Raw genomic sequence first — 288,358 nt, forward strand, 5'->3', positions numbered from 1 at the left:
TTCCAGAAAGCTTTTGATAAAGTTCCTCATCAAAGGCTCCTTAGAAAGGTTGAGAGTCATGAAGTAAAAGGACAGGTCCTCTTGTGGATCAAAAACTGAATGAGTAATAGGAAGCAGAGAGTGAGTATAAATGGGCAGTCTTCGCAGTGGAGGACAGTAAGCAGTGGGGTGCCGCAGGGCTCGGTACTGGGTCCCATGCTCTTTAACTTGTTCATAAATGATTTAGAGTTGGGAGTGAGCAGTGAAGTGGCCAAGTTTGCGGATGACACTAAATTGTTCAGGGTGGTGAGAACCAGAGAGGATTGTGAGGAACTCCAAAGGGATCTGTTGAGGCTGGGTGAGTGGGCGTCAACGTGGCAGATGCGGTTCAATGTGGCCAAGTGCAAAGTAATGCACATTGGGGCCAAGAATCCCAGCTACAAATACAAGTTGATGGGGTGTGAACTGACAGAGACTGACCAAGAGAGAGATATTGGGGTCATGGTAGATAACTCACTGAAAATGTCAAGACAATGTGCGTTTGCAATAAAAAAGGCCAACGCCATGCTGGGAATTATTAGGAAGGGAATTGAAAACAAATCAGCCAGTATCATAATGCCCCTGTTTAAATCAATGGTGCGGTCTCATTTGGAGTACTGTGTGCAGTTCTGGTCGCCGCACCTCAAAAAGGATATTATAGCATTGGAGAAAGTCCAGAAAAGGGCAACTAGAATGATTAAAGGGCTGGAACACTTTCCCTATGAAGAAAGGTTGAAACGCTTGGGACTCTTTAGCTTGGAGAAACGTCGACTGTGGGGTGACATGATAGAGGTTTACAAGATCATGGGTTGGAGAAAGTAGAGAAAGAAGTACTTTTCTCCCTTTCTCACAATACAAGAACTTGTGGGCATTCGATGAAATTGCTGAGCAGACAGGTTAAAACGGATAAAAGGAAGTACTTCTTCACCCAAAGGGTGATTAACATGTGGAATTCACTGCCACAGGAGGTGGTGGCAGCCACAAGCACAGCCACCTTCAAGAGGGGTTTAGATAAAAATATGGAGCAGAGGTCCATCAGTGGCTATTAGCCACAGTGTGTGTGTGTGTTTTGCCACTGTGTGACACAGTGACAATTGTGTGACAATTTTGCCACTGTGTGACACAGAGTGTTGGACTGGATGGGCCATTGGCCTGATCTAACATGGCTTCTCTTATGTTCTTATGTCATTGCTGGGTAGAATAGCTGCAATTAAAATGAACATTCTACCAAGAATAATGTATTTGTTTCAAACTATTACCATTGTGAAAGAAAGTAAACAATTTGATAAATGGCGAAGGAAAATTTCAGAATTTGTGTGGGGTGGGGAGAAACCAAGGATTAAAATGAAAATTTTGACAGATGCAAAAGAGAGGTGGATTTCAACTACTGAATTTAAAATTATATCAGGAAGCAGTTGGTTTAGTGTGGATAAAAGAATGGATAACGCTGTTAAACAAAAAACTCTTAGGGCTGGAAGATCACGGAAATAATTTTGGCTGGCATGTGTATTTGTATTATGGAAAAAAGAAGATGGACGGTTTTTTCTCTCACCATTATATAAGAAATAATTTGCTAAATACATGGATGAAATACAAGAAATATGGGGATGAGAAAAAACCGTTATGGATAGTGCCAGCTGAAGTAATAAAAATAACGGCTGAGATAGGTGAAGAAAAGTGGTTGTCATATAATCAATTATTAAAAATTCAAAGTGGCAAAATAGAACTGAGAACTGCTGAAGAGTTGAATAATAAATATGATTGGTTCCAAAAGCAACAAATAAAGAGTTTGGTGGCTAATAATATCAAAACTGAAGGAATAAGAAAAGAACAAACAGAAATGGAAAAAGTTATGCTTGGAGATAATGAAAAATTAATTTCAAAAATATATAAATTTCTGTTAAAATGGTCTACGGAGAATGAAGTAGTGAAATCTCAAATGATTAAATGGGCAATTAATGTAAATAAAGAAATAAAGATGGAAACTTGGGAACACTTGTGGAAGAATTCTATGAAGCTTTCGACGTGTCATAGTATTAAAGAGAACTGTTTCAAAATGATGTATAGATGGTATATGACTCCTAAAAAATTGGCAAAGATGAACAATAAGATGCCAGATAGATGTTGGAAATGTAAAAACATGAAGGTTCTTTCTACCATATTTGGTGGACTTGTGAAAGGGCAAAAAAGTATTGGCAGATGATTCAGCAAGAAATTTCTAAGATCTTGGGATATGAATTTAAGAAAGTTGCAGAGACTTTTCTGTTAGGTTTACAAATGGAAAAATTTCCAAAAGAAGGTAAAACTGTAATTTGGTACTTGCTTTCAGCTGCTAGGACATTATATGCGCAGTTGTGGAAGCAAGAAAAAATACCAGAGAAATGGGATTGGATTATAAAAGTTATGACATGGAGTGAAATGGACAAATTAACAAGAGTATTAAGAGACTATGATTTAGAGGTTTTTAAGATGGAGTGGAAAAAGTTTAGAAGATATATAGAAAAAGAGCGGAAAATAAAAGGACATTGGACAATTTTTGATAATGATTAAGTTTTAGAAAGAAGAAGAATATAATTTTTTGTTTTAATATTTAGGGGTACCTTTAAATATTAGCATTTTAAGTAAATAACACCGGCGGGGGTCAAGTAATGGGGGGAGAGGTGGGTAGAAAGTAATATATGGGGTAGATAAAAGAAGTTTTTGGGATGTAAGAAATAGATTTGTTACCATATGTTACCAATAAAATTGTTTTAACCTTGATAGGCAGGCCGTTGACCATATAGGGCTTTAAAGGTCAATGCCAACACCTTGAAGCGGACTCGGAACACAATAGATAGACAGTGCAACTCTTTCAGTACTGGTTGAATGTGCTCCCATCAGTTCTTGTAAAGAACATTCAGCCTCAAACCAAACTCTCAAGTCCCTTCTGTTCTGAGTAATATCAAGTCGTGCATCTAAATAGTATAATGATTACAGCACAGAGAAGCAACAAAGTCACAAGAAATGTGACTCACATTTAACCACTTCATATCATTCCAACTCCCAAATCAGATTTTTACTATGATGGTTTCATCCACAGGGACAATGTTATTCCTTCTGATACTTTTGTTGTGCACAATTCGATGCTTGCAGCCTGCAGCAACACTGCTAGGCTGCAGTAGCAAGGTCTGCCTCCCTGGGAGGGAAGGGAGGATCTACAGCCCGTTTGGGCATGTATTTGAGGGGGCGGGGCAGGACGTTGTAATGGCCAGACCTCCACTCCCTGCTTCAGTCTCGATGACGATCGGCTTTGAAGGGTCGATCTTCATAGGCTTGGAGTGCTGACGGGGAGGAGGCCTTGCCTCTTCATCAGGGTTAGCGCGGTCTTGCGGGGATTCAGGAGCCTGAGGCTCGGAGGCTGCGTCTGTGGCAGCGGCGGCCACCTTTGCAGGTGAGGGAAGTCTCTTGGGAGCTGGGCACACCCCAGACTCAGAGGTTGTGTCTGTGGTGGCGGCCGCTGCCTTTGCAGGCGAGGGAAGTCTCTTGGGAGCTGGGTGCTCCACAGGCTCGGAGGCCGTGTCTGTGGCAGCAGCGGCCGTCTTTGCAGGCAAGGGAAGTCTCTTGGGAGCTGGGTGCTCCCCAGGCTCGGAGGCCGTGTCTGTGGTGGTGGCGGCCGTCTTTGCAGGAGAAGGAAGTCTCTTGGGAGCTCGGTGCTCCCCAGGCTTGGAGGCTGTGTCTGTGGCGGCGGTGGCCGTCTTTGCAGGTGAGGGAAGTCTCTTGGGAACTGGGCGCTCCCCAGGCTCGGAGGCTGTGTCTTTGGCGGCGGTGGCCGTCTTGACAGCTCCTGTGAGCTGTGCGCTCTCTAGTTGTTTTGGGGTGGTGAGGACGAACGCTGAGGGTCGTTGGCTGTTTGGAGCCAGGATCACGCAAGGCGGTCTTTTTTCTCTTCTTATTGCTGGGGTGCCCAGCCTCCTCCCTCATTTGACAGGGAAGTGGTCGGGTTTGGTGGTTTTACTTCAGGCAGGCAGGGGGAGGATTACTGTTTTAGCTGCATCGCCATTTTGCTTCCCTGATATTTTGTAGGTCGGCCATATTGGGTCCCCTTCTTCTTAGTTAAGGGAGGGTGGCCATTTTAGTTGGCATTGTGCGGAAGCCATTTGAAGGTCTGCTTTAGTTATAGAGATGCCTGGAGGAAAGGGGTCGGGAAAGCCAAAAAGGAAGCAGCTGGTGCCAAAGGCCCTTAGGGCCCCTGCTAAGAGGCCTCCACCCCAGCTGTCGTCTTCTGACAAGGAGGGTGATGAGGCTGTTAATGCGAACATTATGCAAAGGCTGCGGGTGCTGGAACAGGTGTCGGGCGTTTCTCCTTCTGAAGGGGCAGGAGGGGAAAGAGTTTCAAAGAGGGAGCTCCAAGTGAATGTACTAACCAGGTTGTCTATTCTTGAGAGTAGATCTGGTGCATTCGTCACTGGCAGTGCCATGGGCCTTGGTGGTCCAGACGTGGGATCGGTGTCATCATCTGGAGCTGTGGGAGCTGGGTCAACAGTGGTGCCAGCTGGATCCGTCGGTAAGGCTGGGGACATCTCGCAAGCATATGCAGGGCTGGCTTAGCCTTGGGGTCTGGATTCACCTGCGGGGCAGGGTATCCCTGCTGTGAGTACAGGGTTTGCTTCCCTCGCAGGGGTGGAGCCATTATCAAATTGGGCTTGGCCTACTGGGCAATGTGGCCCCGGTGTAGTTTGTCCGGGTGTGGGACAGCAAGGTAGTGCAGGCTCTTTCATTGGGAATTGGGGCACCCCTTCTTCTGGGATGGTTCTTTTTACCGCCTTACCTTTTGGGGAGGTTGCTTTGCCTTTAGGGGATCATTTGTTGCCTGCAACAAAAGATAAGATCTTAAAGGGAGAGTATGTCGATATCTTCTCCCTTCTGTTTCGGGAGTTGGAAAAGAAGGATAAGGAGGATCTGGACGACAAGGAGAAGGAAAAATTGAAGAAGCACAAGGTGGATCGGACCTGGGTGAATTGGCTGCCAGGTTTTTTTTAATCTATGCTGGAGTGATTGCACGTGCCCAGCCTTGGAGGGCGACTGCACTCATCCAGTACTTGGATATAATTTATAAAGGGTACACTAGGTTTAGTGGGCCTGCCTAGATTCAATATGACAAGGAAATCAGGATGAGGGCCGCATTGTACCCTTCCCTTCAGTGGGACCGTATTCACCAGCAGCTGTGGCTGCAGGTCATGTCTCCTGCCCGGCCAAATTTAGGTGACCGATCTGATAGCAGTCATTTGGTCGCCAGGTCGGGTGCTACCTCCTCAGCTTCTGCAGCCTCTTCCTGCAGTTCTGCGGGGCAGGGGGTTCAACCCCGCCTGCTTTGTTGGGAGTTCGTTTTTCAGGAAGTGTGTAGCAGAAAGTCTTGTCAGTTCAAGCATGAATGCCCCATGTGTGGCGGGCCTCACTCCTTCAATAACTGCCCTAAAGCCCAGGTGCGTAAGAATCAAAAGAAGCCAGGAGGACGAGGGGGACGTTATCAGGCTGGAAAAGGGGCCCAGTCCAATAAAGGAGGGTCCTCTTGAGCGCTGGCTGTCCAGATATCCACAGAGAGCTGACAACGTTTACCTGTTAAATGGTTTCAAGTTTGGTTTTAGGATCCCTTTTCAGGGGCCCCGGGTTCCGTTTTTGTCTGGGAACCTTAGTTCTGTTAAGGATTTAAAGCAATGGCAGGTCTACGCTTGCCGCAGCATAGAACACGGGTTACCAGCAGCATGAGGGAAGATTTGGGGGTTTGGCAAGAATTTTTGGAGTCCTTTAATGGGATCTCCTTTTGGAGAGAAGACATGAGGCTTGAAGCTGAGCTTCAGGTCATGTCTGATGCTGCTGGATCTCTGGGTTTTGGACTCTGTTTCCGCAGACATTCATGTGTGGATGGTTGGCCAGACTCTTGGAAGCAGGCGGAAGTGAACCGAGATCTTACGTTTCTCGAGATTTTTCCCTTTCTAGTTGCAGTTTGGCTGTGGGGGAAGAATATGGCCAATCGCACAGTTCATTTTTGGTGCGATAATATGGTGGTAGTCCATGTCATTAATTCCCTTTCATCCATATCCTAGCAGGTTATGAGGTTGGTGCGGGCCTTCACTCTGCGTTGTCTGTGGCTTTACATCTTGTTTTTAGCCAAGCATGTTCCTGGGGTGAATAACGGGGTGGCTGACGGTCTCTCTCATAAACAGATGGAGAGGTTTCATCAGCTTGCCCCAGATGCCGATCGAGAGGCGGTGTTAATGCCCTGGGAGCTATGGCTGATTGGAGAGCCAAGGCCTGCAGAACAATAGGCCTAGCCATTGTGCCTAGCACCAGGAAGTCTTATGAACGTGCTGTGCGGCAGTTTGAGGACTTTAGGGCTGAGGTGGGGTATCACATTGTTTGGCTCCTCCCAGTGGAGCAGTTTCTCCACTACTGTGTTTCTCTCCGAGGTAAGGGACTGGTCATGCAATCCATTAGGGGGCACCTGTCTGCATTGGCTTTTGCCAGTAAAACGCTGGGTTATAAGGAGGGAACAGCTGATTTTTGTCTCCAAAATATGCTGGAGGGGTGGGCCAGAGAGGCTAGTCCTAGGCTGGACGCACAGAAACCTATTTCCCCTCTGATTCTTAGGGGCCTGAAGGGGGTTTGGGGCACGGTGTTCTTCATATTTTGAGGCCACTTTGTTTCATGCTACGTCCTTGGTAGTCTTTTGGGGGGGCTCTTAAGAGTCAGTGAACTAATGGCACGGTTCAGAAACAATGTTTATGGTAATGCTTTGTTGCAACAGGACCTGAGGTTAACTGAGGGTTAGGCAGTCATTACTGTCCGTCGCTCTAAGACAGACCAATGTCAAAGAGGTACTGTGCTGGAGCTTGGCACCTGCTCTGAGTTTGAGCTGTGCCCAGTTCTGCTTTGGCTGCTTATTTGGCAGTTCAGGGGCCCAAGGAAGGGTTTTTGTTTTGTCACAATAAGGGTAGCCCGCTGTCAAAACATCAGTTTTAGGCTGTGACGTCACAGGCTTTAGGTGAGCTGAGGTTGTCTGGGGTGCGGTTTGGGACCCACCCCTTTTGAATTGGGGCAGCTTCGACAGCTGCTGTCCTGGGATATCCTCACGGGCCCTCTGCTCGCGACCTGAGTTCGATCCCAGCAGAAGCTGATTCAGGTAGCCAGCTCCAGGTTGACTCAGCCTTCCATCCTTCCGAGGTCGGTAAAATGAGTACCCAGCTTGCTGGGGGGAAAGTGTAGATGACTGGGGAAGGCAATGGCAAAACCACCCTGTAAAAAGTCTGCCTTGAAAACGTTGTGAAAGCAACGTCACCCCAGAGTCGAAAACGACCTTTACATTTTTTTATCATTGATAGGTGAGAAATGCCACATCTCCTGAAATTCCTTTTCTTCATAGCGAGTAAAGACACAGGTGCTGTGGTCTCTTTTATATCTCTTCATCCTACTGATTTGGAAGTTCCAGGGCCTTTTTTGTGGTGGTATTCACAAGTATTGAATTTCAGAACCTCTTGAGGTGCTTTCCAAAGTCCTTAGGGAGGAACTGGTAGAGACTAGTGCAACCTTATATGTGAATACCAGGACTCCCTTCAACCCTCCCCCCCCCCCAAAAAAAACCCCTTCACCTCTGGGAGATCAAAAGACATTTGCTGGCCTGCCTCCCAACAAAGATATGCCTGCCCATTCTCACCCAGTGTTTACAAAAACTGCAAAAATATTCCTTTCCAGCCAGCAGGTGTTGGAGGCTAATGACTTGATCTTGCTTTATTCCAGTTTACTTATCAGTTGCCCCCTTTCTTTTTTGTATATCTTTATAGAGCATTTTTACATGATTTTATTACTAGTCTCCCACCGTTTCCTATAAAGTGTGAAAGCACAGCATTAAGCTAATTGAGTAAGCTGTAAATATTTAAATTAATGAAAGAATGAAAATATATTAGAAGCAATACAGCACCAGGAATAGGCTTCAAGGGTTATTTACTTAAGGCCATACTGTGTGCAATAAAGCTAAACTAAAGTCTCTATCTGGGAGTAGTATGAGGCAGCAAATGTAGGGAATTACGTTTCCTGACGAGGCTTGATGGCTGTTGGACCATTGCCAAGTACTAGGTGTTCTACTATCTGATTATAAAAAATGCCCTGGATAATGATAATGTTTGTGCGTCCTGAACAGCCAATCAAAGAACACAGACTATACAATTTTTATTCCCCTTAACATTCAGCAGAATGGAGGTGATTCTCATTAGCGGCTACTATTAGTGGAGACAAATTTTTAAAGCTGTGTCTGGGAAACAAAGGCCCATGAGAACCAGATTGCAGCAGATGCAGAGCAGAGATCCATTAGAATTCTGGAAAACATGATTTGGTCAAATAATTGCAGTAGCCTTTGGTTTAGTCAGTAGGTTGCTTTGCTTCTATTAGATAGTAATCTCTCTGGCAGGATAATCCTGTTGCTTGTTAACAGGTCAGTTGCAAATTTTTTTATGCATCCCTTGACAAAAAGGTGTTTTATAGGCCTTGTTACCACAGCTCCTTTCTTTCCCCTTCCAGTCATGGCCACATCCCATCCCATTGTGGTTACAATCTGCACCACCAATCACACTTGCCTTCCCCCTCTATCCTTCACCTTGCAGTGATGCTGGAGGGAGATTTTCTCATACTTCTTTTGGCTCATCAGTACTGGAAGATCTAAAAGTGGCAAGAAGGAACTGCTGCACTGTTACAGAGGGGCCTCTGAATCAATAAGGGCAGGTTAGGGTGGGGTGCACAGAGGAGATGTGGAAGGTGATTCTCTTGTGCTGTCTTTTTGTGCTGCCTGATTGGTTGTTTTGCATGCTAGTTGCAAGAAGAATAAGGGACAAGGGTGTTTCTCCTAGCTTGGCCACTTTAAAAGAATACTTTTCCACATTGGGCTGTGACAGTAGTAGGATCAAAAACATTTCAGAAATGAGGTTAATGTTTAATTAAACATTATGGTTATGGAGGAAGGAGTTGTAGGGAACAACAGCAGAGAATTGTTCAAATGTTTTGATTTCCCTAGTTGTGAAAGATGTACAATATTCAGTAAAGTTAATGTTTTTCTGCACTCCACCCTGTTCTGTTAATTAGTGGGTTTACACACAAAAAATTACAAAAACACCTCAAAAGACAAATATTTTCTCAACAGTAGCTGTATATACATCAATACCTAGATTGCTCACCCTCCATGGATCAATTGCTTTTATCAATCAAAGGGTTTGTCCAGCCTGCTTTCTTTCCCTGTTTCATTCTTTTTTGGATATTTTCACTCTCCCCAGTCTTTTACTCCTTACAGCTCTGCTGATAGCACCCATGGGTGAATGTGGACATTTGACAGGCCATAGCTTCTATTGAAAGATGAGATGACTGTAATTAAGATTACTACAAGAACTAGTTGACCTCCATACATGAGAACTGCAGCAATAATTAAGGTGCTGAGCACACATTGCACTCACTGACTCTTGGGAGACGATTGGTGTTGCACTTACTGACTTCTTTTATTAGCCTGCCATAAGATCAAGCAGAAATCATCGCACCAGCATCAGAGATTAGATAGCAAAATGTTATGATACACTGGTTTCTAAAATGCATTGTCAGTGTTTGTGGGTCATACCTGATTAGGGAGTTTAATTTTCTAGGGCAATGGTTTTTTTTTTCCAAAATAAGGGTTGATCAACACTGTAATAAACTTCATATTTACCTCAGGATATTTAGCAATATGAAAAGGGGCAGTTTGTATTGGTCAATACTGTTGTTATTATGTATGTGAAATCTCATCCTTCTCATTTAGATCTGTCCACCCATTTCATTCTCACTGGGGCTTTTTTTGTAGAAAAAGCCCAACAGGAACTCATTTGCATATTAGGCCACACCCCTGATGCCAAGCCAGCTGGAACTGTGTTCCTGTGCATTCATGCTAAAAACAAACAACAACACCCCTCCCAACCCTGAATCACACCATGGGACTACAGTTAGGGTAAGAGTTAATGTAGACCTAAAATGACTTGCTGATTTTTCATGGCTGTGTAGAGATTTAATCTATATCAGGGGTGGCCAACAGTAGCTCTCCAGATGTTTTTTGCCTACAACTCCCATCAGCCTCAGCCAGCATGGCCAATGGCTGGGGCTGATGGGAATTGTAGGCAAAAAACATCTGAAGAGCTACCGCTGGCCACCCCTGAGGCTGACATCCAACACTCTGTTTACAAAGTTTAGTTCTCTCCCCCAGTACTTTTTAATATCTACATCAGTGAACTCAGCCCACACAGCAGCCAAAATTCCAAAAGTGCCCACAGATACAACAAATTTACATGGAACTGCTGGGGAAAGTTATCTGGAGATCTGGAATTCAATGTAATCAATATGTGGATGATACATAACTCTCTCCTCCTTTCCACCTAACTCAGGTGGTGCTGTTGATATTATGAATCAGTATCTAGATATGGTAATGTGATGGATGAGGACCAACAAACTGAAGGTTAATATAAGACCATGGTACTGTTTGTTGGTGCCAGTTATGGAATTGAGAGACAGTTTATTCTGAATACTTGAGCCCCGTGGTGCAGAGTGTTAAAGCTCTGCTCACAACCTGAATTTGATCCCTGGCAGAAGCTGGGTTTTCAGGTAGCCTGCTCGAGGTTGACTCAGCCTTCCATCCTTCAGAGGTCGGTAAAATGAGTACCCAGCTTGCTGGGGGAGAAGTGTAGATGACTGGGGAAGGCAATGGCAAACCACCCCGTAAAAAGTCTGCCATGAAAATGTTGTGAAAGCAATGTCACCCCAGAGTCAGAAACGACAGTTGCTTTCACAGGGTACCTTTCCTTTTCCTTTTCCTTTTCTGAATGCAGGTGTACACCCTCTGAAGGAGCAAGTTTGCAGTGTAGAAGTACTGTTAGATCCAGATCTGCAAGTGAATACTCAGCTTTCATCAGTTGTACATATAACCTTCATCCATCCATCCATCCATCCATCCATCCATTTGTTCATTCATTCAGTTCATTCATTCAGTTCATTTATACCCCACCTTTTCCCCCTTTAGGGATCCAAAACAGCTTACATCATTCTCCTCTCTTCCATTTTATCCCCACAACAACCCTGAGAACATGGCTCAAGGTCACCCAGCGAGTTACCATGCCACAAGTGGATATTTGGATCTGGGTCTCCCAGATACTAGTCTGATGCTCTTAAATACTACACTGCATTGACTCACTTTAACCAATCTTTCATGTCCCAGCTGTGATCCTTCTGTAAGAAGGATGATCTGATCATAGTGATCCTCTAGTTACCTTATTACAATGCACTCTATGTGGGGCTACTCTTAAAGGCAGTTTGATTAGTATAAAATACAGAAGCGAGATAGTAAACTGATGAAGGCTACCAAAGCTTAGATTTCACTTTGTACCTCTTAATTTCTAGCTCCAAAGAAGGTACATTTAGCCAATAAATCTTAATAATAAGGGCCAAAGTATTCGAAAGACAGCTCATTTTGCTCATCATCTTCATCCTTCTCTGTTTTTACAAGTGAGTCAGGTGGTCATGAAAAACAGGACCTTTTCTGTGCCCCCCCCCCCGGTTTTGGAATGCCCTCTCGTTCTCCCTATGCCTGGCACCATCTTTGAATATTTTTGGGCATCAGACTAACCATTTAAAAAAATTCAGTTGGCTAGTTAACTTGGTTGATTGATTTTCCTCTTGATAGTTGTATTTTTTCTGTCACCTTTGGTTTTAAATGTCCTGTTGTCTTTAACTTGCTGTTGCTATGATTAGTTGATCTTTGTTTATTAAGAATCATTTGTTTCTGGGTTATTTTATTAATTGTTTTTGCATTGTTTTGTTCTATTGCTGTGGAAAGGTAGTAAGAAAATATCTGAAATAAATATCGACTTCATTATTCTAGCTCGAGCTTTCCAGCCTGATTATGTTAGTTTGATAAGGAATATTCTTTTCTTATCTAGCCAGATAGAAGAACATTATATGTCAGTCTTTTTCGAGGGCGGGAGGAATGGGTTATACCCAGAGGTACATGAATGTTAGGGCTATATGCCAGGGGTGGCCAACGGCAGCTCTCCAGATGTTTTTTGCCTACAACTCCCATCAACCCCAGCCAGCATGGACAATGAGAGCTACTGTTGGCCACCCCTGGTATATGCTAACCCCTCACCAAGCAGCAAAATAATTAAAAACAATAATTACTTGCCCAACAAGAAAGGCACCAGGAATGTAGCACATATTTGAATCTCCAAAGGCTTAGACCTCAGGACCCTGGTCTAATGATAAAGACATGGCTTGGAACTTGAAGGCTACTGTGTGGGCCTGGTCGTGCTTTCACAATATGGCCCACTTAGTTCCAGCCAAAATCAATTCTGGCCCATGCAATTTTTAAAGTTGGTTTAGGATTTAATAATTCCCATTTTTATACACTCTCTGATCACCATAATTGTTTGTTGCCTTATATTATGTTTTGAGTTTTTTATGTTAGTCTTCAAGATTTAAAAATACCATCAGAAAATACAAGAGGTTGATATTCAGAATTAGGGTTGCCAATCTCTGGTTGGGGACGGGGGATCCCCTGGTTTGGAGGCCCTTCCCCCACTTCAGGATTATCAGAAAGTGGGGGGAGGAGGGAAATGTCTGCTGGGCACACCATTATTCCCTATGGAGACACTGGTCTCCTATAGGGTACAATAGAGAATCCATCTGTGGGTAGCTGGGGCTCTGGGGGAAGCTGCTTTTTGAGGTAGAGGCACCATATTTTGGTATAGCATCTGGTGCCTCTCCTCAAAACACCCACCAAGTTTCAAAAAGTTTGGACTGGGGGGTCTAATTCTATGAGCCCCAAAAGAAGCTACCCCTATCCTTCATTATTTCCAAATGGAGGGAAGGCATTTAAGAAGTGCACAGTCCCTTTAAATGTGATGGCCAGATCTCCCTTTGGAGTTCAATTGTGCTTGTCACACCCCTGTCACACCTTTGCTCCTAGTTCCACCCCCAAAATCCCCAGATAGTTCATAAGTCGGACTTGGAAACCCTAAGAACTGTTTACATTTCACACCTCATTCATTTGAAATGGTTGTCCAGCATATACTCCAGCTCAGTGTACATATATTTTAAAAATCATACAGAAGACAGTCACACTTATTAGGTCACATGTATACATTTTGCTATGTGTGTATGTACCCCAGTGAGAAAGACAATGTTTGTGGCTACAGTGAATCAGACAAATGCTGCTAAAAAGGGGAACATGTCACATCTGGGGAAAATAAGCTTTGTTACAGAAAGATCCCTATGTTTTAGGAAGAAAAAGCCCTGCCCTCTTTTGAGTATTTAACTGATCCGCAGATTTAGAATTGCCAAATCCAATTCAAGAAATATCTGGGAACTTTGGGGGTGGAGCCAGGAGACTTTGGGGATGGAGCTAGGAACAAGGGTGTGATAAGCATAATTAAACTCCAAGAGAGTTTGGCTATCACATTTAAAGGGACAGCACACCTTTTTAAATGTCTTCCTTCCATAGGAAATAATGAAGGATAGGGGCACCTTCTTTAGGGGCTCATAGAATTGGACTCCCTGGTCCAATCATTTTGAAACTTGGGGGGTACTTTGGGGAGTGGCACTAGATACTATACTAAAAATTTGGTGCCTCCACCTCAAAAAATAGCTCCCCCAGAACCCCAGAAACCTCCAGATCAATTCCCCATTATACCCTATGAGAATCGATCTGCACATAGGGAATAATGAAGTGCTCAGCAGACATCCCCCCCCCCCCCGGTTTCTGGTGACTCTGAAGCGAGGGATTGGCCTCTCTACTCACGAGTTGCTGCCAGCTTCTTCAAAGTAACACAGACACACCATCCCAAGAGGAAGCCTTTCAATCGGAGACTGAAGCCTCCGGAGGTGGAAAGGCACATGGTTCTCTGGGGGCGGGACTTCCCCCTGCCAGCCAGCTGACTGGGGGCAGGAAGGTGCCTGGGAAAGCGAAAGAACCCCCACTGGGACCTGGGGATTGGCAAGCATACACAGACTCGATTACATACAAAGAAACACAGCATATAAACAGGCCAGATGGGAAAAGGGAGAGAGAGATGTTGCACCTAACATCTATCACAATGACCTGTCAACTACCCGATGTAGTTACTTCATTTTTACCACATTGATGTATTTTACTGCATTTTTACCACACTTTCCTCTCCAGTGGGGACCCAAAGTAGCTTACAACATTCTCCCACTAAGCCTCCTGAGGTAGGGGTCAACAGATAATTTCCCCATTGCTTCTTTTCTGTACTCTACTCTCTGTTTACATACTGCACCATTTTCAGGCTCTGCTCTAAACAAAATGGTGTCCTAAGGAAAATGTTTACTGAGATTTTTTAATAAACTCTCCACTTTCTGACTGGGTTAAAAGGGAATTTCTCACTAGAGGAACCCCTTGAAATATGAGACAGAAAGGTGCAGGTTTTTGTCTCACTTTTGCCAAGGCCAGTCTCTGCTGTGGAGAAGGGAACACGTATGAGACCTTGTAAGTTTATTTAGCAAGCAAACTGTGTTTTCCTTTGTGCTTTCAGTACTCTTGATTTTCAGCTTGTTCAATTTTCCTGTTTATTTATTTACATGTTTATACCCCTGTTTTCTCCCTAACGGCACTTCAGGGGATCAAACAAGACAACACCTTCCTCTGCTTCTCAATTTATCTTCATAACAACCCTGTTGTTAGGCTGAAAGAGAATGACTGGCTCACTCAGTGAGCTGGCAGGATGGAGATTCAAACTTTCGTTGCCAGGCCCTGGTCACATATTAGCTTGTCTGTGTGCCCATGTAATAAAACCTCTCTTTTTGTTACCAGTTGTTCTTTGTGTTTCTGAGACTTAGCTGGGACACACACAGACACAAACTTGCATGGACAATGTTTTCAGAGGATCATGGGGCACAATAGCAAGTATAACTTATGATGTTGTGCATGAAATCCCTACGGGCAAGTACAGAAAAATTATCAGGAGTGAAGCAGCCCTCATTATTCTCTCCTTGCCTGCTTGGGGGGATTAGTGGGTTTGATTCTTCGGGGTTGTACAAATCCAGACAAACAGAAGGAGACCTGGTCTAATAGCAAGGTTGTGCTCAGTATTCTGTAGGATCAACAGTTATAGGCCAAATTGCAAGTTACTGTCCTATTAAAAATTGTGTCCACCTCCTGGTTCTTAAAAAAAAGTTTACAACACAAAAAGTAAGAATAAGAGAGAGAGAGAGAGAGAGAGAGAGAGATCTGCTGTTCTGAAATATAAACAAGTCCCAATGAAAACAGGCAATTCCTTATATGTACATGAAAGAGCTTGCTGGACCTAGGCCAGTGACTGGAACCAATGGTCCTCACGAGTCATAGGTGGAGGTAAGGTTTGTTTCGGGATTTTATTAACAGAGGCATTTTTTAAAAACATTCAAAAGCTGCTGACCTCTTCAGTTGTACAAACAGCTGCTGTGGAAGGAAACACCCTAGAGGCATGTACTGTTCTCCTTCATGTGCTCTTTGTTGGATCCTGGCCCAGTGGACAAAATCAGGAACTGACTTTTACCTTGTAGGCAGTCCAATTCACCATCTACCCAGTGGCTAACAGAGAAGAAATGGAGTAGCTAATGAACAGCAAGAAAAGCAAAGTACTAGTTTTTAGTATCTATCACACTTTTTTCTCTACCATTGCTCCAAGGCGGTGTATGCAGTCCTCTCCCACCCATTGATCCTCACAACAATCTTGTGAGTTGTGAGGCAAGTCAGGCAGAGTGCAATTTACGCACTTATTTACTTCATCTATACCCCACTTTTCTCCCCAGTGGAAACCTAGAATGGTTGAAATCATTCTCCTTTCCTTAATTTTATCTTCACAATCACCCCGTGAGATAGGTTATGCCAAGTATGTGATACTGGCCCAAAGTCACCTAGCAGAGCGGTGGATGCTTCAAAGAGGGCTTCTGGGCATGGTGGGGATTTGAACCCTGTCTTAAACCAAAATGAAAGCCCAGCAGAAAAGAGCTATTTTTAACCCTGCAAAACAAAGTAGAGGACAAAGTAGGGCAGTGTCAATCACATCACAGAGAAGAAAAAGAGGCTGGGACATAGCAGAAATCAATAAGTACTTGGAAAAGCAAAGCTAAGAATAGAGCTGCTATCTCTCCCCAGCTGTATCTGTCTAACTACATCCCTGTGTTGTCATGCTGATAACAAGACTGCTGTGAATGGGGCTGGGGAGACCAAGTTGCAAGGGTCTGGGTCACTCCACAGGCCAAGGAAGTGGGCAAGTCATTTGATTCGTTTTCATGTGATGTGTGGGCTGGAACAGGAATATATAAGGGAGGGGCAGAGGGACTCCTTGCTTGGAGAGCTGTGGTGACTGTCAGCTAGGGTTGCTATCTCCAGGTTAGGAAATGTCTGGAGATTTGGGGGGTGGAGCCTGGGCAAGGCAGGGTTTGGGGAGGGAAGAGACCTCAGCACAGTATTATGGGGAGGGATGGTGGCTCAGTGGTAGAGCATCTGCTTGATAAGCAGAAGGTCCCAGGACCAATCCCCGGCATCTTCAACTAAAAAGGGTCCAGGCGTGAAAAAAATAGGCGTGAAAAACCTAAGCCTGAGACCCTGCAGAGCCGCTGCAGTCTGAGTAGACAATACTGACTTGGATGGACCAAGGGTCTGATTCAGTATAAGGCAGCTTCATATGTTCAATGACATAGAATCCACCCACTAAAGCAGCCATTTTTTCAAGGGGAACTGATCTTGGTAATCCGAAGATCAACTGTAATAGTAGGACATCTGTGTTAAAATATCAAAAGCAATGGCATCGAGATCTAAACTGGACATTAAATCAAGAATGTACATCTATTTAGTCATCTTCATGTTATTCCTCCAAGATCTACAATATCAAAATACAAACATGTAAACTTATTTTGAGATGGTACTTACCACCAACGGTTATGAGCCATGTAGATAAAAACACTGGTCACTACTGCAAAAAAATTGTGGTCAGAGAGAAGACTATTTTCATTGCTGGTGGACATGTAAATTTGTACAAACATTTTGGAAGCAAATAGCCAGTCAAATCGAGTTAATTAATATAAATCTACCATCAGACCTAGAGATTTTTTTTATTATACAATGTAATGAAACTGTACACATTTTATTGTCAGTGGCCCGCATATCGTTAGCATTTTGATTTCATTTGTATTCTCTATGAAAAGGCAATGTAATCAAGCCATTTTCAAAATGGAAAAAGCACTCTTTACCTACAATAACTGAGTGGCAACATCGACTATGGGAACATTTCGTAATAAGCAAAATATCAAATTTCACCGGAAGAATATGAGTCAAAATATGTACCAGTGTGGTATCCAATTGTGGAATATTTGGCAAAAAATGAGGTAGTACCACATAATCCACTCTATGCACAAATGTTATATTTTTAGTAGTAGTAGTATTGGTAATAATCTTGAATCTTGTGTCTTTTTTAAGGATTGCTAACTTTTCTTTATATCTCTAAGTTATTGCTATATTACATGGAAAAGGCAAAGTAACTATATTTTGATTTCATTTGTATTCTCTATGGAAAGGCAATGTAATCAAGCCACACACTATGTCTCGCTTCTATTGTATATAAGTTTATGAAGAAACTGGGGGGAACTGTAATAGCAGGAGAACTGTAATAAACTGGGGGGGGGCTGTAATAGCAGGAGAACCCCCATTTTCTTGTTCTCCCTCTAAACCATCACCATCCTGATTCTAAGAAACTCGCTCTAGTAACTATTAGGACATGTTTTGCTTGATAAACATGTTCATGCAGTGAAGAAAATGTACCAACTAATGTATGACATGGAATATACTGTTTCCAGGGTCAGATCGTGATTTCCAAATATGAAAGAGACCAATGGAAAGAACAGAAGCAGCTATTAGGGAGGACAGGCTCAATGACCCACTTTCAGAGGCTTCGCAACCACATTGGGTCCTCATCAACAAGCTGAAAAACACTGGCCTACGAGAGTCATGAGAAGATGTGGGGCAGGAATCTTGCCATCCGTTAAGGCTCTTTAAAAAGTAGGATAGGATCAGTACTACTTGCTAACACTGGGAGAGAGACAAGGAGAATTCCATCTGAAAGACAGTCAATTTGCATCAGGCAAAGCACATTTTTCACACTGAGTGAACAGACTACATTCTCATATTGCAAACCAGGAGGAGAATTATCCCTAATGAGGATCAGGTGGAGGAAACTGGTTAACTAATAGTGTGTAAAGGTTGGCACTAGCCAAAGGAGGAGACAGTGCAGAACATGCCCAGGGAAGCAGTTTTCTTTAGGAAGCCTGGCTTGGAACAAATCTAATGGCTGTTCTGCTTTATGAGTTTGACGTCCATAATCATGGTGCAATCTGCGATGTGCTCTGAAGTTCACTGAGTGTTATGCTTTCATTAAAACTGTTGCTTGGCCTGCGTGCCAACTGTTCTGTTTAATAAAAACATACTTGAAAGGAGTCCATAGGCTTGGAAACAGCAATGGCTATAGCTTGATTTTGAAAATAGCAGGCAGCAGGGTTCCAGCCTGTCTGGAAATAACATCCCCCTAAAGCCAGATGGGAGAGGTGTACATAGGTAGCACTCTATGAAGTATATTCTGCATATGATTAATGACCTAGTATTTTTTATCATTGCTTCAAGTTTGATTGAGCATTGAAAAAGTCTGCGGCTAAATCCCTGGTTCAATTTGTGACAGAGAGCATGGCTTCTTCTGGTCAAACATCTGATTTCTGCCAGTGGGCTGTACTTCATGATCGAAAGAGGAAGCCCTAAATCTTGTAGCATTGCCAAAGAATAGTACTGAGATTCAGTCTTCTAGGACATTGCATAGAATCCTGGGCTTCCCTTTCTTGGAAGAATAAACTGTGACATGGTATTTCTAGCAACTAAGGGGATCCATGCAGCCTCCTATGATTTGGCGGGGGGGGGGGGGGACTAGGTTTATTTTAAACTATAAACCTTCCCCTCAGTTACCAGATGTTCTAAGGGTAGCAAGTGTATAGGCTGAGGGTTTGCTTCTGTGAGGTAAGTTTTGTGGTTACCGAGATCACTGAGGCAGGAATTATATATTAACAACACAGAAGATTCACTGATTTACAAGTTGGTTTCAAAGAACAGATAAGCAGCACAGGTCTCAAGATAGACAAAGGAGAAACATGTCTGAGGCACATTAATTTAAACTAGTTGTAGCTTCAGAGAGTAGTCTGAATTTTCCCTAATGCTTCCAGGCACAAACAGGCTGTTACAAGGTTGGATCCTCTCATGCACACAAGATTCCACCCATACCACCCTGCTCTTTCTCAGGAGTCAGTTTAAATGGCACAAGGTCTGCTCATTGCCAGAGACAGGCCTAACTAACAGGTACTCTATTCTCTCTCAGAAGTAGAGCTAAACCACTCTGCCACACAACTGGGCAGAGATAACCTTCACTCTGTCTGCTCTTTCACTGAGCCAGATCTAAGCTCTCCCTGAGGCAGAACTGAATTCCTGCATGCTCCTTGAGGCAAACCTGAACATTCCACCCCCCTTCTAAAAGGTAATTGGATGCTGGAGCAGCCCTCCCATAGACTCAAGGCTTCTAGGACAGGACAGCTTCCTGATCATCACATAAACCTGTACTACATAAGTACAGTCACATAAGCCCATCCACATGCAGGACTGGCCCATCCATTAGGGCCCTCCCCCCACACCTTCTTGGCAAGGGAAATAGGGAAGCACAGCTGTGCTGCCACGGTGGCACTCACCCTCACTGGGGGCGAGCCTGGGAGGAAGAAGGGTGCGGGTGGGGGAGGCAGGGTCTTGCCTAGGGGGCCAAATGCCCTGAAGCTGGCCCTGTCCTCATGAAAAAATTTAAAGCCTACTTTATGGTACTGATTTTTCAGGGAATTTTTTTTCTTTATAGGGAATTAACTTGTAAAACAAAAATGGCTGTCTCCTAGTCTGGCAGTTTAGGAATAAACTTAGAGTCCTAACAAAACAGTAAATTGTTTTCCACATTAGGGGTGTCTTGGATCATGCAAGCCAGATGTGGTGGGAGATAGATTCTCTTGGGATTCCCCTCCAAACATGAAAACCAGTCATTTTTATGTCAGTGTTTTAAAACTGCATTTCTCTAACACAATTGATGGAAATAATCAATTTTTGCTACAACCAAAATGAGCCACTAGAGAAAGTGCTCCATGGCTGAGTTCCTGAGCACAGCTAGTAGGGAATAAATCTCATTTGCCCCAATGGAACATTCTTCTGAATACATGTGCTTAAGATCATGGGCCTGTCACATGAAATAAAAGGGATTTAAAGATGTGCAGCCTGATCCCAAGCATGTGTATTCAGACCTGTGGAATTCATTTGGATTTAATTCTTTAGTAAGTGTGCATAAGGCCTCAGTTGTTTTTAATTAACTACTTGTACCATAAGACTTTTATTTACCTCTGGGCTGTGCCAAGAAATGTTTGATTCATTTCAAGAGTAATATACAAAATAACATTTTAAAAAATAGATGTTAGTTATGGAAGTAGTATATCATACCATTTTTCTTAGAGATCATAATCTCATTTGCACATTCCATTATTTCACTGACTACACAAAATTAAAAATGAAAATAGTAAGGAAAACTGGCAATTTTTGTGCATTCATGATGTTTTGAATTTACAGCAAATGGTGGGAGATGTGGTGCTATGAGTGTAACTAAAGTACATGCTAGAAGAGACCAAGAATACTGCTTGAATGGGCTGGAGCAGGATTTCCCAAACTTTTCTTTCCCATGGCCCGGTTATTTTTACACTTCTCCTTCGTGGCCCACGAAAATTTGGGGGTGGAGCCAGGAGACTTTGGGGGTTGAACCGGGAGACAGGAATTATGTCATTTCCTGTGGTGTCAAGGACCAAGTGATGTCACTTCCAGGGCACACTGAACCAAAACTCCAACTTTTCCTGTGATGTCACTTCCAGAGCACTCCCCCAAACCTGCCTCTTCTTCAGAAGTAAATTCATTTTCAGAAAAATCTCTCTGAAACTCATGCTGGGAGTGGAAAGTGGGCGGTCCTCTCTTTTCACCCCCACACCTACATGCACCTATCTGTTTGTATATTCTTCTCCAGCTTGCAAGCACTCCTAATGTCCATGTTCAGTTGCCTGCACCACCTACACATCCCTTCCTCAACAACACTGGCCAGTGTATGCAGTTGGGAGTGCTGTCGCCATTGTCATCAGGAATGCCAACACTGTGTACCACCCACACTGGGCCCTGGCTGCTGCTCTACCTCAAAATACGCTAACACATTTAGTAGGCCCTTCCTTCAGCTGCTACTACTGGAACACTGCCTCAAGCTACAACCAAGCTTGCTTGGTTTCAAGAAAATCTTTCAACAGCTATTTTTCATACTTTTCTTTGGTTGAAACACGGGAAAATTGCTGTGAAAGGTAGTAGAGAATTGTACTGCAATTAGTGAATTAATTTCAAGTTATATGAAGTTCAGACAAGCTTTTCTGCAGTTATCCCAAAACTGGCTGTGTTTCCCATGCCTTTAAAAGCAACCCGTTGTGCAGATACTTAGCCAGTGAACTACTTTCATCCTTTTTGATATCTACAGGAGGAGTTTAATTTTGGTGTCAGACAGCTGTTAAAAGCAGGACCAATAAAATGGTGCCAAGTTCATAGTACCATCTCTTCCAGTGCTGCTGAGATATACCTCAGTAATCTCCAATAATCTCTTTCTGCCCCACACCTCTTACTCTCACTCACTCACACAGAAATCTCATAGAAGGCCACCTGGCTACAACTGGGGGGGGGGCAACTTTTCATTGGCAGAGCTCCTATGTCTGCAACAACAGTATGATGAACAGAAAAGTTTCATCCAGTAAAAAATGGAAGGAAGGAAGGAAGGAAGGAAGGAAGGAAGGAAGGAAGGAAGGAAGGAAGGAAGGAAGGAAGGAAGGAAGGAAGGAAGGGAGGGAGGGAGGAAGGGAGGAAGGAAGGGAGGAAGGAAGGGAGGAAGGGAGAGAATTAAATGGAAGGAAAGGAAAAGAAAGACATGGGAAAAAAGAACATAAATATAAGAGGAGCCATGTTGGATCAGGCCAGTGGACTATCCAGTCCAAAATTCCCTCATACAATGCCCAAAAAAGCACCAGAATGTCCACCAGTGGGGCCAGGGCACTAGAAGCTCTCCCACTGTCATTTCCCTCCCTCCCAGCACTAAGAATACAGACAGAGCATCACTTGCAGGGAAAGAAAGAAAGAAAGAAAGAAAGAAAGAAAGAAAGAAAGAAAGAAAGAAAGAAAGAAAGAAAGAAAGAAAGAAAGAAAGAAAGAAAGAAAGAAAGAAAGAAAGAAAGAAAGAAAGAAAGAAAGAAAGAAAGAAAGAAAGAAAGAAAGAAAGAAAGAAAGCCTTTCTCACCATCAGAAGACCCCAGCCAGCAAAAATTCTGCTCAGGGGTTGTCTGGTAAAAAAAATAGCTACTGGAACACCCACTCCCCGCCCCTCCCGGCTGGAAAAAACACACATACCCTTCTTTGCCGCCCAGGCCTCCTGGGGAAATCTCCCCAAAAGAACATACTGCAAGGCACATGAAAGCTCATACCTTGAAGAACACTTCATGGGTCTAAAGTGCCAGTGGATGCTAGCTTTTCTCTGAAACACTGGGAGCAGGGGAGAAGGAAGGAGAGTCAGCCCAGCTCCTCTCTGCACAACACAGAGATGGGGCGGGGCTAGCTTTGGCTTTTCTTATGACCCGGTAGTGAGGCTTCTGTGGCCCGGTACCGGGTCACGACCCTGCAAATGGGAAATACTGGGCTGGAGCACTTTGAAGTGAAGGATCTCTCCTTCTCCACCCCTTTCTGGGAATCTGATGTGGGGCAGCAGCTGCCTTGTAGAAATGTCTCTTTGCTTCTACCTGTGCACCACTCATATACTTATAAATAAAGCAAATACTATAAAAGTTACATAAATCTCCAGTGTGCTCTCCTCCAAAAATGGAACCAATCCAGGTAAGTGCTGCCTCTGCTCAGAGAAATGGCCATTATGCATCAATCATTTTATGTTTATTTATAAGTAAGGGTTAGGATTAGGGTTAGGCTGGACAGGTGGAGAGGTCAGGATTGTGTTTCCACTGAGATGGTTGTATATTTCAACAAAGCATTGTGAACACACCTTTAGCATGACCCCACTGGCCAAATAATGCATGTTACCATGCATCCAAGATCTGCTTAGTTGGCAAAGTGGTTTATCAAAAAATCTATCTCCGGGCTATTTCCAAAGCAACAGAAGTCCAAGATACAAGCAGATGATTTAACCCAGCAAGCTAAATCTGCTTTTCACATTTCTGTTCAGGGTTACTAATTTAGGTGGAACCAGACAAAGATATTCCCCCTCCCTCTTGCTCATACCCTTGGAAGAAAAGTTCTGTCTGTGATGGTTACAAGAAAGCCTCATGCTTGCTGGAATAATCAAGATTGTCTAAAACCAATTTGAAAATAAATGCTCACTTAATATTTATCCTAATTGCGCATCCTTGAGGAATAAAATCCATGGCAAAGAAATACTGTTACTTATATCCCGCCTATTCCTGCAAAGCAGACTCAGAGTGGGTTACATCAAAGAATCAAACTATTAAAACAGTTAAAAACAAGGTAAAATTCTAATATGAAACCACTAAAGTACAATCTAAACCTAAGGATTCTGAATTGAAGAATCCTTCCCCTCTTCAGCCCTCTCTGGGAATTTGATGTGGGGCAGCAGATCTGTTGCCTTGTAGAAATGTCTCTTTGCTTCCCCCTTTGCACCACTCATATATATAATATATATAAATCAAATACTTTCTCTCACTACCCCTTCCCAAAGCTGAAATTATATGTAAATGTCAGGCTTTGGCTCATGAAGTAAAACTGTGATCAGTTTAAGTGTGTGGGAATTTCTGTCACCATTTATAGCAGAATTTTTGATTCAATACATCTTCTGACAGCGCTGTGATCTAGTCCAGAACATAAGCAGGACAGTAGACTGGTTGATGACTTCTAGCTTATCATGGGCTGCAGTCCGGACCAAGGTGCAACAGTTCTCTCGAGGAAACACATCTGGATAGCATGAGCAGTTCTATGAACTGCGGGACCTTTTTGTTAAATTGTAACGTGGTTGACGTGTTAAACCCAGTGAGGTGTGTTTTATTCTAAGAAGGCAGGAAAGGCTTCAGAAATGAACAGAAATAATTCATTGGGACAGAACTTTTTTTTCTATTTCAACTTTAGAAGAGAGGTAATGTGGATATTTAACAGATGTCACAGTAAGTGTGATCCTGTGTTACGACTGAGAGGCAACGTGACAAAATTGAAACCCAAATCACTCTCCCAGTTTTAGCCTTGCAACATTTCCTTAACACAATCCTGCTTGCCCTCAAGTTTAAAACAGGCAGCACACCTATCTGGAAATCTGCAGTGTCTGACCTAGGACACTTCCTTTCTAATCCTAGAGATATGAAAGTCTGCCACTGGAGAATGCTGTTTCACTTGGGGCTTGCCTGGCACTTACTCCTTTGAGGTGTCAGGTCAAAACATTTCTTTTGACCAAGGCTTTTAATTTGGGGATTTGTCTTTCCAAATCTGAGTCTAGCAAATCAAGTCACAACCGACTCATCACAAGTCCAAAACCATGGGGGTTTTTCAGGCAAAAAATCAGCAGAAGTGGGTTGCCATTGCCTTCCTTTGCTTCACAACTCAGTTTTCCTTGGTGGTCTCCCATCCAAGCAGTAGCCATGGTTAACCCTGCTTAGCTTCCAAGATTTGATGAAAATGGGCTAGCTAGGGCCATTTAGGCTGCTATTTCTAGCCTGCAAATTATGTTATGAGATCAGTTTTAAATGCCTAAAATGTTTTATGTTGTTTTTATATTCTGGCTGAGTCTTAAGGTTGGGCTTTTAATAGATTCTTGTGTTTTGGGTTATTTTATTCTGTTTTATGTTTTTATCATATTTTACTTTGGAAACCACCTCAAGCTGGAGAGTTGACAAAGAAAAATTCTGAATAAATAAATTAAATTTTAAAAGTTGTCTACAGTTAAGGGAAATGCACTCACTCTTGCTGATTATTATTGGATCTATCCACAGCTGAGCAGTGGCATTCAAACAAAATTTTTAGCAGAGCCCATGAGATGACTTTCAGCTCAAATGATGCGCCATCTACTGGAATCAATGTCAAGCTGTTGTTTCATGCAAGTATAGCCCAGAGCATTGCCTGAAGGCTTCTATTTAATTTGTTGCCCAAATTGAAACGTATGTGGTGAAAGCATGAGGAAGTACTTTATTTTCAAGCGGTGCCTACTGAGGCTCATCATATTGAGAAATGATGAAAAAGAAGCCGCTCTTCTGCTGCTTGTCCTTGTTGCACACTTTGAAGAGACTTTATGCTAAATAAACAAATATGCAGCACATTCCAAACATTCAGTCATTGCCCCACATGCAAATTCAGAAAAGAACAAATGATGTGAGACAGCAGAAATCTTCAGAGATATTTTTACCTAATGGGTTTCATTTTTTGGAAGGACTATGAACTGTGTGGTAACTAAAAGTATAGCAACACCACCATCTAATGGTAACTCTGAGAATGCCTTGTCCCACCAATTTCAGAAAGTAATCCCCAAATTCGTTTCCCTGAGCAATAAATTACCCAGCCGCAGAGAGGCTGCCAGCTGTTTCTCTGCATAAGGACTCTGCCTTGCCTACTTGCAATCTGGCTTTCCTGCAAGGAGATAGTACTTTTGTGTCTCTGTATTATGATCAATTAGATCATTCAGTTGCTCCTAATTCAGAGATTAAGCTTGCTCATAACTAGGACTGCTTAGATAAAAACTGAATAACAATATATTCTGTGGTTGCAACAGCAAATTAAATAAACAATCAAAATATATAGTTATCACATATATTATAATCACAATATCACACCAAAATTAGACAGAAGTTCAAGGTTTTACTCAACAAAGAAACAAGGTTCTTCCTTCCCATACTCTTAATGTATACATCACACAACAATAGAGGCCATTAATTGCATTTAGGTCTCTTTCCTCATTGGGTACTATAGAAAGTCCATTGATATCAAATAGGAATCTTCCCTTTTGAATGCTGATGTATGGGAAGGAAGAACCTTGTTTCTTGTTTTTGAAAGATTCATATGTTGAGTAAAACCTTGAACTGTCTAATTTCATTGTGATATTATAAGAACATAAGAGAAGCCATGTTGGATCAGACCAATGACCCATCCAGTCCAACACTCTGAGTCACACAGTGACCAAAAAAACCAGGTGCCATCAGGAGGTCCATCAGTAGGGCCAGGACACTAGAAGCTCTCCCACTGTTGCCCCTCCCAAGCACCAAGAATACAGAGCATCACTGTCCCAGACAGAGACTGATTTTGCACTCACCTTACTCTGCCCTCAGGTCCGTCTTCTCTGTGCAGTGTCCCCCTGATTTCCCACTATTTGTGCTGGGGCTGCAGCAAACATTGCGGTTTTCACACAGAAAACAGAAGCCGCTAAAAATCAGTTTCTGTTTGCTGTGCGAAAACCGCAATGTTTGCTGCAGCCCCGATGCAAATAGTGGGAAATCGGGAGGATGCCACGCAGAGAAGATGGACATGAGGGTGGAGTAAGGTAAGTGCGAAATTGGTCAGAGAGTTCCAACAATACACTGTGGCTAATAGCCACTAATGGATCTCTGCTCCATATGTATGAAGCTGGCTATGCTTGTAGCCACCATCACCTCCTGTGGCAGTGAATTCCATGTGTTAATCACCCTTTGGGAGAAGCAGTATTTCCTTTTATCTGTTCTAACCTGACTGCTCAGGGCCCACGAGTTCTTGTATTGTGAGAAAGGGAGAACAGTACTTCTTTCTCTAGCTTCTCTGTCCATGCATAATCTTGTAAACCTCTATAATGTCACCCCTCAGTCAACATTTCTCCAAGCTAAAGAGCCCCACGCATTTTAACCTTTCTTCATAGGGAAAGTGTTCCAGTCCTTTAATCATTCTAGTTGCCCTTTTCTGCACTTTTTCCAATGCGATAATATCTTTTTAAAGGTGCAGTGACCAGAATTGTACACAGCACTCCAAATGAGGGGCATTATGATACTGGCTGATTTGTTTTCAGATCCCTCCCAAATAATTACCAGCATAGCATTGGCCTTTTTTATTGCAGTCGCATGCTGTCTTGACATTTTCAGTGAGTTATCTACCACAAACCCAAGATCTCTCTCTTGGTCAGTCTCCGTCAGTTCACATCCCATCAACTTGTATTTATAGTTAGGATTTTTGGCCCCAATGTGCATTACTTTGCACTTGGCCACATTGAACCTCATTTGCCACGTTGACGCCCACTCACCCAGCCTCAACAGATCCCTTTCTGGTTCTCACCATCCTGAAAAATTTAGTGTTATCCGCAAACTTAGCCACTTCATTGTTTGCTTCCAACTCCAAATCATTAATGAACAAGTTAAAAAGCATGGGACCCAGTACTGAGCCCTGCAGCACCCCGCTGCTTAATACTCTCCACTCTGAAAATTGCCCATTTATACTCACTCTCTGTTTCCTATTCATTTGTCAGTTTTTGATCCACATGAGGACTTGCCCTTTTACTCCATGACTCTCAAGCTTTCTAAGGAGCCTTTGATGAGGAACTTTATCAAAAGCATTCTGGAAGTCAAGGTAAACATCATCTATTGGGTTCCCTTTGTCCACATGTTTGTTTACATCCTCAAAGAATTCTAACAGGTTAGTGAGACAAGATCTTCCCTTACAGAACCCATGCTGAGTCTTCCTAAATAATTTTTGTTCATCAATGTGCCTATTAATTCTCTCTTTAATAATGGTTCCACCAAATTTCCTGGTATTGAAGTCAGACTTAGTGGCCTGTAATTTCCCGGGTCTCCTCTGGAACCCTTTTTAAAGATGGGGGTGACATTTGCTACCTTCCAGTCCTCAGGAACGGAGGCAGATTTCAATGAAACATTACATATTTTTGTCAGAAGATCCACAAGTTCAACTTTGAGTTCTTTCAGAACTCTTGGATGTATACAATCCGGGCCTGGTGACTTATCAGTTTTTAAATTGTCTATCAGTCATAGGACCTCCTCTCTCGTCACTTCAACCTGACTCAGGTCTTTCAACACCCCTCTCAAAATCAGAAAAGAAGAACCTGCCTGTATTGAAGTTGTACAGCACCATGGAATGTTTTAATTGTAATTGTATTTTATTGGTTTTAAACTGTAAATATAAATGTCTGAACTGACTGTTAGCCGCCCTGAGTCCACTTGTGGAGAGGGCGGGATAGAAATTTAAGGTAATAAATAAATAATAAATAAATAAGCAGTTCTGAAGTGGTCAAACAATTCTCATTTTCCACAGTGAAGACAGAGGCAAAAATACATTCAGCTTCTCAGTCATTTCCCTATTGTCCTTCAGCCTTTACCCCTTTACCGCTTGGTCATCCAAGGGCCCCACTGCCTCCATGGCTGGTTTCCTGCTTCTAATATATTTGAAGAAATTTTTATTGTTGGTCTTTATGTTTTTTGCAATAGTCTGGCCAATCACAGAGCAGTGTTATTTTTTGAAACTGCTCTCTATAGGGCCAGAGAACCTTTTTAAGGAGTCTGCCTGGCTGGACTCCTCCATTGCTGCTGTGTTGGTGTGTGTTGGTGTGTGAGAGAGATTGTGCTGTGCTGGCCCTTGGCCTCAGCTGCTGCTGCTCTCTCTCAGCCTTACCAGACTTGCCTGGAGTAGAGAAGACGTCTAAGGTAAGACAGTCTTGGGGTTCTTGTTTTTATTTTAGTTGGTAAAAGGACTTTTTAAGACTCAGGGTCCCTTTACTTATCCAGATTTGGGTGGTGGGTAGAAGATGATGAAGAAGAAGATATTGGATTTATATCCCGCCCTCCACTCCGAAGAGTCTCAGAGTGGCTCATAATCTCCTTTAACTTCCTCCCCCACAACAGACACCCTGTGAGGTGGGTGGGGCTGGAGAGGGCTCTCACAGCAGCTGGCCTTGCAAGGACAACCTCTGCCAGGTCTATGGCTGACCCAACGCCATGCTAGCAGGTGCAAGTGGAGGAGTGGGGAATCAAACCCGGTTCTCCCAAATAAGAGTCCGCACACTTAACCACTACACCAAACTGGCTCTTATTTGGGGTTAGGGTTAGGGAGTTCTGCTGGGGGAGGGGGCCTGGGGTGGGGGGTTTTTTTGCCAATTTGCCCATATCTTACTTTAGTGAGAGGACTTTTAAAAGTGCAGTGTGGCAGGGTTCATAGAGTAGATAGATGTATATAGTGCATTTGGGTCCTATAGAGATTCTCTGGTGTGAAGTTAGCTTTGGCTTTGGGTGCCCCAGGAATTGGACCCCCTGGCCCAATCTTTTTGGGACTTGGGGGGTTTGTAGGGGAGAGTCCCTTGCAGGTCCCCTGCAAATTTGGGGGCTCTCCCTCAAACCCCCTCTCCTCCAGGCGGCTTCAAATATACCCTATTTGCCATTGATTTCAATGGCCCATAGGGTATAATGGGGCCGTATATTCGGAAATAGCCGCACATCTACCGTATATGCGGCTATTCCGACTACAGAATTCAGAAATATACAGGATTTCGTATTCCCACCCCCCCACCCCCTAATATTTCTGAATCCATGTACTACCGATTTTTTTTTTTGCACATCCCTACTCAGAAGCTTGCTGGGGGTCCTTGGCCCAGTCACATACTCTCAGCCTAACCTACCTCACAAGGTTGTCGTAAGGATATAATGAAGGAGAGGAGAACAATGTAAGTTGCTTTGATTCCTCATTTAGGAGAAAGGTGGGGTATAAATCAAGAAAGTAAGTTGAAAGAGTATTCTCTTTCTCTTGGCTGGCCAGCACCCCTCCCCCCCAAAAAAACCCCTTTATCAGAATATCACAACCATTAATTTGACCAGTGAAGAGCAGAATTAATCAGAATGCTGTGCTTTGTTTTATTTTTATGTGCAGGAGCCTCGCCTCTTTCTCCTCAATAAATCTTAGTTGTGTTTAACTGTTTTGCCTCTGGTCATTCAGAAACTATGACAGCCATGAAAGCTAACTTTTGCCAAGAAACACATTACTCTTGATATATGGCAATGAACAGTGCTATCTCAAATGAGGAAGTGGTGCAAAGAATACATACATTTTATTCCTGACAGTTGAATCCTGGAACTTAGCACCCACATGCATGGAAAGGAAAGAGTGAGAGGAGGGAATAATCTGAGCAAAGCCAGTGTGAAGTCTGGTGAGTTATAAAAAAAATTTTTTTGCCATATGGTTTGTGTGTTTTCTTTAACTTAAAAAATGCCTAGAGTATAATGATGGAGTTAAAAACTCTTAGATTCAAGAAACTGGCTACATTTCTCAAACTAAGTTCAGAGATTCCTGGGGGATGTATGGAAATAGTCAATCAGTCCATTGTAAGGAGGACAAATGGTGAACCTTCGACAATATATTAACCTTTCTTTTGCTTATTCAAATGTGAAAACAGGGACCTCTCATATCTATAGACAATTCAGTCATCAGAGGGATATTTCTGTTTTCACATGATACTTTTGTTCATTTATAACTGTCTCATGCATTTGGCATGTTGAACTTGTAGCTTGACAGCTCAGGAATCCACCTCAACAATTTAATGATGATTTCCTGTGATATTTTTGTCCCATATAAATTAGAACATTTGCATGCATTATACTCTGGGGGAAGCAGGCTTTCAATATCAGCTGGCCATAAAGTTCTGATTCCAAACTGGGGGGTTTTTTTTTGGGGGGGGGGGACTGAGACTACCTAGCTCTCTGTGTGTCTATGGTTCTCCTTTAAAGTACTGACTTCTACAGCTTTCTTTAAGAAGACTGCAATTACTTATGGGATATGGAACCTCCAGAGCTCCAAAGGAGGGGAACTATATCACAATGGAAAAGGTGGTTTTTAAAAACACCAACCTTTTCACCACACAATGCACAATCAACACTTGTGGCAAGTATTCTGGCAATGTGATGCCTGGCAAGTCAAGAATATGGTAAGTTATATTGTGCAGTCCACGCTTCTGATTCCTAGTCATGGTGCAGAGACTCTCCACCTCAGGGAATGGGGACAGAATAAACTTCTGCCTTTTTTGAAGATCGGATGCTTATTGAGCAATAAGAAAGTTTCTTGCTGTCCCTGTGCAAAGTCCCTTCTGGTCAAGGGGTGAGATCATCTACAACATTGTGACCCTATAGAAGCAGCTACCCTCTTGCAGGCCACACGAGAGCTACATGGTGTAGTGACCTGTGTGTCAGACTAGGATCTGGGCAACCCAGATCCGAATCCCCTGCTCTGCCATGGAAGCTTGCTGGGTGACCTTGGGCCAGTCACATACTTTCAGTCCTACTCACCTTATAGGGTTGTTGTGTGGATAAAATGGAAAAGAGGTAAATGTTGTAAACTGCTTTGGGTCCCCACTAGAGGAAAATAGTGGGGTGCAAATAAAATAAAAACGGACAATACATTTAACTTTAGTTTAGCTGATACAGTTCTCACTGCATTCTTTTGAGGATGTAAGAGGATGGAGGGCTACATGGCACATGCATGGCTTGATGTACACACAGATGATGATGTTCTGTTTTATTTTTTTATGTCATGGTTTGTGTGATTTGTAACCTGCCCTAAACCTGCTCATGGGGAGGGTGGGATATAAATTGAATATAACAAAGGAAGCAAGGAAGGAAGCTCAGGTCTGGGTAACTGCTGATTGTACCTGTTTGCAGGAAGGCACCCTCAGAAGGTCCTGCTGAGATGACTGAAGTCATTGCAGAATAACATGCCAGTGGCATGGCTGGCCCAAGGGATTTGAGGTGCCTAAGTGAGCCCAAAACCAGGCATATGCAGAGCCAAGTGGAGCTAGGAATGTACAAAGCCAGCAGGAGCCTGCTGTTCCTCCCTCCATAGGTGGGCAGGGCTGGAGTAGGCTAGATGATAAGGCTGCCAACCTTCCAGTGGGGCCTGAAGACCTCCCAGAATTACAGTTGATGTCCAGACACACATAGATCTGTTCCCCTGGAGAAATTGGCTGCTTTGGAGAGTAGACTCTATTGTATCATTCCCCACTGAGGTTCCTCTTCTCCTTGAACCCCACCCTCCCCAGACATCACCCCTTCAAATCTCCAGGGATTTCCCAACCCAAAGTTGATAACCCTAATGGAAGAGTGGCTCCAACCACCAGTGTACACCAGTGGCATGACCTGGCACCTGGGCTGCTGCCTGCCATAGGTGCTCAGTGCTGTCTGCCTGCCACTGAGTGCCTAGATGTGGTGCCACTTGCTGTGCCCACCTGCAGACAGACACTGTGCTGGGAATGGCTGGTGGGTGGTACAGCAACAGTCTGAGTGAGTTATACAAGTTGTATGGTAACAAGTTGCCCAGTGGTTGCTGGCAGCCCTAGCACTGACAAGTCTTCCCTCAAAGACCAAAAAAGAGCCCCCTACCTTTTACTGACAGAAACCAAGACTTGAAAATTGCAGTACTGTTGTAGTTGCCTAGCAATGGCTAGTGATGGCATTCATTTCTTAAAGCTACAGGTGCTACTTCTATCACTGGTGGTTTTAATACCTTAATATGGCTATTTTTTTTTTTTTTAAAAATCATAAATCGGGGGGGGGGGGGGGGTTCCCTCAGATTTGTAGGAAGATCTATCTTGTCTGTCCATGGCTCCAGTTTCCAGATTTAAGTATCTACAGATGGAGCCACATTGAGGATTAGATATATTAATTATGTTGGACCTAAGAGAGCTGGGTTCAAGTCTGCAATTAACAATGAAAATTCCCAGAGTGACCTTGGGCCAGTTAACCTTTCTCAGCCAACCCTACCTTGCAAGACTGCTGTAAGGGTAACATGGAAGAAGGGAATATCATGGATGCTGGCCTATGATTATTGGAATGAAGGGTAGAATAAAGTATAATTCATTCAATCTCAGTCACAGGTATAAATAACCACACACTGGTTTATGCAATGGAAGTAAATTTTGAGTCCATTTCCTTAAATTAAATCCAAATCACAGTAAATTATTTGCTTATTTTGATCTGGCTATCCAAAGCATAAGAAGCTTCACTAAAGAGCTGCCTTTTCCACCTGAGACACAACCTACGCCAGTAACTTTTCCTTTCTTAGTGCATAAACTTCTACTTGTGCCAGAAAACATGCTTCTTGTAAATCACTGATACTTAGTCTTGTTTTCAATTGTCTTGTCTGTCTTTTAATTGTAGGCCCTCGCAGGCAGGGCTGTTAATTGCTTAGAAGGCTTTGTTTGCTGGTATGCACTCATGTTTCTGTATTTGATCTCTAGTTCTTCCTCACTGCAGAGAGAATGTAATAGCCTATTAGGCTGGCTTAGTCATGCCTGAAGAAACGATGCTAATTGCAGTATCCACAATTCCCTTTGTACTGCTAAGCATTAGGAATTGCTTGGCAGTCTTTCAAGTGCAGCAGGTTCTGCAAGCTGTCCCTGCAGTTCTTTTTGGAGTGCCACCCACAAACCACTTGGAAAGCACACTTGCATTTAACACAGCCCAAATCTACAAGGTGGCTAATACACTTTTAAGTGCAGGAGTATTATCTGCAGTAGTGTAAAGATCACCACTTTGAACAACGCTGCAAATTCCATCTTAATAGGTTGAACCTCCTAACATGCATTTCTTCCCTTTGTTATACAGGATAGAACTAAATGGTATGTGGACTGTGGGGTTGCCACTGAAAACAACAACCTCACCCCTTCTGTCCCTGTAATGTTTAATAAGGGACTTGTGTTTCGCTGTCCCTCTCCTGTCACATTACAGTCAGCCATTGATGTAGCGATTGGGGACAGGGGGCACACAACAAATCCACAGTGTTATGCCAAGCTGGTCATTAATATTAAAGAGAGAGAAGACAGAAACAGAAGTAAACCCTGAGATTGGATCTGCAGCTATTTCTACTGTGATCTTCTCAACACAGAACAGCATATTGGGAAGCAATAGAATAAAAAGCAGACTAGAGGACTAAGCAGATAGTTTTATTTTGCCAAGCAAATTCTTAAAAATTACTTTGATTTCTAGGCTAGGGTGGTACTGGTTTGGTTTGCAGCTCATCTGCAACAAATCTATCATGGATATTCTCCTCTGAAAGAAAAGGAAAAAGTTTGTGAGCCAGAGGCAGGGCTGGCTTGCCCACTAGACAATTAGGCATTTGCCTAGGACTCTGGGAGTGGGTGCCAAACTGGGCTCTCCCCCCTCCTGCTACCCAAGACAAATGCCTAATTTCCCTCCCTTCTCCCCTTCCCTTCCTCAGTGCCATGCTCTGCTCCCCCCCAGTGTGCTCAGAAAAGTTCAGCCCTACCTGCTTCGATGTAGGTTCAGCCCTACCTGCTTCGATGTGGGCATCTGAGCATTCTCTCCTAAGAGAGTGCTGGAAGAGGCTTCATTCCTCCTCCCTTCCGTTTCTGGAAAGGAAGAGGAAGCGAAGCCTCCAGTGCTCTCTTAAGAGAGAATGCTCAGATGCCCAGGCCACATCAAAGTGCGTAGGGCCGAGCCTAGCGGCTCTCCTCTGAGTGTGCCCAAGGGGCATCAGAGCATGGTGCCACATTATGCTGCATTGCAGCACTACGGAAGGAGGAGGGAGAGGTGGTGGTGGCAGTGGAGGGTGACCCAGCCTGGAGTGTGTGCATGCCTAGGGCCCCCAGCGGCATGGGGCAGTGGACAGTGAATCTGCCTGGATATTTTTATTAAGATCCACTGAACTTTAAAAAATAAAAGAACTTTGTTTGAAATAAGCTAATTAATGCATTATTTCTTAATTACTGTGCAATTATTTGATTAGTGATTTGGCACAAAACCATTTAGGATTAATGCAATAAAACTGGTACTATTGCACTGAATCAGTATGATGTGGCTATCACTTTGACTGGAGTTGGTCTAGGGACGATATCACTCCAATCTTGGCCCATCTACACTGGATCTCAATCTGTTTCCAAGCACAATTCAAAGTACTGGCATTGACCTTTAATGACCTATAATATGCCCTATAATATGGTTTGTAACCAAAATATCTAAAAGGATACTCTATTTTGAAACTTCCTGACCACTACAGTCATCTTTGGAGACTGTTTGGGTACATTTGTCTTCTGATATTAGGTGGGTGGCAGCCCAGGAAATGGCCTTCTTAGTTATGGCATCCAAACTCTGAAACTCTCTGCCCAGGGACTCTCCTCTATTTCATTCCATTGCTATCTTCTGCTAGCTAACAAAGACTTTTTTTATTCATTTGGTGTTGCCTCAGTATTGCCCAGTATTTTAATTGTTGTTTGTATATTTTTGTATGTATTTTAGCTCTGGTTTTGCATTAATGATGTGTTTCTAGGCTTGCCAATCCTCAGGTCCCAGCGGGGAATCTCCTGGTTTTGCAGGTTCTTTCCCACCCCCAGCCAGCTGGCTGGAGGGGGGAAGCCTCACCCCCACAGCCACCATGTGCCCTTCCACCTCAGAAGGTTTAAGAAGACATTTGGGAACAATTTGCTTTTAGAAAGGTGTGCGGTCCCTTTGGAGTTCAGTTATGCTTGTCACAGCCTTGCTCCTGGCTCCACTCCCAAAGTCCCCAGATATTTATTGAATTGGATTTGGCAATCCTACTTATAGTCCAGCACAACAGAAAACCTTGTTGATTATTCTAAGAAAAAGGAGTTGTGAGAGCCTGTGGGGGTGGGATGGCATGAACCATGATTTGCAAGCCACAAATTAGGCCCAAATTCAGATTCGTAATTCAGTTTGTACCAACTCCCACTGGCTGGTTGTTTATATTCATCCTGGTTATATGGTACTCCTTCAATTTCCTAAATGAATATTTTTAAATTCTCAGATCTTTAGAAAGCAGTTTATGGAGCCTGTTTTTAGATTCCTCCCATTTTCCCATCTCATCAGAATTGTTTGAGTTGAGTCCAGTGGGATCTTTAAGACCAACAAAGTGTTATACAAGGTATAAACTTTCATGTGCACAAACATATCTTCAGATCTGAAGAAGTGTGGGCACACATGAAAGCTTATATCTTGCATAAAACTGCTGATCTTAAAGGTCCCACTGGACTCAAACTTTGTTCTGCTGCATCAGACCAACACCCAAATCTATCAGAATTGTTTGTAATTGCGCCTTCAATACCTTACTTTTAAGAAACCCCACTCCTCTTGAACTCCCTTCTCCTAAAGTATTTCCAACTTAGCATAACTTTAAGTTTGTTAAAACTAACTTTTCTGAAGTCCCAGCTACATGTCTGACTATGTACACATTTTCTCTTCCCCAAAATTTTAAATTCCAGGGTGCTCACCACTTACACCTAATCAACTAGTTCTTTCCTGTTGGTGAGAAATGTGTATACTTCCCCACCTTCTGGAAAATGAAGTTGTAGGCAAGACAAGTCAGAAATTAGACTTTTCATTTTTAACAGAGTTGGACCTCTAACAGATATCAGGAAAACTGAAATCTCCCATGCCATCTCTTTGAAAACTTTATAATCTAGTCTAGGAGTGTCTCATCCAAGTCTTCTGCTTGGCTTGGTGATCTATAGCAGATCCCCACCATAATGTCACTGTTATTTCTTATTCCTTTTATTTTTACTCAGAGACTCTCAACTGACCATCCATGCTTAGATACTTGGACTTCCTCACAAGCTTATACATACTTGACATATAATGCAACCTCTCCCACTTCCTTGTTTGTCTGTTCCTTTTAAACAAGTTGTACCCCACAGCTTTAATATTCCAGTTGCGAGGATCCCACCAAGTTTCATCCCACCACGTTTCAGTAATATCAGTTAGGTCACAGTCTTCTTCCTATATTAGGGACTTCAAGTTCCTCCTGCTTGTTTCCCATATTCTGCACATTAGTGTACAGTCGCTGGCATCCATGGTTTCTGTGCCCTGAGGTTTTCATTTCTGTACTTACCAATAAGTTAATGGATCCTTGTGTATGTGCCCCTCCCCACACATCTTTAGTGTTCTTTTCTTTAGTAGGCTTCCCAATCCCCAGGTCCCAGCGGGGGATCCCCTGGTTTTACAGGCTTCCCCCCTCCCCCAGCCAGATGGCCGGCAGGGGAAGCTCCACCCCCATAGCCATTATGCACCTCCAGGAACGATTCCCATAGGGAATGATGAGGAATTGATCCGCGGGTGTCAGGGGCTCTGGGGGGGCTGTTTTTTGAGGTAGAGGTGCCAAATTTTCAGTATAGCATCTAGTGCCTCTCCCCAAAATACCTCCCAAGTTTCAAAAAGATTGGACCAGGGGGTCCAATTCTATGAGCCGCAAAAGAAGGTGCCCCTATCCTTCATTATTTTCTATGGAAGGAAGGCATTCTTAAAGGTGTGAAGTCCCTTTAAATGTGACGACAGAACTCCCTTGGAGTTCAATTATGCTTGTCACACCCTTGCTCCTGGCTCCTCCCCCAGTGTCTCCTGGCTCCACCCCCAAAGTCTCCTGGCTCCACCCCCAAAGTCCCCAGATATTTCTTGGATTGGACTTGGCAACCCTATTCTTTAGTGTTCTTATCTTTAGCTATTGGCATCATACTGTCTTTTCCAGGTTTGCCTTCCCAAGGCTAGCCACTTCCCTCCCAAGCAATTGAGACATCTATGCCCCTATATATAATTATTTATTCAGTCAAGAAACCAGTCTCAGTCACAATATGATTAAGTTGCTTAAAGAAAAACTAATTATTTCACATTCTTCCCTAAAATTATACCACTGTTGTTCACAGGAAGCAAAGCTTCTTGTCAGCAATATTCAGGACTAAGGAAATGTAATTATAGAGAAAGATTCATTGCTCTTATTTGACTTCAGACATAGAAGTGTGTTAACTCAGCTTAGCCCTATTAGTGAATAAAAGTCAAGGCAGAATGTCTTTAAATCAACAAGCAGTCAAAGTAAATCATAGCAGTCATATTTGTATGTAGACATGACTGTATGTCTATTGTATGAAAATTGTATATGTTTGTATGTCTGCCCTGACCTGGATGGCCTAGACTAGCCTGATCTTGTCTGATCTCAGAAACTAAGAATGGTTGGCCTTGGATAGTTTTCGGATGGGAAACCTTCAAGAAATACCAGGGTCATGATCAGTGCTCCCTCTAAGTGTGCAATTTTGTGAGCACACTGGCATTAAAGTTGTGAGCTGCTGCATAAATTAGTTTGCTCTGGGACCATCATTCTGAACTAAGACAAAAATGTGTGAGCCGGAGGCTAAAAAACTGTGAGCTAGCTCACACTGACTCAGCTTAGAGGGAACACTGGTCATGACTTGGAAGCAGGCAATGGCAAACTACTTCTGAATGTCTCTTGCCATGAAAATCCCATGGGGTTGCCATAAGTCAGTTGTGATTTGACATCACTTTCCACCACATGTTTGTATGTCTAACATAAATTCCCCCATAAAAGTTGGCATGGCATGTCTGTGAATCTAGGCAGTGAAGGTACGATGGATTAAAGGTTTGTCTGTTTGTTTTAATTTAACTTCTGTGCCCTACCCCAATGTGTGGCAAATTTTATCCATTTACAGTTCACATTTTTCTACTAACGGCTGCCTCATACATCACTTTACCTCCAAAATGGAGATGATCTGTGTAGGGAAATGTCTTTACATTAGGAGGCAGGGGATCATCTGGGTTGGAGGCCCTCTCCCCCTCCCCGCTTCAGGGTGATCAGATGGTGGGGAGGAAAATGTCTGCTGAGCACTCCATTATTCCCTATGGAGACCGGTTCCCATAAGGTGTAATGGAGAATCAATCCGTGGATATCTGGGGGTCTGGGGGATTGGTTTTTTAGGTAGAGGTACCAAATTTTCAGAATAGCATCTAGTTCCTCTTCTCAAAACACCCCTCAAGTTTCAAAAAGATTGGACCAGTGGGTCCAATTCTATGAGTCCCAAAAGAAGGTGCCCCTATCCTCCATTATTTCCAAATGGAGAGAAGGCATTTTAAAGGTGTGCAGTCCTTTTAACTGTGATGGCCAGAACTCCCTTTGAAGCTCAGTCATACTTGCCACACTCTTGCTCCTGGCTCCACCCTCATAGTCCCCAAATATTTCTTGAATTGAACCTGGTAACCCTAAATAAAGTAAAACATATATTTCTGCTGCAAATACATGACTCAGCAGACTTTATTGTGTAATTCAGCAGGGCCTTGTCATATATTATAGTTTTAAGTGTTCCTATGTGCTGGCTAGCCCAGTTTCATCAGATCTTGGAAGTTAAGCAGGCTTGGCCCTGACTAGTATTTGGTTGAACAACCATCATGGAAGTCCAAGGTTACTACACAGAACAAGGTAGGCAGTGGCAAACCACTTGTGAATATCTCTTGCCTTGAAATCTCTATGGGGTTGCCATAATTCGGTTGTGATTTGACTGCACTTTCCACCACCACTAAGATATTTCCTTGAAAATCTGAAGTGTGAATGCAACAAATGTGCTTGTCAGCACAGTTTTAATAGGATTAATTAAGTACAAGTTTCATTGATATAGCAGGTTTGAGAATATAAATCTAAGCCTATGTTCTCATTTAACAACACCAAGTGCACCAGATTTTCTAAATTAGCACAAAAACATCTAGCTTTCCTCTCCAAGCATCCTTAGTGTATTCTTTTTTTCTACAACAGTTGCAGCTCCTTAAATGGCTATCAGTTCTCATATCACATTCTAATTTATTCTCACCTAGATTATCTGAATTAGTTACCATAATTTACATTTTCTGTGGGGTGAGCTTCCTACTCTTGTTGACTTTCCCCCAGGAGTTAGTTTTAGATACTCATCTGAAGAAGTGTGCATGTACACAAAAGCTTATACCTTGAATTAAACTTAAAGCTGCCACTGAACATGAATTTTGTTCTGTTGCTTCAGACCAGTACAGCTACCCACATGAATCAGCCTTTTGATACTAAGTGCCAACCGTCTAGCTATTAACGTTCAGGTTGGGCCTGGAGATCTCGTGGACTTAATAACTGGTCTCCAGGTTTTCTGGTCTCCAGGTCAACTAGTCTTCTTTAATGACTAGAATAGAATTATCTTTATCTCAGATAACCTTAGTTCATAAAATAACTATCAATTTTTGGTTGAAGATTATTTTTCATATGGCTTCTGAATTACTTACTTTGGCATATGGGGAAATGAAGGATAGGTCCTAGTGCAGTTTTGTTTTGAGAATAATGGCCAAGCTTGACTTCTCTGTTGTTTATCTGAGATCCCTTGGTTTTTACAATACCAAATCTCTTGTCAAGCGAAGATTGTTGGATCAGTGTGTTCAAGTTGACATGGGACTATTAGGCAAATTGAGAATTTCTGTGATTTATAAACAGTTATATCCCTCACCTCTGGTATCTTCTCCATATTTTGTTAATCTAATTAATTTCAAGTATTGAAAAGCTCTTACTAGGGCCCATTTTGATATCTTGCCATTACTGGCCAATGAAGGTCATTTTAAGCAGATACCTTATGAGAAAAGAGTTTGCCCCTGTGATCAAATGCCTATTGAAGACCTATCTCATGTCATATTTTATTGTGTAAAACATGAATCAGAATGAAATAGATTTTTGTGTACCATTTTATCTCACCTTCTTGGAAGGTCAGACTGAGAGAAATTAGTATTCCTGTTGTCAGATAGAGATAAATATATTAGTTTCCAAGCGGCAAAGTTTGTGGCTGCCATTATAGATTTTAAAAAATGAGTAATAAGATATATTAACTACTCTCCTTTTTACTACTCTGGGTTGTTTTCTTAGGATGTCATGGGATAGATTTTATTGCTAATTCAGCTTAAATTTTATCATGATTAATATAACTCTATTGTTGTATTGAATGTGTTATTGTTTTTTTATTGTTGTATCTGGTTGTCGGTTGCTATGGCATTTTGTTGCTAATGCAATAAAGATTGATTTAAAAACTGGTCTCCAGGCTGTAGAGGTAAGTTCCCCTGGGGAAAAGTTACTGGACAGCCAGTTTGGTGTAGTGGTTAAGTGTGCGGACTCTTATCTGGGAGAACCGGGTTTGACTCCCCACTCCTCCACTTGCACCTGCTAGCATGGCCTTGGGTCAGCCATAGCTCTGGCAGAGGTTGTCCTTGAAAGGACAGCTGCTGTGAGAGCCCTCTCCAGCCCCACCTACCTCACAGGGTGTCTGTTGTGGGGGAGGAAGGTAAAGGAGATTGTGAGCCACTCTGAGACTCTTCAGAGTGGAGGGCGGGATATAAATCCAATATCTTCTTCTTCTACTTTAATAAGTGTATTCTATGGCATTTTGTCCCACTGAAGTCTGTCCCCTCCCAAAATCCTTCCTCCCCAGGCTCCACCCCAATTTTCCAAGAATTTACCAACCAGAAATTGGCAACCCCACTCTCATCCCTATCCCAAGTCCTTCATTCTCCCTGGTAGTAGAAAGGAGGCCATCTTAGGAGGAGGACATCCCTAGCAAGTTCCTGGAAGTCTAATCTGTATACTTCCCTACATCTCTCGGCTCCTCTGAGTCCATATCCTCAGCCTCAAGGCAGCACCAATCAGGAGGGGTGGAAGGGGCAAGAGGGCTGGAAATTTGTCCTGGGCCTCAAGTTCAAAGTGGGGTGCAAATTTAGATGCTTGCTCTTTTTTTTTTAGCATTCAATAAGTTTAACAGTTTTTTTTATGCTCAACATATACCATTTATTTGTGTTATTGCTAGAGTTCTCACAAAAATCCACAAAAACCCAGTAGCAGTGACTTCCGGTAAGATGGCGTGGTGAAGCGCAGCGTTTTTGCCGAGCTCTGGCATTCGCTGTGTTTAGTGGGTTCCGGAGAGAGCTTTCACCTTGAAAGTACCTCTTAAAGAAGTGTCTGGGTGACGCTTCGCAGTTTGGGGAGATGGTGGGAACTTGAAAGGGAAGCGGAGGCTTCCGTTGCCTGGAGCCTACTAACGCTTCGGCGTTTAACTGGGCCACCGGATAGGAGCTGTCGGGGCAGCAGAAAACTCATACAAGACTGCCCGAGCTGGAAACTTTTTCTTTTCTTTTCTTTTGCTTTTGGAGAAATTTGATTTAACGGAAGAAAATACCTTGACAGAGGCTGAGGAGTTGCAGGAGAGCGGCTGGTGCGGTGGCAGCGGCTGGAGAAGGAGCGAAGGTGGAGGCGGACGAACGTTGCTTAGAGCGACGGCGAGTGACTGTGAGCGGATAACGGAGGGAGAGAACAGGAGAGTTTGTGAAGGAAGAATTGGAGAGACTGATTGTTGGATAGCAGTGGAGAGAAGAGAAGAGAAAGAGTGGTGGAAGGAACAGAATATAGAGGAAAGTAAAGCTGTGAATTGGAAGGTGCGGCTGGAGGAGAAATGGCGATGAGGATAGAAGAGCGGGAGAAATGGCAGCGCCAGAAGGAACTGCAGTGAGTAAGAGTCTGGACGGTGTTTGTAAGTAGAAGAGGGTTTGTGTAAAGGAAGGACTGTGTATTTAGAAGGTTAAGAAAGTAGAACTTGACTTTATAGTTGTAATGTGGACTAAGAGAAGATCTGGCAGGAAGACGGACGCTGAAGATAGATGAACAGGGATGTATAAAGGAGGGAGAGGCAGTTTTTAGTCATAGACTCTATTGCGGCTGTCTCTTCCTTGAAGAGTGGGTAAGATATTGGGACAGAGGTAATATAGCAGAAGACTCCTAGAACAAGATACAAGAGGGAAGAAAGAAGAAGGAAGAAAAAGAAGAAATGAAGGGGAAAATAAGTGGGACTGAGTTTTAAAACTGACTAAATTGATTGTATTGGAGATAATGAATTACTGATTGTATTGGAGAAAATGAATTATTGATTTAATGAACTACTGACAATGACTTAATGTATGGACTTATTGAATGAATTGTTTATATTGAATTAGTTTTGCAGGAGAAGGAGCTGTATATATTTAATAGTCTAGAATTGATACTGATATAGAATGGTATGGTGACCAATTGATTTACTGAATTAATTGAAATGTTTAACTGATTTAATTGATTAATTAAGTTGATTGATAGTATTCAATAACTTAGGGGTTTTAAAGGGTATGTTAATTTGGTGGCAAAATAATTGGTGCAGAATTTTGTGAATTTAACCCCAAAATTGGGCCTATATTGAAAAATGTTAAGATTTGGGGAAACTGAGAGATATGGAGACCAAAATCAAGAAGTTTGGTCAGGGTACCCCACCAAGAGGAGGGAAGCCAGTGCCACCAACTGTAAACTAGGATGCTTTGGAAAAATTGCAGAACATAATGGTGGCAGGATTCAAACAGAATCAAAAAGCTTTAGAGGAAATGAAAACTGACCTTATGGGAGAAATTAAAAAAACTAATGAGAAGGTTGAGGATTTTCAAAAACAATTGCTAGTAAATACCAGGGAAAATAAATCTAGTTTGGTAGAACTTGAAGACAGAATAGCAAGATTAGAGATGGAGAAGGCGGCATACGTGTTACAATTTCAAAATATTCCGGAGGAAAAGGGAGAAAATCTAGAAAGTAAAATTATTGAACTATTCAACACAGGAGAAGAGGAACTATTGGAAGAAGGAAGGAGAGAGATTGATTGGGTCAGAAGAATTGCCTCGTCTTACACGAAGAGACTTAATCTTCCAAGAGAGGTACAGGTTAAGTTTGCACGAGTTGCAACTTGTGAGAGGATTCAGAAAGAAGAAAGAGAGAAAGGCCTGAAATGGAAAGACAACAATATAAAGGTACTGAAAGACATCCCTTGGTCGGTACGACAGAGAAGATTTGGATATAGGAAATTAACAAACTGGTTGTTGAAACATTCCGTGCAATTTAGGTGGCTGATACCAGAAGGAATCTACTTTGTCTACCAATCCAAGAGATACAACATTACATCATTGGAAAAAATGGAAGACTTCTGGGATAAATTTACTACTCAATCAACCAATCAATCAACATTTTATTTATATCCTGCCCTCCCCGCCGAAGCAGGCTCAAGGCGGCTAACAACATCAAATACAGTAATATACAATAAATATTTAAAAACAATAGCTAATTTAAACAATTTAATTTAAAATTCCTAAAATTAACATTCAGGTGCTATTTCAGCATGATGGTGAAAATCGCTTAGGTGAGTCCCTCTGTCGTTTTAATCGGTGAAGACCATCCCAAAAAGGATGGTCTTGCAGGCCCTGCAAAACTGTTCAAAGTCCCACAGGGCACGCACTTCTTCTGGGAGCTGGTTCCATAGGTGTGGAGCTACAATAGAGAAGGCCCGCATACGAGTGCTCTGCAGTTTTGCCTCCTTCGGCCCGGGGATGGTCAGTTGGTTCTTCCCTGTTGACCTCAGTGCTCTCTGGGGTTCATATGGGGAAAGACGGTCCCTCAGGTTGGCAGGCCCTCGGCCATATAGGACTTTAAAGGTAATAACCAGCACTTTGTAATGAATCGGGTATGTCACTGGCAACCAGTGCAGTCCGCACAGCCCTGGCTGTATGTGCTCCCATTTCGGGAGCCCTAATAGCAGCCTAGCCGCCATGTTCTGCACCAACTGCAGCTTCCGGGTTTAGCACAGAGGCAGCCCCATGTAGAGGGCATTATAGTAATCCAGTCTTGAGGTGACTGTTGCATGAATCACTGTTGCTAGGTCCTGACGCTCTAGAAAGGGGGCCAACTGCCTTGCTTGCCTTAGATGAAAGAAGGCTGACTTAGCAGTGGCTGCTGTCTGGGCCTCCATTGATAGTGAAGGCTCCAGTAGAACTCCCAAGTTCCTGACCCAGCGCGCTGCTTTCAGCGGCACCCTGCCAAAAACCAGGAGAGGTATTTCCCTCCCCAAAGCGCCCCGACCCACGCAAAGAACCTCTGTCTTCATCGGATTCAGCTTCAACCCACTCAGCCTCAGCCAAGTTGCCACGGCCTGCAGTGCCAGGTCCAAATTCCCTGGGACGCAGTCAGGCCGGCCATCCATTAGCAGATAGAGCTGGGTGTCATTTGCATATTGATGACACCCAAGCCCGTGCCTCCGGGCAATCTGGGCAAGGGGGTGCATATAGATATTAAATAGCACCGAGGAGAGGACTGCTCCCTGAGGCACTCCACAATCTAGTGTGCGCCTCTGGGACAGCTCAACCCCGATTGCTGCCCTTTGTCCCCAACCCTCGAGGAAGGAGGAGAGCCATTGTAAAGCCGACCCCCTAACCCCTACATCGGCGAGGCGGCGGGTCAGTAGCTGATTGTCGACCATGTCGAATGCAGCCGACAGATCTAACAGCATCAGCACCGCCACGCCACCTCGGTCCAGATGCCGCTGGAGGTCATCTGCCAAGGCGACCGGTACTGTCTCCGTCCCGTGACCTGGATGAAAGCTGGACTGGCAAGGGTCTAGGATGGAAGCATCATCCAGAAAACCCAGCAACTGCAACGCCACTGCCCTCTCAATAATTTTACCTAAAAACGGTAAATTAGAGACCGGTCGGTAGTTTGCCAATTCAGCCGGATCTGCTGTACTTTTTTTCAGGAGGGGGTGGACCATAGCCTCTTTCAAGGGTGTTGGAAAATGCCCCTCCAGGAGGGATCTATTTATAATGTTCTGTAAAGGACATCTAAGCTCCCTCAGGCAAGATTCAATTAGCCAAGAAGGGCACAGGTCCAGATCGCTAATTGTTGGGCGTGCAGAGGAGAGAATTCCGTCAACTTCCTCCAGGCTGAGTGGGTCGAAGTGATCCAAGCAGTTAGGGGTCGGAGACAGGAGATGATCAAGACGAGGAAACTGACTTAAACAGAAAGGACGAAGAGGACCCCCAGAAATTGAAAAGAGAAAGAGTTAAAACAAGACTGCAAACAAAAAGAGACCAAAGGAATATACTGGATAGTAAGACGGTGATAGGATGACTAACAAAGTAGGATTACAGATTATATCGTAAATGTAAATGGATTAACCGACCCAAGAAAAAGAAGAAAGACCTTTTTACAGCTTCAAAAGACAAAAGCTCAAATAATTTGTTTACAAGAAACACATATTTAAAAAAATGATACAAAATTTTTGCAGAATAAAAAGTTGGGACAGCTATACTATTCATGTGACTCTGGGGGAAAAAGGGGAGTGGCCATATATATGCAGAAACTTATACACTCTAAGCTGTTATACGATGAAGAGGGGAGAATCTTAATAATAGAAGTGATAATTAATGATAAAAAAGTAATTGTGGCAAATATGTATGCTCCAAACGATAAACAAGAAACATTTTATAAAGTGTTGCATGGAAAATTATTGGATCTGGATGTAGAGGATTGCTGTATTATTGGGGACTACAAGGTGGTATTTGATGTTAAAAAAGATAAAAAATTTGAGAGATCTAAGAAAAGTATATCACATAGCGTTCTACCTAAAACTTTTTTTACAATGGTGGAGGAATTTAATCCGATTGACGTTTGGAGAATGAAAAATCCATGGACGGAAGATTTTACACACTATTCTCAAGCACATAGATGTTGGTCCAGAATAGACATGTGTTGGATGTTGACTGATCTAACTTTGTTAATCAATCAAGCTAATATTATGCCGGAAATTTTTGCAGATCACAACCCTGTGCAAGTGATTATACAAAATCCTTCAAGAAACAGTCGCTGGACCTTAAATTTACAAATTCTAAAAGAAACAGCATTTGTGGAAAGGGCTAAAAAGGAAATAAAGACCTTTTTTGAATGTAACACAGATAAAGACACAAATATACAAGTAATCTGGGACACTTTTAAAGTTTTTTTCAGAGGAATTGCAATTAGTTATGCCGCAAGAAGGAAAAAAGAATGAATGAAGTCATATAGTGATTTGGTAACAGAATTAAAAGAGCAGGAGAAACAGCAAAAAATCAGGAATACAAAAGAAATAAAATTTAAGATCCAAGCTATACAACATGGAATCAACTTACTGCTAATGGAGGAGCTAAAAAGAAAATTGAAATGGGCTAAACAAAATTATTTTGAAGGTGCCAACAAGACTAGTACATGGCTAGCGTATAAACTTAAGAAAGAAAGAGAGAAAAGAATTATAAAATATTAAAAAATGAAGGTGAAGAAGTTACCCAAGGAGATCAAATGAGAAAAATTGTTCAAAATTTTTATCGGAACTTATATAAAAAACAGGAGATCACAGAACATTTACAAGAAGATTATATAGGAAGTGTTAAGATGAAACAGCTAATAAAGGAACAACAGGGTACTTTAGAGAGTCCTATTACAATACATGAAATAATTAAAGCAGTTAAAAGACAGAAAAATAACAAAGCTCCTAGTCCGAATGGTTTACCGGTGGAAGTCTATAAATCTTTTGAAGAGCTCCTCCTGATTCCTTACAAAAAGGTATTAGAAAAAATTCAAGAATCAGCTGTGATGCCAACATCTTGGAGGGAGGCATTGATTCATTAATTTACAAAGAAGGGAAGGAACCATCGGATATCAAGAATTATAGATCGATCTCTCTTCTGAATGCTGACTACAAAATCTTCGCGGCAATATTATCTAACAGGCTTTAAAAAGTTATAACAACCATAGTGCATGAAGACCAAACGGGCTTTATACCGGGGAGAATGATGCGACAAAAGATTCTTTTTGAATATTCTAGAATACTATAGGGAGCATCTGGAAAAGCAATTTGCGAGCATCACGCTAGATGCCGAAAAGGTGTTTGATAATGTTGACTGGAAATTTATCAATAAAACATTAGAAGCTGTAGGCTGTGGAGAGATCTTTAGAAAGCTAGTGGAGGCCATATATACTAAACAAAATGCGAAAACAAATATTAATGGATGCAACTCGGAATTGATAGAGATAGAACAGGGCACCAGGCAAGGGTGCCCTTTATCTCCCTTACTTTTTGTATTAACTTTAGAAACCTTGACAAAGAAAATAAGAGAAGATGCTGAAATTAGGGGTACACAAATTAAAAATGAAGAATTTAAAATTCAGGCCTTTGCAAACGATCTGCTATTTACATTGGAAGATCCTATCTCCTCAATGGATAATTTGAAGAGAAGATTAAAACAATTTGGAGAAGTATCTGGATTTAGTCAACATACAAAAAACCAAATTTTTGACCAAAAATATGAGCAAGGAACAAATTATGTAATTAGAAATCAGATCCGGCTATAAACATGAAATTAAATATTTAGGTATTTACTTAACAAACGAACTGAATTCTATACAACGAGACAATTACGGGAAGATTTTAAAAGAAATTGGAATAGATCTGGATAGATGGAGAGATCTGCAAATTTCTCTTTTGTGGAGAATAGCCACAGTCAAGATGAATATCTTGCCCAGAGTTTTGTTCTTGTTTCAGATGGTTCCAATTGTTTTACCAAAATCTTTCTTTCAACAACTCAATAAAATGGTCATGGCATTCATTTGGCAAAATAAGAAGCTGAGGATAAAATTAAAAGTACTGCAAGAGAGTAAGTTAAGGGGTGGTTTTGCATTACCGGAATGGAGTTTATATTATAAAGCATGCTGTTTAGCCTGAGCTAAAGAGTGGCTGGTATTGGAAAATAAAAGATTGCTAATACTTGAAGGTGCAGGACTGGTTAAAGATTGGCATGCATATATTTGGTATCAGGCTCCCCAGAGAAATAGTATTTTCTTGAATCATGAAATAAGAAAAGCAATCTATAAGGTCTGGAAGGAAGTCAAAAGTAAATTTTATACCTATACACCACTTTGGGTATATCCTGTGGAGGCGGCCATGCATCCAAACTTATATGATTGGGGAAGCTTGTACAATTATGGTATGTTGCTGGATAATGGAAATAACTTAAAATTAGATGGTAACATAATATCGGATTGGTGGGTCAGGTGTCAGGTAAAGTCAAGATATCAATCTGATAAAGAATTAGGCTTTCCCAAAAATTTGAAATTAAATGAGTTTGATACACTGATCCTTGATTCCCAAAAACTTATTTCAAAAATCTATAATTGGTTATTACAGATTAAGATGCAAAATGAAATTGTAAAAGAAAGTTGGATAAAATGGCTAGAGGATTTTGGATATACTATTGAATTGGCGGAATGGGAAAAGGTTTGGGAACAAAATGTAAAGTTGACGAAATCATCGGTTTTTAAGGAAAATTTATATAAAATGATGTACTGCTGGTACCTTACCCCGGAAAGATTGGCTAAAATATATCCAAGTTATACAAACAAATCCTGGAAATGTAGGAAAGTTAAGGGGACGCTTTGCCTTATTTGGTGGAAATGTGAAAGAGCAAAAAAAATTTGGATTCAAATTAATATCTGGGCCCAAAGAATTTAAAAAAAAAGGTTTAAACACTCTCCGGAATTGTACTTATTGAGTATATGCAAAGAACATTTATCTATACCTGAGAAAAAAATATTAATTCATATGATTACTGTTGCTAGAATCTTATATGCAAAGTATTGGAAAGTCCCCAAAATTCCTGATAAGGAAGAATTTTTATCTAAATTATTGGAAGCTGCTGAAATGGATACTTTGACTACAAGGTTAAGTGATGGAAACTTACAGGAGTGTAAAAAGACTTGGGAACCAATATATGTATGGGCCAAAAGTATGGGAATTGTTATGAGAGAATAGAAATTGTATATAGTAATGCCCTCAAACGTCTTGTAGGAGTGGGTGGAAGGTGGTGGTATGGGTGATGGTAGGATGTTTATGTTTGTTTATTTGTATGTTGTGTGTTTTTTCTTTTTATATAAACAATAAAGAATTAAAAATTTAAAAAAACCCAGTAGCAGCCCAGGCATCTTCTGGACCTCTGAGCGGGTCTGCCTCAAGGATATGAATGCATCCTTGAAAGCCTGGAGCTCATTGCATGATGCACACACACCACAACTTGTACCTGGCAGACAGCCAGTTATATATGCAATGCTGAATATCCCCCAGTTGACAATGCTGTATTTCTGTCTTCATGACACATTTTATCTTGTGTATGCCTTTTCACTTCAAACTAAGTCATTGGAAGTTGCCACAGTAGTCTTCCAGCTTTTAAAAAGTTGGTGCTGTTTGGGGTGCACTGCGGCAATAAAACAATGCTTGGCACAGGCTGTGCACACACTAAGAGGAGCTTTCACCCTGCTCCTGCATGTGCATGGCACATGCAAAGTGCACCCCAGCTGTTCAGACGGCTGGAAACATGCCATGAAGGCACTTTGCCACCAGGACTTTGCCACCAGGATGTTCCCAGTTGCTGTTTAAAGCATGTGGAAAGCATCGCAGCACAGGGGCCAGAAGTATGCATGTGATCTAGGCTTCCCAACCCCCCCGCCCTGGCGGGGGACCCTCGAAATTGAGTCCTCCTCCCCTGCTCTCAAAAAATCTGGGGGCGGGGGGGGGGAGAGAGAACATACCTTTAGGCATCATGTTGTAAAGCTTCTGATCCGTTTTAAAATGTGTCCCTTTAAGGCTGCACAGGAAACAGGAAGGGCTTCATGGGAAAGTAACAGTTTCCATGGAGAACGGCCCCTCCCTTTCTTTTCCTGTGCTGCCTTGCTTTCGTTTTCCCAGCAAGCACATTCTGCTGGAAGAAGACCAAGTACGGTAAGTGTTTGTGTGTGTGTGTGTGTGAGAGAGAGAGGGAGGGGGAAGGGAGGGGGGATTCCCTGGTATGGAGGCCCTCCCCCCCTTTAGAAAGCGTGGGGTGGGAGGGAAATGTCTACTAGGCACTCTATTATTCCCTATGGAGAACGATTCTCATAGGGAATAATAGGGAATTGAGCCGTGGGTATTGGGGGCTCTGGAAGGGCTATTTTTGAGGTAGAGGCACCAGATTTTTAGTATAGCATCTAGTGCCTCTCCCCAAAATACCCCCCAAGGTTCAAAACGATTGGACCAGAGGGTCCAATTCTATAAGCCCCAAAAGATGGTGCCCCTATCCTTAATTATTTCCTTTGGAAGAAAGGCATTTAAAAAGGCGTGCTGTCCCTTTATATGTGATGGCCAGAACTCCCTTGGAGTTCAATTATGCTTGTCACATCCTTGTTCCTGGCTTCACCCCCAATGTCTCCTGGCTCCGCCCCCAAAGTCCCCAGATTTTTCTTTAATTGGACTTGGCAACCCTAATGTGATCGCACCTGTAAAATTCAGAGGTGGAGGGCTATGGCAAGCCAAAAAGCCCATCTGATCACAGCCATTTATTTGAAACTACAAAGAGAGCCAAATACTATTCCATTACATTACTCTTATACAAAGAAATGTTGGGACACAGCAAATGTTTGAACACAAGTCTGTTTTGCAATTTGACACACACTGACATTAGAAACGCAGAGTCAGTGATTGCTTATTTTACATGACAAACCTGTAATGTGAATATAAAGAGAAAATTTAGTCATTATGCTCAATTACTGTATAAGCTTCCGAAATGAAACAAAGCTAGCAATTATGTTTTGGCTAAGATTATGAAACCAAAAGGGAATGAGAAAGTTCCTCACAGTCTGGAAGTATATTTAACCACGGCCAGAAAAGTATTATTTTGAATCTTGTGAGTTTCAGTATGAACAACCTTTATGCTAATCCTTTCCCCCTGGAAATTGGTTTTGCCTAATTAGAAAAAAATGGAGATATTATGTTTGCAATGGTAAAAGATAATGTGGCTTGTTCTTTGATGTTTTTAATCAGTGTGAAACTAGGATCTTGGAAGAAAAGGTTACACAAAAGAACTATACAACACATATGTGAAACAAGGAGGACAACCACAACACATCAGCAAAGAATCTGACATTTTTCTTAACAATGCCTCTGCTACATGCCTAGAAATCATATTCCTCTTGAACTTGGGCAGGCTGGGCTGATAGCCAGGTTAGCCTAAAGAGAGAACTCAGTAGCTCCACACTCCTTCTGCTAAAAGGACCATTACAACTATTTCAGTCGAAAGCACCATGTAAGAGTGGTAGCTTAGGTCTTACCAAGCAACCATTTTTACATGGATTTGCCAGGATTCTCCTTTAGAAAAACGTGCAATGCTAGTTTAGCCCAAAACTTCACCTAAAACGTGCAACTTTCTTTTCCAACCACTCTCTTTCAGCCATTTTTGTTAGGTACAAAGATTTAATACTGATCTGATGGGCCATTCCTTCTTGTGTGGATGAATAATTCTATATACACACTTGCTTCCCATTAAAGCTTACCTTCAAAGATACGGAGACCCAGTCCAATTGCCTGAACCATTCCTGAAATATAGTACCACCACTACTCAGAAAGATCCTGCCCTTATCTGACCTTGGGGTTGCCAGGTCTGTGGTGGAAACTACCTGGAGACTTTGGGGGTGGATCTGGGAGAGGGTGGGGCTTGGGGAGGGGAGGGGAGGGGCCTCAGCATGGTACAATGCCATAGAGTCCACCCTTCAAAAAAGCTATTTTCTGCAGGGGAGTTGATCTCTGCCAGCTGGAAATTAGTTGTAAATGTGGAAGATCTCCAGGCCCCACCTGGAGGCTGGCAACCCTATCTGATGTGTTGGAGAAGGCTCTGAAGAATGAGAGAGGTTGAAGGATTTTATGGGTTGTAGTACTTAATTTTTTTAACCTTTAATGTGGATTGCTCCTCACAATTCTCCAAATAGTTTTTAGAAATGGCAGAAACCATTTAATATCAGCTATCCATCACATTTAAGGTAATCAGTTTGTGGGTGTGTATATGTGACTACCCAGGAAAAGTCACAATGAACCTGAGTAAGGGAAAACTAGTAGGAATTGCTGCTTTTGTCAAATATGGTTTAATAATAATAATAATAATAATAATAATAACTTTTTATTTGTATCCCGCCCTCCCCGCAAGCAGGCTCACAACATGTAAATACAGTATACAATAAAACCATGTGCAATCAATAAGAAAATCACCACGAAAGAATGTATGAAGCTAAATCAAACCTTTGGCCAAGCATGGTTCCTCCAGTGTCTTTCAGTTCACTAGCTACCCAAATCATTTAAGTGGGAATATTGGGGACTAAAGCTGTGGACTTTGGTATGTAAAGCAGGTGCTCTGCCACTGGTGAGCCAAAGACCCTCCAAGAATTCTTTCCACACCCCTTTTTCCTACTGAATGCATTTTTACCCATACAAGGGGGGGGGAGGGTGTAAAAAAAGCCCAGCATGAACTCATTTGCATATTAGCCCGTACCTCCTGATGCCAAGCCAGCTGGAACTGTATTCCTATGCATTCCTGCTCAAAAAAAGCCCTGCATACAACTATTGTGGGTCATGATGGTTCAATATAAATATACTTTTTTAAATGTAAAAAAAAAAAAAAGTTGACAGTTTGCTCTTTAGTCTGAGAGGGATGTAGAGCAAAGTTACATTCTTCATTAAAGAAAGCCAAGTAGCTCACAATAAAAGTCTAAAACGAAGGTGATAAAAGCAGCCAACATAATACCATAACAATGCAATACTAGTATCTTTAAAATGAGGCAGAAATTGTAAAACCAGTTTGTCAGCTTAAAAGAACAGCAATGTTGTTTAAACAAAGGTACTCTGAAAGAGAATAACTTTTTTAAAAAATTGCATTCTAAAGGTCTGCAGAAAAGCAGGCAGACAAAACTTCCTGGTTGTGCTTCCATTTTTCTCCTTGCAATGATGTGGATTAGAACTGTAAATTGTATTCAAGCTCATTCTTCCTCATGAGTCCCTAGTACTTATTCACAAGAATACAGATTATAAAAAGCCTGAGATGTCAATTCTTATGGCCATGAGAATAATGCTGCTGATTTAAATATACTGCGAAAAGAAATATATTCAAGGGCAGGAGTCCCCACACCAACATAGTGCCTACCAAGTGTTTTTAGAAGGGGGGTGCAGATAGGGCTTTTGCACAGAAGGGCTTCTGATTGGCTGTTGGAGATCTGATTGACTGTGCAGATTTTTTTTTAAGTTACGTAGGTAGCCCGCAGTATGGCAAAAGGATCTTATCTTCAGTCATGTAGTGAAGCTGTATGCAAGCAAAAAAATATTTTAATTGATATGTTCATTTTAAAAGGCAATTTGTTCAACAGAGTTCCCACCTGAAGAATTACTATTAGAGTTATGCGTGACCTCGGTCCCTCACATTTTGTGCTTGGGTTCAACTCTTGTGGCAGCCATTTTGTGTTTGTGCCTGTTATCCTGTGTCAGAAGTCCATGCTCATAGGTTTAAAAGGGTGAGAAACTCCTGTTCTAGAACTATATATAACTTTTATCCATTTTAATTAGGTGATAGTTACTTGGTATCTCTCCATTTATTGATTCTCTCCAGTGGGAACTGAATGTTCTCCTCTCCTCCATATCACTACAACCTGTCAGGGTTGACAGACTGAGAGGAAGTGACTGTCCCAAGGTCACCTTGCAAGTTTCCATGGAAGTGAGGATTTGAAAGTGGGCCTCACAGATCCTAGCCCAGTGCTCTAACCACAATGGCTCTAGTCAGGATGAGAAGTTCCAATGAGATAAGCAAGGAATGGTGTCAAAAAAGATGCAAAGTCCTTGTAGTTCTCTTTCAAGTAAGAAATACCTCTTATACAAATAATTTTTTCAGTATGTGATTTTGGAACCACCCTTCTTACCTCATTTTTGGGAATTGACAAGAGGCTCAATGATGCCACAATTAGAGACAAGAGTGTGGGTACCATGACTTGTGTTTAAGTCCTTTCTCCTTAGGGATTACTAAGCTGAAGGGCTTCCCTTGTGCTTAAATTTTGACTAACTACAATATTTGAAACTAGAAATGATTTGCCCTCTAGACCAGTGGAGCTGGGGAATTTTTACCCCCTAGCACTGTGTAGTGTGGTGTTACTGGAAGCAATCACAAACAATTAACTGTAGTTATAGAGGGTTTTTTGTTTGTTACATATAGCAAGGGTGGCCAACAGTAGCTCTCCAGATATTTTTTGCCTACAACTTCCATCAGCCCCAGCCATTGGCCATGCTGTCTGGGGCTGGTGGGAGTTGTAGGCAAAAAACATCTGGAGAGCTACCGTTGGTCACCCCTGAATATAGCTTTCTGTTATTGCCATTTTTAGGATTTTCATTTTGAAGCTAAACTCCACCAGTGTTTCTTGTTTGTTGACATTTGCAAGCCAGGAACAGATGCCAGCCTCCAGATAGGACCTTGGGATCCCCCAGAATTACTCATCTCCAGACTACAGAGATCAGTTCCCCTGGAGAAATGGATTCTATGGCATTGTACCCCGCTGAAGTCCCTCTCCTCCCAGGCTCCATCCCTAAATCTCCAGGAGTTTCCCAAACTGGATCTGGCAACCCTACCCCCCAATCCACTGCTGGTGGCCATGGGGGACATGACAACCCTAAACAGATGTGATTTCATTTCACAAATCAGTTTCTGAATTTGGGTGTAATGGCTATCTGCCCATTTTTGCATTCTCCTTTATTCCCATGTTTTTCACATGTTCACCATTTTCATTTACGGATGTAAGTGACTGGCTCTGTCTGAGATTCATTTCATCTACCATACATTGTAACTGCCCTTGCTCATGGTCTATAAGTAGTGCAACTTCAGAAACAGACCACAAACAGACATGTGCTAAAGCCCTCAGTAGATACATTCAGAGCTATGGCTTTTACAAAGTATAATCTGCAGGGCTTTTTTTGAGACAGGAGCGTAGTTCCGGCTGGCTTGGTGTCAGGAGTTGTGGCCTAATATGCACATAAGGTTCTGCAGGGCTTTTTCTACAAAAAAAACCCCTATGTAAAACAATGGTGACATCAGGGTGTGTGGCCTAATATGCAAATGAGTTCTTGCTGGCTTTTTCTACAAAAAAAGTCTGATAACCTGGCATTTATTTTCATTTATTTATATCCCATGCTTCCTCCAAGGAGCTAAAGGCAGCATACATGATGGTCCTGCCACTGTTCTGTTCTCACAACAATCCTGTAAACTAGGTTAGTCTGAGAGAGATCAGCTGGTCCACTGAGTACAACTATGTTATTTATGTTATTTAGGAAGATGCTAACACACACTCAAAGTAGTGAGATTACCCAGTTATTGTTATGACAAGCATATTCAATATAAGTAGATCTATGATAGGAGACTAAACAAAAGAGTAGATCTATGATAGGAGACTTTTTGCATAATTTGCACTATGGACATTGATTTATTCCAGATCAAAACTATTGATAATCTGGCAATGATGGAGAGACTACCAGCTGGTCATTTAGAGTCAGTCTCCTACACCAGACAAAACATGATGATGTATCTAATATAAAAATGCAGCCATTGTTTATGCTTTTTATCTTTATGTTACAGCATGCACCATACACATTCTGAAGGAAAGTTCTTCATGGGCCATTGAATAGTTTGGGAGCATCTGATGCATTGTGGAAAGTAAAACGATATGGACCTATTCAGTAATAGGATTGTGGGAGGCCAGTGGAAGTCCCATCTAGAAGCAGGATAAGTGTGACCCTCCCAATATACCATAGCAAATAGCCCTTTTCAGTTGTTTTGGTTGACCACTAGTATAGGGAAAATGCGTTATGTGTGATCCTTCCAATATGTTCAACCACTGTTTTGTCTGAGACGAACAGCATGTGGATTTTCAGCCTTGGTATATATATTGTTCCTTTCACTTATACAGAGGCTGAAAAGTTAAGAGAAAATGGTGACCACGTGCATCAGGAGGATCACATACAGTGCATTCTCCCCATACAGGTGCTCAAACATAATGAATGAAAAGATGTAAGGGAAGTTCCTGCTTTGCACCTGTGCTCATTTTTAATAAGGGGTGGGGAGGTTATAGCATATGCAACAATCCTAGAGTTGTGATTTCAACTCCTGCTTTAATGAGAAATTTCTACTTATGCAGTTACAGTAAAGTCTCTTATATCGAAACCTCAGTTATTTGTCTGTTTATAAAAACTCCCTGTATAGGTCATGCTCCCATTTTTGCTGAGATCTCTGTTACCCTTGTATAAGCAGTAATCTCAAGTCATTCATAAAAAGTTGAATTGTTTTCTGATGGTATTTGTAAACCTTCCTATAGAATCACCTCAATTCAGATTATATATATGTGCACACACGCACACACACACACACACACGCATATATACAGGGCTTTTTTTGTAGAAAAAGCCCAGCAGGAACTCATTCGCATATTAGACCACACACCTCTGATATCATCATTGTTTAACACAGGGGGGTTTTGGTAGAAAAAGCCCACCAGGAACTCATTTGTGTATTAGGCCACACCCCCTGACACCAAGCCAGCCAGATCTGCGTTCCTGTGCATTCCTGCTAAAAAAAGAAAAAGAAAAAGAAAAGAAAAAGCCCTGAGAGAAAATATATATATGGCTCTTTTTCTAGTAGGAGATCCTCTGCATATTAGGCCACGTCCCTCTGATGTAGCCAATCTTCCAAGAGCTTAGAGGGCTCTTAGTACAGGGCATACTGTAAGTTCCAGGAGAATTGGCTACATCAGGGGGCGTAGCCTAATATGCAGAGGAGCTCCTGCTAGAAAAGGAGCCCTGTGTATATATATATTCTAATTCTAAGTTGTATAAAATATATAAATTGGCATGATCATAACATATTTTAAAGATATGATGAATCAGCTCCAAAAGATCTTAATGTGAAACTACCTTAAAATGAATGAGACCATTGGTCAATCAAAGTCAGTATTGTCTACTCAGACTGGCAGCAACTCTCCAGGGTCTTAGGCTGAGGTCCTTCTCACCACCTATTACCTGATCCTTTTAACTGGATTTGGAGGGGATTGAACCCAGGGGATTAAACTGCATGCCAAGCAAATGCTCTACCATTGAGCCACAGCCCCTCCCCAGGTTTGAGGAAAGACAGTTGTATTTGTTTAGTACAAGAAGAAAGATTCTAGCCTTGAGGCACTTACAGTCTAAAACCTGACACAACAGAGACAAAAAATGGACAGGCAGAAGGCAAATCAGTCAGCAATTCTTCTCCAGACCTTGGCAAGGGATTTATTTATTTATTTTATGATTTATATCCCGCCCTTCCCAGCAAGTGGCTCAGGGCGGCTCACAACATAGAATCTCACATAAATAAGCTTTAAGCATATAAACAGTTAAAATAATTAAAACATTTAAACCATTTACAACATTAAGGACAGCAGAAATCTAGTAAAACCACACTTAGTTTCTTGTGCCAGCTAGTTATAGGCCAGCCGGAAGAGGGTTGTCTTACAGGCCCTGCGGAACTGAGCAAGGTCCCGCAGGGCCCTCACCTCTTCCGGCAGCTGGTTCCACCAGGAAGGGGCCATAACAGAAAAGGCCTGGTCCCTGGTAGATTTTAAACGGGCTTCTTTTGGCCCGGGGATAACAAGGAGGTTTTGAGTTCCCGATCTCAGTACTCTCTGGGGAACATGTGGGGAGAGATGGTCCTTCAGGTAGGCAGGTCCTAGGCCATATAGGATTCTGGAAGGTTTTTGCCACCTTATGGACTTGGAGCAAGGGTCACTGGGGATGTATGTGTGGGGGGGATGGTATTTGTGAAATTCTTGTATGGTGCAGGAGGTTGGACTAGATGACAACTCTATGGTTGTATGATTCTATTAATAGACAGAAGAAGAATATGCACTCATTTCACCCAAGGAGCCCCCAGGTGATGGAGAGGTCACTGGTCGGGTGGCACTAAAAGCAGCCAGGGCCTCTTGCCTGTGTTAAAGGGCCTGCCAATCAGCTGATTGGCGGGCCCTTTAACTCTAGGGGGGGGGCTGGCTGCTGCTTCTGCCCCCCAGCAGCATGCTATTTTAGTGGCAGAGAAGGAAGGTCAGCAGCCAGAGTGACTCTCCCTGCTGCTCTTGTCACTGCCCTCCCTTCCCGCCACTAAAACAGCCTGCAGGGTTGGGGGCAGAAGCAGTCCCCAGCACTCCGCCTGAGTTAAAGGGCCCACGGAGCAGTTGGGGATTGGAAGCTGCTTCTGCCCCAGCCCCGTGTGCTATTTTAGTGACAGGAAGGGAGGGCAGTGACGTGAGTGGCAGGGAGAGCTGCTCTCTCACCAGCCTTCCTTCCATGCCACTAAAATAGCGTGGGGTCAGGAACAGGAGCAGCCCCAGCTGATCTGCGGGCCCTTTAACTAACCGGAGACTGGGGACTGCTTCTGTCCCCAGCCCGCTCACTATTTTAGTGGGGAAAGGGAGGGCAGTTACCAGAGCGGGCAGGGAGGCTGCTCTCTCACCAGCTTTCCTTCCATGCCACTAAAATAGCACGTGGAGCTGGGGGCAGAATCAGCCCCCAGCACCCTGCTCTTGTTAAAGGGCCCACGGCTGAGGACTGCTTCTGCTCCTGGCCCCATGCACCATTTTAGTGGTATGGAAGGAAGCCTGGTGAGATCCCTGCCGCTCTGGTCGCTGGCCTCCCTTCCCCGCCACTAAAATAGTGAGCGGGGCGGGGACAGAAGCAGCCCCCAGTTTCCTGTGCATTAAAGTCTCTCCCTTTAACTCATGCCGGAAGCTGGAGGCTGCTTCTGCCCCCAGCCCCACTCACTATTTTAGTGGCGGGGAAGGGAGGCAACGAGAGCAGCAGGGAGGGAGGGGGGGAGGGAGGAAAGGGAAGGTTGTGTGGGGTGCCAGGGGAAATGAGTGCCCCCCAAAAAATTATGTGCTCCCCCGACCTTCCAAATCCTGGCTATGGCCCTGAATGATTTGGATGAAGGAATAGAGGGAATGCTTATTAAATTCGCAGATGATACTAAATTGGGAGGGGTTCCAAATACAATAGAAGACAGAAACAGGATACAGGATGATTCTGACAGGCTGGAAAACTGGGCTGAAACCAATAAAATTAATTTTAACAGGGATAGATGTAAAGTTCACCATTTAGGTAGGAAAAATTCAGTGCATAGTTATAGGACTTGTCTTGGCAGTAGTCTGTGTGAAAAGGATCTAGAGGTCTTAGTGGACCATATGCTGAACATGAGTCAACAGTGTGATGCAGTGGTTAAAATGGCAAATGCAGTTTTAGGCTGTATCAGCAGAAGTGAAATATCACTTTGCTCTGGTAAGACTTCACCTGGAGTATTGTGTTCAGTTTGGGGCACCACATTTTAATAAGGATATAGACAAGCTGGAATGGGTCCAGAAGAGGGCAACAAAGATGTTGAAGGGTCTGGAGACCAAATCCTATGAGGAAAGGTTGAAGGAACTGGGTATGCTTAGCCTGGAGAGAGGGCAGCTGAGAGGTGATATGATCACCATCTTCAAGTACTTGAAGGGCTGTCATACAGAGGATGGTGTGGAATTTTCTGTTGCCCCAGAAGGTAGGACCAGAACCAATGGGTTGAAATCAAATCAGAAGAGTTTCTGGCTCAACATTAGGAAGAACTTCCTCACAGAGTAGTTCCTCAGTGGAATAGGCTTCATGGGGGGGGGGGTTTCCTCCTTCCTTGGAGGTTTTTAAACAGAGGCTAGATGGCCATCTGACAGCGATGCTGATCCTGTGAACTTAGGGGGAGGTATTTGTGAATTTCCTGCAATGTGCAAGGGTTTGGACTAGATTTCCCTGGGGGTCCCTTCCAACTATGATTCTATGAACAGGGTTAAATTCAGCAGGGGGTGGAGACTACAGGTTTGTTCCAAAGACTTCACAGTAAATGTTGGTTTTGGAAAAGTGAGTTATTTAACTCATTAGCAATTTGTCACATTAGAAATTCTCAGCTGGCATATAGTGATCTACTAGAAGGAAAGACACAGGTTTAGAACAATGTTTTTATTGTTACAAATTTTTATTGTTACAAAGCTTAGCAAACTTTCATACTAATCTAGGACCTAGTTAGCAAAGACAAATTACATTCCCTTTAGTGTTCTAGTTCAATTTCTATCAGCTCTGCCCAGTACTGTAGAGGTCTGTGTTATAAATTACAAATTATAATTGAGGTGATAGGACTTTTTATAGGAGTTTTTGTGCATTGCACACTCTCTCTCTCTCAGCTTGGCTTCGCGAACGAAGATTATGAAGAAAGGTTAAAACGCTTGGGGCTCTTTAGCTTGGAGAAACGTCGACTGTGGGGTGACATGATAAGAGGTTTACAAGATAATGCATGGGATGGAGAAAGAAGAGAAAGAAGTACTTTTCTCCCTTTCTCACAATACAAGAACTCGTGGGCATTCGATGAAATTGCTGAGCAGTCAGGTTAAAACGGATAAAAGGAAGTACTTCTTCACCCAAAGGGTGATTAACATGTGGAATTCACTGCCACAGAAGGTGGTGGCGGCGGCTACAAGCATAGCTTCAAGAGGGGGTGAGATAAAAATATGGAGCAGAGGTCTATCAGTGGCTATTAGCCACAGTGTGTGTGTGTATGTGTGTGTGTGTGTGTGTGTGTATATATATATATATATATATATATGTATGTATATGTATATATATGTATATGTATATATAATTTTTTGGGCCACTGTGTGACACAGAGTGTTGGACTGGATGGGCCATTGGCCTGATCCCACATGGCTTCTCTTATGTTCTTATGATTTCAGACCACACAAAAGTCTTCAGGAAGATCAACAGAATCAGCTGCGCCTTCCGCGCTTGGTTTGACCACCACAAGAATATAAATAGCAGACATGTCAAGATCAGTATGTCCATACAAGTGATTTCTCAAAAACATCTACAGTGTACCATATTCCCATCTGTTATACAAAGAGAAAACTTTCTTCATCTCTTGGGAACTTAGAAACTGCAGCTCCCCAGTAGACATCCTATAAGCACAGGACAGTCCTTGGCGCTCTTATCCCCCCTGCCCGACCCAAACAAGAATGTTAAAAGCAGTATTTGGCTCCATTCCATAAGCTGCTCACTCTGCAGAAGTCACACCACAATAAGTGGCATTGCTCCAGAGAAAGTGGTTTATTGATTGAAACTATAGGTCTACTGGCTGCATTTTTCAGTAGTCAAGTAACTATAGACACAAATATTTTAATTCCCCAGGGCATTTGTTTCAGCATTTTTTTAAAAAAAGGCTATTTTCTAAGGATTAATATTGTTTCTGATGTAGCAAAAGACTTGTGTTGATTAGAAAACAGTGTACAGAACTGAGGGGCAGGGGAGTGATCCTCTGCAGTAGCATGTTATATTTGTTCTTTTTGTATTTGCTCCTTTTTGAATTGCTCAGAAGGGAAGTGGTTCATTGATTTTTACTGAGCAGGGGGTCACACTAGGTAAAACAAGGACATCAACTATTTAACCTAAGCCAAAAGGAACAATTTGTATTCAATCTTGAACCTCCAGTGACATTTATCTTTAATTGTTTTGCCGAGGCTCTGTGACAGCAAGTACAAAGTCCAATTATGATAAGAAGCACAGCCCTATTGAGTAAAGCTTATTATGCCTTCTAGAGTATGATCACTATTAGTAATTACAGAACAACAAATACTCTTGTGAAACCAGTTTTAGTGAAGGCTTCATGAGCTGTTTCAAAGAGTATATTTAAAGTATTGAAAGCCAAACATGAATACTTATTTAGTATGAGTCTGCTGTTTTCCATTTGTATTCTCCCAGAAAAGAGGGGTAGTGGAATTTGTGAATGCAGCGCTAGTCGTATTTGTGCCAGAGTAAATTCATCTGACCTGTTTCCATGTCTTAAGAGATCCTTAAGAGCACAGTCCACTGGACAGTTCTCCTGGACAAGTCCCATTGAAACACATATAGAGTTTAAGCAAGAGAATGTGACAGTGGACTTTCCCAGAGACTAGAAATGCATGATATTTTGACAAAGTCAAATTAGAAACTTTCCATTGGCATCCATAACAAAAGCATTTTTTGCCAACTGAACACTTCAGACTTGGTTCCTTCCTTCCCAACTTAGAAAACTGTTTAAGGGTAAACAATACAGACTAAAAAATTAACTTGACCCAAAGCTTCAAGCATTGGCTTTGTCTAATGCCCAAATTTCCTTTCCTTTATCTTATAGACCCTAAATGCTGCTTAACATTACACTAGGGGTCTCAGTGTTTTAAAGCCTGTTGGCACCTTTGGCATTCTAACAGTGTGATGAGCGCAGCCACAAAATGTCTACTGCAGCTTATCTTCAGTCACACATGGAAGATCCTTGTATTATGGTATCAGCTGTTGCCAAAGCAACATTTTTTTAAAAATCTGCACTACCAATCAAATCTGCTATACCCACATTCTGCACTACCAATCAAATCTGCTATACACACATGGCTATACCCACATTCTGGCAGGAACCAAGAAAGGTGTCAGCAGGTGCTATGATACCCATGGGCACCATATTGGCTACCCATGTTACATACTACAGATCTATCTCTGTGTGATCCTATTAATGCTTGTCTGGGAGAGTCCCACTGGACAAAATGAGACTTACTCTTGAGTAAAACTATTTAGGTTTGTTCTCTAACAGTGGAATCCTGTGCAGAGTCACACCCTTCTGTATTCATTGAAGTCAGGGGTCTTAGAAGAGTCCAGTGGCACCCTTAAGAACAACAAAGTTTAATTCTGGGTATAAGCTTTCAGGCACACGTATACTTCATCCAATATCTCATGATACCCAGAATTAAACTTTGTTGGTCTTAAAGTTGCCGCTGGAGTCAGATTTTGTTGTTACTTCAGACCAACATGGCTATCCACCAGAATCTAGTCTAAATAATTGAGACCCTGTTTAGCCAGTATAAAATATATTATCTTGCTCATAAATCAGTTCTTTGCTTCATATTTCTCCTGGCCCAATGTTAACTTCAGGGTTAAATGTATTTGCTGCTAGGAACTGTTGAAGTGTAATGATCATGGATTGCTTGAATCCAGCTGAATTCAATATTGGAGTGAACTTTGTACTGTGCCAACAAGTGTGTGTGAGAAAAAAGGCATCAGCTCTGAAGTTCCATCCTTTATGAAGCCTAAAGGATAATCAGAATGAGGAAACCCAATCTAGAACAATCTCAAGCCTGGCTTCCTTTAGCCCCCACACTGTCCCTTACAAGTTGATATCCTACCTATTTTCTATACCTTATTTCGATTTCTTCCATGGCTTATTCCCAGCTGCATTTCCCCAATCCCTGGATATTGCCCTTTTCTGGTCTCCTTGTTCCATCACTCAGATCACCCTCTAGGCTTCATGAAGGATGGAACTTCTGAACTGATGCCTTTTTTCTCTGCCGCAAAGACCCATAATTAGGACTGGCCACTAATGAGATCTGTCCCATAACACTACCAAGATTCTGCATTCTGATACAAAGGGATTCTGATTCCCATAATGTAGACTCTTTAGTGAAGGAAGAACATACCAGACATTGTCTTTAACAACAGACTGAAACTTAAACAGAAGGAAAAGTAATGTTCTGTTGAGTGACATGTTCTCGCAACTTTTTGAAATACATTTGTTATGATCTATGGAGATATGCTGCTTTGGAATAAGGAGAGCCAGCACTCTTCTCTCATTTTATTTCTCTATTGACCCTCACTGATATGAATCATTATTGTACAATTCCCATGAACACATGCTTCCTTCTTCCAGAACTCCTTCCATTCCTTGTTTTGTATTCTGGATTTTTATTTCTCATCAGTGCTGCCAAGATGGGGCAAAAGTTTTTGCTGCCATGGATTTCTATCATGCAGCTGAATATATGAAAACTGTCTGATACTGAGGTAGAACACTGGTCTGTCAAGGTCTGTATTGTCTACTCTAAATGGAAATGGCTCTCTAAAGTCTCACACAGAGGTCTTTCATACCATCTACTACTTTCAAATCTTCAAGTGGAGATGCCAGAGACTGAAATGCAAAAACTCTACCACTGAGCCAAGATCAGCTCATATTAAGGCCATCCCACTTCACAGCTATACATGATCCAATAATTTGGATGCAGTTTGCTGAAAAGTCTCTTACTCTAAAGAGCCATGTTCTGCAATTGAATGTTAGCACAGTAAATTAACAAGGTGGCTGTTGGAAATGAACTTGTGGCTTTAGTAGGGCCTATTAAGAAATATTCAACAGTTTTCTTGTGAAAATGGAAAAGTTAGTAATAATGGGGAAATGGTCAGCAGACAATTTCCATATAAAAGTTGGGGATGTGGTGCAGATGGCACTACCTCCTTGCATGAAGGGGAAAAAACTGGACTGAACTTTTCTCTAAAACCTTTGTATAAAAGTGTGACCAAAAACAGAACCTAGGTTCTTCCTTCACAGTAATTGCATGTGTCCTGGCAAAGATTTTACTATTAAGAAATCTTTAAGAAAAAACCAAGTTGCTCTATCTAGGAATAAGGGCTATGTGGCACCCTGAAACAGGATGCAACCTAAGTCTAAAAAAACAGGTTCCTTAAAAATAAAGGAAGCAGGTAACGCAAGCCTAAGCCCCCTGCTTAAACACTGGGAATCGTGAAGTTGTGGGTGGTGCCAAGCAAGGAACCTAGTCCTTCCCCCCAAGGTAGAGCCCCCATCTTCAGGGAACCTTTATGGGATCCCTCCCTCCGACAGAGGCCTGGCGCGTCTCCGCTGGGCTTCCGTCTGCCTTCCTTGAGGATAGGAGCCCCTGAGGCAGGAGGGTAAGAAGCCCAGGCTCCTGGGGGGAGCTGAGGGAGAGGCGGGAGGAAGAGAAAGAAGGAAGGAAGCGAGCGAAGAGCCGCGGTGCTGCCGGGCGGCGGGAGGGGCCTGAGCCAGCGGCGCAGTGTTGGGGCTCTCCTCTGTTCTCCTCCCCGCGCCAGAGCTAGAAGGAGGAAGGGAGCGAAGAGGCCGGCTGACGGGTTTTTGCACTGAGCTCCGGGGAGACTGACTGACTGGCTGGCGTAGACTCCGAGGAAGGGACTCGTCGCTCTCCAACCAGAGAGGCCGGGCTGGCGGGGAAAGGCAGAAGCCCAGCGTTTGGAGTTTGCAGGCAGAGGCGGCTGCGATCCTGCGGGAGATCGGTCTGGCGCCTCGTTGGTAGCTCCTGCAGCGCGTAGGTGCAAGTGGGCTGGAGTGAGGACGCCGCCGAGCTAAGCGGGAGTGAGACCAGTGGCCGCCCGCCCGCCCGCCGCAATTCCCTCCTCCTGCTGCGCCTGCCTGAAGCGTCTTTGCCTCCTGGAACTGCGTCGCCTGCGGCAAGCTCGGAGTTGCTGGAGGTAGGTAGAATCAGGGGTTGTTGGCCCGCTTTTAGAAGGTCTCCCCCTCCCATCTTTTTTTGCCTTTCACCAGAGCCCGCCTGGCATGGCATGACACGGCACGCCACACAGGAGCTGTTGGGGTTGCAGCTCTTGTGGAGGCTTGGCGCCAAGGTGAGTGGGGAGTCGGAGTGGAAAAGGTGGGAGCTGTGTGGCAGTCGGATTCGGAGTCCTAGGGGCTGGACGGAGGAGCACCCGGAAAGGCTCTTTTGCCCCCCCCCCCCCGTTTCCTTTCTTGCTCGGTATCCGGATTGAACAGGTGGAGCGTCGCGATGTAGCAGTTGGCAGTGCTGTCTTTTGTTATCCTTAGTTTTTTCTTTCTCTCTTCCACCCCTCTTGGTTGGAAATGATACCAAACAAGAGATCAGTAAGAGTTAGAAAATGGGGCTGTAATTGATTCTGTTTTTAAAACGGAATGCAGGTTTCTCCCCCCTCACCACCTTTTTTCCCCCTCCCCAAATTGGACAGTCTTGCAGGTGCCAGAAACCTGCCTTTGCTGCTGGCTGGTGGCAGAGGCAGCTGATGATTACAGAGTTCAGGGAAGTTGTTGAGATGGGTGGTTTCACGTCAGACAGTAAAATCAATGCTCTGGAACAGTCATTACTGCACTTAACACAAGCCTCAATTTGTACTACAGCAGCAAAACCTCCTGAACAGACCCCAAAGAAACCTCATGCTGAGTGTGTAGGTGTCCTTACTAGGCAAGAACACTGCAGTTCTTGGCTGCCTGCATACATCTATGGCATTTAACATGTTCTCATCTACTCCCTGTTTAGTTTTGCTTGCTAGTAACTGAAGCATCTTGTGATGGAGAACAGCAGCAGTTAGACCTGTATTAACATTTCAACAGAGCTAGGCCATTTTAACCCCCCCCCCCGCCCCCCAGTTTCTTGCTCTCCATCTCTGGAATTTCTTTGGCTAATTTCAAGGATAGAGGAATTCCCCCCCCACCCCCCGAAATAATACAGCAGCAGATTGGATTTCTATGTGCATTTGCTCTGTTACCTAATAAGATCAAACTAAGGCAACTGAATCTCTCTTGTACGCCAGTCATGAATGAACATGCTAGTCTGGGAGATTATTTGTAGGTTAGTACTTTTAGGATTTGGATAACATGATTTAAATGGATGTACAAATATACTTTTTCTAAGTAAAGAGTACCTGCTAAGTATAATTGCTTTACGTAAATAATAGAGAGATGCCTCAAACTCTCTGATGCAAGAGAAAGTATTAAATTTATTTATTTATTGAATTATGTCGGAATATGCAAAAGGTGCTTCCTGTGACACTTCAATGAATGTGTTCCTCTAAAACTGAAGATGTTCAGGATATGGCGGGAGTGGGGGAGGGTAGACAACAGGGGGAAAATAGGCCCAAACAGTGGAAGTCTGCTATAGTACAGGGGGCTGGTGCTGATGGGAGTTGTAGGCAGAAAACATCTGGAGAGCTACTGTTGGCTACTCCTGCAGGGGGGTGTTTTCATGAGTGGCTTTCTCTGGGCAAGAGGGCAGGGCCACAAATAAGATTGTGCTTGGTTGCATAGTGAAATAGTTATATAGTCAAGCTTTTATAACATTTAATTTTGCTTCATGATGTTCCTGAAAGAAGCTTTTGACTCAGTATATGTGGTTTGCCTTGTATTATCACAAGGTTGTTTGCTTAAAATAGCATTGCTTCCTGGAACCAAAAGGTATTGCAGTGCTTTATGTAGTCAGTGCAGGGGAGAGTTTTCTCTTTCACTGTATGCAAAACATGCTTTTGTATATTTGCTGTGCTTATCTTTGTCTTAAATTTTTTTCCATAGAAGTGTTGGTGCATTAGGTCACCTGAACAAAATTTCAGGTGGCTCATTTTACCTCCTGGGGAAAAAAATGGGAATGGGCTTGGGAAGTGTGAGAAACATATTTTAAACTGATGATTTTGAAGAGTGCCTCTATAAATTTACAGCTAAGCTATATGAAATCCCTCATAACTTCTACCAGTGATCAGCAGTCCATCCCTTTCTCTTTCCATTCATGCAAATATAGGAAGCTTTGCTCATAATCTCTCATTTAATCACCAATACTGAAGATCTGATGAGTTCATACACTTTACAGATATTTTGCTTACTTGGATTATGAAGTATGCTTTCACTGCCCCCCCTCCATTTGCTAAGGCCAATCTGCATTTTCTCATTTGATGAGAGAGCCATTACCTGTCTCATAGACAGAGAGACTTGAGTTCTTAGGCTTTCCATGGGTTTATTATGTGATCTTAGTAACTGTCTCTCAGTCTTGATTTCCCATCCCTAAACAGGGTGGTTAATTGGCTACAAACAAACAAAAATCAATCTGGTGTGTTCCTGTGCCTTTAACAGCAGCTTGATCTGAAGGAATCAACAGCTGAAACTTTCATAGCATGACCCACAACTCACATTGCTGGTGAAGCTTCTGTTATAGTAAAAACCGTATCCATAAAATACGCAGAGCAGTGACCTAACAGGGATCTTGTAAAGGTGAATGTGAATATTATTACAACATTTTGCAAATCAAAGTAATATCTAAGAAGAGGTTCAGGGTAAAGTAGTATCTGCTTAGTTATTGAAAAATGTGGGGAAAGAGCAACTTTCTCCCTTTCAGATAGATCCAGGTGGGCAACTGTGTTGGTCTGAAGTAGTAGAACAAAGCATAAGACTTACAAACTTTTATTCAGAATGTAAGCTTCCGTGTGCATGCACACTTCTTCAGACGGTACCTCATTCCCCATCTGAGGAAGTGTATATGCACATGAAAGCTTACATTCTGAATAAAAGTTTGTTGGTCTTAAAGGTACTACTTGACTCCTGCTTCGTTTCCCCCCTTTCAGTTATATGTAAGAATGACTACTATGCCTAACCTTCTAGTATCCCTAAATTTGGACTATTTTCTCAAAACCACTGCTATAAATAGTAACTGATATATTTCCCATTTTATAATAATAATAATAATACTTTTTATTTATATCCCGCCCTCCCCACCATTTGTAACTAAATAGAAAAATGTAGTATTACATGTTATAAACTACAGACATTCTCATTTTCAGTCAATGGGTTTGCATCTTCCAGAATTAAAAGTTGCTACTTCAACTACTTGAAGATACAGTTAATCACTGAATGTCCCAGATGGAACATCTGGCAGTGACAATAAGAGAGAATACTGGGACACAGTGCTCTTGTGGCTGTTAAGATGTGCCATTGCCATCCAGCCAGTGTGTTGTGATTTGTGTTTAATACTAGGAGAGAGTTTAAAGTATAGACTAATTCACTTTAAATATATACTGTGCTATTGTTCAGGAACCTAAGGCATTGTCATTGAGATTTTGTCCTTTGTAAATTAATTTTAAGTGTTCTGAACTGGATGGCCTGGGATAGCCCGATCTCCTCATATCTCAGAAGCTATGCAAGGTTGGCCCTGCTTAGTACTTGAATTGGAGACTACAAGGAAGTCCAGGGTCGCTACCCAGAGGCAGGCAATGGCAAACCACCTTTGTTAGACTTTTTCTTTGAAAACCCCTATGGGCTCCCCATAAGTCGATTGTGACTTGACAGCCAAATTAAGCTTATTTAAAAAAATTACGTACACATAAGGAACCAGTTCTGATACAGTCTTATACCTACTTAAAGCCAAGGTGAATGTGGCTCCAAACACCCAACATAAAGGGGGTCTGCTTAGAATGGTCCACCCATGGAGGCTGATGAATCCTACTAGATTCCAGAATGCTATGGGGGATTTTAGGATCCCAAACACATGCCAGCTGAGACTTCAGTGGGGGTGTTGAACGTGAAACTCCTTGAAGCCGTTGACAAGGTTGCCCTTCTATAATCACTTCCACCCCTAGTTTACTGGCCCACTAGTTTACCAACCAACTTGGTGACTTGAAATGGGCTGGAAGATTTCTACAAAGATGTTGGTAGAAAACCAAATTATGCTATTGGAAGACCTATGAAGTGATGGTGATGGCGGCAAAGAGCTGATTCAGCTCTGCTATAGTAGCATCATCTAGTTCACATCCTTCCTGATTATTCATGGTAGCTCTGCAACCATGCAAAAATCTGTTGATGCAAAAATCTGGACCTTTATTGTACCAAGAAGAAACAGTTACGGTATACCTTTGCCAAGAATGTTCTGTGATCTGGATGACAGTTATAGTACAGGCCACCAGAAGACAGGACTAATACACCCCGTGGTCTATTCATAGATCATTTTATGCCAGTTTCTGTGATGGATATCAACAAGATCCTAGGGTCCTAGGATCAGCAAAGGCCACTTCTTGCACTCTGGATCCTTGCCCATCCTGGCTGCTAGCATCATGTAAGGATAGCATCAGTAAACCCTCAGTATCTGTTATAAATCAGTCACTAACTAAAGGCACTTGGAGGCAGTTATCCATCTGCTACTTTAAAAACCTTCCCCAAGGAAACAAAATGATGTGGCAAATTATTGTCCAGTCTCTAACATGATCTTTCTTGGCAAAGTGATTGAGAGAACCGTGGTGGACCAACTCCAGTGATAAAGATGGACTATAAATAATGTAAATAAATAAAATATAATATGCATAGACCTGAGTAATTCTGTATAGGATTCCTTAACTAGACAATTATTGGCTGAGAATACATAGTTTATGCCTTAATGCTTAAAAAATTATATTAGGCATATTTTAAATCTCAAACTATGTCTTCCTCAACCACTCCTTTATATATATATATATATTTATTAATAGGGCACAGTTGCTACAATAGCAAAATAATATTGAGAAGATCACTTGTGCCTTTCAGTTTATACATTTATCCAATGGGATTAATTGGATTATTAATAGACACTGGTATATTATTTCACATTTGTCAGGATATCAGTCTTTACCTAATATTAGTCTTAGAAGATGCAGGAATATTAAAAAAAAACCCATGCTTGTAATGGCAGATGTGCAAAATAAGATCAATGAAGGCATAGGAGTGAAAGGAAATAATTGTTGCGGCTACCCTAAAGTATGCAAATACATGATGAAGGGAGAGAGCTTTCAGGATCCCAACAAAAACATTCATATTCAGTTCTCTTTTTTTGCTTCCTGCTCCACAAAACAGATACACAAGGTATGTCCTTGTGGCCTGTTATATATAGAAGAAGACTGCAGATTTATACCTCGCCCTTCTCTCTGAATCAGAGACTCAGAGCGGCTTACAGTCTCCCATATCTTCTCCCCCCACAACAGACACCCTGTGAGGTGGGTGGGGCTGAGAGGGCTCTCACAGCGGCTGCCCTTTCAAGGACAACTCCTGTGATAGCTATGGCTAACTCAAGGCCATTCCAGCAGTGCAAATGGAGGAATGGGGAATCAAACCCGATTCTCCCAGATAAGAGTCCGCACACTTAACCACTACTACACCAAACTGGCTCTCTGTTAATAATCCAATTAATCCCATTGGATAAATGTATAAACTGAAAGGCACTAGTGATCTTTTCAGTATTATTTCGCTATTAGTATTGTAATATCAACTTGTGCAATTAGAACACGGATTTTAGAACACCAGAATCCATCATCAAACCCAAGAAGCCTCAGAGGTCAAACACTATATGGCACTGGGCCATACAGCAGAGGACCTTACATTTTGTGTGATTTATACAGACAGGGCCAAACCACATAGGACAGAAAATGTTTCCGAGATTTTACTCCAGAAAGAGACTGAATTTATTTTTAAATTGTGTTCATGTCCCATTTGTCTTGAACCAACATTTAGATTTTTATTCATTTATTTGAATGAGACCTTGTGGAATAGAGAGGTTGACCTTTATTTGATAAAACACACCTGTTGGTCATTTGGGAAATGGATCTTTAACTGGAGATGGAGGGGCTTGAAATTGACAGGAAACTGGAGTAAGGATTTTATATGTTTCCATCTTGTTTGCTGGTTTCAAGTGGGCATATGGTCATGTCAATATCATTATTTCTATTTTTAGTTACAGCAACAAAAGCCAACCACATTGATAAAGTCTATGAAATGCACTAGTCATCTCGACACACATGGGTGGCTTTTTGCTGTTACTTTTGTGCTAGTCTACAACTAGAAATCTGCTGCTTAGATAGTTTTGAACCATCCTGTTGAATTTTCATATTTTGTGGTTCTCATATTTCCGGTTCTCATGGATATTGGCATTTTGTTTGTACTGTATTACCACTTATGGTGTCTGTACCTTTAAATTTTGTTAAGCACCTGCAAATATATTCATTTGAGTCGTCAGTGTACAGGGAAAAGAAAAAATGTGAATTGGATATAGTTATGAGAGAAGCTTTAAAACAGTTTTACTTTCAAACCTTGTTTCATTTTCTTGAAAGATAACTTGAGTAAATTGAGGAATGATTTATATATCCTTGGGTATTGTCTGCCATGAAGTAGATCAAAGAACCAAACTTGATTTAATGTAGTGGATAGTTTTCCATGCCATCCTGCAAAGCAATTTCTGCTTCAGCCACAGAAGAAATATCTAACATTGCAGTGTGCAGTTTCTCTGGTCTAAGACCATTGAAAGCCTTAAGCAAAAACAGAATTTAATGCTGTGTTGAGTTGCAATACCAGTCACTTAGACATTAATAACTAGTGGTACAACTCCTGGTCATAGTTTAACAAATACAAATTAGAATGTTGCTGAGCAAAGAAAATTCTTTGGTAGCTGAACAAAGTCAGTATGTTTCAAAAAAATTGTATCTAAGTATGAGAAAGGAATGTTCTTCTTGCATTCGTTGGCTACGTTCCACACAATTTCCAGCCACATAGCTTATGTTTATTGGTTACACATTTACTTCAAAATAATTTCTCTACCTTGGCTCATTCTTGAATTTACTTATGTGATCAAAGAATATATCTGGGACAGGGTCCATAAATGAACAGAGCCCCTGAAATGTGCCAGGGGTTTGGAGGAGGGGCCACTTATTACCACTTTGCATTAAGGTAACTGTAAAAACCTGAAGACAGGGCTTTGGAAGCCTTCATAGCTCTTAGCAAAAATTGGTGACCATAATCCAATATGGGACTGTTGATTGTTTTGGGGACCTGATGTTGTAAACAAGCCTTGAAGCTAACTTTGTATAGCATAATTTGAATCAAAATGCTCTCTCATGTTGTCTCAACTTGCATTTTACATAGCTGCACACTGCATAGGGTTTTTAAAAATATTTCTCATGAGTCCATGTTGATCTAGGTACTAGCATGCTTCAGTCTGCAGCCCCTCATTCAGCTTCACCTCATGCCATATATATAAACATACCCTGCAATTTCTGTACTCATTATAATTAGATAAGAGAAATTAATAGCTTTTGCTTAGCTACAAGATTGGATGCATGATTTGGCAGCCAGCTGAGAATATCCATTAAAAGTTGTATCATCTGTATTTACAGAGTTTTTATTTTACTAAATTTTAAATATGTACTATGATATCCATTATGGTTGTATTGTTGATTTATTATGCTTAATTTTTTTTTAAAAAAAACCCTCAAGATATATAACAAATACAAATTGGTATGAGGCCCATAGAAAGATGAGGGATGATATGGGTGGAGCAGAGTCTTTTTTGTCAGTGTAGTAGAGGGACAATTCAGAACTACTATTGCACCTAAAATACCTGCTTTGAGAAACTCCTAAATCTTTTCTGACAGTTTTTTCTGACAGAGGAAAAAGGAAACTCATGGTGCTATCTGGGGACTGCTAAGAGGACAGGTGATGATGTTACCTTCTCTGTTAATGGCTTGGTTAGGTTACTGTGTGGATCTTCATTGTAATGGATGCTCCCAAGTGGAGTGAGATCTAATGTTAGTGTCTTACAAACTTTAGTCATTCATTTTGGCCTGGGTGTAAGGGATACCAGTGAGTCCCTGAACAAAGACTGATTGGGGAAGGCAGTAGCTTTCTCATGGGAAGCTGATTGTCTCATCAGGAGACAAACTTAATTGCATATATGTCTGGTCATGATTCAGTGGTTAGGTACAATATGGAGTCTTGTGGCACCTCTGGCTGCTTAGGACCCCAGCATCTTAGGGAGCTTCAGGGACCATGGGTCTCAGCAGTGAAGGGTCTGTGGATAACGAATACAGGATTGTTTCTTTATACCTCATGCAAAAAAAGGAATTTTTCATTTATTTTTAAATGGAAGGAGGATTAGAAGAACTAGTGCTCCAATCCTAAACAAATTTATTCAACAGTAGGCCCAATTTAATTTAAGTAATACACTTCTAAGTAAGGACAGCTAGGATTGCATTCCTGTGTTACACCTGGGAGTAATCCCTGTTGTACAAAGTAAGACTTCTTACTTGAGCATGTACTGCTACAGCTGTATGCTTCACATCTTATTTAGTGGTACATGCATGCTGTGAGTTGTATGTGTGTGTGCTATATGTATGTACATATGCTATAAGTATATTAGGCTGTAAGGTTTATAACCATGTTACTGCTTGTGAAACTTGATACATATATTACAGACACCAGTGGCTTTCTGTTGAGTTTAGCCAACATGTTTATTGCTTTGCCAGATTGTGATGGATAAAGGGTCATATACTAATTACCTAGGAGATATTTTTGACTTTAACTTTTCAGGTTGGAGTTTGAAGAGTGTTTGTGCAAGTTTTCCATGCCAAAGTTATAGAAACGATAGTTCCTACAAAGCATTGGGGTACCAGTGATGCTGAGTTTAAAATTTGCAGACACTTCCTTCAATGTGTGACAATGTGCATAGTCCTTAACATTGTTGTTGTCAATGTCAGATGTGTATTTCATTTGCTGCAGAGATATGGCTTCTGAAAGAGAATATGGCTCTCAGGAGGGGATGGTAGACTTTATCTTCGGTGCTGAGTGTCAGCTAAAATAAATTAAAAATAGAACATCTGTAACACTTGCAGATATTCAGTACTGAGATAGTGACATAACTATCTGGCAGTGACATAATTGGCAGTGACATAATTGCACACAGCTAATTACATGTTGGAAATGAGCTACCTATAGTTACCTCAGATAGTAGGCCCCATATCAAAAGGTACTTGAAGGTACTAATTAAGCTTGATAGATTTTTTGGTAAAATAGATCATTTACTCCATTCTAACATACGATGTACAAGAATAATTCTTCTAATTATTTAAAGTTTTAAACATTTGCTTTTTGGAATATGGACTGTGCACACAGTACTTTGGTTTGGCTTCTCTGTATTTTTGTGTTGGGTTGAAGACTTAACAGTAACATGAAAATACATCTTGTGTTGCATAAATACCAATCACTACTAATGCAGTCCTAAAGAGAACTAAAGAAAGGCAGTCCCATGTACAGTGCATTACAACAATCTAATCTAGATGTACCCAGGACATGTACCACAGCAGCTGGATTTTTTTCTGCCCAGAAAAGGCAGACAGCTGGCTAACCAGTGATTTTTTAACTAGTGATCCAACTCCTGACCATAGTTATGCAAGTATAATTTCCCAAAAGTGTTTCAGTACACTAACTGTGAAGAAAAGGCTGTATGTATGTCTAAGGACTTGAGCCTTTCAACTGGAATAATCCACAACATAAGTTACTTTTCTAAAAAAAAATACTTTATTAAATCTAATCCAATACAAAGGGAGCATAGGGAAAATAAATAAGAAAAATATAAATCTAACATACAAGGATCCAACTTAGACCATTGTATGCATATAACAAAACAATTTACAAAAACAGTACATGATGTGCTAGGTATTAAGAATTGAGAAATAGTCTATAATTCATTTTTTAAGGCAAAACATTTCCCCCCCCAAAGAATTCCAAAACCGGGGCCCAAAGCAAATCATAATCTATAGCCAAATCAGTATCATTATCGAAGAAAGCGTTATCCATTGTCTTTCCCATTACATACTGATCCCATAACTTATCATAACTTCAGTTGTGGGGGTATGTGGGTGTTTCCAATTTTTAGCAGTCATCATCTTAACCAGTATTGTTAAGATTAAAGATTTCTGATCTTTACTCACCAATTTATCAGACCAGATATCAAATAAAAGAAATTTAAAAGCCACTGTTAAAAAGAAATGTTACTTTAAGGAAGCCTTGTGTTTTGTTACCTTTTCTCTACATTTCATGTATTGTGCTCTTAAAGTGCGGATGTTATAAGTTATTTGGAATTCATGTTCCAAGTACAACTGCAGTGTGCTGGTTTGTTGGAATTGTGTAGATACTCTGAAAAAAACCTTGGTCCCTTGCTTGTGCTGTTGTATCTCCTTGCCATAGACAAAGATTAGAAATTGGGTACTGTGTCATGAATGAAGCACTTGAAACAGTGTGTTGAGCTGACATTATATTACTTGGTTCTCTCTGTTCTCTAGCTCCAATATCCAAGGCCTCTCCCAACAAGCAGAAAATAGTTCAACTTGCACTTTAGAATTTGCCACATACAGTATAGCGAGGAAAATATATTAAAAACTGAAGAGTAATGCTTAGTTTTAGAATCTTTGAAAATACATGGGGCTGAAATTGTTAAACATTTTAAAGAGGTACAATATTTTAGCACCCCCAATTTAGTTCTTGTGTATTTTCCTTTTGATAGAAGTATCTTCTGTTTGAATACTTACAGTTACAATTTAATGTAATGGGTAGAACATGTATATATTGGTTGGATCTCACCTAAATTTATTGTAGGAGTTAAGATTTCTACCCATAGACCATGACTTTGTCATAGGCTTCCCAACCCCCCCCCCCCCCGCCCTGGTGGGGGACCCCTGAATTTGCAGCCTCCTCCCCCGCTCTGAAAAAATCTGATAGTAGGAGGGGGGAAACGGCGCCAATTTTGGTGCGCCGCCGCTGCCACAGCAGCAGCAACACCAGCGCCGCCGCCCCAGGCACAGGCGCAGCTGCTGCCCGCCACCGCCGCAGCCTGAGCTAAAGGCTGCCTGAGGAGAGCGGCAGAAGGTCTCCTCTCCCTCCGTCCCACCAGGCCCCACTTGGTGGGCCTCAGCCAGAGGCCTCTTCCTTCGTTGGGGCCTGGTGGGACAGAGGGAGAGGAGACCTGCCGCTCTCCTCAGGCAGCCTTTAGCTCAGGCCACGGCGGCGGCAGACAGCAGTTGCGCCTGTGCCTGGGCCGGCGGCGCTGGTGTTGTTGCTGTGGCGGCGGCAGCAGCGCGGAGCCCCACCCTCCCCACGGAAGCCCACCACCGAGCGGCCAGGCGGAAGGAGGCGGCGGAGGAGGAGGAGGACGGGAGGCACTGGTGAAGCCCGGATCTGGAGGGGGGGTGGGCTCCACCTACTTCTTGGTGCCAACGTAAGAGGAGAGGAGAAGAGAAGCGGGGAGGGGAGAGGGCCCACCTACTTCCAGAGTCAGCTCAGGCCAGGCAGACATAGCCCCGGCGCAGCACCTGAGGTTTCCTCCAGTGGCACAGAGAGAGTCTGGAAGCTAAGAGAGCTCCCCCCCCCCACACAGGCTGTTGTGTCCCCCGTTTGTTCTCAGCCTCTTCGTGCTCCCGGCTGCCCTGGGGTAGGTTTGTGTAGTTAACCAGCCCGCTGAGCAGAGAGGAAACCATGGGGCTGGTGTCCATCTCCTCCTGGAAGGCACAAGAAGGAGAGGTGAGGCTTAAGAAACGGCTCCTGTCCAGCCACGCCCTTGCCCCCCTATAGGGTTGCCAATCCCCAGGTGCGGGCAGGGGACCCCCCCTCCCGGTTTGGAGACCCCCCCCCACTTCAGGGTCATCAGAAAGCGGGGGAGGGGGGAGGGAAATGTCTTCTGGGCATTCATTATTCCCTATGGGGATTTATTCCCATAGAAAATCATGGAGAATTGATCTGTGGGTATCTGGGACTCTGGGGGGGCTGTTTTTTGGGGTAGAGGCACCAAATTTTCAGTATAGCATCTAGTGCCTCCCCCCAAAATACCCCCCCAAGTTTCAAAAAGATTGGACCAGGGGGTCCAATTCTATGCGCCCCAAAAGAAGGTGCCCCATCCATCATTATTTCCTATGGAAAGAATGAATTGAAAAGGTGTGCCGCCCCTTTAAATGCGATGGCCAGAACTCTCTTGGAGTTCATTTATGCTTGTCACACCCTTGCTCCTGGCTCCGCCTCCAATGTCTCCTGGCTCCACCCCCAAAGTCCCCAGATATTTCTTGAATTGGACTTGGCAACCCTACTTTGTCACCTAGTCCCACACACTGCAGCTCTAAATGCCCCAGAAATTTTATCTCTAGGAGAGTTGGAAGGCTAATGCAGGAGTGAAGAATCAGCAAAATGCAAGCTGCTTTGCTCAGTGAGATTTGACCCCATTGTCTGTATTTTGTGTTACACTAGTAAACTCTAAATTGCATTTTTCCTTATATGAACAGTAGCAAGCAAAGGAAAGTGAAAGAATTAAAACAGCATTGCTGGAATATTTACTTCCACTATTGTCTGCTTGAAGACATATTATTTAGGAGAGATACATTTTTAAAGTTTCTGACTCTTACTGCAAGACAGAAACGGATCTCTCAATATTTCCACCACATAATGAAGAAACTAGTAGAGAATGATGATATTGGATTTATATCCTGCCATAGTTCTCTGATAGTTATGCAAGTAGTGATCCACCCTCTCATCCCAATCACCCATAGTTTTGTTTTCATTACTGCTTAGGTGTTGTATCCACAGCTGTGAATGTTGTGCATGCATGTCAAATAAGGACTACTCTCAGCAGTGTGCCTAGAATTGTACCCGCTGAAAACTAACTACTTTAATGCAACTTTGGGCTGATAGGTCAGTGTTATGTGCAGCAACTACTCTATCACCTACTGGTTTGAGGGAGCTGATTGTTCAAGCTGTTTGGACCAATTCAAATGCTTCTAATTTGTACAATTATGCTGTTTTTTCATATGATTAGACTTTTCCATGGTTATTGTGCTACACCTACTGCCACTTCTGATTTTTTTTTTTAAAAAAGGCACATAGTAAAAGGGGGGGATTCATTTGAGATATTAAAGTTGAGACTTACAACTTAGTACCTCTGTGTTCCTTTAGTCATGCCTGCTCATGAATCCATGCAAATCTTGTAATCATGTTTCAGATAGATGCTGCAAGCTATACAGGTACAAAAACCTGGTGATGCGGGCTACCCATTTGGACGTTTTAAAGGATGTAACCAACTGGCCGGCACAAAGAAGAGACAACCTTTCAGAGACACCCTGCTTTAAAGGGGTTGTTCAAGTTATCATACAACCACAATGGAGGGAGGGGGTTCCTTTTGTGCTGGGAAGTGAATTAGAAGCAGCCTCAAACTGCAGTGACCGTGCTATGCTCAACATGGTGCAGTGCTCACAGTGCATTTCATCAGCAACATAGAGGTAATCCAATCCTGGTGTTTATGTGTAAACAAATGAGTTCAAAAAGCTTGCCTGGTGTTGCTGTTCAAGTCAAAGATTTCAGCATGCCTAGTAGGTAATGGAGGGCTAGAAGAGTGCTTTACATCCCTGACTTCCTTAATTGCCAGTGCTATCCTAATGCTGACCATGACAGAATGTTTTAATCTAGGATTTCAACTGTATTTCTCCAAACCAGATGTTATACCACTGAGTGGACATCCACTGCCATTGGGGGCCAGCCTGGCATGCTGGGCAGATGGAAAGGAAGACAAATTTCGACTCCACCTGACTTCACCTTATATAAGGCTGATGTGTGAGAACCAGTTTGGTGTAGTGGTTAAGGGCGCTAATCTGGGAGAACCGAGTGTGATTCCCCATTCCTCCATATGCAGCTGCTGCTGCGACCTCGAGTAAGACACAACTTCTCATAGAACTGTTCTCTCAAGAGCAGTTCTCAAAAAAGCTCTCTCAGCCCTACATACCTCACAGATTGTTGTGGGAAGGGAAAGGAGATTGTAAGCTGCTCTGAGATGAGTGGGGTATAAATCCATTCTCCTTCATCTTCTATTGTCTGAAGAGGCCAGACGATGGAAGATTGTTGAAGGAGATGATTGATTCTAGAGGTTGCCTTATGTGGTACAGAAATAAAAAATGCTATTCCAGTCTCATTTAATTATGTTTTGTAGGGAATAATAAAATGAGCTAAGGATGATGACTAAGTTCATCAGCAAAACAGGCATACGATGAATGTACATGCATTGGGTGTTAATTATTTTAACTGAGTACGTATGCTTTAAATGAGTATTTTCTAGAAATGCAAAACCATGTCTTAATAGATAACAGCTTATCTATAAATAGCTCTTGAATGTGCCATTACTTTGGCAGTTTTTCCTCAAAGATTATTTTAGCAATAGCTGTAAGATATTTTAGGATCTGTTTCTCAAAGAAGGTTGTCAGTGACTTGATATTAAGAACTGTTTGTCCCAGCCCTTATACCTTGTACTTGATTCTTCATTATACTCCTTTTTGCTTATAAATACTATGGATTGGTTTCAAACTTCTGTGAGAGGAGATGCTTTCATCTTAGCCTCATTCTGTTTTATGCTCCTCTTCACCCTCCCCATCAAACTTTTGGAGATACCTGGGAAGGTAGAATGCTCTGGAGAAGGACTTAACTGAGAAGAGAAATAAATGAAAATGTCCCCTGTTTTTGCATGAGAAGGCTGGACTTAGAATGATTCATGCTGTGTCACATCTCACATTGTTCCCAAAGATCTCTGACCATAGAAGTTATTTTTAGGACCTTGAAAGACTGGAGAAAGAAGGAGAAGGCAGCTATGTCACCTTCCATGAAGTCCACTCTGCTCATGGAAGATTGAAAGCAACTCAGCTGGTTTTCTTTTACTGATCTGAGGCTTCTGTTAACTGAGGTTTTCAAATTGTTGCTTCATTAAATAGCTATTACTAGGCAAATGTATGGAAGTAAACTGATGTGATAGAAGTGTAAAAACTCAAGTTTCTTTGGTACATTTCTTCCAGTGTTTATCTGTCAGCTGAACACCTTTTGGCCCATGTTTGCATTAGTTGTTTGGTGTATTTAGCCTTTAGGGTCCATATTGTTATTATTGATGTCTACTGTCTGTATAATCAGTATTCAAAAACAGAGGAACTGATACGTGCAAAGTTTCGTTCTGTGCTAATTTACATTTGTTTTAAAGAGGGGTATGTCTGTCTTTACGGTTAAAAAAAAATCTAAGCACCGTTAGCCCAGAAGGATTTGCTTGTAGAAATATCATCAATTCTATCTTCAGGAGCAAAAGACTAGATGCCAAAAGCAGCCCTGCACCGTTCCCAAAAGGTGATCTGGGCTTCTTCTGGTTTATCTAAGTAGCTCAATCCAGTTTTAAAATAAGTAATGGAAAGCATGCGCAAAGAAGCAGCCTGCTTACTGTTCAATTACACTTTTGCCATGCAGTTAACTAACCTATAGGATATTTCTCTTCTTTTGAACTTGATGCCTTGTAAACAGCATGCAAGTTTACCTGCAGTGAAGACACTTCATAAAGGTTCCTGCTGTACTTTTCTGGTATGCATGGGCATATTCTGTTTGTCTTTGTACTACTTTTACTGCTCAGTCCTGAACCCAGCCTGAATCATGTTTACTTGGAAGTATATGAAAATTATTTTCTACTAAATTCGCCTAGGGTTACAGCTTTATTCTCCTATGATATTTAATTGGCCACAAAAGAAATACAAAATACCAACATGGATAAAACAGGTAGGATTTTTCAATCCAATAATATTAGTCTTTCAGAGAAAACCCAACAGACCTTTGTTATTTTCATGAGTGGATGTGTATCGCTCTATATCTCCTCCAGCTATTCTCCATAGCATTTAAAAGGAATTTTGCTGTATGCTTAGAAAAGAACAAACTTTCTTACTAGCCATTCAAACTCAGAATTAGGTTGCCTTGTGCTAGTTGCCAAAAATTCAGGAACTCGACTAAGCTATTTAGTATGTAGTAGTGGGCTGATGGAGGTGCCATGTGTTATGTTATGTATTGTACATATAATCTGGATGACTCTAAATATTGCTTAGGTAAGGATGGCAATTAGTTTTCTGTTTGAAAATTTAAAGCCCTGGCCCCAACCTGGAGGAACTCTCTGCCTACTACCATCTGGGCCCTGCAGGGTCTGAGGCAGAGATGTTCTGCCAGGCTTTTGGTTCAGGACAGCTATGTTTTCCATATGTCTGGCACCCTTCTTTATTATTTCCACCTTTTTTGCCCTCTTCCACACACCCTCCTGAACCTGTGAATGTAGCTGGGAGTCAGAATTGGGGTTATTTATTTATTCACCATTGGATTGTTATAATGTTCTGTAACTTACTTTTAATTGGTTTTTGTTGTTGTTGTTGTCTTATATATGTTGTACATCGTCCAGAGGCCTGCAGAAGCAGGGATTGGGTGATTTATAAATGAAATTAACAACAACAATAATATTTCGAGGTGGTGTTATGCAAATCAGGTAGGCACAAGCCCCCTTGTTATGGACGTAATATTGCTGCATGCTGCCTTAACTCTGGTCTGTTCAGTCTTTAATCTTATATATGTCATGATAGTCATTTAGTTGTGGTGCACTGGGCAGTATGATCACAGACTGTCTACACCTCCATTCCTAACAGCAGAAGAATACTAGTCTTACAGACAGGCGGGGCCGGTCCGCCTATTAGGCAACCTTAGGCAGTCACCTTGGGCAGTGGCCCTCAGTGATGCCCAATTTGGCACCCCCATGTGAATTGCGGGGTGGGACCAGCACAGCACAGCACCGCCCACCCAGCCCCACTCGAGTGCGTTGAGCCCATGGCTGGCCACTCCACCCACCCAGGTAAGGATCTTCCTGCCCATGCCTCTTGGAGACCCTGAGAGACACATGTGGCAAGCCTTTCTCCTGCTTTTGCGCCCCTGGGTTGTCATGGGTGCTGGGGGCCCTGCAGAAGAAACCGAGCCTGCAGAAGAAACTGTGCCCCTGCCACCTGCACCAGTGCCCCTGCCTCCTGCTGGAGAAGATCCAAGCCCCCCTGCCTCGCCCTCTCGGGTGGCTCGTGTGTGTGACTGCCTTCGTCAGGACCTCAGGGATCGGAGAAGGGCGGCACGCTCACGAGCAAGACGCTCCCTGAGCCCTGAGTTTTGAAAGGATTCTGGCCCTTCTAGGAGTGAGGGTGCTTGAGTCCCAGCAGGATCCTGGCTGCCCTCTGAGCCAGCAATTAGCCCAAATGGGCAACAGACAGGCTATATAGCTGTAGGCTTTGAGAGAAGGCTTTGTGGAAGCAACTAGTCATCTACCTGACGTTCTGGCATCCACTCTGGCTTTTGACTTTGGACCCCCTGACCTTGGCTTGACTTCTGGACCCCCTGACTACGGCTTCTGAACCTCTGACCTACGATACCTGGACAACGATTTGGCTTTGGCACCTTGGACACTCTTGCTCACTGGTTACAGACCTTGGACTGCCCCTGGACTTCGCCTGGCCTGGCCCCAGCTCGTGACATGGGTTCAGTTTGGAATTTAGAACCCTGTATGGTTTTGTAAGGTTTCCCAATTTAAAGAATTCTTGAAGTACATTTAAGATCCTCTCAGGGGCATTAAACATGTGTCCTGGGGACCGAATCAGGCCCCTGTAGGGCTCCTATCAGGCCCCCAAGCAACTGGCTATCATCTGCTTTCATCTCCCTATCTCTTGCTTCCTTCTGAATCACAGCTTGCTTTGATAGGTTTGCTCAATTGCACAGGAGCTGTAGAGCAAAACCTCTGTTTTCTCCATTGGCTGAGGCTCTTCCCTCTTATCCATTGACTGAGGCAGAGCTACTGAGTCAAGCCTCTCTTCCTTCTACTCCCTCTCCTGGTCCCCTGGGGAAGGAAGGAAAGAGCCGCAGCTTTATTTACCCAGTTCCCTGGATCCTAGGGGAGAAATGCAAGAAAATACAAGAAAGCACCTTTAAGAATGAGTGCTAATGTTTTGAACATATTTTAAGATGTGTGGGGGTTTTTTGTTAAAAAAATTAATTGTGTTTGTCAGTGTCCTTTATGAAGTTTATATCTCTGCTAACTAATCTTAAATAGGTACACAAATGGTCTGGCTCAACATGGCCTGGCCCAACCAAACATGGCCCATCCCAACAAGGTCTCATTTATGTCAGATCCAGCCCTCATAACAAATGAGTTTGATACCCCTGCTCTATGTTGTTAATACAATTAAAAAGAAATATTTATATAGTAGAAAATTACTTTACATTACTTTGATTTGCTAGAATGACAAGAAATATGAACGGATAAACTGTGTGATCAACAGGCTGAGGGAGCTATGCATGTATGTTCTGCATAGAGGAGGAATAAGATATTGGATTTATATCCTACCCTATACTCTGAATCTCGGAGTCTCAGAGCATTCACAATCTCCTTTACCTCCCCCCACACAACAGACACCCTGTGAGGTAGGTGGGGCTGAGAGAGCGCTTACAGCAGCTGCCCTTTCAAGGACAACTCCTACAAGAGCTATGGCTGATCCAAGACCATTCCTGCAGCTGCAAGTGGAGGAGTGGTGGATCAAACCCAGTTCTCCCGGATAAGAGTCTGCTCACTTAACCACTACACCAAACTGGCAGGGGGTACATAGAAAAGAGGTTAGAAATAGGAATAGTTGTTCAGTGAGTTTTAATTAAGTGGGCAAATATTCCTAACAAAAACTTGGGATAGAAATGTAAGAGAAGTTTGGTCATGAGGTATGTTTGTTAGAAAGATTTACAATTTTTCTGCATAAATGTTAGAAAGAAAATGCTTTGACTACATAAATGTTGGAGTATGTTAATTTCGGCCAGGTTGTTTAGACACATGAATTGTTTCCAAACCCACTTTAGTCATGGTTACTTCAAATTTACATATTATGCTAAGCTATGGTTAGAAGAAAATCAACTTGCCTTTCATAGATTACAGCAAAACCTTTGTATATGAAAAGCTATGGGGGATTTTAAAAAATGGGTGTGCCACAGCATCTGATCATTTTGATGTGCAATCAGGGCTAGCCTTGGGGTGCAAGGCTCCCCAGGCAGACTCAGAGCCCACCCCCCTCCGCAGGCAGACTCGCCCCTCACCACTACAATGCCCAGGAAGGGGCGGTGGAGCGCTGTGCTTCCCAGGCTCTTTAAAAGCTTTTTAAAACACTGCTGCCCCTCCTTTCCCCCTCCTTCCCTTCCCTTTGGTGGCACACTCTGCCGCCCACCCTGGTGTTCTCAGACGAGCACCGGTAGAATCAGCCCTACCTGCTTAAATGCAGCCAGGGCCTCTCTGCGCTGAATGAGGCTTCGCTCCTCCCTCAAGTGAGGGAGGAGTGAAGCCTTGTTCAATGCTGAGAGGCCCGGGCTGTGTTTAAGTGGGTAGGGCTGATTCTCAAGTGAGGGAGGAGTGAAGCCTCATTCAGCGCTGAGAGGCCCGAGCGGGTTTAAGCGGGTATGGTTGATTCTAGCGCTCCTTTGAGCATGCGAGGGGGGGGGGGGGTGGCGGAGTGCACTGCCACAGACGGGGAGAGGGAGGGTGGCAGCATTTTACCTTTGGGGTGGAGGGAGGAGGTGGCGAGATATGGACAGTAGCCTCAGGTAAACTAGGCATTTCCTTGGGTGCAGAGAGTGGGGAGAGCCCTTCCTGATGCCCTAGGCAATTGCCTAGTTTGCTGTGCTTCCCAGGCTTTTTGGCGCGCTCTCCTCCCGCCCTGGGGAGCAGGCAGCGACTGCGCATGCCTGGAGCGGGGAGGGAGCGCCACACACACACACACACACTGTGGCTAATAGCCACTGATGGACCTCTGCTCCGTATTTTTATCTAAACCCCTCTTGAAGGTGGCCATGCTTGTGGCCGCCACCACCTCCTGTGGCAGTGAATTCCACATGTTAATCACCCTTTGGGTGAAGAAGTACTTCCTTTTATCCGTTTTAACCTGTCTGCTCAGCAATTTTATCAAATGCCCACGAGTTCTTGTATTGTGATATTGTGTTCTTGTATTGTGATATTGAGTTCTTGTATTGTGATATTTGTTTATAGCTAGGAAAAATACTAATGATTGTTTTCATGTTTTAATTCTGTAGCTGGGAGGGTTCTGTATAATTAAACCTTCCTCCCACACCCTTTTAATATTAACAAATCTCATTACGTTTAGTTTCTTGTAGCAAAATACCATTCCAAAGTTGGCTCTTTAAGAAAAATGTGCAAAACACTATATCCACCATACCTATGGTAAAGTAGCCATATAAATATGAGCATATTTTATTATATTAGTCATTGGAACATGGCTGGAGATAGATAAGTTTTGATAAGACAGATGAGTTGATTGTTTGTGTTCATGTGTCTTTAATTCTGCTCTCTTCTTTAGCAGGTTTTATAGGGTTTTGAAGTTCTTATAAAAACCTGAAATGCTCATTTGAGCAGAGGATGGTGGAATGAAAACTTAGAATGTATTTTATTTTATTTTTGTTTAGTTGATTTAGGCTGTTAGTAAACTGCCTTTTCACCAAAAGATTTTAAACTCCCACTACATCGCAACAGACACCCTTCAATCCAATTAAAAGACTTTCCAGGAGAGGTATGCTTGGAAGGCCTTGGCTTTTGGAGCAGGGAGTTCTTCCAATAGATCCTAACCTCAGCTAATGTTGATTGAAGTCACATCAGTAATGATGTTCAAATACTTAACTCTCTTCTGCAACAAATTTTCCAAGTTGGAATTTTCTCTCAAGATTATAGGTCTTCTCAGAAACTTTAGTTTAAGTATTGAAAGACTGAAAGTAAAGCACTAGAGTAGCACTGTGCTGACATGATTGTTGTGGTGTCTCAGTAAGGATCCTTACAGCATATTCAGAATCAACTAAAATTTCCAAACTGTCTCCAAAAGCTACCCTATTCCGCTCTGAGCCCACAAAAGGGGGAAGGGGCGGAATAGAAATAAACTAATAATAATAATAATTGCTAAAGTAATCTAATTGGGATATTACCAGGATATATGTTACTGGATTAACATCAGTTTTTTCAAGAAATGTTGGACTAAATCTACTTGAGAGAAAATATTCCAGGCAACCTCAGATGCTGGTTAGTCAAGGACAACGTGGAGCTTAGAATCCCCAAATGGTGAACTTGTAGCAACAATAACTATACCTCCTTTTTTTAGGGAGGGGATATCTGTTTTCTGTCTCAACCATTTGAATAACAAGGGAAAAATGGAATGTTTTATAAAGCTTAGCTTTGTGTTCTGCTTATGTGATGTTAAGTGACTTAAAGAACCATAAATTTCACCCTTTGTGACTAAATACTAGGAACGTCCTGTTCTTAGCAAAGGAGCAGCTCTTATTCAGTTAGTCATTTCTTTATTTAGATTTATGGAAAAGACACAAGTCAGTTCTTAGCTTCTGACTGTACTTCTGTATGTTTTTTCTTTTAATTTCATGTTGAACAAAAATACACTATTAGTAGTTTAATACTCACACATTGCATGGTTTTATTCAGTTTTATACGTGCAGATTGATTCAATATATGTTCTTTTTCTTAGTCATAAATATACTGTCAGAGCAAGTTTCTCAAAGGCTTCTACAGATCGAAGACAGGTTCTTATTTATACATATAAGAAACCCCTTTCATTTGGCCAAAATTAATGAGCCCACAGTATCCTTCAGAAGCGAACTCCTTTTCTGAGAGCCAGAATGATGTGCTATATTCAGTACATGTGTCAATTTTGACTTTACAAATTATGGAGGCAATATTTATACAACTAATTGGTTAGGTTTATGAATTAAGTATTTTGGTAAATTTTAATGTGCCCCATGTCAATCAGGTAGTGGATTTTTAAACAATGCAATAATTAATTATAAAATTGTGGGTAGCAGGCTTTATCTGGGAAGAAACATTTCATTCTGGATGAGATAAAGGAAAGAATCTCTTCTAAGTTTGTATCTGGCATGGCATGTGTAGACATTATCTCAAAACAATATGTTCTCTTTTTCATTGCAGTTATTCTTTCACAAATTTAATTGACTGAAACCCATAATGTTAATAGACTATGACTATTCACACAGAAGTTTTTTCTGCCTTGGCCTCCAAACTTTAGTGGATTTTTGAGGAAGCATAATACGATGCCTATCTACTGTCCAGATTTTTCCTATCCTTTCTCAAACTTAGTTTGGTACAATTTTTCTGGAAGGAATGCCACCCAAGTACTTTAGCAAATGATTTTTATAAGTGAAAGTGAATCTTCAGAGGTCCTGTATACAGCACTATTTTTCTTATGTCAGCATTCACAGGTGCCATTTCCCAAACTTTGTATCAGAGGGTTTTAAAATATATATATGATGAACAAGAAATAGGATTACAGAAATCTTAATGAGCATTGCATATTAGGCATGACACAGAGTGCAGATATAATGATGTTTCTTCAAAGGAGAAATTTTGAACTCACATGGTTTATTCTTTCATTGTACATTGTAGTGGTCTCTCATTTATATATCATGTGCTCTGTTTTGGTGGAAGAAAAAACTAGAACTTCCTGGCTTGCAGTCCACATCCCTTTAAATAGTTTCTGGGAAACTAAAATGCTCCTTCAGACCTCATCTTTGCAGGCCTGGATTGTTAAAATAATGTGTAGCTGGCTAATCTGGTTTCAGAAAGTATCTGTCTCATATAGTTGGTGGCAGTAACTGTAGCATTCTAGATAGGGGTATCAAACATACGGCCTGTGGGCCAGATCTGTCCCCCAGAGAGTTCCAACCAGGCCCTCCAGCAACTGGCTGTTGACTGTTTCATTCTCCCTTGCCTGCTTTGTCTGGTCACCATTTTGTGTTTCTCCTGGGATAAGCCAGCCAGCAAAGCAGCCTCTCCCTGCTCTTTCCCCTCCCCTTTTTCCAGGGAAGGAGGAGTGTCAGCCAGTGAAGGAGCTTGGCTCTATAACTCTGCTATTTTGATTAAGTTTGCCAGGCTCAATCAATCACCCTGCAGAGCTACTGAGCTGAGCCTCTCTTCAAGTGGCTGAAGTTTCTCCCTCTCCTTGTCCCTTGGGGAAGGAAGGAAAGAGCTCCAGCTTCCTTTGCCCAGTCCCCACCATTGGGTGAGATACAAAGAAAGCACTTTTAAGGCTAACGATGTTTTATTGAAAGTAGGAGCTTTTTGCCTTGCTACACACACAGAAGGAGTGAGTTTTGTTGGGCTTGTTCTAGGTACAACTTGGTTCCCCTCCTCTTTTTCACTGTATTCATGCCCTCCAGTCTTTCTCAATAGGAAATCATGTGAACTGTTTAGAAGAGCAATAACAAGCCAGCATTAGGCTGAGAGTGTGTGTGCAGCCCAGGTTTACTCAGAAAGTTTCCTTGATTTTTCTTTCACATTTTCCTTTGATTGGTGATCTTGAATTTAGACTTCCCAGATAATAAGTAGGGCGATACTGAGCATTATACATGGCACTCTCTCTGTTCTTTCACTGCTGCATAGGAGTTGTAGTTATTTTTCTGGGGAAGACTATAGTTTTGTAGACAAGCACATAGCCCTCAGTCTGTGCCATGGTACCTTCACATGTTCTTGACTAGCACATGAAACAGCTTCTGTACAAAAGCTCAAAATGCCCAGCTGTTTCATGTTTTCCTCTGGGTCTTAGGCTCAGACCATGTGATCTCTGTAATAAATGTCAATAAATCAAAAGTGGGTTTGCAACTACAGATGTGCACACCTGAACAACATTTAGCAACAACAACATTTTAGCAACATATTCAAGATTGGTACAGCACATTGTCTGCAGTTTTTGATGCAATAATTCATAACAAGAAGTGACATTTATCAGAGACTGTAAAACAAAAAATTGCAAGCATGCTAATGTTTTAAGCATGTTTTATTTTAAGTTTAAAAATATCTTTAATTGTATTTGTGATCTTTATAAAGTTTATATGTCCGCTACCTGGCATTACATTTTATGACACACATGGCCCGGCCCGACAATGTCTCATTTATGTCATATCCGGCCTCATAACAATTGAGTTGACACCCCTGTTCTAGATCATGGCAATAGGCTGCTGTCAAGGAGTCCAAGGCTTAATCCTGTGGGTTCTCAGGGCAGATGTACACAAGTAACCAGGCCACTATTTTATTTATTAAAAGGATTTATAAAATTTATTCACTTTCTACTAATATGAAAACTTATTCTACAACCAACACATTTATCTAAGATCAAGCTGTAAGAAAACCAGAAAACTAGCTCAAACTAAGGCTTTCAGAACTTGTTAGATGGCACAAACCTAAATTCCAAAGTGAAAGACCAAAGCTCAGGTGTTCTATATGTCGCCAGCAACTGCAATTCAAGCAGGTCATAGTTTCAGGCCTTTATTCTGTCAAAATCCCAGCTAGTCCTTTTTCAGGGCCTTAATTCAACTGTAGTTTTGGGGCCCAGCAACATCAGGTGAGGATGACATCCAGTCAGAACACATTTTCAGGAGAAGCCTATAGTCTAGAAGATTACCTCAACACTCCTGGCTCTTCCCCTCCCATTACACAAACCACAGCTTCTCATGAGAAGCTAATCACCCAACTTCCATCTCTGGTCTTGAAGGTGATAAGAGCTATGCAGGCCAACAGACCAATTAGTAACATCTGCAGGATAAATCAGGCCCATTACTGTTCACATTAACCCTTGAGGGGAGGCCAGGGATGCTTTGTCTCACAGTTGCTGTTTCCTCTGTTAAGTTCCTGCTAGTTCTAAGTTTTTTTAAAAAAATCTTCATCTATAGCCCTTTTTGTTGCAGTAAAATGGGCTAGAGGATATATCTTTTTTAAATAAATGAAAATGCAGAATTCAAAGAAATTAGACTACCTTGGTAATAGATAATTTTGTGTTATAAAGACCTAGCAGTTACTGCTTTTGGAAAAAAAGGTCAGAAAAACCATTTTATGGTGGGTGTTAGGGAGATATGTAAGGGAAATGGCAACTGGGAAAAAACTGCACAAAAATGTGAATTTTCTGTTGCCAATATTAATGCATTTTGTGGCAACAATGCCTGGAAAACAGAGCATCATAATATGGATCATGCTAAGATTTTGGGTAGTATAAGACTGATTTTCAATCAATCAATGATCATCATGTTTAATACTGTCAAAGACCCATCAAAGAACAGCAGCAAACAGCAACATTACATCCTTATAAACAGAATGTACAGCTCAGTTTGAATTGAAACAATTGAAAACACAATTTAATATTGGGCATATAATTTCCAAAATTTTCAAGTCCTAAAATATTAGCTGGAAATACTAATTATTTTAAGCCTATCAGCTGTTTCCAATATCTTGTGGCTTGCACTGTAAATGATGATAAGGCTGATTTTGGGTTTTGTATGATGCCTATATCCTTAGGCTATGGATAGGAGACTGGTTTGAATTAGGCCAAATATGCATGTTTGCAACAGGTAAATTAGTCTAAGTGAAGCCCCCTGAAGCTGTTCAACCAACTACAAACAACAAATTTGCCTTGGACTACTACTGCCATTTGTTTAAAAAGTACAAGTCTGCTAGCTGAGATATTTTTGGTTTAGTTAAATGCCATTTACATGAAAATACTAGTAATAAATTATTCTTAGTGTTCTGTAAACACATCTGTAGGATGTTAGCCTAAACAGAAAGTATGTAAATCTTTAATGATGCCAGAAAGCATACTTGCTCAAAGGGATGCTATTGGTAAGAACTGGCAAAATCATGGTTACTTTCATTAAAATTTACCTTTCTAAGAATTACTTAGTCAGTTGAGATATAAAGCATTCCCATACTGTTTTCTGATCCCACATATTTTATAATGATCATGTATGATGGGAAGCAATCATAAGAGTTTGGCAACATATGTTATTACTTCTTACATCTGTCTTATGCCCCTGGGAAACTACACATTCTTATGGAATTAATCATGAAATGGGAAGATTGGTACTATTAGCTGCAAAACAAGAGATACTGTATAACAAAGAACTGAGGCACATGATGAATGAGGGAACCATGAGCTTCAGTACCTCAGCAATAAATTGTGTTTGCCAGAACATGAAAAAGATGTCACCTTTTCTTCTCCTTTCCCTCTATTGGTGTTAGCTGATGGTTGGGACAGAAATCAGATTGTACTGATGTATTTCACAGTTTTGGCTGAGAACTTGTATTGGAAAGCAAAATTTTGTACTTTTTATGAAGACTATGAAATTAATTACATGACTTAATTTTTGAGTGTGACCAACACAGCTAATCTCTGTCTTATTTCGAGATAACCAAGGCTTCAGAACTGAAAATGAAGTATGAGTTTACTCATGCATGCTTTAAGACACTGTAATGCCGAACGCTAAGTCATGGCATGCATGTGTGAAACAGTCATCAGAGACAACTTTCATAGCAACTGGCAGCATCACAAGCTTTTTAACTGAGGCAATTCACATGTTTCTCTGTAATGTATGTGTGACTCATCTGTATCATGCTGATAGACAAGCAGGGATCTAAAGACTGAGATGTGGCTTTAAAAGAAGGTTGCCGAGCTACTTTTTATTTTTTTAATTTAGATTGCAGCTATAGTATTTACAGAATGTCTCCTTCTGTTGCCTGTGCAGACGGAAGAAAGAACCGACACAAAGGGTTGGGTAACTGAGGGCCACTTTTATTTATTTATACACATAAACAGCAAGGGTAATGGACCAAAGGTCAAACGACCTCCCTCCTGCTGCATAAGTTGCGAATCACTCTTGCCCCTAGGTAGAGCCATCCTGAAATGGCTCATACCTGGCCGGCACAGCAAACGGGCTAAGCCCTGGAGTTCCAACCCCCAGCCGCAAGGCTGCCAGAGTGGATTGATCCAGGCAATCCCCAGGCAGTCAGCATCCTCATCAACCAGTCCACACAGTCCGGGATGATTCAGCATGACCCCCATGGCCCCCTAAAGAGAGAGAGCTACTGATGCTCACCAAGCCGCATAACATTAACCAGAAAATCCTGCCACTGCAAGGCCAAGCCTCTGCTTAGGCTGTTGTGCCCATCTAAGACCTAACACCAACCTAAGCCCATGCTATAAATTCTCTAGGAAGATGTCATTACCTTTATTGGAAAGAGGGACACCATCCTCCCTGTACAAATCCAGCTCGCGAGGCAGATAGTGGCCCAACCCACCCTCAGGAACTTTTTTAAACTCCAAGTTGGCTTTACGCCACACTCTCTCAATAGCACATGGGTGCCATACCTCATGCCACACCTGACGTGGGATCATGGCAGACCACACCAATAGAGTCTGTGTCCACTGGCTCTTGATGACTCTAAAGTCATCCTTGACCTGCAAAATAAGGACCTTACCTTCAGTTAGCCCCAGATCGTTACCCCCTAGATGAATAACAAGAACCTGTAGTGAAGATTGAAAGCCACCATCGAATAACAGAGGCAACAGGCACCATAGACACTGCCGTTCACGCCATTCTAAAGTGGCCCGCATGCTAAAGCCCAACTGTGAACCAGTGGCAGTCCTCCTGGCCCGATGGGCAGCCCAGAAAACAAAACTTTGCCCACAGATTAGGATGTGATATCTCTTGCCGTGGACCACAGGACCTAGGAGAAACAGAAACAGTGAGCAACTGGAGAAGCCAACAACTACCACAATTGAAGAGACTGCACATAGCTGTTGTAGGCTGCTGACTGCCACCTGCCCAGGCATTGACTATCATGAGCTGCATAACCCAAGGCAGCCGCCCTAGACACTGCACCAATGTGAAACGAGTAATTGCCAAACCTCACATCATCCAATCCCAGCCTACCAAGTGCTTTGGCTGTCACTGCCCAAAAGTGGTGTTTGGTCAGGGGACTACCGTCTGCGTGAAGGAACAGTGGACCTGCACATGGACTGTGGGCAGCCAAGTAATGGGATAAAGCCAGAACTGGGCACAGTTTCCTCTCAGAACAAGAGCCCACCTGAATGATAGATCCCGGCTGGTGCTGATCAGTTTTGGATCGGCAGATTGTAAGGAAAACCGTTCCTTTGGTGAAGTGAAGATCCTGGGCCATAATGGCACAACCAGAGACATCTCCCTTGGACTGAACCACCAGTTCACTCACATGGAGAGCCGCAAAGAAGGCAACCAGGGAAGCTGCATGACTAAATAATGTCTCAAATTCTGAGACGCAAACTTGGCTCCATACAGAATTCAGTCCTCGAAGAATCACTGGGAAAATTGGCTGCCTTTGATTGGACCTTGGGCCATCCTCCCTAGACCAGCCCTCAAACATCGTCTGCACTCGGAAGTTGCTTGTGAACTCCTGATACCCCATTGCCTTACTGGCGTAGGCTAATGTAGAAAGTCTACCCCTAATAGAGCGGACCCTTCTTTTTCAATAACACACAGAAATGGAGCAAATGCTCCACCGGAAGGGGCCAGTCCCTACAGTACCCTATGTCACCCCTAAACTTTCAAACTGATTCATTGCCCTTTCATAAGACCTCCTGGTGCTAGGAACAATGGCAAGCCCTATTGCTCTGCCACCCTCGACCCTCCAATTAGCCATAGCTCCAGGGGCATTCTTGCTGGATGAAGATTGGCTTATGGGACAAGCTGATGAAGCCTCAGCATCTGTTTGCGAGAGAGAGTATGAGCCACCCCATTGTCCACCCCAGGCATGTGCCTGGCAAAAAATAAAATGTTAAGTTGAAGGCAACACAGAGTGAAAGCGTGAACTAGCCTCATGACCCTTGTGGATTTGGATGTGAAGGAATTGATGGCATGCACCACAGCTATATTGTCACACCAAAAGTGGACCATGTGGTCAGCCAACTCATCACCCTACAGCCAAACAGCTATCAATATAGGGGAAAACTCAAGGAAAGTCAGGTCTTTGGTCCATCCCTCAGCTACCCAATCCTTGGGCCAGTCACACCAATGTCTGCAGAAATAGTCTCAGAAACCTACTGATCCTGCAGCATCAGATGTGATTTGAAACTCCACTTCAAGTTTCAAATCTTCTCTCCAGAAAGAGACTCCATTAAAGAAGCTCAAAAATTCCTGCCATACCAACAGGTCATCCTGCAGGCCCCTGGAAATCCTCAACCTGTGATGTGGGAGGTGCAAACTCGCCATAGCATCACAAAACTTTCTCAAGAAGGCATGGCCAGGAGCCACAACTTTGCATGCAAAGTTAAGGTGTCCTACAAGTTGCTGCAGCTCCCTCAGAGACACCTTCCTCAATGACAAAAAGTGGGCCACCCTAGCCTGTAAATTTGAGATCTTTTTCCATGGGTAAGTGGGATGTCTGCTGCACTGTCTAGCTCCACCCCCAAGAATGTCAATTGCTGGGTAGGGCCCTCAGTCTTTTCATGAGCTAAAGGAACACCAAGCTCCTCAGAGAGCTCAGTGAAGGCTGAAAGCCACCTTGCAGATTGGCTGGTGGCCTGGGGTCCCACAAATAAAAATCATCAAGGTAATGCACAACAGTGTTCAAACCAGTCTTATTGCGCACCACCCATTCTAAGAAGGAACTAAAGCACTCAAAAGCAGTGCAAGAAACCGACACCCCATGGATAAGGCCCTGTCCATAAAAAATTGACCTTCAAAAGAGAATCCTAACAACTCAAAATCCATTGGGTGTACAGGAAGAAGGCAAAAGGCTGACTTGATGTCACCTCGCAGCGCCGCATTATGTGCACTGCCTGATCAAAGGATGTGTACCTTACAGTGCACAAAGATTCAGGAATGGAATCATTAACTGACTCACCACATGAATAAGACAAGTGGTGAATCAGCCTGAATTCACCCGGTGCCTTCTTGGGCACAATACCTAAAGGGAAAACCCACAAATTGTGTACAGGAGAGGCCAGGAATGCACCAAGCACCGTCTCTTCAACTATATCCTTCCTGATCTTCTGCCTAACAACTTCTTCCATTCCTTTAACTGATTGCAAATTATTGGCCATAAACAGATTTCTAGGACCCTGAAAAGGAATTCGGAAACCAAACGTAAAAACATTCAGCAAGTAAACACTGTCTTCATTTTTGGGATAATTACAAAGCCAAGATTCAAGAACTCTCGCCTTTATTGGACTGAGACCCTTTACCCACAGGTTTGTTGGAATCACCTCCACCTTGCCTGCATTGTCCCCTCCTTAGCTTTCCCCTAGAGCATGTTGTAAATGAATGAGACCCCCCACAAAGGGGGCACATGCTTATATGGACAGGACTTCCTGTTACATACCCCCTGAGATCCGAATTCCCCACAGAGCAAGCGGGGTTGAACTGCCTGCCCTACAGTGCTGTGGGACCCAGAAGCAGCAGCTGAATGCTGCACAATATGACCACTATAAGACCTATTACCCAAATTCAGCCTAGCTGGGGACATCACTTGAAGCCAAAGCTGTGACTGAATTTGGTCCCACTAAAGGAAAGAGTTCATGGCAGTCAGCATACAAAATTCCTTGTCATATTGTAACCAAGCAGGACCAGTGAAGCTAGTGTAGCTTTTATAGTTAATGTCCAAGTATTGGAATAAGGACGCAGCCCTCCAGGGATGTGACCTGGAAATGAGGTCAGCAAATATAATGAATACTGGCACCCAAGTAACCCAAGTCCTATCCACCTTACGTCGCTTGATTTTTTCCTTTTCCCTGTCATCAAGGTCCTCCTTATCCTTTTTCTCCAGCTCTCTATAGCAGAGAAAAAAGGTAAATGAATTCCCTTCTTAAAATGTTGTCCTTAGTGGCTTGCAACAAGTGATCACCTAAGGGCAAAGCCAAATCTCCAAACAGCAATGCCTTAGTGAGAACTGCCTTGTATGCATTGCCGCATAGAGATGGATGTTCTCAGCCGTTCCAGGGGGCAGCAGCCACCCCAGGGAGCTGAGCTTGCATGCCACCCTATGCTACCTGGGGGGTATTATAATTAGAAGCCCAGGCCCATGGTTGCTGAATACGAAAAACCGATGAAGAAGAGTGAACCTGAGGAGTAGCAGGTGGTCCAAACGTGGCAGACTGCCCCCAGAATCCCCACGGCCAAACTGTTGCTGGGTGCTGTGAGTCATCAAACCTACCAATCTGCCCAAGTTGATCGCCTTAAGTAATGTCCACATCCGATAGGTCGCTTGTATCAGCCCTGCTCGCTCCATCCAGACCATCAGGAAGCACACCTGCACTGCCTTTACCAGAACTGCCTTCAAGAGAAGATGACCTGCTAAGTACCTCCTGATGAAATTTAAGCTTTACTGCTTGCTTAGCTTCCTCATCAGCAGCGCCCATTCGTTACCCAAACTGAAAGGAAAGACAGCAGTTATTTATAAAGAACTAAGTAATTTAAACCAGCCTTTAGATAGTTCCACCATTAAGGCATGGAACAAAGATTGTGGAATTACTATTACTCCAGAATGTTGGTCTAAGCTATGGTCTTCTTATTTATTCCATATTCCCATTTTGAACTTGAGGTTACAAAACTTTAAAATTTTCTCTAGATGGTACCTGACACCGTTACAAATATATTATGCTAAAAGATCAAAAGACGCCAAATGTTGGAGAGGGTGTGGTCTCTTGGGTTCCTTTATCCATTGCTGGTGGGAATGTCCAGTGGTAATGGAATTCTGGAGAAAAATTCTGCCCACTATTGAACACATAATCGGTCATAAAGTTCCCTTTACTCCAGACTCCATATTGCTCAACCTTTGGAAAAACGTGGAAGTGCCTAGACACAAGAGTGATTTGGTTGCATTACTTATCTTAGCAGCAAAATTAGTAATAGCCCAATACTGGAAGGCCTCTATCTTACCTACTAAACGTGTTTGGTTTTTAAAAATTTGGGACCTAGTAGTAATGGACAAATTAGGTACTACCATAAGAATTTCTGAAACATCCGATACTGGCCAGGTAAAAAACTTGTTTGTGGAAAAATGGTTCCATTTTTTTGATTATGTACAATCTGAACAAAATACACTGTGTAAATAACCGGACAAGTACTTAAATTTTGCTTTATATTAGAACAACACTCTGCTTGGCATGTTCTGTAATGTGATGGCTCATGGATAGACTCTATGTTTGTTAGTGTTATAGTTGATGTTTGTTAAATGTTATATATGTTATTATTCTAATAAAAATTTAAAATTGGGGGGGGGGGGGAAAGCTGGTGTTCTGCCCCAGGCACTTTCAAAGGCTGCCTACTGAACCAGTACGGCTTGTTCAAAATCATCATCGTCATCATCTGACGACAGAAGCTGTAGGGCCAGCCTTTTAGAACGGACCTTAGGAGCAAGTTTCTTCCCTTTAGGGGTTCCCTGGCCCTTACTTGAAGTCATGGCCCACTACAAACAGGTAGGAGTAGGGAAAAAAAAGGGGGGGGGTCTTAAAATACTAACAAGGGCTGACTCTGTGTAGCTTCTGAGGTCTAATGAGATCAGGCTATCTTGGGCTGTTTAAGCTTAAAGATAATAAATGGCAGACCAACCACACAGCTTGAAACACAAAATGGCCCCCACAGCCCTGCAGCCTAAAATGGCCACCACAGGTTAAACCATGCAGCAGAACCTAAAATGGCTGATGCTAGCTAGAAAAACATGGAGGACAAAATGGCTGTAGCCAACTGGAACTTGAATATAAGTGTTTGTGTGTGTGGGGGGGGAGAGTTCACCCAGGAATACTTCAAAGGAAACATCTGAGTAAGCGTGCACGGGTGGGAGGGGGTTGATAACGAAAGCCCTCCAGTGACGGGCTTTCCTGGCCACCAGAAGACAACTGAATTGACTTGTGGAGGGGAGCAACCATCCTCTGACCCTCCCTCAAAAACGCACCACTCAACAAAGCCCCTTTCCACTTGCTTTCCCAAGGGAGAGAAAAGCTGGGATCCCTTAGCATTGTCAGCTGCTAAAACTGCAGCCTGATGCACAAACACACCTAACAAAAGTGGAGGGAGAAACGTCAGCCGAAGCTATTCCCTGGCCGATGCTGCAGACCACTGCCGATTGCCGCTTCTGACACCTGGACTCCCCTGACGCTCAATTGTGTTGAGTCACTTAAGGCCCTGCTCAGCATAGAGAGGCAAACCGAAGCTCCTGTGTGGCTGATCATGTTGAGCCTTCTGAGGAGGCGGGAGCAGAGCCGGCCATTGGAACACTGGCTGTACCCCCAGTGGCTCCCGAGATGCCTTTTGCCCTGCTGCTCTTTCTCCTAGTGCACGGGCAAAGGCAGCCCCCCTGATCGGATGGACGGTGATCGGGTGGGAGCCATGTAATGGCAGTAAGACTGGCAGCCTCTTACTGAACTGTTTTAGTTTTTATGCATCTAAGTGAATATTCCTGGCCCTCCCCATTTAATAAGGATCTCATATAGGACGGTTGACAAGGGCTTAATTCTACCTGAAACCTTGAAGAGGTCCAGCTGGAGTTAGACAGTGGGGAGACGGATGAGCTAATGGTATCTATCATGATGAGGCAGCTTCATAAATTCAGAATAAACTGTTTGCAACATGTTTGCTTTTTCATAGTTGACGTGTCAATTCTGTGAGCTGAACAATTTCAGGTGAAAATTCTTTGCAGAAACTGGAGGAGGCTCAGCAATTTGATTCTATGAACACAATAAGCTTGCATAAAGAGTTGCAGTAAATATTTGTAAGAAAGTACTTACATTAGGTACCCTTCAGAATTACCCTGTTTATTTTCATGTGTGTTTTCTGAAGTTCAGTGCTTCTTACTGGTTACATCAGTGCCATTTTGTAAAACAAAATGAAACCAAACCCTATTTTGTTTTCTTCCCCTGGAAGTTTAAGAATATGATTCCTGCCAGTCAGAAGTCATGTAATGATAACAAACCCAATTAAGAGAGAGGTCAGTGGTTCTTATTCTGAACTGGCTTTGTCACAGATCTGATCAAATATTTGTGCATACAGGACAAGTTTGCTATATGCAAACCTTCCAATATGCATGACTGCAGCTTTTTAAAGGGGCAACGTGCGTATGTTCCTTTTTAGGAGCATGCTAACAGACCTCATATAAATGTGGTACATGATTACTGAGATTGGGGGGAGGGGGGATTATGCATTTCCCTATTCATAAGAAATGACAATAATGCATATTGGGAATTACATGACATGTATTCATTCCATAAGACCAGACAACATAATTAATTAAAGGGGCTATAATGTTTTGTAATGGGGCAGTTAATGCATAATTAACAGGTAACAGCATGTATTTTTACAAATCTCCCCAAAATCATCAAAATGATGGGTGTTTTTTTGCTTTTCAAGATCACAAGGAAGAAACGAATGCCCCCCCCCCCGTTGTCCTCAGATGACCTGAACTATTTCTTACAGTGAGGACACTCTTTATCTGAGGAACTGAGCAACTTGTAGCTGAGAACAAACTTGTTCCTATGATTCTGTTTCCTGTTCTTGACAATATAGCCCTGTTTTTGTAAATCAGGTGCATGTTTTTTATGGTAGACTCCTTTCCTCATCACCCCTTGTATGCCAGTTTCAAAGATACAGAATTTGAAAGTTAAAATAGACACTAAGCAAATGCCATTTCATAATTATACAGAGAGAATCTGGTTTTGTAGCAGCAAGGCAGAAAGCTTTGATTCTTTTATAGCAGAGTTACACCTGAATATGTTCTTGGTTAATACTATTCAGAAAAATGCAGCATTATTTGCAATAAAAGGTTGTTAATGAATTATTTAACCATTTAATTTTGTGTTGAATAGTTCAGCAAAGAATTCTGAAGCAAATGATATTGAAATGGCAAAAATATGGGTGCCAGTATTTTAATGACTTTTGCAAATTTGTACCTTCCAGATAAAGTGCAAACCTCAAACTATAAATAAACAAAAATTCTCAAAATATATCACTATTTCCCTTTTTCTACAGTTTTCTCAGAAGAGATCTTGGTAGAGCTGCAATATTCAGTTGATATTAGACTCAAGAATTAAACCCTCTGAATAGATTAGAAATTAATCATTGATAGGAAGCAGACTTTGGCAACTGTATTGTCATGTAGTCTGATTGAGAGAGATTCTGCAACTGAGTTTAAATGCTACTTGATATTTGTATAGTATTTGACTGGTGTGGGATTTGAGACCACTAGGACATTTTCTGGCAACATAATTTTGCTGTGAGTGATTTGAGATTATTAATAAACTGAATTTCCTTGACTTCATATCATTACAAATATTTTATAGTGGATTTTTAATTAAAAAATTACTGTTATTAAATAGGGCAGATAATGTTAAAAGCAAATACTGATATTCTGATTGAACATTCCTATGAATGCAGTAGTGAAGTACCCCAGTTCAAATCCAGTTGCTGCTACTGCTTCAAGACTTAGCATTCACTGCAGGCATGTTACAGGAGGATGTCAATCAGCAGGAAGACAGGGAGCCAGAATTATGACCATACCTTTACCAATGCCAGAAACATGGACAGAGACCAAGAGATGCAAGCTTACATCTTGAAGCATACAATAGTGAGGACACATCAATGGGCAAAATCATGGAAAAACAATCTTCTTCACTGACATGATTTTTCCTTTCTATCCTGCTTCAGCATATGTGGAACTGATGAGGCATGGTGCTGTTGGTCTCTGTGTATATGCACTAGAAGCAGATCCTTCCAGAAAGTGGCAATAGTCGGTTTATAAAAAGAAGCATATAACCCTGCAGGTCCTGACCCATCTGAGGGTCCTCATCCATGTTTTAAAACCATTATTTTTTTTAAAAAAATACATTTAACTGGAAAAAGACTTCCATTAGAGCCTTTGTTAGCAGCCAACCTTTTAAATTGGATATAAGACACACATTCTGGGGTTTGGTGTTTGCTAAAACATCCTTTTCCAGTGTTCTTTAATCTTAATGATCACATTCTAACTACCATAGTAAGTGGAATGCAGAGATCAAATAATATGGCACTCCAGGAGTTTCCCCTTTCTGTAATCAAAGGAGGGCTGCATAAAAGCTACAGGAATTAGTGGACGTGCATTCCAACAAAAGAATGAATTTTATAAATGTGCAGCAATATGACCCAGTGTACAGCAAAAATATGTTACAAAAATAGTGCAATCCTTATCAAAGTTACACACTTTCAAACCCATTACTGAAGGAGGATAGGGAAATGGCTGAGAAGCTGAATGAATTTTTTGCCTCCGTCTTCACTGTGGAAGACGACAACTTTTTGCCCACCCCAGAACCACTAATTTTGGAAGGGGTGTTGAAAGACCTGAGTCAGATTGAGGTGACAAAAGAGGAGGTCCTACAACTGATAGACAAATTAAAAACTAATAAGTCACCGGGTCCAGATGGCATACATCCGAGAGTTCTGAAAGAACTCAAAGTTGAACTTGTGGATCTTCTAACAAAAATCTGTAATCTTTCATTGAAATCTGCCTCCGTTCCTGAGGACTGGAAGGTAGCAAATGTCACCCCCATCTTTAAAAGGGGTTCCAGAGGAGATCCGGGAAATTACAGGCCTGTCAGTCTGACTTCAATACCGGGAAAGTTGGTAGAAACCATTATTAAGGACAGAATGAGTAGGCACATTGATGAACACGGGTTATTGAGGAAGACTCAGCATGGGTTCTGCAAGGGAAGATCTTGCCTCACTAACCTGTTGCAGTTCTTTGAGGGGGTAAACAAACATGTGGACAAAGGAGACCCGATAGATGTTGTTTACCTTGACTTCCAGAAAGCTTTTGATAAAGTTCCTCATCAAAGGCTCCTTAGAAAGCTTGAGAGTCATGGAGTAAAAGGACAGGTCCTCTTGTGGATCAAAAACTGGCTGAGTAATGGGAAGCAGAGAGTGTGTATAAATGGGCAGTCTTCGCAGTGGAGGACGGTAAGCAGTGGGGTGCCGCAGGGCTCGGTACTGGGTCCCATGCTCTTTAACTTGTTCATAAATGATTTAGAGTTGGGAGTGAGCAGTGAAGTGGCCAAGTTTGCGGATGACACTAAATTGTTCAGGGTGGTGAGAACCAGAGAGGATTGTGAGGAACTCCAAAGGGATCTGTTGAGGCTGGGTGAGTGGGCGTCAACGTGGCAGATGCGGTTCAATGTGGCCAAGTGCAAAGTAATGCACATTGGGGCCAAGAATCCCAGCTACCAATACAAGTTGATGGGGCGGTGTGAACTGGCAGAGACTGACCAAGAGAGAGATCTCAGGGTCGTGGTAGATAACTCACTGAAAATGTCAAGACAGTGTGCGTTTGCAATAAAAAAGGCCTTTAAACCCTGTTTTCTTCATCCACAAATTTCTTTAAAAGTTTGTGGAACCTTGTGATGGGTCTGCCATCACAAACTTCAGTTCACAAATGGCAAATGGCAAAATTCATGACAGATTTCGCTTTGTGGTTTGGTTCATACCCATCTGTAACCCTGACTCTTAATCAGTTATGTGGAAGTAGATATGCTTGAAATCATAGTTTTAAGGGTTGCTTCACATAGCTGGCTGCTTGAAATAGCCAAGTAAGTTGGCTCCCTTTCTGCCCATATTAAGTCAGCTTGATGTTCAGCTTTCCTGTGCTGGACATTATTACACCCATGCTAACCTATGTTTAATATGATACAGAGGTGTCCAAAATGAAGTCAAATTCACGTAGATATAGTACCTGTATTAATAGAAAATTGTATTAATAGAAAATTGTTCTAACTTACCAGTTGTACTAAAAGCCTGATTCTGTGATTTACTGTGCAGTGCCGGCAAAGACCAAGAGGAAAAAAAGATGGAGTTCAGGAATTCTGTGCATGAAGAGGGATTCGTTAGGCACACTGTTTGTCATTTCGATGGGTATATGAGAGCACTCTTTTCTGCACTGATACTTGCTGCTTGAGTTGCTCTTCTATAATGTTTGTGTTTGTGGGAAGACTTCTTCTTGAACAGTTTTGCTGCAGATATTCCAGATAATGGGAGGACATTAATTTTCAGTTTAGGCATGAATCTTTTCTGAGTGTGCAAAATGTAATAATAAATTCTCTAGTGATTTCCCTCCCCCCCATCTTTGGGAGCATCCCATTAAAGACAGTATTAAGTAACAAAGTGTTAATAGAGGGAATAATTAGCTTGGATGTTAAATGAGAAGCTTAAAGGTCTTGTGATATGCAGGAAAATGCTTTTCTGGCATTAGAAGGATTTATCCTTTCAACAGGATTTAAACTCTTGAAGCTTGGATGCAGACTTGATTTAAAAAAAAAAGTGGAAATCATGTATAGTGCTTTTTGATAACATAGTGTTTTAGTTTATTTTTGTGTAGTGAAAAAAAAAATGACTTTCCAGAAGGAAAATATTCATGTACAGCTCTGAAAGAAAGCAAACTATAAATGCCAGTTTTCAAAAATTGATGTTTCATTCAAAGAAAACATTTGGAGGTGAGAATTTTAAGTGGTACTAGATTTTTGGGGGGAGGGGATAATCTGTATAGAATAGTTTTATAGACATTTTTTATGTAAAAATGGTCCACAGTTCCTGTTGTAAATATTATAGAATACTATGAAAGACATTCAGAGAAGGAAGTTGCCTTATTCTTTGCGGACGCAGAGAAAGCTTTTGATAATTTGAATTGGGACTTTATGTTTGCAGTAATGGAGAAAATAAAGTTTGGGGAAAACTTTATAAGAATGATAAAAGCAATTTATACTGAACAACGTGCAATGTATAAATGCAGATCTTACAGAAGAATGATAATCAGCAAAGGTACAAGGCAAGGTTGTCCGCTTTCACCATTGTTGTTTATAATGACTCTTGAAATCTTATTGCTGCAAATACAAGATGATGAAGAAATTGAAGGAACGAGAATTAAAGGATTTTCCTATAAATATAGAACATTTGCAGATGATATAATATTTATAAATGAAAATCCTATGCAAGTAACACCTGTTGTTAGCCAAAATACAAGATTTTGGAGAATTGGCAGGACTTTATTTTAATAAAGAAAAGTCAAAAATGTTGTGTAAAAATATGCAAGTAAGTAAACAAAAAGAATTGCAGAGATTAACAAGATGTGAAGTTACCCCTAAAGTAAAATATTTAGGCATGGAAATAACAATGAAGAATATTGATCTGTTTAAAAATGATTATGAAAAAGTTATGGCGTAAAATGGACGAAGATATGATAAAATGGAACAAGCTTAATTTGTCACTGCTTGGTAGAATAGCTGCAATTAAGATGAACATTTTGCCAAGAATAATGTATTTGTTTCAAACTATTCCGATTGTGAAAGACAGTAAACAATTTAATAAATGGCAAAGAAAGATTTCAGAATTTGTATGGGCCGGGAGAAAAACAAAGGATTAAAATGAAAGTTTTAACAGATGCTAAAGAAAGAGGAGGATTTCAACTACTAGATTTAAGATTATATCATGAAGCAGTTTGTCTAGTGTGGATAAAAGACTGGGTGACGCTGTTGAATAAAAAACTTTTAACGTTGGAAGGTCATGGAAATAAATTCGGCTATATATACTATGGAAAGAAAAAGTTGGATGGGTTTTTTTCTCACCATTATATAAGAAATAATCTACTAAATATTTGGATGAAGTACAAGAAATATGGCGATGAGAGAAAACCACTATGGATAGTGCCAACAGAAGTAATAAGAATAACAGCTGAGACAGGAGCGAAAAAAGGGATGTCATATAATCAATTACTAAAAATACAAAGCAGTAAAATAGAATTGAAAACTGCTGAAGAGTTGAATAATAAATATGATTGGTTTCAAATGCAACAAATAAAAAGTTTGGTGGAAAGCGATGTTAAAACTGAAGGAATAAGACAAGAACAAACAGAAATGGAGAAAGTTCTGCTTGGAGATAATGAAAAATTAATTTTGAAAATCTATAAGTTAGTTTTAAAATGGTCTACAAAAGATGTAGTAGTGAAATCTCAAATGATTAAGTGGGCAATTAGTGTAAATAAAGAAATACAGATGGATACATGGGAATATTTGTGGAAGAACTCTATGAAACTCTCAGCATGTCAGAGTATTAAAGAAAACTGTTTTAAGATGATGTACAGATGGTATATGACTCCTAAAAAGTTGGCAAAGATGAACAATAAGATGCCAGATAGATGTTGGAAATGTAAAAAACATGAAGTTTCTTTCTACCATATGTGGTGGACTTGTGAAAGAGCGAAAAAGTACTGGCAGATGATTCAACAAGAGATTTCTAAGATCTTGGGATACAAATTTAACAAAGTTGCAGAGACTTTTCTGTTGGGATTACAAATGAAAAAATTTCCAAAAGAAGATAGAACTTTAAGTTGGTACTTGCTCTCAGCTGCTAGGACATTGTATGCGTAGTTGTGGAAGCAAGAAAAAATACCAGAGAAATGGGATTGGATTGTAAGAGTTATGACATGGAGTGAAATGGACAAGTTAACAAGAACCTCAAGAGACTATGATTTAGAAGTATTTAAGATGGAGTGGAAAAAGTTCAGAAGATTCGTAGAAAAAGAGTGGAAAATAAAAGGACATTGGACAATTTTTGATAATGACTAAGTACAAGAGGGAGGAGGATATTAATTTTGGTCCTTATTAATTAAGGGTACCTTTAATATTAAGATTTTAAGTATATAACACCGGCAGGGGTCAAGTAACAGGGGGAGGGGTGGGTAGGAAGTAATATATGGGATAGATGAAAAAAAAGTAATTATCAATGAAGTAAGAAATTGAAATTTATTACCATATGTTACTAATAAAATTGTTTGAAACTGAAAAAAAAATGGCCCACAGTTCCTATTATGCCAGTCTCAAATGCCAAAGCCAGAAACAAACCATTTATAAGGTTTAGTGTATGGCAACTGGTATTTAAGATACCATAACAAAATTTTTAAAAGCAAGAATTATTTTAGTGCAGCCTTGTTATTAGGTTCTCCACTAGCTGCCCACAGCAAGTGACAATTGTCTGAGGTGTAACCCTGTTTGTGAACTCCACCACCCCCAGTGTACAATTGCAGACTGTCAGCAACTATAGGCTTCTGCTAAGGCACTGTTTCACCTTTGTGTGCACATGCCCTCTACCTGCAGAAGACACAGGCAGGAGTTGCAGTAACTACTTTAGTTGAAAAGGGAAACAATGGCCCTTTGTGACTTTTGTGCTTACACACACACACTTTTCTGCTGTGAGAGGGATCTCACCAGCCACAATGAAAGAAAAGAAGGGTTTTACACTGACCAGCCATATCAAAATTGCATTTTCCTCTGGGCAGCTGTTGCGATTGGAGACATGAAGTGAGAACAAAACTTCATTATTTTTGCATGATTGTATGTACATATGTACTGTACATGAGCTTACGGAAGTGGCTGCCTGCCTACTGCTCAGGTTGGAGGTAGGCTGGCTGGGCTCAGAGCTGGGGTGGCCAATAAAAGAGGATGGAATTATGTGGGCTATGTCCGTGGAGTTGGCGCTAACTAAGATTAACTTTCATGTAAATGCACTGGTAAACTATGGATAACTGGATTTTCTGTGCAAGAAGGGAAGGAGGAAGATGCATGCGCAAACTTGGCAACAAACCAGATTGATTCTTTTGTAATTTAGATCATTTACAGAATGCAGAAATTGCAGGTTCTTAGGAAAGAATTCTAACAAGGTTCATAAAAAGGTCCCTCAAAATCTTTTTTTAAAAGATAATACTCTTTCTTTGGAAATCTTCTGAGACAGGTGTTATGTTTTAACTGCAATTTGTATAAAATTGTATTCATTTACTACATTATATAAATATTTTATAGTAAGGAGGTCATAGACTGTATCTAGGACAAAATCTATATTAGAACACACAAAGAACTCTGTTGATTGACACAATGTGCAACCAGAATTATATGTATTCACTACTTACTAGATTCCAATCTTAGCAAAGTGTTTAATTTTGTTTTCTTTTAAAAGGAACTTAGAAAAACAAACAGCATCCATGAATGGGTTGACTGTCCCTCTCAGCTCCAGATTACTTGCAACATAGCTAAGCAAGGTAAGTTAATTTTAATACTATTATAAAAATTTACCAATATTTTAAATAGGCAATTGTTTTCTCATATTGGTTGGAAAAGGAAGATAGAATATTCATGACTAGACATGGGCATGAAACTCATCATGAACCTAATTTCATGACAAATATAGCCCATGTGATTGTGCCTGCAATGAACCTCCAGTGAACCTTCAGAACGGAGGTTTGTGTGGCTTGTGTTGGCGGTTCATGCACAGGTGTGTGGTGAAGCTTGCAAAAACAATTTAAAGGGAACATTCCCTTTAAATGGCTTTTGCAAGCTGCACGCGAGTGAAGTCCAAGTGAAGTCCACCTAGAAGTGAGTGAACTTGCTGCATGGACTTTACTCACATGTGTGGCTTGCAAAATCCGTTTGAAGAGAACATTCCTATTAAATGGCGTTTTCAAGATCTCCCCCCCCCCCTTTCTTTCTGCTGGCCTCGTGGAGCCACTGCCAGCAGAGGAAAGAGAGGGAAAATATCAGATTGCCCCATCAAGACCCTCACTAAACAAACTGCTTTGATAAATGGGGAGACTCATGAAGGTTCATGGTTCATGGGATGAACAGGGCTTTTTTTCTGCCGGAGCCCATAGGAGCGGAGTTCTGCCTGTGCTGGCCAGGGCTCTGGCTGGCCTGACCTGCCATGCAGTAGGCATGTGCTTCCAGACCAGGCAGTGTGATTTTTAATATGCAAATGAGATCCTGCTGAGCTTTTTCTACCAAAAAAGCACTGGGGATGAACCTCTATTTTCCAGGTTTGTGCGTATCACTATTTTACTACAAAATGTAGGTGCAATATTCATGCAGTATCTTGCTGGTTTGTGTGCAGTTATTCATTCTAACTTTTGGAGGTACAAAATACTAAATCAGAAGTGTATTCTTCTTGGTTAACAGCAGGGGTGGCCAAAACTTGCTTAAAGTAAGAGCCACATAGAATAAACATCAGACATTCTCCAAGCCCCTGACCAGATTGGTTTGTAGAAGTTATTTAAAGAGACAGATGCCTTCTCCAAGCCAGCCGATAGGACAGTGGGGCTTTGAGAGCCATACAATATATGTGAAAGTGCCAAATGGTGCTTCTGAGCAGAGTTTGGCAACCCCTGGTTAACAGTGGCTGTACCACACACACAAAGTTTTTTTCTTACAGAACCTGTTGAGAAGCCAAACTGTAGAAAAATACAGTGGGCTCTAGAAGGAGTCTCATCAGGAGATGAGCAAAGCAGCCATCTTCTCCAGGGAAGCTGATCTGAGCCATCTGAAGAGCAGTTGAAATTCTGAGTGTTCTCCAGCTCTCACTTAGAGATTGGCAACAATGGTTCCCCAGGAGGAAGTGATTGGTTTGGAGGGTGGGGTCTATGGCATTGTACCTATCTGAGGTCCCACCCCTCCTCAAACCCTACGCTTTCTAGGCTGCACTCCTCAAATCTCCAGGAATTTCCCAAACTGGAGTTGACAACCCTATCTCCTTCTCTTTATCTGCCCCTCTGACTTCAGCTTTCTGTCTCCTCCCCTCTCCCTGCAGCCTCGGAAAGTACAGTCTTTCTCCACAGTGGAGAAAGTACAGACTTTCTCCACAGTGAGGACCAAAGCAGCTTACATCTCTCCCCCTTTATCTGCATAACAGCCCTGTGAGGCAGATTAGGCTGAAAGTCTGTGACTAGTCTGAAATCACCCAGTCAGCTTCCACAGCAAGAACCTGGGTCTGGCAGACCCTGCTCTGAAGTGCTACCTGTACCAAACTGGCTGTCATAGGGAGGCTGCTGCTGAACATTAGAAAGCAAACAGGCCTAGTGTAGCCAGTCTCCAGGTGGAGCTTGAAGATCTCCTGGTATCACAACTGAACTCCAGACAACAAATCTCTCCCCTTGCAGAAAATAACTACTTTAGAGGGTGGATTCTATGACATTATATTCAGCTGAGGACTCTCCCTTTACTGACAGAATCAAGCTTGGTTGCCTATCAACAGCCACTGCCTAGCACCTTCCCCAGTGGCCCAATCCTCATCTGTCCTGGGGCAAGTCTGAATGGAGGACGGAGGGAGTAACTGACAGAAAAGAGGCGTCCACTGTGGCCTCTGAAGAAATACTTCTGGTGGGCCAGGCCTTGCCGCCTAGTCACATTACCACCTTCATTTCCTGTCTCTTCACTGTACACCATAGCCAATGGGGGAGCCGGAAAGTGTTGATATGCTTTGGGTTTTAAATATATAGGATAACTGCATTCAAGTCAATGGGCTTAGAAGGGTGTAGCTCTGTTTAGGATTACCCCAAGGGATGGTTCGGAAGTAGCATTTTCTTCCTTAGTACAAATTTCCTTGTTCTGTCTCCTTAACCATTGGTAAGCAGTTAATCAACACTGATTTTACATCTAATTATAGCAAATCAGAAGTTGTTTTTAAGTTAGGATCTAAAACAGTGTTCAAATACATGAACCTTCCTTTCCACATGCCCAAGTCACTGATGTGCATGGGCTTCTTTTTTGCTGCTCTGCTAATGAGAGGCTCTTGCCAATTCCTTGCTAAGCAGTTGACTGAGTGTAATGTTTTCAATCCCTGATGCTTGATGTATTCTCTCTTTTCAGATGCAGTCTGTAACAGAAAATGGAGATCCCTCTTCTGGAAAACAGCATGAAGAGAAAACATATAAAAAGGTTAGAAATTACATGAGTACTTCTTTTTGTCCATATTATTTTCATTTTAAGTCGGTCAGTCTGTTCAGAATTCTGTTTCAATTCTTTTGTTTATTTGAAATGTGTAAAAATGAATATTTTCTGTGTTGAGCATGGGAAAGTTGGTAATCCTGATGTTTTCACATATCCCAGCAGTTTGCATATTATGCTCTTAATGAGATGCTTAACATTCAGTAGTCTGCCTGTGCCAGTCATGAGCACCAGTTCTCGTCATTGTAGGAAGGAGCAGAAGGGAAATAGTTAGGGATAGCGCTTTCTTGATCCTCACTTGCAAGGAAAGGAAAATTAAGGGAATTCACTTGTTTTGAGTTGTGTGTCTCTTGCATTGGATAGTGAAACGGTTTTTGTTTGTTTCTTGTTCCAGTATTCTAGTGGCTTCTCCATGACCCATCTCACTTGACTTAAAGTTGAATTGAATGCGTTAAGTTGCTGTGAATGCATTGTTGTTGGAGTTATTTGATAAAATCTCATACCTTGAATAAAACTTCATTGATTTAAAGTTGCCACTGGCTCAAACTTTTTTCTGCTGTTTCAGACCAATACAGCTACCCACCTGAATCTAGAGTTATTTGATGTCTTTAAAAAAACAAAACTATTCCTATTTGGACTGACAGCAGAGCACTTCTGGAGGGGCAGATTTCTAATGTGGGGTGTTTGCCTTTCACTGCATCATTTTTGTTGCAGTGTTCTGACCATTTAAAGTTCAGATATTGACATATTACAGCAGAACAGTATATTGGCTTGCTCAGCTCTATCAGTGGTCCAAAAGCACTGCTGTGGCTCTAAGTAGCGAACATCACAAGCCTACAGAGCAGTAGCAGTTGGAGTCCAGTAGCACTTTTAAGACCAACAAAGTTTTATTGCAAATGTTAAGCTTTCGTGTGCTAAAAGCACACTTCATCAGACAATTGCCCCAAGTCATCAGTAAAGATGTTAGCATATTGTGAGGCCATGCAGGTACTCGTGGCTGTACCATTGATCTATTTTTTGCTTCATACCAGCACGGCTGCCCACCTGGATCTATCTACAGAGCAATACTAAGCTGGTCTGAAGATAATCTTACTGAAGATTCTACTCAGCAGTGCTTACTCCCAGAAAAGTGTTCTTAAGATTGCATTGTGTCTAATTAATGACTTGACCAGGTTGCCCATAATCCTTTAAAAGATTACTTCTGCTTCTGGGAAGATTTTTTTAAAAGCATTTTTAATGTTGAATAACTGAAGTGTATCTAGTCTAGTGCCCGTCAATTTAAGATATGTTACATAGAATGTTCTTGAGCTACTCATATTACTGTGCAAATGTACAGTGCTTGTTGACTCCAATATAATATTTACTGGGCATACATTTTATATGGCTGAGTTTTCCAAAATAGGATAATTGCTGAGTAATTTAGAGGGGAATATTAAAATTGTCATATCACTTATTGGATCAATTTGACAATGACCATGCAAACTTTCAGGCTTAGTGATGTTCTGATTTAAGCAGAATGTGAAGACATCTGAGCTTGCACTTAAAGAGGAAAAAGATCCTGCTAAATTATTTTTAAGATCAATGAATGCTTCAGCAAATATTAGCTGAGGTGTGTTCTGTTTTACTTGCCTGTTATTTCCTTGTGTGTGGAAATTGATACTTTGAAAGCAACTCAATTTTTACTTTAGTTACTCAGTTCTGATCTGTCTTTTTGCTGGAAGACAGAGTGAACCTCAGTGTTGTCAAGGAGGTGATCTGAGAGAGATTAACCTAAACAAACACAAATTATGTACTGGCTAAGCTTATGTACAAAGAACCTAGCAAATGAAACTAGTGAGTCTTCCAGAATCCTACACTTCTAGGAGAAGAGAAGGACTTGGAAGGTATTCATTATTTTCATGATAGATGGATACAATGTTCCACTGTCTAATACCATATCAATATACTTTAAATGTGCATGATCTCTTGAGTCTTTTCACTCTTCCAGCAATTTGCTATTAGCCAATAGTAATGGGGGTGGGGTCATTGCCTTTTTTACCTTTTTAAGATAGGATTGCTGGTTCTGAAAGTCTCAGGCAGTAGTTCTCTCTGGCATCAAGATCTTTATCCTTGTCCATTAATGAGGCTAATCTGGTATTTCAGACAGCATCTCACAGTTTTTAGTTGGAAAACCTGCAGAAAGCTGTCCCATCATAAGAAAAAGAGATTTATTTTATTAACAGATTACTGTAATATGATCTAAACTCCTTTAAGCAAGCTAAAAATGGGGTAACATCAATATGTCTTCTGCTGTGCATGAAAGGAGATCTGATTCCAAATTGGATCTTGTGGATCTAAACTCCTTTAAGCAAGCTAAAAATGGGGTAACATCAATATGTCTTCTGCTGTGCATGAAAGGAGATCTGATTCCAAATTGGATCTTGTGGAGTACATAATTACAGTTGTGCACCTGAAAAAACAATTACCATGGTATTTTGTGGATTTGGATTTTGGAAAGGGCATAATTTGATTATATACATATGTACATATATTTGGCTTCCACAGTACTGCTTCACAATTTAAGTTTGAGTTTTTCTGGGATTTTTGAATTATTCAGATTGGGGGATTGCAAAGGGGGGCTGGAGTGGCGGTCTTTCAACCAAATTACACCAAAAATGGCATGGGATGTAGTGCTATCTGTCCACTGAAGATCCTCAAAGTTTCAAGTGGAGTGGACAATGGGGCCTAAGTCTACGTTCCCTGAAAAAGGTGTCCCAGTCATTTTACTTTCATGGGTGCAGATTGGGAGGAATAATGGCCCTGGAAAGGGCCCTTGCCTCCACAAATGAGGGAGGGAGGGAAGAAAGAAGGAACCAATAATCTTATAGCTTTGCCAGGCCCTGTGTGAGGTTTGTGGTAGCTCAGGACTGCCTTTTCCAGTCTGAGAGGATTGTGTTGCTCACTCTTCCATCCTGTGGTCCAGGAAGTCTGTGGTTCCTGAATACTTGCAGAAATTGGTATTTTAGGGTTGTCAATCCCCAGTTGGGGGCAGGGGATCCCCCAGTTTGGAGGCCCTCCCCTTGCTTCACGGTTATCAGAAAGCAGGGGGGGGGAGGGAAATGTTTGCTGGGCACTCTGTTATACCCTATTATACCTTCAGTGAAATTGCTGAGCAGTCAGGTTAGAACTGATAAAAGGAAGTACTTCTTCACCCAAAGGGTGATTAACACATGGAATTCACTGCCACAGGAGTGGTGGCAGCTGCAAGCATAGACAGCTTCAAGAGGGGATTGGATAAACATACGGAGCAGAGGTCCATCAGTGGTTATCAGCCATGGCGTATTGTTGGAATTCTCTGTCTGGGGCAGTGATACTCTGTATTCTTGGTGCTTGGGGGGGCACAGTGGGAGGGCTTCTAGTGTCCTGGTCCCACTGATGGAGCCTGGGTTTTTTGGCCACTGTGTGATACAGAATGTTGGACTAGATGGGCAATTGGATTGATCCAACATGGCTACTCTTATGTTTTTATTAGACCAATTTCCATAGAGGGTATAATGGAAAATTGATCTTTGGGTATATAGAGCTCTGGGGGACTGTTTTTTGAGGTAGAGGCACCAAATATTTAGCATATTGTGCAGTGCCTCTCCTTAAAACACCCCCCAAATTTCAAAAATAATTCTTTCATTACTTCCAAATGGAGGGAAGGCATTTAAAAAGCATGCAGTCCCTTTGAATGTGCTGGCCAGAACTCCCTTCAGTGGTACTTGCCTTGCTTCTGGCTCCACCTGCAAAATCTCCTGATATTTCTTGAGTTTGACCTAGCAACCCTATATTCCTGTGGTAGTTGTTGGCAGACGTCACATGGCCTGTAGCTGAATGACAATGCGAGCTGTCAGTATGAGTTCATTAACTATTCTTGCACCTAGCAGAGAAATATTTTATCACGGACGCCAACTGACAAAGCATAGACCATCTTTGAGTGCTCTGCAAGAAAAAAATACTCTTGCAGATAGCTTTCCTTGGGATATTTTATTTAGCTTAACTTTCTCATTTCCTTTTTTCTCTAAATCTAGGTTTCTGGTTTTGCGGATTGATAACTCCAGTTACACTCAGTATTTTAATTGTGTAGAGTCAGTTTTCAAAGAGAAGATTTAGCTGCCTGAAGTGAGATACACATTCACTCTAATAAGTATTGAAAAACATCAAAACTTTTAAAAATCAAATGTTCTAAAGCTGTTATACATGAATATACAGTTTCTTGTTTGCATTCATATCAAGCATCACATCTGAACAACAGTCACACTATTTACAGAAGTTTCGTTCTATTTTGAGAGGGCATGTGAAGGGAAAAACCAATACATGGAAAGTTTTCCTCTATGATAAGACACTCAGTCACCCATAGAATATAGTCATACAAATATATCTGAGACATGTTGATATTTGATTCAAGAGCTAAAAACCATAGTTCTGTTTTTATTGGATCATGCAGTTTATCTTGGGGCAAATAATAAAACTGGTCACTGCATAAGAGTCATACAATAAACAAATTTAACAGCTGATGGGTGGACCAACCCAGCTGTTAGGTTAAAATGGATCAGAGCCATTAGACCTCTGTGTTTGCTCCACCCTGCTTGGAAATGGTGGAGGAAGTGAAAGGGGATCACTGAAATGGCTTGCATCTATTTCAGCCTAACAGCTAACAGACACACCACCCTCACTGTTAATTTGAAATGGATGCAAACCATTTCAGTGATGCCTCTCACTTCCCCAGCTTCCCATCACCAGCTGCACAAACCTCCAAGGAGGTTTGCAAAGCAGCAACATGGTCCTCCATTTCTTCTTTCTTTCACCACTACAAGCTGCATACCATAGCTTCTGCTGACACAGCCTTTGGAAGAAGAGTTCTGCAGCACATTGCGATGTCAGCTGACAGTGACCCACCCATCTAAGGGACACTGCTCTGGGAGGTTCCACAGAGATGTCCTCCACCTCAGAGGGAGAATGGCCCATTGGCACTTACTGTAAAGAGTCATCCTCCTCTGAGGTCAGGAGGACATCTCATCCCTCTCATCATCTTCTTGCATATTTTTTCCTTTGTGCTGTTCTCTTCTTTCTTATTGTTTGTTTTTGTTTGCCTTCTGCTGTTCAAATATAGGCTATGTTTTTCATTCATGTTGGTATGATTTTTAGAACTAGACCATTAAGTTTAGTTTGAACTCACTGCTTTTGGAGTCCCAGAACTTAAAGTGTGGGTTATTCTGAAGGCACCAGAAGGAAGAAGGAAAAATTATTTCCTGCCTTCTTAAAGGAACCGTGGGGATAACCACAGAGATGTACTCCTGACCTCAGAGGAGGAAGACCCTTTCCAGTAAGTGCCAGTGGGCTGTTTTTAACATTTTAACCTTCAGAGACCCTTTTCCATTATACCTTGTCTGTTGAAAAATTCCCACACTGTGCTGCTGAACCTCTGCATATTGCCATGGACTTGTAGGCATCTTCTAAGGTGCTTGAACAGTTTATTTAAGGTAGTGTTAAACTGGCTATTGCTCTTCATGGGAATTGTTTACATCAATGTACAATCTAGAACACCCCCAATACTCCCCTGGAGCTATGCTTTGAAGAAAGAGCCATTAGGACACTCCCCATGGGCAAACTCTTGATAAGCTTCTAAAAAATCTCAGGGTTCCCCAAAATAAAGATTGAAAACCATTCTTCCAGCCTTTGGAGTTTGCTACTGTAATTATGCAGGTATTCTGGAAATGCAGTTAGTTGTTGTCACATTTGTGTATACCATCGTGTGCAAAATGCATTGCATAAAATACTACCTGCCACTCTGGGTCAGATAAAGTTTTTCAAGACTTCATCGCCAGTGCTAAAAAACTGAGTTGTCTTTAATGTGCAATCCAAGTTCCGTTTTAAAAACTTTCTTCTGGGAATTAAAAAACCTGTACTAAGTATTATCCATTAACTATTGGTGCTACTGTACTAATAGCAATCAAATAATTTCTTAGGTCAGCACATAAAAAGGAAGTTCTTATTGTCATTGTATGCTTTGGTTACTGATTATATACCAGAAGACACCCATAAAGTTAAGATGCCGCACACAGGTGGCCAAATCGTCCTGACCACCCGGGAAAGTCCCGCTCCTGCCTCCAAATTCCCGCCTCCCGGGCTGGCTATCCCGGGACCATTAGAAGTCCCGGTTTAGCCAGCGGGGCGGGCGGGGAAGGCGGCGGAGGCGGCGGCAGGACAATGGCGGCAGCAGCGGTGGCCGGAGCGGGAGGCAGGCCGGCGGCGCCTGCGGCGGCATGGCGGGAGGCCCCAGGTCGGTGGGCTCGGCCGCCTTTTCCTCAGCCGCCTCCCCGCCAGCAGCGGGGGAGGGGGTCCGAGCGGCGAGGAGGCCGCCGAGGTGCCCCGCCCTCCCTGCAGGCCCGGCGGCCTGGCTGCGGCTGCCCCGCGGAGCGGGGAGGCCGGGGAGGGGGTCCGAGCGGCGAGGAGGCCGCCGAGGTGCCCCGCCCTCCCTGCAGGCCCGGCGACCAGCAGTGCCAGCACCAGCCGCCGCATCGCTGCCCGGGAAGGGGCCGCCGCCTCCTGCTCCTCCTCGCGCTGCTGCTGCTGCGCCTCCTGGCCAGCTTGCCCGCCCGCCCGGAGGGGAGGCCCCCACCCGCGCCCTGCGAGACGGTAAGCCCCCCCAGGCAGGCAGGCAGGGAGGAAGGGGGCCAAAAGCGGGGGGGCGGCTGGCGGGAGGGGCGGCCGGCCTTCCTTCCTTCCTCCCCTCCCTCCCTCCCTCCTTCCCTCCCTCCTTCCTTCCTCCCTTCCCTCTTTCCCTCCCTCCCTTCCTTCCTTCCTCCCTCCTTCCTTCCTTCCTTCCCTCCCTTCCTCCTTCCTTCCTTCCTCCCTTCTTTCCTTCCTTCCCTCCCTTCCTTCCTTCCCTCCCTCCCTCCCTCCCTCCCTTCCTTCCTTCCTCCTTCCTTCCTTTCTTCCTTCCTTCCTCCTTCCTTCCCTCCCTCCTTCCTTATATAATAATAATAATATAATAATAATAATAAATTTTTATTTGTACCCCGCCCTCCCCTGCCGAAGCAGGCTCAGGGCGGCTAACAATACGGTGACCGATGGTGCACCAACAATAAAACAGTTACATTAGAAACATTAAACATTAATTGACCTTAAAAACCTGATTAAAACAATTAACTAAAACATATTATAACGCTATCCTTGACGCTCTTCTAGTTGATGCTGATGGCGGATTTTCTTCTTATCAGTATAATTCAGTTATTCATAAGCTAATTTAAAAAGGGTGGTCTTGCAGGCCCTGCGGAACTGATCAAGGTTCCGCAGGGCCCGCACCTCCTCTGGAAGTTGGTTCCAGAGATATGGGGCTGCGGCCGAAAAGGCCCGAGAGCGAGTGTTCTGTAGTTTGATTTGTCTTGGCCCAGGGGTAGTCAGTCTGTTCTTTCCTACTGACCTCAGTGCTCTCTGGGGTTCATACGGGGAGAGACGGTCCTTCCTTCCCTCCCTCCTTCCTTCCCTCCTTCCTTCCCTCCTTCTGCGCCACCTTCATCACTTTCGGGGTGTAGATCCCCCAGTGGGGTGGGTTCCAGACTCCCTCCGCCGGCTGTTTCTGATAGCCCTGCGCCCCCTCTTTCATTTGATATGTGTCCCGTGCGGGTGCCACCCTCCCGTCGGGAGATGCCGCAAAAAGAGCCCCCTTGAGGCTTATGGCGGCAGGGCTCGGGGGAAGCGAGCTAGACTGCTGTTCTTTTGAGGGGTTATAGAGTGTTTCGAGCCCGTCCCTGTGCCATCGGTCCCATCATTGTGGGACCCAGGGGGCCGGCGCGGCGGCCCGCCGAAGCAGCCTGTCACTAATAACACAGGTCGAGATGCAGGACAGGAACCTGGAAGTGACCGACAGGCTGCTTCAGCAGGTCGCCACGCCAGCCCCCTGGGTCCCACAATGATGGGACTGATGGCACAGGGACGGGCTCGAAACACTCTATAACCCCTCAAAAGAACTGCAGTCTAGCTCGCTTCCCCCGAGCCCTGCCGCCATAAGCCTCAAGGGGGCTCATTTTGCGGCATCTCCCGGCGGGAGGGTGGCACCCGCACGGGACACATATCAAATGAAAGAGGGGGGCGCAGGGCTATCAGAAACAGCCGGCGGAGGGAGTCGGGAGACCACCCCACTGGGGGATCCACACCCCGAAAGTGTGTGGAGCCCACCCCACTGGGGGATCCCACCCCACTGGGGGTGCCACACTTCTCAGCGTGGAACCCGTTCTCTCTAGTCTTCTCACTTTGAAAAAAGTAAAAAAAGAGTTTTATTTAACTTTATTATCCCCTTTCCCTCTCTATTAATAATCTTGGTGTTTCCGGCGGTGATATTTGGGGGATTTTTGGGGACGTCACAGGAAGTGCTGTGAAGTCACTTCCTGTTTCCGGCAGTGGCATTTGGGGGGAATGATGTCATTTGGGGGAAATGATGTCACAGGAAGTGATGTCACTTCCTGTTTCCGGCTGTGGCATGACGTCGCCGGAAGTGACGTCACTTCCTGTTTCCGGCGGCACGCGCGCAGCGCACACACACACATCATTCCCCCCCTCAAGGTGTCCCTGGCTGGCCTGCAGATATTATGGCCACCCTATCACCCTTATTTATTTCCAGTTCTTTCTACTTGGTAGTTTGGATGGTGAACGTTCAGTTGTTGCTATGTATAAAGTACATATAGATTGTACACAGAATTCAAAGTAAATATTGCTCAAAGGAGGAAAAACCGCACTGTGTTTTGCTTTGCAATGTTGGAAGGAGGCCTGTTTGCAATGGGAAATGGAGTTGTTCGTAGAATGTTGTTTGCAATAAAATATGACTGGGAGAACAAATAGTTTCTCTTTAATCAGGAGTTCCTAAAGCAAGAAAGACATTCAAATCTATTCCACTCTGGCATTGAAATTACGATGTTTACAGCAATTTGGTTGATCCAGGAATTCTCATGGTGTATATGGTGTGTGATAACTATTGTAATTAGGTTATGTGATTTTTAACTGCAGTATTTACAATTCCTTTGGCCCTATCTACCACATTAGGGCTGCTAAGCCCCAGGTCCGGATGGGGGTTCTCCCGGCCAGAAGGTTCCCAACCCACTGGCCCACATTGGGCCGGTGGGGGAAACCTCCCCCAACGTTGCTGGCATGATGATGTCACCTGGAAGTGACATCATAAAAATGGCGGCGTCCATGTAGTCTGCGCTAGGTGTTTCCAGGAAAACTCTATGGTTTTTCTGGATGCTCTAGCTATTTGGGAGGTAAAAACTCTATGGTGTATAGGTACCATAGAGGTTTTACCTCCCAAATGGCTAGAGCATCCGGGTAAACCATAGAGTTTTCCCAGAAACGCCTAGAGTGGCCCCGCATGGGTGTCACCATTTTGATGATGTCACTTCCAGGTGACATCATCGCATTGTGCACGCGCTCCGCACGTGAGAGAGTGTCCCCCACTGTGGGAAGCTGGGGACTTGGCAACCCTATACCACATATAGGTGCACTGAGCAAGGAGGAGATATAATCATTATATTGCAAAAAAGAAAATGACTTCAGTTTGAAACCACAGTAGGGAAATTATCTTACAAAGCATGAAGGAATACTTCAGTAGTCTTTGGACAGCATCAGATATTACGCAGAAGTACCAGCGGTGGATGAGTTTCTTGTTTATCCTCTGTTTGCACTTTCTGTGTAATAACTTCATGGGGAACATAAATCTTGACATTCATGAACTTTGTATGTTCAATTTGTACATCTTACCATGGAGACGCTACATAAAATCAGCCCTTGCATTAGTATACTAGAAGCATAACCTGAGGTTTTTGCACATCTATTGTTAGATCATCTCTGTGTTATTGTGACTGCTTCGTAGAATTGTAGTTAAATCTGTTAAAACATTAAGATTTGTCTCATCTGCAGGAGGGAGTGATGATGGGGGGAAAGGCTGAAGGGTCTGGGCATGTGGTATGTCCAAGAATTATATGTAGTATTGCTGGCCATGTGACCCAGTCAGGTCATTTCATAGAAAAAGAGGTGCTGGAGCTCATTAGCACAACTCATTTGCATATGGCATACACCCCTGACATCACCGGAAGGTGCACTAAATTATATCAGCTCAGCATCTACCTTAAAATGCTTCTTGAATTATAATTGTTATAATAAAACCTTTTTCCCATTATACTTTAGATTCTCCTATGTGGCCACAGTGGCATGATGAAGATTTCCATGTCTCTGCTTTATATGTTTTAGTTATTTTCCCTTTTTTGCAGGGAAAAATATTAGAAAGTTTGTTAAATCATAAAGTTCAGCAAAATTCTCACAGGGGGTTTGAACAATGGAGCCCAGAAATAAGTATTGTGGGAGGGGTTTTGAAGAAAGAAAGAGCACAATAAAATTTAGAGGTTACAGAGCTCCACTCCTGTGAGCTCCTACCCAAAATGAGGCCTGGATCCAGTGGATAGAAAGTGGAGTATGTCTTGAGTATTCTTAAGCAGGTCTTGACCTCTCAACTCTAGTTTCTTATCTATAAAAATGGCCTACTTGGTTGCAAGGACAAATGTAATGCAGATTATACAGCATTTAGCAAAACTGAATGTACTGTAATGAGAAATGGGAGAACTTGGTTATCTAAGAGTTTTAGTTAATAGATACATACTAAGATATGGTTGGAAGAAACACAACAGAAAAAAGGAGTACTAAGTACCAGAGATCTAAGAATAATAATAGTGTATAAAACAGAATAATGAAGGTGCATATATGATGTAATTTTTGAATCATATATGCACCTTCATTATTCCTTTTTATACATTCTATAATTATTCTTAGATCTCTGATACTTAGTACCCCATTTTTCCTGTAATTTAGAGGTTTTCCTATCCTTTTATTTAATTTTTAAGAAGTTTTTCTTATGGAAGAAACATGATACAGCAGCCTTGATGAATAAGCAGATATGGGCCTGGTTGGTGCCTGTGTTGGGGATGAAAACCATTTGGAAGCCACCTTGAGTTCCATAATGGAGGAGGCTATAAATATAATTTATGGACCATGGTACGTAGCTGAAGGATTAATTCAGTTTATATAATACAAAACCTCTTAATTGCATTTTAGCTTGAACTATTTAATCTGAAAGTGCCAATAAAATAGATATTGGCATTCTTATACAAATTTAATAGTTTGTGGTTTAATAAGATTAAGCTTCTATTCTGTTCTAGCAATCATAATAATGCTTATATTCCCAGGTAAAAAACCTGTTCCAGGCCCCAAAAGGACAAAAAGCTAACTTTAAATATTGCCATGCTTTAAATATTATTAGGAAAGAATGACTTGGTTGCTGTTTCAAAGTATATTTTACTACCTTTTAAGAAAACAGTTAAGAAAATATTTTTATTGATACTATATTGTTTTTAAATGGAATAATAGTTATGGGGGAGGGAGAAGGAAACTGTATACATTTGGGTATTCAGTTAGAATCATAGAGTTAGAAGGTACTTCCATGGTCATCTAGTCCAACCTCCTGCACAATGCAAGAAATTCACAAATACCTTCTCCCCATACACTCTTCTTGCCCTCTTACTTACCATCTACCTAATTCATAAAATCAGCATTGCTGTCAGATAACCATCTAGCCTCTGTTTAAAAACCTCCAAGGAAGAAGAACCCACCACCTTTTGAGGAAGCCTGTTCCACTGAGAACTGCTCTGTCAGGAAGTTCTTCCTAATGTTTAGCTGAAAACTCTTCTAGTCTGACCTTCTGGTGCAACAGAAAATAATTCTGCACCATCCTGTATATGACAACCCTTCAAGGATTTGAAGATGGTGATTACATCACATCTCAATCGTCTCCTCTACAGGCTATACATAGCCAGCTCCTTCAGCCTTTTCTCTTAGGACTTGGTCTCCAGACCCCTCACTATCTTTGTTGTCCTCCTTTGGACATGTTCCAACTCGTCTGTATCCTTTTTGAATTGTGGTACCCAAAACTGAACACAATACTCTAAGGTGAGGTCTAACCAGAGCAGAGTAAAGCGATACCATCACTTCATGTGATCTGGTCATTATACTTCTGTTGATACAGCCCAAAATTGAATTTGCCTTTTTAGCTACTGCATCACATATCAGATTCAGTGTGTGGTCCACTAAGACCCCTAGATCTTTTTCGCACATGCAGCTGCCAAAACAAGTCTCTCCCATTCAATAATGATGCAGTTGGATTTTTTTCCTAACTAAATGCAGAACTTTACATTTGTACCCATTAAAATTCATTTATTGGTTTCAGACCTGTTTTCCAGCCTGTCAAAATCATCCTATATCCTGTTTCTGTCTTCTATTGTATTTGCAACCCCTCTCAATTTAGTATCATCTGCAGATTTAATAAGCATTAATTTTTTCCTTCTTCCAAATCATTTATAAAGATGTTGAACAAAACAGGCCCTAGGACAGAGCCTTGCGGCACTCCATTTGTCACTTATCTTCATGGCAGATATGAGTTTTGTGTGGAAGAACTGGATCAATTTCAGTCTGTTGGCAATCATTGTGTGTGAAGGTGGACAGCAGCATTCAGAAGCAACCCTCATATTTAATACATTTAAAATGATGTGTTATGACCCCCCCCCCCGGTGCCATCGTATGCAGGGCTGAAAGCTTATCACATTGAGATATTGCGATAGTTATCTACATGACTTACAACATATGATTAAAACAGGTGGTCAAATGATCGCACAGTTTGATGGTCTTACAAATTACACACAATTCTGTGGTGTATATTGTCAAGAATAGCCTAATTCAAGAGTAGAAGACTTGTTTCTTCTATGCTGACTTAAGTTAGTTTGTGGGATGACTTTTTTGATTTTTACTTTATATTTATTTGCTTCAAATAGTTATATTCCACTTTTTTATTCAAAGAGTTTTCAGGGCATCGAACAAATAAAAAGTAATATTATCTGAGCAACCTGTCAGTAATAAAATCAATCCAGTGGACAGCAATTAGAATAGCAGCAGTTTGAAGAAATAGATTAGTTTTTTTACCCTTCAGAATGTGATACAAGGAATATTGTCCCAAGCTATCCTTATTTATATTTGGCAGAGAACCACTAGCCTGTATAGCATGTATGTGTAGCAGCTGTAATGCATGCATCTATTACTGCTTAAATAGATAAACTCTATCTCGTACTAGAAGTAGGGTAGATCCATAGGAAACCACCCTGCCAAAAGATTTATGTTACATAGAATTCTGTGTGCGTATTATAGTTAACTGAGTTTTTTGGTGTTCTTATGACACAGCATTAACTGAGCAGTCTATCTCTGAGAACCAGTGCTCAGCTGCCCTTTACCTCTGTCAGCCATTGTTGCTGAATCATGCTTTTAAAAAATGTTTGTGTGTGCTTGCATGCTTGGAAGTCATGGTGACCCCTAGTGGGGCTAGGAGACTTTCAGAGAGGTGCCTTGATACCCCTGCCTTTGCATCCCGACCCAGGTATTCCTTTGGAGGTCTTTCTTCCAAGTACTTGCCAGTGTCGGCCCTGCTTAGCTTCCGAGATCTGATGAGATCTGGCTTCCTATCCAGGGTGGGTGTTGGATCATGCTTTGAAGCTTTCTGTCATTCAGCTGTTGGAATATAGTTAATATAACAACATGCTTCTGGCCCATATTACTACAAAAAATAGTGAGTAGGGAGGAGCAGTTCAAACGGGAAGTCTTGATGGCTGCCAGCAAACCATCAATTCAGCACAAACTAACAAGAAACTTCTGTTCCGTAAAAAACTGTTTTTGTGCCACCTTCTAAAGGCCAATAGCCTTTAGCCTCCTCTAGCAGGCCACTTCCAGATGTATAGGGGCATGAATGAAAAGTCTACAGCTAGATTAAGGGCTAGATTAAGGGCAATCATACAATCTTGTGGGCTGGTGCAGCAAGTAAGATGCATTAAGTGGAGTTTATCTAGTACACAGAGGCATATGAGGAGAAATAGTCATTCAGATGTGTGAGTCTCAGATAGGGTGGCCAGACCGTCCCGGTCTCCCGGGACATTCCCGGATCTGGCCACCCAATCCCGGATCCCGGGCTCCCTATACCGGGACCATTAAAGGTCCCGGTTTAGGCAGCCCAGGAGCCGGTGGGCCGCGGGCGCGGGCGGGGAAGGCGGGGAGTGAGGGAGGGAGCGTCCCTGCGCCTGCGCAGGGCCCCTGCGCACGCGCAGGGACGCTCCCTCCCTCACTCCCCGCCTTCCCCGCCCGCGCGCGGGGCCGGCAGCGGTGGGGGAGGCCTCTCCGCGGCCTCCGCTGGTCGCTGGGGGCCTTCCAGAGTGTCTGGAAGGCCCCCAGCGACCAGCGGAGGCCGCGGGGAGGCCGCGGAGCACCCGGCGCTGGTCCGGGAAGGCCTTCCAGAGCCTCTGGAAGGCCTTCCCGGGCCAGCGCCGGCCAGCGAAGGCCTCCCCGCGGCCTCCGCTGGTCGCTGGGGGCCTTCCAGAGTGTCTGGAAGGCCCCCAGCGACCAGCGGAGGCCGCGGGGAGGCCGCGGAGCACCCGGCGCTGGTCCGGGAAGGCCTTCCAGAGCCTCTGGAAGGCCTTCCCGGGCCAGCGCCGGCCAGCGAAGGCCTCCCCGCGGCCTCCGCTGGTCGCTGGGGGCCTTCCAGAGTGTCTGGAAGGCCCCCAGCGACCAGCGGAGGCCGCGGGGAGGCCGCGGAGCACCCGGCGCTGGTCCGGGAAGGCCTTCCAGAGCCTCTGGAAGGCCTTCCCGGGCCAGCGCCGGCCAGCAAAGGCCTCCCCGCGGCCTCCGCTGGTCGCTGGGGGCCTTCCAGAGTGTCTGGAAGGCCCCCAGCGACCAGCGGAGGCCGCGGGGAGGCCGCGGAGCACCCGGCGCTGGTCCGGGAAGGCCTTCCAGAGCCTCTGGAAGGCCTTCCCGGGCCAGCGCCGGCCAGCGAAGGCCTCCCCGCGGCCTCCGCTGGTCGCTGGGGGCCTTCCAGAGTGTCTGGAAGGCCCCCAGCGACCAGCGGAGGCCGCGGGGAGGCCGCGGAGCACCCGGCGCTGGTCCGGGAAGGCCTTCCAGAGCCTCTGGAAGGCCTTCCCGGGCCAGCGCCGGCCAGCGAAGGCCTCCCCGCGGCCTCCGCTGGTCGCTGGGGGCCTTCCAGAGTGTCTGGAAGGCCCCCAGCGACCAGCGGAGGCCGCGGGGAGGCCGCGGAGCACCCGGCGCTGGTCCGGGAAGGCCTTCCAGAGCCTCTGGAAGGCCTTCCCGGACCAGCGCCGGCCAGCGAAGGCCTCCCCGCGGCCTCCGCTGGTCGCTGGGGGCCTTCCAGAGTGTCTGGAAGGCCCCCAGCGACCAGCGGAGGCCGCGGGGAGGCCGCGGAGCACCCGGCGCTGGTCCGGGAAGGCCTTCCAGAGCCTCTGGAAGGCCTTCCCGGGCCAGCGCCGGCCAGCGGAGGCCGCGGGGAGGCCGCGGAGCACCCGGCGCTGGTCCGGGAAGGCCTTCCAGAGCCTCTGGAAGGCCTTCCCGGGCCAGCGCCGGCCAGCGAAGGCCTCCCCGCGGCCTCCGCTGGTCGCTGGGGGCCTTCCAGAGTGTCTGGAAGGCCCCCAGCGACCAGCGGAGGCCGCGGGGAGGCCGCGGAGCACCCGGCGCTGGTCCGGGAAGGCCTTCCAGAGCCTCTGGAAGGCCTTCCCGGGCCAGCGCCGGCCAGCGAAGGCCTCCCCGCGGCCTCCGCTGGTCGCTGGGGGCCTTCCAGAGTGTCTGGAAGGCCCCCAGCGACCAGCGGAGGCCGCGGGGAGGCCGCGGAGCACCCGGCGCTGGTCCGGGAAGGCCTTCCAGAGCCTCTGGAAGGCCTTCCCGGGCCAGCGCCGGCCAGCGAAGGCCTCCCCGCGGCCTCCGCTGGTCGCTGGGGGCCTTCCAGAGTGTCTGGAAGGCCCCCAGCGACCAGCGGAGGCCGCGGGGAGGCCGCGGAGCACCCGGCGCTGGTCCGGGAAGGCCTTCCAGAGCCTCTGGAAGGCCTTCCCGGGCCAGCGCCGGCCAGCGAAGGCCTCCCCGCGGCCTCCGCTGGTCGCTGGGGGCCTTCCAGAGTGTCTGGAAGGCCCCCAGCGACCAGCGGAGGCCGCGGGGAGGCCGCGGAGCACCCGGCGCTGGTCCGGGAAGGCCTTCCAGAGCCTCTGGAAGGCCTTCCCGGGCCAGCGCCGGCCAGCGAAGGCCTCCCCGCGGCCTCCGCTGGTCGCTGGGGGCCTTCCAGAGTGTCTGGAAGGCCCCCAGCGACCAGCGGAGGCCGCGGGGAGGCCGCGGAGCACCCGGCGCTGGTCCGGGAAGGCCTTCCAGAGCCTCTGGAAGGCCTTCCCGGGCCAGCGCCGGCCAGCAAAGGCCTCCCCGCGGCCTCCGCTGGTCGCTGGGGGCCTTCCAGAGTGTCTGGAAGGCCCCCAGCGACCAGCGGAGGCCGCGGGGAGGCCGCGGAGCACCCGGCGCTGGTCCGGGAAGGCCTTCCAGAGCCTCTGGAAGGCCTTCCCGGGCCAGCGCCGGCCAGCGAAGGCCTCCCCGCGGCCTCCGCTGGTCGCTGGGGGCCTTCCAGAGTGTCTGGAAGGCCCCCAGCGACCAGCGGAGGCCGCGGGGAGGCCGCGGAGCACCCGGCGCTGGTCCGGGAAGGCCTTCCAGAGCCTCTGGAAGGCCTTCCCGGGCCAGCGCCGGCCAGCGAAGGCCTCCCCGCGGCCTCCGCTGGTCGCTGGGGGCCTTCCAGAGTGTCTGGAAGGCCCCCAGCGACCAGCGGAGGCCGCGGGGAGGCCGCGGAGCACCCGGCGCTGGTCCGGGAAGGCCTTCCAGAGCCTCTGGAAGGCCTTCCCGGGCCAGCGCCGGCCAGCGAAGGCCTCCCCGCGGCCTCCGCTGGTCGCTGGGGGCCTTCCAGAGTGTCTGGAAGGCCCCCAGCGACCAGCGGAGGCCGCGGGGAGGCCGCGGAGCACCCGGCGCTGGTCCGGGAAGGCCTTCCAGAGCCTCTGGAAGGCCTTCCCGGGCCAGCGCCGGCCAGCGAAGGCCTCCCCGCGGCCTCCGCTGGTCGCTGGGGGCCTTCCAGAGTGTCTGGAAGGCCCCCAGCGACCAGCGGAGGCCGCGGGGAGGCCGCGGAGCACCCGGCGCTGGTCCGGGAAGGCCTTCCAGAGCCTCTGGAAGGCCTTCCCGGACCAGCGCCGGCCAGCGAAGGCCTCCCCGCGGCCTCCGCTGGTCGCTGGGGACCTTCCAGAGTGTCTGGAAGGCCCCCAGCGACCAGCGGAGGCCGCGGGGAGGCCGCGGAGCACCCGGCGCTGGTCCGGGAAGGCCTTCCAGAGCCTCTGGAAGGCCTTCCCGGGCCAGCGCCGGCCAGCGAAGGCCTCCCCGCGGCCTCCGCTGGTCGCTGGGGGCCTTCCAGAGTGTCTGGAAGGCCCCCAGCGACCAGCGGAGGCCGCGGGGAGGCCGCGGAGCACCCGGCGCTGGTCCGGGAAGGCCTTCCAGAGGCTCTGGAAGGCCTTCCCGGGCCAGCGCCGGCCAAGGAAGGCCTCTCCGACGCCTCCCTGGCCTCGCCGCCGCCCCCGCCGCTGGACTCGCCGCCGCCGGACCCGCCGCCGCCGCCCGACCCGCCGCCGCCGCCCGACTCGCCGCCGACCGCCACCGCAGGTAAGGGGGCCGAAAGCGGGGGGGGGGGCGGCCTTCCTTTCTTCCCTCCCTCTTCCCTTCTTTCCTTTCTTCCTCCCTTCCTTCCCTCCCTTCCTTCCCTCCCTCCCTTCCCTTCCTTCCTTCCCTCCCTCCCTCCTCCCTTCCTTCCTTTCTTTCTTCCTTCCCTCCCTCCCTTCCTTCCTTCCTTCCTTCCTTCCTTCCTTCCTCCCTTCCCTTCCCTTCCCTCCTCCCTTCCCTCCTCCCTTCCCTCCTCCCTTCCCTCCTCCCTTCCTTCCCTCCCTCCTCCCTCCCTTCCTTTCTTTCTTCCTTCCCTCCCTTCCCTCCCTCCCTTCCTTCCTTCCTTCCTTCCTTCCTTCCTTCCTTCCTTCCTTCCTTCCTTCCTTCCTTCCTTCCTTCCTTCCTTCCTTCCTTCCTTCCTCCCTTCCCTTCCCTTCCCTTCCCTTCCCTTCCCTTCCCTTCCCTTCCCTCCTCCCTTCCCTCCTCCCTTCCCTCCTCCCTTCCTTCCCTCCTTATGTTCTTATGTGGCGCAGAGTGTTGGACTGGAGGGGCCACTGGCCTGATGCAACAGGGCTTCTCTTATGTGACACAGAGTGTTGGACTGGATGGGCCACTGGCCTGATCCAACAGGGCTTCTGTTATGTTCTTATGTGACGCAGAGTGTTGGACTGGATGGGCGCAGAGTGTTGGACTGGCCTGATCCAACAGGTCTTCTGTTATGTTCTTATGTGACGCAGAGTGTTGGACTGGATGGGCCACTGGCCTGATCCAACAGGGCTTCTGTTATGTTCTTATGTGACGCAGAGTGTTGGACTGGATGGGCCACTGGCCTGATCCAACAGGGCTTCTCTTATGTTCTTATGTGACGCAGAGTGTTGGACTGGATGGGCCACTGGCCTGATCCAACAGGGCTTCTGTTATGTTCTTATGTGACGCAGAGTGTTGGACTGGATGGGCCACTGGCCTGATCCAACAGGGCTTCTGTTATGTTCTTATGTGACGCAGAGTGTTGGACTGGATGGGCCACTGGCCTGATCCAACAGGGCTTCTCTTATGTTCTTATGTGACGCAGAGTGTTGGACTGGATGGGCCACTGGCCTGATCCAACAGGGCTTCTCTTATGTTCTTATGTGACAATACTGACTTTGGTGGACCCAAGCACTGATTCAGTGTAAGGGAGCTTTGTGTTTGTGACTGGAGTGGACAATACTGACTTTGGTGGACCCAAGCACTGATTCAGTGTAAGGGAGCTTTGTGTTTGTGTCTTCTGGTGCAATTTTGTTCTCAGATCCTGTATTTACTTCATCAGTATATGGGATAAGGCACTTTCTCAACTGTGCTGCATAATGCAGCCTATTTATTTTGTCCTGTTGGCTCTGTTGGCTCTATCTGCGCCACCTTCATCACTTTTGGGGTGTGGATCCCCCAGTGGGGTGGGCTCCCGACTCCCTCTGCCGGCTGTTTCTGATAGCCCTGCGCCCCCTCTTTCATTTGATATGTGTCCCGTGCGGGTGCCACCCTCCTGCCGGGAGATGCCGCAAAATGAGCCCCCTTGAGGCTTATGGCGGCAGGGCTCGGGGGAAGCAAGCTAGACTGCTGTTCTTTTGAGGGGTTATAGAGTGTTTCGAGCCCCTCCCTGTGGCATCGGTCCCATCGTTGTGGGACCCAGGGGGCCGGCGCAGCGGCCCGCTGAAGCAGCCTGTCAGTCACTTCCGCATCTCGACCTGTGTTATTAGTGACAGGCTGCTTCGGCAGGCTGCTGCGCCGGCCCCCTGGGTCCCACGACGATGGGACCAATGCCACAGGGAGGGGCTCGAAACACTCTATAACCCCTCAAAAGAACAGCAGTCTAGCTTGCTTCCCCCGAGCCCTGCCGCCATAAGCCTCAAGGGGGCTCATTTTGCGGCATCTCCCGGCAGGAGGGTGGCACCCGCACGGGACACATATCAAATGAAAGAGGGGGCGCAGGGCTATCAGAAACAGCCGGCGGAGGGAGTCGGGAGCCCACCCCACTGGGGGATCCACACCCCGAAAGTGATGAAGGTGGCGCAGATAGAGCCAACAGAGCCAACAGGACAAAATAAATAGGCTGCATTATGCAGCACAGTTGAGAAAGTGCCTTATCCCATATACTGATGAAGTATATACAGGATTTGAGAACAAAATTGTTTCCGGCGGTGATATTTGGGGGATTTTTGGGGACGTCACAGGAAGTGCTGTGAAGTCACTTCCTGTTTCCGGCAGTGGCATTTGGGGGAAATGATGCCATTTGGGGGAAATGATGTCACAGGAAGTGATGTCACTTCCTGCTTCCGGCAGGTGGCGCGGGGGAAATGATGTCACAGGAAGTGATGTCACTTCCCGTTTCCGGCAGGTGGCGCGGGGGAAATGATGTCACAGGAAGTGATGTCACTTCCTGTTTCCGGCGGTGGTATGACGTCGCCGGAAGTGACGTCGCCGGAAGTGACGTCACTTCCTGTTTCCGGCGGCGCGCGCGCGACGCGCGCGCGCACTCCTGCCTTCCCCCCCCCCCAAGGTGTCCCTGGCTGGCCTTCAGACATTATGGCCACCCTAGTCTCAGATATCTCTTAGATTCAAATCCAGCAGTACTTTAGAGACCAACAATGTTTTCATGGTGTAAATTTATGAGAGTCTGCATGGTTGAATCCTGTTAAATCATGAATGGAATATTGCTAACAATGAATAGTGTTGAGCAGATGTGTGTTCAGCAGAACACCCATATGGTGTTCACTAACTCAACATATTTCTTATGCAATCAGTCCTAAGTATGAATAATATGCAACACAGTGCTCAAAAATCATTTAACAACATGGAAGAATTTTATTTTTAACCAGTATTGTTGCTGTATTTGTGATGAAGGAAAATTAAGTGAATAATAATGGAATGTTTGGGCAATAATATATTACTATAATTAATACATAGTTTATTATCAGAGTAGAGAAGTGCTTATATCTTTCAAGAATTGGCTCCAAACATGTAACATCACTGAAATTCAAATATATTTCAGTGACTTCATACGTACAAGAAGAGTACTAAATATTTGGTGCTCAGGAACCAAAGCACCTGAATGACTGACTTCACAGTTTTGGCATCCATTAAAAATTATTGCCTCCTTGTAGGTAGGCATGAATGTCTTTGTTTATTTTAGGTCGATTCAGCCGGTTCAGTAGTGCATAGATGAACATCATATTGTAGATGGGGTAACGCTATTTGCTATGGTCATGTACATTGATTTCTCATGCTGGATTGGGACAATGAAGTCTGGAGTTGCCACAGATTCGACTTAAAGCAAATATGGTAACCAAAGCATCCATTAACTTACAAAAGAAGCAAATGTTATTGTTAAGCCAATCTGGGGGCTTTATGTAGCTCAAATTTTCCAAAATTTTCCAGTTTATGGCCAATGGCTTGTTTTTAATATTGTGATGTGGTTTTAATTGTATGCTGCCGTGAGCAGGACTCTGCAGAGGCGGTGCAGAAATCCTAAATAACAATAATAAACTTTACGATTGTCATAAAGCTGTGCTTTCCTCCTTCCTAAGGCTTTATGATCCTTACTTTAGTCAAATAACTAGTCAAATAAATCCACCCACATTATTATGCTGTTTGCCCAGAGAGAGACTAGAATCTGCATGTCATATGTTTTATTCCGTTCAGTTTTTGCAAGCAGTTTTTCTGAAGTAATATCTTTCCTGAGAGGATTCAGTTTCTTTTATTGACAGCCTTTTGCAATTAGCTTCTATTTTTGGTGGCCATTAAGCAAGCAAGTGTTCAGTCACTGAAAAAGGATCAGACTGCCTGAAAGAAAGTATAATCAAAGTTACATAATTTAGTGTTTATGCAGGACATTAACCTTTTATAAAACAGCTTTTCAGAAAAAAATAGGGCATTTTTGAGCAACTCATTCAGTTATTTTACCAATTAAAGTTTTACTTCAGAAATGACCAACTATATCTTGTAGTCAGTAAATTGCCTATTCGAAACTTATGCAGCTAGAAATATTTAATGCCAATAATAACAGATTAATGATCCATCTGTGCATTGTTTCTTATGTGAAAAATAAACTGAACTAGACAATGTACGTTTTTTAAATTGAAAGGAAAATTCTATTTTCTGTGCTAAGTTCTGTGATTTTCAATAGAGTTCACTGAGAAAAAGCTGTGTGTGTGATGGGAGCAGTTTGTTCTCTACTATTCCTCAGACCCTGTTGAATGAGGCTGTGGCTGCTCAGGAACAATTGCCCCAAGTCGGAATAAAGAGGCGAACACAAGTGATTTGGTAAAAACTATGGGCCACTTTATTAAATTAACACAGCAATGGCAAGGGCAACCAAACTGCGGCCAAGTCAGGGCCAGGGGTCTCCACAGACTGCTCCCCTGCCTCTTTGCGGGCGAGAGACCCAGCCCCCCAGCCGGAGCTGTGCATCACAGCTCCCACCAGGAAGGCCCAGCAGGGAGGCACGCACCGGAGGGCCCAGTCACCAGATGCGCGTCTCAGCAAAAGGCACCCATCCTATCAAGTCTCCAGGATAGTCTGCACACCCTGGGTCACCAACAACCAAAGGTTGATCCTGCCAGACTCCTAACTCCCCTAACTCCCCAAAAGGGGGATGCTAACTGGTCCTCCCCAGGCCGCATAGCGCCATAAACCCAGTAAAACCTGCCCTCAAAAGTGACCAAGCTATAAAAGGCACCATCCCGAAGCCAATTCCACAATCCACTAATATGCTATGCAGGGTAGGCAAAAAACACACCCCAGTCAAAAGCCAAACAGCCGGAGAGTAAAAAATTCCTACCCGGCCCCTCCATAAAGGAGGCGACCAGCACATTGCCTACATAACAAACAGGGTGGGCGGGAGGGCCGAGCATCGCCGAGGGACTGACAGGAGGGGGCGGAGGCCTATACAGGCATGTTCGAGCCCCGCACCCTCAAAGACGCGCCTAAAAGCACGTCCAAAGTCTGCTCTACCTCCAGGGAGGCAAAACGCTCCCCGGCAGCAAAGCCGTAAGGCGGCAAGCTGCCAGAGATCCGATTGCCCCTATTCCTCAGACCCTGTTGAATGAGGCTGTGGCTGCTCAGGAACAATTGCCCCAAGTCGGAATAAAGAGGCGGACACAAGTGATTTGGTAAAAACTATGGGCCATTTTATTAAATTAACACAGCAACGGCAAGGGCAACCAAACTGTGGCCAGATCAGGGTCAGGGGTCTCCACAGCCTGCTCCCCTGCCTTTTTGCGGGTGAGAGACCCAGCCCCCCCAGCCGGAGCTGTGCGTCACAGCTCCCATCAGACAGACCCAGCAGGCAGGGAGGCACGCACCGGAGGGCCCAGTCACCAGATGCGCGTCTCAGCGAAAGGCACCCATCCGATCGAGTCTCCAGGACAGTCTGCATTCACACACCTCGGGTCACCAACACCCAAAGGTTGATCCTGCCAGACCCCTAACTCCCCAAAAGGGGGAGGCTAACCGGTTCTCCCCAGGCCACATGGCACCGTAAACCCAGTAAAACCAGCCACAACTAAGGCCAAGTCTCTACTTAGGGCTTAGCACCCACCGAAAGGCCCAAAGCCAAACCCAGCCCTTGCCGAAGATCCCTCAGGAAAAGTATATTACCCTTTTCCGAGAGATGCACCCCATCCCCTCTGTAGAGGTCAGGATATTCCGTAGAAATATCCGGATGGGGCAAATAGTGGCCCAAACCACTCTCCAATGCCTTACGAATCTCCTTATTCGCTCTGTAACGAGCCCTCTCAATCCCAGCTGGATTCCAAGCACTGCGCCACACCAAGCGCGGAATCACGACTGACCAAACTATAATGGTACCGGGCCATCTCTTCCTAATGTACTTAAAATCATCTTGAGCTTGCAAGATCAATGCCTTGCCTTTAATCAGCCTGAGATCATTCCCCCCCAGGTGAATAATTAAAACCTGAGGAGGAGGACCCACACACCCATGAAATAAAAGTGGGAGCATGCCAGGCCACTGAAGACCCCGACGCCCCCGCCATTCAACCATAACATATTTGCTGAACTCCCGCTGAGAGCCAACAGCAGTTCTCATAGCTTGATGTGCCGCCCAAAACACATAACTGTGCCCGCAGATGAGAACTCAGCTCCTCCGGTCAGGAACAACAGCATCTAAAGAAAGAAACAGACAAGTTAAAAAACCTAACCATAACTACCCCAGCTCCAAAGAGAAAAGCTAAGAATGGAGCAAAGGACGAATATAACCTTTATAAGCCCGCGACCGCCAATGGCCAAGGCGCTGGATGGATGAAGAAGAATATCCCAAGGCCACGGCCGTAGAGGCCGCCCCAATTTTAAAGGAGTGGGTACCAAACCTCGCTCCAGACAACCCCAACAGAGATAAGGCCCTAGATGTCACTGCCCCAAACTGGTGTTTTGTTAGAGGGCTGCCTCCAGCATGACAAAACAACAACCCTTCGCAGCCCCCCGTACTGCCAAATAATCAGCCAATGTGGACACCAGGCAAAGCTCCGCCTCTGAACACGGACCCAGCTCAAATACAGTCCCAAAGCCCTGTTGGTCTGTCATGGAACGGTGGACGGTAAGAACTGCCTTACACCCCGTTAACCTAACATCCCAAAAAGACAACACCCTGCCTGAAACATCCTTCCTGGAGCTTGCCACTAATTCACTAACCCTAAGTGCCCCCCAAAAAGGCCACCAAAGAGGCTGCATGAAACAAAACAGCCTCAAAGTGAGATGCACAGACTGTGCTCCAAACCCCTTTCAAACCCTTGAGAATCCCAGGAGACATAGGGTTCCTGGTGTCAGGATTAGGCCCGACCTCTCTGGACCACCCTTCCAGCATCTTTCGAATACAAAAATCTGCTGTTTCCTCCTTATACCCCAACGCCTTGCTAGCAAAAGCCAGCGCAGACAGGCGTCCTCTAATTGATCGCACAGCCAATCCCTTACCTTTTAAGTAAACACAGTAGTGGAGCAGTTGCTCCACCGGGAGGGGCCAAACAATGCGATACCCTACCTCAGCCCTAAAGTCTTCAAACTGCCGCATAGCACGTTCGTAAGACTTCCTGGTGCTAGGCGCAATGGCTCGGCCTATCGCTCTGCAGGCCTCGGCTCTCCAATCAGCCTGGGTGCTGATCAAGAGGCATTGCCGCCTCTTGATCAGCACCCGGGGCCAGCTGATGAAACCTCTCCATCTGTTTACGAGAGAGAGTGTCAGCCACCCCGTTGTTCACCCCAGGAACATGCTTGGCCAAAAACAAAATGTTAAGCTGCAGGCAACGCAGAGTGAAGGCCCTCACCAACCTCATAACCCGTTGCGATTTGGATGAAAGGGAATTAATAACATGAACAACAGCCATGTTATCACACCAAAAATGTACGGTGTGATCGATCGACCATATCACTCCCCCACAGCCAAACCACAACCAAAATGGGAAAAAATTCTAAAAATGTGAGATCCCGGCTCAAACCAGCCTTCACCCATGAATCCGGCCACATTTCCACGCACCAGTGTCCATGGAAGTAGACTCCAAAACCTAATGACCCAGCAGCATCAGACATAACCTGAAGCTCCGCCTCAAGTCTCATGTCCTCTCTCCAAAAAGAAATCCCATTAAAGGATTCCAAAAACTCCTGCCACACCTGCAGATCCTCCCTCATGCTGCTGGTAACCCTAGTCCTGTGCTGGGGCAAGCAAAGGCCCGCCATAGCATCACAGAACCTATGCAGAAAAGCCCTACCGGGGCAACCACTTTGCAAGCAAAGTTAAGGTGCCCAACTAACTGCTGAAGCTCAAGAAGCGTAACCTTTTTTTTGAGGAGGAAAGTCTTAATCCTACTCCTTAAATCCTCCAGCTTCTGACCAAGAATCCTGGACGATTGCGCTAGGGTGTCCAACTCAATTCCCAAAAACACAAGGCATTGAGCCGGGCCCTCAGTTTTTTCCTCAGCCAATGGCACACCCAACTCAGCGGCCAGCTCAATAAAGCCAGACAACAACTCAGCGCAACGTCCAGTACCCGCAGGACCCACAAACAGGTAGTCATCCAAATAATGAATGACGTCCTGCAAAGCCACTTTCTCGCACACAGCCCATTCAAGGAATGTGCTGAAACACTCGAAAGCAGCACATGATACAGAGCAGCCCATAGGCAAAGCCCTGTCCATGTAAAATTGCCTGCAAAAGAAAAACCCAAAAGCTGGAAATCATCCAGATGGACAGGGAGTAGGCGAAATGCAGATTTGATATCGCATTTAGCCAGCTCAGCCCCCTGACCACAGCGTCAAACGACGCCCACTGCCTGATCAAAGGTAGTATACCTAACCAAGCAAAGTTCCTCGGGAATCCCATCATTAACAGAAGAACCCTTGGGGTAAGAAATGTGATGAATCAAACGAAATTCACCAGGCGCCTTCTTTAGTACCACCCCCAAAGGGGAAACCCTAAGGTTGACCACTGGAGGACTAGCAAATGGGCCCAAAATCCTGCCCTCAGCCAGCTCCTTGGCAATTTTAGCCTCCACCACATGTTCTAAACCATTAACCGAACTAAGGTTCCGAGACCAAGTTGGCACCCGAGAACCCTGAAAAGGAATTCTAAAATTCAATGTAAAAAACCCTTCAACAAATATAAACTATCAGCCCTATGCGGGTACCTGCTTAGCCACTGCTCAAGAGGCCCCAGCTTTATCGGGCTGGGGCCCTTTTCCAGCTTGGGAAGGGCCCCCACTCCCACCCTGTCTCTTCTGGCCCTTCTGTGGCCAAACTCTTGGACAGTTGTTAAATGAGTGTGGGCTGGTGCACAGGGGGCATTCATGCTTGAACTGGCAAGCTTTGCGATTGCACACCCCCTGTGAGCCAAACTCCCAACAAAGCAAGCGGGATTGAATTGCCTGCCCCGCTGAACTGCGGGAAGATGAAAAAGAAGAAACCTGAGAAGCAGAAGCCATAGCAACTAAATGGCTGCTGTCAGAGCGGTCGCCCAAATTGGGCCATGCCGGTGACGTAACCTGCAGCCACAACTGTTGAGGGATCCGATCCCAGGGGAGGGAAGGGTACAAGGCGGCCCTCATCCTGAATTCCTCGTCATATTGAATCCAGTCCGGTCCACTGAACATCATGTACCCTTTACATATGATGTCCATGTACTGGATCAGCCGCTGAACATCATGTACCCTTTATATATGATGTCCATGTACTGGATCAGCCGCTGAACATCATGTACCCTTTATATATGATGTCCATGTACTGGATCAGCGCTGCCGCCCGCCAGGGCTGACCACGCGCTATCACTCCAGCATAAACAAAAAACCCTGGAAGCCAATTGGCCCAGGTCTGGTCAACCTTTCTCGTTTTTAGCTTCTCCTTCTCCTTATCATCAAGCTCCTCCTTGTCTTTCTTTTCTAACTCCCAAAATAAAAGGGAGAGTATAAGCACATATTCCCCTTTTAGTATCTTTTCTCTTGTGGCCGGCAATAGGTGATCGCCCAAAGGTAAGGCAACCTCACCAAAGGGCAAAGCACTGAAAGGAACAGAAGCATATGGGGAGGGTAAACCCCAACCCCCGGCTAAGGAAGGTGCAACCCCCTGCTGCCCTGTCCCAGGCCAATTCCCCCATGATCCAAACTGACCCTGTGGCCAGACTCAACTAGCCTGAGGCCCCACACCCCCAACAGAAAAAGTATTTGCACTCCCAGGAGCAAGACGCGCCTAAAAGCGCATCCGAAGTACGCTCTCCCTCCAGGGAGGCAAAACGCTCCCTGGCAGCAAAGCCACGAGGCGGCAAGCTGCCGGAGATCCGATTGTGTCATGTGTGGGTTGTACCCTCTGTATTATTTTTCATATACAGGTTCATTGAAACCCAAGTAGTAGAGAAACTTCCTAGTCATGATATTTTGACTTGTAATGTTGTGTTTCTAGGGCTTAAAGTAACCAGAGCCATGGATCTGGCAAGAGCCTAGTGCTGCATAATCTAATTAGCTAAATGGACTACTCTCATTTTCTTAGTTCTAAGATCAGCTTGCCCAGCCAGGTATGCACAAAGTTAACAGTTGAATAAAAGTCAACTTCACTTTATTTTGTTCTGAAAAGAAATAGTTGAAGACTATTCCAGTTTGAAAACTTGCATTATTTTTATAAACCAGTTTGCTCAATAAAATTATCATTTAATTCTTTGTGATTTTTAGTAATTAAGATGGAAGTAGCAGGAGGAAAAATTCTTCAGGAGATTTGTAGGAATGTTTAACTTTCACTTTCCTTAAAAGAAAGAATAATCTGTTCTTAATGGAATAGCATAGGACCTTTTTTAAGTTTGACAAGTAGAGGCCAATGAAAAGCTCTGAACTTTTCAAACAGAATGCAGTAAGCATGAAAGTTAATCTTTTAAAAGTAAACTTGTTTCCTACTTGGTTCCCAGTTTTCATACATAACAGCGCACTAACTTTGGCTATTGCTTGCTTTTTCCTTGACGTACTACTGTGTCCTATTCAATTCATTAACATATGGTACAGTAAGATGCCAACACAGTGTCATTGTGGCCACTCAGCCTAGACAGCGGCTGCTTTCCCTACAAGGAATATATATCTCAGCTGTAATAATCTGGCTCAAAGTTGTTCACCAAGACCTGTTTGTCATCTTTTCCAATTAGAGCTGGCTACTGATCGTCACTCATTAGATGCCTTCTCCGTTGTCCTGTTGCCCATATAGCTAAATTGTAATGGGTATCTCCATTACCTTTAAAGCCCTATATGACCAGGGGCCAGAAAACCTTCAGGACCACCTCTCCCCATATGAGCCCTGCAGGAACTTAAAATCTATTAATCAACATCTCCTGATGGTCCCTGGCCCCAGGGATGTCTGACTTGCCTCAATGAGGGCCAGGGCCTTTTCAGCACTGGCCCCTACCTGGTAGAATGAGCTTCCATTAGAGATCAGGATCTTGCAGGACCTGTTACAGTTTCCCAGGGCCCGCAAGATAGAGATTTTCCACCAAGCTTTTAGTTGAGGCAACAGGTGTTCACTTCTTAGTCGGCCTCCCGTTCAGTGATCTCAGATCCGAATGGCCTCCTGGGAACCAACTGATTCTTGCTGAGATATGTTGAGGCACCGGTTATTTTAGACTGATTGTTGCTTTTAGATATGTTTTTAGATACATTTTAATTGTTGATTTGTTTATGCTGTGAATGTTATGATAGAACCCATCCTGAGCCTCCTTGTGGGGATGACGAGATACAAATCGAATAAAATAAATAGTGTGGAGGATCCAAAACCCTTTATATCCCAGGTAAACAGACACAGCTCTAAAAGTAAAGCAGTGAACTTTGGAGGTGTGCGTGTGCGGAAGAAAGGGGAGCAGGGAGCTGAGTATTTCTCTGCCTCTTCTTGTTAGAGCAGGGATGGGGAACCTTTTTTTCCGCCAAGGGCCATTTGGATATTTATAACATCATTCACGGACCATACAAAACTATCAGCTTAAAAAACAGTGATCTGTCGAGGGAGAATGATTCAGACTGGTAAAATTAATGCCAATAATTGTTTTTCTATTTGAAGTCATGGGGAGAGCCTGATTTGGCACACACACCCGACCCACCGGCCTAGGCAAATGCCTAGGTCCGGGGCTTTTTTTGATAGAAAAAGCCCAGCAGGAATTCATTAGCATATTAGACCACATCCCCTAATATTAGCATATTAGGTCACGCACTCATTAGCATATTAGGCCACACCATCTGGGATAATCAAGTGCAAATTAAACTGGTGGTAGCTGAGTAATAAAATAAAAGGGGGGGAAGAAAGGAGAATAAAAGAAAATAAATAAATGGGGGAAGAAAGGGAAATAAACAAATGGGGAAAAGAAAGGGGAGAAGAAAGAGACATAAAGAAAGGTGGGGAAGAAATGGAAATAAATGGAAATAAAGAAATGGGGGAAGAAAAGATAATAAAGGAAAAGAAAGAAGGGGAAAGAAGGGAATAAAGGGGAAAAGAAAGGGAGATAAAGAAAGGGGGATTAAGGGAAACAAAGAAATTGGGAGAAGAAATAGAAGAAAGGGAAATAAAGAAATGAGGGGGAAACTTACCTGAACTGTGACAGTGACTTTTCCAGGCCCCGCAGCCGTCCTGGCCAGCCAGCCAGGCCCCAGGGAGGCTGCTGCACAGTGTGGCTGTGCCTCACGATTCTCACCAGCCAGCCGGACCCCAGGGAGGCTGCAATGTGGCTTGGATCGGCCCAGCAATCCCTGAGGGCCAGACCAAGTGGTCTCTAGGGCCGTAAATGGCCCTCGGAACGGACATTCCCCACTTCTGTGCTAGAGAAACATAATGGTGAGTGGAAGCTGTTACAGTTCCTGCATAACTTGAAGAGTTTTGTTAGAGACTTTTTGTGATAGAGGATAGATGTGGTGGATGTTATCAGTTGTCTGGCAAACGCAGTTGTCTGACAAACGCAGAATCACTAGGCACATATATGGCCTGGATTTTGATTTTAATTATTTGGGGAGGATTTTAGAACTTTTTCTCAAGCAGAGATTCACATAGTTCATTTCCATGAATGTAAGTATTGTAACATCTCTTTTGAATGCTGGATTTTCCATTCACAGTTGTGATATGAGATTTTTAAAGCCTAATAATTTCTGAAGCTATACCTTCCAACTAATGTTCTATATTTCAAGACAAACTATTTTGGACTGTAAGTAGAGAGAAGCCAAGGCAGAGAAGCACCAGCTTCTCAGGAATGTTGTACAGTGCAGGTGTGTATATGAGAATCCATTTACAACAATGTAAAACTTGAAAATGTTTTGTTTCTTTGCAGACTGCATCTTCAGCTATTAAAGGAGCCATACAACTGGGAATAGGATACACAGTGGGTAACCTCACCTCTAAGCCAGACAGAGATGTACTTATGCAAGATTTCTATGTAGTAGAAAGTGTATTTCTTCCCAGGTGAGGACAACATTAGTTTCTTTTCTCCAAATAAAACATCCATGCTTTATTTACGTATGTATTATGATTTTCACCATTGTTTCTTCAAATAATTAATTCTTCTGCTTCATTATATTACTTTTTCTAGTACATTGATGATATATGTTGAAGAACAATTTTATATTTTCCAGCTGCAAGCAAAGAAGCATTGTTTTGTGAGCATTAAATCAGTATAATAGATGGAAGGACATAATTTCATGTACAATGAAGATTTTATAGGAGAAATAAATGAGCCTGTGTTTTGCAGAATATAATGTTGCAATAGCAAATGCAAATTTAAAATACACGTTCAGTTTATGGTTAGAATATGGGTTGGATCCTGCCAATTTTTTCAATTAAACTCACTGAATTTCCCTTCTTACTACACCCCTATTCCACATGCCTTTTCTCCATGACTTGGTGGTCAAATAGGATCCCTTGCTCTTTCACCAGTAACAAAGCTGGCTTCATATATGTTTAAAGGAAGAAGGTTGTGTGTGTGGGTTTGAGAATGGTGGAAGATGGTGCTAAAATGATATGTCAATTAGAGCACTCAATTTTCCTAACAGAATTTAATAGCTGCATTATTCTGCAGAGTCCTCTCTTTTAGCACATAGGAGCCTGTGGAGCAACCATGATTCACCCATTTGACTAAACAAAGTTGTACTATAATCATGCAGAAGTAATAGATAGGAGAAAGGAGATTGGGTTTACACAAAATATAGTTCTGAGAGACCGTTCAAAACATCTCCAAAATGTGAAGCACTTTAACATGTTTAACACTTTAACTGTTAACATGTTAATAGTTGGGAGTAATAATTCTTAATGGAGACTGTGAGGAACCCCGGTCAGAGGCTTCACTTGGGAGGGCGATTACTTTAAATTTCTCCCCAGTCACCTTCCCTCAGTTCCTCAGTCAGACTAACATAAATCCTGTCAGAACTAATAATAATTGGCACCAGATGGTTTTAACGTTAAACAACAAAATATTTATTAGGTAACAAAAGGCAAGGGAGAGGGATGAAATAATATTGATTATTACTGTTCAGTATTCCAAAGGCAAATCAGATGGCAGCTGGTTTGCAGGATAAATCACTTACAGAGAATAGAGTCTAATCAGGCTGAGGTAAAATATAACAAAACCTTGGCAAAAGATCTTAAAAATAAACAATAAACCAGGCAGGTTTCAGAGTTCCATTAGACTCTACTTCACCCAGGCTATCTGTGCCTTCTGGGCACTCAGAATGCTGTGTCTTCAGATATACTGAAGACTTCACTCGAAGACCCCCTGGCTCAGACTAAAAATCCTGAGGTGATTTTCTGCTGAGCAAACCTCCAAAGGATACTTTTCCGTTGCTTGGGCAACATTCCAGCCAATCAGTGCAAGCCTATTTCTCTGCTACTCAGGTTAAGGGCCTGAGTCCGTCACATGTCCCACCCTTTAAGAACATTGTGTATGGGTAAAGTTATCTGACTTTTCCCAGAACAATGGGCATATGCAAAACAATAAACCAAACCCTTGTTACAGGATTTCAAACACACCAAAAATATCCGTAACACCATATAAACACATTGCATTACAACCGTATAAAAAACAGACTTACCAAACACTATATACAAAGTTTTCAGGTTTTCTTTGTCATACAAGCATATGGTTACTATTGCATTCTGGATAATGCATCAGCTGTTACGTTCTCTTTACCTTGGATGTGCTGTATGTCAAAGTTGTAGTCCTGGAGTTGCAAACTCCACCTCACTAGCTTGCTGTTTGTGTTTTTTATCTGATTCAAGCACCTGAGTGGTGAATGATCTGTGTACAGTGTGAACTTCCTTCCCCATAGGTACTGTTTTAATTTACCTACGGCCCACACAATTGCCAAGCACTCTTTTTCAATCACCGAGAGGTGCTGTTCCCTCTCTTATCAGTTTTCTACTTTTGTACAGGATGGGATGTTGAAGATGAAGATATTAGAAGATATTGGATTTATATCCCACCCTCCACTCCGAAGAGTCTCAGAGCGGCTCACAATCTCCTTTACCTTCCTCCCCTACAACAGACACCCTGTGAGGTGGGTGGGGCTGGAGAGGGCCCTCACAGCAACTGCCCTTTCAAGGACAACCTCTGCCAGAACTATGGCGGACCCAAGGCCATGCTAGCAGGTGCAAGTGGAGGAGTGGGGAATCAAACCCGATTCTCCCAGATAAGAGTCCGCACACTTAACCACTACACCAAACTGGCTCTCAACTTTCATGTTGATGACCATCCTCCCCACACTGACTCAGCATTGCACCTATACCAATGTTTGATGCATTGGTGTATAAAATAAATTCTTTGTTAAAGTCAGGTGCTCTCAACACTGGTTCAGTGGTCAGAACCACTTTCAGATGCTCCAAAGCTTTCTGACACTCTGCATTCCAGTTAACTGGATCAGGGTTCTTTTTCTTTGTGCATTCACATAGTAGGGCTGCTATGGCACTGAACTCTGGTATAAACCTTCTGTACTAGCCCACCATTCCTATGAATGCCCTTATCTGTTTCTTGGTGGTGGGTCTGGGCCACTCTTGGATGGTTTGCACCTTGCCCCAATCAGCTTTATTCTCCCACCACCCAGCACATGCCCTAAATATTTCACCTGAGTCATGGCTAGCTAATACTTTGACGCTTTTACAGTCAAACCTTTTTCTTTTGTCCGCCGGAACACTCTACCTCTACCTTGGGTGACTCTTCCCCAACCAGACCTTTCAAAACTGGGGTTCCCCCCTCCTTTAGGCTTTAACACTCTGTGGCTTACACTAAGGGCCTTATGGGCCACAACATAAGGTCCTTTCCCGGCAGTGTCCCGTTCATTTTTTCTCCTGACCTTCATCACTAGCACAGGGTCCCCGGCCTTGGATTCATACCACTCCTTCCGGTGCTGCTGTGGTCTTCTCATGTTGTCTGTAGTCTCCTCTTTGGGCCCTCGTTCCTGGTTCTGGAACTCTGGCAGGCAGGTGATGATATCCATCTCCTGGATGCTCTCTCGCCCTGACCAAGCTGCCTTTAGGTTGTTGATGGTCCTCTGGCTTGTCGATCATATGGAAGCTCAAACGAACTGGAACTCTCCTGGGGTACCTCCCTGTACCCAAACAGCAGTCGTTGCACACACTGGCGTCTGGCACTGGGATGCTTGGTGTGTGGATCTCATGGTTGGTGCTACTGGCTTTCAAACTCCTGGCAGACTGGAGTTTTCTTCCTGCTCAGCCAAGTACTCAGCTGCAGGAAGACTGGGCAACAATGTCTCTCTGCAGTCAGTGGCTGCTTGCTTTGGTGACTGTTCAGTTAATATAAACTGCTGTGTCTCTTTGCTGCTAATCTTGACATTGTCTGTGGCTTCCCCTTCGCGCTTGGTTTGGGATGCCAGGTCATTCCCTAACAGGACTGGGACATCAATGTCCTTTAGCACTCCTAACCTCCATGTGCCTTGGAAGCTGTTGTAGGAGATAGGAACCTCTGCCAAAGCCACCTTGAAAGGAGGTCCACATATGCCTTTCACAATATAAGTCTGTCCTGGCAAATACTGATGGTGTTGCACTAACTCAGGCCTTATTGAAGAGACTTCTGCCCCTGTGTCTCTATACGCCTTCTCTGGCTTGCCATTTACAGTCACAGTCCTGAAGTACTTCTGACACAACTCCTCCTGCACTTTCCATACACTCATGACGCTAGCTGTCTTTCTTGCTGAGGGCTTTCTGGGGGTGTAGGGGCTTCAAGCACTGGGTGTGTACATTGGCACTTTACATCATTCACAGTCTTTGGGGCTTATGGAACCTTCCCCCTCTCTGGTTTAGGACAAAACCTTCTTACGTGCCCTTCTTGTGGCAATTATAGCAAACTATCATCCCCCTTCTGACTTGTGGAGGACTGGCCTGCCTGGCAGGGATGTTGTTTTCGAGCATAGATTTTTCTGAGGGAGCCCACTCTTTGGTTTTTTTGGATGGTGCCACCCACATAGACATACCCAAGTCCCCCTCTATCTCATCAAGGATGGTGGCTGCCTCCTCCACAGTTTTTAACTTTTTGTCTTTAAGGACTCATTTGAACTGAGGAGGGATCAGGCTGTAAAATTGCTCCAGCCCTACCAAGTTCCTTAGCTCCTCAAAGGTGCTTACTTTGCTGCCTTTTACCCACCTATTGAGGGCTCTGTCCAGCCTGCACCCCATCTGGAAATATGTCTCCTCAGACTTCCTTTTGATTTCACGGAAGGTTTTTCTGCTTTGCTCTGCCGTAAAACCAAATCTGATCGTGACCCTTTCCTTGAACAGGGTATAATTTGATGTCTCATCGTCCCTCATCTCTGAGTATATCTCACTCAGGCCACCACAGATCTGAGGGTGTAAATAAAGCATCCTGCCCCCATCAGCGATGTGCAGATCATGGCATGTCCTCTCAAAGCTAAAGAGGAATGCCTCCACATCGTCTCCCTTGTTGTACTTGGGAAACTTTTTCTGTTCTACAGGAGGCCTGTCCCTGTGAGGACTAGGGAATTCTGCCCTCACTTGGATTTCTTTGATTTTGAGTTCATATAACTCTTTTTCTTGTTCTCTCTGCTCCTGTTCTGCCTGTATTGTGGCCATTTGTAACTGGTATTCTCTTTCTGCCTTTTCTCTTTCTAATCTCTCCATTCTCTCAGCCTTTTCTCTCTCTACTTCAAGTCTTTCCCGCTCTAATCTCTCCGTTTTCTCAGACTCTTTCTCAGCTGCTTCAATTCTGGCTCTTTTGTTCTGTATTCTCATTCTTTCTAAATCCTGACTGGGGTTCTCCACAGCAGCTCCCTCCTCAGGCTGGCCATAATCTCTGTTTGCTTTTCCCGCCTTTTGTGGTGGTGAAATTTCTGACAGGAATTTCTACTCAAAAATAGTTCTGAGGTATAAAAATATAAATATTTGCTTTAATTTTCCATGGGTATTTATGGATAATGGCGCTGCCATCAATTGTGAGGAACCCCGGTCAGAGGCTTTACTCGGGAGGGCGACCACTTTAAAATTTCTCCCCGGTTACCTTCCCTCAGTCCCTCAGTAACAATCCCAGAAATCCTGTCAGATCTATTAATAATTGGCACCAGACGGTTCTAAAGTTAAAAACCACAAAATATTTATTAGGTAACAAAAGGCAAGGGAGAGGGATGAAATAATATTGATTATAACTGTTCAATATTCACAAGGTAAATCGATTGGCAGCTGGTTAGCAGAATAAATCAATTACAGAGAGTAGAGATTTTTCAGGCTGAGGTAAAAATATAACAAAGCTTTGTCAGAATATCTTTAAAATAAACAATTAACCAGGCAGGTTTCAGAGTCCCACTAGACTCTACTTCACATAGGCAGTCTGTGCCTTTTGGGCACTCAGAATGCTGTTTCTTCAGATGTTTTACCCTAACTTAGGCAGTGCCAAATCATATAAATAACAAACTTCAATCACTCTTTCACACACACATAGAGAACTCCTGATTAGTGTCAGTATTCTCCTTCACAGTCCCTTTCACACTAGCTATCTTCCAGGATTCGCACCCCTCAATACCGATGTGTCTCAGCCCCCACAGCTAGTCCTCTGGACTGAGTCCTGGGCAACCCTGCTGACCACCAGAATCCAGTTCTTCCCTCAGTGTGTATTTGTGTGATCTAGTTGTACCTGGAGATTGCCTGATACACTGGCAAAATCTCCCTCAGAGAGTTTCAAACCATCTGAAAACTCCCTCTTCCAGACAGGATCCACTCAGCTCTGTCTCCCACAAGCAGCTCAGCCACTCTGGCCGCTCTCAGCCCCTCGTCCAGTTGGTTTTACAACTTCTCGGCCTAAGCCCACTGTCTTTACTTCAGACTAGTATACTGAAGACTTCACTCGAAGACCCCCTGGCTCAGACTAAAAATCCTGAGGTGATTTTCTGCTGAGCAAACCTTCTTTCCTTGCTTGGGCAACATTCCAGCCAATCGCTGCAAGCCTGTTTCTCAGCTACTCAGGCTAAGGGCCTGAGTCTGTCACAGAGGCAACCTACAGGAAGCAACCTCAAATATATCAGAGCGCAGGCAAGGCTAGAACCTGTCCTCTGCGCTGTAATAGTTACTTACTTACAGAAATTGTCCAAGCTGGTTATCCTCCTTTCGGCAAGCCAAAGTCAGCACTACTATATTGGGATTCTGTCACCTCATTGTTCTGTATGTGCAGACCAGGACATTTAGTTGAGAAGGCTGTGGATCACTGGCAGTGTATTGTGAACACAATCTGGTAATATTTGTCAGAGTTGTGAGAGTTTGCTAAAGACAATGTCAAGTTGCTTAGATGCAGAATTTGTATTCAGTCCCCAGCACTCTATTATGACAATGAAGAGGCATTGTTACAATAGATTCTGCCTACTTGAAATTCAGTAAAGGAGTCCTGTTTGCATTCCAGTACAATGACACTGATTCACCAATGTAATTGAGCTGCTTCACAAGATAGCCAACAGATGCTTTCCTTGATTAAGTAATTATGCTAAAGCAAAACTTGTACACAGTTCTCTGCCTATAAAACTGCCCTTTTTCTATGCAGCTAGGTTTAATAGCCAAACCCCACAGCACCAGAATGTCTGTAAGCAATTGCTTCACTTTTGAGATGAGTAATTCTGTTTGTGGTACTCAGCTACTTAGGTATTTCCAATCAGATGTGATTTCTGGAATAGTCATATATGGAATAGTTATGTTGAGAGATACCAAATGGGGTTCTGGAAAAAAATGTTAGGAAATTAACAGTGCTATCCTAAGAGTTAAAAGCCTTCTAAGTCCATTGAGGTCAGTGAGTGTAGAAAAGTATAACTGTTTAGCATACTGTAGTAAATATAGCAGATCCAGCTGTGTTGTACAACATTGGTACTAAGAAATACTGTGCACCTCCATAGACTTTTGCATCCTTGCTCTAGATTATCAGTGTAACAAAGCAAAATTTACACTTTTATGTCTGTTTCTAGCAGATAATTATTTTGGTTCAGTCGGTTTCTCTGCAGGACAGACAGTGCAAACTATTTCAAATGCAAGGGATATTTTTTAATCTTTTAAAATCTACTCTCTTTCTTTCTTTTAGCTTTATTCCTACCAAATTGATCAGAAAGAATTTTGTAGCTTATTGGCTTTTGGAGGTTGCCTAAATGTAGTTGTAGTATCCCACCATAGAGGTTTGAATGAAATAAATTTGGAGGTGAAATGTAAATGATACAAATGTTGGATATACACTGTGTTTGCTGACAGTGCCAATGGTGTAAATATATGAGTGAAGGCTTGTGTTGCATTTGGGTAATGCCATGTAGTTGCATTGAGATGGCATGCAAATGAAGTCTCATATTCCTTGCAGAAAGAAATTTCCTAGGCAAATTCAGTAGTTTTGCTCTCCTCTTCTAATGCCACAGCTGTAACTAGTTGCTGTACTTTTGAGATAAGAGATGAAGACTATTCGTTCTGTTTCTGGTGCTCACTTATTCTGGAGTTTCCAAATAGATTCTGATTTCTGGGATAGTTATCAGATTTTTATTGTATACCTGCAGTAGGCTTCCCCACCCTCCCGCCCTGGCAGGGGACCCCAGGATTTCCAGCCTCTTCCCCTACTCCCCCAAAAAAATGGAAGCGGGGGGAGGGGGGAAATGGCGCCAAGGAGCATGGCGAGCCGCCCCATCTCGGAGCGGGTGACCCCGCTGCGTTGCCGCCGCCTCTTCTCCGCTTCACCGTAGCTGCTCCTCCGAGATGGGCTCAGGCTGAGATGAAGCGGAGAAGAGGCGGCAGCAGCACAGCGGGGTCGCCTGCTCCGCTCCGCCTCTGAGGTAAATCACCTCAGAGGCCGAGTCCAAGCATGCAGCGAGTGACTCAGGTAGGGAGAGGTGGCGGCCCGCGATCGTTCCCTCTTATTTCCCTCCCTGCTCCTCCCTTCCCGGGAGACAGACGCCACCCCCTTTGCTTTCTTTTCTCTCTCGGCAGAAAATGTCCGTGCTGCAGTTCAACCTGGGACCTGCCAAGGAGCCGCTGGGCTTCATCAAGGCCTTGGAATGGGGAAGCCGGGGGTATGCATAGGAAGGGGGGGTCGCTCCTTTTGGGGGGAGCGCTACGTGCACCGCAGCCAGGTCAACCAGGAAGGCAGGATCCACCCCGCGATTACACCAGGGCGCCTCTGCGCCTGCTGGTTCTTCCCCCCTCTCCCTGGGTCCGATTGGAAGCCCAGGTGTGGCCTCGGGCCTGGACTTTGAGACTAGAATTGCAAGCGGTAAGCAATCTGCCCCCCCCCCAACTATTTACTATTCTGAACGCTTTGCATGTTTCTTACAGGTTGGGGCTGCTTAGCTGTTTGTGCTTCCAAACAGAGCACGTGCTTCGGATTGAGTGCAAGGAAGCGGGAGGGGGGGGGAGGGGGAGAGTTGTTATTTTAAATCTGTTTTAGTGAATCTGCTTTATGACTCTTCCTGAGTGGGGGTAGCTCTTAAAAAGGAATGTGAAAGCGCAAATCAGCCTTATATGCAGATGGTCATGTTCAAAACTATGCTGATAGTTCAAGTAGTTGTGTTACTGACCTCAAACTTCCCAGAGCGTGCCATTCCTTTAAATGTGATGGCCGGAACTCCCTTTGGAGTTCAGTTATGCTTGTCACGACCTTGATCTTGGCTCCACCCCCCAAAGTCTCCTGGCTCCACCCCCAAAGTCCCCAGATATTTCTTGAATTGGACTTGGCAACCCTAACCTGCAGAAACAAAAGCACATATTGAAGCACTTTTATGGGACCGCCTCTCCTGGTATGCCCCCCAAAGAGCACTATGCTCAATGGATCAAAATTTGCTGGTGATCCCTGGCTCAAAAAGTATCTGCTTAGCCTCAACCAGAGCCAGAGCCTTCTCAGCTCTGGCAGTGGCCTGGTGGAACATTCTCCCAAGTGAGATCTGGGCCCTGTGGGACCTACTGCAGTTCCACAGAACCTGTGAAACAGAGATATTCTGCCAGGCCTAGGGCTGAGGCAGTGGTGGTTCTTCTGGAATGGCCTCCCCCTGTCTTTCTGTCAAGAGAAGATGCATTAGTTAAATTATTGGCTGGCATCCGATTGATTAGCATTAACTGATGTTATAAAGCATTTAAACTTATTAATTCATATGTATTGTTTTAATGTTGTTTAATGTTGTTATCCACCCTGAACTACACTGTGCAAGGGAGGGTGGGCTATAAATCAAAATAAAGAAAAGAGTGGATTTTAATTCATTGAACAGCAATTCGTAGATACCCACAGAGATTAGAATCGCTCCTTCAAACTAAAGATATTTCAGTCTGTCATGTTGCCAGCTCTGCATAAGCCAAAGCCAACAAAAAATCTGAGGGTACTAAAATAACATTGAACAACAAGAGCTCATCATTAAATGGACTTTGAGTTTTAATATTTTTTTAGGAGTTACTGGGAATTATAACGTAAAATGGTTCATAATTATTTTAAACTGCTGTTTAAATAATAAAACCATAAGTGAATAGAAATAGGAAGCCGTATCCTGCATTTAAGATGTCTTACTCCATCAACCCCCCTCCAATCTGGTTAAGTTGGCATTTCTAGCATTCAACCCCATCACCCATTCCGCACAGTAAATCTGAAGAGCAGTGGGGGAGAAAAAACAGGTTTACACTGCAGTGGGGCAAATCATGGGTTTGCCCCGCGCAAAATCACCAGTTTGCTCTGCCCAGAAACGGAAGCCTGCTCCAGAGAAAGGTGAGTGCGGAATCAGCCAGAGTGAGTCTCTCCCCTTCCCCTTGACTACTAGGGTTTCCAGGTTGCCCTGGCCACCAGTGAGGGATGAGAGTAGGGTTGCCAGATCCAGGTTGGACACTCAGGAGGACTAGGACCTCAGCGGAATACAGTGCCATAGAGTCTACCCTTCTTTCAAAGAATCCATTTTCTCCAGGGGATTTGATCTCTGTAGGTGTAATCCAGAGGATCCCCAGGTTCCACCTGGAGACTGGCATCCCTAGCCTTGTACTCTTAATCAGACAGCCAGGTGCCATAATAGCAGATATTAACGATCTTTGTAACAACAAAGTTGCAATTTTGTTTCACATTCCCATTAGTTAATAAATGAATGAACATCCTTTTTTCCTGTCTTGTGATCTTATGATTCAAAGTGCAAGTGTCTGATTTGCTGTAAATTTCAGAATTTGAAAAACCAAAGTGAACTTAGTTTTTCCTGTTGCCATTAATATCTTAAGCAAGATCTTACTGCATTTACTCAAACGCAAGACTAATTTCTCCTCATACACACATATTCCATCAAGAGGGGGTTGTCTTAAATTCACAGACAGTTTACAGTTATGTCCAGTAATACATCTTGGGGAAGGAGGGGTCATCTTACATTCAGAATCATCTATCATTTGCATAAATATGGTATATAAATCCCTAGATGTCACAGCCTAGGGCAATCCCATTTCTTTTAGGGTTCAGTTGGCTACCTTGTGATAAGAATTAAGAAAAATGTTAGGGTTGTAGTCAGGTATATGCAAAAATGAATCCAGGAAACAACCCGGCGCCTTAAAAAATGAATCCAGGAAACAACCCAGTGCCTTAATCCCCCTTCTGAATGTTAAACAGGAATATTACTGAAAATAATAACAAAAAACAAAAATAGTGCTGGCATCAACACACTATTCATCCCTGGCTTCTTTTGACACTGTAAACAGAGGGAAGATAGAGTGTTACACTCTAGTACTCCCTGCTGTTGCTCCAGTTTTCTTTTGTTGCATTGGTAAAGGTGAAACAGAAAGTGGGGAAAATAGCCAATAAAATGAACTACTTTGGGGATAGAATAACACTGTGAGAATTGTTGGCCACCTCAGCTTCAGAAGACAGATTCTGTTCTGTTAATAGATTTCTTTCCCCAACTTCCCTCCCTCCGTCCTGTGTTTGTCTTGAAGTGTGTCATTCCCAGAATCTTATCAGTAGCTGCAAGGGCTTTGGAAGGATGTCCTTTATCAAGTGCTGTTGGCACCATGTTAAAGCTAGTTATATTCCATCTCACTATATGCAGCATATTTTGGCAAACAAAACCTCAGTTTTGTGTCCTGTGTAGCTTTTCTGCATTGCAGGCAATTTTTCTTGCTCCCTGAAGAACAGTATCAGCAGCAGCAAAGCAGATCAGTACAGCTGGCAAACTTTTTTTGAATACACAAAAATGCTTTACATTATGATTATTTAACTGCTTATTAGGTGCAATTTTCATTCCTTTCCATTGCATTTGGCCTGGATCTACTATCTGAAAACTGCAGTGTTTTAGAGAAAGGTGTTGCCTGAAATCTTGTGTTCTTGTAAACGGTAGGTAATCAGGTTGCCATGTTTCCTGCTAATGACCTCTGCTCATTGTTCACTAGTGGGACTGGGGTGGGGGGTGGGGAATGAAATGGAAATCAGTGGCACTACAACATCATCACTTCCAGGGCAAGTGCTAAAGTGACATCATTGTGTCAACATGATGCTAGGATTCACAGGAAACTCTGTGGTTTTATCATAGCACTTCTGAGGAATCCTTGAGTATTGCTCAAGCACAATTACATCCCCTTCTTAGAACCCTGCTGTTTATTTATGCATCTTGTACCTTTCATTGTCCATCAGGTTTAAAATGTTCAGGTTTTAAGTTTGCACTGAAGACATTAATGTTTGGTTCCTACTATGGCATCTGAGTGCACAGGTAGTGAGAAGGGACCACTCTGTTGTGGGGGTTTTCTGTCAATTCAGCTAATGGTCCTAATTTAACAGACCATAAGTTCTGTTTGGAGCTGCAATCTAACTCAATAAATACTGTTCTTCGGTGGTTCATAGTGCTGACCAGGGAGTAATCCCCACATTCTGTATGGCTGGCTTCCTGGCTTGATTACAATGGGGTGTTTTAAGGGAAAAGGTGCTTAATTTTCGTTGGGATATTTCCCATGTTCTGTGTTGTGGATTACCAGAAGAAAAAACTGAAGACAACATCAAAAGAAGAATAAATGTGGGAATTACAAAAATATGTTGGATATTCAGGTTTTTTAATCTAAGAAACAAATTTGGAAAATGCAACAGTGGCCACAGGATTGGAAAAGGTCAGTTTATATTCCAGTCCACAAGAAGGATAATGCCAAATTCAAACTATCGCATCATTGCACTCATTTCACATGCCAGCAAGGTCATGTTAAAGATCCTACAAGCTAGGCTTCAGCAGTATGTAGATCAAGAACTACCAGAAATTCAAGCTGGGTTTCGGAGAGGTAGGGGAACTAGAGATCAAATTGCCAACATTCGCTGGATTATGGAGAAAGCACGGGAGTATCAGAAAAACATCTATTTCTGTTTCATTGACTATGCTAAAGCCTTTGATTGTGTGGATCACAACAAACTCTGGCAAGTTCTTAAAGAGATGGGAGTACCAGACCACCTCACATGTCTCCTGAGAAACTTGTATAAGGGTCAAGAAGCAACGGTCAGAACGGGATATGGAACAACTGATTGGTTTAGAATAGGAAAAGGAGTTCGACAAGGATGTATATTGTCACCTTGCTTATTTAATTTATATGCAGAGTACATCATGCGGAATGCTAGCCTGGATGAAGCAGAAGCCGGAATTGCCAGGAATAACACCAGCAACCTCAGGTATGCAGATGATACCGCTCTAATGGCAGAAAGTGAGGTGGACCTAAAGAACCTCTTGTTGAGGGTGAAAGAGAAGAGCACAAAAGTAGGCTTGAAACTCAACATCAAAAAAACTAAGATCATGGCATCCGGCCCCATCACACCTTGGCAAATAGAAGGGGAAGACATGGAAGTAGTGACAAACTTCACATTTCTGGGATCCAAGATCACTGCAGATGGTGACTGTAGCCATGAAATTAAAAGACGTTTGCTCCTTGGGAGGACAGCTATGGCGAACTTGGGCAGTATAATAAAAAGTAGAGAGACATCACCCTGCCAACAAAAGTCCATATAGTCAAAGTGACGGTATTCCCAGTAGTAATGTATGGCTGTGAGAGCTGGACCGTAAGGAAGGCTGAGCGCAGAAGAATAGATGCTTTTGAACTTTGGTGCTGGAGAAGAATCTTGAGAGTCCCTTGGACTGCAAGAAGATCAAATCAATCAGTCCTAAGGAAAATCAACCCAGACTGTTCCCTGGAAGGTCAGATGCTGAAGCTGAAGTTCAAATACTTTGGCCACCAAATGAGAAGGGAGCACTCACTGGAGAAGATCCTGATGCTGGGAAAGACAGAAGGCAAAAAAATGGGGACGGCAAAAGATGAGATGACTGGACAGCATTACTGATGTAACTAACACAAATTTGAGCAGACTTTGGGGGATGGTGGAAGACAGGAGGGCCTGGCATGACTTTGTCCATGGGGTCGCAAAGAGTTGGACTCAACTGTGTGACTGAACATCAACAACAATCTAAGAAAATAAGATGGTGAGTTGAATAAATTTCATAACAAATATTTTAACTTTTTTCAGTGATATACTGTAAAAGAAAATTAAAATGATGTGGGAAAACAAAACGAGGTAAAAATAGTGGGCAAGTTAAGATTTGTCACTGCACTTTAACTATTTGTTGTGTAATGCCTTTTCTCTTTTTCTTTCAGTGAAGGGAGCAATCTGACCCCTGCTCACCATTATCCAGACTTCAGATTTAAGACCTATGCTCCTCTAGCCTTCCGCTACTTCAGAGAACTTTTTGGTATTAAACCAGATGACTATCTGGTAAGGATTTACAACTTTTTTTTCTTAGAGGAAAAATAATTTTCTATATTTAACTAATGGGAGCCAACTGCTTTACTCTAAGGTAGGAAAAGCAGTATTCTTCTAAGGTGTAATTTCTCAGTGCTTATACCCAACTTCAAGTAAATAAGGACTATTGAATTCTGTTTACTAAGTGTTACATGATTCATATTCAGGGAGCTCCTACAATCATCTGTTTTGTTGTGGGAGTTAAGAAGAGTTCTATGTTAAATGTTTCAGTTAAGAGTACAGTATTCATTATTGGCAGTCAGCCAAGCTATTGGTCTGACTGGGGCTGTGGAGGAGAAAAAAAATTAGCTATGTGTTGATTACATCTGCAGGTCAAACAGGATATTAAAATACATCCCTCTATTTGAAATCAGTGGCCTAATAAATGAAGGATGGGGCATGGCCAAAGTGCTGAAACTACTTCTGAGGTTACATTTAACTGAAAAGTGTTGCTGCCTTAAAAAGAAAAGGATCTAATCATTAGAAACATTAAAATATACTCTTCTTTGTCAAAACTGATGTGCCCCCCTTCATTTCATTAGAAAAGCTGTCTCATGTTTACGCTTAATTCTTAGCTGTGCACTTAATTTTTCAGCTTTTAATGTTTGCCCTAAAAACTGACATGCTAATTAAAAGCTCAGAAGCCAACATATAGCTGCTGGTTCATGTCATTATTTCTACTGGAAATAGTGTAATTGAACTTAAATACTCCTGTGGATTTTGCTGATTGAATTTTGGTTGAGAGACCTCCATCTGTTAATTGCCTTTTAATTGTCTCATGAAGTACATAAATATTTGCTTTAATATATTGTAACCTTGACCTGAAAAAAGACATATAATCTCTAGAATGTAACCGCTGTGCTAAAAACTCTTATGTAGTTCTTAATTTTGCAGACATGTGAAAATAGGCTTCTGCATGTAGGTTGTAGGTGCAGTAGCTTGGACCCAACAGAATATGAGTAGAATTTCACTCATGAAGAATTCCTCTTCTTTCGTCTACTCCTCTACTTTCAGAACAGCTGATTCTGCTGGTCAGAGAATAGGATGTTGCTGCTGCTGATGTGCTCTGGCAGGAAGGGGGAATGGATGAAAATTGGGGATCATCTCTTGTGCAAATGCACATGCCTTTTGCTAATGCATGATCATCTTGGTATCAAATCCATAGCAATCTGTTGAGCAGGGGAAAAGGAAAACACATACTAATACCTACGTGCATTGCCCTATTCACATCCCTCTACGGCGGTGATCCCCAGCCTTCTTGGTACCAGGGACTGGCACCAGGGCTGGCCCGCCCACCGCAGCCCCAAGGCCAGCAGGGTGGGGGCACTGAATTCTCCCTCCCCCCGCCCCCTGTGGCACTGCACAGCCTCGCCACCTCCCCCCCCCAGTGCCTCACCGTCCACTTCTTGCAGCGGCGGGCAACCCACTGAAGAAGCAGCCTGCCGGAGTTTAGCTCCATCACCCCTCACCCTGCACTCGGGTCCCCCCTCCTGCCACCGCCTTCCCTCTCTCCCCGGCACTGCGATGCAGCGCAGTGCTCCGTTGTTGCCCTCCCTCCTTCCCTCCCTCAGATCAAGCAGAGCAGAGTTGAAACTGGGCCTTACCATCTAACACTTTGAAGTACGTGCGAGAGATTGCTTCTCCCCCCTCACTTCCGGTTCCAGGAAGGAGGGTGAGAAGCATTTTCCCGCTTGTACTTCAAAGTGTTAGACGGCACGCTGGCCCCATCGAAACTGGTAAGGCCCAATTTCAGCACAGCGCAGCTTGGCGCGATCAGAGGAAGGGGGGAGGAGAAGAGGGAGGGAAACAATGAGCGCAGCGAGGAGAAAGGGAGGACGGCGGCAGGGGGGTGACAAAGCTAAACTCTGTGGTGGGGCCTCCAGGCTTCGCAGTCCACTTGCAGACAGGCCATGGCCTGGTAGTGGTCCGTGGCCTGGGGGTTGAGGACCCCTGCTCTACGGACAGCTAAGTTCCTAAATAGCTATAAGTCCAGCAGTATACAGACAGGGTTGAAGTGTGATTTTCTATGGTAGGTCAACCTTTTCTTCTTTTTGTCTCAAATATGACATGTTCATCAAAAGTGAAGTTAGCATTTTTAAAATTTCAATCTATCAAAGCGGGGGGGGGGAGATACTGGAATGGTACTTTCATCTTGTTTAGCTTGCTGCTGGCAGAGGTTGTTTTTGTTTTCCCCAATAGTTCTTTATTTAGTGATAATTTATGTGCTTTAAACATATAATATAGCTAGATTCACAATAAAATAAGAACATAAGAGAAGCCATGTTGGATCAGGCCAATGGCCCATCCAGTCTAACACTCTGTTACACACAGTGGCCAAAAAACCAGGTGCCATCAGGAGGTGCATCAGTGGGACCAGGACACTAGAAGCCCTCCCACTGTTTCCACCCCCTCCCCCCCAAGCATCAAGAATGCAGCGCATCACTTCCCCAAATGGAGAGTTCCATCAATACACTGTGGCTAATAGCCACTGATGGACCTCTGCTTCATATGTTCAATCCCCTCTTGAAGCTGTCTATGCTTGTAGCTGCCACCACTTGCTGTTGCAGTGAATTCCATGTGTTAATCACCCTTTGGGTGAAGAAGTACTTCCTTTTAACAGTTCTAACCCAACTCCTCAGCAATGTCATTGAGTGTCCATGAGTTCTTGTATTGTGAGAAAGGGAGAAAAGTACTTTCTCTACCTTCTCTATCTCATGCATTATCTCGTAAACCTGTAATGTCTTGTTAAATGGAACAAAACATTTTATTAAAAGCACTAATAAATAAAAGTACAAAGTCTAGTTAAAATCAACATGAAGGTTTTTAAGTCCTGCTTTTTCAAGTTCTGCTTCAGATGCCGATTTTTAAAAGCATGTTTTGCACTCCCTTCTACAAGTGCATACTCTGATGTGCATTTATGGGGCTAGAGCATTCTGAAAAACAGGCCAAAAAAGGCCTTACAATTGATACTCACCTATGTAAAAAGACTATTAGCAGGGTTATTCAGGTAGGTCTGCCTGCTCATATGAAGACAGCTATTCTCTAATGTATTATGTGAGAGTAAAAGGAGATGAATATATTGACCAGTCTGCCAGGGGGAAAAGTTCCAGGTAATCAGTTAAAAGATCCCCCCCCCCCATTTTATTTATTTTATTCATTTAAAACATTTTAATACTTACTTTCCACCCAGTCAAGGTCCCCAAGGCATTGAACATTGAGCTTCGGTGGGGTAGGGTGGGATATAAATTGAATGAAATAAATAAAATAATAAATAAATAAAATCATTATATTATAATATATGAACAAATAAAAACATTTAAAATGATAAAATAATGATATATAAGCACATACACAAACAACACTAGGAGTAGGGAGGAGGGCCAGTAACCATTATTGGGGATATGCCCCAATAATGACAGAAGACTATGATAGAGGAAGACAGATTAATCTCTCTGGGAAAGGAGTTCCAAAGTTTTGGTTCCATACACTAGGAAGCACTTTATCTGGTTGCTATCCATCTATACTCAGATGATGGGGGCAACCAAAGCAGGGCCTCAGAAGATAACCCAGAGTGAGCAGGTAGGTTCTTCTGGGAGCAGGTAGTCCTTAAGATGGGTTGGTCCCAGGCTGTTTAGGGCTTTAAAGGTCAATAACAGCACCTTGAATTGACCGCTAAAGCAAACTGGAAGCCAGTGTAGATGGAACAAGACTGGAGTGATATGGTCCTTCCCTACAACCCAGTCCATGATCTCTACAACCCACTGGCTACAATATTTTGTACCAACTGTAGCTTCCAGATTGTCTTCCATGTAGAGCACATTGCGGTAAATGTTTCCAGGTCATATACCACAACGGCAGGATCTTTTCTGCCTAGGAAAGGCTTCAGCTGGCTAACCAACTAAAGTTGATGAAAGACACTGCTGTCACCTCTTTATCCAGCAGGATAAAGCACACCTAGGTCGTTTTCGCACTCACCTTCCACCGGCGCGACCCCCCTCTTCACCGCGCAGGATCTGCGCGGATTTCGTACTAAACGCTGCGGAGCAGCCAGAAAAGCCGGAAGCTCCCGTTGCAAAAGCCGCGCAAACGCCAAACTGCTTTTTGGCGGTTTCAGTTTGAGCGGCTTTTGCGCCGGGAGCTTCCGGCTTTTCTGGCTGCTCTGCAGCGTTTAGTGCGAAATCCGTGCAGATCCTGCGCGGTGAAGAGGGGGGTCGCGCCGGCGGAAGGTGAGTGCGAAAACGACCCTAGACTACAAACCTGCTCTTTTAGGGCAAGTGCAAGCCCATCCAGAACAGGAAATAAGCCATTTTGTCAGTCAGACCTCCCCCCCCAGTAGGGATTAAGTTTCATCTTGTTTTGTTGGGATTAAATTTCAGTTTGTTAGCCTTTATTCATTGCAAAACTGCCTCCAATTGTTTTAATCCTAAATTTTATGTGAGATATACTCAAATCACAATACAGTTTTGCCTTCCTGATTGTATGATGAGTAATAATGGAATGGCAAAGAATTCTACTATATTCTGCCTATATGGCAATAAAACAGCTTAGTTTTGAAGTACAACCAGAAGCATTTCAGTTTGAAAGCACATGTTCTGTTAGAGGTTACTGTGTCATTAATATTTACCTACAAGCAGCGTCTGCCTGTGGCCCTTCTTCATCATGCAAGATATGAAACCTGTCAGATCTTTAGGCTGAGATTTTCACAGGAATGAGATTAGAATTTTTCTTTTATGCATGAGAAGGAATGGAGTATGAAAAATGGGCAATATTAGATTTACATTGTTAGGACATGGCAGTGACACAGCTCTGGTTCTGCTTCCTTTAGTTGTCTACCAAAAGCATACAGTAGTAGGAAATACATACATTGAAACAGGTTGCACAAATAAATTGTAGCTTTAAAGTATATGAAATGTTAACATTTGATAGTGAAATTCATTGAATGAATATAAATATATATCTATTAGTAAAGAATTAGGCATGGGTTTTGGTTCAAGTAGACCTGAAAACATGACTGAGGAGATCAAGTACCTTTGAGTACTATATTCCAAATAATCCATTGCTGCAATGATACTTTTTGATACTTTGGCTACCCTTATTCACAAAGGCTAGTCCTCAGGCCTGTTTCATGGAGTACTTTGCTGATGCTTCAGAATTTCACCACTGTAGGATTGCTGTCTACACCTGAGGCATTAATCTCCCATTATTCTGCCATGCTGTTTACACAGCTATAGTTGGAAGAAGTATTTTCAAAGCTGTGTTGTATAAAAATGTCACAATTTTTTTGTGGAGGTTCATATTTTATTATGGTTCTGTATGTTGGGATGGGGAGTATCCTAGTATGTTCAATTATAGATTTATTTTCACTGACAATGTTTATTTTCATTGCTGCCTCCCCTTGTTATCTCCTATTTTAAGAGAAGCTTAAATGCAAATGTATGCAATTTCCTATGAAAAAAATAATATCCATATGGGAAATTTGTGTGAAGAATCCTTTATATACATAGTTCTGTGATGGAAAAAAGTTACAATAATTGTAACCAAGTTAATTCTATCAGTTCTAAAATTACCATAGTACTTAAGAAGTAAGTACTTCAGAACTGATGTAGTACTTTATAATAACGACCTGTTTGACATTTTAATTAGGAATGTTGTCATTTCACTTTAAATAATAGAAAAACTGCTAAGGTTTTAGGGAACTTGGCAAGATAATTTCTTACTGTTCCTGCAGAGAGAGACCCCTTACAAGGGAATCTAGGGTAACACTCTTTAAACTAGTTAAACATGTTTTGTAGCCTGGATTGTCAAAATACTATCATTTGCTCTAGCAGAATGTGCACTAACAAGTCATGTATTAAATATTTACTATTTAGTTGCCATACTTCAGAAATTTCAATTGGATTGTCTTCTGCTTTGTTTGTTTGTTTTTCCTTCATGAAACTGAAAAGAAAAAACTGTTTAACTTTCTGAGGTGTTTAAGAATCCTATTTTTTATCATATCACATCGGGGGGGGGGGGGGACGGTGGCTCAGTGGTAGAGCATCTGCTTGGGAAGCAGAAGGTCCCAGGTTCAATCCCTGGCATCTCCAAAAAAGGGTCCAGGCAAATAGGTGTGAAAAACCTCAGCTTGAGACCCTGGAGAGCCGCTGCCAGTCTGAGAAGACAATACTGACTTTGATGGACCAAGGGTCTGATTCAGTATAAGGCAGCTTCATATGTTCATATGTTCAGTGACTGGAGTTTGTTATATGCATAGGGATTGATCTCTGTTCTTACAAAGCACAAATAAAACTTCACATAAATGTTTAGGAGGCAGTTGATATGACTCTATTATATGAATAGTGTATTACAATTCAAAGATTGTTACTTAAATTCCAGTCCCTGATGAAGGCAAAGCTGCTTTTGCCAACTACTGAGGGGTATGGCCTGAGAGGCTCCTCATTGTGGAATCAGTCTGCCTGGAATGTCTTGTGCATGCATCTAAAAGCAGAGACTAGAAATTAGACAAAAACTCCTGTGCTCTTGAACTGTCTCTATAGATTTTAATTGCTCTTGCACAGGACAAGTTACCAAAAGAGATGCACCCAATAAGGAAAGTTTTTAAGTAGTACCTGAAAAGTCTTGTGGGATGCTAGTGTGCCAATTCTCTTTGAGCACAGTGGAAAAGAAAGACGTTTGTGAGATCTGGGAGATCCTGTTTGTGCTTCATCAATTCTAACTAGGCTTGCCTTTCCAAAGTAATTGAGTATTGCAGAATGTTTAAACACCAGGTCCTTTCTGCTTAACCTACTTTTTGAAAAATAACTTTTATATTGCTGTCACCCATAGTGTCATTAACATTTTCCCCTTCTGTGTTCAGTATTCAATTTGCAGTGAACCTCTGATAGAACTATCCAACCCTGGTGCCAGCGGATCCTTGTTCTTTGTCACTAGTGATGATGAGTTCATAATCAAAACAGTTCAGCACAAAGAAGCTGAGTTCCTTCAGAAGCTGTTGCCTGGCTACTATATGGTAAATAAATTCAAGTGCCAGGCTTTTCCTGTTTGGTTCTTTTTTCTTTTGGTTAATTTTTACTCATCTATTTAAAAAAGTACTCAACTGCTGCCCTTTTTTTGGTGGATTTTAATGTGGCTTTTGTTATTTATATTTGTGCTTTATACATTTGAGCTAGATGCTTTTAAATCTCAGTCTGAATAGATGACATCCTGATCTTAAGAGCTGGTATATGTGCCCATGGCATTACCTCTGTGATACCGCTATTGTATGCTTTTCAGTTTGTGCTTCTGTGCTCGCATTTCTCTTATGTATTTGAGTGCTAGAAACATAAATCATAGGTTTGACCTCTTACAGTGATACTCAGTGGCTTGAGAAATAATACATGTGGCTCTTTGACATATAAACTGTGGCTCTTCTGAGCACTGTTACCCAAAGTAGCATTCAGTTCATGTTTTAGGAAAGTGGGCAAAGCCGCTACAGCTTATGGTTGGCAGATGGGTTGCACCATGAAACAGCCACAAGTGGAGGGGCAGTAGGACGGATAAGCTGCAAACCTGCTTAAACTGCAGGTCTTGGATCATGGACGGAAATAAAGGGCCCATCCTCTCCATCATTCCTTCCCACTCCCTTTTCTGCAGCCTATGCATTCTCATCCCAGCGTTTGAACAGCTGCCAGGAAGACAGTAAGTCAGTCCTGGGGGGAAAAAGAGAATAAAACCACCACAACAGCCACCCAAGGGAATAAATGCGGTGCTCACAATTGGGTAGTGGTGATATTACTCCCCTTTCCCCATGGCCGGCTTGCTCTTTTCCAGGTGCCATGGCAATCTCACTCTTGCCTGACCTACTGTGTTTCATGCTAAAGAAAGAATGGTAGGGCAACAAGGGAAGCCATTTTTCTCACTCCAAATACATAAGGTTCAGATTCAGCAGTGGTGGGGAGAGACAACTCTACATTTTAGAGGTACTCAGAGAGTTTTTAAAACGTGGTTATAGTAAAAAAAAAAAAAAAAGTAAAGGTAGTCCCCTGTGCAAGCACCAATCGTTTTCGACTCTGGGGTGACGTTGCTTTCATGATGTTTTTATGGCAGACTTTTTATGGGGTGGTTTGCCATTGCCTTCCCCAGTCATCTGCACTTTCCCCCTGGCAAGCTGGGTACTCATTTTACTGACCTCAGAAGGATGGAAGGCTGAGTCAACCTTGAGCCAGCAACCTGAAACCCAGCTTCTGCCGGGATCAAACTCAGGTCATGAACAGAGCTTAGGACTGCAGTACTGCAGCTTTACCACTCTACACCACGGGGCTCTTGTTATAGTTAACAAGTATGTTAATAGTGATATTATTGTATATATGTGGTTGAGGTACATCACAGAGGTTATAGTAGCCATGTCACTCTTCTGGTTGGTGGCAATTTTAATGTGGCTGTTCATAAGCCACAGAGTGAGTATCACTGACCTGTAAGCTCAAATTTGTGGCATTTGTCCATTCTAGCCTTTTTTGGCCATTAACTATGTAGGCTCTTATTTTAAAAAAAAGTATTGCTCTTAATTGTGTAGATATGCTACTCATGAACCTTCACTGTCATTGAAAGATGGAGAGCAGATACAGGATTATACACAAATACTCACAATAAGAATTCCTCCCTAGTTGTAATCTTGGAGCAAGGGTTACATTAGTATCAACATTAACCTCTTTTATCACTAATCAGGTTTCTTTTTTAACCAGGATCTGAAAGAGGATAGTGAAAACTAGTTAAGGGTGGTTATTTTTCACATTCCTTAATGTCAGTGCCAATAAAAGATTTAACCATTATTAACACGAGGATCATTCAAGCTGAGTTGGGAGTAGTTTACAGTCTGGCAGTCATTTTTATTTTGGAGTATTGTGTTTACCACCCAGTGTAGACTATGAGGAAAATCATTCACTATGGTTTAATGTGTTTTGAACAGCTACAGGGATCAGGTAACTGGTAGTTTCTTGGACTTGATTCTTGGACTAAATTTCTTGGACTTGATTCCATTGTGTTAATAAGTTTGATGTAACAGTTGTTACTATGGACATTGTAATGTTGCTATCTTTTCTTTTCTTTTTAAGAATCTCAACCAGAATCCAAGGACACTGTTGCCAAAATTTTATGGACTCTATTGTGTTCAGTCAGGAGGTATTAATATCAGGATAGTTGTGATGAACAATATTCTGCCTCGAGCACTGAAAATGCATTACAACTATGACTTGAAAGGCTCCACATACAAAAGAAGAGCATCCAGGAAAGAGAGGGAGAAGTCTAACCCTACCTTTAAAGACTTGGATTTCTTGCAAGACTTGCATGAAGGATTATATTTTGACTCAGAAACATACACTGCACTGATGAAAACACTACAGAGGGATTGTCGAGTAAGTGAAATCTTTTGATAGTTGTTCAGACCATGAATACTGCTTTTATGTCCCTAGGTAAACACTGCAGAAAGATAATTGTTGCTTCTAGATAGTATAAAAAGAATAATCACAATATAAGATGAAGCACAAGAAGACATGTAACAGAAGTGGTGGAATTTGCCTATGCCATGTTTTCGTAGTTTTGTCTTGGTTTTTTCTTACCTGTCAAACTATACATCATGCTACTTTCCCCATCTTTTCCTTAGTCTTTTGTATTGATTATGCCTTACTTTGGGTGTTCTGAACAGATTATAATAACTTTTTTATTAACTTCAAGCCTCTTGTTCTGCTTTGCATTCTTTCTCTCATCTTATTTTTCTTTTGCATGCAAATATAGTTTCACTTTTGATTTGTTTATCATGGTTACCTTTTATTTCTGTATTCAGTATACAGTTTTGTTACTTGCTTAAAAATACATTAATTTGCTAGTTCCGAGTTGTCTTTAATCTCTGCAGTCTCTGTTTTCTCTTGTGTGGATCATTGTGAGGATCCTATCTGTGAGTGGGGAGGGAGAGAATATCACTACGTATACATATACTCTGAACCTGAGGCCAGTTGCCACTGTGGACATGTAGATACGTACTATTGCTTTTTAAAAAGTGCTCTTTGTAACATGTAGAATGATTTCAGAAAGAGGTGTAGGAGTCTAAAATGACACTGTACCAAAGTTCCAATGTACCAGAGTTCCTGTTATGAAACAGAATAAATCCTATAAAAATAGCAGTGGAGAATATAAAAGAACAAAGTGAGGGAAGAGTCTCTCAGCTCATAAAAGACCTAATTTGTAGAAGACAAAGTGTATTGCTTCAAAATGTTGACGGGTCTAGAAGATATTTTTTTTTAATGGGCAATGTTTGGTGCTTATTGTCACTCAGCACCACTGTTGCTGAACTTAAAGGTTACCTTCTGTATTAGTTTTGAGAGAAGCTAGGCTGACCTTCGGGAAATTAAGCAAAGATGGCCAGGTGTTGTCCTGGTATGGTCAGCAATATTGGAGGTTTGCCCTTTGACCTGGTGGGATAGAGCGCGCTAGGCGTAAGGCCAGTAGGGCCTTGCAGAAGGCCATGGAGAACGGCCTAGGGTTTTTTTCTCCCACATCTGGCCATACGGGTCGAGGACACGGACCTGTATCAGCTGGATGGGGTCCATCTTTCAGAGTTGGGCAACCGGGCCTTTTTAGAGGAGATTTGGCAGGGGTTGCGGTCGGCTCTGGGCCGTCCGGTGGGGCGCTAATGCCTAAGCAGAAGCTTGGCATTGGCGGTGGCTGGAGGAGGTATTGGCCACAGTGTTTTCAGGGGAGCACCTATGGCTTAGCACCAGGTGTACGGGTGGTCTGTATGAACTGCAGATGGGCTGTATGGCTCAGTGCGGGGAATGCAGATCACGGAAAAGCCTCACCTGGGTGGATCTTTCCATGGGGGATTGAGGCTAGCCCAGGTTGAGAATGGCTTTGGGCCTGGCTGCTCAGCAACAGCCCGAATACGGGGGGCTTGTGCTGGGTGCAGGGTGGCTCGCCTTCATAGGACAAGGCAGGGTCAGGGGGTGACCCCAGGGCTTGTCCTTCTAGGCCTTATCCCTGCCAGTTATAGGTTTGATAAGTTTGTTTCAATAAAGCGGCCCGGTTTTTATACCCAACCTACTGTGTCAGCCTCTTCATTCCGACTGGGGGGGCAAGGTCAGGCCCCTTCCCAGCCAAGCCGGCATCTCCGGCGCTTAGGCGGGGGGCCGTTTTTGCCCGCTCGGAAGGAGGGAGCGGATGATTGACAGCCCCGGTTTATCCGAGTGCTTCTGCTGGGCGCGGCGTCGGGGCTATATAAGCCCCAACCCTGCCCAGAAGCACGCAGTTCGTTTCTGGCTCTCTGCCCTCCCCTTTGGCAGTACAGGTTTCACCAGTCGCCTTATTAAGGGCCAGGTAGGAATTTTTTCATCTTCACAGAATTGGCCCATGTGGAGTTGTTTTTTGCCTACCTTGTACTGCCTTGTAGTGTTAGGGTTTTTTAGTATGAGTTTGGTTCGGTCGCAGGCTGGAGGAGGTATTGGCCACAGTGTTTTCAGGGGAGCACCTATGGCTTAGCACCAGGTGTGCGGGTGGTCTGTATGAACCGCAGATGGGCTGTACGGCTCAGTGCGGGGAATGCAGATCACGGAAAAGCCTCACCTGGGCGGATCTTTCCATGGGGGATTGAGGCTAGCCCAGGTTGAGAATGGCTTTGGGCCTGGCTGCTCAGCAACAGCCCGAATACAGGGGGCTTGTGCTGGGGGCAGGGTGGCTTGCCCTCATAGGACAAGGCGGGGTCAGGGGGTGACCCCAGGGCTTGTCCTTCTAGGCCTTATCCCTGCCAGTTATAGGTTTGATAAGTTTGTTTCAATAAAGCGGCCCGGTTTTTATACCCAACATACTGTGTCAGCCTCTTCATTCCGACTGGGGGGGCAATTGTCACTCAGCACCACTGTTGCTGAACTTAAAGGTTACCTTCTGTATTCGTTTTGAGAAAAGCTAGAGCTCTAATGATCAGCTGAATGTTCTTCAGATGGTTTTTCTAATAAAAGAACATTGTTGTTCCTCCTAGTCTCTAACACTGAATATTTCGTGAACTGAAGCAATTAATGCATTGGAATATCTACTCTGGAAATGCATATGCTCCTTTGGCCCTAATTATGTCAAAAGTTTAATTGTTAAATAATATGTAGCTATAGCAAAATGTACTACACTGAAAATAGATTTTTAAAGTGAGAAGATCAGATTATAAAAGCACAAGAGAAAGTAAATTTCTGACATAATGTGTAAAGAAGCTTCTTATATGCCTTTTCCAGACTTGTCCACTAAGTAGCCAGAACACACACAAATGTGCATCTCCTCCGACACCAACACCACAGAGGAATGAAGCATCATGATTAGAGTGGCTGAATAGAATACCCATTGTTGGATGCCTTGGGGTCAGTCACTCTTGCTTAGCCCAGTGTACTTCATAGGATGGTTGTGAGGATAAAATAGAGAAGAGGAGAATGATGATGTAAGTAGTTTGGGTCCCTATTGGGGAGGAAAGCAGGGCAAAAATATCCAAATAAATAAATAGAATATCGCCACTGTGCTTTAAAAACTCTCATGAGATTCTTAACTTTGTAAAAGTTTGGCATTAATTATTAATACAAGTCAGTACAACATGATCTTATACAGTAATGGGAATCTACCTGGAACTATGCAGCGAAAGACTTGACCACAAAAATATTACAGCCTGCCTGGCCACACCTATAGTAACGATAGTTGTCTGTGTCCCAAAAGTTTAAACTGATTTCTGTTAAAAGCTTTCCTGCCTTGGATGTCCCCTGAATGCATAGCTCTTACACAGCACAGGAGTCCAGCGGATTGGCTGCATTGAATTTCTTGGCTCCATCATCAACCAAACAGAGACTGCACTCAAGAAGTCAGAAAGAGATTGTAACTGGGGAGAGTAGGCATGAAGGAGATAGAAAAAGATCCTTAATGGCAAGCATGTGTTGCTGGCAACCAAGATCAAATTAATTCATGCCAGAGTATTTCCCCATTACTATGTATGGGTGTGAAAGCTGAACAATTAAGAAAGCTGACAGGAAGAAAGTAGATTCCTTTGAAATGTGGTGTTGGAGGAGAGTTTTATAGCTATCGTGGGCAACCAAAGTGGGTTCTAGACCAAATCAAACCTGAACTCTGCCTAGAAGCTAACATGGCTAAACAGAGATCATTGTACTTTGGTCACATTATGAGAAGACAGGAGTCACTGGAAAAGACAATAATGCTAGGAAAATGAAGGCAGGAGGAAAAGAAGACGGTCCAACATGAGATGGTTCTATGCAATAGAAGAAGCCACAACCCAGAAGTTGCAAGACCTGAGAATGACTTCTAATAATAGGCTGTGTTGGAGAACATTAATTGAGAGGATCACCATAAGCTGGAATTGACTTGACAGCACTTAACTCATACACACACCCTCACACCCACGCACTGCAAATAGTAGAGATCACAGGGTCATTGCAGCTCTTCAGAACTGTGAGCTCTCATTGATCCAGGTTTCTTTTCTGACAGAACACGCTATATAATTGTGGGGTAGGATGGGATATAATCCACAATAAACAAACAAATAATGACAGGGGTAGTATAGAAATGGAGCAGTTTAAACATGTCACTGTCTTTCCTTTGATCTCTTCATCTTCTTCCATACTAACAAATCAAATGCTGATGTTATTTTTATCCCTCACCACACATCTCTCTGATTGTACAACTGCTTAAAGTCATAACACTATAGCTTCAGTTGGTAGAGGCAATGCCAGACACCCAGACACGGAGTACTGAGGAGGCAGCAGTCCTGAGGGGCAGGAGGGGCACTCATATGGTGGAGATAGACACCACAAGTTAGAGCTGGCAGCATAACCATTGAGTTTGAACCCCTTTTCTGTTTCAGGATTCGCCTCTGTTCCCTAGAACCACAAGCTGCATCTCTCTTTCCTCGTGCATATTCCACACTTAGTACATGTCAGCAGCATAACATTCAGGAAGTGTTTTGTATCACAACAGAACATCACATTTCACTGTGCATTTGCTCTCTCTTGTTCCACATGTAAGTCTTCCTGATTCCTAGCTTTGGAAGAATGTCAAAAGTTGCTTTGCTTGAAGTGTTTAAATATTTGGGCAAAAAATTCTGTTTAGCTTAAGCCCTAAAGCAGTGTATGTACCAGCAGGATATCCTCTCCATTTGTGCAGATGCTAGTTTCATACCAGAGAGAGTGGATTACTTCTTTCCCAAACAAAACACATTGTAGCAAAGAATTAAGACCTTGTTCCCTAACAGAACTTCAATTAACATCCCAAACCAAATATTACTCTACCTCATAAAACCATATTTCTCAAACTTTTGAACTTAGCCACTCCTTTTAAATATACTTTCCCTTTGTTTTCTCTTCCTCTCTCCCTCCTTCCTTCCCTGCAGCCCCCCACCACCACCGTTTTTGAGACCTTGTCTCATTTCCATGCATTTTTCCACTCTTAACAGATACACATTTTGATTTCTGGATACCTTAGTCATTTGACACATTGAAGCCTAGATTTACCACATCCTACTACATGCTGGACTTACTAGCCATTCACTGAATTTAATGGAAAGCTTTACCAGAAGCTTTGTATCATTTCCTTTTATTGCCTATGCAGTGATGAAGTATGATTGTATTCTAAGAGCAAAACAAAGGACTTTGGTCTGTTTGAGTATTTGTGTGGCAGCATACTCTGCTTTGTGAAATAAAATAACCAGAAGAGTCAGGTTACCATTTCATGTTCCTAATGAGGAGGTGCCTCATCCTTTGGATATCTTGAAGCTGGAAAACCTCCTAGAAGCACCTCATTGAGCTGAACAAATCAGGAGATTAACTCCTCAGAATCCAACAGTTAGCATTAGATACTGGCACTTTAATCCCTTATGTATTACAAGAACCTGCAAGAATTTGCAGGAGGCTTCTCATTTCCTTCTCCCAGTATTGCCTCTTTCTTTTTCCTGAAAGCCCCAATAGCTTATTCCCTTTTCCTGCTTCCTTCTCCCCTTCCTGCCCAACAGTCAAGCTACATTTGTCTGTTCTTTGTCTTCAGGTTTCCCTCTCCTGCACATCAGCATAGTTAGGAAACCTATGGCCCAGCTGTGTGGTGGTGGCCGTTGGGCCAGGCCCACTTGCATGATAGCGAACCTTCAAGAACTTTCATTTTCCCGTGTATCCTCCTCCCCACATTATTTCTTCTTTTCCTCCTCTTATCCTCTCCCTCATTCTCATATTCTGAGTCATGCACCAATCTACCTTTTATCTGCTTCCCATCTTCAGCTATATTTATTATTTATTTGCTTCATTATTACCCTACCTTTCTCTGCAGTGAACACCAAAGCAGTTAACATTATTCTCCTCTCCTTTTTTCTCCCCTTATAACAACCCTGTGAGGTAGGTTAGGGGGGGGGCGTTTTTTTTTGGGGGGGGGTTACTCCCCAATGTATGTTTTTAGATTTCAGATTTTTCTGCAAACCTGGGGCATTGTTCAGGTTTGTAGAAAGATCTGTCTTGTCTGTTCACAGCTCCAATCACTACTTTAAGTATCTACACACAGAGAGAGATTTGGCTGACTTCACTATTAGAATATACAAGTGCAAACTGACAAGGACTTGTGGGAAGCATCTCAATCCCTCTGCCCCGACTATTCCCACTTTTCTTTTCCTGAAAGCCCCCTTTTCCTGCTTCCTAGTCTCTGTATAGGATTGCCAGCCTCCAAGATCTCCTGGAATCACAACAAATCTCCCAACTACAGAGATCAATTCCTCTTTTAGGGATGCCAGCTCCAGGCTGGGAAATTGTGGAGATTTGGAAGTGGAACCTTGGGAGGCTGGTGTTTGGGGAAAGAAGCAACCTCAGGAGGGTATAATGTTATAGAGTCCATCCTCCAAAGCAGCCATTTTCTCCAGGAAAACTGATCTCTGTCATTTGGGGAGCAGTTGTAAGCCCGAGTGATCTCCATCCCACCACCCCTGCAGTTTGGCAGCCTGGTTCTCCTACAAGAAATGACTGCTTTGGGAGGTGGACTCTATGATGTTGTACCCTGCTGAGATCCCTCCTTAAACCCCACCTTCCCTAGGCTTCACCCCCCCCCCCAAAAAAACCCCAAACTCTTTGCAACCTGGACTGGGCAATCCTACCTTCTTCCTACCCAACCTAGCTTTATCTGTCCTGCTGTCTTAAGCTTTTCCTCCCCTGTTCCCAGCAGCCTCTGCCTAGGAAAACTGTGGCCCAGTTGTATGGTGCCAGCCGCCAGGCCAGCCCCAGTTGCATAGTAGGAAATCCTCAAGGATTTGTGGTGTGGCACCTCACTTTCCTTTGTCTACCCCTCCCCATAGTATTTCCTCTTTCCCTCTCTGGGCAATCCCCATATCCTCTTTCCTTAGGGTGGCAGCTATTGAATAGTAGCAAACAGGCAGGGTTAGCTAAGTCACGCAAATCAGGTGGTATCAAGTCACCCAGAGCTTGCCTTGAAACCTAGGGCTTTTTCTAGCCTCCAGGTGAGACCTGGAGATCTCCTGGAATTACAACTGAACTCCAAATGACAAGAGATCTTTCTGCATGGAAAAAATCTGCTTTGAAGAGTGGATTCTTTGATTTTATAGAAAGAGGCTGAGGCCTTTTCCCTCCCCAGACTCCACTACAAATTTTCCAGAAATTTCTCAACCTGGAGCTGGCAATCTTACTCAGCCCTGGTCCCAATTAGTCCTCCTTCAAAGGCCAAAATAGGCCTGTGCTTTTACCCTGCCTTTTTACTCAAGAAACCCAGCCTGGAATACTATGGTTGCCTAGCAACAGCCCATGGAGGGGGGCACCTGTTTGTCAAAGCTACAGAAATTTCTTTTACCGGTTTAGGTTTTTTAAACCCCACCGCCAATGTATTTTTTAAAAGATTTCAAGTTTTCCTGCAAATCAGGCCTTTTTCAGATATGTAGAAAGATCTAGCCCATTCATGGCTCCAGTCACTGGAGATCAGGCCAGCTTCACTATTTTGAATATAAGACAATTGTGGAACATGACAACATTTGTGCCATAATGGTGTTTGTTATGTATTGCATCTCACTGGGTTCTTGTTGCCTGACCCTGAGACAGGCACTCCTTGCAACCAGGTCCCAAAACCTGGAAGAACTGACCAATCAGGATGCTAGGCACATAATTTGTAACAAAGAGATGCAAATGAAGAATTCTGGAGTGAGTCAATAGGAGTAACTGTTGCCTGCTAGGGAGGCGTGGTTAACCATGGCCAGATTATATAGTTTCAATTTTGCCTGTGTTCCTCTGTGACTGTTTCTTCGTGCAATAAAGTGTTCTTGGTTGATTCAGAGCTGGCTGAACTCACTTTATTTCAGTGTTGATATCCTTGGCTGTTATGATAGCTTTTGACTTTTGTCAGTAGCATTCCAAACTCTGTGTTTATGATTGAGGAAAAATACTCTGTTGGCTTGCTTTATGTACTTAACTCAAAAGCCAAATCCATCATTTGTGGTATTATTGCATTGTATCATTGAGAAGCTAATATATTAAAAGCTTTTTAATAAGAACATAAGAGAAGCCATGTTGGATCAGGCCAGTGGCCCATCCAGTCCAACACTCTGTCACACAGTGGCCAATACACACACACACACACTGTGGCTAATAGCCACTGATGGACCTCTGCTCCATCTGTTTATCCAATCCCCTCTTGAAGCTGTCTATGTTTGTAGCCGCCACCACCTCCTGTGGCAGTGAATTCCACATGTTAATCATCCTTTGGGTGAAGAAGTACTTCCTTCTATCCGTTTTAACCTGACTGCTCAGCAATTTCATTGAATGCCCACGAGTTCTTGTATTGTGAGAAAGGGAGAAAAGTACTTATTTTGCTACTTTCTCCATCCCATGCATAATCTTGTAAACCTCTATCATGTCAGTTTCTCCAAGCTAAAGAGCCCCCAGCATTTAAACTTTCTTCATAGGGAAAGTGTTCCAAACCTTTAATCATTCTAGTTGCCTTTTTCTGCACTTTTTCCAATGCTATAATATCCTTTTTGAGGTGCGGCAACCAGAATCACACACAGTATTCCAAATGAGACCGCACCATCGATTTATACAGGGGCATTATGATACTGGCTGATTTGTTTTCAATTCCCTTCCTAATAATTCCCAGCATGGCGTTGGCCTTTTTTATTGCAATCGCACACTGTCTTGACATTTTCAGTGAGTTATCTATCATGACCCCAAGATCTCTCTCTTGGTCAGTCTCTGCCAGTTCACACCCCATCAACTTGTATTTGTAGCTGGGATTCTTGGCCCCAATGTGCATTACTTTGCAACTTTAATAAGCAACTTTAATTAGCTTTTAATAGAAGTTAAGGGTATTAGAGTGGAATAGAGAACTATGTAAACCACTCTGAGTTCTTCGGAGGAAACCGGGATGAAAATACTCTAAACTAGTCTTCAACTACATAAGATGTTCAAGGGTCATTGAACAACGTGTCCCCTGATAGCAAGCAACTGTGTGAGGGGAGTTCCAGTGCTGGAGAAGGGAACATTTTAAACTGTTTTTCCTTATTATTTTCCTAACTGAAGTTTCTTTGGCTTCTTTAAGCCCAAGCAGGAAAAAAGAGAGGTATCCATATTGTGTTTAGTCCTACTTCCACAGCCCTGATGGATATCCGCCTTCACATAGCCCTTTTTATCAGTTGAAATACCCAGTGGAGTTCAAGTCATGGGTCCCCAGTGTCAAGTGTAACTTGACCTTTAGTGTGCTTTAGTGACTGCTAAATTTAGACTAAAGCTGACTATGGGCACAGGGGATTATATTCAGGAAAGATCTGTCCAAAAATGGTTCCTATAGCCTTTTCAGTTTTGTCATAAATCAATGAAATGCCTGCATTTCTTTTAGAGTTATCTTCTGTTGGTGGTATTTATGTGTTATTCAGGGCTTTTTTTGTAGAAAAAGCCCGACAGGAACTCATTTGCATATTAGGCCACACATCCTGGCATCACCATCATTTTGTGCAGGGCCACTGGTTGGGGTTGTGGGAAATCCTGGGATGATAGGTCTCTGGATCCCACAAGGGCAGCCCCCCCCCCCCCGAGTGGTCTCTGCTGCCACCTGAGTATGAGGGTAATCTTGGCAGTGCTCCCAGGCTGGGTGTTCCTAATACCAAGATCCCTAATACCAAGATCCTTAAGGAGATCCCCAAACTTAGGAAAATGGGCACACAGGCTGGCTTTCCTGATAATAGATCTGGCCCCATGCTGATACCATACGCATACAGTAGCTTAATTTTAGACACAGCATGTGTCCTCTTTTGCCCATGTGGGGGATTTTGTAAATATTCATAGTTTAATTAACTGGCACTTCAGTTTTGAAATAGGCTGTTTATTCTCTAATGCTAAAATAATGTGTTGTTTCTAATGAGGAATTTTAAAAACCCACTTCATTTACTTTAACCTGAGTTTGAAAACTTAGTAGCAATGTGGTCAGTATCTCATTCATCACAACTGCAATTTGTTAGCAAATATTACAGCATTATCTGAAGCAAAAAATCAACAACTCTGCATGTCAATTGACAAATGCTTGTTTCTCTGGAGTCAGCTGACAAAACAGGAAAGTCAAGCAATCAGTGGGATCAGATTGAACTGCAGTGAGCATACGAAAGCTTACATTCTAAATAAAACTTAGTTGGTCTTAAAGGTGCACTTGTCTACTGCTTTGTTCTATGCATAGGATTGCAACGGGAAGTTGACTACTGCCCCAATTATATATAGAAGAATTTGACTCAAGTATAAATGTTTGTGCTGGCACTGCAGTTTTTTCATTTGTAAATTTATATTAGGTTAATTATTTTATCCAGTAATGTAAAAGTTGGTGTAGGTAGGCATAGTCACATGTTGAATTATAGCATACTCATCTTATTATTTGTACCATTATCGCTGTGCTTGTCACAGCCTTTATTGCCTTTTATTTCATTGGAAAATAACACTGTGAACTTTCTTCTGGAAATTAAATTCTAAGAACTATTTTGGCTCTTCAAATACACATGCAAAACCAAAGAAATTCAGATGTATCAGCAACATTGTCCATTCAAGCTATAATTATAGGACCTGATGGACCATGATTTGTACGGATAGGGTCCCAGGTTTAATCCCTGGCATGTTCAGGTAAACCAGGGAACGTCTGTAGCAAAACTGGGGGGTGGGGAACTTTTCCTGTTAGCTTGCAGCCTGACCTTCTCCCAGTTACAGAAGAGTAGTATGACTGTGGCTTTCAAGACTATGTTTCAGTAACCTCCTCAAGAGTCCTCCATTAGAAACCAGAGTTTTAACATTTATTAAGAAATGAAGTGGAAGAATTCACACTGGTGGTGAAAGCTGATGCTTGGTGATTCTGCTAATCTTCATAACAGATAATCAGTTTGAACACATCTTATAACTAAACATTACAATTGCTTATGTTAGTCAGTCTTTGTTGAGGTTTTATTAAATGAGTAGCCAAGGTGCCACCATCTTTTCATTCCATAATACAAATATTGCTTTTATTTCAAAGTGCAAGTCTCATTTATTTTGTATATCTTCGGTCTCTCTCATGTTTTCGCAGAGTTCTTTAGGTGGTAGTACAGTACTTTTTTATTTGAATGTCATGTTAAATATTTTAATATAGGACTTCCTATGGTTCAAATTGTTTATTGACTGTGTGCAAGTCATAATAATAATAATAATAAATTTTATTTATATCCCGCCCTCCCCGCCTAGGCAGGCTCAGGGCGGCTAACAACATATTCATATAAAAAGTTATACAGTAATTTTAAAATCAGCATTATCTTAAAAACCATTCCAATTTACATTTGACATAATTTAACAGTAACAGTGGTGTTCCTGGCGCTATTCTGTCTGTTTGCATAATGGCGAAGATCACTGAACAGAGTCACTTTGGCGGGTCCATCAATTCGGCCATCCTTAGTCAGCAGTCCGCGAAGGCCAACCTAAAAAGGATGGTCTTGCAGGCCCTGCGGAATTGGTCAAGACTCCGCAGGGCCCGCACCTCTTCCGGGAGCTGGTTCCACAGGCATGGAGCTGCAACGGAGAAGGCCCATGCGCAGATGTTCTGCAATTTCGCCTCCTTTGGCCCAGGGATCTTCCCTGCTGACCTCAGTGCTCTCTGGGGCTCGTATGGGGAGAGACGGTCCCTCAGGTAGGCAGGTCTTTGACCATATAGGGCTTTAAAGGTAATAACCAGCACTTTGTAGCGAACCCGGTATGTGACTGGCAGCCAGTGCAGTTTGTGCAGCCTTGGCTGTATATGCTCCCACTTCGGGAGTCCTAGTAACAGCCTAGCCGCCGCGTTCTGCACCAGCTGCAGCTTCCGGGTTTGACACAAAGGCAGCCCCATGTAGAGGGCATTACAGTAGTCCAATCTTGAGGTGACCGTCGCATGAATCACTGTTGCTAGGTCCCGATGCTCCAGGAAAGGGGCCAGCTGCCTTGCCCGCTTCAGATGAAAAAACGCCGACTTGGCAGTGGCTGCTACCTGGGCCTCCAAAGTCATTTTACTTGAATACATATGTTGCTGTTTTTATATACTTGTAATTATGGACTTTGGCTGATGCAACTAGTGTCAATTTTTTTATTAAACCCCCCCCCTGTTTATTAATAGGTGCTGGAAAGCTTTAAAATAATGGATTATAGCTTGCTGCTTGGAATCCACATATTAGACAGTGCTGCAAAAGAGAGAGAAGGTGAGAGTTCTCAGAATGCATCTGATACTAAACGTCCAGGAGGTCAGAGAGTTCTTTATTCTACTGCTATGGAGTCCATACAGGGTCCAGGAAAAACTGGAGACTGTGTCATCACAGAAAGTACAAACACGTAAGTTTCTAAAAATCTACTCTATAAAAAAGGGCAAAATACTTTTTCCATCTGATTCTTGCATCCAAAATAGGCCCAGCTGTCTTTCAATTTATGAATAATGCAAGGATACATTTTATTAAAATGATTTTGTGAAAGCATTTAGACTATTTTCCTGTAGACTAGAATATTTTTTAAGGATTGGTAATCCTGATGAACTCTGAAAGCCGTTATTATCGATAATGCAAATACTTAGGCAACAATGAGTAACAAATAAGATTAATTGTGTGTCAGGATTGCACTGAGTTTTAGGTATCCAAAATTCAGTTAAAATTAGGCTTCCCAAATCCCCTGCCTGGGCGGGGGACCCTTGATTTGGAGCCTCCTCCCCCCCGCTCGCCAAAAATCCAGAAATCGGGGGGGAATGGCGGCCCTTCCCACTCAGCCTAGATCCCAGCAGCTTCTCCTCTCCCCTTCCCACCGATCCCTGATGCTTCTCCTCCTCCCTTCCCTTCTCACCTCAGATTGCAGCAGCTTCTCCTTGCCCCTCCCCTTCCCACCCAGCTCCATCGCAGCAGCATGAGCTTTCCCAGGCTGCTTTCTGCCCCGCCCCAAAGGACCATGTGCCTTTGCACCTCCGGAGGTGGTGAAAGGCTTCAACTTTCTGTGTCTGTGTTGCTGTGAAGAAGCTGGCTGGTGAGTAGAGAGGCCAATCCCCTACATCAGATTTGCGAGAAGGGGGTGGGGGTGTGGAGGAGAGGGAAACGTCTTCATTATTCCCTATGTGGAGATCGTTTCTCATAGCGTATAATGGGGAATTGATCTGGAGGTTCGGGGGCTCTGGGGGAGCTATTTTTTGAGGTAGAGGCACCAGATTCTCAGTATAGTATCTAGTGCCTCTCCCCAAAATACCCTCCAAGTTTCAAAACGATTGGACCAGGGGGTCCAGTTCTTTGAGCCCCAAAAGTAGGTGCCCCTATCCTTCATTATTTCCTATGGAAGAAAGACATTTAAAAAGGTGTGCTGTCCCTTTAAATGTGATGACCAGAACTCCCTTGGAGTTCAATTATGCTTGTCACACCCTTGTTCCTGGCTCCACCCTCAATGTCTTCTGGCTCCATCCCCAAAGTCTCCTGGCTCCACCCCCAAAGTCCCCAGATATTTATTGAATTGGACTTGGCAACCCTAGTTAAAATATCTGAAAAGAAAAAAAGTCCCTTTTGTTGCCTAATGTTGTTCTTGGCTTGTGGGTTAATTCTAAGCAGTGTAGGTTTTTAATTTTAATTGAGTCAATGGAAAATTTTAGCATAAAATGTCTCAAAATTATTTTGTTACTGCCATCAGAATGGGAGGCATACCTGCTAAAAGCCACAAAGGAGAAAAACTGCTGCTATTCATGGGCATTATTGATATCCTGCAGTCTTACAGGTAATGTAGAATGCTATTGTTTTGCTATCAGCTCAGACACCAAATTAAAATACAGTGTTTGTAAAATGGAGCATATTCTCCAAACTAACTTTTGTTATATCATCAGACTGATAAAGAAGCTGGAACATTCCTGGAAGGCACTTGTTTATGATGGGGTAAGCCATATTTTAGGTCTGATGCATTTTTTATTTTACATTACTTCTTGCTTCCTTCCTTCTTGTGTGTTTATTTATAGTGTATGTTTCATTATGACACTTAAGTTATTGGAGGTCATTCTCATTATGCATTTAGTTATTTGTATGATACTATATTGAATACACACACACAGGGTATACATTTCAAAAATGGAGGCAACAACTTGGAAGGACAGAAGAGAAAAAGAAGGATCAGAGAGAGAATTTATGAGCAGATTCTACTTGGATTGAACATGAACAACTGTGATGCATCTTAACTTTAATGCAACAAATATAATTATTGGGCAAAATCCTGATCCCTGTCAAATTGGACAGTGTTGGTAATTCATCCAATAAGGACATTTTTTCCCTCAGGCCTCAGCAGAGTAGCATATGTACAAGAGCAGGCCAGTCATTTCAGGCAGCTGTCTTTGGAATTTCTGTATATTATGGATCTGTCAGTGAAAACAGGGGAAAACACTTAAGTAAATATTATCTTGGTGTTTAAACAGCAGGGGGAATGTAACTTCTCTTGGTGATTTAAAAATGAATAATATTTCATAAAATATTTTATAAGAAGAAGACTGCAAATTTATCCCACACCCTTCTCTTTGAATCAGAGACTCAGAGAGGCTTACAATCGCCTACTCCTCCCACAACAGACACCCTGTGAGGTGGGTGGGGCTGAGAGGGCTCTCACAGCAGCTGCCCTTTCAAGGACAACTCCTGCAATAGCTATGGCTAACCCAAGGCCATTCCAGCAGGTGCAAGTGAAGGAGTAGGGAATCAAACCTGGTTCTCCCAGATAAGAGTCCGTATACTTAACCACTACACCAAACTGGCTCTCTGGTTTTCCTAACTATTAAGAAAACTAATTAATTGCAGACATGTAGTGTATTTTGCCAGTGATAATTCAGCAGTAGACTAATGTGAGTAGTGAGGTGCAAACATTGAATTTTATTTCTGTTAAGTTTTACAATTTAATTTAGAACCCTGTTTGTCATAAATGGTATATGTGGTCTGTTGTTCAGTTCTTTCCCCTTTATTTCTGTCTTAATATTACATTTTGTTTTGTAGGACACAGTTTCAGTCCATAGACCAAGTTTTTATGCTGACAGGTTTTTAAAGTTTATGAGTTCCAGAGTATTCAAGAAAAATCAGGGTAGGTACCATCTCATCATTACTTAACTTAGGGCCAGGCAACATACCTTTTTCTAAGAGAGACCACTTGGAAGTAGATTCATTAACTGAACACAGTTGAACCAGTAGAACAAATGATATTATATTGTCCATTTCATTAAAACATCTGTTCCAATTGCCCAGGAAGTAGAAATTCCCAGAGTTCTGGCTTCAGCCCTCCCCCCTCCCCACCAGCTCCTGAGCAATGCTGCTGCAACATGCTGATTCTGAGCTTCTGTCATTTCAGCAGTTAGTAATTTCTTATCATGCCTGATTATTTCCAGGTAGGCACAGCAGACATACTCCAAAGCGTACCCTGCAAGTTGTCTCCAATCTTCCCTCACCCAGAGCAAATGCTATTCAGCATGCCTGGTTGTTGTTAGAAGTAGAAAGGCTGTGCATACTTCTCGCGTTCTCCTCTGCTTGGAAAAGAAATTCCAGTTCAGAACCTGCATTGCTTAATTCAGTTCAATCAATCAATATTTATTATGATCAGTAGATCAGCTAGCAAAAAGCATAGTTTACATATACAAGTAAAATTAATGTATAGAGATTAAAATTTGTAACCTTATTGTGCTGTAATTAATTATACATAAAAGTTATTTAAAAGTTTGGAATATCTCCTTTCTTATGGTGAGAGTCTCAACACAGAATTTGGCTACTTTAGAGCTGGCCTCATTGGAGCAGTCTGCAACGAACAGATGTGTAGAATTTTTTAGAACTTCCTGGGCACTTGGAACAGATGTCCTTATGAAATGGACAATATAATAACATTTATATTTTATTATATACTGTTTCAACTGTGTTCAGTTGGCAAGAACACAGATACTAAGGGCAGGGAATGCGTAAGTATCTCCCTTTCAACAATGTTGAGAGAAGGCAGTTAAAATGGACTAGGGTGAAAGCTCTGCAGTGTTTGGGGAATTCTAAAGCTTAAGATAGTTTGCTGGCATGAAGTTTTTGGCTATTATTCCCTACTGCTGGATAGAGATGTACCCAAGCTCTATTGGCTTGAAGACCTGTATCCCAAATTCATTATTTGAGTATTTCTTTAGCTCCCAAGAACCCAAGATGGCATATTGCTAAGAACTTGCTAAGAGGGGAAAGCTGAGCAGGTTGTATTGTATTCCCAACTGCATCCACCCAACCTGAGCAGTGGCTATCTGCAAGAATTAAGCTTAACTCAGTTGAGGGGAGAGGTTGATGAAGATATGAGAAATTCACAAAAGTTTCCCATTTTCCAGAGTGCTTAGGTTCAGTTGCAGCGCTTTTCCAATTAGCGTGAATTTATACAGGCATAGATATTAGTATATTTCTTTAATATAAGTTATGCAAATTCTGGGTTTATTTGATTAAAACATAATGCAGTAGAAGCTCTTAACAATAGCCTTAAAGAGTAGCATCAAGAATGACATCCATACTTTAATTGGGATTCTGTTTTGAATCCAGTAGTTTTTTTTTCTTTGTAATTTTATTTTGCAAGAGGATTGCTGCTTATATAAAACATCATGTGGTGTAACTCAGATATTTAGGTTCTTAATAGCTCATTGCTGCTAAAAAGTTAGATTGAAATTGTTTTTTCTATTGATAAAAGTCAATATTTCTTAGATTTATGTCAGCTTAGACTCAGAAGTTAATTAACCTTCTTGCATAATATTGGGGGGAAATAGTAAAATTAGTTTGCTTTAATAATTGAAAGACAACCAACAGAACTGCGAAATCAAATTTTAAATAGATTGTAAATGACCTTGTAGAAAAATACATAATTAAGAAGAAGCTTTAATTTTCTGTTTTCAACACAGCTTTAAAATCCTCTCCCTCCAAGAAACGATGCAATTCCATTGCTGCTCTAAAAGCAACATCACAAGAATTTGTGTCTGCAGTTAGCCAGGACTGGAAAGATGAAAAGCATGACTTGCTTACAGAAGGACAGAGCTATTCTAGTCTTGATGAAGAAGGTAATACTTCAATAGTGGCTCAGTCACTGTGAATAAATCCAGAGTTTTTCCAAAGCTAGCTGTAGTCCTCCTAATGCAAAGTAATAGGGTTTTAAAAGAAAAGAAAAGAAAGATAACCAGCTTAAAGCTGTTCTTTGGGAACAATGGCAAGTAATTCTAGGTTGCCTGGGAAAATACAAGAATTTTTAAAGATGAATTGGTTGTGTCCTGGTGAGTCTCTTTTTGTTTCAAGAATAATTTATGAAGCATGCTTACCTCAGGACATATAGATCCTGTCAAATGGATGAACAGTAATTGGACTGACACTTGCCTCACTGGTCACTGCTTTTGGTTGCGACTGACCTGGAATTGTGAACTGGGCAGTGGGAAAGGATAGTTCACAATTTCAGGTCAGTCCCACTGCCCAGTGGTTCTCCCCACCCATGATTGGTTTCCATGTTCACAATCTTCACTTTCTTGAGTAACCTGGATTACTGTTTGATGCCATTTATCTTTTTACCTGCCTGCCCATAGGCTCATGCCTCATTTTTGGCTATTGCATCCCTTCTCCAACTTTTCTGGTGTGTAGCTTATGCTTTTCTCTGAGAGCATACATGTAAAACATCTTATCTTGGAACATATCTGTGACTTTGGACTGTATTGTGGTAGTGAGACAGCAGGTTGGTTGATTGGCACAGCACAATATTAATCAGTAGTTGCTCTTTGGTTAAGAGAATGTTTATGGTTGATGTTTGTTTGAATTGAGTTTTTCTTCCCTGAAAGAACCCCCATAACCCTTTTCCAACTTCCTTCTCTAGTTTCCACCTCCCAATCAACCTGCATTTATCTGACCCCTTTTCTTAAGTTTTCCCTTCTTCCTCCCCCTGGCAGCCTTTCCCCCAGAAAAGTGTTGGGCTGAGCCAAGTTGGATGGTGCTGGCCAGGCTGAGCCCAGTTACATGATGGAAAACCTGTAAGGACTTGTAGGGAGCATCTCACTTGCCCCTGTATCCCTTTCCCATGCTATTGCCTCTTTCTTTCCTCTTGGCAACTCCCATATCCTCAACTTTCCCTTCTTTGTCTCCTTTCCACCCATCAACCATCCTACCTTTTATCTGCCTCTCTTTTTCAACTATATTTATTTTTTATTTACTTCATATACACAGGGGTCATTTTATAGAAAAATAGTTGGTGGAGCTCATCCAGGGATTGTTATGCAGCTACACCTACTATTCAATGGACAAAGTAGGGAGGAGGAGGGGGGATCCCTCAGAAAGGTTCAGGAGCTGTGCTCCTGTGAGCTCCTGCTGAATCTGAGGCCTTTCTTATACACCCTACCTTTCCTCCCTGTGCAGAACCAAAGCAGCTTTTCTCATTCTGTTCTCCATTCTGTCCTGCAAGCTGAATGTGGTTGACTGGCCAAGAGTCATTCAGTGAGTTTCCATGGCAGAAAGGGGGTTTGAATCTGGGTCTCCCAGATCCTTTTCTGAAACTAAAACCTCTACACCACATAAGCTTTCATGGAGTAGCTACTGTTGACCAGTAGTAAGCAACCAGGTCTGAGTGAATCATGCAAGCCATTTAGTAGCAGGTAGCCAGGTGGGTGTGGGTGGACTTGGTTCTGATGAGTCTTCCCTCAAAGGCCAAAACAGCCCTGGAAAGGGCCATTCCCATCCCCTTATTCTTACTGACAGAAACCAGGGCTTGAAGACTGGCACTACCCGAGTAAGGGCTACTTAGGGCATTTGTTAATTAGAGCCTCAGGTACTGCTTCTGTCATTTTTGGGATTTTTAAACCTTCCAATGTATGTTTTTAGATTTTTTTTTTTTTTTTGCAAATTTAGAACTTTTTTTTTTTACATTCATAGATCTATCATCTGTCCATGGCACCAATCTTTGGAGCCATGTTGAGATATATGGATAAGGGGGGGGGGCACTTTATTTTTCCTTCTACCACTGTAGCCTCTTGTTCTTCTCTGAAAGCTACCATAGCCACTTCTCTTTTCCTGCTTCCTTTCCTCCTTCCCACCCACCCAGCCAGCCTATCTTTATGCGCTTGTCTTTAGATTTCCTCCTTCCTTTCCCTGGCAGGCTCAGTCCAGGAAAACAATGGCTGAATTGTATGATGCCAGCCACAAGGCCAAGTTGCATGGTAGGGAAACCCGCCAGGACTTGCTGGAGGCATTTCATTTTCTCTTCTTTCCTCTTCCTTACACTGTTTCCTCATTTCCCTCCTTCTAGCAACCCCCTTTCCTTGCTTCCTTCTCTCCCCACTCACCTACCAATCTTTCCCTTATCACTCTGAGCCCAGCTTGTCAGGGGACGGTAGCTGAAAAATCTTAATATTTGCTCTTTCATCTTCAGCTATATTTATTATTTATTTACTTCATTTGCACCCTGCTTTCTCCACAATGTGGGCCCAAAGCAGCCTATATCATCCTTTGGTCCTCCATTTTATCCTGACAACAACTTTGTAAGGAAGGTTAGGCTGGGAGTGTATAACTAGCCCAAGGTCCCCTAGGGAGCTTCCACAACAGAGTAGGGCTTCAGGGTCTCCCAGGTCCTAGTGTGAAATTCTTAACTGCTGCATCACTATGGCTTTTGTGAGGTGCCTGCTGTTGAACAATAGTCATGTGAAGAACATCCTGTAACTAAAGTAGTGAAGTCAGTTAATTGGTACTTGCTTTGAAAGTCAACTTTCGTCAACTGGTTTCCATATTTGCCTTCACAACTGATAAATAAGTAACCATATAACCTTTTCCCATAAACATGCATTACATTTGTGGAATTCATTTCATATGTTTAAAACAAAACGTGCAAAAATGATCTAACGAGGTCTTTTCCTTTCTTTTCTGCACAGTATTAGCCTCACGACATCGGCCAGATTTAGTGCCAAGCACCCCATCTCTGTTTGAAGCAGCTTCTTTAGCAACCACAATTTCTTCTTCTTCCTTGTGTGTAGATGACAATTATCAACATGATGGAACTAGGCTTTATTCTAGCAGGTAATCAAAATATTTAATTTGTACACACTAGAGATGGAGAGGACATATTATCCCTGCCTTGCCTTGCCCTGTTCTGATTTTGTTATTATTCCAGAACCAAAAATTAATTACAGATCAAGTCCCCAGTGTTCTAAAGCACTGGAGATTTGCAGCATCCCATCCAGAACTGATAGAGATCCTCCATTTACCCCTTCCAGTTGACCTGTTGTGGACTTAGCAGATAGAGTGGCACAAAGCACCTTACTGAATAAGATCTCAGGATCCAGAGAAGACCAAGACTACTGCTGTGTGCACATTTTGCATTTTGGTCATATGGTCTATTTTATAATGGAACATTTAATTGCATAATGTTTCTTTTCAAGACAAAATACTAGATTGGTGTGTACTGTGGTAGCAAGTGCAGTTCCTAGATTAGAATTCTCTCTCCCACAGCTAGGAATTCCTGTGCTGATTTATCTAATAGAGCTGTATTTATAGAGTGGAAAAAAGACTGAGGGGGAAGGAGGAAGATGTCATTAAAGAGTGTTTTTGTGTACTGTGCTTCATAAGGAGAAATATAGTGTGCTCAGGATCTTTCTATTTTTGTAAAGCGCTTTGCCAGGTGTTTTGTTTGAAATGTTGACAGCCTCAGTAATTTCTCCTGAAGTAATTGGTTTTTCAGGCTATTCTTTATCTGTTCCAGGCAGGGGGAAGTACTAATTGAAGTATGTTTAAGTTATATGTCAGCCTCCTCTTGAGTAACTTAGAAGCTAGTCTTAAGCACTGTTAAAGTTTTGAGTAGCTAGATTTTAAGATAAGCTGATTTAAGAGGCAGCTTTCAGTAGTTTACATTAAAACTTTTCTCATAAATGTGTGAAATCTGATAATCTGAGCAAAATATTGTTGTCCAAAATAAAACAAGCTATACTGTTATTCTAGCAGAAGATACCTTTGATATAGAAGAGGGGTGGCCAACGGCATGGCCAATGGCTGGGGCTGATGGGAGTTGTAGGCAAAAAACATCTGGAGAGCTACCGCTGGCCACCCTGATACAGAATAATAAAATGTGTTCATGTTTCTAGCTATCTTTACACAGCTACTGTGTAGAATACACTGGAATGGAGATAAATATCACTTCTGTAAAATCATAGGATCATAGAATCACAGAGTTGGAAGAGGCCATACAGACCATCTAGTTGAACCGCCCCCCTCCCCCCCCCCTGCTTAATGCAGGATCAGCTGAGAGCATCCCTGAGAAGTGTTTCTCCAGCCACTGCTTAAAGACTGCAACTGAGAGGGAGGACAGTTGATCCCACTTTTGAACAACTCTTACTGTAAAAAAAGTTTTTCCTAATATCCAGCTGGTACCTTCCTGCTCTTAATTTAAACCCATTATTGGGAGTCCTATCCTCTGCCAACAGGAACAGCTCCCTGCCCTCCTCTAAGTGACAGCCCTTCAAATGCTTAAAGGGAGCAATCATGTTCCCCCTCAATCTCCTCTTCTCCAGACTGAATATTCCCATGTCTCTCAGCCTTTCCTCACAGGGCTTGGTCTCCAGACTCCTGATCATTCTTGTCACTCTCCTGTGCACCCATTCCATTCTGTCTATATCCTTTTTGAAGTGAAGCCTGCAGAACTGCACAATACTCCAGGGGCAGATTAACCAATGCAATGTACAGCTGGACTATGACATCTTGTAATTTGGATGTTATGCCTCTGTTGATGCACCACAAGATTGCATTAGCCCTTTTTGTCACTGCATCACACTGGTTGCTCATATTTAATGTATGGTCCACCCATCCCCCAAGATCTTGTTCACACACACTGCTGCCAGGAAATGTATCCCCCACAAGTATGAGTGTTGCTTATTTTTGTTACCTAGATGTAGAACCTGGCATTAATCCTTGTTAAATTGCATCTCATTCACATTCACCCATTTTTTCATTGAATTCTATCTCTGTCTTCTGGTGTGTTCGCTGTTCCTCCCAATTTGGTGTAATCTTCAAATTTAATGAGTAGCTCCTCATTTAATTTAATGATAGAATGCTATTTTCAAAAACTACCATAGCCCTCTGTTTATGCTTAAGTTATGAATGTTGTGTAGAGTTCCTGTTCTGCTTGTTTACTAGGAAAAGTCATCATTTTGTTGCAGCAGTCAGCCCAGTTGCAAGACAAATCTCGAATGTGTACACAGACTGTTGTTCGGTTATGCAGATAAATTACATGATGTCTGGTTAAGGCTCCTATATAAGCTACCCCATTTAGGTCTGTGTTAAATGCAAGGACTATGTGCTTATGTTCATAATGGAGGAGGACGAGGAGGAAGAGGAGATTGGAATTATATCCTGCCTTTCACTACCCAAAGGAGTCTTAGAGCAGTTTACAATCTCCCTCCCTTCCCCTCCCCACAACAGACACCCTGTAAGGTAGGTGGGGCTAAGAGCACTAACAGAAACTGCTCTTTCCAGAACAGCTTCTGACAGAGTTATGACTGACTCGAAGTCGCTCCAGCATTTCCATGTGGAGAGTGAGGCATCAAACCTGGTTCTCCCAGATAAGAGTCTGTGTACTTAACCACTACACCAAACTTGTGAAATATGAGCAGCTAAACAACAGAATAAGATACATCTATTTATTAGAAGTGTGCAGTAAATACAGATTAAAAACATTTAAAAAATCCATGAGATAGTGTGTATCACGTTACAGCCACATAGCATACAGCAGCACCTGTAAGTTGCACATACAGTAACTAAGATCAAGACGTTGGTTGCACAAAATAACCATTAGACCAAATGTGTTTTGGCCAGAGTGCCTTCTTCAGGAGTCTAAATAATGACACCACACACTATAAATGTAAGTATAAAATATCTGTTCCAGACCAGGTGTGAATCAACTAAATAGTCTAGCTCCAGATAATAAAGTATTGATGTCAGTCAAGCATACACACACAGAGGAGCCCACACCACACCTATCAATGATGATAGCTCTATACAACCATACTGCCCTTGGCCATTGTTTCACTTTTGGTTGAGACATGGACACATTCTTAGAATACAGCCAAGGGCTGTATGGTTGTATAAAGCTATCATATTTGATGGTTGTTTGCTCCTCTAGCTACCTGATGCATTTAATTATGGTAAATTTTTTTGCTCAAGATTTAAACAGTCAAGATTTAGAAAGCAGTTTTGTATACTTAACTATTTTCTATCGAGAATGTCAGCATTCTACATTTATTTATAACTAGCCATTCATTTATATTTATTTATTTACAAGATTTTTATGTCACCTTTTCACCCATCTTGGGATCCCCAAGGCAGCAAACAACCAAAACCATTAAAACAAGCTATTAAAACATACACACATATGTATCAAAAACAATAATTAAACAAAATACACAAAAAGGAAGAAACATCAATGATGGAATGACAAATAAACGAAGGAGGAGGGCAGATGATTCTCCCTGGGGAGGGAATTCCATAATTTTGGTGCCATGACAAAGAAATCCCTTTCTCAGCCATCTAGCCTCAGACAGTGAGGGCAGCTAACAGGAGTTGGGTAGGCTCTTATAGCTTCTATAAGTGGCTCTTAAGGTATGTCGGTTCCAAGCCATGTAGGGATTTAGAGATCAATACCAGGCCCTGAATTTGGACCCAGAAGCTGATGTAGATGGAACAATACTGTCATGTTTTTGCAAAACACTTTGCTGAAAGAATTTTTGTTATCTAGTCTAGATTAGAAGCCTGTTTCAACATAGAATCTGTACTTTGCTGAAAGTATTTCTGTTATCTAGTCTAGATTAGAAGCCTGTTTCAACATAGAACCTGTACTGGAAGTGTCAAAAGCATCTATTTGTCAGGTTATGGATAGCTTTGCCATTGGTCTCTCTGACAAATGTAGACAGGTCCTTGGAGTTGTCAAGAGTTCCATAAAAATTAGACCCTTGCTCTTCTTGGTTAGTGAAATTGTGCAAAATTCCCTTCCTAAAACTGTGAACACTATGTTGGAAAAGGTTGTTCCCATGCTGCTAAGGAGGCACTGGTTAAATCTTTTCTTCAGGACACAGGCAACTAATTAGAAATCTGTATCTAATCTTCCTTTCTTCAGTAGGTGCAGTAACTAAATGAATCATCTGCCTATATCTCATTACAGCTTGGCTTGAACCATGTTGTGATAGACAGAATATTGATTGCTCTGGTGTGCTTGTAATTAAAAAGGTGGTTTGTACTCATATGGACGCATAGAGTATCAGTCGTGGGATGGAGATTTAGCAGTGTGTGTTTTGATCTGTGGGATTCTTCAACATTTAGGATTGTCACCAGTGCTCTTTAATACTTGTGACAGGCCAGTAAATAAAACACTCTACAGTTTTGAATTGTCAGTATGCTGGCGACACCTAGTTCTAACCCCCCCAAGAAAAGTCTGTGTCTCATGTAAACCATTTTCTTGAAACTGTGGTAAAGTGGCTGAGACAGAACAGACTGAAATTTAATCCAGTTAAGGCAGAAGTGATGCTTGTTGGTAAGGATCATTTTCAAAAAGGGAGCAATCTGCTTACCCTGAGTGAGGTAATACTGTCTTCTGCAGATTATGTAAAGATGGTAAGGGGTGCTGCTTGATTTAGCATTGTTATTGGAGAAGCATGTTGGCATTGTTGCTAAGAGTGCCTTTCTAAAATTGCCTCCTGCTTGCAAAGTATTATGCCTTCTGGACACGAGTCTGGAATGTTGATCCATGTTGCTATAGTCTTGAAGCTGGTGGTGGTGGAACGTGCTGTCAAGGCACCCTGTAGGCAGGCCCATAGCCATGGGGTGGGGGGCAGGGGGCCAACCCCCCTGGACCTTTATGGCCCCTCCTTTCCCCAGCCCCCACTCTCTCCGCCGCCACTTTTCTGGCAGCCCCGATCTCCGTGCCGCTCTGGTGGCCCCCACCCCACATGTGCCCCTCCCTCTCTCCCAACTCACTCACCAACATGGCAAAACAGTAAAGAGTGGGCTCCTGGGGGGTCTTTCAAGACACCACCCGCTGATCACGTGATTGCCGGGAAAAGCCACTCTGAGGCTGGTGGTCCCTATGCTGGCTTTCTGGTATGCTCAGCAAGTTCAGCGCTGGCCACCCCAGCGCTGAAGATCCTGAGCATGCTAAAAGCTGGCGTAGAAACCACTGGCCTTGGTGTAGCTTTTCCTGCTGATCACGTGATTGGTGGGGGTGGGGGGGCACCTTAAAAGAGCCCCAGGAGCCCGTTCTTTACTATTTTGCTGAGTTGGTGAGTGTGTTGAGAGGGAGGGGGAGGTGCTGCACAGAGGGGGGCGGGGCTGCCAGAGTGGTGCGGAGATTGGGGCCACCAGAAAAGTGGCGGTGGAGAGAGTGGGGGCCACCAGAGAGGGGCCCCTCCACCCAAACATTTTTTCCATGGGTCCCCCCAACTGGAATTTTCTGCCTTCAGGACTGCCTGTAGGGCTTTCAAGGCAAGAGACATTCAAAGGTGGTTTGCCATTGCCTGCTTCTGTGTCATGACCCTGGTATTCCTTGGAGGTCTCCCATCCAAATACTACCCACCCAGGATTGATTTTGCTTAGCTTCCAAGTTCTGACAGAATCAGGCCAGTCTGGGCTGTCCAGGTCAGGGATAGTCTTGAAGTTGGATTGTTTTAATATACTTAATGTAGCGCTGCCCTTAAAGTCAATTGAGAAGCTTAACTTACCACAAAATGCAGCTGCCTGCATGGTGAATGGAGCATGCCAATATGGACATATTACAGCTGTTCAGAGCAATTCTGTTGGTAGCCTGTTTGCTTCCAAAATAATTTCAAGATGCTGTTCTTAAAGCCCTACAGATCCAGGTACTCAAACTTCCAAAGCTTTCTTGTTTCCCATGTAGACCCTGCACTAGCTGCACTTTTCTCAGTAACTCCTGCTTACCATTCTGTCTCGAGAGGCAGCTTATTTCTCCTTGGCCCTTCAGATAAGTATTTCCACTTAATAAAACAGGTTTAACAGCAGATGTGTATTAAAATCATTCTATATCCCTAATGCATTTTGAAGATATATATATATAATCAGCTCGTTACAAATTTTGAAGGATTGCATCTGGCAGGTCTTCCTGGAATGAGAATTCTCTATTGAAGGCATTATTGATAAGATGTCTGTCTGGTGAATGCTGGAAAGCTTCACTAAATTAAAACAGTGTTTGTTTGTAAAAACACTATGAACACTGTGGCTAAAATGTACATGCATCATAATTATTTTTGTTAGCAGAAATGCAGGGGTCGCTGACTAGAAAATTAAAAAAACTTAATTGTTTTTTTAAGCTAGCACGTATAAGCAAATAAGCTCCAAATAAAGGCTGAAACTACAACTTAATCAGGTAAAACATTATAAACCGCAGACAAAAAAATAATTATGTAAAATGCTATTGATTTTCTATATGCAGTTATAGACTTAACAGATCAAGTAGTACAAAAAAGAATTCTCTTCCTGTGACTTCAGAGGCTTAATTCAACATGTAGTAAATATAGAAAAAAGAGCTTTGTTACATCAGCATTTACCCGTATGCATAAGCCAGTACTTTCTTCCATAGAAATGAATGAAAGCAAATTTCAGGAGTTCACTGTTGCTATAACAAACATTCGGAGACTTGCAGTATTAATATAAAATTACTCACGTTCTGTAAAATAGCATGTGAACTGTACAGTCTCAAATTTTGTGGACATGATCAAAACAACAAAGTGTGGACTGAGTACAAAATTCTCTCTTGTACAGGAGCTATTGCACAATTGAAAGTTCAACAAAAAGACCACAGTAGCTGCTCACACTAACACCGATTTCCCACTAGCCTTACTCCGCTCTCACTCTCCTCTTCTCTGTGGGACTTCTGTTGGATTTCCCCAGGGCTGCAACTAACTTCGCCTTTTTCATGCAGCAAACAGAAACTGGTTTTTAGAGATCTAGTTTACTGCATGAAAGAGGTGACACTAGTTGCAGCCTCGGGGCAGCTAGTATGAAATCCAACGGAAGCCCCGCAAAGAAGAGGAGAGTGAAAGCGGCATAAGGCTAGTGGGAAATTGGACTAAATCAGACTTACTGTATTCCCACGTGTTTCTCCTTGTGCCAGATCTTGGGCAACCAAGTTCTGGCCACTATAATGTGTAGGGAAGAAAGCACAAAATCTTGTGCAAGCACAACTGTGCTAAGGCCATTTGTCTTTCTGCTTGTTCATCACCAAATCAAAGATTGTGCATTCCTGATGGGGTGCAACATTTGAACTAGATTTTCTCATCCATAGGTATGAATAATAGAATTAATTATCTTATGCTCACTCTTCTCCTTTACAAACAAATTATCTTATGCTCACTCCTTCCTTTACAAACAAGACTGCGTAATCCAATCATTTATTTTCTATTGCACATATTTTCCTCTACTTTGTACCCCTTGTCTTTTATGTTGCAAGCTTTTCAGCTCTCTTTAATTATGTAAAGTGCCTAGAAGTAGGTAGTAGGTAGGTATATAACAGTCAATTATCCAGGTTACAGGGCGCCTCACGAAGCAAGCAAAGGTATGGTGTTCCACCACACCAAAGGAAAGATTAGTTCCCTTCAGTTTGTGCCAAGCCACAGGTTGGATTCAGAGGGAAAAAACAGAGGGCTGCTAGCCATTCTGAGTGTTGAGAAATTGTTTTCTTAATCCTGTTTAGCTGGACCATGTGGAATCAAAATTCTCCTAGGTGATCTTCCTTATTCTTCTGCAGCTCACACCATCTTGAGCTCAGCTGGGAAAATCTATGATGCCCAGGAAAACAATAAATGCAATTATTTGATGGGCAAAACCCCTTCCTAACTGTAGTGCATCCCAGCTGAAATCCAGATTAAATATTAACTTTTTGTATTCAGCTATTAAACTCTGTTTAGGTTCTAAAAATGCTATTTTGGATTCCTACCCCCCCTCCATATATGTTTACAATATCTTGCATAGCAGATCACAAACTGTTTTGTTCTCTAGAATGTAAGATAGGGAACAAAATTGTTACCTTTCATTAAACTATATAAATATAAATATTGTAAGGGAGCCTACAAACTATACATTAAAAATAGATTTCCAAGAAAAGGGAGGGAGGGTTAATATGCAGATACCCTTCTGGAACCTGTTTGCTTTTTAGAACAATTATCATGACAAGATACAAAACTATTTAGATAAGGAATAACAACTAATTACTAATTATTGATAATTGTAGAAACAAGTCTTTTTTAATGTAGGGTTGAATCATGAATGTCAGTCAACTTCTTTTGGAAACCAGATTACAAAGTCTATCTCAGTTATTGTTTTTCCAGGGACAATTGTGGAACTTTGCAAAACAGTAACTGGCAAAGATACCTCATTTGCATTACAGTGTTACATTCAATTGGCAGAGGGAGAACTTTATTTCAGTATCAGTTCTGTTTTCAGCTGAAAAAAAATGGCATGTATATAAAGTTATGTTAATATTCAGCAGGCTTCAGATCCACAGGAGCACATCTTCTGAACCTTTCTGAGAGTTCCACCTCCTCCTTCCCATCTTGTCCGTTGAATAGTAGGTGCAGCTGCATAACAATCCCTGGATGAGCTCCACCACCTATTTTTCTATAAAATGACCCCTGATATTTAGTAAACAATATGGTTGTTGTAGGGCAACAAACTTAGATGGCTTATTGCTGGAGCTTTGAAAAATATGATTGTGAAAGACAGGTTAGGCCAGGGACATCAAATGTGTTCCCCACAGGGCTTGTATGCAGCTTGTGAGCAAATGGCCATCATCTGCTTCTTTCTCTCTCTCCCTTCTTCCCAGTGCTTTTTGTATTTTTCCTGTGCAAAGCAGCCAAGCAAATCAGCCTCTGGTTTTTTCCCTCTTTCCCCTCCCTCTTCCCAGTGTGAGGAGGAGCCTCAGCCAATGGAGTAGCTTGGCTCTGTAGTTCTGCTGTGCAGTTGAGAGAGCCTGGGGTGCAGCTCTCTCAATCACATAGCAGAGCTACACAGCCAAGCTCCTCCATTGGTTGAGGCTCCTCTTTCTCAGTGCCACAGCCAATGGAGCCTCTTTCTCAGAGCCAGTTTGGTATAGTGCAGGAGTGGCCAGTGGTTGCTCTCCAGATGTTTTTTTGCCTACAACTCCCATCAGCCCCAGCCAGCATAGCCAATGGCTGGGGCTGATGGGAGTTGTAGGCAAAAAACATCTGGAGAGCTACCATTGGCCACCCCTGGTGCAGTGATTACGTGTGTGGACTCTTATCTGAGAGAACCGGGTTTGATTCCCCACTCCACTTGCACCTGTTGGAATGGCCTTGGGTCAGCCATAGCTCTGGCAGAGGTTGTCCTTGAAAGGGCAGCTGCTGTGAAAGTCCTCTCAGCCCCACCCACCTCACAGGGTGTCTGTTGTGGGGAAGGAAGATAAAGGAGATTGTGAGCCACTCTGAGATTCTGAGTGGAGTGCGGAATATAAATCCAATGTCGTCGTCTTCTTCTTCAGTGAACTATTTAGATAAGGAATAACAACAAGTCAGTGAGGTGGATTCAGCTGAAAGTGTGTGTCCAGCATTTCCTTTGTTAGACTGGGGATTTTTAACATAGGCATCCCAGATGGAAGGCTGATACTGACCACTGTACATTGCTCTCTCTCTCTTTGCTTGCACTGCTTCATAGGAGTTACAGTTATTTTTGGGGGGAAGACTATATCTTTGTAGATAAATGCATAGCCCTCAGTCTGTATCATGATGCCTTCACATGTTCTTGACCAGCACACAAAACAGATTATGTACAAAAGCTCACAATGCCCAGCCATTTCATGTTTTCCCTGGGTCCTAGGGCACAGAACATTGACCATGAGATTTTTGTAATGAATGCTGAAAAATCAAAAGTAAGTTTGCAACTTACAGATATATACCTGAATAGCATACTCAAGGTTGCTACAGCACAGATGCTATCACCAGATTTTGATGCAATAATTCAGAGCAAGAGGTGTCAGTTATCAGAGACTGTTAGACAAAAATATTGCAAGCATGCTATTGTTTTAAGCATGTTTTATTTTAAGTTTTAAAAAACCCTTTAATTGTGTTTGTCTGTGCCCTTTATAAAGCTTATCTCCCTGCTACCTGGCATTATATTTCATGACACACATGACCTGGTACTCCAGATGTTTAATGTCTGTCCAAAGATGCAGCCAATAAGATGGGAAGGATGAAAAGAAAGCTTGGAAACTTGGATTATTGGCTGCATCTTTGGACAGACATTAAACGTCTGGAGTACTACACCAGGATTACATGGAATAAGATGTGAAGTTTTACCATAGGATGAAAAGTAAGTAAGTAAGTAAGTAAAATTTTATTTTTTATTTGTATCCCGCCCTCCCCCGCCAAAGCAGGCTCAGGGCGGCTAACAGCATTCGTAAATAAACAATACAGTAAATAAAAACATTAAATTAACATATTAAAACCAATCACTACTTAATTAAAACATTACTACACAAGAAAGACTCTTGGTGCTATTGCTTCCTTTTCTATTAAGGACTAAAAGTTATGGTTGTTTTGTAATTTATGATGGTGGAATTTGTGTTTATTTTTGTTGACCTTGTATAATTTAATAATAGAAGCTGGTTTTCACGGTGGGTTATGTACCTTTGATTTTTTTTTTTGTCCTTTTGCCATGTTACTCTGTGTGTGATGTATAATCCCCAGGTGGGGGCAGGGAATCCCCCGAGTTGGAGGCCTTCCCCCTGCTTCAGGGTCATCAGAAAGCAGGAGGAGGGGAGGGAAATGTCTGCTAGGAATTCTGTTATTCCCTATGGGAAATTGATCCGCAGGTATCTGGGGGGGGCTGTTTTTTGAGGTTGAGGTAGAGGTACCAAATTTTCAGTACAGCACCCAGTATAGAGTGCCTCTCCCCAAAATATCTTCCAAGTTTCAAAAAGATTGAACCAGGGGGTCCAATTTTATGAGCCCCCCCCCAAAAAATGTGCCCCTATACTTCCTATGGAAGGAAGGCATTTAAAAAGGTGTGCGGTCCCTTTAAATGTGATGGTTGGAACTCTCTTTGGAGTTCAATTATGCTTGTCACACCCTTGCTCCTGGCTCCACCCCCAGTGTCTTCTGGTTCCACCCCCAAAGTCCCCAGATATTTATTGAATTGGGCTTGGCAACCCTAGGCTTGTGCAGAATTGGGTTACGTTCTGTCTCTGGTGTGCCTTTGGCTGATTTTGCTCTCCCCTGCCCAGTGCTGGCCCCGTCAGGTGAGAACCCCACCCAATGGACACTGACTTCTGAGGGAGACAGTTCCGTGCCAACAGGTTCTCCTAGGTGTTTACTGATCACTACTGCCTCTTCTCAGGGCCTGTTATAGGAAGTCCAGGACAGTTCATCCTCCCCACCCACCCACCCACAAATACTGCTGCTGTGAAGCAAACAGTAAAGTGTGAGAGACTTGTTCATGAGACAAAACAATAGCAGTTCCTTCTCTTCAACTGACATAAAGGGAATGTTCATTCACAGCAGGAAGGGGCCAGTTCCACGGCCAGTTCCAGGTTGGTGGGAAATTCCTAAGGTATCACTACAGGTCTCTGAAGGAGAGGTCTTTCCTCCTGGGGAACCACTGTTGCCAATCTCCAGGTGAGGGCTGGAGATCACTCAGAATTACAACTGCTCACCAGACAGCAGAGATCAGCTCCCCTTGAGGTGGCAGTGGGGGAGTGAATGCCTTCACTTGGGTGAGTTGAAGACTGCAAGGCTGGGGTGGCACTCACCCAGAGGCCTTTATTCGTACCTTTCCAGGTTGGTGGAAAATTCCTGCAGATTCTGTGATGGAGTTTGAGGAGAACATACGAGTTAGGGCTTGAGAGTTGGGTCTGCCAGACCCAGGTAGACAGTCATGGCATATCCCATTCAAATGGGCATATCCCATTCAAGCAACACACATTAAAATTACACTGCAATCCTATCAAGAGTTAATCCAGTCTAAACTTATTAGAATCAATGGGCTAGAGACTACTATTACTTTACAGAGCTCTGCTACTGTGTGAACAATTCTTAGTGCCTTGGGTGTTTCTCTCTTAAATTTAAACAATCTTTTTGAAACTATGGAAGCTGACTGGGTGATTTTGGACCAGTCAAAGACTTCCAGCCTAATCTACCTCATGGGGCTGTTGTTCAGATCAAAGGGGAGGGGGAGAGGAAAATGATATAAGCTACTTTGGTTCCCCCCCCACACACACACACACTTGTGAAGAAAGACTGTCCTTTCCCTATGTGAAGGCTGCAGGGAAGGGGAAGGCAATGGAAACCTGAAGTCAGTGGGACACTAAAGGGAAGGAGATAGGGTTGCCAACTTCAGGTTAGGAAATTAAGGGGTAGAGCCTGGAGAGGGTGGGGTTTGAGGAGGGATAGGACCTCAGACAGGTACAATGCCATTTTCTACTGGGGAATCATTGGAGATCACTCAGATTTACAACTGCTCTCTAGATGGCAGAGATGTGCTCCCCTTGAAGTGGAGTGGGAGTTCATGCCTTCACTTGGGTGGGTGGGAAGATAGCAGGGATGGCGAGCACTCACCCAGAGTGTCATTGTAGAGCCTGTTGTATTTTTCTTCACAACGTGCCTTACTCCTAGTTCATTCATATTCTATCTATCAATTAAATAGGATATGAATACATCATGGCAGTGTATGATTGGAACAGTGTTTGAGCCCCAAACCAAACAGCTCTATGCTTGTTATTAATGAGGGCTGGACTACCCTGTCTGTGGATGTCTCTGGGAGTAAGAGAGAGGACCTGAGGTGTGAAATCTGACTCATTTTATAGATATCTTCTCTAACAGACGACACAAAGAGAAAATAGCTTTGGAACAATTATGTGAATCTGGTCTACCTTGGTTTGAATATCTTCAAATTTTCCATTTGTTTCACTCTTCTAATTTAGAGAACAGTCTGAATAAACCTTGGAATGTAGTTTGAGCTCTAAATCTCTTTGCTTAAAAGGCTTAATCTCTGCACTTTATAAAGCTTTATTGCTGGACAAAGAATCTCCTTTAGCATTGTACCAGGTAGTATGACAAAAAGATCTGGATATTAATCTTACTGCTCATCAGTGGGATAAGATTTGGTCCTCAACAAGCAGTACCTCGTATTCCTTATCTATTCAACAACATGCGATAAAAATTTTGCTTTGATGACATCTCACCCCATCAAAGCTCTCCTATATTAATCCACTTATGTTGTCATACTGGAAACTATGTGGGGCAAAAGACTCTTTTTACCTTTGTTGGTGGTCACGTAGCAAGGTTAGTTGATTTTGGAGTGAAATCATATCACAAATTCACTTGATAATAAAACATTATATTCCTAAGATCCAACTTTAATCCTTTCAGACTTCTGGCCAAGAACTAGGATTTCTCGAAATACTAGAGACCTCATTTCTACCCTTTCAGCAGCAGCAAAGCATGTTCTTGCTTCTAATTGGAATTCACAGAATCTCCCCTCAATGCATCAGTGGTACCAAAAGGTATGGGATTATTTTTTGCTAGACAAGACCTCAAACTGGGTTGCACAGCAAGATAGGTTATCTCTACTAGCATTATGGCCAAATGGTCATTATGGCTAGATGCTTTTCCTGACCCAGAAAGAAGCTTACAGAAAGCATATTTAATTGCTTCACATACCTTATATGTTTACCATTAGGTAGCTGACAGAACTTGAAAACTGGCTTGAACCCCATTTACTTTTACTTTTCTTTTTCTTCTGAATTATATGAATGATAAACTAAAAATTAATAGATACCCTGTAGTAACAATCCTTGCTTTGACACAAACTTAATGATCATTTTGTAATTGTCTTTATTCATGCTTTACTAAGTAATGTATATGTAATGTAATGTATACTAAGTATTGTATTTTACTTCCATCTTTAATTAACACATTATAATTAAAAGCGGGGGGGGGGGAGTCCTGGCCTACATGTGACTGATAGCCTGAGGTTTAAGAGGGTGGTAGGCACTCTGTGAGTGGAAAGGGCTGTTACCATGATGTTTAGAATTATTATTTTGTTATTGAATTGGGGTAGCTTCAAAATACTTGATGCATATTCTTAGGAATGGAATGGAACATCTAGCAGTGAATGAATTAAATTCCCGGGATACTGAGAACTCAAATGTGATCACCAGATAAATTTGCCTTGATAAGTACTCATCTACATACAATTTTAACAATAATCTGTATATATGAATTAGATAACTCAGATCCAGACAGTTTAAGCAAAATAATCAATTATATTGCCATAAGAGCTCATACGCCTAAGTAGTAAGAACTAAAAATGTCAAATTTTGTTTGCTTTTACACTGCATTTTCACAATTGGGGAAAGTCAGCTATGGCAAAGCGGTCTGTAATTATGCATGCATACTCTTTTTTATGCAGTCGGACACGTTCAGGCTTTTTAGGTGCAGGTGAATGGTGTTTCAAATATTTAGGTCAGACAATCACAATATGCATACAGGATTAGGGCAAGACTGGTAGATGTTCATGCATCCCCACTAAAATCTCAACATTACATCTAATTTTTTTTCTGAACAGAGGTAATGGTCTCAGGAAAAAAATGTACATTGTTACATACTGACATTTGATTATATATTTTGCCAGCTTCCAAACATACATACTTGAGATAAAATTGATGTTTATCCTATTTTTACATATAGTTGTGATCTCTTGGAGAAATGTCACATATGAAGCAGTCCTGAAAGAATATTCTGGAAAAGAACTCATCTTTTGTATACATTGTAACTCTAGACGTATTTAATAATTGATCATTCAGTCTATATTCCATGATTGCCAAGTATTGAAACTACTGGGTCTAAAAATATTTCAACTGCAAACACGGAATATTTTTGTAAATAATAGTTTAATAGGTACCAGTTTCCCCCAAGTTATCTTGGGTGTAGTAGTTTAGCAAAGATGCTAAGAAATGTATTTGACAAGTATTCTTCCATTCTGATTTTTGATTGAAAACAGTGATTTCCGCAGAAGAGGGTAGCCTCCCGATATTATTTTGCAGCTTTTAGGTGTTTATATCAGAACTATTTGTGAAATAGATTGAATAATTACAGTTGAAAATCACTTTAACCCAGGGTTTCCCAAACTCCCCCCACCCCGTGGCCTGGTTCTTTCCCCGTAGTCTGGGTGGAGGATGCTCAGGGAGCAATACAGACACTGCACGCCAGCCAGGAGCTTTCCCTGCCCTCTCTGATGTTTCAGAGAGGAATGGGGGAGGGCTTCTAGCCAGTGCGCAGTCTCAGTATCGCTCCCTGATTGTCCTCTGGGCAGGGAACGATCAGGGAGCACTACAGACACTGCATGCTGGCCAGGAGCTTTTCCCGCACTCTCTGATGTTTCTGAATATCAGAGAGGGAGGAGGGAGGGCTTCTAGCCAGTGTCTGTAGCGCTCTCTGAGTGCTACTGGCGGCAGCATGGGGGGCAGGGGCTGGAGCGTGACATGGCATACAGGGCTGAAGAAGATGGGGAGGAGGCTGTCAGGCCACCCCTGGTGACACGGTATTGAGGCTTCTGTGCCCCGGTACCGGGCTGCAACCCTGCAATTGGGAAACGCTACTCTAACCCATGTTAAATCATGCTGGGATATGACTTCGCTTCTATGCTTTGCTTTCATCCAAGCTTCTAGAATTAAACGGGTTTTCACGTTGGTGGAAAAAGCTTTGAGTACATCTGCAGCTGCCCAATTTTCCTTGAATTTATGTAACACCCAAGATGACATCTTTTGCCGTATTCTAATTTGTTGCTTGGGTCTCCTACTTGTAAGGTGACTCTGAAAGCTTTACCACTTAGTTTGGTGAAGACGCCTGTGAAACTGGATCTGATGGATCCCATTCACAAAATGAGGACCCTTGCTCTGGTGGAGGAAATGTGTTATTGAATCCATTTGTTAGTTGACATTATTGTTCATAAATTATGATAAATGCTGTGATTAAAATAACCTCTCACCTTTCTGGTGCTCTCTCTTTTTGGGCATATCTCAGGCTTACATTTACTTTTATTTATTTATTATGTCTTGTCTAAAATGATATCTCTCTTCTGCAGTCAGCACTGCTTTCTAAGCCAGATTCTTAGCTGCAAAAATGATGAAATATAGTGCACATTAAAAAGCCATTCTAGTGTTTTTCTGGCAATCAGACAATGTATGTGTGTTTGCTTGCATTTAGCTCAGCACTGGAGAAAAATACCAGCAGGAGCAAAATGTTGCCATGTGGGATATGAATAGAGAACTTGCTCCTGTGTATACTGTTATGTGTGTGTGTGTGCGAAACCATGGAGACTTTACATGCAGATGGCTAGTCTCTTTGGTATGAAGCTGCAGTGGTTACATTTTCTTTCTCATTTAGATTTGTGTATGCATGTTTTTGTGATGGGAATACTCTCCATCCTAACAATCTCTTATAGAGCAACCAGACTTTCAACATCAACATTCTGCCCTCCCCCCCGCCCCATTCAATTTCTGTATTTGACATACTGGCAGGCAATATATGTCACATGAAAAAAATTCACAGCATTAATAGTATCTTTGTTTATAGCTTATGACGAGCGAAACGGGAAAACCCATGACACATGAGTCTTTGTGAAGCCTGTCCCATTCTGTGGGTGTGTCTGGTTTAGCTTTTTCTGTTTCCCCCAATAACTGTAATCAGAAATTGTATCTAAATACGTGTGTGTTATGTAAACAAGCTGAAAGAATGCAGAAATGGCATAAAGCTGCCTCAAGCTTTTGATGAAGGTGATATATTACATATTGCTTCAAAAATAACAAAGACATGCAGGTTACATTACATCCCATTTTTATCCTTTTGTTTTAATGCCACTGGAATATCTGCAATTTTAAGAAGATACAATTTTTAGTGAACCAGATGGGTAGTGCATAAGCATAACACTCCCTCTACCCACCTTCTAATTTAACAAGAGGATGGCTTATGAGAACTTTTAGGAAAAGAAACCCCCACATATACTCATGCTGGTCACTGCTTCCTTCCCTCTTGGCTCTGCCTAATTGCCTGCTTTCTTTCCCTTTCCTCCACTTTCCTGTTTGTGCAGTTTCCTCCCCAATCCACCTAGTTGCACTATCCCCTACTCCTTTTGCTTGGACTGTTGGGAGTAGGGGTAACTTGCACATATTTTTTCTGTAAGCCTGGCAGTTACTCCAGGTTTAACATACACTCAAATCCTAGGTGTTCCCTTCTTGCAGATTTTTTTGAACCATATGCAAGGGCCAAACATTGCAATCAGATATATCGTGTGAAGGTATGTTGAAGGCAGAATCCTGTACTCTGCAGTCATGTAGTTCAAAGCAAACAGTAACTCCCATGAGTTTCTATTATGTCCCTCCACAAATAGATAATGTGCATGAAAGCTCAACCAAACACACTGAGACCCATTTGAACCATTCAATACAAACTGGATTTCTTCTGCTTGTAGCATCCTCTTCCCAGCTGTTCTCCAGCTTTGTGCACTCTGCTCTTTCTGCTAAAAGTAACGAATATTTGGAGGCATTGGGCCCTAGATGTATGTTGACAGTAAAACGAAGGAGGGCTTCAGCTGCTAAGGAATGAATATGTCTAATTGCAAATAAGTTGAATTCTGTATAGTTAGTGAAGGCCTTTTTTTTGCATAAAGTTGAATTAGAATTATTTACTGCTGAGGGGAAGCAACATAAATATATATATTCTAACACAGTATTTTTCTTTTAATACTCCTTGTGTATTCCTTTTATATCCAGTAAAGGATTGCCTTCAAGTTCAACATTCACCTTAGAAGACAGTGCTATCTACTTGACTTCAGAGCAGAGCACAGTAGAGACAGAGAATGATAATGCTTCTGTGCTGGACGTATACTTAGTAAGTTGTCTAACAGCTGCTTTTTAAAACCTTGTGTGTGTGTGTGTTAAAGTCAACTATCTATTCATTGTAGGTTGTATTCTGCAAACCTGAGCACTTAGTCTTCACCACCACTACCACCTCAACTCATACATTTTGTGACAAATATATTTTCCCTGAAGATTCTTGTAAAAGACAAGGTTATCTTGTGGAGAGCTGTCACTTGGGGGAAGAAAGACATGGTGCAATTGTTCTTAAACTGTAGTCTGTTCATGGTTTTGTAACTGAATGTGCAGATCTGCACTGAAGATTCTCAGTGTTGCTTTGGTTACCCAAAGGCCTTCCATTTCATTATCTGTTGGCTGGGGTGAGAAATGCTTTGCCCACAGTCACATTGTGCAGTACTGGATTTGGTATGTGCTGACTGGGAATTTCTAAGAGGATTAACTATATAGTTTTTTTAAGATCTGAGCAGTAAATTTTACAGTCCCTTGAAAAGGACTATGTACGTAAATATGCCACTTTAGAGAAAATACCCTCTCTTCACAACACGTGGATCTGCTTATGAATATTGTTTGTCTCCTTTAATTTGTGTATTGAAAGTAAAGATAATGAAAGTACCTATGACCTCCTTAGGATTCCTTTGGGGAATTCCCTGGGTGTGGTAACTCTTCATCACCTTGGATAGGTGTGCATTCACAGTCATTCTATTCTGTGTTCATGTTGCTGTCCACTATTTAAATAGGACATCTAGTAACTGTGGTGCTAAGACCAGGATGCCATCACTTTGTTACATCTCCACAGGCTTTTCCATGTACAAAAACTTTAAACATACGAATGCTTTGCAATCGCCATCTCCTTTGGTAGTACAATTAAAAATATTTAATAGGAAAAGGCATATCTTTTAAGTATTCCTCTTCTGTATTGTTCACATAAGCAGTGCTAGCAGTCATATCCAAATTTCTTAGTAATTAGTGTAGTTTGGAAAATAATCATCCTTCTCAGGTGCATGTGGCTTCCTAATACTAGCTCAACCAGTTTCTATATACAAGAGCACTGAAGTGAACAAAAATCATATCATGTTGTTGGTCTGAGTTAAATATTTCAGTAGGGTTTGACCCATTTCAAACTGTCTTTGTATTCTGTTGTAATAACTGGTTGCTGTCATTTCAGACAGACACATTTTAGTAACCAACTGTTAATAGAATTTATTTATCTCTTCATACAAACCTGCTTGCATTGGTTTAGTAAAGTGGCTGAGCTGCTTTTGAGGGAAGCTGCTTTTTTCCATTTTCAACCTCTTTGTTGCACTTCTGAATTGGTGTGCTGATTAAAATGCCCATAGTGCTTCCTACAATACCGCTTTTTTCCTTTGCCCTTTTTTGCCGTGTGATCTTTTCTGGACTTTTAAAAAAGTGTTCTAAGGTGAATGCTACAGCATCTCAATGGTGTCACTATAGCACTTCAGAGCTGTAACAGTTTAGCACTGTAGCACTCAACCTAAAACATTAAAAAAAAACACTCCAAGAAGATTTTGCAGCAAAAAAGGGCGGGGGGAAAGGTGGCACTGTTTGAAGTGACCATAGAACTTCAGAGAGGTTCATTAACAGAAGGAAAGTTGCTGTATGAAACCTCTGTCTCTATATCACTTTACTCAAAATTGGGCCAACAGCAAATAACATCCAGTTTCAAACGGTAATATGAAAAAAGCCTTTGTGTGGATATAGTTAGTCTGTGATACACCATAATTATGGGCAAAGTGAAAGCAAAAGCCATGTATATCTTTTATTAAGATCAACAAAAATAACACAACACATTTTCTGATTTGCCAGAACTTTCACATTTCAGATTTGCCAGAACTCCTAATCAGGCAGGATATTAAAAAATAAAAGGTCAGGGCACACTCCTTTCAGACCTCTGTGTCTGCATCATGTAGGACAGGGGCGTCAAACTTATTTGTTATGTGGGCTGGATCTGATATAAATGGGACTTTGTGGGGTCAGGCAACACATGTCATAAAATGTAATGCCAGGTAGTGGAGATATAAACTGTATAAAGGATACAAACAAATACAATTAACAATATTTTTTTACTTAAAATATAAACATGCTTAAAACTCTTGCAATATTTTGTTTTAAATGGAAAGGTGGGGGAATACTGAGATTTGGCAATGCAGCTTTAAAAAATGAAACATAAAGTGAAATGAAATGAAAGCACAAGGATCACAGCAGAAATTAAAAATATAAACTAAAAGTATAAAATCCTCTAAGTCCAGGAAAACATGAAATGAATTGGCATTGCAAGCTTCTCTCTTGCCCTCTCCCAGGTCTACTCAGATTGGCAATGGCTCTCTAATGTAATATCCCCTTTTGCCTGTGGGTTCCCAGGTTAGAGTACTCACTAGGCACCAGTTCTCATGTCCATTCAGGAGACAAGCTGGCTCAAAGCATCATTTATTTGCAAGGGTATAACTCCAGTGTAGATGACTGGGGAAGGCAATGGTAAACCACCCCGTAAAAAGTCTGCCATAAAAACACTGTGAAAGCAACGTCACCCCAGAGTTGAAAACGACTGGTGCTTGCACAGTCCTTTACCTTTACCTTTTTTAACTCCATCAAGCAATAGCTTCAACTGGCCATACAAATGCTGGAAAGTGAAACAAGCAATAACTTGTAAATTTGTCCTAATAAATGGTCTTTTAATTGTGAAACAATCTTTTCAAAGTCGGTCAGTTCTTTAGTAACACCTCTCTTAATACAGCTATATTTTTAAGCATAGAAGAAATTTGAAAATATATCTACCATTTTATTTCCTTTCCTTCTTCTTTGATCTCTTGCCACTCCTGATCACACCTTGTGAGTTTATCACATCACCATAAGTTATAAAATCAATATCTCTCCTTGTTTGATTATCGTATTGGTGACATTATTGGTGGGATTGTAGGACTGATTCTCTTTCATAGTATTTCCCAAATTTTAAATAGGCTATCTCTAGTTAGATGTCTTTTAGCTTGGGTTATGTTTTTGATATAATTTTTTTAATCCAGAGATAACTATGTAGTCCATCTTCAAGACTTGAAGATTCTAATTTTATCAGTCTTTCATTAGGATTTTTGATCCAATCTGATATCCAAACTAGCCCAGCAGCTTGTTAGTATAACTTGATATCACGTATTGCCAGACTGCCTTTTTTCTTCTCGTCTCACAGTACTTTGAATCTTATTCTTGGCTTCTTGGCGTTCCAAACAAACTTGTTTGCTTGTTTCAAAGTCTTTTCAGAAATTGGAATTGGAATAATCTGAGATGAAAAGTTTAGTTTTGGTAGTGCATTCATTTTTATAGCAGAAATTCTTCCTAGCCAGGATAACAGACAGGTACAGACCCTTTCTGTGAAATGAATTCTACAGATATAAGAGCCAACCTTGCTGGTGATGACTCACCTACCCTCCCTTTGGCTGAGCTGTGTGTCACTTAATCTCTCTAGCCCCTGGATGAGGACTGGGCCACTGGGAAAGCTGCCTTTGCGTCTTACTGGCCCATTCCACCGGGTCCTCCGTTTTCTCTCAGTGGCTGTTGCTAGACAACCATAGTATTCCAAGCTTGGTCTGTCAGTAAAAAGTGGGGGGAGAGGCCCTTTCCAGGCCTATTTTGGCCACTGACTAGGACTGCCAGCTCCTGGTTGGTGGAAAATTCCTGGAGATTTTTTTAATGGAGTCTGTGAAAGCCAGAGTTTGGAAAGGGGAGAGGCCGCAGCTGAAAATACTGCCATAGAGTCCACCCTCCAAAGCAGTTATTTTCTTCAGGAAGAGAGAGATCTGTTGTTTGGAGTTCAGTTGTGATTCCAGGAGATCTTCAGGCTCCACCTGAAGGCTGGTTACCCTAAGCCTGGCAGCACCCTTTGGGTGATTTGATGCCACCTGACTGGCATGACTTAACTAGGCCTGGCTGCTTGCTACCATTCAGCAGTAGCCCCCCTATGACAGCCAGTGTGATGTAGCAGTTAGCTCTTCAGAGCAGGGTCTGCCAGACTCAGGTTCTTGACTGGGTGATTTTGGACAAGTGACAGACTTTCAGCCTAACCTACCTCACAGGGTTGTTGTGCATATCAAAAGGGGGAGAGGAGAATATGTAAGCTGCTTTTATCCTCACTGTGGAGAAAGTCTGAACTTTTCCTATGTTAGAGGCCGCAGGGAGAGGGGGGAGATGGAAAGCTTAAGTCAGATGTAAAACAGCCACCTTGAAGTGCATAATCTATGGTATACTGTCATGCTGGGCCAAAAAGAAAAATCACACCACAAGCACATGCTGAATATGACATGAAAAGGTAGCAACAATGACTGCAGACAAAAGGAATGTTGAGCTTCAGCGTCTGCGTGATCATCATCATGGTATGATGCCACAGCAAATTGATGCTGAGTGCTCAAGCCTGGGGCACTCATCCAAAACTTTTTTCTAGAGCCCATTGTATTTATTCTCACAATGGGGACTTATTCCTATATTTCTTGTATTACTTTCAACTACAGCAAGAAGGAGGGCAGAGCATCTTGCAGGAATGAAGGCTTTTACTTCCAAAGATGTTAAATAGTTTGCCAGTTCCACTGTGTTTTTGATGCTTGCTCTGGATGCTTGCCCTGGTATCAGTTTATCCCCCGGCTTGCTAGGAGGAAGAAGCGAAAGTGGAAGCCATCTAGTTGAAAATATAACAGTGAATAGTTACTTTCAACTCTTAGGGTAGATTTATATATGCCTTGAGGGTTATGGATGGCTTCATTAAGCCAGTTTACTTGAACTTGTGGTGTCTTGGTAACGTGAATGCTTTGCCACATCTGATCAAGTACAGCTCAACACATTAAGAAATATTTCAAAATGTTAATTCAGACAGAAGGTGTCCATGATCTTGGCATGTATCTGAGAATAATAGTGTTCTCAAAATTGGTTATCATCCACTCTGCACCAATAGGTTTTTCATTTTGTGGGAATCTATTCATTTGTCATTGTCTTGAAAGCAGACCTATAACAGATTTAATAAATCTGTCTGAGAATGGAAATGTACAACTATGCCAAATACAAGCAACAGTGGGTTCAGTGGCGATCATGTCATTTTAGAACAGTATGTAATACCTGCAAGGCTTTGCTACAAATAGCTGCTCATGTTAAATGTGTATGGCTTAAAATGTGATTTATATGAAGTTGATCTTGCTTTGTGCAGCTTAATGTTCTAGCTACTAAACTACACCACAGTTTCAGCAGCCAACAAGTATGGCATAATAATATCTTGTTCCTCTTCCAACATCAGAAACCATTAAGATATGCCATTATGGCATATTGCTTGGTTCACTGGGTCAGGCTGAAAGAATGCTATAAGATGAATATCTCCTTGTTTGGTTTTAAAAAAAACCCCTTCTATTCTGCAGTTTGAGATATCAGCAAACTTAAGGATCTTTACACTTGTGAAAAAAATCTGCACATTGCAGCAGAAAAGAGGAGAGGGCAACCTCTGAAGCATTTTAAAATATTAATATAGTTTCACAAAATGTTGAACAATTCCAGAAAGTGAGGTGGAAGCAGATTCCTGCTGTTCCTTTTTGAGGGGAGAAAACAATACTCTTGGTTGTTGTTGATTACACATAGGAGAAACATGCATAGCCATATATTGAAGCATTGAACGTTGAATGGATGTAAGGAAGGGAGAATTGTGCCAGTAATAACCAATAATGTCACAGGAAAATCATGCATGTACATTCTACAATAACTGTAGAGCCAATACTTATTATACTCCTTAAACATCTTTCTTCATTTGGTATAGTCGGTTGCTGAAGGGTACTGGTGATAAGATACAATAATATTCAGACCTTCCACTCAGTTAATGCATTTCCATATTCTGGGTTGATTTCCAGATATCCACAGATATCCAGTGACTACAGTTGCTTGTCTTGTAACTGGCTTGTTTTTATTTATCCAAACCCAATAGTGCCACCTATTGCTGATTAAAAATAGAGTGGACAAGACTGTATCTCTTTATTAGACTGGCTGTTCATTATAACATTATTTGGAGACTTTTAACTTTCCAGTGTCCCTTTGTCAGAGTTCAGAAGAATACAATAAAAATAAGTGTTGTCAGATGCTATTTCTTACCTAATGTTCTGCTCAAAGTTATCATCTTGGTTCTGAGAAGTCTTACCATATTATAAATTCCTTGTACCCTGAAGTGTTTTTAATGCACTGGGCTTGGAAAATTGATTACCTGGATTTGTATATATGGGAGAAAGTTGAGTGTTTCAAAACAATCATTGCAGTATTGAAGCATGATTGTAATACATGATATTGTGATGGATATAGATTAGATTGCTATTTTAAGTAGTTCAGCTTGGATTGGATTGCCTTGGCATGACAGACACAATACTTTGTAGCAAATTTTTTACATACTGTTTACCATTTTATTAGTCTTATCCATTCCATGTGAGTGATTAAATATAATAGATGTTCAAACTGTATTATTGGTTGCCTTCCATTACCACAATAAGGCATGTTTTATAAACTTTAGCTAATTGTAGATTCAGGTGGGTAGCCATGTTGGCCTGAAGCAGCAGGCCAGTGGCACCTTTAAAACCAACAACGTTTTATTCAAGGCATGAGTTTTCGTGGACATACACACGTCTTCAGATATGTTGAAATGGAAGTTACCAGTCCATACATATAGGTAGAGGGTGAGCAGCAGATTAGAATAAGCATAATAGATGGTGTTTAACAGAGGCAAGGACCAAACTGGAACAACAAGCTTAGTTTAGTGCTCACCATTTGTTTAGGTTTAATTCCAAGGTGGGGGGGAATAGTGAAGGGAATAAATATATCTAAATTGGAGATAGATGGGCAGATCTACCCTTTTAAACTGTGAAGTACTGAGAGTAATTAATGGAAACCCTATTGTTAAACTCCATCCATCTCTTCTCAAGTGTGAAGATAATTTTGCAGTAGGGGTTTCAAACATTCAGCCTGTGTGTGTTCTCTGTTCCTGTGTGAATTCATTTTCTTTCAAAAAGACCCTGATTAGGAGTTAGAACACTTGAATTGGTTCTTATATATTGGAGAGTGCAGTGGTTTCCCATGTCAAATGATAATTGCAGACATTGGTAACGAGACAGGAAAACTGGCTCTCAATTCAGTCCAGTAGCATGCATTGTCTTGAGCTTCATTACCAATTGCAATTCAGCAGTCTCTCTTTCCAATCTCCCTTTGAAATTCCTTTGTAAGAGCACTACTACTCTTAAGTAAGCAACTGAATGTTGTGGTGTCAGACTTATGGCCATTATTTTTTGCATCCTCCTGGACTGAATCCTCCTGGATGGAATTGAGACCTAGGTTTCCTGTCTCATTACTAAAACTGGTATCTCCACACCTACTATCCTCTATCACTCCCAATTCAATCAAGCCTGCTGTTGTCATTCACCTGCTATTGCCACTTGACATCTGAAATCACCTTTATAAAGTTTATATCTCTGGTACCTCATGCTACATTTTATTGCATGTATGGCTCGGCCCAACAAAGTAACATTGATGTCAGATCTGGCTATTGTAATAAATGAGTTCAACACCTCTGTTTTACAGCATCCTCTTATTTGAGGTGGGTTGTGCAGTGTATATCTCCTCTGTCCCCAGATGAGAGAAATACATTTCTATCTATCATTCCAAATTACATTACCATGGTTTATCATGCCATCTGAATGCAGCCAGTGTTTCTCCACCTGACTGTGGACCAATGTCTTCTTTTTGTGAAGTTAGATTCAGAGGTAGCCATGATGGTGTGCATTAGAAGAGCTAGAGTTGGGTCCTGTAGCACAGTGGTCCCCAACCTTCTTGGTACCAGGACCGGCACCAGGGCCAGCCCGCCCACCGCAGCACCAGGGCTGGCAGGGTGGGGGCACCAAATTTGGCCCCACCCCCTTGTGGTGCTGCACAGCTGCCCCACCCCCCCAGTGTCATGCAGCCTCACTGCCCCTCCCCCTGGTGTCGTGCAGCCTCTCCGCCCCACCCCCTCCCCTGCTGTGCAGCCTCACCACCCCCCATGCCGTGAAGCCTCACCGCCCACCCTCCCCTCACCCCCTCACGGCGCTTCCTCCACCTTCTGTTGTTACAGTTTTAAGGCCAGGAAAGGGTGGTGAAGTGCCGCCTTCCTCGGCTCTTTAAAGGCCAACACACACCCCTGCTGCTTATCAGCTGGGAAAACCGCAGCAGCAGCAGGAGACGCACTGAAGAAGCAGCGCTGCCCTTGCCTCCCCTCCATGGACAGCTGGTTTTCCCAGCTGATTGGTGGCGGGCAGAGTATCGGTCTTTAAAGAGCCAGGGAAGGCAGCGCTTCACCGCCCCTTTCCCAGCCTTAGAATTGTAACAATGGAGGATGCAGGAGGTGCTGCGAGGGGGGAGTGGGGCAGTAAGGCTGCATGGTGCCGTGGGGGTGGGTGGCCAGGCTTCGCGGCCCGGTTGAGAAGAGGCCGCGGCTCAGTAGTGGTCCACGGCACCTTAGAGATCAACCAGATTTTCAGAGGTATAAGCTTTCAAGAATCAAAGCTCTAGCTCTGTAGTATCTGACCAAAGAAACTTTGACTCTCAGAAGCTTATTCCTTGAAAACCTTATTGGTCTCTAGGGTGCCACTCAAATATAGCTCTTTTCTGCAAAATGTGAGGGACTGGCCCAGTAGTGAGACTTGCATGCATCTGCCTCCCAATATAACACAGAATACCATTTTCTTCCCCACCAACCCCAACCCTTACATACAAGTTTTCTCAGTTTCATTCTGCAGATGCCATAGTTGCTCTCTCTTAATGTATAGGGATATTTTGCCTGTAATGACAAAAGAATACTATTTTAAAATGTAGAAAAAATTGTAGAAAAAAAGAAATTTGACTGTTAAATCCAACAGAAGACTGTCTCACACTGCTTTCAGCTTAAGACAGGCCAAGACTTTTTACTGCCCTAAGCATCTGCTTGAGTTGTTTGAAACAAAGGTGTCCCAGAAAATGATGGGATGAAAGTCTCAGCTCATGGGCATATGGTTTTAGATTTTCATTCCATCATCTTCTGTGACATTAGAAGGCATCCTCAAATGTACTTCTCTGATTGCAGTCAGTGCTTAAAATTGTTGTTGCCCAGTGGGACCTTTGGTAAATTCTTACCCTGTCCTTCATACAATGAACTGAGCTTGGAGTACATGATCATTCCCATCTCCATTTTATCCTCCCAACAATCCTGTGAAATTAAGTTGAGTATGTGCATGGTTCCTCAGTGAGCTTCATGGAAGAAGGGGGATTTGAACCCAGGACTTCCCAAGCCTAGTATGACACTCCAAGCATTGTAGCACATTGATTTTGGCACTGAATCATGTACTTCAGGCATCCTAAAGTTTCTGAACCTGCAGGAACCTTTAGAATTCTGACATACATTGGTGGGTGCAACCACAAAATGTCTGTCTCAGGAAGCAAAGCCAGCCACAAAATGTCATTCAGTGAGGTTAAACTAGCTGTAACCTCAGTGTTTCTGATAGAGGCTCCGATTGAAAGGATGCCTTTTAAAATGAACATATTGTTTACAAGTATTACTTACAAGTATGTAAATGTATTGGTTACTAGTATCTTGCATATACACAGCTTACCTTCAGTTATGAAGTAAAGATTTTTGTGTTGTGGCAGCTAATGCCAAAGCAATTTTTAGAAATATGCACAGCCAGTCAAATCTCAAATGGCTAATCAGAAGCCCTGGTGGGCAAAACTCATCTGGCCCCACCCACTTTCTAAAAACACTTGACAGATGCCATGAAAGTATTGGTGGGTGCCATGACACCCATGGGCGTGACACTGGGGATTCCGGTTGTGTTATTTAAAGCAGTAGCACTCCCATTTTAGTCCATTAAGTGTCTCAACTGCCAATAGTGGGCCTGTGATAGAATTTGATGTTAACAGTGAGGAATGCTGTATTTTAAATTGTATTTGTTGAAGTTATATGATATCCTTTCAAACAGTGACCTAATGCTGCTATTCATGTATAATCTGTAAATAACATTTGCTTTCCAATATCACTTACAACTGTCTCATGCAGTGTCTAATTATGCAGCTTAATATATCTCTACCTTGTGCCAGTTATTTTAGATGGCTATCAGCATTTTCAATATAATGTTAAGTATAATTTGAGTAGACTTGCTTAAGCAAGATAAACTTGCCATTGTGCCCTGCAATATTTATTTCCTTGTTAAGGCTGACAGATTTAGGGTTGCGATGTTTTGAAAAGCAAAAAAGAGGACATATTTTCTGACTTACTACTTCAAAAAGTGATCACTGTGACAAATCTCACTTCAAATACCCCTCTATTTAAGTTGTGATAATTACTACTAACTAGGAATATTCCTAACCTTCCAACCAAAGAGGACATTTTCATCAGTTTTTTAAACTGAGGATGGACACCAAAAAAAGAAGAAATGTCTTCTAAAAAGAGGATGTCTGGTAATGCCAGGGCCGGATCTACATATTTTTTGAGTGGGGGCAAGAGTAAAAAAATATGCCCCCACTCAAAAATGGGGGGGGGCAGCACCAGCACTAGAGTACTGCTTTCTCCACATGGGAGCAGCAAACTCAGGGCTGCTTTTCCACCTTTCTGCCTTGCGGAGAGGGGGTGAAAGGAGCCAATCTGCCTCTTTCCTCATTTAATGACCCCACCAGCCAGCTGGCCATGGAGTCTTTAAATGGGGAGAGAGGCAGATCAGGGGTGTGGGGGTGCTTTCACCACCTCTCTGCCTTGCAGAGAGTAATGCTAAAGATTTGTTTATCTGTTTAAAAAATTGTTTCTACATAGAAAAATTGTTTCTACATAGAAACCTTAAGTTCAAGTTGGATTGTTAATTCTGTGTTTTAAAGGTCATTGTAAGATTATATGAAGTTATTTAAATATGTTTTCAAGAAGCCCTCAGATTCTCCAAAGATATAAAAGTTTTGTCTGCAAATAAATCAAATTGAAATATTTCAGTTTAGAGCAATTAAGTGTTCTTTTATCTTAAAGCAACAAAATTGATTTTACAATACAGTAAAACAGTTTAGAACTTTAAATTTAGTTATAATAGAGGTGTTGTTAGATTGTACTTGCAGATATATTAATTGATCGTGAAGCTTCAGTGAGAATTACTTTGTACTATAATGATTTTAAATGAGGGTGGACAAGCTGAACTTTAATCCTGACAAGACAGATGTTCTTTGGGTTTGTAGAAAGGCAGATATAATGGACCCGTTTCTTCTTTACTGTGAGGCAGATTTTCTCACCAAAATGCTGTTCCTCACTCTGACTGAGCAGCCCCTTGGTAGAGTTTGTTAATAAAAGAATTATAAATTTCTGCATGTCCCTCTCTGTTATAGGGAAGTTATTTGGCTTTTGCCCAGACCAGAGATTTATGGTAGCTAAACAGAAGCTTTTTCATAAATTCCCTTTGCAAATGGCACTTGACTTGAAGTAAAGTCCAAACAGAAATGATTATTTTATTGAATAGGCCACAGTTGAGTTCGGCAAAGGCAGGGGACGAGAAAACAAGGTAAATTTTGTTGGTTATACAAATTATAATATTTTGATTAGGCAAGAGAATATTAGTTGAAGCTTATTTTCTTAGAGACTCAGGTGTATATCTTGGAGATTTATTAAGACAATGTGTCTTAATAAAGCTTCATATTATCTATTTTAGTATTCTGGAAGTTAGTACTTTCTTCCTGTATTTAAATACCTCCCTTGTGGGATTTCAACTTTCCTTTTGAGTCTTGAGAAGTCTAAAATCGTTTCCTTTTTCATACAACCCAGAAATCCCTTCTGAGTTGAACCCACTGAATAACTGGGTAAGAAATGCCCTCCTCTGCCTAGGAGCAATAATCCTTTTCTGTTTGGCTAGACTGGCAGTTTTAACCAAGTGTCCAGTCTCTTCTGTCAAACCTAACCGCAGTTCTGGAGACTGTGAATAAATGGAATTCAGCTAGGGCTGACAGACTTATAGTTATAATTTCTGAACTTTTCCTCAAATGTGACGATACACAGTAAGGGCAAGAAGCTGTGCCTCTTCACTTCCTAAGTGGACTTGTCTGTTTCCCTCAGACCAACACACACGTCCCCTGATTGGCTACTGCCAAGCCAAAGTCAATGACTGACTGACCCTTTTCCTCAGCACTCAGCTCTTAAAGCTCTCCTCAGCTGGCAGTGACCAATCAGAGGGAAGGAGGAGGGTGCACACAGGCAGCAGCCTGTAAATTAAATTGTGCTTCATAGTAAGGCATTAACCCTTTAAACTCCCAGTTCTCTGCTTTTGATGCACTAAGCATCCTGGTTTTGGAGGACAATTCATAACAGCAGACCAGGGACTTCAGATCTCCCCTTTTTTGGATGCGGCTATATTCCCCCAGAAAAGCCAGGTTTGCAGCTTGGGAGTGATTGACACAGCAGTCACATTATTAAACCAGGTAGCTGCTGTGGCTCAGAATGTGTTTGCCCATCTCTAGCTGGTTCGTCAACTGTATCTGTTCCTGGATCAGTCATATCTAGCCACAGTGATACATGCCTTAGTTGAGACTGGACTATTGCAATGTGCTGTACTTGAGGCTACCCTTGAAGAGTGTTCAGAACCTGCAGGTAGTGCAGAATGCTGCAGCTAGATGATTGGTTGGGACCAGCTATCAGGAGCATGTGTCTCCAATACTACAGATATTACACTGGCTACCAATCTGCTCCCGGGCCCAATTCAAGGTGTTGTTTTTGTCCTTTAAAGCTGTACGTAGCTTGGGTCCAGGGTATCAGAAGGACTGTCTTCTACATATTCCTGCCCAGGAATTAAGATCACAGGGAGATGGCTTCCTGACTGTCCTACCAATGAAAGGTGTTTATGTTGTAGGTGCACAAGAGAGAGCCTTTTCTGTGGAAGCCCCAGAATTATGAAACAACCTTCCCAGGGAAGCGCACCTGTCCCCCCTTGTTGTTGATCTTCTGGAGGCACTTGAAGACAGTTTTATTTAGGACTGTATTTTAATTGGTTTAGCTTTTATTATTGGCAGTTCTAACTGGAGTTTTTAATCTGTTAGGTTTTAATAACTGTTATTTCTGTTGTGATTTTCATGATGTTTTATTTATGCTGTAAACTACCTTACATTTATTTAGCTATTTATACACCAATTTTCTTCTTGGTGGGGATCCAAAACATCTTAAAACATCATTTTCTCCTATCTTCATTTTAGACTTAGCTGTGATATTTTTTAAAGATTGGGATGTTTGTATGTTTATAAAACATCTGCATGTGAAGCATAACAAAGGTGATTTTACAATGCTAGTAATGTATTCATAAACTTTTTTTTTTGCTTTCAGTAACAGTGCATTTTAAAAAGAACATATTTAAAGAAAAAGCATTTTTGCACTCCTGACTTAAGAAAAAATGGCTGAGCCTAGTAAACAGAGTTCATAATCAACGGGACGTCTATGAAAAAACTATCGAGGGGTTCTTGAACCATAGAAGAGAATCCCTTAGACTCACCAGATGAGATGTGAAACATTCCACACTTTACTATGATATGCTGTTGCCTGCTGAACTGTGAAGAACTGCATATGCCATAGTTAAACTGCTTTCTCTATTATTGCCAATCATCTTTTTCAGGACTTGAAAGTGATATTTTCCTATTGACTCTCAAGTGGTTTTTCCTTTGCATGTATTCATTGATTATGCACACAAACAAAATATCTAATCCGCTTTGCCTATTTAAAAAGCCATCATCACAGTGGTGAATATAATATAAATCAACTCTGCTTTCCCCTTCCCTTTCCCCAGAATTATAATTGCTCACATTAATTTCATACAAGGGTTAGTGTAATATGTCTGCACATACTTTATGGAAATTCTTCTGTAAAGAAATTTTCACTGTTTATTAGTGAAATGAAGAAATGCTATTTATAACAAGGCCTTATGTTGTGTACATATATTGTCTTTGAAATATTTGTGATTAGATATATTGCTTGTAAAGGACAAAAATTACATAATTTATTTAGTATATTCTACCGTAAACTATAGTTTTATTGACAGAAATAAAGTATTTTGTTCTCAAAGCAAAGTGTTGGCAAGTAGCTCTGAAGGTGAACCTGCTGCACTGTTCCTGAGCAATTCTCTAATTTTCAAAATGTAGTACTGTTTAGAGAGAGAGAGAGAGAGATGTCCTGTACACATGGAAGAGAAGAGTGTGAGCAACACAAAGAATGGTTAACCTTGAAAAGAGAAGACGAAGATACAGCGGATGTCATGATAATATTGCATTGAATCACCCATAAACAAGAAGTGAAAAGGATTTGCAAGTAATCTTGTTTTTGAGATAGGAATTGTGGTTGCAAAACGGATGCTAAACTAAAGTTTAACGGTGTTTTCATGAAACAGACACATATACCTTTGTTCCAAATGTGAATGTTGTTAATCCAACAGAATGCAAAAGTTATATATGCTCAAATGGAATTTATGCTTTATTTTAGCATTGAAGGCCAATTTAAGTACATGCCTCCCAAGTGAAAATGGCTTTAGAGTGAGCCAAGCTTTATATTGACAGATAAACATTACAGTAGATTAAGAAATGCCACTTCACAGCACATGCCAGATTTTAAGAGTGACCTGTATTCTGCTAGGCAATCAGACTCTACATTGTGTACAAACATTACTCAGGAAGGACAAAATCCTAGCTAAGGCATCTGTTGAGCAATATTATGGAGGCCCGATAGTAGTAATCCTACTTTGCAAGAAAATATTCCTTTATGGGAATCAGTGACTGAAATTTAACAGTCTACGTGCCAATGCTAAACTTGATTTGCTAGTCTTTATGCACTCAAAAGTTGGCAATATGCTATGTTGCTTACACTAATTTGCATATGCAAAACATATTTGCATATTATAGTTTCAGAGAATATCTGTATTCCAGCCAATTGTACTTCAATGGGTATTGTGCCATAGTAATAATAATAATAATAATAATGTTTTATTTATATCCCGCCCTCCCCACCGAGGCAGGCTCAGGGCGGCTAACAACATATCAATACAATAAATTATACAATAGGTATTAAATAGGTAGTATTCCAGGATAATCCTGGCTAATCTAGTATAGCAGTTTTTAAGGGTTAGTTTACTTCACATTTTAAAGCCATTGTATGCAGATTGGGTCAGTAGGCCCATGTATGCAGGCAGCTCTTTCAGGTTCTGTCAACATATGTGATATAAACATAAATATACAGACAGCATAGCCAATTCACCCACTTCTTCTGCTTCCAAAAAGTAATGCTTGCAGAAGGGATATTGGGAATCAAAGAGTGGGGGTGGATGCCTTATTGATTATGATAGAGTGAAGCAGCCGAAGAATATTGCTACACCTCAGCGTATGCTCAAGTGTCCTGCTGATGTTCATATCCTTTTGACACCTTGACACTGTCCCAAGAAATCCTACTAAGATTTAAACACTCCTGCTCTGCTAGCAACCTGAGCATCACCTGTTTGATTAGTCAATGGCCTACTACCATAATTTGTACTGTATGGGGCTCACTTGGTGTGACACAGCAGGGAACCAGAGAGGGCCTTCTACTGGCTGCCACCACTCTGGTAAGGGCTTGTCTGGGAGGGCCCAGAGCGCCCACCTAACCTTTGTCTCTTTCCTGTTAGCAGGTACCTTTCAACTGTGACTGAAGAGATACAAGGACCCAGGCAGTTTAACAACAAGAAGTTTAATATAAGTGATCTAGAACAAGTGGGTAGTAAAACATTTAGTGCAACAGTGAAATAAGAAACAGAAAAGGTTGGTGCAAATAAAAGCCCTGACATGTCTGACTAGACATTCCCTTGCTGTAACTCTAAAGACTCACCACTCCGTTGGGTGAGGATCCCTCTCTCCAGCTGCCTTCTCTCCTGCAGCCTTTTCCAGAGAGAACAACTTCCCTCTCTAGCGAGGCCTATTTATGCTTTCTTCCCAGGTCCCTTCCCTGTGGGTTGGTTTTCTCTCCAAAACTCTGCCACCTAATCAGAGCGACATTCTGGGAGATGTAGGTCCACTAGCAACTCCTAGGCAGGCTTCCCTGGTGGCTGTAGGTCACACTAGGCCTAGGATCATGACACTTGAGAAAACTATACTTCCCTCCATGCTACTGTATACCAGCCAGAGCATACAACTGGGCTGAAACAATAGGTTTGAAAGTACGTAGGCAATGTCTGGCTGAAATCTCAGAAGCCAAAGGAGAGAAGAAGTGTCAGAGGCAGGGAAGAACAGGCAAGTCATCAAGACTTTGCTTTTCCTATGATCTGGCAAAAATGTACATGTTTCATAATATAGTTTAAGTTTATCATGGGATATACCTGTGAAAGTATATAGCAATCTGGATCCAGTTATGTGTTGCTGTCAGTGTGGCCTAATTCTCACGGAGATAGTAACAATGGCTGTACTATTTCAAATTGCAGATGACTTATGGTTGCCAGGTCTATGTTGGCATAGGCGTAAAGTACGCAGGGGCTCTGGGGCTCCGTCCCCAATTTTTTCCCTGGGGGCTAAGCCCCCGCTGGGAATACTCCTTTGAAATCATCTCCTTCAAAGGCATGTGAAGCAGTAAAGCAGCTATTTCCTCTGTGTTTTTTTCTTCTGGCTGCCGAGAAGGAAGTCAGTCGTCAGACTCTTTCGTACCTTCCTCACGAATGCTAATTGAGCTACAGTAAACATCTCCCCAGAAAACACATATGTGTGAATCTTTGTCTCTGGGAAAAGCTGTTTTGACCTGAGCAGTCAAATGGGTGGGGAAAGAGAGCTTTGATACGGCAACAGGGGTGGAGTCCACTTATCAGTAGGGACAGATCTACGAAGAAAATGTGCTTTTTTATCCTTTCATCTGGCCCGTCTAGAGGGCTGAAGGAGGACAATTGACATTGCAAAGGTAAGTTTTCTGCAAAAAATGTTACTGTATCTTTGGACTTTCTAAATTAATTACTAAGATTTTGATATGCAGAACACATCAATACTTAAATATGTTTGGTGTCTGTTGGCAAAGAAAGTATGGAGGTACGAAAGTATGAATTTATACCCCATCCAACTCCCTAGCAAAAAAAAAATCCATGTCTCATGTCAGAGAGATATTTGTGTCTGTGTGTAACCCCAGAAACTCTAGTGTCTGAAACAATATCAAAAGGTAAGAAGGCACTGTGAATCATAAGAGTTAGAAGGGACCTCTAGGGTCATCTAGTCCAACCCCCTGCACAATGCAGGAAACTCACAAACACCTCCCCCCTGACGGGGCTATATACACCACTTTGTTGGTGTTAAAGGTGCTACTGGGTTCCAACTCAGTTCTCACATTTGTTGACTCAGTTCTCACATTTGCTTTATTATCTGTACTAGGAATAAGAACCTAGATCTGGCAGATCCCACTCTGAAGCCGTAACTTGTATGTCCCCCACTCCACCCAACCTCAAGGGGAGCTGATCTGTGCCATCTCTTTGGATAGCAGCTGTAATTCTAAGAGATCTCCAGGCCTCACCTGGAGATTGGCAACAGGCGGGGCACTCACCTAGAGGCCTTTAGTGGTACCTTTCCAGATTGCTGGGAAATTCCCAAGGGATCACCTTAGGCCTCTGAGAGAAAGGCCTTTCCTCCTGGGGAAACACTGTTGCCAATCTCAAGATGAGGGCTGGAGATCACTCAGAATTACAACTGTTATCCAAATAGATGGCAGAGATCAGCTCCCCTTGAAGTGGGTGGGGAGGGAATGCCTTCACTTGGGTGGGTGGGAAGACAGCAAGGGAAAGGCAGTTGACTGGGTGATTTTGGACCAGGCATAGACTTCCAGCCTAACCTGCCTCTAAAGGTTGTTGTTCAGATCACAAAAGGGGAAAGGAGAATGATTCAAACTGCTTTGCCCCTCCCAAATTAGTGCAAGCTGCAAAGTAATGTATTGTAATGTGTGAGCAATTGCCTTTAGCACGGGTTCCAAAGCTAAAAGAAAGCGGCCAGTGGAAGGTGAATGAAACACAGAACTGAACCTAGGACCTGTGTAGCCGCCGCACCTGTCGCTTCGGTCTGCTACCCATAGGAGGAATCATATACAAGCATGGTACTGTCTACGTCTTTCAAGCAAAGGAGAACTGAGACAGTGGACTGTAAAGCACTACCTTACAAGAGTGATGTGAAATATTCTGATTTTGAAAGTACTACCTTACAAGTAGTGTGAAATAACTTTTTGATTTTTCTATGAACATTTAATGAATTTTGGTTTGTGATGATAATAATATAATTGCATCATTATTAAATAAATTGCTTAAGCATTTATTTGCAATGTAAAAATGCAGTGGTTTATTTCTAGTGTTTGCTAATCAGTACACTGCAGTTTCCAGTTTGCCCAATCCCCAGTTGGGGGCAGGGGGTCCCCCAGTTTGGAGCCCCTCCCCCTGCTTTAGGGTCATCAGAAAACAGCGGGGGGAAGGGAAATGTCTGCTAGACACTGCTTTATTCCCTATGGAGATCGATTCCCTTAGGGTATAATGATGAATTGATCTGTGGGTGTCTGGAGCTCTGGAGAGGCTGTTTTTTGAGGTAGAGGCACCAAATTTTCAGGATAGCATCCAGTGCCTCGCCTCAAAACAACCCCCAAGGTTTCAAAAAGTTTGGACTGTGGAGTCCAGTTCTATGAGCTCAAAAAGAAGTTGCCCCTATTTTCATCATTTCCAATGGAGGGAAGGCACTGAAAAGGTGTGCAGTCCCTTTAAATGTGATGGCCAGAACTCCCTTTGGAGCTCAATTGTACTTGTCACAATCTTGCTTCTGGCTCCATCACAATGTCTTCTGGCTCCACCCCCAAATTCCCAGATATTTCCTGAACTGGACTTGGCAACCCTACCTAGGTAGCTACAACTAAAATGAACTGGTTCCTTAGCATATAACAATATTATTGTGGCTTACTTTACATGGTGTTTTTTTTTGAATAAAAAGTTATAAAACACTTTGACAAATCTGAAGTGCTATTATAGCAATTTAGAAGCTGCAGGGATTACATGATTAATATGGCACCTGCAAGTGAACGTCCAGGGAAACTTATAAAATGTTCCCCTAAAGCTTTTCTGTATTGCCTTTTACTGTCAAATTTGTGACACTGGTTTGTCCTATGCACATGATATGTATATTTGCAGATATTAAAGTGACTATTCTAAAAGTGAATTTCTAAAACAGGACACAGCAAGAGACCTCTGAGATACCACTATAACCACTGGCAAACTCCCACCTTTTCCTGTATTGGCCCAGTCGATGGGCATTGTTGGGGGGTGTAAGAAAAAGCTCCCTACTTTTCATATACATGGACATCGTGATCACTAGCTTGGTTGGCAGGGTGCGTGGAGTTTTGACTCGCACACATCTGCTCTAAAAAGTGGACTGTACCCACAGTTTCTAAGACTTATGTGGATACTATAAGTCTCAGCTTTGCAGCAGCATTCTGGATGGGTGTTAGCCGGAACTATAGACGAGCTTCCAGCCGCTCCGTGCATGCACTGTCTCGGTCATTGCAGTGGAAGAAGCCACACAGCCATGAGCCATCAAGGAGAGCACCTCCAGACATGGTTCAGAGAACCAAAGGTTAACACCACCAGAATCAATCTTGTTTTCTAGACTCCATTACAGCAAAGCAAGAGATACACGTATCCAACAGCTGCTTCAACTTCTGCATAAGGCAATCAAGCTTATCTTAGGCATGGATCCTGCCAGACTGCCTAAGCTTTTGTCCAACAGAACCCAAGACAAAGGATGGTGCCAGCAGAGGAGTAAAGAAGAGGAAGAACAGCTTCACTCAGAGCTAGGGTTGCCAATCCCCATGGTGGGGGCAGGGTATCCCCCGCTTTGGAGGCCCTCCCCCCGCTTCAGGGTCATCAGAAAGCGAGGGGAGGGGAGTTAAATGTCTGCTGGGAACTCTGTTATTCCCTATGGAGATTTATTCCCATAGAAAATCATGGAGAATTGATCCGCGGATATCTGGGGCTCTGGGGGGGCTGTTTTTTGGGGTAGAGGCACCAAATTTTCAGTATAGCATCTAGTGCCTCTCCCCAAAATACCCCCAAAGTTTCAAAAAGATTGGTCCAGGGGGTCCAATTCTATGAGCCCCAAAAGAAGGTGCCCCTATCTTTCATGATTTCCTATGGAAGGAAGGAATTGAAAAGGTGTGCTGTCCCTTTAAATGTGATGGCCAGAACTCCCTTTGGAGTTCAATTATGCTTGTCACAGCCTTGATCTTGGCTCCACCCCTAATGTCTCCTGGCTCCACCCCCAAAGTCCCCAGATATTTCTTGAATTGGACTTGGCAACCCTACTCAGAGCCATAGTAATTGTATAGATCGAGTGTCACCTTAGTTATCAATTCGGCTATCTAGTGTCACTTTTAGATAAGTTTGTATAGCTTGTTTTAATTCTCCCAACTGTCACACTGGAGCCTCCCCCTACCCATTGTTACCTGGAAACCCAATCAGGTAACCAGGTCCAGGTCCGCTCATTGGCTGGATATGGGCATCCAATCAGGTACCCAGAATAGACTGGCCACTGCCCACCACACAAGTCCAGCCCCTATGGTCACTTCGGAGCCTCCCCTTTTCTGAGGTAATGTACCATCTGACCACTTGTCATCCACCCCTGAAGCTCCTACCCTCTTAGGGGCCAAGGTAGACTTTATAACCTCTGATCCAATATCTCACACGTGTACATCTGACAGTACCCCAGTTCTGCTGTTTAGATATGCCCCTGATACCTGATCAGTTGAGGGTCCTTTCCCCCATCTCCCTCATTCGTCGCCATTGGAGCCTTCCTCGAAGACTACGATCGGTAATTATCACCTTGTTTGTCCATCCTTGTGTTACCTCTGTATATTTCTCTCTATTTGTATTAGGTCTATATGTGTGCTGTATGCATCCATTATCTTGTATGTGTGATCTATAGTTCTCTGTAATAAAACCATAATTGTTTTACTTAATTAGTGTCCTTCGTAAATTTAGTAAGAATTTCTGGAAGTCGAATCCTGTATATATAGATTCTAGATCCTTTTGAGCTACAGTTGCCCACCTGTTAATTCCCCAACCTCTTTTGAGTGCATTTTGGCTTACAGGGGGTGCTCCCTAAATTTATGGGGAGGGAGTTTCTCTATAAATTCATAGGTAGTGATAATGGAGGTCCCTCCCTATGATGTCACTGGATCAAATGCCTCTGGCTGGGCCCCAGCCCCCCCCCCCCCGGGAAATTGAAAAGTCTACGCCCCTGTATGTTGGAAAATACCTGGAGACTTTGGGGATGGAGCCAGGAGAGGGAGGAGGTTTGGGAGGGGAGGGGCTTCAACATGGTACAATGCCATAGGGTCCACCCTTCAAAACAGCCATTTTCTCCAGGGGAGCTGATCTCTGCCAGCTGGAGATCAATTGTAAAAGCAAGAGATCTCCAAGACCCACTTGGAGGCTGGCAACCTTGGTGACTGAATGCTCCTCTATCTCAAAAAACCAAAAGCAACCATCCTGAGTTAGCAAGATGACAATCTCCTCTCCTTATACCAGGGGTGGCCAATGGTAGCTCTCCAGATGTTTTTGCCTACAACTCCCATCAGCCCCAGCCATTGACCATGCTGGCTGGGGCTGATGGGAGTTGTAGGCAAAAAACATCTGGAGAGCTACCGTTGGTCACCCCTGCCTCATACCATCCCACAGCTGTTTTTCAGTTATTTAAAAAATCCCCAAGAAACCCTGAAATGCTAACTTAGCCCTGAAAATTAAGTCTTGTTGTGTTTGACTGGGGATAGGAAGTTACATAATGGTTTATTACTTTGCTCGCAAGATTAGAGCATCAGTCATATAAGGCAAGGCTAAAACATTCTGGTATTATTAATTTAAAAGAAAGGTGACTGAGAGGTGAAATTACAGAGGCCTGCAAAATTAGGTATTGTTTAGAGAAAGTAGATAAAAATTTTCTTCTTCCTCTCCCATAATGCCACCCTACGATTGGCGGTAGATTCAAGACAGGGAAAAAGTTATACTACTTCACACAATGGATAATTGTCTTGGAGAATTCACTGCCATGAAGTGTGCTGGTAGCCACTGCTTCAGGCGGATTGAAATGGGGTTCAATCAATTTCTGGAAACTAGGCCAATTGTTAGCTAGTAGGTACCATAGCCAAATGGGACTTCCAGATTAAGAGAAAATGTGTCCAATTTCAGATGCTGAAGAACAGTCAGCAGGTGAGGACAGTTGACAGCTGGCCCTGCTATGCTATGTGACTTGCTACAAGATGCTGTACCAGACAGACCATTAATCTAGTCCAGAATAGTTTTGTTTATATACTTATATACGCAATCCTTCCACACTGAGTAAAAAGCCAAATAAATGTGGGTTCCCTTGTATTTATTTATTTAATGTTGCGGCTTTTCCTCTACTTTGAAGGTTTTTCTCCAATAAAGAGCATATCCTTCCAACATTGGGGAGAATATTTTGTTACTTCTTTCAGCCAGCACTAGATATCACTACTTGCCACAAATGAAGCACAAAAACCCTGATAGGCCAACTGGCCACTCCTTTTCTACTTGCTGAGTCATTTCTGTGCATTTTAAAAAATGAACATACTGTGCCTGGAAAGGAGTTGAAAGCAAATGAACCTTCAAATTATACAAGCGAATTCCTGAATATAGCAACCTGTCTTTCCTGTTACGATCATGGCAAATACCAAGAAGCTTCTCTCGCCTCCCAGTTATCAGCTTTTATTGAATTATATACAGCATATGTTAAATTATGCTCACAAGATACTAAACCCATAACCCCTCCCACAAAAAGACATAGTAGAACTTCACAACCCACCTAGGATCAGAATCACACAAGCACGGTTCATAAAGTAGGTACAGTACAGAGGTAATATAATTATACAAATAGGCCTAGTATGTCAATAAAGTACATAGTGGCTTGGAAGGCAATAAGAATTGTTAAATTTGACAAAATATACTACACAGATGCACAGAAATGCACAGGATGAGCAAACTCCTATTTTTTTTTTGGCGGGGAGGAGACACATCAAAACCATATTACAGAAGTGAGGGAGTGTCTCCGCTTTTAGAAAAATATCAGACTATGGTAAAATTTTGTTTTTTGGTCAGAGAGATATGCAACAACAGATAATGAAAGTTCTACAAAGGTTTCCTGAGACTTAGGTGAGAATACCTTATTGTCTGAAAGAAACAGACTCTAACATATGGCAAACTTGGAAGTATCGGGACCAACGGATTGTTTCTCCCAGCTTGTGCTCCAGGTGAGTTTCATCCAACACCACATTCTTATTTAAAAAATCATCAATACATTGGCTTCCCAACCCTCCCACCCTGGCAGGGGACCCCAGGATTTCCACCCTCTTCCCCCGCTCCCCAAAAAAATGGAAGCGGGGGAGGGGGGAAATGGCACCGGGGAGCATGGCGAGCCGCCCCGTCCTGGAGCGGGTGAGGCCGCCGTGCCACTGCCGCCCCCTCCCCGCCCACCGCAGCTGCTCCTCCGAGATGGGCTCAGTCTGAGCCCATCTCGGAGGAGCAGTCAAGAGGCGGCAGCAGCGCAGGCAAAACCAAAGAAGGGAAGGGCGGAGGCAGGCCAGGAGCATGGCGAGCCGCAAATCCGGGCCCTTCTAGGACCCAGACTCGCGGCTCGCCACGCCCCCGGCCCGCCTCCACCCCCCCTCCGATTCCACCCCAGAGGCGGAGCGGAGCCCATCTCGGAGGAGCAGCCACGGCGAGTGGAGAAGAGGCGGCAGCTGCGCAGCGGCGGCGTCCGCTCCAAGACGGGGCAGCTCGCCACGCTCCCCGACGCCGTTTCCCCCCTCCCCCTAGCTCCACCCCAGTGTCTCCTGGCTCCACTCCCAAAGTCTCCTGGCTCCACCCCCAAAGTCCCCAGATATTTCTGGGGTTGGACTTGGCAACCCTATCAATACAGGCAGGCCTCATTTTGACCAGGAGCTCACAGGAGCAGAGCTCTGGAACCTCTAAATTTCATTGTGCTCTTTCTTGCTTAACCCCTCCCCCCATATTTGTATCTGGGCTCCATTGTTCAAACCCCCATGAGAATTTTGCTAAACTTTAAGATTTGACAAAGTTTCTAATATTCCCCCGCGCCCCCCCCCCCAAAAAAATAGGAAAATAACCAAAACATATCAAGCAGACAGATGGAAATCTTCATCAAGCCACTGTGGCCACATAGAATAAAGTAATTTAAAAAGTATGATAGGAGTAAGGTGTTATTATGGTAATTATAATAAGAAGCATTTTAAGGTTGATGCTGAGTTGATATAATTTAGTATACCTTTCAGTGATATCAGGGGTGTGTGGCATATGCAAATTAGTTATACAAATAAATTGTGCTAATGAGCTCCAGCATCTCTTTTTACATAAAATGACCCCTGAATACAGGTGATATTTGCTTGTCACCGAAACCCAAAGGCTTGTCTGTTTCGGGGGGGGGGGGCAGTTCTGGTTCAAAAAATGGGAGAAATATTAAATGCCAAGTGCAAACAGCTTCCTTTTCATATCCCAAAGTTTCAGTGAGCTTATGCTATACCATGAGGTGTCTAACCTGGTCAACATTGTTAGTCCTGTGGTCAGACACTGCTATGAGGTAGAAACAAACTGAGAGTCAGTGTACTTATCCATACTCCTTACCTGAATACTTTTGGAATGTTCCTGTCAAGATACACAAGCTTGTGCACCAAGACATTTCTGGATACTTTGTTCTACTGTCAGTACAAAGACAATGAGGATTGGTGAGAAAGGGCAGGGTATTCTGCTGTGTATGTGTGTGTGTTAGACTTCCCCATATACCCAGGTTCCAGCGGGGGATCCCCAGGTTTTACAGGCTTCCCCCTGCCCCCAGCCAGCTGGCCAGTGGGGGAAGCCCCACCCCCTCAGCCACCATGCAGCTCTAGGTCTTTGGCAGGTTTAGAAACCTGCAAACAGGTCCATTTCAAAATGTCTGTGTGTCTCTGTGCCTTTAAAGTTGAGCAGGAAGTACTTCACGGGAAGGGTCAGCAATGCTTGTTTTGCTTTAGTTTCAGAGCAACTGCATGTGTGTGTGTGTGTGTGAGAGAGAGAGAGAGAGAGAGAGAGAGAGCAGTACCACACCCAGTAAGTGTGTGAGTGAGAAGGTTGCCAATCCGCAGGTTTGAAGGTCCTCTCCCTCCCCTGCTTTAGAGTCATCAGAAAGTGGCAGAGGGAAATGTTTACTGGGCAATTATTCCCTACGGAGATTGATTCCCATAGGGAATAATGGGGAATTGATCCGTGGGTATCGGGGGCTCTGTCTTTTGAGGTAGAGACACCAAATTTTCAGTATAGCATCTAGTGCCTCTCCCCAAAATACCCCCCAAGTTTCAAAACGATTGGACCAAGGGGTCCAAAAGAAGATGCCCCTATCCTTCATTATTTCCTATGGAAGAAAGGTATTTAAAAAGGTGGGCTGTCCCTTTAAATGTGATGTCCAGAACTCCCTTGGAGTTCAATTATGTTTGTCCCACCCTTGCTCCTGGCTCCACCCCAATGTCTTCTGGCTCCACTCCCAAAGTATCCTGGCTCCACCCTCAGAGTCCCCGGATATTTCTGGAATTGGACTTGGCAACTCTAGTGTGTGTAATATATGTATGTGTGTCTGAGTGCAGTGAGAGAAGGGGAGGGAGAGGGAGAGGGGAAGAGAAAGGGAGAAATGTTTTAATTTGTTAACCTCACTGATGTCCCTCCCTTCCCTAAACCCTGCCCACCTCCAAAAATAGAGCTAGAGCTGGCAACCCTAGTTTCATGGCAGGCAGAAGTTCACCTTTCCCCATTACCGCACTCTTAAGTCGGGAAAGCTTCACCTGCTGAACTTGTTTTGTAGCTGCTAAGTTTCTTTAATAAGTGGAATTCCATTGTCTGGGGTTTCCTTATGCAGTAGTTACCCTTCTAGAATCTGAAAACGTTTCGGGGACAAAGGGCAATGCTAGCTGGCGGGTTTGAGCCCAGGTAGGCTTCTTATTTCAGAAATTGAGCGTGATGATCATGCTGCATGTGCTCTGTGGCACCACAAGAGGGCAGCAGTTTGTCTTAGCTGGGCCTTCTCTTTTCTCGGTTGTTACCAAGCAGGAACTGCTGCAGGAGACGGGGCCTTCCCGCAGGGCTCGGCGTGTAGGATGTGGAGGCCCGGCACAGCCTGTGTTTTCTCTGCGTCAGCGCGAGTGCCAGTCCGCAGCTTGAGCCAGGGCCTTTGGCGGCAAAAGGAGGCAGCGCGACCCCTAAAGGGGAAAATAGCGACTTCTTCCTTTCTTTACAGTCGGCCGGTGAGTGGTCAGGTCATGCATGAATGGAAGGCTCAAGCGCCTTCTTTGGGAGGGAGTAAGGGGACCGCTGCCAAGGAATGTGCTTCTGAACGTGGCAAAAGGTTACCTCTCCGGAAAAGTGGAGCTTCTGTGCACTTGGCTAAAGGGGTCTCTGAAGAGTGTTCCAGTCGGAGAGGCAGCCGCAGCTTGTCGCTGGGGCTGTCTGTGAGATGGAGAGTGGAGGTCTTGTTGCTTGTTTGCGCAGGTTTGTGTGTGTTTTAACGCCAAGGAGGCGCAGGAGTCAGTTTCTTTGTTTCGGAATGCATTACGGTGGGTTGTCCTTCAATGCATATATAATCGCTCTCCAGTTATATTGCTGGATGGTTAACAGAAATTTTTAGATGTTACCGTTTGTTCCATATGTGGAGGAAGGCTGCAGAATGCAGGCCGCCGGAAAATATTAGTCCCTTCATCTGCATCCGTATGCAGTGTGTGAGATGGGGAAGTAGTAGGAGAACTGTTCGCCAAATATTCGGCTCTGGAGCCCTGGAAGGGAGGCCAGACTGGAGTTCGATGAAGCTGGCATGAGCCATTACTGCATGGGAGGCAGGCCGAGGAAAGACTGCTTATTAAAGTCACAAGTGCTATTAAGTTCGTCCATGGGCAACTTGCACAATGATGTTTCTGTCTAATATGGACTACATAAGTCTACATAAATGGAAAAGATGGGCTTCCATGGATAAAATGTTATAGAGTGCAACAGTTCAGTAATTCAGTTTTTGCATTAGCAAGGCAATATATGGCTTTTGGAAGCACTTTCAACGAAAAGTCAGTTTCAGTTAAATTTAGAGGTTTCATCTAGGAGAAAATACTGTTGTTGTTTTTTATTTGTACTGTATTTTGTAAGGGCACTTTTAAAGTAATATAAATAATAGCCAAAGGGCTTACTGCTTCCCTCTAGGACATATTTCTGCAACTTGTGGATGATGTGTATTTATTCAGTTTAGCTGGTTTATACCATGTTTGCTTCACCAGTGGTAGCCCAACATGACCATTCTTCCCTCCTTTGTTTCATTCTCACAATAACTAACAACCTTGTGAGATATGTTAAACTGAGAGTGTGTAGGTGCTTCATACCACACTAAATAATGCATTTTGCAACTGAATTTTGGCTATTCTTACACAGTAAAAATCCATTTGCAACACGCAGTATTTAGTGTAGTGTGAATGCAGCTTGTGACAGGCCCAAGTTCACCCAGCAAGCTTCTGTGACAATGAGTGGGGATTTGAACCTGGGTCTTACAGACTATAGTGTTGCACTCTTAACCACCAAACCACACTGCTTTCTTGAGGGCCCTTTAATTTGACCTTCTATTGAATATCACTTTTCTACAAAGTCAAATGTGGTGAGGCCAGCAAATGTATTGGCTTCACAAGCCAAGGTATATTTCATAATTTCTTTACTGTTTATAGGATTCTCGCTATCATTCTGTAGACCATGTTCTGATGGTCAAAACCAAGACTGTTCAGCTGATGTGTTTAAGATGTGTAGGAATGGTCAATGACAAGAGGTAAGTTGTATTTAAAACTGGCCATTTATATCACTGGTAACTTGAAGATTTCTCAAACCTAAATATGTAAGACAAAAATTAGCATCTGTCTTCCACAACAAACACTGTATATTTTGCCATTCTGCAGTATGCAGTCAGTTTGCCCATAATTCTACAGCAATGCTACAAGTTTGCTCAGCTTGAATTACGTTCTTTCCTATTACAGCTGTGGGAGAGAACATGTTTGACTAGTTTTTATTTATGATGGGAAGGTGTGTGTGTGGGTTGCAGGCTTTAGGCTACAGATTCCTCAAGATAATTCAGAACAGTTTCATTCTCTATCCATACTATCGGTCATCAGCAACATAAACTCTTAAGACTTTTTAAAGTGACCATCTTGGAATGGACATGTGATTCTGATCAAAGCAGACAACATGGGGGGAAATATATGGTGCAGTTTACCCTTAGTTCTGTTCATTCCCTACCGAAATGAGCATAAGTTACTTTGTTGTGGAAATATTGGCAGGATTAAGAATTTAAGGAACTCTACAGTATAAACCAGATGTTTCCCCAAGTTATTGCAAAAGCTCTTTTTGTTGCCTCTTGGCATATGGTGAGATTTTCTTTAATATAATTCTCATACTGTGGCAGTCCCATACATTTAAATTAATATTGGTATATGTGTGTCCCTCTCCTGTTTAGAAGCACATCTGCATGTTTACCCACTCAGGTGGTCTAACAGGAAATAATTATTTGAAAACAATTATATTGTGGTGCTGGACCAAATATTCCAGCACTGCTTTTTTCCCTTCAGCATAGACATCCATACCTTTGCACAAAGGTAAATAGGCAAAGGGTCCTTGAAATTATGTGCTGGTACACTACATCCTCTTAGCATCCCATGTAGGTAAGGTGGCAAGCATGCCTGGGGAAATTGTTCCCAGAAATTATTTTGTTAACTACTTTTGGGGTTTTATCCTTGTGTATGTTTCATTTCATTTTTGCTCTGCAGCATTTAGTAAATTTATTGGTTACTCTGGTCTATTTTTAAACATTTCCATTGGTTAAAAGGTGCCCTTGATTACCTTGTAAAGAGATTACTTTAAAAAAAACCCTGTCAGTTACTTCTAATTCAAGTACTTATGAAAACCACACAGCACTGTAGAAAAAGGATTCTCATACTCAGTACAGGATGTCTTCTATAACATGTTAAAGTATTATTCAATAACAATGATTTTTTTCCTTCTGAAGTATATTATTCGTTTGAGATTAAATCTACATAATCTATTAATAATCAAAATTTACAATATTAATTCAGATTTTTTAATCCTAATGATGTAAATGGAAGTTACGTAGCTGAATGTGTTGAAATAAATATCTAAACTGAATGGCTTACTTTCTGCAACATTTGACGTATTTCCTATGTTTTATTGTAACACACATCTTCACACTGGGTTATCTCTATTCAGTCTAGTCAGTATCATTATTAAGAATAGTTCTCAGGTCTACTCAATGGAGCTTACTCCCAGGAAAGTGTCCTTAGGATTGTACTGACTGTTTTGCACTAGTTTTAAAGTGTTCTCATAGAAGAATCTCTGAATGGATTTTAATTAATTGTCTTTACATGACACTTGCAGCTCATTAGATGAGACTACCTATGAAAAACTTGCTGAAGAAACACTGGAGTCTTTAATGGATTTCTTTGAGGATTTGGCAGACAAGCATTTTATTCCTGAAGATTATGATGTCTCCTTTGGGGTAAATTTTGCTTAGTTTTTACAGATGACTTTACAGATTTTTTTTCTCCCTTGGGTGAGGGTTAAATTGGGCTCATCAGATTCATGCCTTAGTGAGCATCTCCAACTCCTTATTTCTATTTTTTTTTTGCCACAGGATTGTTTTTCATTAGAGTGCCTGTTCCCACAGATTAAGAAGTTCCTTCAGAATCTGTTCTTTAAGATCAGAGGAAGTGCTTTTCATCCTTGCAAAGAAAAGTTGATAGGGGCAGACCCCATACTGTGGAGAGGAATCCTGGAGAGCTGTAGCAGATGGGGTTGGAGAATACTCTTAGTAATGTCCATCACCTGCCTCTGCTTCCTCTCACCTACCTCAAAATACACTGAAGGCTTAAGAAAAGCAAGCAGCATCCCTTCAGCCTAACAATTGCTGGGCAAAGTGTTGCTCCCCTGTTGTTGGGGGTGGGGGGGTGAAAGGGAGGCTTTCTGCATATTTGAGGGTCCCCCATGGATGTGCTGGAAGGTTTCTTTTGTCTGTACATGGGCTGTTTTTGCCACTTTCACAATTCTACACACTGCAGTATTGGCAATGCCAGTAACAAAATAACTTCTGTAGGGTCTTAGGGGATAGAGCAGGCTAATTTCCTCATCAGTTGATCTCAGTATTTATTAAAGCAAGTGAAAGCTTCTGGTCATCATATGAACTCCTTTTATTCTAGAATAAAGTAGGAGTCAACTATCGCCTTTAAGACCAACAAAGTTTTATTCAGAATGTAAGCTTTTGTATGCCTGCATACTTCTTCAGACGAGGGGATGGGGTACAGTGAGCTGAAATACATATAGTTGCTGGGTTAAGAGTGTAAACTGATACAAAAGTTAAGATCAAATGGCAAAATAGTGGAATAAACTGGAAGACCATTTGGTCTGGATAGCATTTGAGTGAGAAACCAATAACAGGTAATAAAAGTTACCTGTTAATTGCTCTTGGTACAAGTCTAGGTAAAACAAAAGGACGTGTTTCCTAGTGATCTAAGACTTGTTAACATTAGAAATCTGCCATACATGTAGACACCCAAGACAGATGAGATGGTTATAAGTAATCCCTGCTGATCAGAGAAAAACTGATTTTCCCCTTAATGTTTTGAAGCTTCGTCTAGGAAGGAAGCCTGGCTGTGGCCCTGCTTTTAGCCTTAAGCCCATCATGAATAACACACAATGCTCAAAGCAGAAGGTTAGTTGCAGAACAAGGCCACAAGGTGGCAAAACTCAGAAAAGAGCAGAGACTGTTGAAAAAATAGAACAAAATAGGAGTTGATTGCACCTTTAAGACCAACTTAGTTTTATTTAGAACATAAGCTTTCGTGTGCTCTCTAAGCATACTTCATCAGACGAGGAATCTGGCACAATTGAAAAAATACTATTTGAACTTTCTCTGTCTCAAATAGGCTTCAGTTTTTTTGTGCTGGAAATAGACTCTTCTTTAATAATACAATCAGTAGAAATTGTTAATATCTGTGCAGCCCTGAATAGCTTTATGCTGTACTAGAAATGTGGGTAAAATAGAATACAATGTGCTATTTTGTTGTTGTGATAGCACCATTTTTTCCCTAGCTGATTTTTCCTTAATGTGTAAAGGTACTGTCACCATCTGTGGAAACATTTGTTGATTTATGTCACATATTAGTAAAACTTTGTTAATTGATTGATTAACTTGGCCAATTTCAATGGAACCTATGCAACCATTATATCAAATAGGTTTTCAAGCCTCCCCATTGTTCCTAGCAGGCAATCTTGTCCTTCCTTTTAGTACATCCCACTGAAGCTGAGGCTACGAAAAACAGCAGCAAATATATGTTATGTTCTTCCTCCCAAGCGTACAGCAGCAAAATGCTGTGCACAGACCTTGAGGGGAAAGCTGGGGAGAGGGGAGGAGGCAGGAAGGGTCTTCACCTGTCCAGAAGTATTTAGGACTGAAGCTTGCCTCCTACCTACCTTGCTGGAGGACTCAAGAAGAGTCCTGCTGTTGCATGAGGCAAGCTGATTCAGCCATGCACAGAAAACACGTGTGCAGGACTAGCTGCAGCCTGTCTAGTGCTGGAGAAAGCAAATGGCTTCCTTGAAGTATACACTGCACAAGTCAGGATCATTAAAATAAACCTTTAGATCAGGGATGTTGAACTCGTTTGTTATGAGGGCCGAATCTGACATAAATGAGACCTTCTTGGGCCGAGCCATGTCGGGTTGGGCCGAGCCATGTGTGTACCTATTTATGATTAGATAGCAGAGATATAAACTTTATAAAGGACACAAACACAAAGATTTTTCAAAACCTTAAAGCCTCCTTAAAACATTAGCATACATTAGTCTTAAAGGTGCTTTCATGATATTTCTCCCATGGGATCCAGGGAACTGGGCAAAGGAAGCTCTGGCTCTTTCCTTCTTTCCCCAGGGGATAAGAGGGAGGAGCCCCAGCCAATAGAAGGAAGTGAGGCTTGGCTCAGTAGCTCTGCTGTGTGATTGAGAGAGCTTGGCAAAGCAAACTATCCTCCCCTTCCTCCCCAAGGGAGGAGCCTCAGCCAATGGATCTCTGTAGCTCTCTGTGATTGAGCAAACCTGGCAAAGCAAGCTGTTATGCAGAATGAAGCAAGAGAGAGAGAGAGAGGGAAGCAAATGACAGCCAGTTGCTTAGGGGCCTGATAGGAATCCTCCAGGTGCCTGATTCAGCTCCCAGGTCACATGTTTGACACCCCTGCTTTAGATCAATGTTGTGCGTCAGAGAGTTTATGTAGTCCAAAAAATAGTGGGACTTACAATGATGTTTTGGATGTGTCTGGATGGTATGAAGGGGGTTCTCTGACGACGATTCATAAGTCATAACTGTAAGCGAATAGAAAGTTCATTTGCAGAGACTCCACTGTATGAACATGGTACCATTCAGATGTGCACATGGCTTCATTGTTGAGATTGTGGCTCTTCAGCATTGTTTTCTAATTTTTGTAATCTAATTTTCACATTATTTATGGAATGGCATGTCTTATACGGTTTTTATTGCATTATTTTGTGATTTTGTAATCCAGTCTTATATCATTATATCTTACACTGTGCTTATTGCACTGTTTTAAAATTAAGTAGAACTCCTTGCGTCTCAGTTAGAAAAGTAGAGTTTAAAGTAACAAATAGAATTCAGTATGAAAACAAATGGCTAATCTATTTTTAATTTACAACAGGCAGTCAGGTGACATGTGCATGAAAGAAAAATTACAAGTTGTACCTACAGTCCTATTCTTGAAACTCCATTTTGAAAGCAGATATAATTTAATACACTGGGTTCCTTTAGGCTTAACTTCAAAGGAACTTTTTACTTGATAAATAATTGATGTTATGCCACTATAAACTCAGTTTTGCTGCAGATTAAATGATTGGAATTGTACTTAAAACCAGAAACATTGTGTTTATTTTTTAGACTGGAGTGCTAACAGTTAAATTAGGTGGAAACATGGGAACATATGTGATCAACAAACAGACTCCAAACAAACAGATATGGCTGTCCTCCCCAACCAGGTAAGCAGAGATTTATTGGTGAGGCCAGTCTGAAAATTTACACCGGAACTGAACTGCATTTTAAAGGTGTTCATTTATGACAACCCTTTGAGAAGCTTAATCCAGACAATGGCCAGGCTGACATCATGAATTGAATTGTGCTAGTAAAATCTTTTAAGTCCTCGTTTTCTCTGTATGATCCTTTGAACTACCAGTACAATTTTCCTGTTATGATAAGAAGATACTATTCCTAGAGTAGCACTGAATTTGTGGGAAATATTAGTATTTTAATCTCTTAATGTTACAGAAACTGACTACTCAGTTCTCAGAATATTTCACTCTGATTCAATAGAATGAGCAAACATTTGGGGCTAATTCAAGCTAACTACTTTGAAAATCAGACCACAAATGAACAAAACAAAAGCAAGGGTCAAATTGCACCTGCCACAGTGCTATCCCGGTTGCAGAATGCCAGGACAAACAAGACTTGTTCTATAGTTCTTTTTTCAGCCATCAGAGAGAGCACTGCCACCATAGTGTAGCTACATGCTTGCTCTCCTAACACTTGCAAAAATAATGCATGGAAATGCCATCATGCTGCATTTTCTATCCTACTGATGAAAGCCTTGCTGGAACAGACCAGTGGTCCATCTAGACCAGAGTCCTGTCTCACACAGTGGCCAACCAGTTCCTTTGGAGGGCCATCAACAAGGCATAGAGGACAAGACCTTCCCTGCTGTTGCCTTATGGCACTGGGTCTCAGAGGTTTAGTGCCTCTGAATGTGGAGGCTCCCCTCAGTCACTATGACTAGTAGCCACTAATAGACCTATTCTCCATGAATCTGATCCCCTTTTAAAGCTGTTTGCTTTCCATTATTAATACTCTTTGATTATTTAGTGCACATAAGAGAACTTAAATGCTGTCTAAAAGAAATAAACCTGAACTGACATAGTCCCTGTTTGAGAATTTTGGGACAGAGGACAGAACTTACTTCAGTTCATACTTTTGTGTACTGGTAAGAATAATAATTACCTATAAGATGTAGATCCTTACACTATTTGCCTGATATTTGACAGGGGAAACTCTTGGTCAAGAGGTCCAATCTCTTATTTGTATGTTTGAGACAAGGATTGCCCACCTTTACTTTAATGAGAGCTGCTTTGGAGTAATGGGAAATACCCTGAACTGCTACTCCGGCCTGGCAAGCTATCAAGTTTTACCCTGTTCTAGAAACGGAACATGGACTAGGAAGAGCACCAGAAAGGAAGATGTTTGCTAAGTGTAGCACAGAGGAAATTCTATGAAATGAAACCTTTTTTCAAAAAGGAAAAGCCTGCTGCAGATCTCTTTATGGTCTTTTCCTGGATCTTCTAGTGGCTGCGTGAGTGCTTTGCAGAAGCCAGTATGCTCCTTGTTGGAGATCTCTAGTTTATTTCTCTGATAAATGTATTCAAGGCATTGTTAAAGCAGTGCTGAAAACTATAAAATCATTCAGTGACCCTAAACTGTAGGAAAGGTGAGTCATGTACAATAAAAGGTCTTCTGAACAATTCCAGGTGGCTTCCTGACATACTTGGATGGCCATTCCATAAGATCTGACCGTGGCAATACTTATGTTCAGAGCAATGTTCCCTCTAAGCTGCAGAGTCTTATGAGCAAAAATTCTACTTTGTGAGCTACTGGCATTAAAATTGAGAGCTACTGACATTAAAAGTTGTGAGCTGCTGCATAAATGAGTGTGCTCTGGGGTCGTCCTTCCTGAGCTAAGGTAGAAATGTGTGAGCTGGAGGCTAAAAATCTGTGAGCTAGCTCATGCTAACTCAGCTTAGAGGGAATTCTGGTTCAGAGTGGCAATGCAGATAAGCCTACAAGGGAAAACATTGGCTTCAGGAATAAATGTGCCATGTGCAAACATTTGGGAAGCAATAGGTGGATGGAAAATAAAAAAACTTAGACAGAAATGTGCTTCCTGTCTGACACCATTAAAAACAAACAAAATAATAAACTGAATTAATATAATAAAGGAAACATGCAGGGCTTTTTTTTTTTTAGCAGGAACGCATGGGAACGCAGTTCCAGCTGGCTTGGTGTCAGGGAGTGTGGCCTAACATGCAAATGAGTCCCTGCTGGCCTTTTTCTACAAAAAAGGCCTGCGTGAAACTGGTGACATAAGGGGGTGTGGCCTAATATGCAAATATGTTTCTGCTGGGCTGTTTCTACAAACAAAAGAATAAAACAAACTGAAAGGTGCCCAAATAAAATTTCTGCACTCATTCCTATTTTCTGACAAATTTCAGAGCAGACTTGGGCAGTAGGTCTACTCAGAGTTTCCAGGGCTGAAAAATGAAAAGGGAAAGATGTAATGCTTTGGTTATATCTAATACCCCCACTGAAATCACTGGCTTCACTTTAATATAGTCACTTTAATATATTTAAATATGTTCAGTGACAATCCTAAACACAAGAAATCTGTGTGCCTAAATGCTGATTCAGACAGACATTTTGGGGCAGTTGTTTGGGTATCTTTGTCTTTCATGTTGTGGAGCTAAGTATTAAATTATTTTTCCCCCCATAAATGAGTGATTAATTATTGACCTACAGTGATTCACACAACAATTTTGCCTTCTAAGGAAGGATCAAATGTGATATCCTGCAAACTATATATATGTTAGGGAAATGATAACCAGCTAATCGCACAAGGTTTTTATCTTGCAATGGCTGGAATAAATGGCATTATTTGAATTATGAAAAGCCATGGTTTGCTGCTATATGAATGAGGAGGGAGCTTCTAGGGTTCATGTGTTCCCCTTATTCTTGTGTGTGATAATCTTCCACTCCACACATTTCTGCCATTCTCACAAAACAGGATTCAGTGCTCTAATATCTTGATTTTAAATCCTGATTGGTAGGTAAAAAGAGGAAGCTCTACTTTGTGGTTCAGTGGTAATTAAAAGAAAAAAAACGCAATGTGCGTGAAATGGACAGAAGGCAGCATGGGAACCTATGGATTGTCTCAGTTCACTGATCATGTTTGGTTAAGTCTGATCCATGTCTGTTTCATGGTGGTTGGGGGGCAAACCTACATGTGAAGTGAGGCTGGATGTTGATTTATTCAGGCCACACCAGCCTCCAATCTGTTCCTGTGCTTTTTTGAAGTCAGTGATTCCATTGGGTATTTCTGCCATAACGCAGGGAGGTAGGATGTCATGTATATCTTAAACCAGGAGATTCATACTCTTATCTCCATATGTCCACTCCCCATAGCAGAGGTGCAAAATTCAGTCCTTTTCATACATTATTGTAGAAGCAGTCACCTATGTTCTCTTCCTCCTCAATAATGTACTAGGATCCCAATCATGACAAGGTGAAAGTCCTGTTTGTGTTCATGAGAATTAAGAACTCACACTCTTGAAGTCTGATCACAGAATCAAGATTTTTCCAGGTTTCTTGCCTTCTATTGTTGTCATTTCCTGGCCTAATCTCATTTCTGCAATTTTTGTGGAGATAGATCCAGGCAAAATCAGTTATATATTTTGTCGTCATAGTTTGAATTTTAAGCTTATTCTGTTATTGTTTATGATTTCACAGTGGCCCCAAACGTTATGACTGGACTGGGGAAAACTGGGTATATTCTCATGATGGAGTGTCCCTACATGAACTACTGACAAAGGAACTTTCAGTTGCATTAAAGACTAAACTGGACTTAACAACTTTAGCACATGCTGGAAGAAAACATACTTGATGACTTAGATTTTGACCCATGGGGTCTTCCTTCTTTCCCACCTTTTCTCCTCAACTTTTTGATGTGTTTGAATTGAAATTCCAAAAATTATTGTACAACAGCTGAAATTAATATATTTTTCTTTAGCTTGGTATGTTTGGTTATTTCTTCCTCCCTTTTGTCTTGTTTCCAAAGGTTGGCATTGGAGATTGCTATCATATTATGCTGTCCTTTTGATAGCACAGCTAGAGAGCTTTTCTCAACAGAATCCACTACTCTCCCATTTATAAGGGACTGTAAAAATGTAACCAATACTGCTGTGAAGTCAAGCATATTCAAATGTCACTTAGCTCAGTTGGAGTTCATTAAAAAGCATGTCCACAGGAGAGCGCTCTTTGCTGCAGTATGATGTTTGTAGAATTGCTATAGACCAGCACAGCTGACCATCTGGATTTATCAGTATAATGTTTGTGTTTGTCATGTGAGTAAGCCCAATGGATGCCACCTGGTGGCAACAGCAGCAGCCATATGAATGGAAGCATTTAGTATCATTGGTAAGTCCAAGGAGTTAAGTCTACTGCAGGGGTGGCCAACAGTACCTCTCCAGATGTTTTTTGCCTACAACTCCCATCAGCCCCAGCCATTGGCCATGCTGGCTGGGGCTGATGGAAGTTGTAGGCAGAAAACGTCTGGAGAGCTACCGTTGGCCCCTCCTGTCTACTGTATCATGTTTCCAACCCTGTAGAGCAACACTACATTCAACCCACCTTTATGGGTTGTATTCCATCTACCCCTGTAGAGCACCACAACCTGCAACATTTTTTTCAGTGGCTGTTACAGTCATATGGGGTCTTCAACTTTTGATGTGAGTTTGGCCACTAGCTGCACTGATCTCTTAGAATTAGGAGTTGAAGCACTGTGCTCTTAACTGAAACAACAAGCAAGTCCTCATTACACTGCTATAGAACTAAGAAGAAATGAGACTTACTGGATATACAGTTAACTGCTTGTAAGAACTGTAGGACTAGCAACAGATTAATAATATGTTACTTTGTCAATTGCAGATAATTTTCAGAATGATCGAAGAGCTCTTGGTAAACAATAATTATTGGGAAACTCATTTTAAACATATTGCCTAATATCCAGTTTTTGTGTTGTTAAGGGAAAAAACTGAACCAAGGACTGACTGAGATAATTATGCCTGACATGCCCAATACCCTTTGTATGGAGATTTGTGCCCTTGACAACATCTGGTGTTTCCTAATTAGTCTGTCAGCCTTGGGGTGCTTCTGTATCAATCTCTTTGGAGAGGTTGTCCCAAGCTATGTCAGTAACAGGAATGGTTTATTTTCCTATCTATCTAGTGAAGCATCTATGCTGAAATTCTGACAGGGCAACTCTAGTTCTTTTCCTTTGTAATCAAAATGCTGAAGTACCCGGGGCTATAACAACAGCAGGACATAGCAGCTATGTCAGATGCTCAAAAAAGTTTTACCCCATATTTCTGTAACCTAAGTTAATTGCAGCTTTTTCTCTCATTTAAAATTTTTAATTTAAAATTATTGGTACTTTAAAGATATAAAGTGCTTTCTGTTAAACAATCTCTTTCTTCCCATAAGCTACCTTCTTCCCTTGTCCTAAACAAGAACAAGAAAGGGATGAAAAGAATATATAAAAAAGGACAAGGAAAATGTGAAAAGGGGTGGGGAAAAAACTGAAATGAAAAACAGAATGGAGTCAATTGAAGGTGAATATCTGAATGGTTATTGCCAAATGCCTTATAATTAAGTTGCAGTAAAAAACTTCAGCTCCACTATATGTAGAAACCTGGACAGAACAATAGGCTAGTAATGAAGAAAAGGATACAATTCAATAGATGGAAGGAGGAAACAACATTTAATGGCAATTGGGCTAAATTTTTAGAGCTTCATGAAAATACAAAATTTCTGGCCTAATGACATTTTCCATGTAAGCAGCACATGGCCTAGAACAATGTTTTCTTTGCACCTGGAATGAAAAATAACATGTAAGGTTTGGTCATAGCAGCTGCTTCTCTGGTTTAGACTTTTTCACCAAGTCTGATGGGCTTGAATGGGGAAGAAGGTAATAAGGATGAATATACCAGCAGCCTAATCAGACTGGTTCATCTAGCTCACTGTTGGTGTCCTTGATGGATGTCTTCCTGAGTCATACTACCTGCAATATATTTTAACAACAGGCAAGTCACTGATCTTCTGCAAGCAGAGTGAATGCTCCACTGAAAAATGGGCTGGGGGTGGGTTGATTTATTTAACTGCCACTGCAGAACCCCAGTTAGTGTGGGACAAAAAGAGATTGCAAGATAAGGAATAACACTAGCACAAATGACATTTTAGCAAGGGAGATTAAGGGGTTGCTACAGATCTGTGCTACAATACAAAATCCCCAAGTTAGTCATTTGGCAAGTCAGATCTTCCCTTTGCTGAACCAAATCATTAGCACAGGTTCTGTCCACTTTTATAAGATAACATTTTAATTAAATTTCTGTTTTGAATTAATTGTTCCAACTGCTGTTTATATTCCAAAGTCCAGCAGATCATTTAAAATATTTATTCTTTGCAAAACACTGAATATGATCTTTGCAAAAACTGTAACAGTGGATGCCCCTGCTTGACATTCAGACCTCAGCAGTATTTAGGTAAGAGTCTCTTCCCACTCACCTTCATTGTGAAGTATATCAGTAACTAGATCTGAATTGTAAATCTGTATGTGCACACACGTATAGTTGGTTGTTGCTTTATGTGAATTTCACATTAGAAACATCAGATCTCAACCTTCCCCATTGAATTCCACAGTATTTAAAATTTAGAAATGCTAAAAACAACTGCTTTAATAACTTCCTAGTTTAGTGCTGCTTTTGGGAGATTGGGGTGCTGATGCAGGTTCAGAATTGTGCACATTTAATAAAATAATACAGCCTGCATTTAAAAGAGAACTTGAAGCAGCTTGTGCAACTAGTAAACCATTATCAAATCAATAGCCATTGTAATACCAGTCACTAAAATAACAGTCAAGGCAGCAGTTAAACAGTAAAGCAAGAAAAAAAACTCCAGGCAAGTAACAAAAATAGTTTTAAAAGTCCATGAGAAAGCCCAGAACTTCCCCTAGTACCTACTAAAACCAGGGGGGGTTGAGCAGGAACGCAGTTCCAACTGGCTTAGTGTCAGGGGATGTAGCCTAATATGCAAATGAGTTCCTGCTGGGCCTTTTCGGCAAAAAAACCCTGTGTGAAAATACTGACATCAAGGGGTGTGGCCTAATATGCAAATGAGTTCCTGCTGGGCTTTTTCTATAAAAAAGCGCTGACTAAAAGTGTGGACAGACTGTGTGGTACCCAAATGATAACAAAGATGTCACCAGGTGAACATCTCCAAAAGTAGAGTGCCACTAGTGCCCAACAACCATTGACAAGGCTGCTCCTGTCTTTATTCACAAAGGCACCTAGGGAAGGGCCTTTAAAGAGGACCTCGATTAGGTTCTTTAACCCAAAATTGTCAGAGTCCTTCAACTTTACAAATGAATGCAAGATGTGTAATTTGGTTGCAAAATGTAGAAGCCATTGTACACAATTGCAAGGTGAAGTGGCATAAAAATGTTTAATAAAATAGCAGTAAAATGTCTGCTACTGTTATCGCTTCCATTTTGTATGAGTTGACTTTATTACTCTTATCCAGTGTACCAGTTCAGGCACATTGCCCCACCTGGAGTAGATATAAGTTCAGTATAATCTAAATACTGATGACATTGCACTCCATAGCTATGGATGACCTCTCCTAAAACTTCCATGTAGATTTTCAAGTGTTGATAATAAACAGACTCCAATGACTGCCAGAGGATAATTCCCATAGGGTAGAACAGCTGTCTCTTACAAACATCTTCTGAATTTTTTCCTCCATAAAGGAGTGGTATAACTACTGCAAAACTGAGGTGCCAGTTCTTCACTCTCTCTCTGAGTTATTCCAGAAGGATATAGTGATGGATGGTACTGAAAATCTCTGAAATATCTAGGTAACAAGCCATTTTTGTCACAAAATACAGCCTATAAACAGACTGAAAGGGTCTGATTATAACTATATGATGGTAGTCTAAAGCTCCTTTCCTGATTAGCATGTATCCATGAAGCTGTTAACCATTACTGTAGTTCTTAATTGTCACAAGGTCAGAAGATTCACATATTTCTTAGAGTGCAATTTGATTAAAAGTAGCTACCAAAAATACATTTGTAAGGATTTGCATTTGTGCTGTTAATCTGCATTGTCCCATTAAACATAACACCCTACTTTCATATCAGAAAACTTTCCCAAGATGATTAGCATGCATTTGTGTTAAAAGCATCCTTTGTACTTACTGTTGTATGAAACTGAGAAAAGACAATAAGAGGAAGTCTCTTACTAGAAGCGATTGCAATTGTATCAGAACAGACAGGGTAAAAGAAAGGAAAGCTGGTAAAGTACATTGAAAGAGTCAGGGGAGAAGGAGATAGCTGTCTATAAGGTATAGATGTTCTCAAGTTACCTACAAGACCTACAGAGGTTTGAGCAGTCTGATTAACAATCTTTGTTTTATGAGTAGCTTGGCTTCATAGAATTGAAGTGTCCTCAAGTATTCAACTAAGAAGCCCAGACTAGTCACCAATCTCAACACAAAACCCGAGTCATAAATTATCCTTCATCTCTCTATACACCAAGGTCAAAAGGCCTGGGGATATACACAATATTAAGTAGCAGTAATAGGGAACAAAAAAACCCCAACAAAAACATTTTTGCAAACCCTAGATGGTGACTTTAATTTGCCTCAGTGTGTACAAAGAAGGTGATGAATGAATCTGTGCTTATTCTAAAGGCATCCTGAAGACTAATACAATAAGGAATGCAATAATAATACAGTAACACAATAAGGAATGACTAAAGCGGTGGCATTCCAGTTACTTCTAAAAGTCCGTGTGTTTCATTGCTATTGTATTGAAAAATGAAAGAACATGGGGAAAAAATCTGTGGCTTAAAGAGTTTGTAGTGATTTGACAGCACTTTCCACCACCAGGACATTTCCAGTGGCAAATGAGCTCTGACCTACCTGACTTGGTCCTCATAATCATTGGTTAGGGCTGAATTTGCAGAGAGGAGATTCCTGTCCTCAGGGGGAGAAAATGGCTTCTTTCATTCAGTTTACAAGGTTTTTCTTACAATTCACTCATATATGAAGTTATTTGAATGGCAGACAGTTTTTTACCCTTCTGTAGAACCTAGGAGACACAACTCTGGTCTGCCATGGAAACTTGCTGGGTGCCTTTGGGCCAGTCCTTATCTCTCAGCCTAATCCACCTCAAAGAGTAATTGTTTAGATAACATTTTCCCACTGGGAGAAAAAGTGGAGTATAACTATATAAATAAAATATCACAACTAGTATTTGATTAGACATAACAGCCCAACATTCTATTTTCCTAGTTTAAAAGCGTCTCTGGACCCAAACCAAGGTTCAACTCAAACCATATGCCTGTTTTTGCAGCATATTTGTGAACTTGCTGATATGCATTATATAGATTGATTATGCACAGGCAAACCTGCAGTCAATGCTAGGAACAGGAATCAGCAGCATGCAGAATGGAGTTTTCTCTAACATCCTTTGGCTCACATGCTGGTGATTGGTGCTTGCAATAGCAGCAGGCCCTTAGCCAGGATTTCAAAGGTCAGGGGCATAAATAATAGGCAGGAGGTACTTAGTAGCCCCCTTCCCCTGCCACCACCACTCTCACTGCTGCCACCAATGGAAATCAGGACACAGCACCTGTTCTTCCCTTCCCTCCTTTAAAACACGAGAGGCTGGCGGCTGCTCCTGCTGTCCCTCTTGAGTGATTTAAACAGCCCTCCTTCCCACTGCTGCTGCATCCTGAGGGGCCATGAGGTGAAAGCTGAGAGGGTAGGGGACATACCTCTTTCCCACGCAGAGGTGGAGGGGAGAGGTCAGTGGCCCCGAATACCTTCACAGGAAGTCTGGGGGCAGGGTCCCCACAGGCCCCTCTGTGGTTACAGGCCTGAATGGCAGCTCAGCCGAAACCTATGAAATCAGCATTAACTATTGAAGCAGCGAAATAACAAGGTCCGCACACATTACTGGTATGAGACGAGGTTTTTTCTTTATGGTACCATAAGCAGAACGCAGTCGGGCATGGGCCCCCAAAATGACTGAGTTAAAATCATCCTACAGCCTGGTTTATTCACACAGGCTTATCTAACTCAACATTCTCCACCCCCCTGTAACTTCTAGTACTTTTCCACTCCCCGTCTCCTTCCTTTATCAGGTCCAGCAAGAAGCTTCTCAAGGAGGCCCCTTTGTGTTATCCTAATACACATCTGTGTTTCACACACCCACTGAAGGCTGTCTGTGCTTCTAACAAACATTGCATCAGACACCCTCTTTATGAAGGCAGAAGCATGCTTTCATTCATTATCATAAGGGCATTCATTAATTATTCAGGGGTCCCCCTTCACTATTTAAAACTCAAGATGGGTAGCCATTGTTAGTCTAGCAGTATAAAAGAGCTGAGTCCAATAGCACCTTAAAGACTTATTAAAAAACCCAAAAAACCAAACATTGTGGCAGCATATGTCTTTTATGAGTCACTGCAAGTGACTCAGGAAAGCTCATCATTACCCTGCCACAAATTTTGTTAGTCTTTAAGGCGCCACTGGACTCTTGTTCTTTTCTATTTTAAATTCAGTGAGGGAGGATGCCTTATTTTTTGCGTTTACATCTTAAGTGCATTTAATTTTAAAATGAGTTTGGAAGTGAATGTCTGTTCTGTTTACACACACAGCTCTCTCTCCCGGACTTGCCTAAAACCCTTCCCAGGATAAGGCGTGTCAGCTCACAACAGTGACTCGTTGAGAAGCTCAACAATAGATACTGAGATGTGACGAAGCGCTGAGTCTAGCGCCTGCCTTCCCTCCTCGCACCTATTGTACCAAAGCTTTGAACCGGTATTTCCTGTTCCATTCGCCAATCAGTCATGAGGGAGGATAAACAGAGAAAAAGGCGGAAAAGTCTCTGCCTGCTGTTTGCTTGTGCCTAACGCTCGAAGCTCCGCCTCGGGGAGTGGGGGGAGGAATGGCAGGGCTGCGTTGGACCACGATTTAAAGCGGCGAATCAATGATCTCTGCAATTTAAAGCGGGGGGGAGAGATAAATTATTAAATTGGAGCCTGATTCCCCAACTTCTTCCTCCTCAACAGATCGGACTATGTGACCCCACCCCGATAGCAACCCTTTCCCAGGTTCCTAGATCCATATATTATGAACATCCTTTTGAAAAAGAAAGTTTCGCCGCCGTTCCTAAAATATGTGCGCTCGGGTGGTTCTGCAAGCAGGTGCCTCCTGGACTTCGATTCTTGTCCTGCGTCTGCCAAAGCACTTGATCCCTTTACTTTCTGTTGGGGCCCCAAAAGGGGTGTAACTAACTGTGCTCACCTGCTTGCTGCAACTTGAGAACATTGCCCTGAATAGAAAACATCTTCCAACTTTTTTTTTTTCCTTTTCCCCTTCTGAAGCAGGAAATAGCCTGACTCAGAAGAAAAGTACTCAACAGCAACAACACACCCTTCCCCAAGATATCCCAGGAGACTTCCTTATCTGGCAGCCAGGAGAACGGGCAGAGGTAGGCAAGGAAAAGAGGCGCGGCTACTGCCAAAGAGCCCTCCAGGTCGGATCTCTAGGAGCGTCTGCACGTCGGGAGTTTCACCCTCCAGCCGCCGGGCAGGTTTCCAGTCTGGATTATTTTCCACACCAGGTAAGTATACCTGTTGGGGAGTGTGGGTGTGTGCTCGTTTTGAGTTGCTGTCCTTTCACTGAGGCATGACACCCTTTATGAGAAAAAGAGTGGATAGGACGCATATGAGGCGAGGTCTAAGCGAGAGTCTGCTCGCCATTCTAGTGTTCTGGTAATCTGTGTTCCACTTGCTCACCACAGTGGAAAGGGCTTAATCTAAAGGGCTGTATAAGTGTGGAAATGAGTCGGGTTTTTTTACGTTATAAATCCCAGCTTCAAATAAAACACCGAGTTGGTTTGCAGTAAGATCGTCTGTCGGTTTTTAAACGGTGGACATTAACTCCGGAAGCCCGGAGGGGGAAAACAAATAGGACGTCTTTGGGGGAAGTCATCATCTGGATCCAAATATCTGATTCCGTAACTCCATAATGGGCCTGCCTAGAGTCCATTTGAAGAGGGAATATAAATCTAGATCCGGATTTTGAGGTTTACAGCCATCTGTGATTTGCTGCCAGCGTCCCCACCTCGTGTTTGATTTGTATTAGCCATTTGTTCTTCGCTTTCCTGCTGGCAGCTGGCTGGTGCTGGTTGTAGGAAAGGAGGCGCACTTACCTTCTTCATGGATCAAGTTGCACTTTTAAGACCAACCAATTTTTATTTAGAACGAATGCTTACGTTCTAAATAAAAATTGGTTGGTCTTAAAGGTGCAACTTGACTCCTGCTTTGTTCAACTGCTTCAGACCAGCACGGCTGCTCGCTTGGATTTACCTTCTTCATGTGATGCTTTTTATTCCTGTGGGGAGACAGCAGTTTGATTGACAAAGGAGGGGTTCTTTAAAAGGGTTAAGAGCATATGTTTCTGCTTCCCTTCGAAGTATTTTCAGGAAGTATGATGATAGGGAGAGTATATGATGACAGTTTGGTGAATCCATTTCTGGAGAAGGGGAAGGGTGAGGCTTAAGGAAAAGAAGGCTCTGGGAGCTTGTGCCTCTTGGAACTTGCATGAGGAGATAATTATGTGATGTCAGAAAACCTCTGGACAGTAGTTATGCTTTGAATCAGTAAAGGTACAATTAAGAGTTCTGTGTTTTTGCTCCAATAGATGTTCCTGTATCCTTTGTGCTCCTTAAGAGTTTTGCATGATTATAAAAACAAACAACCCCTACTTGTTCTAGGTAGGCAAGTCATTGTGTTTTCCAGTACTCATATTTGCAGCCAAGCTGGAACTGTAAAATAAAAATATGGATGCTATAACTGACACTGTTACAGGACACAACACCTGCTAGTTTTGTGTGTGTGGGTATAAACATATATGCTTGCACAAAGAAATTTCACATAAATATAGTACTGAATCAGTAGCATTTCTGCTAGCAAAGTGATTAAATCAATGGGCTTTAGGAAGAGTAACTTCACAAGACTGCCCTGTGTGTCAAGGGATCTTCTTGTAAAGCAGGGAAGGGAAGACGAATCCTGAAACAGATGCTTAAAACAGAATCCATCCAATTCCTATTTGTAATACAGTTAAGTCTTGGATTCTTACTAATCTATTTAGTTTCAAAATTCTCTGCGAAAGGAGGTTTTTAAAATACTCTGGGAAAGTAAGGAAGGCATCTATATTTACACATACTAGCCTGAAACTCATGTTTCACTATGGCATTTACCTACCATTTGTTTGTTTGTTTTAGGTAGGAAGGGTGTGTTGTTTTTGGAAGATTTATAAACTCAGTTGCCATACCATTATGAAAAATGCCCATTCTGGTTTAGAGCTGACTTCCACTTTTGGTTTGCATAACAGCCCTGTGAGGTAGATTAGGCTGAAAGTCAGTGAGTGGTCTGAACTCACAGTGTGGACCAAACCAGGAGGGAAGCAACCTTGGCAGGGTACAATTACACAGATTCCAGCCTGTAAAGCAGCCATTTTCTCCAGGAGAGCTGATCTTACGGAGAGTAGTTGTATTTCTGAATGATCTCCAGCTTCCACCTGGAGAGTGATAACAATAGTTCCCCAGGAGGAAGTGGCTGGTTTGGAGGGTGGAGTCTATGGCATGGTATCTATCTGAGGTCCCACCCCTCCTCAAATCCTACCCTCTCCATGTGCCACCCCTCAAATCTCCAGGGATTTCCTACTCTGGAGATGGCAATCATATCTCCTTCCCAACCAACCATCAACCAGCCAAGCATGTTAGGAAAGCATGCCCCAAATTTTGGGTTTCTAGGTCTAAGAGTTTGGGCTGGGTGTTGATGAGTCAGTCAGGACACTTATTCAACAGTCTACAGTATCTATTAACTAATTTTTACCTCAGAACACAGAACTCCACAGCTGACCAGTCAGTGAGAGGAGTGTGGAAGCAGGCAGCAGCCTGTCAGCCGTACAGCACAGCTTTACCCCTTTTCACCCCTTTAAAGGTGGGGTTTCTAAAAATCCCTTCTTAGTGGGTGCTTATGTCATGGAAGGAATGCACTCCCCGAATTTTGGGTTTCTAGGTCCAGGGGTTTGGGCTGGGTGCAGATGAGTCAGCCAGGACACTTGCTTATCTATCTAACCATCCATCCATCTGTCTATTCATCTATCTGTCTATCTTTCTGTCATAAGAACATAAGAGAAGCCATGTTGGATCAGGCCAACGGCCCATCCAGTCCAACACTCTCTGTCATACAGTGGCAAAAAAAAATTATATATACACACACACTGTGGCTAATAGCCACTGATGGACCTCTGCTCCATATTTTTATCTAAACCCCTCTTGAAGGTGGCTATACTTGTGGCTGCCACCACCTCCTGTGGCAGTGAATTCCACATGTTAATCACCCTTTGGGTGAAGAAATACTTCCTTTTATCCGTTTTAACCTGTCTGCTCAGCAATTTCATCGAATGCCCACGAGTTCTTGTATTGTGAGAAAGGGAGAAAAGTACTTCTTTCTCTACTTTCTCCATCCCATGCATTATCTTGTAAACCTCTATCATGTCACCCCGCAGTCGACGTTTCTCCAAGCTAAAGAGTCTCAAGCGTTTCAACCTTTCTTCATAGGGAAAGTGCTCCAGCCCTTTAATCATTCTAGTTGCCCTTCTCTGGACTTTCTCCAATGCTATAATATCCTTTTTGAGGTGCGGCGACCAGAACTGCACACAGTACTCCAAATGAGACCGCACCATCGATTTATACAGGGGCATTATGATACTGGCTGATTTGTTTTCAATTCCCTTCCTAATCATTCCCAGCATAGCGTTGGCCTTTTTTATTGCAAACACACACTGTCTTGACATTTTCAGTGAGTTATCTACCACGACCCCAAGATCTCTCTCTTGGTCAGTCTCTGCCAGTTCACACCCCATCAACTTGTATTTGCAGCTGGGATTCTTGGCCCCAATGTGCATTACCCAGCCTCAACAGATCCCTTTGGAGTTCCTCACAATCCTCTCTGGTTCTCACCACCCTGAACAATTTAGTGTCATCCGCAAACTTGGCCACTTCACTGCTCACTCCCAACTCTAAATCATTTATGAACAAGTTAAAGAGCATGGGACCCAGTACCGAGCCCTGCGGCACCCCACTGCTTACCGTCCTCCACTGCGAAGACTGCCCATTTATACTCACTCTCTGCTTCCTATTACTCAGCCAGTTTTTGATCCACAAGAGGACCTGTCCTTTTACTCCATGACTCTCAAGCTTTCTAAGTCTCTGGTCAGTCTCTGCCAGTTCACACCCCATCAACTTGTATTTGCAGCTGGGATTCTTGGCCCCAATGTGCATTACTTTGCACTTGGCCACATTGTACCGCATCTGCCACGTTGACGCCCACTCACCCAGCCTCAACAGATCCCTTTGGAGTTCCATCGTCCCATCGTCTATCATCAATCTGTCTATCTGTCATCAATCTATCATCATCTATCTATCATTGTTTGCTAATTATCTAGTTTTTTGATGCTACAAAACAACAACAAAGCCAGTGCTGTAAACCTCTAATTAAAGAGACTGACAAGATTCAAAACAGCAGTAGTGTACATTCAGTAATGATGGCTAAGCTTCTGTTCAAGGATCCCCCCCCCCTTCTTTTTTTATTGTGAATCTCTCATCTTGTTCTTTTCTAACAGGAAGCCTCTAGATTAGTAGAAACAGGGTAAATATAGTGACTCTAACATGCCTAACCTGCATATTAGATAATTGTGCACACCTTTGCTTGTTAATACCCAGATGTGTTGAATTTTGCTGAACTTTTGGCTTTTTAAAGGATAGTCTGATTAAGTAAAGTGCAGCAAAAGTATTCTGATGGAAGTCTTCCTTTCTACAGTCTAACCAGGAATTTAAAAATAGAACTGAGCGTTTAATACATCATACAATTGCATCATTCAACTCATTTTACTGTGTACAAGATAGTTAGCAAAATGAAAACCATAAAAAACACCTAGACAAGAACCATATAAAACTCTGCTACTACTACATATTGTTGTCAACCATCTCTTTCAAGTTTGCTTTTCTGATTTCTTATTGTTACAATTTATGGAGGTTTAAAAAAAATTGTATCATTTTGGTAGTAATTTTAAAAGAAATTCAAGAAGTAATGTGCAGTTACAACAGGGACCAGCACCTTCATATTGTGTCCATCTCTGAGAGCCCAGTCCTACTCCCAGCTGCCATTTCTTCAGCTGTACAATTACCGTATTTTTCGGACCATAAGACGCACTTCCCCCCCCCCAAAAAAGTGGGGGGAAAGTGTGTGCGTCTTATGGAGTGAAGGTACCTTCCTCCGGGGGGGGGGGGAGAATCCACTGCCTCCACCTCTGATCCCGGCGCTTTTCCCGCGCCTGGCTCCAGCTTCTTCCAGCAAGCACTGTGATTGCTCCACGCTGCCCCCACCGCAAACCCAGCACTTCGCGAGCACCGGCTGCGGAGGGGGCAGCGTGCTTCCTCCATGCCTGTCTGCCTGGCTCCAGCTCTGACGTTTGCTGCAAGTGCCAGGATCGCTCCCTCTGCCCTCCGATCCCAGTGCTTGCTTTAAGCATCAGAGCTGGAGCCAGGCAGACAGGCACGGAGGAAGCACCCGCCCCCTCCGCAAACCCAGCGCTTCACGAGCGCCGGCTGTGGAGGGGGCGACGTGCTTTCTCCGTGCCTGTCTGCCTGGCTCCAGCTCTGATGCTTAAAGCAAGCGCTGGGATCGGAGGGCGGAGGGAGTGATCCTGGTGCTTGCTGTGAGCGTCAGAGCTGGAGCCAGGCAAACAGGCACGGAGGAAGCATGCTGCCCTCTCCGCAGCCAGCGTTCGCGAAGCGCTGGGTTTGCGGTGGGGGCAGTGTGGAGCGATCCCAGCGCTTGCTGGAAGCAGAGCTGGAGCCAGGCAGACAGGCGCGGGGAAAACGCCGGGATCGGAGGCGGAGGCAGCGGATTGCCCCCCAAGAGGAAGGTGTGTCCTATGGTCCGGAGCGCCTTATGGACCGAAAAATATGTAGATGTTGTAGCTAGCTTAACTCTTCTCCCATTGTATGTGGACCTGCGCATTGCTTAAAAAAACACTCTGCCACATCTCTGATCAATTACATTTACTTGCATTTTGCTTTTGTTGTAAAAACTGTAAGCCGTGTTGAAGGATTAATTTTTGTCTAATGTGGCATAGACTTAAAATAACCTTTAAAAACTTAGAACTTAAAATGAAGAACAAAGCCAATGGCAACGCCTTTCCAGAAGGTATGGCAACCATCTTTGAGAGAAATTCATGTGGTTTAACTTTCAGTATACTTTAACCTTTTTGTACATATCAAAATAATCACCACCCTCTTCCCATCTTCATGCCTCTGAGACAAACTTTTTCCTCAGAGCTGAGCAATAAGTGAGTCAAACTTATTCACACTGTTCATAGTGTTGTAACCTTTGGGCTGCACTGATACAGTCTTATCATATATGTTTCTTAATATTAGTTTAAGAATTAGTAGCTTAGCTGACAATACCCTAGGGTGAGAAAGGATATTCATATAGTTGGAAATCAGTATATACCAAATCCTACCCACCAGGGCTTTTTTTTTAGCAGGAATGCACAGGAACGCAGTTTCGGCTGGCTTTGTGTCAGTGGGTGTGGCCTACTATGCAAATGAGTTTCTGCTGGACTTTTTACACAAAAAAGCCCTGCTACCTACCAATCATTTCCCAACACTTAGGCACGATAGCATCTGATTCCTCAGCAACAGCCGCTATTCTTAACCAATATAAGCAAATATGAATATGGAAACATATGCATATAGAAACGCACATATGCTTTTATAACCCTACAAAATATCATCTGGTGGATGCAATTAATAATTTGCACTTGCCTTATTTTCAATTAGATGTGCATCTGAATCAACATTTTCATTTCCATTCTAGAATAACTAGTTACAGGTATGACCAGAGCTGGATGAAGGCAACTGTGTAGGGATATGTACCAATAACACTGTGATACAAACAGTGAAATTTCTGAGTATTTCTCATTTAAAGCACTCTTCTGTGAGATATGGTAGATAACTTTTTCCTCTTTTTAATCTCTGGACTGTTAATTCAGAGTTGTATTTTCTGCTTTTACCTGGGGTTTCCAGTGGTTTTCCATCCTGACTGATAAACCTGCATAGCATTTATTACATTATTTATAGTCCACCTTTCTCAGTGAGACTCTAGGTGGATCACACAATTTCACTCAATACAATCAACAGGAAGGGACATCCAGCAAGGGTTGCAAGAATCTGAAAAAAGCAAAATTCTGAAAGTAACCAAGTTGAAATAAAGCATGATGTGTTAAATAATGCAGAAATTACACTGCAAGATAATTAATACAGCAACTGATAGTACTTGTTTGTTTGGAATTGTCTATGGTATTTATGCCACCCTACCCTGCAAGTGGGCTCAGGACGGCTTACAGCATGTCATAAAGTCAGAGACAATTCCATAAAATGATAATACATTGAAACATTAGTTGTGGCAAGATTAAAAATTTAAGTAAATAATTTAGAATGTACCTATAACTAATGACAGTTTGATTATTAGTTACAATCCAGTGTATGCCAAGCTCATGCTAGGAAGAGCAGTGTATCACTCTGATGGAATTAAAACTCCTAACCTGACACCCATAATAAGCCATGGAGTGACATTATTTGGCATCTGCCACCTCGCCCAAAGTATGTATTGTGCATGGTCCACAGGCCTTTTCCCTTTATCAAAGCATCTTTCTGAACCATTCTGTTATCGTGGGGGTGGTAGAAAGTGCCATCAAGTCTCAGCTGACTTATGACTGATCCATAGAGTTTTTGTTATATTCTGTTATAGTTATACCCTTATTACCCATGTAAAAATGTGTTCCTGAATGATTCTGTTTCACGTAGTTTGCAAAATGCCAGAAAAGTGGTAGCACTACTGACATCATCACGCAGGCTATTCCACAAGATGGAGGCCACAACAGAGAATGTATGTGTATAAGCATTTTATGATCTTGCCCATTTCCATGGTGGCATCTTCAGAAGGCCCTGCTCAGATGAGTGATGCTATCATGGTGGAAAACAGGAGGAGAAATTGTCTGTAGATATGAGAGTCTAAGGCCATGAAGGGCTTTGTATGGGATAGCCATTACCTTGAACTGAACCATAACTGATGGACAGCCTGTGGAGAGACTGCAGCCTTGGAATAATATGCATGCTCTACCTGCTTCCAGACAGTAACCAAGCTGAGACTTTCTGAACCAACTGGAGTCACCAAGTTGACTTTGAGGGGAGACTATGTAGAATTCATAGTCTAAACTTGATATCACCATGGTGTGAATCTCGGTGGCCCGACTGGCTGTGTCAAGGTAAGAATTCTTTATCATCTGCTGGACTAAACAGAGTTGGAAGTAATTGTATTATTGTTGTTGATGATGTTAATTGATTTCTACCTTGCCCTTCCAACAAGTGGGCTCAGGAAGGAATAAAACATAGGAATATCTAACAATAAGCCAAATAAAACCTAAAAATAATTTCTTAAAACCATGGCATAAAACAATAACAAGATGACATCCTAAAAAATACCATATCCTGGCTCAGTTCATTTAAAAATATATGAGGTCTGATTGATAGATTCCCAAGCTGTCTAGGTCCCTGCTGAAACCAGTCCAATAGTCAGTTTGGCACTGTTTGAGCAGGAGGAGATAGAATAATAGGTAGACATCCATTGCTTCAGCTAAAAGCCTGGCAGAAAAGCTCAGTTCTACAGGCCCTATGGAACTGCAAAAGACCTCACAAGGCCCTGATCTCCACTGGGACCTTATCTCACCAGGTTGGATACCCTGGCCCTAGTTGAATCTAGGTGGATGTCTTGTGGGCTGTGGATGTCTTGTGGGCATTTCCAGCAGATGTTGACTGACTGAATTCAGGACTCTTCGAGGTACATAGTGGGAGGGGTGGCCCCCCTGTTTGCAGCTGCTTTTCCTGTAGTAGTGTGGGATTCTGTGGTTCTTCACTTTCTTGAACATTACTTCCATTTCTTGGAACCACTGACATCATCTGGGCTTAGGGTTGCCAGATCCCCTAGTTGCTTTGTAAGGGGGATTTGGGGGGGCATTGTTGGGGTGGGTGGGAATGTCACATGACATGTTGATATCACCTGGAAGTGATGTCATTGCATTGGCAGTGCTGGGGGTAACACTCTGGTTTTTGGGCAAAACTCTATGGTAAATTTGCCGTCAAACCATAAAGTTTTGCCCCCAAACCAGAGCGTCCCTGCACAATGTCCTTGTTTAGGGGTGAGGTTTCCCCTGCTGGCCAGCTGGTTCACAGCAGGGAGAAGCCCCCAAAACCAGGGGATCCCCTGCTGGACCTGGAGACTGGCAACCCTTCCTGGGCTATTCAAAAAATGATGAATCACCATGACAAAGTCTTACTGGGGAAGGGGGCCGAAGACTATAGCTCCACAAAGGTTAACTGAGAGCCCAGATTTTCTGTATCTGCTCTGTCTATAAGTTTTGCTGCATGCTGGCCGCCTGTTTCATCACCTTATCACAGTGGGAACAGATAAAGAGATGGCTAATTTACAGGTTTGTTACTTTGTTAGTTTCCTTAACATAAAGAATTTTTACCTGACAACCCTTTGTATAGTAAATTATGTACATCTAATGGCTCTTAAAATATATATAAACAGCTTTGTCCCAGGTTCAGGATATGATACAGGCTTTTAAGGGTTGTGGGAAGTCTGTTAGGATAGGAGGAAAGGTGCTTAAAACTAGTTTATCCTCTGAGCACTCTTCTGCCTTGACAGCAAGGAGTTTCCTAGAAAACAAGTGGAAGTAGAGGCAGGGGATTGCACAATGAGGTATGTATAATCTCACTGTAATGTTCCCTTCCTCTCCAGTTCTCCCACACAGCACAAGAAGGAGGTAAACATATTCCTTTGCCTGCAATATGTCATTCATGACCCCCTCTGACCCTGACTTGGAGTCCCTCAAGGTCAGTGGCTGAGGAAGGCCAGAGGGACAGCACTGCAGAGGTCTTAATTGACAATGAACCACCAGAGGCCACCCTCCCAGAACTTGCAAGAGAAATCTTGGTGCAGGCCTCTAAGGCAGTTGCCAAGCCTCTACCATGCAGGACTTGAACCTGGCCTATTGCTACTCAGGATCCTCTCCCACTAGGGTTGCCAAGTCCAATTTAAGAAATATCTGGGTACTTTGGGGGTGGAGTCAGGAGACTTTGGGGGTGGAGCCAGGAGACTTTGGGGGTGGAGCCAAGATCAAGGCTGTGACAAGCATAATTGAACTCCAAAGGGAGTTCTGGCCATCACATTTAAAGGGCCATCACCTTTTCAATGCCTTCCTTCCATAGGAAATAATGAAGGATAGGGGCACCATCTTTTGGGGCTCATAGAATTGGACCCCCTGATCCAATCGTTTTGAAACTTGGGCAATATTTTGGGGAGAGGCACTAGATGCAGTACTGAAAATTTGGTGCCTCTACCTCAACAAACAGCCCCCCCCCAGAGCCCCAGATACCCCTGGATCAATTCTCCATGATTTTCTATGGGAATACATCTCCATAGGGAATAACAGAGTTCCCAGCAGACATTTCCCTCCCCTCCCCCTGCTTTCTGACGACCCTGAAGCGGGGGGAGGGCCTCCAAACCGGGGGATCCCCTGCCCCCACCTGGGGATTGGCAACCCTATCTCCCACTCTGCAGGAACAGTGGTGGCAGAAGACCTGGCCTGAGAAGGCACAATGGGGGTGAAGTGCCAGGCTGGCTGCACTGTAGGATGAGAATAGTGCACTGGTACTTCCTTGCAGGATCCTGGCCAGAGCCCAGCACAGCCTCAGGAGCACAACCGCCTACCTGCAATGCAGCTGTAGCCAATTACCTCTCATACTGCCTGGGCTAAGGCCTGGGAAGACAGCCTTGCTAGATCAACCAGCTCACTAGGCCACAACCCCTGATCCAGTTCCATGCCTTGGTTGCTCTTGTGACTCTGCCAAGTGCTCAGCCATGGTTCTCAAGGAGACCAGCAGACCAGGAAGCCTGAGGCCAGAACACAGAATGCCACTGAAGTTTGCTGGGGGAGCAGCTTTCTGTGTACCAGCCTTGGATCTCAGCAGCTGATACCATGGGGCAGTTTCATTGATATATGACTGAAGTGCAGGGCTTGGTAACCCCAGTAGTATTGGTTCATTTGACCTGGCAGTCTTGACCAGTTGTGCTGTAGATAGGCTTCCCAACACTCTCGCCCTGGCGGGGGACCCCAGGATTTCCACCCTCTTCCCCCGCTCCCCCCAAAAATGGAAGCGGGGGGAGAGGGGGGAAACGGCACCGAGCCGCCGGATCCTGGAGCCGGCGAGGCCGCCGCGCCGCTGCCGCCCCCTCCCCGCCCACCGCAGTTTCTCCTCCGAGATGGGCCCAGGCTGAGCCCATCTCGGAGGAGCAGCCAAGAGGCGGCAGCAGTGCAGGGGAGGTTGAGGCAGGCCAGAAGCATGGCGAGCCGCGAATCCGGGCCCTTCTAGGACCCGGACTTGCGGCTCGCCACGCTCCCAGCCCGCCTCCCCCCCTCCACTTCCACCCCAGAGGCGGAGTGGGCGAGGCGGCAGGGGAGCGTGGTGAGCCGCCCCGCCGCTGCCGCCTCTACTCTGCTCGCCGTGGCTGCTCCTCCAAGATGTGCTGAGCCCATCTCAGCAGCCACGGTGAGCGGAGAAGAGGCGGCAGCTGCGGGGCGGCTCGCCACGCTCCCCGGCGCCGTTTCCCCCCTCCCCCTAGCTCCACCCCAGTGTCTCCTGGCTCCACCCCCAAAGTCTCCTGGCTCCACCCCCAAAGTCCCCAGATATTTCTGGGGTTGGATTTGGCAACCCTAGCTGTAGGGTATGTGTCTTATTTGTCCTCTTTCCCTCCATGTTTCCTTACAGGCCTCAACTTTTATTTATGTTTAAAACAATTTTATTGGTAACATATGGTAGTAAATCTATATCTTACATCTTTTAAAAAAGGCTTCTTTTATCTACCCCATATATTACTTTCTACTAACCCCTCCCCTGTTACTTGACCCCCACCAGTGTTATTTACTTAAAATGCAAATATTTAAAGGTACCCCAAATATTTAAAGGTACCCTCAGTCTGAACTTTTATTTGAAATTGCCTAGCAGTAAAATTACTTGGTTTTTGTTTCCTATTTTTTTAGTCATAATAGTATGAGCAGCCAACTGTAATGTCTGGAAGAATCTTGACATGGCTTGGAAAAAATGTAAAAGAAAGTATTTCTGAAGTGGTTGAAAAGATTTTGTTTCATCTAATAAAATGAGTGGTAGAGCTTCAGTTTGGATTGCATCAGCTCACAGCCGGTATAGCTGCAATGCTGCAGAATGAAAAACATTATAATTGGAGACGAAAAAGGACCTGACACAAGAATAGCTGTGATATGTTTGAGAAACTTTAGATTGGAGAACTCTCTGTGATGTTAGCTGTATTGTTTGAACCAACAGTCTCTCTCTCTCTTTCACTCTCTCTCTTATTTAATATAAGTAATTTTCCTTTGATCACTTGATGTGTTAGTGTCAGCATAGTTCCTGCCAAGTAAAAGATGGGAAAGGGCTGTGGCTCAATGGTACAGCATTTGCTTCGCATGCGGAATGTCAAAGGTTCCATCCCTGGCATCCTAAGGTAAAAGGATCACATAGCAGGGTACCTTAAAGATCTTTACCTGAGATTCTGGAAAGCAGCTGCCATTCAGCATTGACCATTAATGACCCTGGAAGACCAATGGACAACCTTGTGTCCTCAGAGGTGTGTGTGTGAGTTAGGCATGATTTATTTCCTTAACAATTCAAAGTGCTGTCCTCTCTACCTAAGAAGATGAAAATATTATCCTATATTGATAACTTTTGGATGTGGATATGGGTTGGGCAAGCATCACAAGACCTGTAATATGTACTTCTGTTGTCGTATTGGTTATTTTTGCTTGGCTTATTGTTCCGTTTATTTGTATGTGTGTGCTTGCGTATGACTGTTACAACACATTAGGTACTAAGTATCTGTTCCAGAAGGTACAACACTGATTCTATGCTATTTAAATTAGTCTTGTGTGCTCTTTGCAGCTGAAACTGAATAGAAGCTTCCAGTGAAAATAGTCACACCCCAGTGCATACTGCTGGAGAAAACAATGAGGCAGTCTCTTGCCTGTGACCCTGAAACGTGGATGCTGAATGTTCTAATTGGCCTTTACCCCTCCTCATTCAAGCATCTGCTTCAGCAGCGCTTTCTGTCTAACGGACAACAGATTTGTCTTGTGGTGCTCTAGTGCTGCAACTTTGTATAAATTGGTTCTCAGAATCTCTGTTCTAGCTAGGGGATGTTCGCTATGTAACAGTCAAAAGGCTTTCTATAAATGAAACAGTTGGGAAAGAGGACACCAATCTTCATCTTCTCCTTGAGTGAATACTCTCTAATCCTAGGTGACATTTTGCCTTCCTTTGTGCAGAAAAATTAATGCATGTTTACTCTCTTTTTCTTTTTCATTGAAGCCTAAGTATGGGGCATCGAAAAAACTTCTTACCGTAATATTTTTGTGAGGTCAGTCCAACCACCTGCTCTCTTCACAGAGAACGGGCCATGTAGTATTTTTAGTATAGAGAAAACGGGTATTTCTGTGGTGTGCCAAGAAAACAGTTATTTCTGTATCTGATCCTCCAAGTTCTGCTGCAACCTAGCATATTAGCATAATTTCCCTTCGTTCCCTGGCTCTGCTAGAAGGTCCGGTCACATTGTCTTTGAGATGGCAGCCTTTCTTTTCAGCCACTTGCGAGAAAAGCAAGGTCCAAGATTTTTTTTTTTTAAGCCTGATCATTTTACAAATACATAGCTTTTGTGTTGGACTCTGCCCCTTGGATCCACCAGAAACTGCGATATTCTTGTCACTGAATCTGTTAAAATAACTGAACTCAAATGTTGGCTGTCATAGGGAGGTGAAAATACTTTGAGATGTTTGGGACAGTGTTCTGCTCTGATAATACGTATTACCTACTGTTGCATTTGATGAAAGTTTGTTTCTAGAGGTTTAAGGAAGCAATGCAGCACACAATTCAGCTTGAAGAAATCCTACCAAAATCAGTGAAATTTAAGCATGCTTAGCTGTGTGCTGGATTGTGCCCTAGGATTAAAGTGAGCTAAGTAAGTGTTTGTGAGAAATGGTCTAAGGCAGGGGTGTAAAACTCATTTGTTATGAGGGCCGGATCTGACATAAATGAGACTTTGTTGGGCCGGGCCATGTTGGGTTGTAGGGTTCCCAACCCCCCCGCCCTGCCGGGGGACCCCTGGATTAGGAGCCTTTCCTCCCGATCTCCAAGAATGTGGAAGCGGGAGGGGGGGGAACGGCATGGCCTCCCTTCGCGAGGTGCATGCTGGGATTCGTAGTTCTTGCATCCTCTCCGGCTGCTACAGGCGTCTCCTCCGGGAGTCTGGCCGGCGGAGGGGGGGGAGCTCCGCCCCCAGAGGACCATGTGCGTTTCTACCTCTGGAGGCTTCAGTTGCTGATTGAAAGGCTTCCTCTTGTGATGGGGTGTCTGTGTTACTTTGAAAAAGTTGGCAGCAACTCGTGAATAGAGAGGCCGATCCCCTTTCAGTGTTGCCAGAAATGGGGGGGGGGGGGAGTCTGCTGAGTACTTCATTATTCTCTATGTGGAAATCGATTCTCATAGGGTATAATGGAGAATTGATCTGGAGGTTTTGAGGGCTCTAGGGGTGCTGTTTTTTGAGGTAGAGGCACCAAATTTTCAGTATAGTATCTAGTGACTCTCTCCAAAGTATCCACCAAGTTTCAAAACGATTGGACCAGGGGGTCCAATTCTATCAGCCCCAAAAGAAGGTGCCCCTATCCTTCATTATTTCCTATGGAAGGAAGGCATTTAAAAAGGTGTGCAGTCCCTTTAAATGTGATGGCCAGAACTCCCTTGGAGTTCAATTATGCTTGTCACACCCTTGTTCCTGGCTCCACCCCCAAAGTCTCCTGGCTCCACCCCCAAAGTCCCCAGATATTTCTTGAATTGGACTTGGTAACCCTATTGGGTTGAGTGAAGCCATGTTGGGCCGGGCCATGTGTGTGTAGCAGAGATATAAATTTTATAAAGAACACAGACAAACACAAATACATTTTTTAAAAACTTAAAAATGCTTAAAATGTTAGCACTCATTGGTCTTAAAGGTGCTTTCTTTGTATATCTCCCATGGGATCCAGGGAACTGGGCAAAGGAAGCTCTGGCTCTTTCCTTCCTTCCCCAGGGGACCAGGAGGGGGGAACAACCTTAGCCAGGAGAGGCTTGGCTTAGTAGCTCTGCTGGCAAAGCAAGGTATTCCTCCCCAAGGGAGGAACCTCAGCCAATGAAGAAAATAGAGGTTTTGCGTTGTAGCTCCTATGCAATTCAGCAAGCCTTGCAAAGCAAGCTGTTATGCAGAAGGAAGCAAGATATAGGGAGAAGGAAGCAGATGGCAGCCAGTTGATCGGGGGCCTGATTGGGGACCTGATTTGGCCCCTGAACTGCATGTTTGATACCCCTGGTCTAAGGATTCATCTTTAGGTAATCTAACCTAGGATTACATAGCATGTTGGAAATAAATGCATCAGTGCTATATACTGTGCCTGGATTGACCATGTTATGCATCATTTGCCAAGTAGGGGGAAATGGAGACAGATTTCCCAGTTTAGGCTTTTTCTAGCTTCAAACCACATTCAACTGAACTCTAAGATAGTGCAGAGTCAGACACCTGTGCAGGTTTGAAACTTTCATTCCCAGTAGTCCTAAATTCTGCATCTTTATTTTCATGCATACGCTAGTTAAAAAGATTTTACAAAACCAGAAAGATAATTGTATCTCTCATCCCACTGTTAATAATCTAGCTGTCCAAGTAAAGTAAATAGTAAAGCTGGCCAAGACAGACCAAAGCAAAATAAAATTCCTTCATAGCATTGTTTATGCGAATTTGTTTCCCCTCTGGTCCCATTCATTTAATGTTGAATCCCTCCATAAGTGTTTAAGTAGTTATGTCTTAATGCAGATTGAAATGTTTACCTCTCCCTGTCTATTCATTTTTACCCTGACTTTCTGTAAAACTTTGAATGGGAAAGTCATTGTCTTGCTTTTGTTCCAAAGTTATTCTGAACATGATACAAGCATCTGTGAAACCAGAGAACGATAGTAGAGAAATGTGAATATATTTTTATCGTTATTGATGGCATATGGGAGTTATTTTTTAAATTCAGGAGCAGCAATTCCAGAGTGAGAATTTTGGTTAAGTGAGACTGAGTCACAACTATGATTTGGCTTCCACTGTGTGTTCTATGCATTTATAGTTAACTGTATTATGAAAAGCACAGATTTTATCTACTCAGTCTGTCCATTGTTCACCCCTAAAGGGAAATCTGTCAATGTTCTATTACAGGCCACAATCTCTTATTGTGTCAAAGTATAGCATGCTATAAAGGGCACAAGAAGGACCAAGCAGCACTGGTGCCAGAGGTGCCTGTAGGACAAGGAGTAAATTTAGTAAGATAAATGAGATTACTTCCTTGTTCTTGGGATTATATTGAAGTAAGCCATTGTTGATCAATTGCTGAATGGTTTGAGTATATTCACAGGCAGAGAACTGAAATATAAAATAGTAATTTAAAATCTGATTCCTGAGGATAAAGATCAAATTATTCTCCTTTTTTGAAAGAGGCTTTTCCCCATTTTAAATACATAGCTAAATCTTCACAGGCTATTCATGTCCATTGTTATGTGAATGTTTTAACTTTCACAATTTAAGATGCTCTTATTTTCTTTTCTTTTTTTTGTAAGAGCATAGGGTTGCCAACTTCAGGCAGCACCTGGAGATCTCCTGGAATTACATTTATCTTCAGACTATAAAGATCAGTTCCCCTGAAGAAAATGGCTGCTTTGGAGGGTGGCGTCTATGGTATTATATTGCGCTGAGGTCCCTCTTGTCCCAAAACCCTGCCCTCCCCAGGCTGCACCCCCAGATCTCCAGGAATTTTCCAACCTGAAGTTGGCAACTGATATTTTAGGATCTGCTCCTGGTAAGAAAAATACCTTACCTGCCCCCACATCTCTTGATATGTTAAATATAGTTACACAACATAACAGCTGTTATGTCACTGTTCGCCCCCCCCCCCCCCATAAAATATAATCTTTAGTGGAACTAGGGATTGCATTCAGGTGAGTAGCAGTTTGTTTAATACAAAAGGGTGGCTAGCTCATGAGCAGTGCTTATCTGCTGACTATTGTTTCTTAAAATGACTTATGACTATTGTTTTTTAAAATTACTTTGCCCTTCTGTAGTAAAGTTGAGGCAGTTATCAAAATTAAAACAATTTTAACAAACAATAAAAGATACTTTGACCATCATGCCAGCATCATTGAAAACACAGGAGCCATGAAGCACAGGTATTAAAGTAGTCATAAATAAATGAAAGTTGCACAGCTCTAAAATTGACACCCAAAGACAAAGAACTGAATAAAAGCACATAAGGCTTTATTTCATATGAAGATCCCCATCCTTGTAGCTTGCGACTATTGTTATGGTTGCACCATGTCAGCTGAGATGGTAAAGGTAAAGGCTTTTAGTCCTTTAGTTCATTCTTGCATTGTGTTTACATATCACATGTGGAACATCTGGTCTTTTGTCCAGGGCTATTTTTGTAGGGAAAGCCCAGCAGGAACTCATTTGCATATTAGGCCACACCCCTTGACATCACCATTGTTTCACATAGGGTTTTTTTGTAGGAAAAGCCCAACAGGGACATATTTGCATATTAGGCCACACCCCCTGACACCAAACCAGCCGGAACTGCTTTCCTATGTGTCCTGCTCAAAAAAAGCCCTGCTTTTGTCCAATGTATTTTGGAGAGGGTATGTGCCACTGAGGCTCACTTCAGTGTCCTGGAGCCATGTGCAAATTGGTTTGAAGTCCAATGGAGTGGAGTTCCAAGTAATTGTTCTTAGACTTTTGAATTCTCCTTAAAAACCATCTGTTGGAACAGAGGAGTCAGGTTTGTATTTTAATTAAAAGTCATTAGGGGAAACCTTTGATGGAAACATTCAATTTTATGTTGGTGGATGGTGGTATAGATTTTATTGCATGATGCTTCTAGATGGTAACCTTGCTTTCAAGCCTGAGACTCAAAACTAAAAACAAAGGATTCCCAAGCTGGCAACCACAACCGTGAAGCATGCAGTAGTTTTCTCATCTGATGGAGAAGTAAAGAGACCAGTCAGTCACTGTTGCTGAGCACTCTTTTTTTGTAGTCTGGCCAGCTAGGGGGGAGGAGACTAAGATCATATGCTAGTACCTTTATTTTAATATCACTCTTACATATTAATGTCACAGAATATTTAATGTAAGTATTTAATGCTGTGTGTGTGCATGTTTATTTTATTTATTTGATTTGATTTATATCCCACCCTCCCCATGAAAACAGGCTGTTGTTGTAGTTTGCCCTTTTGAAAGGGTTGCCAACCTCCAGGTAGGCACTAGAGATCTCCTAGAGTTACAGTTGATCTCCAGATTATAGAGATCAGTTCCTTTGGAGGGTGGACTCTATGACATTAGACCCCACTGAGGATGCTTCCCCTCCCAAAGCCCTGCTAATACTCCTGTATCTCCAGGAATTTTCCAACCCAGACTTGGCAACCCTACCTTTTGAAATTATTCCTCCCACAGAGTATTGCATGTAATTGTCATGCTTCGACTAAAGAACCTTTATGCATCTAGGTGTTTCAGTTTGGTTCTACAGTACTATAATGGATTCTCATACTGAAGAATTGTCCATTTTTGTTTATGCTGCTTTGAAGGGTTTGCTTTGAAAGGTTGACTCGATGGCATTGTACCATGCTGAGGCCCCTTCCCTCCCCAAACCCTGCCTTCTCGGATCCACCCCCAATGTAATTTTGTTTTCTTTTGCTTTCCTTGAATAATTGAAATTTGTATGATGTTGTTAGCCGCCCTGAGCCTGCTCCGGCGGGGAGGGCGGGATACAAATAAAATTATCTATCTTATCTATCTATCAAAGTCTCCAGATAGTTTCCAACACAGACCTGGCAACCCTAGTTTGTGTTTTTTTTTAAAGTTAGCAATATACCTCACAGCAGATCTTAAAAATTGTCTGTCTGATTGCACTATAAATAATGTGACAAAAGTTATATTGAATCTTAAGACATCACAGCTGTAAGGACATGCTTTTCAGCTATCTGTTGAAGCAGGGGCAAGAGATTTAAAATGAACATTGGCCACTATAGTTTCATTCTGAACTAGCCTAACTTTAGCTGCCCTATCCTTCCATTGCCATCGAACTCCACCCCTTTATTCTGTCTTAAACTACCACATTCTACAGATAATAAGGGCACTTTATATTTAAGAAGCATGGTATTCTTGAAAGCCCATCCTCCAAAATAAATTTTATAAATTAGGTGGGGAAGATCTTTCAGGAGTGCATGTGGCATGGATGCTGCTATGTGAGACCCACAAGCTAAACTCTAAATCAGCTTTGCAGGAAAAGGGTCTTTGAATGTTGTTAGCCCATATTAAGTTTTACTGGCCTGCCTACACATACCTGTGTTAATGATTTCTGAAGGGTTGGCTTGAGAGTGGGGAATGGGAGGAAAAGACACACACCATTAACAACATTTTCCTTCTAGGCCAACTGAAGGTAATCCTACTGGGATGGTATTTACAATGAATGCAGTTATTTTGTTTAATTCTGTACAGATTTCCTCCCCCCCCCCCAGCATCTGCTAACTTTGCTTTTTTTTTGCTTTCATTTAAATTAAAGTCCCACTTCTCTCCCCCTGGTCAGTCTTTTTAGATGCCATTTGTTTGGCATGAAATGGAAGGGAGGCAGAACTCTTTGCATCCAGTACCACTTAATGCCTTATAAAGTTGAGTGAACAAATCTTTAGCAGCCGTTGACTCGATCTGAGAGACGCGTCACCTGCTACTCCATTAGTACTTGGAAGATTATAAGCCTTGGAGATTTAGCTGAGGATTAGTAAATTGGAGAGTGTACATTATCGGACCAGGCTTAGACCCATGATTGTCTCTTGGTTCATTTTCATTAGTGCTTTATTCAAAGATCGCTGGAATTATGTAACTATGACGTTTCAGGAGAATCTGTCAGGAATTTTTTTTGCTCTTCTCCAAAAGTTATTTTTATAACTCTAGCTTGCAATGTGCACAGCCCATTCTGAAAAACAGCACTGCAGCTCATTTAGATTTCTGGGGCAAGATGATCTTGGCTGCTGTTGCCCAAGTCAGGTTGTCATCTTGTTCAGCAGTGTATTGAAAGAGGCAGGATGAAGTACAAGAAATATATAACCATTCTTGAGGCTGCAATTGGGATCACTCCCCTTAATAAGAGGGAACTACTGCCTGTGGTCCGACATGCAAACCTTTGGCAACATCCAGGGTAAGTTATATGTTGGATAAATGAGTAACTGTAGAAGACAAATATTTACTCAGTGAGAATGCATGCCAGAGTACAAGCAGCTATCTGCAAATGTACAAAAATGTTCTTTTAGGGAGATGCAGAGTCAGAACCTAATTTTCTTAGTGAAATGTACATGTTCTTTGCTGGCATATGGGTTGCTAGGATAATTTGACAGCAGTGTCGGTAATAGCGTTTAAGCCTCTGTATAAACTGTTGATAGAAAAACTTAGCAGATAAGCCCATGCAGACTTGAAGCAATGGCAAATCAAATGGGAATTTTGTGGTTTAATCCTTGATTACATTTCTTACCTCCCGATATCTGGAATGTAATTTTGGCTGTTAATTTAGAAATGGAACATTTTGCTGCTAGGAGAACAAGAGAAATTAAATACATTGAAGGCTCCTATAAGCCTCCTTAATGTTGTTTATATTTACTGAAGGCATTTGTATTCTCCCTCTATGCCCTAGCATTTCCAAGGTAGATCTTGAATATGAAGATAAATTAAAAGTGAAACACTTCTGTTCTTATCAAATGAGATCAAAATGTAGAATGTTAGAACCTTTCAGACATTGAACTCTGGCATGATGCTTACTGCATTGTACGTGAAAGGTATACTCACATGTTTTTCAGTATTGTTTTTATAGTGCAGTAAACCAGAAAGTGCACTCCTTTCCCAGTCGCCACTTGCATGCATCTTAAAAGGATACAAGCTGAGAGATGGACAGGTTTAGTCTAATCTAATCTAAGATTTACTCATATGTTTTGTGTTCAGTTATTGAAAGTCATTGCATCATGGCAGTGAACTGAGAGTGTGCCAAAGCCAGTAGAATCGGAAAGTGCATATGTATGTGTGTGAAAGAGATGCATCAGACGGAATATTAATTTTACACTTGAGTAATACATTTTATAGTGTGTAATCTCCTTCTGACAGTTTTTGTGGCCAGACAACCAGGGTGGCTGAACTACTGTTACCTTCCTTATTTTTCTTTTTTCAAGAATAGTATTTTTCTGGGTTCTTCACCCCACCCCACCCCAGACAGGAACAGAAAACAAAATGCATGTTTTTGTCAATTATGCTGCCCTTTATCTTAGCAGATGCTAGGTTTCAACAGTTGAAGTAATTAATTAAAGATAATTTTGATTAAGGTACTTAATAATAATAATAACTTTTAATTTATATCCCGTCCTCCCCGCCGAAGCAGGCTCAGGGCGGCTTACATGAAATAAATACATCATTACAGTAGTACAGCAATAAAATTCATAGCAATTAAAAGTACAATTACATTTAAAATAGCATTTAAACTAATAATTTAAAACCACAGTATGATATGGTGCTACAGTCTTGATATATACATATAGTTTTCATGCCGATGATACAATGGTTCCACCTCAAAAGGCCAGGTGGAAGAGGATGGTCTTGCAGGCCCGGCGGAACTGATTAAGGCTCCGCAGGGCTCGCACCTCTTCTGGTAGCTGGTTCCACCAGTGGGGTGCCCGCTCCCGTGTCGCTTTTAGTTTGGCCTCCTTTGGCCCAGGGGCTTGAGAAATTATGTCCTGTTTAATTCATGTTAGTATTTGAAAACTGGAGAGGTTCTGTGCATGTGCAGAAAGCACTTATGTGCATGTGTGCACATAAGTCCCTTGCCAGTGCTTGCACCTTACAAGAGTACAGTATGGTCCCTTTTCCCCTGTAGTTGAGATGTCAGCTGCAGGGTTACTGTAAATGCACTTACAATTGAAATGCATTACTAGGAAACATCATCTTGTTAAGTTACTTTTTAAAACAGATTGCGGAATAAGATTTGGGATAGCTGTGGCTAACAAATCTGTGGGTAACAAATCTGAATAGATTCATATGGCAAAGCATGCCTATTCTGCACTAAACTTAGACAAACAGACATCATAAAGGATACCTACTACTCTGATTCAGCTCTAATACTTATTGTCTCTCAATAAGTGAGGTTCCTTTTTATGGCTGAGAGTATTAGAGTTGAATCAGAGAGGTAGGTATCCTTTATAATGTACAAAATAGGATCCATTGGCTATTCCTCAAAGGATGTTTATAACCATCATGGTCCCCCCCCCCCATACACCTGTTTTATTGTGTTTTCATTTAGCTGCACACCCAGGATGTAAACATGCCATATGAGAAACATAACAGTAGTAACTGATGGTAACCATTCTTTGAACTTCTGTGTGAGGATGTGAGCGATGGCTGCTGCTTTTCTGTGACAGTTGCTCTGGACTGCATGTTGTTCTCCTTGCCACTTGTACAGTTCCATTTGGTTATGAAATACTTCTGAGATAGTCTTGTTTACTATAAGCATCTGGTGCACGGCTTGGATTTATGATCTCACAGCAAGTTTTTTTTAGCAGCCTGTCTTGTAGAAGTGGCTTGCACAAACAGTAACTACAGACAAGGGCATAGACTTCTGAATTTCACGGATAGAGGCACAGGGCTGAACCTGGTCTAGACACATCCTTAGTAATCTATATTAAATTATTTCAATATGAAATTATTTATATTTCCAAAAACCATATGCCATTAACAATCACATGATTTTAAATATATACTTTTTTCTACTCATTAAATTCTCATTCAAAAAAGAGGACTAAAATAAGAGGAAAGATGTTATGAACTCTTTTGCTGAGAAAAATTTAGTAAATATTTAATTTGTGTATGAAAGGAAATAGTTCCTTCTCCTTCTCTCTTTTCCTTGCAACTTAGACTGAGGGTGTGACTGGCCCAAGGCCACAAAGTGTGCTTCATGCTTAAATTGGGATTTCCACTCTGGTCCCCATCTCCCCAATATTAGACCAACACTCTAACAATTACACCACTCACATAATGGATACTCAGTACAAATCTCCGAATGCATCTCAGAATCCACAGTAAATACTAACTTCTCAGATACCCTGACCTTAGGCTTCCCAATCCCCAGGTCCCAGAGGGAGATCCCCTGGTTTTACAGGCTTCCCCTCTCCCCCAGCCAGCTGGCCGGTGGGGGAAGCCCCGCCCCCAGAGCCATCATGCACCTCCATGAACAATTCCCATAGGGAATGATGGGGAATTGATTTGCGGGTATCGGGGGCTCTGGGGGGGGCTGTTTTTTGAGATAGAGGCACCAAATTTTCAATATAGCATCTAGTGCCTCTCCCCAAAATACCTCCCAAGTTTCAAAAAGATTGGACCAGGGGGTCCAATTCTATGAGCCCCCAAAGAAGGTGCCCCTATCCATCATTATTTCCTATGGAAGGAAGGCATTTAAAAAATTGTGCAGTCCCTTTAAATGTGATGTCCAGAACTCCCTTGAAGTTCAATTATGCTTGTCATACCCTTGCTCTTGGCTCTGCCCCAATGTCTCCTGGCTCCAACCCCAAAGTCCCCAGATATTTCTTAAATTGGACTTGGCAACCCTACCTGACCTGAAATATGGGAATGCTGTTTGGTTGAAATAGGGTCCAGGACAGCAAAATCACTTCACTTTTCATATTTGAGGAACCCCCTTTATCTCCTCCCCCCTCTGTACAGATGCAGACACACACACACACAAAAAAGCTAGAGAGAGAAATATTCCCATCTCTTCCATTTGTTTTTCTCTAAAGCGGCAAGCCTCACAATACCAAAATCACCTTACCTTTCAGTACGTTGTCTGTTTTGATGATCCACAGTAGAGTAGGGGCTTTAGACAGAACTTCCAGGGATACCAAAGGGAAAAATAAGGTAAGGTAGTAAAGGGGTGCTCCTGGGTGGCAAATAAATGTCCCAAAATCCCAGGGAAAGAAAAGTGGAGTTGGCAGCCTTTGTGCAAGTGAAGAGGATGAGACTGCACAGTTTTGGCTGGAAGAGCAGCAATAGTTATAGGAGTTAGCACAAAAGAATTTGAAAGAAATAAGGTCCATGAATTCTGGGTGAGCCTAGGATGAGAATCTATAGATTTCCTGACTCTGACTGAATTAAGTGGGGGAGGACTTCCCAGAGAATTGATAAAAGTAGATTCTATCCAGGCAGGGTGAACAAAAGGGCTGGCAGAGTGAAGGCATTCCCTGCTGGGAAATCACAGAGGGCCTGCCTGACAGTCTGGAGAGGAGCATTGCCCCCTCTTGGAAGCCCAAATTAAGTCTGTTAATACTGCATGATAAAAGGCATATAATTTCTTTGATGCTGATTTTGGGGTGGGGTATGAATGCAATGTGGTGAGTCACCACTATTGAAAATGTAGCTCCGCAGGGCTAGTGGAGAGAGGTGTTAATAGTACAAATAAATAATATATGCTTTGGGAAAATACTGAACAGTGTTACTTCTAATTTAGTTTCTTGTTTTCCATGGCTTTCTAGTAGTGAATAAGAGCCAAAATGGATCAATAAAAAGGGATTTATTGTATAGGAATGGCAGATGAAATTTCCATGGAAGTAAGGTGAAGCCCAGGGCTGTTATAGGTGTGTAGCAGGGGTGGATCATATCCCTTGATTAAGCTGGATCCTATCACCTCAGCATGCTGTGTTACAAATAAGTGCATCAGGAAGAGAATTAACCATCATGGCTGGGGTTGCCAACTCCCGATTGGGAAATTCCAAGAAATTTGAGGGAGGAGCCTGGGGCATGCAGTATTTGGGGAGGAGAAGGACCTCATCGGGGGATAATGCATACAGTGCACCATCCAAAGTTATCTGGAGATCAGTTGTAATTCCAGGTGATTTCCAGGCCCCACTGGGGACTGACAACCCTACTTGTGCCACTGTGTACAGTGAATGAGTAGAAGAAAATACTGAAGATCCAGAGATAGGGGGAAACGTAGTTGGCAGTCTTGGAGACAATTAATTAAGGGATTGAATTAAATTACATCTGTCTAGAGGAAGTACCTACTAAGCTTGGGGGCTTTACCAGTTAGGTGCTTGAAATTGTCTGGGAGGTAGTTTAACGATGCCATTATTCATTTTGCTTAAAGAAGTTCCAGCTAAACACAGTATCCATGGGAATTTTGCAGGGCTTTGGATGAGATAAAGGCATATTTCCAGAATCTGATTTTAGGCCAGACCTTGGTGCCTGAGCATCTGAAGGAGTAGTACTTTCTCTGCAAGTGTGCAAAATGACTTTCCTTCACCACTAACTGCTCTTGGGCAGTTCTTCCTCTTTCCACAGCAAATGTATACATTTATCTCTTAATGAGACAGCATGCTGATTCACCAGTAAAAGCACTTATTTGACCTTTTGCCACTCCCTGTGCTTTGGTCAAAAGAGATTCACTAAAGTCACCCACCCCCAGCTTGGTACATAGATATCTTTGGCAGCACCTACGCTTCAGGATTCTTAAGCTGTCTGCAGGTTGAGCATTTTTTTTTTTACAAAAAGAAAAAGGAATACAGCGCTTTACAGGCTCATGTTGCCATGACAACACTGTACCTGTAACTCTAAAAACATGAAGTACGCTTCTTGGTTCTTATGGACTGTATCACATGTTCCCCTTTCTCCAGCACTCCCTTTTGACCTTCTCAAAAGATTATGCCTGCAGCCATAAGAGCTGCATGGATAGATGTTGACAGGATCCTGGGATCTGTGAAGGCCACCAATAGTGCTCTGGATCCTTGTCAATCTTGGCTGCTGAAATCATGTAAAGACCACATTCATGAGTCACTGATATCTGTCGTGACTCAATCACTGACTTGGGGCACCTTCTTTCAGCCACTCAGAGGTAGTTATCTATTTGCTACATTTTTAAAAAAATCTGCACAGAAAAGTGATGTGGCCAGTTATCACCTGTCTCTAATCTGTCTTTTCTGGGCAAAATGATTGGGAAGCAGTGGCAAACAGTGTCAGGCCTTCTTGAATATCTAATCTACTCAGCACCCTTTCCAGTCTGCTTTTAGGCGAGGCTAGAGGAAGGCAATGGCAAACCACCCCGTAAAAAGTCTGCCAAGAAAACGTCATGATGTGACATCACCTCATGGGTTGGTAATAACGCATTGCTTGCAGGGGGGACTACCTTTACCTTTATGGGACAGAGATGGCATTGAAAGCTTTTATTATCTCCATCTGAGTATGGATAAAAGTCATGTGTCTTTGTTTCTCCTGGATTTATCCACAGCCTTTGGTACAATGGACCATACTGTCTTATTTAGATATCTAGAGGCAGAAGTAGGTATCAAGGTTGTGTTCTGAATTGGTTTAAATAGTTCCTTACAGGCCAGACTCAAAGGATTGCCATTGGAGACTAGTTATCTTTAAGATAGGTTTTGTGCTGGGGTTTCCACAGGGTGCAGTCTTATCCCCCTTGAAATTCAATCTCTGTATAAAGGAGAAATAATTCAGAGTTTTGGAATTGGTTCCATCGATATGCTGATGACATCCAGTTCTATGTCTCTGTCTAAATCTCCTGGTGATGTGGTAGAGGTCTTGAGCCTCTGGCTGTTTGTGGTGGTTAAATGGTTAAGAGTGTACAACTCAAAACTGAATCCTAACAAGGAGGTAATGTTCATTATAGGCTTGCCAGCTCCCAGGTCCTGGCCGGGGATCCCCAGTTATGCAGGCTCCTCCCCACCACTAGCCAGCTGGAATCCATACCACAGTAATATTGAGAATAGACTACTGTCTGGCTTTGACATCAATGCAGACTCCAGTAGATACCTAATTCTGCAATTTGGCTGCTGTTGTGAACTGGGTACAACTTGCATATTACAGCCACTCTGCAGTCACTCCATTGGCTGCCCATCTGTTACTGGGATCAGTTCAGTGTACTGACTGACAAATATAAAGCCCTTTATAGTGAGGACTGCCTCTCTACCTATTCCCCACCATGTCAGCTTCATTAATCTGAGCAACGCTTTCTGCAGGTATTGCCCTGCAAATGGGTGAGATCAACAACTGTCTGTACATGTGCATACTCTGTTGTGTTGTCCACCTTGTGAAGTTGCTTGCCTGAGACAGTCAGGAATTTCCCCACACTTCTGACATTCTACAAGCTGTGTAAAGCAGAATTGTTCAGAAAGGCATTTGTATAAAGGCAAAAGGACTGTTACGATACAATAGTTCAAGAAGGCAATTTAATAAAGGGAACAGAACTGTAAACTGTACTATAGCATATAGTATTAACAGCATATATTTTCTGTTTGGCGCATGTATAATCTTGCTCTCACTATGCTGTTATGTAGCTGTGTAATCCCACTTTTTGGCATGTCTAATAGTACTTATGCTTTGTTTTCAGATTTCCATAATCCTAATCCCAGTGGTTTTTGTAAAAAACAAAACAAAAAAAGTACTCTTATATAAGGCTGCACTGATTTTCACTTGAAGAATAGTGTTGGTGCTCAGTACCAGTAGGTACCATCACAAAAAGGCCTGCCTATTCCTATTACTTCACTTATCAGAAGTCTTATTCTGTTGATTCGCAGATTTACATGGCGTAGTCTGCCTTGAATCACAATGAGAAAGGTGGACTATAAATAACATAAATAATAAAAAAATCTTACACTGTAATGACATTCAGTTTCATAGTCCTAGTTCTATTGCACTGTTCATTTGCACTGCTCTTTGTGTATCTTATACTGTGTGTTCACATTGTTGTTCACATTGTCATTCAATTTTGTATTCCTAGTCCTATTGTGTTGTTCATTAAATGTATGATTCCTTTTGTTGTTCTTTATCTGTATTCTGTAATCAATTTGAGTCTCAGTGAGAAAGGTGGGCTATACATAAGCTAAATAAATAAAAAGCCATGTAGGACTGCAGTGAGGAGGGGAAAATATATGAAATTGTGCCTCCTTCCTGTTCTAACTGTGGAGCTCCACAGGTAGAAGAAAAATTTTGGTGTCCTCCCAGATTCCTTCTTCTCACTACAGTGTTCCCCCTCTAGGCCCCCCCCCGCCTACTCCAGATAAGTCCAACATCATCTTTTGATTTCATTTCATTTGATTTCAGGAGATCAAAATAAACTACTGGGGCAAAAGGATATAAGGGAAATATTTGTATGTAACACTAGTAAATTAGTAAATATTTCACCTTAAGGCAGCTTCTACATCCATAATGTTTGTATTTGCAAATCCTATGTTTGTTAAGATGCTGTGTTGTTCTTTTTCTTGGTATAAATATACAGTTTTAAGCAAAATGAGACACAAAAGTCCTCCCCCCCACACACAGAGAAGTGTTCTAGAGGTTTGTATGCTACAGTGTTGGGGTTTTTTACCAAGTTCCTTCATGTCCTTTTTATTATTATTTGTCATCTTTCCATGCTTTCTCATATCACCTTTGATCTGATTTGAGAAAAGCCACAGAAATATGGCAAATGAAAAAAGGGGAATTGAGGAAGCTTGGAGAAAAATCACTCCAGCTCAGCACCTGAAGTGTGTGTGTGGGGGGGAGGGGGGGAAATTCATGTGAAAAGATCAAAAGGTTGAGAATGCTTAAAACAGTGCTGCTTACTGACTCCTTTGCTAACAGAAAATTTTCTTTCATATTCCAAATATAATTTACTAGCAGTTGAACCTTCTTCTAGGGTTGAGTTGGAAAATACCTGGAGACTTTGACGGTGGAGCCAGGAGAGGGTGGGGTTTGGGGAGGGACCTCAGCATGGTGCAATGCCATAGAGTCAACCCTTTAAAGCAGCCATTTTTTCTTGGGGAGCTGATCTCTGCCAGATGGAGATCACTTGTAAAAGAGGGAGATCTCCAGGCCCCACCTGGAGGCTGACAACCCTAGCTTATTCTAATTTCTGTATGTTGGATTAACTGGAAAATAAATTAGTAGTGCTGGACATAACTTTCAGTTTATCTCCCACTTATTATTTAGGGAACAGGCAACTATACCACCATCTCCTTGTGAGTGGGACTGGGAAGGCGGCTGTTCTTCAAGCACAAGACACATCTCAAGAAATAGACTGCGAGTACTGAAACGACGCTTTCATCACCAGGTACTTAACAGATCCATAGAATTAGTTTTGGTGACTGACTGCAACTCTTTAAATGTGTGATAAGCATTCTGCAATTAGTTAATTTTTATCCCACTTGGCAGAAAAGATATACTTTGGGGCAGCTACAGTTATATAAATGTCAGTCTGCAAAATCTGAAATGATACATAAAATCACAGCATAAGAACATACTATAAATGAGACAGCAAACTGCACCATCACTTAATAGTGTTTAAAACTACAACCACAGGCAGGTTAACCATTAAAGATAATCTCAATGCAGTGTATTCTCTTGAAGATACATTCCAAAAAGTTAAGGTGATTACCAGGGGTCATTTAGTAGGTGCAGAGCTCATTAGCACAACTTGTGGGAGGAGGGGGCGGCGTGGTGACTGGGTTTTTGGCCGGTTGCATCCCTCCTGCGCTCCTGCTATTCCTGCAGAAGATTAACGACTGCTCCCAGAAAACATAGCCAATTTTGGAAAGAACATCAAAGCCAAGCATGGGAAGGACTAGAGCAAAGAAAGGTACTAAAAACCCTTCATATAGGCCTCCTAGAAAGGGTAATATTGACTTAGAAGAAGCTGAAGATTCTGACTTGAAGACTTCTCTGTTAGAGGAAATGGCTGTGGGAGGGAGTTACCCTCTCCAAAGCGAACAGACTGAGATATTGCATGATCTAACAGAGATAAAGAATGAAATTAAGAATGATATAAGGTCTCTTAACTGAGAGGTTGGACAATAAAAAGGGAACTTGGACTTCTTAAACAGTCAGTCGAACCAATTAACAAGAAATTGGATGAACTCACTGCAGCGTTGAAAACAACTGATAAAAAAGCTGAAGCTGCATATCAGATGGCAAAAAAGACAGCAGAGGATTTGAAAGACTTTAACGATTTTGAGCCCTGGGCCAAAAATAAGATTATACTTCAGGAGTTAAAATTAAAAAAAAAGAAAGGCCAAGAATATCTGTAAATTTTGGAGAGACAGAAAACCTTACTATAGCTTTAAATAGATGGCTGAGTCAGATTCTTCTCACAGAAGAAGAAGCAGAGTCTTCCCAAGAGACTGTCACCTCTGCTTTCCATCTAAACATTTCCAAAAAGGCTCCTGACAACGTTTCCCCAGACATTGTTGTTGAATTTAAGCAACTACAGATGAAGAATAAACTTTTTTAAATCGCCAGGGAAAATCAGGGACTGTGCCTTGAAGACACAATAGTTGTTTTTTTATTTCCTGATATTCCAGCTGAAGTAATTAATGCAAGGAGGAGACTGAGAGAAACAACAAAGATTTTACCTGAAAAAGGAATTCAGTACAGATGATTACCACTAGGCCATCTAGTGGTCAATATGGAAAATCAAACTTTTACTGCATATAATGAGGCTTCAGGCAAGGAATTAATAGACAATGTAATCAAACAAAAGACTGGAAGAGTTTGAATCGGGAAGTTATGTTTTTTTGAAAAGTAGTTGAAGGGGCTCTTGCTGTGTTCAGGCTTCAGCTCCTGCCAGGAGAGGGGGGGCGGGGATAAACTACCTGCAGCCCTGATGGCTCAAGTGCTGCTAGCAAGGCTACCAGATCTTCTCAGCTTCATCCCCTGCCAGCATCAAATGAGCTATCAAGAAACAACCTAGCAGAAAATAACTTTGAATTATGTTAACAGAACATTCTTGGTTTAAACCAGGTTGTATTTAGATGCCATACTGGTTGGGAGGCAGTACCAGGGGCATATTTCTCTCCTTCCAACTTTCATTCTTTGATACAAATTGTCGTCTTCTTCCTCTCGTTGGCCTTAACTAGAGTTGTTCTGCACTGATACTAACTAGGTTTTGTAAATTTTGGCTTGAAACAAGATGTGCCACAGGTTACTATAATATGGGAACCCTGGAATAAGTGTCTGAACAGAGGTCCAGTGGCACCTTTAAGATCAACAAACTGTTATTCAAGGTGTAAGTTTTATTCAATGTATGCATCTGCTCATTAATCTCCAATTTTGACATATTTAGTTCCTTCAATATATTTCCCCTCAGAATTAAACTCAAGCAAATGATAACCATATAAGCTACGTTTGTAATCCCTGTTTGGTCCTGAATCTGTTAAACATCTTCATTATGTTGTATGCTAATTTACTGCTCACCCTCTACCTATATGTAAGGACTGGTAACTTTCATTTCACTATATCTGAAGAAGTGTGCATGCAGTCAAAAGCTTATGCCTTGAGTAAAACTTTGCTGGTCTTAAAGGTGTCACTGGACTCAAACTTTGTTCTGCTGCTTCAACCCACCTGAATCTATAAGTGCTTGAAGTGTGTTATAACTTATATAGCTCTTATGAAAAGGAATGTCTTCTGGCCACTTTGGAATATCTTTGCAGCACACATTTTAGAACTATACATATGCATTCCCGAACAATTTATCACAATAGCCCATAGGTAAGAGTGGCCAGCAAGAGACTGTTAAAAATACTTCCTGAGGGGTGCCCTTTTTTGTAGTAAATAGTTACGCATGAAAGCATAAGGGAACTCATCACTACTGACTTTATTAACGACAGAAATTCAGTACAAAATAACTTCTAAACAGTTAAATTCTTCTTTGCTTATAAAATATCAATCCTTTAAAATGTAGTTTTTTCCTGTATCAATAAAGGCAAAAATCAAGTAAGACGAACTTGTTAAAAAAAGGGGTGGAAGGATGTCCCAGGATGAAGAAAGAGATGGCCATTGGTACATGGCACAATCTGGGAAAACACTACTCCGCAGCCAAATCAGTGGAAAAGCAAATTCCCATGCTTGTTAATAGCCATAGCTGAAATCTTTATATCTGTAGTTATGACTGCTTCCTGATTCATTTTTCAAAATGATTTTGAGTGCCATCTTGAACTGTCACATCCTTCTAAACTCATAACTTAGAATGATGCAACTCTGTTTTGGCTAGCAATGTATATCCTTCCCAAATGGATTTCATGCACTCCAAGAAAGGATACAACAGCCTTTTGTTAAGTAACCTGGGCTATCTTGTACTTATTATTTGATTAAATGACATATTTCGGCGTTCAAAAATATAAATAATTCATAAGAAGCATGTATAACTTTGCCTTGAAACAAGATGTGCCACAGGATCATTGTGCTGAAATCTGTACTACTGCCTTCCAGGAAATGGATACAATTTGTTTTTAAAGCAGGCACTGGATATTTTTGATTAAAATCTGTATGCTAATGAACAAATAGCTGACCCTGACTGATTATTACATTGATTTAAATAGAAATTTTAGATTAGTGGCACACAATGTGCAGAGGGCTGCCGTAAAGCCAGTCTGGGAAACTTTGGCTATTGTATTATGTTGCCATTTGGCTTTCCATTGGTATGAACTGCCATGCTCCTATTTCAGCTATTGGAGATGAGATGAATATAGTGGATGCAAAAAAACTCCACAATATCTACCTGTGAAACTGTTGGTATGCCAGCAAACAAAAGAGATGTGGAAAGAAATGTAAGATTAGCCAGACACAATGTGTCTATTGTATATGTAGTTTATTGTTTGCACAGGAGTAGAAGGTAAAATAAGGCTGCCTTTGAGATGTCACTGTGAAAACAAACAGTTTTGCTTTCAATGCACACATTTAAAAATAGGATCATAATGGATGGAAGAAATATGTATTAGTCTAAAAGATGCTTTCTGAACACTGACCTAGTGGGATTTGGGAGCACTCATGTGAAAGATTGCATTTACTTTCACTCTTGGAATAGTCACATACATTCTAATTTTAAGCTACTGTTACCCTACAGAAGGGATCTATCTGGCTTGCAGCCTGTTCTTTTACCTCACAGCCATAACGTGAGCTTCACCTTGGGTCTATCTCCTACCAACTTTCCTTTCAGATACACATAGTTTGACTGAAAAAGAAGGCAGGAAGTCCATATCATGTCATGGTAAACAATGTGGGTCTCTCTGTATTCTCCATCCTGTGAGGTGGGTGGGGGAGCTCAGGGTGACCTTTTCTCCAGCAGTCTAGTAGAACTGTACAAGACAGTTGAAGGTGGCAGATCAGCAATGACCATAAAGGTTTGAGTTTGTTAGGATGTGTTGGCTGGCCTCCTGGCCCAAGTTTGGCTCCAACCAGTGTTCTGCTCCACCACCACTCCAGATAGGCCTGCACTCTGTTAGCATGGAGTTGGTTCCACTTGAATAGGAACCAACCAATATGGGAGTGGCAATGGCTTCTGCTCCTTAGAGGGAACAATATGATACATGCAGCCAGCAACCTACTCAAGCACCTTCTCACAATTACACTGAACAGTTGTGCTGTGATTTTGTGCAACAACCAGTGTAGCTAGCACTGACTGGGGGTAGGAACAGAAGGAGCTCAGGTTGAAGTTGCTGCTGCAGACCAAAACAAGTTCTAGAGCTGTGCTGCCTGTTCTGGTTTTACTATGCCCTTAGTTTTAGAATGGGGCAAAAAAGCAGCTGAGGCAATAGTCAGTAGTGCCTTTATTTGGCATGCATGCCAGTGGTTGCTTACCCTTCCTTAAACTCTGCTTGTATCCTAATTATTTCAGCAGCACCCGGGAGCATCCTGACCAGACCACCCATGGAAGAGGGATGGGCCGTGGGCACCCTGGGGAAAGTCTAGAACAGGGATGGCCAACAGTAGCTCTCCAGATGTTTTTTGCCTACAAGTCTTATTCTGTTTATTCCACTGATTTACATGGCGTAGTCTGCCTTGAATCACAATGAGAAATGTGGACTATAAATAACATTTAAAAAGTCTTACACTGTAATGACATTCAGTTTCATCGTCCTAGTTCTATTGCACTGTTCATTTGCTCTGTTCTTTGTGTATCTTATACTGTGTGTTCACATTGTCATTCAATTTTGTATTCCTAGTCCTATTGCGTTGTTCATTAAATGTCTTGTACTGTATGATTCCTTTTGTTGTTGTTGTTCTTTATCTGTACTCTGTAATCTACTTTGAGTCTCAGTGAAAAAGGTGGGCTGTACATTAGCTAAATAAATAAAAAGCCATGTAGGTTGGAGGGCTGCAGTGAGGAGGGGAAAAGGCATGAAATTGTGCCTCCTTCCTGATCTGACCGTGGAGCTCCACAGGTAGAAGAAATATTTTGGTGTCCTCCCAGATTCCTTCTTCTCACTACAGTGTTCCTCCTCTAGCCCCCCCCTCCAGATAAGTCCAACATCATCTTTTGATTTGATTTCATTTGATTTCAGGAAATCAAAATAAACTACTGGGGCAAAAGGATATAAGGGAAGTATTTGCATGAAACACTAGTAAATTAGTAAATATTTCACCTTAAGGCAGCTTCTACATCCATAATGTTTGTATTTGCAAATCCTATGTATGTTAAAATGGTTTTACTATGCCCTTAGTTTTGGAGTGGGGCAAAAAAGCAGCTGAGGCAATAGTCAGTAGTGCCTCCATTTGGCATGCATGCCAGTGGTTGCTTACCTCTTCCTTAAACTCTGCTTGTATCCTAATTATTTCAGGGAAGCCTCTCTCTGTATTAATTCTTCCCTCCCCAATATTTAAGATTGACAGATGAAGGTTTTGAAGGTCCCATCTTAACTGAAGAGCATGTTGGCAGGGCCATTTCTGTCAAAAACCCCACATTCAGTTTGATGTAGTGGTTAAGTATGTGGATTCCAATCTGGGAGAGCCAGGTTTGATTCCCCACTTGTCCACATGCAGCTGCTGGTGTGACCTTGCATCAGCCACAAGTTCACAGCAGAGCTGTTCTCTCAAGAGCAGTTCTCTGAGAGTTCTCTCAGCCCCAACAATATCTGCTGTGGGGAGAGGATAGGTTTGCCAGGTGTTACCTCTGTTCCAGCAGAAATTATAAGTCACTCTGAGTGAAGGGCAAGATATAAATTCAATGTCTTTTCTTCTTCCCTTTTCTTGTTTGAAGCCCAGATAAGTACTCTCCCTGTAGTCCTTCCAGAGGAGCCATTGGGTGGGTGGGGGTGGAAATCTGCCTTAGCTGAGTGGGGGAGGGAGTGTCTTCTGCTATTCTGTACTTTTTTCATTGGTTTAGTTTATATTGCTTCATTTTAAATTTTTGTGCTCCAACGTCACCCCAGAGTCGGAAATGACTGGTTCTTGCACAGGGGACCTTTCCTTTCCTTTCCTTTCCTTTCCTTTCCTTTCCTTTCCTTTCCTTTCCTTTCCTTTCCTTTCCTTTCCTTTCCTTTCCTTTCCTTTCCTTTCCTTTCCTTTCCTTTCCTTTCCTTTCCTTTCCTTTCCTTTCCTTTCCTTTCCTTTCCTTTCCTTTCCTTTCCTTTCCTTTCCATGCTTGCCTGATTGGAAATGCTGTGTTGGAATTTTTTCTTTGAATGTTTAAAATGCAAGTTCCTCTTGTCTGGTCAATTTCCCTCTATCCTTTGTAATCTAATTTGAGTGATCTGCAAGGAATTATGCTTCTTTCTTGGCATTATATAACACTATCAAGTTTTTAAAGAACTCTGCATAAATAGTGTGCTTTGCTTATTTATATCTTGCTTCTGCTGATCCTCTCCTGGTCACTTTGTGTATTGCAGAGTAAAATAGCCCTGTCTCTATTGATGACTGCTGTTTGTCTCAGCAGTGTGACAAGGAGTCATGTGTGAGAAAAGAGACATGGCAGCTGAGCTTGGTGCTGCCTGAACCTGGTGTCTAAAGCAAAATTAGTCTCTTTCTTTTCCCCTCCCACCCCCTTTAATAAGACAGCTTGCTGTGTCTGGTGTCAAATGATAGGTCAATTTATCACTTAGTCAGAGCTTCAAGAACAGTCCTGGCAGACTCCTATTTTCTGACTTTGTTCCCAAGACAAGGAGAAAAATAGGAGCCTGGTCTCTACTGGGATATTCCTTGGTCAGTGGGCTTCTTATCCTTCCTGGCAAATGGTCACATCCGCAAAGTGATACTCACTGGCTAAAGTTGAAGCCAGACAGATATAATGCACAACTTGAAATACTGCTGCTGCTGCTGTAACAGTGCCTAAGCTAGCAGAATTGAAATTTGACTTCTGTGTTCCTTGCTGATTCAGACATGTCAGGTAACTGAAGTAATGGCCAAGTAGGCTTTGAAACTTGGAATACGTGGCCTCTTCCTCTCTATTTGGGATTCTTATAAATATACAGATTCACCGTAATAATTATCAACTTGTATTAAATTTTCTGCATTTATATGGAACCCAGAGACTTATTCTGAGCCATTACATTGTTATTTGTGTATTATTTGACATAACTGTGTGAAAAGTCAAAAAGCAAAGTTTGGATATGGAGTGCAGTAACATCCAGCTCTTTTCTGGATGTTAATGAAATATTAAGCCTCAGATCAGTTGAGCACTTCAATGCCAGCTTGTCAAACAAGATGCTGCTTCCCTGTTTGGATATCATGAAGCCAATGAGGCAAAATGTGTACTGGTGCTGCCACTTGGTTTCTTTCCTTCTATGGAATAACCTGGCAGGAACAGACAGGGCAGGCTAGGTGTTTATTGGCAAAAGTCAGCCTTGTGGAACAGAAAAACCAGCACAAATGTAACTTCCTGGTGTGTGACTTGCTTGGACTAGGAGTACATCGTAAAAAGTGCAGTCTTCCTCATTTAAAACTTTGTGTGGGCATAACCTTATGTAGGAAACCAGATTTCATTTGGAGCATAAAATGAGAACATTCATTGTGAAAGAAAGCTGGTATACTTCCATAATCCTGTGACCAAGCCCCACCCTATATTTAGTATTAGCATATGTGCTCATATTGACACTCAGTAATCAATTTGCATTTCTAGGGTGGGAAATCAACATTGTTGTTCAGGAGGAAAAGAGATGGGACAGCTCTTGAAAATGTTACTGTATTATTTTCTCGGACTGCATTACCTTCAGATGTTCTGGAGCTATAGGAATAAAGATCTATCTAGTACATTTTGTCTCTCCCCTTCCTCCCAGGAATTCAGTGCGAAACACATAGCTCTTTTTTCCCATTCTGCCCTCACAACTCTCTGAGGTAGGTTAGGCTATATAAGGCCAATTTACATTATGACGTATGAAGTTCTCCTCAGATCCTGCAAGAAAGGCCCTATTCAGATCACAACTGTAAAAAAGGGGATTCAAGCTTTCTCATCTGCACCATTTTGCTGACCTGCCATGCTCCTGGGGTTGCGCTGTTTGGCCTGTTGGGCAAGCCCATATGTCCACTTTTTGGTCAAACAGGGAACAAATTTAGATCAGCACAGGGAAAGGTGATGCCCCTTCTCCACATGTACCATGGTCCTGATCCAACTGGGCACTGAGTGCATGGGAATTGCAGGGAATTCTCAACTCATGTCTGATACAGGCTGGCAACATGTCTGATACAGGTGTGCTTCTTTTGTAACACATGCATTTGCCTTAGTGTGAGTGATTGGCCCAAGGTCAACAAGCAAGTTGCATGGGATAGTGTGGATTTGAACTAGGGTTGCCAAGTCCAATTCAAGAAATATCTGTGGACTTTGGGGCAGGAGCCAGGAGACACTGAGGGCGGAGCCAGGAGCATGGTTCTGACAACCATAATTGAACTCCAAAGGGTTCTGGCCGCACACCTTTTAAATACCTTCCCTCCATTGGAAATAATGAAGGATAGGGGCACCTTCTTTGGGGGCTCACAGAATTGAACCCCCTGGTCCAATCTACTTGAAACTTGGAGGCTGTTTTGAGGAGAGGCACGAGATGCTGGTGCCTTTATCTCAAGAAACAGCCCCCCCCCCAAGAGCCCCAGATACCCAGAAGTCAATCCTCCATTATCCCTTATGGGAAATGGTTCCCATAGGGAATAATGGAGTGCCCAGGAGACATCCCCCCCCCCCCGCTTTCTGATGACCCTGAAGCGGGGGGAGGGCCTCCAAACCGGAGGATCGCCTGCCCCCATCTGGGGATTGGCAACCCTAATTTGAACGTGGTCTGTTTTTCTCCACAGAGGAGCTTGAGAAATTTCTGGAACAATCAGTTTAAACATTAATATCCTTTTGGTGGGTCCTCATTCACCAGGTGGGCAATTATGGCCCCCAAATTGTGAGCTGTAGGCTTGTGCCTCTGGTCATACCCAGACATAAGTACCAGCAAACAAAGAAAAAAAATAGCCTATATAATGCACTGCTGCCACTTGAAGTCTCTTCCCAACTTCTTTTCCTGATTATAGCTCAAGTTCTTGAAAAATTTATGGAGCTGCTTAACAGTTTTTTAAAGTTTGAAATTTAGGACAAATGCCCCATCACCTTTTTTGCTCCAGGTCTGGTTGAAGTAACAGCTTGCACCACTGCAGCCCCAGAAAGCCGAGCCTGTGCCCTACTTGCTAATCTACCCAGGACTTTGGGCCCTTCCTTGGTATAATGATAGATCCATATCTGAAATACTAGAAATGATCCTTATTGAAAGAATTTTTATTGGGGGGGGACCAAAAAAAGGTGCACTGGTAGCTTTAAATTGCCTGCATTGTGATTTTCAAAATATAAAAAGTGCTTATCAATCATCCTAGTATTTTGATACACACATGCCACAAATGTTACAAGCAACTTTTTAAAAGAACTAGTTAGAATATTATCTGCATGGTTTTCCTTTTTTACTCTGTAAGTAAAAGTTAGTCTTTCTAAGCTTAAAAGTCAAATAAGAGGTCTGAAATATCCTTTAGATCAGCAGTCCCCAACCTTTTTGGCACCAGAGACCAGTTTTGTGGAAGACATTTTTTTCCGGGGACTGGGGCTGGGGGATGGTTTTGGGATGATACAATTGTGCACTTTATTTCTATTAGTTTGGTTAACTGTGCAGACTTTTATCTGGGTTTGATTTCCCACTCCTCCACTTGAAGCTGCTGGAATGGCCTTGGGTTAGCCATAGCTCTTGCAGAGGTTGTCCTTGAAAGGGCAGCTTCTGGGGGAAAGCTCTCTGAGCCCCATCCACTTAACAGGGTGTCTGTTGTGGGAGAAGAAGGTAAAGGAGATTGTGAGCCACTCTGAGACTCTGAAATTTATAGTGGAGGGCAGGATATCAATCCAATATCTCATTATTATTATTATTATTATTACATTGTAATATATAATGAAATAATTATACAACTCATGGCCTGGTTGCTAACAGTCCATGGACCGGTACCAGTCTGTGGACCAGGGGTTGGGGACCTCTGCTTTAGATTGTATGCCTCGTTACCTCTGGCCTCTCTTGTTCCAATGGGAGGAAATTGGTGTGGCCCTCAGGGATTGCTGGGCCGAACCAAGCCATGCGGCAGCCTTTCTGGGGCCTGGCTGGCCAGCAAGGATTATGGGGCCCAGCCACGCTGTGCAGCAGCCTCCCCAGGGCCAGGCAGGGGTCACAGGGCCCAGATGTGCGGCTGGTCGGCCAGAATTGCTGCAGGGCCTGGAAAAGTTAGTCACAGTTCAATTTGCACTTGATTATCCCAGATGGTGTGGCCTAATATGCTAATGAGTGTGTGACCTAATATGCCAACATTAGGGGATGTGGTCTAATATGCTACTGAGTTCTTGCTGGGCTTTTTCTACAAAAAAGCTCTGGACCTATGCATTTGCCTAGGACAGTGGGCTGTGTGTGTGTGTGTGTGTGTGTGTGCACGTGCACCAGATTAGGCTGTCTCCACATGACTTCAAATAGAAAAACAATTATTTACATTAATTTTGCTGGCCTGAATCATTCTTCCTCAGCGGAGCACTATTTTTTAAGTTGATAATTTTTTATGGCCCGCGAATGACGTTATAAACATCCATATGGCCCTTGGCAGAAAAAAGCCTTCATATTTATAGTTCAGGTCTCTGAAAACTGTGGCTTAATGATGGTAATTTGGTGGAAGATACGTAATAGCAACTTCCATACAATATGGTAATTTAGACAGCAATCCTGAGTATGTCTGCTCTGAATCCTATCACTGTTTATTCAATGGGGCTTACTCGCAGGAAAGCATCGTTACGGTTGCACCGTTAGTCTTAAAGGAAGAAATGACTAAATAGAACAGTTTGGGTGAAAAGAACACTTCTGGATTTAAGATAAAATTAATACATTTTGAAGGATATCTTAAATCCAAATTCTACCCTGATACCTCAGTTGTGGCCTCTTATGCATTTAAGCTAACCTTTAAAATCTTCATCTGAAGTCAAGTGTAATGTATGAGCCCACTTCTAGTTTCTGAAGCCCCTACCCATAACAAAAATGAGGACATAAGATCTGCGTAAACCTTATTGTTGTGAACCTTATTAAATGTAAAATATTAACATGTGACTAACTTTGAGGTCCTCTTCCATCTTGAAGCCACCTAAACTGGCGGGTTAAATAGCGTGGGAAAAGAGGGTCCTTCAGGTACCCTCGCCCCAAGCCCTTTAGGGTCGTAAACATAGAGCCAGCACCTTAAATTGTGTCTGGAATCAGATAGATAACCTTGGGGAGCTGATGGACTTCTGGACCTGATTTGATCATGGCTATTGAGGCAGTGTTTTCCAAGTTGTGCATTTTAGCTGGTTTTATATTGTAAATTTTAATAATGTTTTAATGTTAAATTTCTGATGGAACCTGCCCTGAGCCTGCTTTGTGGGAAGGGTGGGATACATAAATCTCGTAAAACAAATAAATAAAATACAGATCTGTAACCAACCCTTGGCAATAGCCTGGCCACTGCATTTTGGATTAATTGACATTTCTGCACCATTTTTAAAGCCAACCCCCACCCCTGCAATGCATTATAGTAATTTAACTTAGATGTGATATGGATCATCATGGCTAGATTATGTTTTTTGAGGGACAGTCATAACTGGCATACTAGCAAAAGCTGATAAAAGGTGCTATGTGCCATAGAGGTGACCTATGTTTCCAACAGCAGGCATTTCCAAGTTACAGACTTCAGGGGGAGTGCAACCTCTTCCTGGACAGGCTGGGTCTGAAATCTCTGAGCAGCTTCTCCATTGACCAATAGCGCCTTACTCTTGTCCAGATTGAGTTTCAGCTTATTGGCTCTCATCCTTGCAGTACTTTCTCCAGGACTTCCACAGATCCAACTGAAAGCTGTTAAGCAGAAATAACGCTGGGTCTCAAACACATATTGCTGACTTGTCAATCTGAATTCCCAAATGACCTCTCCCGTGATTTTACTTTTACCAGATGTCTACTGTTTCTAGGCATTTGTGCCTCTTCCTTTCAGGATCTTTCACTCAGTTTGCCAATCTGGACTGACAGCAGCCTTCTTCCTGTAGGGTTTGACCTACCTACTGTGGAAAGAATATGCAAGACTCTGACAAGGCCCTCAAGTGGATGTTCTAAATTTGGCAAAAAAAAAAAAAAAATCTGCCCCTCCCCTGCCTTCCTAGGTTTTCTATAGATACTCTTATAATCTCTCTAAATTTAAGCAACCAAATGATCTTACCTGTGTGTTGTGTGTGCCCGTGTATGTAAAAATGCTGTCAATTTGCCGCTGACTTATGGTGACCCCAGCAAGGGGCTTTCAAGGCAAGTGAGAAGC

The 288,358-nt window shown here is 42.7% G+C and overlaps 2 protein-coding genes across 8 annotated transcripts; both read left to right on the forward strand.

Moving 5' to 3' along the window:
- Positions 1 to 65,615: 65,615 nt before the first annotated feature.
- PIP5K1B (phosphatidylinositol-4-phosphate 5-kinase type 1 beta) lies at positions 65,616 to 216,472 on the forward strand. Its single transcript, XM_060237430.1, has 15 exons — positions 65,616 to 66,092; positions 107,869 to 107,950; positions 110,547 to 110,615; positions 141,060 to 141,190; positions 154,823 to 154,940; positions 161,824 to 161,976; positions 164,057 to 164,356; positions 176,598 to 176,809; positions 178,133 to 178,216; positions 178,323 to 178,371; positions 179,467 to 179,551; positions 181,371 to 181,526; positions 184,365 to 184,509; positions 202,268 to 202,385; positions 215,736 to 216,472. Exons 3-15 carry the CDS (start codon positions 110,547 to 110,549, stop codon positions 215,736 to 215,738), a joined length of 1,623 nt encoding a protein of 540 aa, XP_060093413.1. The 5' UTR covers positions 65,616 to 66,092; positions 107,869 to 107,950; the 3' UTR covers positions 215,739 to 216,472.
- A 10,971-nt stretch (positions 216,473 to 227,443) lies between these two features.
- On the forward strand, positions 227,444 to 239,398 carry FXN (frataxin). Of its 7 annotated transcripts, XM_060237431.1 has the most exons (7): positions 227,444 to 227,535; positions 228,335 to 228,405; positions 228,526 to 228,719; positions 230,172 to 230,269; positions 231,886 to 232,006; positions 235,448 to 235,545; positions 239,114 to 239,398. In XM_060237431.1, the coding sequence occupies exons 3-7, from the start codon at positions 228,573 to 228,575 to the stop codon at positions 239,265 to 239,267; spliced, it is 618 nt and encodes a 205-aa protein (XP_060093414.1). In that variant the 5' UTR covers positions 227,444 to 227,535; positions 228,335 to 228,405; positions 228,526 to 228,572; the 3' UTR covers positions 239,268 to 239,398. The 7 variants fall into 7 exon arrangements, with proteins under 7 accessions (XP_060093414.1, XP_060093416.1, XP_060093417.1 ...); XM_060237433.1 differs by lacking the exon at positions 228,335 to 228,405 and having other exon boundaries at positions 228,523 to 228,719; XM_060237434.1 differs by lacking the exon at positions 228,335 to 228,405 and having other exon boundaries at positions 227,526 to 227,570.
- Positions 239,399 to 288,358: the final 48,960 nt, after the last annotated feature.

This window comes from Heteronotia binoei, chromosome 4 (assembly GCF_032191835.1).
Source record: "Heteronotia binoei isolate CCM8104 ecotype False Entrance Well chromosome 4, APGP_CSIRO_Hbin_v1, whole genome shotgun sequence".
In the NCBI taxonomy this organism is placed as follows: domain Eukaryota; kingdom Metazoa; phylum Chordata; class Lepidosauria; order Squamata; family Gekkonidae; genus Heteronotia; species Heteronotia binoei.

Coding starts and splice junctions, on each gene's coding strand:
- FXN (XM_060237433.1), top strand. CDS start 227,475: ATGTGTGTGTGTGTGTGTGAGAGAGAGAGAGAGAGAGAGAGAGAGAGC. Junction 228,720..230,171: donor CCTTTCTTTACAGTCGGCCG/GTGAGTGGTCAG, acceptor TACTGTTTATAG/GATTCTCGCTATCATTCTGT. Junction 232,007..235,447: donor ATTATGATGTCTCCTTTGGG/GTAAATTTTGCT, acceptor TTTATTTTTTAG/ACTGGAGTGCTAACAGTTAA.
- PIP5K1B (XM_060237430.1), top strand. CDS start 110,547: ATGCAGTCTGTAACAGAAAATGGAGATCCCTCTTCTGGAAAACAGCAT. Junction 154,941..161,823: donor TTAAACCAGATGACTATCTG/GTAAGGATTTAC, acceptor TTCTGTGTTCAG/TATTCAATTTGCAGTGAACC. Junction 178,372..179,466: donor AGGCACTTGTTTATGATGGG/GTAAGCCATATT, acceptor TTTGTTTTGTAG/GACACAGTTTCAGTCCATAG.